Source organism: Phascolarctos cinereus, unplaced genomic scaffold (assembly GCF_003287225.1).
Source record: "Phascolarctos cinereus isolate Bilbo 61053 unplaced genomic scaffold, phaCin_HiC Scaffold_7;HRSCAF=346, whole genome shotgun sequence".
Classification (NCBI taxonomy): Eukaryota; Metazoa; Chordata; class Mammalia; order Diprotodontia; family Phascolarctidae; genus Phascolarctos; species Phascolarctos cinereus.
In genome coordinates this window covers 84,357,673-84,614,243 of record NW_027556180.1, presented here as the reverse complement: position 1 = coordinate 84,614,243, position 256,571 = coordinate 84,357,673, and the positions used below count along the sequence as shown (strand labels likewise).

At 36.9% G+C, this 256,571-nt stretch overlaps 2 protein-coding genes and 1 long non-coding RNA gene across 24 annotated transcripts; 1 reads left to right on the top strand and 2 right to left on the bottom strand.

Annotated features, from left to right (window-relative positions):
• Positions 1–17,378: 17,378 nt before the first annotated feature.
• Positions 17,379–22,610, bottom strand: LOC144454835 (uncharacterized). The gene is made up of 2 exons (XR_013483381.1): positions 22,522–22,610; positions 17,379–22,178 (listed from the first exon to the last, which is right to left on the bottom strand). It is a non-coding gene; the product is annotated as an uncharacterized LOC144454835 (long non-coding RNA).
• Positions 22,406–145,689, top strand: ABI2 (abl interactor 2). Of its 22 annotated transcripts, none has more exons than XM_020972828.2 (12): positions 22,537–22,779; positions 53,216–53,383; positions 68,263–68,439; positions 70,720–70,737; positions 82,206–82,303; positions 86,042–86,188; positions 86,981–87,102; positions 90,266–90,448; positions 94,130–94,288; positions 128,537–128,623; positions 136,707–136,880; positions 140,630–145,689. In XM_020972828.2, exons 1-12 carry the CDS (start codon positions 22,663–22,665, stop codon positions 140,803–140,805), a joined length of 1,626 nt encoding a protein of 541 aa, XP_020828487.1. In that variant the 5' UTR covers positions 22,537–22,662; the 3' UTR covers positions 140,806–145,689. The 22 variants fall into 22 exon arrangements, with proteins under 22 accessions (XP_078003645.1, XP_078003640.1, XP_020828490.1 ...); XM_020972827.2 differs by having other exon boundaries at positions 22,539–22,779; positions 86,978–87,102; XM_078147514.1 differs by lacking the exon at positions 128,537–128,623 and having other exon boundaries at positions 22,530–22,779.
• A 3,169-nt stretch (positions 145,690–148,858) lies between these two features.
• On the bottom strand, positions 148,859–254,882 carry RAPH1 (Ras association (RalGDS/AF-6) and pleckstrin homology domains 1). The gene is given in 15 exon segments (XM_020972854.2): positions 148,859–155,630; positions 155,633–156,485; positions 159,526–159,668; positions 161,739–161,859; positions 163,868–163,966; positions 168,899–169,009; positions 170,340–170,483; positions 173,573–173,638; positions 174,806–174,927; positions 178,035–178,194; positions 180,620–180,697; positions 203,213–203,718; positions 204,405–204,510; positions 209,093–209,212; positions 254,539–254,882. Coding segments are annotated over 14 exon segments (3,744 nt in total). The 5' UTR covers positions 254,539–254,882; the 3' UTR covers positions 148,859–154,515.
• Positions 254,883–256,571: the final 1,689 nt, after the last annotated feature.

Genomic DNA, 256,571 nt, shown 5'->3' with positions numbered 1-256,571 from the left:
TATTCTTTTTTTAAATAATATTTTATTTTTCCCAACTACATGTGAAACAATTTTTAACATTTCATTTTTAAAAAACTGAGTTCCAAATTTTCTCCTTTCCTCTCTCCCCTTCCCCACTCCCTGCGATGGGAAACAATTTGATATAGTTTATACATGTGCAATCATGCAAAACATATTTCCTTATTAGTTATGTTGTGAAAGACAACACAGACCAAGAAAAAAAAATCACACACACAAAAAAATGAAAAATAGTATGCATTCAGACTGCATCAGTTCTTTCTTTGGAGGTGGATATCATTTTTCATCATGAGTCTTTTGAAATTGTCTTAGATCATTGCATTGCTGAGAATAGCTAAGTCATTCACAGCTGATCACACAATATTGCTGTTTCTGTAGTACTAGCACATTCTGATGTTAATCAAGTATACCACATGTCCCTCAATGCTCTGGGACTTCTAGCTACCTCCACATTCATTGAGAGGCATTTTGTCTTATCATAATTAGGCAAATATTGCTCAAGCTCCTATCGAGTATATTTTCTGCCGAAGGACTAGGAAATCAAATAGCAAAATTTCTAATTGGGACATATTAGCAAAGTCAATAAGTGGGAGAATTCCCTTTGTGTAATAGATTCTTATGCTACTGGCAAGAGAGAGCACACTTCTCAGACAATTAATGATCTGGCTAGAAAACCCTTTGTGGCTCTCCCAGAGACTGGATGAGCTTCAGTATTGCTCTGCTTCCAGAGAAACGCCTCTGAAGCTGCCACTTGATGCTTTTCTGAGAAATCTGCTTCTAAGTTTCTTCAGGGAGCTACTACCATCTGCTATGGTTTTGTCTTCCTCAAAAAGAGTGTGCTGCCTAGAGCTCATCAAAACATTTTCAGTTTGTTTCTTAGGCTCACAGCCACACCCATTGCAAAGAAAAAGAGGTCAAGATTTTTGAATGAATGAAAAAAGCACATATTAGGTGATTGCTACATGCTAAGTCTGGAGATGTGAATAGAAAAGTAAGAGTCTGGACTCTCAAGGCACTCACATTCTGATGGAGAAGCCACTTATGAAAGGTTCCAGTTGAAAGTCAGATGGAAAAGTACTGTGGTCTTCAGGGTTCAGTGCTAAAGCAGATTGTAATGACTCCTTTCATGTAATTTCCACTAATAAAATCATATCAGTTTCTGACATTGAACCATTTGACATTTGCCAAAGATTTTGGCAAGAGTCCATGATGAGACCTCTCTTTTCTGGGTCTTCAGTAGCTGTGGCTGTAGCACCCACAGGAACAGTTGGTAGGCTGTATCTCCACCCAAGATGATGGCTCTGGGCACTAGGCTGGAAGCATCACTATCCCCAGGCCCTTGGGTCCGATGTCCTGAGCTATGTCTAATGAGTTCCAGTGAGTAATGGTGGTTTGACTTGCATGGTGTATGCCATGTGCCATTTCCTCTCTCTCCCTTAGGGTGCCTTGATGCTTCAGTTAGACTGGCTTGGCTGCCCGTGGGCAGTAGTTGGTTGGCAGTTGGAAAGAATGGCTGGCCCCTTTTCCTCAGGCCTAGCTTTCCTGTGAGGAAGGCTGTGAGGTCTGGGTTGGAAGTAGGATGGGTGGTTTGGGAAGGGGATACTACCACTTCCAGGGCTCTTGAGCTTTTTTTTCCCAACTCAGTAGACTCCCTTGCCCCCAAAAGTATTCCTCAATTATCACTTGATATTTAGGGTGGAGTGAAGAAATTCCTTTCAATTACTGCTTGGTCCTGACAGCTGGTTCCAGAGGCATGTAAATTATTATGGAGCTCTGAGCATTAATTAGGCATGAATTTATAACTTTTGTTTTGTATTCTTATGGCTATATGCAGGTACCTATACCTCTTAAAATATAATAAATTCTCAAAGTGGTAACAAAAGCTCCCATCACCTTCTTCATGTTTTAGAAAACTGTAAACATTTTTTATTTATTAGCATATTTCAATGCTTCTGGGCTGTTAAATATGATTTTTCTTCCGCTGATAAATTTTAATTTTGTCTATCTTTATGTATTCAGATGGGAGCAACTCCATTTATTTTATCCATCATAACAAATTTTTATCAACTATCAGCTACTTATTAAACCATGTCTGTATTGATACCACTGTTTTCATTCTCATTGTTCAATTGTTTAACTGATGCCTGCTCATCTCATTTTTTAATGCTTTAAAACTTCAAGAATCTGTGATTTTTTTCAGTGTGGGTATTCCAATTCCTAATGCAGGTAGATGTAGATGGTCTTTGAAAGTTGCTATGCCCTCCCCTCTTCCCAAGAAAAAAAAATCCATTTTCCTGTGGCCAACCTTTTGCCATACTTCTATGACTTAGCTAAATTGTTCCTAGGACAGATGGAACACCTACAGTTCATCACAGGACCTATATTCAAAGCCTTTTAAGATTGGTAAGATCTGCCCAAACTTGTATCCTGGCAAAACCTTCAAGAATTCAGTGTCATTCATGATTGTCCATCTATAACTTATGTCAGATTGCTTGCTGTCTTGGGGAGGGAGGAAGGGAAGGAGGGAGAAAAATCTGGAACTCAAAATCTTACAAAAATGAATGTTGAAAACTATCTTTACATGTAATTGGAAAAAATAAAATACTATTAAGTGCAGAAAAAAAAAGAAAAGAAAAAGAAAAAAATAATTGTGTCATCTCCATGTCAAAATAAAAATTTGCAGTAGCATTTTGAAGAGGGGCATTCTTAGGAGTAGTTTGTTCAACAAAATAGATTCATTGAACTTGGGACAATGATAAGTTTACAGAATCACAGAATCTTAGAGTTTGAAAGAACCTCAGAGAACATTTGGTCCAATCTGCATATGAAAAAATAATCTCTCTATAACATACCCAACAAATAGTCATTCAGGCTTTGCTTGAAGATTGAAAGATTGCTTGCCATTGAAAAGGAACTCACTACTTCCTGAAGCAGCCCATTCCACTTTTGGATAACTCTAATTATTAGCTATTACATCAAGGCTAAGTTTTCCCCCAAACAACTTCCCCCCAGCTTCTCCTACTTCTGTCCCCTAGGGCATGCAGAACAATATTTCTTTCATGACTGCCCTTTATTTACTTGAAGAGAGCCATCATATCTCTCCAAAGTCTTTTCTTCTCTAGGCTAAATGTATCCCTAGTACTTTCAACAAGTGGCATGAATCCAAGGACCTTTGTCATCCTGGTTGTCTTTCTCTGGACAATTTATCAACGTGCTTTCTAAAATGTGGCATCTAGAAGTGAATACAAATTGTGTTTGTGTTCAACCTCCCATGTTAATTCATTTGAGATTTTTTTCTAAATGCCATTTTGATATAATGCATCCTTTCCTTATAGGGAAAGTTAAATGAATTAAATACTTAGTTTAGAGCAGAAGAGTCAACATGGTTATAATCTGCTCATCCTGATGGACTTCAACCTTAAAAAACATTTTTTGCAATTTTTAAAACTTTAGTTTTCAGCAGAAAGAGAGACCTGTTAAAGGAGAGAAAAAAGATTCACTGACTAGAGAGGAAAGCAGTGCAACCTTGGGCAAATCGCTTAATCTCTGTTTGTCCCAGTTTCTTCATCTGCAAAGTGGGGATAATAACAGGACCTACCTCCCAGGGTTTTTATGAGGATCAAATGAGAGAAAAATGTGTAAAATACTTGGCACAGTGCCTAGCTCATAGTAGGTGCTATATAAATGTTAGCTGTTGCTCTTGTTGTTACAGCAATGGTTATAAGAACATACTATTATGGTCTCCAAAAAGTCAACTTGAAATGATACTGTAGATGCAGACATCCTATCTTCACCATTGTATCAAAATTTTATTTGCTTTTTTTCCAGGAGGATATACATAATTTTCTTACATAGACTGTCTTTAAAATTTACAAATTTTTAATTTTAAATCTATGTTTTCAAGAGCATAAGACTATATATAGTCAAGTAGCACTATTCTACAAAATTATTCTGCTGTAGTAACACTGTAGATTACTATCCATGGTGCTGAAGCTCTATATCTTTAATATGACATATATAAAATAACATTTAAATTAATCTTTGTACATAATCTACACACATCCTTAGCATTCTTTTGCTGTTACAAGAATGGAATAGAGACACTTAGGACTGCGATCTTTCAGACAGAAACTGTTGCTGGTACCACCCAAATCTTTTCAATATCTGGTTAGATCCATGATCTCCACCAGTGCACATCACAAATTATCATGGCATGGAGGTGGTACTGGATGTTACTGAGCACAAACTCTGGCAATTCTGCCAAGTTTGCAAGGTTCCTTAGTACAATTCCAGCTTCAGTTTGTGACTGCTGTCTTAAGATCAGCCTAGCTAAGTATGAAAAGGCTCATCATTAACCTGTTAGTTGCCAGGTAATGAATTTTTGGACACAAAAACTTGTAAAACAAAGAAATACATAAATATTCCACAGTCCTGAGTAGTTCCCTTCTACTTTTGTGTTGATAATAGTGTAATAGCAAAAAACAGAGCAAAGCACTAAAAAATACATTATTTTTAGGCAGGCTATAAAGATAAATTTAAGTGCTATTTTTATTCTAAATATGAGTCAAATTAAACATTTCTAGAAGAAGGGATCCACCATCTTGTTGACTGTAATCTGTAGTTTGGCACTATAGTGGAATAATTTAGTAAAAGGATACTACTTGACTACAGTCTAATGCTATTGAAAATTTAGATTTAAGACCAAAAATTTATGAATATCTAATATATCTGTAAGTGGCCTAAGAAACCTTCCAGAAAGGTTGTTCTCACAAAAGAAGCAGCAAATTAACACTCTATCTTTAAAACAAAGGTGGAAAACTTACATTGGTTAAAGCTGTGGTGATCAACTACTTTAAATACTCCTCATCTCAAAATACATTTCATTTGAAAAATGTCTTAACTTCTAACTATTTAATAATTATAGCTAAGGACATCATTCTGGAAAGTGAAAATGGCACATTCCTATATGCTATCCCCCTTCCTCCAAAGACTTTCACTGATGTGATTCATTCAATTACTCATGTGGGTAGACCTCTAGGTAATAGAGGCTATTAATAGGAATTAGTAAGATACGTCCTTTTGATGCCTGTGGAGGAGGCAGGAAGGAATCCTGATGGTATTTTATTTTAAATGTAACTAAATGCATAGTGTTCCCTGTTTCAAAGACGAACGCTGTACTATTCTATCTTATTTGCATAAAAGTGCTGAAAATTACTTTGTCAATTAAGGAAAACTGACTCAGTTGTTTGTTTCTACTTTCTCAGCTTCCATTTCCTGGGTTTATGAAAATAGCTACCTGTGGCCAAGAGGACTGTTACCTGTGCCAAGCTTATACAACATAAACGGTTGCTATTATCACACCCCAAGTAGTTCAGTCAGCCACTGAGACAAAGTATGGCTCTTTTGTTTTCAGCATTATTGAAACTGACAAGAAACAGATTGTTATAGAAACAATGAACAAGCCTGGGAAATTATACATGTTGTAGGTCAGTTAACATTTAGCATTCAAATTCTAAGGACATTTCTTTAGGGTATAACTGAAGAAATTGGTTATACTTCAAACTTTTGGGAACAGATGTTATGAAACAATGGTAAATGTAGTCTTCATTCCAAACACAAACACAACCCCCTCCACACTAATTTACGTTAACTGAAAGTTCATAATGCCTTTGATGGGGGGGGGTTAAAAGGAAAATAGAATCAGCTAATCTTATTAATTGATGATAAAGGTGATTATTTAGCATTTGAAAGGAAGGCATTAACTATTTCACTGTGTTAATTCTGAAAGGATATTAGGAAATAAAAATATAGCCCATGAACTCCATCTATATTGAAGTAATTGAAATAGAAAGTAATTTATATCATACGGTGGCTATTACAATATCATGTTATTAGCAAAGGGAAGAGAATGGAGTCTACAGACTATAGGTTGGGAAATTAGACTTTGATTGTTGGCAAAATTCTAGATTGTATTTTTGAAGGTATAATGACTACAAAGTACTAATATGGCTTCATTAAGAACAAGTCATGCTAGAGTAATCTTGTTTCCTTTTCTGACAGTTACTATCACTTATTTTCTCTAGGCCTCAGCTTATTTATCTAAAAAAAATGAGAGGGTTAGACTCAGTGGCCTTAAAATTCCTTCTAGCTGTAAACTTATGATCCTACTAGAACATTAGATGAAGAAGTGCTACAGAACTAGATTACCTAGATTTCTGCAAAGTATTTGGCAAAGTTTCTCATGTTATTTTTGTCGAGATTTGGGCTAGACAAATGTGTAATTAGATGGATTTGTAATAGGTTGAAAAGCAGGGCTAAAAGAGTAATCATTAATAGCTCAATATCAACATAGAAAATGTTTTTTGTTAGAGTGTCCCAGGAATCTGTGCTTGGCCCTGTGCTATTTAATATTCATATCAATGATTCCGATAAAGACATAGATGGCATGTTTATTTAGATTTTCAGCTGATACAAAGTTGGGAGGGATAGCTAACATGCTGCATGACAGAATCAAGATCCAAAAATAACATTAGGTCAAATTAAATTAGATGAATTTTAATAGAAGTCAAAAGATCAATTACATAAGAGTTTGACATAAGTCAAGAGTGGGTTCTTAATTGTACAGGAGAAGAAGAGTAAGCTGGATTACATTTAAGAAACTGCTCAGTGCTTTTAAGGACCCCATGCTTCTCCATTAAACAAAGGGCCATTTTAAAATCACCAGTATTTTTCTTCTTATTCTGTAGGATCATGAATCACAAAATGACACAATTTCTGAAAAATCAAAGTTGCAGGTCACCTAAAGAACACGGACATGAGAAGGCTAGAACACATATATTATTAATGGAAAAGCCAGCTCTGAGGGTCTGTGATTCAGTGGTCTTCTATCTCTAGCAATAACTTCTCTTTCTTCTTCTTCTCTTCTTCTTCTTCTTCTTCTTCTTCTTCTTCTTCTTCTTCTTCTTCTTCTTCTTCTTCTTCTTCTTCTTCTTCTTCTTCTTCTTTTTTGGCTAGGCAATGGGGTTAAGTGACTTGCCCAGGATCACACAGCTAGTAAGTCTGAGGTCGGATTTGAACTCAGGTCCTCCTGAATCCAGGGCCAATGCTCTATCCACTGTGCCACCTAGCTGCCCCCAGCAATAACTTCTCAAGGAAACATATATACACCTATATACATATGTATCTATATCTACACATATATATCTACACATGCATACACACACACACACACACATATACACATGATGCCTTCTTAGCCCTTAATATCCTTTTTTAAGACAATTTTTCAGGGACACATAGTTCAATAATTGTCCTTTATTAAAACAACTGAATTAAAAACAACAACAAACTATAACTCCATAGTTTTAGAGGTTGCACATTGCTTTTAACAAACCTTAACTTATTTTTATAAACTCTGTATTTGTCATAGAAATAAGGTAATAAATACTCTAAACTGTTATACAGAGTTATTTTTGTTGTTATATGAGATTTTTTTTGTTGACATTTAATAAATTTATTTATTTTTAGTTTTCAACATTCACTTCCACAAGTTTTTGAATTCCAAATTTTCACCCCATCTCCTCCCTCCCCACACCCTAAGATGGCATGCATTCTGAATATCCCTTCCCCTAGTCTGTCCTCTCTTCTATCTCTCCCCCCTTCTCTTATCCCCTTCCCCTTCTATTTTCCTGTAGGGCAGGATAGACTTCTGTACCCCATTTCCTGTATTTCTTATTTCCCAGTAGCATGTGAAAACTTTTTTTTGAAACATATGTTTTTAAAACTTTAGGTTTCAAATTTTCTCTCTTCCTCCCTCCCCACCCACCCTCATTGAAAAGGCCAGCAACTCAATATAAGTTGTACATGTGCAGTTATGCAAAACACTTCCATAGTAGACATGTTGTAAAAAACTAACTCTATTTCCCTTAATCCTATCCTGCCCTCCCATTTATTCTATTCTTTCTTTTGACCCTGTCCCTCCTCAGAAGTATTTACTTCTGATTACCCCTTTCCCAATCTGCCCTCCTCTCTATCATCCCCCTGCTCTCTTCCCCTTCTCCCCTATTTTCCTAGGGTAAGACAGATTTCCATACCCAATTGAATGTGTATGTTATTCCCTCCTTAAGCCAAATCCTATGAGAATAAGATTCACTCATTCCCTCTCACCTTCCCCATTTCCCCTCCACTGTAAGAGACTTTTCTTTTTTTTTGTGAGATAATTTACCCCATTCTACCTCTCCCTTTCTTCTTCTCGAGTATCATCCTCTCTCATCCCTTAATTTTATTCTCCAGATATGACCCCTTAATCTTCAACTCACCCTGTGCCTCTATCTATCTATCTATCTATCTATCTATCTATCTATCTATCTATCTATCTACCTATACATATAATTTTTTTCCTCCAACTACCCTAATACTGACAAAGGTCTCATGAGTTATAAATATCATCTTTCCATGCAGGAATGTAAACAGTTCAATCTTAATAAGTCTCTTATGATTTCTCTTTCCTGTTTACCTCTTCATGTTCCACTTGAGTCCTTGAAAGTCAAATTTTCTATTCAGCTCTGGTCTTTTCATCAAGAATGCTTGAAAGTCCTCTATTTCACTGAATGACCATTTTTTCCCCTGAAGGATTATACTCAGTTTTGCTGGGTAGGTGATTCTTGGTTGTAATCCTATCTCCTTTGCCCTCTGGAATATTATATTCCATGCCCTGCAGTCCTTTAATGTAGAAGCTGCTAAATCTTGTGTTATCCTGATTGTGTTTCCACAGTACTTGAATTGTTTCCTTCTGGCAGCTTGTAATATTTTCTCCTTGACCTGGGAATTCTGGAATTTGGCTATAATATTCCTAGGAGTTTTCCTTTGGGGATCTCTTTTAGGAGGAGATTTGTAGATTCTTTCAATTTCTATTTTGCCCTCTGGTTCTAATATATCAGGGCAGTTTTCCTTGATAATTTCTTGAAAGATGATGTCTAGGCTCTTTTTTGATCATGGCTTTCAGATAGTCCAATAATTTTTAAATTCTCTCTCCTGGATCTATTTTCCAGGTCAGTTGTTTTTCCAATGAGATATTTCACATTGTTTTCTAATTTTTCATTCTTTTGGATTTGTTTTACAGTGTCTTGATTTCTCATAAAGTCTTCCAATTGCTCTATTCTAATTTTTAAGGAAGTATTTTCTTCAGTAAGCTTTTGGACTTCCTTTTCCATTTGGCCAATTTTTCTTTTTAGGGCATTTTCTCCTCATCGGCTTTTTGGACCTCTTTTGCCATTTGGGTTAGGCTATTTTTTAAGGTGTTATTTTCTTCAGTATTTTTTTGGGTCTCCTTTAGCAAGCTGTTGACTTGTTTTTCATGATTTTCTTGCATCACTCTCATTTCTCTTCCCAGTTTTTCCTCTACTTCCCTTACTTGCTTCTCAAAATCCCTTTTGAGCTCTTCCAAGGCCTGGGACTGATTCATATTTTTCTTGGAGGCTTTGGATGTAGGAGCTTTGACTTTGTTGTCTTCTTCTGGTTGTATATTTTGATCTTCTTTGTCACCAAAGTAAGATAATATAGTCTGACTCTTTTTGCGCTGCTTGCTCATGATCCCGGCCAATTACTTGAGTTTTAAACTCTTTGTTAAGGTAAGAGTCTGCTTCCAATGTGGAGAATGTACTGCCCCGAGCTTGCGGGGTTTGTACAGCTGTTTTCAGAGATACTTGTAGGGACCTGTAAATTTTCAGCTCTTCCAAGGTGGTATGATAAGGGGCGAGGTGTTTACTCCTTTCCTGGCCGGTGAGCACAAGTACTCCTTTCTGTCCTGTAACTGAGAGGAGGGGTTCCTCTGCACAGCCACTACAAGCTCCACCACTCCAGCATTCTTTCTCACCCCAGCACTGCAGCCCAGAACTGTGACCCAGATCCAAACACGGGCAAAGCAAGAGATTCCTGCCTCAGCACTGGCAAAGAGATCCCTGCAATCCCTCTCTGATCAGCCACTGGATTCCCCCTCAGTGTATGGGCTGGAAGCTCGGGAAGCAGCTGCCACCCCCCCCCCCCCCCCCCCCCGCACCGGGCTACGCTCTTGGGAAGTGGAGCTGAGACTCCGCCTTCCTGTCTCAGCACTGCAGAAACAGAATTTTCCCACTGACCTTCTAAGTTGTCTTTGGCATTCCTGGATTGAGGAATCTGGAAACCTCCACCGTTGCCCGCGATTCAGCCCTTTGAGGCCTGCTTCAGGTTCAACGCCAAACTGCGCTCCTCTACCAGCCCAGCGTGATATATCTTTCTGATCAACCATCCAGGTTGTCTTGGGCTGGAAATTTGTTTCACTGTCTTTTTGTGGGTTCTGCTGCTTCAGAATTTGTTTAGAGCCATCTTTTATGAGTATTTGGAGGGGTTTGGGGGACAGCTCAAGCAAGTCACTGCTTCCACTCTGCCATCTTGGCTCCACCCCCTATTATATGAGATTTTAAAATAATTACCTTCATTATGAGTAATGGCAAATGGCAAATTACACACAACCTCAGATAATAAAGTTTGCCTAAAACCATCTTCCTTTTGATGACACAATCATACTTTTGTTTCACAATATACTTATGTTCCAATATACTTCAATATATTCATGATCTCATCAATGCGAAGATCACTTCCAACACCACAGAATGTAGTTAACTGAACCCCACTCTCCGATGCAATCCTTGTCCATGTCATCCTCCATAGAAGATTAAACAGATATGTTGTGGACTTCCTCTAGCTCTTTTCATATGTCCTGAGTACCAGGGTAACACCCCGAATGATTCTCCCTCCTCTCACAATGTGACGGCCCCACCTCCTCTTCTTGTTTGTTGTTGTTTGTTTTGGTTAGGCAATGGGGTTAAGTGACTTGCCCAGGGTCACACAGCTAGTAAGTGGTAAGTGTCTGAGGCTGCATTTGAACTCAGGTCTTCCTGAATCCAGGGCCAGTCCTCTATCCACTGAGCCACCTAGCTGCCCCCTACCTCCTTTTCTGATCACATATCTTGGGTAATATTTTTCATACCGCTTCAAGAACTTGTCATTGTTGGTTAATAAGCTACAGTTTACTCATTCCCACCATACATCTTTCCATTTCACTTGTGTCACTCATCATATTTGTTCTTTGGAGGTTATAGTATTCCATGATTTATAGCCAGATTATCACCCCAGGAGAATATTGTTATTAATAAGATAGTTGAATAGTCATATCAAAGAGTATCATCCTGGAAGGAGAGTTCTATTGAATTGCCATTAAGTTCTATTCATGGTTCTCCTCAGTTGGATAATTTTCAATCAATGATTTGAAGGTCATGTTTACAGAATTGCTAATTTCCGAGGTCCTCCAAGTCCAAAAGAATAGGAAAGGTCTTAGAAGATGTTTTCCATCATAGTTGTCATTTATTTTATAATTCTTATATTCTTTGCTTTAGATCTCAAGCAGCTTCTAGTATAGCATCAAATTTGGACACAACACAAGGTAAAGTAAACACAGAGGAAGGCACCTGGGTAATCAAACTTCCTAAAGCCATATTGCTCTGTAAGAAATCTTACCTGGCCATTTTATTCTTCATCCTTTAATTTAACCAACTAAATTTATAGCCACAGACATTAGTATTAAGAACCAATTTATGAAAACCAGCTCAGAAGTCTGAGGTCTCATAGCATTTATATGCTAAGATATGAGTACCTCAGAGCAGTAAGATGGATTAGGTTTCCTTTTAGGCTGTTGTTAACAGCTTTCTCCTTCCAAAGCTCATCTACCCTGGCTTCTAGATTGTGGTAATAGATGAAAATAAAGACCACATTTTAAAAATCAAATTTTTGACTGAATCAAAGCTAGGAGAGTCATGTGATTCAAGATTATTAAGATAATCTGGGTTAAAATCAAGATGATGAAATTCAATAGGGATAAAGTTAAAATAAAAACATAACTGAGTGAAGTACAGAACTGGGTAGGTGGGTGGGGGGAGAAAGGGAGAGAAGGAATCTGGCTTGATAGTTATTCATGCAATGACAAAGATCATGAAGTTTCAGCTAACTATAAATTTAACATGGACCAACAGTATGATGCAGCTACAAATGTTAACATGATTCTGGGCTGTGATAATAAAAGTACCTTATGGCATTCAGATCATGGGCAATAACACTGTCACAGTATTTTATACTGATCAGACAATATCTGGAACATTCTGTTAAATTCTAGGTGCCACATTTTAAGAGGAACATTAACAAACCAGAGTTCTTCCAGAGGATAAAATGGAGTAGAGGAAGCCATGTCACATAGGGAATGGTTGATGCAACTGGATCTGTTTGGCCTGGAAATGAGAAAACTGTCTTCAAATAACTGAAGTCTTGCCATGTACAGGGGAGAGCAGACTTGTTCTTTGTTGATCCAAAAGCAAAATTAGAACCAATGGTAGAATTTATATGGGATTAAATGATATTTTAGTACAATATAAGAACTTCCTAAAATTATAGCTATGTTTCTAAGCTCCCTAAGGACAGAGGACATACATTATTTATCCTAGGCTCTCTCTGTATCTGGTACAGGGCCTAGTTGGATCATAATAATATCTGAGTAGATTTCCTCAAAATTGCCTTTTTACTAGCTCTGTCAGAGATAATGTAGAGGGGATTTCTGGATTGTTCTTTAGGTTTGACTAGATGATCTGTGACGTCTTTTAGATCCATAGTCTATGATTTTAAAGGTGTGTCATAATTGCTAATTAAACATTATTGAATGCCTGTTATGTACAAAACAGTGTTTCAGGCAGTATTTGAGAGAATAAAAGAAATAAAAATGGATGCCTTTCTCAGTAACTATTCTCTAATTATCAAAACAAAAGGCTCACTCATGAGGTCCACTTGATGAAGATATTAATGAAGCAGCATATCAGCTAGACATGGTGGTGTACAACTGTATTCCCTTTGACTGAGGGAGGCTGAGGCTGGCAGATTACTTGAGTTTGTGGTTTCGAGCTGTTCGTAGTAGGGCTAGAGCTGATCCAACGTCTGCATTAAAATGGTGAGCCCCAGGGAGCCAAAAGCCACCAGGCTGCTGCAGGGAAAGGGGAGGGATGAAGAGAGAGGTGAGAAGAGGCAGCTAATAGCCAAGATCACAAAAAATGGAGCACATTAAAGCTTCCATACTGATCAGCACTGGGATTGGGATGTGAGTGCTACACTTCTAATCTGGGCAAAATGGGGAAACGCAGCCTCAAAAAACAAAAACAACAGCAAAAAACCCCCAAACAAAAAAGCGTATCAACATCTGAAAAATTATTAATTGTCTAATTTAATGGCTGGAACCCAATTCTAGCACAATGCCTTACACATAAAAAGCATTCAATTAATATTTATTGATTGAATGGAATATAGAACCAATCACTGTGTGATACATATAATAAATTTTAAATCAATTTGTTGTTGATAAAAATGATTAAATATAAAAATGCTAATAGATTATGAATAAAGGGTTTAATAATGCAGAGATGAAACTAAAATGGGTAAAATTTATTAGAAGGGCATGATATAAAATAGATAACTTTGAGTACATGAAATTGACACTAAAAATCTTCTGAAAAATACATACAAATCAATGCACCTAAGATAAGGGAAAAGTTGAATGAGAAAAGATATCTTTATAAAATTTTTCTGATAAGTGTTTTTTGTTTGTTTGTTTGTTTTTAGGCAATTGGGGTTATGTTTGTTTGTTTGTTTTTAGGCAATTGGGGTTAAGTGAATTGCCTAGGGTCACACAGCTAGTAAGTGTCAAGTGTTTAGTCTGAGGGCGAATTTGAACTCAGGTCCTCCTGACTTCAGGGCCGGTGCTGTATCCACTGTGCCACCTAGCTGCCCCCTGATAAGTGTTATACAAGATACATAAACAATTACCATTTATATCTATATCCATACCAAAAGCCATGCCCTGATAAAGTCAAAGGATATAAACAAACAGTTCTCAAAAGAATTGCAAACTATTAATAACCATGAGAAAAAATGCTCCAAACCACTAATAATAAGAGAAATATAAATCAAAACAATCTCAAGCAAATTGGCAAAGGTGACAAACAGCAGGAGTCAATAAAGTCAATCAAGAAACATTTATTAAGCAGCTATTAGTTGCTGGAAATACAAAGAGACAAAAGACAGTCCCTGCCCTCAGGGAACTTAACACCCTAATGAGGAAGACAATATGCCAACAAATTTATATAAAGCAAGCTATATACAAGATGAATAGGAAATAATTAACAGAGGGAAGGCATTGGAATTAAAAAGGCTTAGCAAAGGCTTCCTATAGAAGGCAGGATTTTAGTAGGGACTTAAAGGAAGCCAGGGAAGTCAGCAGTCAGAATGGAGAAGGGAAAATGTTCCAGGCATGGGGGACAGCCAGAGAGAATGTCCAGAGCCAAGAGATGGAGTATCTGGTTTGGGGAACAGCAAGGAGGCCAATGTCACTGGATTGAAAAGCAGATGATGGGGAGTGAAGTGTAAGGAGACTGGAAAGAGGAGACAGGTTATGAAGGGCTTTGGAAACCAAACAGAACATTTTGTATTTGCTCCTGGATGCAATAATGCCACCGAAGTTTACTGAGTAGAGGGTGACATGGTCAGACCTGCACTTTAGGAAAATCACTTTGGTGGCTGAATAGAGGATGGACTGGACTGGGGAGAGAATTGAGGCAGGCAGACCACTCAGCAGGCTATTGCAACAATCAGGCATGAGGTGATGAGGGTCACCACCAGAGTGGTGGCAGGGTCATGGGAGGAAAGGGGACATATTTCAGAGATGTTGCAAAGATGAAGATGAAATTAACAGGGCTTGGCAGCAGATGGGATATGGAGGAGGGGGAGTGAGAGATAGTGAGGAATCCAGGATGACTCCCAACTTGTGAGCCTGAGGAAATGAGAGGATGTTGTTGCCCTCTACAGTAATAGGAAAGGGGAGGAGGGTTTAGGGGAAAAGATAACGAGTTTCATTTTGGACATATTGAGTTTAAGGTGTCCCCTGGACATCCAATTTGAGATGTCTGAATGGCAGCTGGAGATGAGAGACTGGAGGTCAGCAGAGAGACTAGGGTAAGAAAGGTAATTTTGAGAATCATTAGTATAGTGATGGTAATTAAATCCATAAAAGCTAATGAGATCAACAAATGAAGTAGTTTAGACAGAGAAGAGAAAAGCTAGGAGAGAACCCTGAGGGACACCTATGGTTAAGGGCATGATCTGGAAGAGGATTCAGGAAAGGAAACTGAGGGAGCGGTCAGATAGGTAGGAGAAGAACCAAGAGAGAGTAGTGTCCTGAAAACCTAGAGAGTATCAAGGAAGAGAGAGTGATCAACGGTGTCAAAGGCTGCAGAGAAGATAATGAGAATAAGGATTAAGAAAAAGCTACTGGATTTGTCAACTAAGAGATCATTGGTAATATAAGAACTTAATAGTCAATGTTGGAGGGGTTATAGGAAGATTGGGATGCTAATGCACTGTTGGTGGAGCTGTAAATCAGTATAACCATTTTGGAAAGCAAATAAAATGAGTAAAATTTTCATATCCTTTGACCCAAAGGTTCCATTATTAGGCTTATTCTCTAAGGATATCATTGATAATAAAAGTCCTTATATATACCAAAATATTTATAGCAGTCCTTTTTTTTTGATAACAAAATATTGGAAACAGTAGATGCCCATCAATTGGCGAATAGCTAAACAAAGTATGGTACATGAATGTATGATGAATACAGAGAAGCACAGAAAGATGTATATGAACTAATGCAGAATGAAGTAAGCAGAATTAAGAAAACAATATGCAAAAATATTGAATATGATGATGTAAATGCAAAGAATAACCAAACACATTTTAAAAAATCAAAAGTGAAATTTGCAAAACTATACAGAACAAGCATGGTTCAAAAGAAGAGAGGAGAAGACACCCTCACCCCACCCATTTATAGAGGTGGAAGGTCTAGAAGTATGTATATTGCACATTATTTCAGACTTTTTCAATGCATTAATCAGTTATGCTGATTTTTTCCCTCCGTTAAAAAAATTAAAAATACTATTCTAATAAATATAGTTTGGGAACTAAAGGCTATGCTTTCTTAAAGATGTATGATGTAAAATTTCAGTTTATTTATTTTCCCTATATTGTGTTTTTGGCCTTTGTTTGTACTTTGGTCTCAGTTCTTCCTCTACAAAGGAAGAAGTCTTGAGAGCTGGAGTCTAACAAGCAGCAGCCACCTGGTCATAATATGAGCTGGCTTTCTGACCAGTAGACAATGATTACGTAACCAGCTGGGTTAGGAAAACAGGAAATATTACTTCATTCACAGGATTTACAATTTCTAGGGATTATATATTACTCAGTATTACGTAGTATTTTATAATGTACAATTACATTTAAATAATTAATTAATTAATATTAAATATTAAATAAATATATAGTATTTTATAATATACTTGGCATATATGCCAAAGTTTGATCAACTTTTATAATCTAAATATATTTTACTTTTTTCAAAGAGACATTCTGTGTCAAGCTGGGCTGCATACTAATATCTTAATCAACTGATATATTTAAGAACGTATAACTAAAACCTGTATTCAAGCCCTTACAACTCTAGCCAACACTGTTGCAACTGCATCCTTATTGGTCTTCCTGTGTCCAATCCTTCCCTATTTCAATCGAACCTCTGCCTAGCTGCCAAAATGATTCTCTGCAAGTGCAGATCTGACCATGTCACTCAATAAAATCCAGTAGCTCCTAATGATTTCTAGATCAAACATAAACTCTTCTGTTTGGTCTTAAAGCCTGTCAACAATCTGATCCCAGTCTACCTTTCCAGCCAATCTAACATTTCTTATTGTTACTTGCACACGTCACCCCATTTGCTTTCTCTGTGTTCTTGGAATAACAGCTTGTTCCCTGTACTGGGAACCCGTCTCGAAACCAAGCTTCCTTCCAGGTTCAACTCAATTACTACCTTCTACAAGAAGCTTTTCCTGATGTCTGTAGTTGCTAGTGCCTCCCCTTGCCAAATTATCTTGTATCTTTTGCATCTACCTGTGTTGCAAAGACATTAGGTTTGTCAGCCTTACTTGTCTGTCACTCGTCAGCCTGCTACTTGATTCATTCCCATACTTAATCTTAACATCCAGGGTAATACTCGGGTATATTTGGATATTTCCTCACTCATTACTAAAATTTCCACACATTTCTCAATTATTCAACTATGCTCAGGGCTCCCATCACAGTTTATTTAGTAATATTTGTTTAATAATCTGGAGAAACCTCCTTTACTCATAGTTATTACTAACTTCTCTACATAGTAAATCCCTTAGTCACTTAGGATTAAATAAGCATTACAGTTAATTAAATAATTTATTAACAATTAAATAAGTGATAAAACAAAAGTAATTATTTACAATACATTAGCTCTGTTTTCCCACAAATCAAAGTCATAGTCATCTCAAACTCTCCCTATCACGGCAGATAATTTCATTTCTTAGAAAACAACCTCATTTTATACCATTTAGTTCTTTTAGGACAACACATAGTCTCTTCCCAAGAATCTTCATCACAAGATAAAGATCACAATTGTTTCATAAAGAAAGACATATCCAGTAAAAGATATATCCAACTTCTGAAGACAGAGGTTTTGTCCAGCTAATGTCCAGCTACCTCAGGTAAAGCGTCTTTTCAGCTTCTCTCAAGTCCTCATTCCTATTAATGGTTTCTCCCTAGACTCACTCCTCATAAAATTCTCACGAAATGTTTGCTAACATTATAATTGTTACTCTCTAGGGGCATAACAAATTGCTCCTATTTTGCCTATTCCTCTGATACAGTTGGATAGGGACTCATCTGTAGTTATGAACAAAATTCAATTTCCTTCAGCAACTTAAACAGTATAGTTAATTAGTGGAGGAACTACACATAGCATAATTATATTTATTTTTCTCTTAATAATAACCTTTTTTGGAATTTGCAGTTGTTATCTCTTTCTTTTCTGTTCTTCTTTTCCCTTTTTTTGACCACAGAGGCATAATGGTAAGTGTTTGGATGCTCCAAAGATTCTAGCAGTTTGGGAGTTAAAAGCCCTTTTCTGGACAACAGAGATCCCCAGCTGTTACAAATTAGGTTGATGAACCATTCCCTCAGCTCAACTTAGGGGGCTAATTACTAGCCATCATTTGAAATTAGATAGGCTGGACTTAGTGCAATAGGATACAGACTGAAAAATCAGACATAACTGAAGAGCTTCTTATCTTTTTTGAAGACTGTTTTGATCTAAACAAGTTTAGTAGGAAATGCCCTTTATGTGATTTATTTTTAATTTACTTGTTTGCTTATATAACACTGCCCAAGAAAGCCTCTTACTCACATGTTATAGAATTTTTTTTCTTCTAGATAACAGTAGTTTGCCTATCACAAAGGCCTGAGTTCTATATTATATTAGGTAACCTTGTAATTACTTAAACATAAAAATAGTCCAAAAATATTTCACTGTCCCTTTCCTGAATCATTGATTTAGAGTTTGTAGGGGCTTTAGTGGCTATTGAATACAATGCCTTAATTTTACAGATGAGGAAACTGAGGCCAGAAGGTGAAGTGACTTAGGTCACACAAATAGTAAATGGTAGAGCTGGAATTTGAGCCCAGGACCCTAGACTCCAAATTCTGGGACAGATTTTTTTTAACCCCTTGTATATTACAATGAACTGAAATTTTATCTTCAAAACATACTGGAATGAATCCTTCCATGGACCATGAAGTCTGATTAAGAAGGGGAGAAGTAAAGGTCTCCCAGGTGAATCAAAACTTTTCTGAATTCCTAGGCTCTGATTCAGATTAACTTTAATATATATGATATGCCATATGGTAAACTAGGAGCACTTCCTCCCAAATCTCATGGAGGGTCACCTAGAAGAGGCTACTTAGGCTCCAAGTACTCCGTGGATCTGTATTCACTCAATATCATAGCTTATAATCTCTCACTTTTTCTTCTGAGGACATAATTAGTACACAGCAAAGGCACTTAATGAAATTGCATTAAAAAGGAGTAATAAATGCTTCCTCCATAAGCCTAGGTCATAATCCCTTCCAAATATACTCACTATCCATGGCAAGAATGGACATACATACGGCACACATGTCAAGATGCCTACGTATAAGGAATGTACGTGGCCAAGGAAAGTCCTCTGACTGGCAATGCACAGCTCAAGGGCTTCACTGTTCCTTACTGGTTTCACATTTCTGCAGTCTCTGCCAAGCATGTTGCCTCTGACTGGTGTTCGAGGGTGGCATTTAGTCTCTGCCAGATGTCAATTCCTGCTAGCCTTGTGTTGCCTCCACCTTTCTGAGGGTTCCTGCCAGGATTGCAAGAAGTTGGAACCCTTCCCTTTACTTCTAGCTTTCCCTAAAGTCGACAGCTCAGGTGCTACCTCAGAAACAGATACAGCTTTTTTTTTTGTGAAAGTTTTTTTTTAACAAGTGACTTTATTTATTTATTGTTTTGGTGAGGCAATTGTGGTTAAGCATCTTGCCCACAGTCACACAGCTAGTGAGTGATATATGTCTGAGGTTGAATTTGAACTCAGATCCTCCTGACTCCACGGCCAGTGCTCTATCCACTGCGCCACCTAGCTGTCCCAATATGGCTTTTCTTGAAAGGCTAACTCTAACACATCCAGTCATCAGGCTAGGGAAAAAACCAAAACCAAAACCCAAAACCTTCAATGCCTTTTCTTTTCATACAAAGAAAACTGTTTCTCTAAGCCTTGTTTAAAATGTATACTTCCTCTCCACAAGAAGATTCCATGTTTCAGGTCAAATTCTTTGGAACAGAGAGCCAGACCCATTCTCGATAGCCAGTATGTATCTTAAGTTTTATTTCTGTTTTATAAAACTGTATTTCCTAGTTATCAGGGGCCTAGATCTTTGTTCTCTGTCACAGGCTTCACTCTGATTTAGGATCAGAAAGCCCATGTAATTCCCTGTTCAGTTTCCAATTGCCAAATTTGTCTTGAGTCAGCCATTCTAGCAAACTAACAAAAGTTCACGGTTGCCAAGTTCTCCAAGTCTCTTTCTTATGCAAAGCAGAGAAAGGCATAGGAACAAAACTACCTCCAGAGAGAAAGGTGACTGTTTTCATCATGCTTAGCTTATATTCCCTCAACTTTCAAGTATGCAGTGGGAAGAATAACGTAAGAATGATTGCTAGCTCTGCTTCTATTTACTATGTATGTGTGACCTTGGACATGTAACTAACTCTCAGGCCTCATTTTCCTCATCTGTAAAATGAAGTTTGAATAGATATCTTCCAAGGTCTCCCTCCACATCTTTGATCCTATGACTGTCTGGTTATGTGGCCACCACTGAATGGTACACTTCTCAAATCAGTACTTGTTTCAGGAGAAACTTTATGGTAGAAAGGTATTAAAGATGGTGGCATTTTGAGAAGCTATAATAGTTCACTCAGAATCCCATAAGGATTTAAACAGTCAGCTAGAGAAAAGGAAGTTATGATTGGGGAGCCATTATAAGATCTTAGTCAGCAGATTAAAAGTAACAGTTGTACCAATACAAAGAGGAAGAAAGGACACTTAATCTAAATTGGTAAACTTGCATATGTTAGGGGTTTAGTCTCTTCAGCTTTGATTCTACATGGTACCAAAAAGATATAGACTTTAATAATGCCAGGGCAAAGTGTCAGGATTTGGTGAGGTTTCAGATGTAAAGAAGGAAAGAAAATTGAACAGATATGTTGTGACAAGTAATACATTTTGGGCGTAGGGGCGGGGAAGATACCCTTTCAAAGTCAATTCAAATTGTAAATTCATGGAGTATGAGAATCAGTGATCACTCTTATGACCACTCTCTTGACCATGATGACAGTCTGCCCTGTATTTTTATAGCACTTCTTGACTTTCAGAGTGCTTTCATAAAGAATCTAATTTTATCACACTAGCAGCCCTTTGAGGAAGGAAGTTCAGAACTAGCAAAGTTGTTTTTGAAAGTTTTCAATGCTGAATCCATGAAGAAAAGACCAGGAGGGAGGCAGAAAAGTAATGGAACCACAGATAATTTCAAGGAGGAGGAAGATCTTCAGGAGAATAGCACTAATAGGAAGCTGGACAGCATACAACAATTAGGATAAGTTTATTTTGCAGAGAAGATAATGTTAGTGTGTATGTAGGGAACAAAAACTGGAGTGCCAGAGATATGGAAGTGATTAAAAGCAATGAAAAGGAGGAAGAATAAGGATCTACAAGGGAAATGCTTAGAGAATCTCATGGACACTGTTAGAGCTAGAAGGGAACTTAAGAGTCAATGTCCTTCAACTCTTTTGTGGATAAAGAAAACTGAGGCAGAGAGGTAAAATTACCTGGCTAAGGCAGTTTACAAGGGGCAGCTAGGTGGCTCAGCAGAGCCAGAATAGACCTGAGTTAAATCCAGCCTCAGACATTAGTTATATGACCCTGGGCAAGTCACTTAATGGCTGTTTGCCTCAGTTTCCTCATCAGTAAAACAGGGATAACAATAACCCCTTCCTCCCAGGGCTGCTCTGAGGATCAAATGAGACAATAACTGTAAAGCACTTAGCATGGTTCCTGATACATAGTAAGCACTATATACAAATGTTAGCTAATGGGATTAGGGACGTGTCAGAGCTGGGACAGGAACCCAGATCTCTCCAGCCTAAGGCTTTTGCCTTTACATCAGGCTGCCCTGAGGTTGTTAAAGCTAAGGGGCATGTTTAGGAATTTCCCCCTTTTCCCCATGATATGGGGGTTTAACCTCTTTAACTTTGACTCTACATGGTACCAAAGCGATAGAGATTTTTTATGGAAAGTCTGTATGGAAAGGTCATCGAATATAGATCCTGAGGATTTTGGGGATGTGAATCCTGCCTGATCTGCGCAAGTCACTTTCATTGGGTGGGCCTCAGTCTTCACTTCGATAAAATGGATGGGATGGCTTCTTCTAGTTCTTCAACTTATGGAGTGCTGAAGCCACAAACGGGAAGTGGATTCTGAGATTTCCACGAGAAGGTATGGGCAGGGGGTGGAAAGCTGGGGTCTGCTTTCTTAGGCTGTTTGGGATGGTACTGTGAGGAGAGAGAAGATGCTCAGAGACTACTTCTTGGAGAGAACGAACACCTGAGAACACAAAACGAGGAGGGGGAAGGGTGAGGGACAGGGAAAGAAGTGCTCCCTTCCCTCAACCTCCTGCACCCACCAAGGGTTAACCAAGCCACCCAAAGACCCGTGCGCATCCCAGGCTCCCGCCTCCTCCCGTTGCTAGGAGACGCCGGAAGTGGAGGAAAGGAGGCGGGGGCTGGGAATCCGGCTTTCAGGCCCTAGGGTCGGGAGCCGGGAGCGGAGGGCGCTGGAGCGCGTGCCTCCGCCCGCGCGCCCCCGTGACCGGTCTCGAGGCCGCGCGCGCTCCGCCCCCGGCCCCTCCCCCTCCCCCTCCCTCGCTCGCTCGCGCCCCCCTCCCCACCTCGCGCGCAGCAGTGGGTGTTTCTGGCTCTTCGCGAGTTGCCGCCGCCGCCGCCGGCGCTGCTCCTCCTCTGCTGTCTTGGGTTTCCCTGGTGCTGCCGCCGCCGCCGCAGTTCAGTGTGAGGAGAAGGAGGATGTGAAGATGGCGGAGCTGCAGATGCTGCTGGAGGAGGAAATCCCGGGGGGCCGCCGGGCCCTGTTCGATAGTTACACTAACCTTGAGCGAGTGGCCGACTACTGCGAGAACAACTACATCCAGGTGCCCGGCATCCCCCGGGCCGCGGCGGGCTGGGGGAAGGGTGCGCGGCGCTGCGGGGGGGCGGGCGGCGCGCGGGCCGGGGCCGGGGAGGCTCGGCTGCACCGGGCGGGCAGCCGCAGTGCTCCCGGGGACCCAAGCCGCCCGACGGCAGCGAGCTCGGGGGCCTCACGGATCCCTGCCCCTCCCCCTCCGCTTCCCTTCCTCCTCTTTCCCCCTCCTTCTCCATCTCCTCCATCCCCTCCCCCTCGTCCTCTTCCCTATTCTCCTCCCTCTTTTCTGCTCTCTCCCTCCTCCTCCTTTCTCCCCCTCCTCCCCCCCTCCGTCTCCCCCCCCACCGTCTCCCCCCCCCCCAGTCCCTGGCTGCTTGCTTTGGGGCGGGGGTTTGGTGGGGGGGCTGTGATGGTGGCTGTAGGGCTTTGCCTCTTGGCGCTTTCCCCCGGGTCGGGGTGGCACGGTGGGACGGACCTGGTGATTGGGGAGGGGTCAGGAGGCTGAAGCTTGGAAACACTTAACCAGCCGCGAACGAATCCCCCACCTGGTGCGTGTGTCATGTCCCTGCCCCCTCGTTTCTCCTCCCCCTCTCCCAGCCCCCGCACTTGAGTCTTGTCACCGCGTTTGGGATCGTGGGGGAGGCTGAGTGGCATTTTAAACATTCTCCATCACCCCCTCCCCAGTGTCTTTATTTGGTTGATGATTTATTTATGATTCTTCTTTTCATTTTTGCTGTTGGTGCCCCGTGCCCTCCTCGCCCCTCCCTGCGCTTTAGATAGTTTCGCGGTGGGGAGATGGATTGTTGCTGCTCAGTGCGGTGCCAACACCATTCACTGGGCTCGTGGATTTTCAAAAGGTCTTTTTTTTTTTTTGGCTAACAAGGAAACGGTGGGAAAACACTTGTTTCTTGATGAAAGTTGTAATTTTTTTTTTCTCAAAAGCTGCACTCTAAAGAATCACTCTTCTTCAGGTAAATGACTTTTTTACCTTTGGGAAGGAGCCTTGTACATACTTGACACAAATTATTTTGAAAGGAAAGAACTCGTGCCTTCATTTCTTTCAGTTTTTCAACTGGTGGACTGATTGGACAGTGAGAGACAGGGAATCCGCTCCTGTGATAAAGCACAGGTTTATATAAAAGCACAGATACCTTTTAAAAAGCCTCTTTTCCCCTTAAGGAATGATTTCTTTGGAAAAATTTGTTAAATGTAGAATTTCTGAGCTAAGTACCCTTCACTTTCCATATAGTTTGTTAATTTTCAATTACAGGTCTTCCATTTTTCTTTCTTTTCTCTGGGGATAATGGTGGTAGTGGAAAATGTATGAAAATGTTTCCTTACTGTGTTTTTTCCATTCTCTTTGTTCACATTTGCCCTTAACCTTCAGATGCAATATAAAATTAATAAAGAGAAGTTCAGGGTAAAATTTTATAGGTTCACAAATATTTGGATGATATATGTGATTGTAAGGATATGAAAGGATTGTAAATGTAAGGTTTAGTTAACTTATTAGCATATATGATGACTTTTCACAGTGTTTTGTAGGGAACATTTCTACTCAAGACTGATTTAAACCAAAAGATTTTTCTCATGATCAGAGACAGTTGAAAGAAAAGAAGTTCTTGTCAGAATTGGAAACATTACTGGGCAGTTTTTTTTTTCCCAGTAGGAAAGTTGTGGGACGGAGGAAATTTCATCTGATAGTGGAATGAAGAGATTTGGTGGATTAGAGGGATATCCTCAGATAGACCGAACTATTACTGCTGGTACCCACTTTGGAAGAGTTGGTAATATGTTATAGAAAATACGGAAATGAAGATTAGGAAGAGGAAAGAAGTGAATGGCTCTTTTTTCCTTTTAGGTCATGCCTGCAAACTACACTTCTCTTTATTGAAGGTCCCTAGAATAAAAAGTTTTATTTCTTTATGAATTACAGTTGTTAGTGAAAGGCAAACTTACGTGGAGTAATAAAGCTTAGAAATTAAATGAGTTATTGGTGCTCCAAGAAATCTTCCTTCTCTCTTCATTCCCTTGCCAGTGAAAGAGCTGTACAGTAAATTTTGTACTTTGTCTAGCTAAGACATTGAAAAAAGATAAATGTAGCTACAAAACATTACATTATTATCCTGACACTGGGATTCCAGAAATAATTCCTAGATACGTGATCAAAGTTCAAACAAAAGACTATCAATACTTAATAATAAAGATTTGAAAGTATTTTACAACTAGATAATATTTTATTTTATGAAGTAAATATGACAGTTTAAAAACCTTATACAATCACCAGAGCTCAGTAGCTAAAAATTTTGTTCTTCTAATTATAAAATCAGGAGCTCAGATATTAGGCTATACATGATAGCTTTAGTAAACAGAACGTGTGCTTTGATTTCAACTGAAGAGTGTAGTTTTGTACTGATCCTTCCATACTCTTTGCTTAGTTTTCCTAGTGACCAAAGAGTTGGCAGGTAGGGATTGGTGATGCATTGCCATCTAAATCATTAAGTTCAATCGTTATTAAACTCTTACTACATGCAAATCACAGCCATTTTCCAAAGATAAAAACCATTAAAATCTTTGCCTGATAGAGACTTAAGGATAGTTTACTAGAAGGAGGATGTGACCTGTGAACAAATAAGTATGATACAAGATGGATTGTTGAAAAGGCCAAGGAAAGGGGCAGCTAGGTGGTGCAGTGGATAGAGCACTGGCCCTGAAGTCAGGAGGACCTGAGTTCAAATCCAGACTCAGACCAAACACTTGACACTTACTAGCTGTGTGACCCTGGGCAAGTCACTTAACCCCATTGCCTTAAAAAAAAAAAGAGAAGGCCAAGGAAAGATCTGAACAATATACTATAAGAATATTTGAGGAAGGAGAGGTCAGTTTTGGAGGAATCAGGAAAAGGTGGCATTAAAACTGGAATTGAAGGAGAAAAATTTCAGTAGATAAGCGAGATTGTTCTAGGCATGGAGCTTGGTCTCCATGGATGTACAGAAGCAGGAGAATGCAAGTCAGGATCACAGACCAGTTAATGCTCTCTTTTCTCTGGAATTCAAAATTCTTTGGAACCTGAAGGGGAATGAGATAATAATGTGAAATAAAGAAAGGTATGTTGGACTCCAATTGGAGTCTACACTTCTGCAATTAGAAGGCTTTAAATGACAGGATAAGGAGTTTGTAGTCTATCCTAGAGGTAGGTAGGTAATCTGGAGCCAATGAAGGTTTTTGAGGTAGAGGTAACATGGTGACAGTGTATCATGAAGATTATTTTAGCTACTGTATTGGAGGGGAATAGAGACTTCAGTCAGGAATACTAATTAGGAAGGTGTCGTATGAGCTTGTGACCTAAGGTGAAGACAGGGTAACTGTAGGGGAGGGAGTAGATGGAAGATATTAGAGGTAGAATTGACAGGACTTGTCAGGTGATTGGTAGGAGAGTAGAGGAAAGCAGACAATCTCAAGTAAGTTAGAGTTTTCCAGCTTTTGTCACTAGGAGGTTAGCATGCCGTCAACAGTAATGGAAAAGCTGAGAAAAGCATCAGGTTTTTGATGGAAGGTGTTGTAGAGAGGAAATAATGAGTTGAGTATTTGATGTAATGAATGTAAGGTGCAACAGGATGAGCAATTGGAGATGGGAGACTGGGTCAGAGGAGAGATTAGGGCTGAATTAGGTACATAGATTTTGGGCAGCTACGATGCTTAGTGGGCAGAGCGCTGGGCCTGGAGCTCAGAAGACCTGAGTTTAAATCCTTTCTCAGAGCCTTACTACCTGTGTGACCTTGGACAAGTCCGCTTCAGTTTCATTATCTGTAAAATGGGAATAATAATAACATCTACCTCCCAAGGTTGTTGTAAGGATTAAATCAGGTAATAATTGTAAAGTGCTTAGCACAGTGCCTAGCACATAATGAGGGCTATATAGATATTAATTATTAGCTATTATAATCTGCAAATAATTGATAATTGAAGCAATCAATCAAGCCAAGGATGAGATTACCAAAGGAGAACATATGGAGATAGGATAGGATGGAAGTATAAGCCTTGAGGTGTACCCATAATCAAGGGGATAGGAAGGAGAAAGATGAACCAGCAAAGAGGACCAATTCAGAGTAATCATGCAAATAGATGGAGAACCAAGAGAGCTAGTGATGTCACAAGCCTGGGGGAAAAGAGAATATGAAATAGTCAAGAGTATAAGATACTACAGAATGGTTAGAAAGGATGATGACTAAGAAAAGACTCTTAGATTTGCTAATTAGAAGGTCAGTAGGCCCGGCCTAAGATAGCTTTCATTTTGTTTTGTGGACAAGTGAATTTCAGCAATGGAAACAATAAACAGAAACTTAGTGATCAGTCAGGTGTAATAAGTGGCTATTCATTATTTGATTGGACAGTTTTTCAGGTTTATGTCAAAAATTCACAAATAAGATATTTGGCAAATTGTGTAGAAAATATGTAGAACAAATGAGATCAGTAATTTAAATATCCTACTTTAAAAATTTTACATTTTACTTTAAAAAATGAGAAGAGAAAGGACAATTATTAGGTTTTGTCCTTTTGACAAAATTTGTACTGTACTTTAACCTCAACTAAGCCTTTCCTGCTACTAGGCAGTCCTGCCTTACTTCCCTTGTCAACTTACTATCCCACTCTCCACAACAGCTCTTCCACACCTTTTTATCCATCTGTCCTCAAACCTCCCTTGGCTCCCCCACACCCCCTTCCCCTAATCTTTCAGCTGAGAACTTTCCCTTATATTTTACAGAAAAACAAATGAGACCATTCACTTTGGCTTTCTGTCCTCTTCCTCATCTCAGATGCCTTCTTCACTCTCCTTCACCCCGTTTCACATGGTGAAGTAGACTTACTCCTTACCAAAGCTAGTAAGTCCTCTACTTGTTCAGGTGATCCCATTCCATCCCATCTCCTCCAACAGGTTACCTTTGTCATTCCCATTCTTTCACTTATTTTCAGTCTCTCTGTCTGCTGGCTCCATGTGCCCCTATCCTGAAAAAACCCTTGCTTAATCCTTTCATCCCCATTAATTATTGCCTATATCTCTTCTATGCATCTTCCTAACTAGTAACTTTATAGTTTAATTCCTTGAAAAGGCCATCTGTACTAGGTGCCTCTCTTTCTCTTCTCTCACTCTCTTCACCCTTTACAATCTGACTATTGACCTTCCACAGAAAATGTGCTCCCCGAAGTTGCTAAAGCTTTCTTAGCTGCCAAATCCAGTGGCCTTTCCTCAGTCCTCATTTTTCTTAATCTCTCAACAGCCTTTGACAGTACTGATTGTTCTTTCCTCAATACTGTTCTTTTGGGATACCACTCGGTTCTTCTCTTACCTATCTTACCACTCCTAGGTTTTTTTTGTTTTTTGTTTTGCTGAATCCTCTTCCAGATCATGCCCTCTAACCATAGGTGTCCCTCAGGGTTCTCTCCTAGCTTTTCTCTTCTCTGTCTAAACTACTTCATTTGTTCTCATTAGCTTTCATTGATTTAATTACCATCTGTATGCTAATAATTCTCAAATTTACCTTTCCTATCCCAGTCTCTCTGCTGACCTCCAGTCTCTCATCTCCAGCTGCCATTCAGACATCTCAAATTGGATGTCCAGGGGACACCTTAAACTCAAACTCCAAAACAAAACTCATTATCTTTTCCCCTAAACCCTCCTCCCCTTTCCTATTACTGTAGAGGGCATCAACAGCCTCTCATTTCCTCAGGCTCACAAGTTAGGAGTCCTCCTGGATTCCTCACTATCTCTCACTCCCCCTCCTCCATATCCCATCTGCTGCCAAGCCCTGTTAATTTCATCTTTGCAACATCTCTGAAATATGTCCCCTGCCGCCACTCTGGTGGTGACCCTCATCACCTCATGCCTGATTGTTGCAATAGCCTGCTGAGTGGTCTGCCTGCCTCAATTCTCTCCCCAGTCCAGTCCATCCTCTATTCAGCCACCAAAGTGATTTTCCTAAAGTGCAGGTCTGACCATGTCACCCTCTACTCAGTAAACTTCGGTGGCGTTATTATTATTATTGTGGCATTATTGCATCCAGGAGCAAGTACAAAATGTTCTGTTTGGCTTCCAAAGCCCTTCATAACCTGTCTCCTTTCTACCTTTCCAGTCTCCTTACACTTCACTCCCCATCATCTACTTTTCAATCCAGTGACATTGGCCTCCTTGCTGTTCCCCAAACCAGATACTCCATCTCTTGGCTCTGGACATTCTCTCTGGCTGTCCCCCATGCCTGGAACATTTTCCCTTCTCCATTCTGACTGCTGACTTCCCTGGCTTCCTTTAAGTCCCTACTAAAATCCTGCCTTCTATAGGAAGCCTTTGCTAAGCCTTTTTAATTCCAATGCCTTCCCTCTGTTAATTATTTCCTATTCATCTTGTATATAGCTTGCTTTATATAAATTTGTTGGCATATTGTCTTCCTCATTAGGGTGTTAAGTTCCCTGAGGGCAGGGACTGTCTTTTATCCCTTTGTATCTCCAGCACTTAGTATAGTGCCTGGCAACTAGTAGGTGCTTAATAAATGTTTATTGATCTGATTAAACTTATGACTCATACTTTTTTCTCTGTTTCAGGGTAAAACATTTATGAGAGTACCTGGACATGAGCCATACAAGATGGCAAACATGGATAGATTGGAATGTGGACTGTTGGAGGAAAATTCTAAATAGATGAGATTACAGAACCATTTGATTACTTCTATAAGAATATTTCTTAGTTAGGCATGGTGGCATACCCCTGTAATCTCTACTGGGGGGGGTTGAGGCTGCTGGATCCTTTGAGTTTGGGGAATTCTAAGCTGCTATAGGGCTAGAGCTGATTGGAGGGTCAGCACTAAGTCCAGCTCCAATATGATGAGCTGCCCTGACTGGGTCAGAAAAATGGAGGTCAAAATTCCTCTATTGATCAGTAGTAGGATTGGGCTTTGGAGTGGCCACTCTACTTCTAGCCTATGCATGATTGGGAGACCTTGTTATAAAAAAAAAGTGGAGAGACGATTCCAACAAATCTCATAGTAAGCAGATTTTGACAATTTTAGGGGAAGAAAAGCCTACAGTTAGAACATATTACAAAATGTTATTTCCCAGTTTAAAAAGGCAATTGATGTTAGTAATTTTTATATTTTAGTTTTTCACAAAGCAAGGTTACCTAAAAGGCTTTATTTTAACTTCAGAAATCAAATGAACACTATCATGCTACATTCCTCTGAAATGTGAGGATGAGGAGTTATAATTAAAACTGGCTTGTATTATTAAACAGATCAGACTGATTTTTATTTCTTCATCTGAAAGTGAAGGAGTTGGCTTAAGTTATTTCTATGGTTTCTTACAACTCAGCATGCTGTAATCTGTATTGTGAGAGAGATATGAACAGCTTCATGAAGGAGGAAGAAGAAATTTAGATGATGTTGGTTTATTATCCTTCATATTAAAAATGCTTGCAGATTAGTTGAAACTAAATTTGAAAGGTTGTTAGCAAAGAATGAATGTTTGTTATTTAGTGTCAAATATTAAATATTCAGAAAAAAATTGAGGTTTCTTTCTTGAAGCTCTATTTTTGTGTGTGTGTGTGAGGCAATTGGGGTTAACTGACTTGCCCAGGGTCACATAGCTAATAAGTGTCAAGTGTCTGGTCTGAGATGAAGATTTGAACTCAGGTCCTCCTGACGCCAGGGCTATTGCTCTGTCCATTGCGCCACCTAGCTGCCCCTAAAGCTCCATTTTTCTTACTGAAATATTTTACTTTTGGTCTCATGTCTTAGCGGATTTCTCTGGGAAGTTTGTGTTTGCTAACAAATGTCTCTAGACATCAGGATTCAAAAGCATATGTAGGTAGTGTTTAGATTGATCCTGTGCTAGGTAAAGAAAATTCTTACTTTTCTGTGGATGGTATGTCAAATCTTACTTTCACAGAATAGGGTGAGACCAAAATTACAAATGTGAATTTTTCCAGGAAGAGAAATGAGCAAATTGACTCCAAATCTTTTGCTATGTCGGTTTCTGAACAATGGAGGTAAAACATGTTGGTGTTCCTACTTTCCTTTTTTACTTATGGACTAGGCTACTTCTAGATCTATGAAAAATAAAGCATAGTATCACTCAGATATTTTCTTGTTATAAAATAATTTTTAATATGTTTGGATATGAATAATTCTGTAGAAGTGAAAAATATGGAGGAAGGTCCTCTTTTAGGGGATATAGTGTAAAGATTCTTCCTAAAGAAATGAATCTGTAAGTCCTCAAAAAATTGGAGAGGGAGGGTCATGTAAAAGTTGGAGTCTTATGACTGTTGTTCCATATCTTCTAAGAGTTATATTTACATTCATTTTACATTTTCCTCTTTTCCTTCCAGAGTGAAATAGTACCTTAATGGGGAGCCTTTGGGGCTAAACTTTGGACTTGTCCTTTCTGTACTTTTCCTCTAGCCTACCATTTCAGTGCTCCAGGATTTGTCACCATTCTGATCTTATAACTCTGTATCATATTCCATTTAAGATAATTTTTTACTATCCGCCTTATAGAAAGTCAAGTTCTTGCTGTCCTCTTCCTTTTTTTTCTGTTCCTATAAGACTCTTATCCAGGATCTCTCAAACGAGTCTGCTGTCCCCTGAAGTGTTTCTTATAATAAATTTCTCCTCTTTCTCTCTCCATGTCTCTTAACTATCTTACTTCAGTAGATCAAGGATTCATTGATAGGTACACCAATGCAGATAACTACCCATTCACATTTTATCTTGTTATACCTTTGTCCAGGTCTACCCAATATTCTGCTGTCCTTACTTGAAATCTCCTTATGTTGTATTGATCCAGAGACTCTCCATCCTCACAGTCTGTCCATCTTCTTACTATGTAGTTGGCCCAACTTTTTCACTAATCATATATGTCTGTGATCATCTTTCCTCTTGCACAGTTATTTATTGGTAATATGTTACAATTTAAGCATTACTACCATATGTCTCTATTGTCCTCTGGGTGATTTTCAGCTTTATTTATTTGGAGACTGTAGTATTCCATGAGTTGGAGCCATACAATATCACTGAAGAATCTTTATACTATAAAGATGAGTGTTTGTTTCATTGGATCATTAAAAGCATTGTGAAATTTTCCAAAGGCAATTCAACTTCCTCTTCCCCTATTCAGTTCTGGACCCAGTTCACTGATGATCCACAATATCTCCCCAATATATGCATTCAGCTGTACAGTCACAGTGTGGACAATAAACATTCTTCATTTGCTTGTTTTTTTGTGTGTGTGTATGTAGTGCAGACTCTTTTGAGTGATTATGAATCTCATTTAGGAGGCTTTAGTATCTGGCCCAAACATTTAGCATAGATGTAAGGAGTACATTCAATGCTACAGAGCAGGGGTTTTTAACCTTTATTATACCCTGGACCCCTTTGGCAGTCTGGTGAAGCCTACGAATCCCTTCTCACAATAATGTTTTTAAAAACAGAAAATAAAATGCATAGGATCACAAAGGAAACTAATTATAGTTTTATATATGTGTGTATATGTTTATACACACGCATAAAATTCGAGTTAAGAACTTCTGCTGAAGAAGGTTTTTTTGTTTTTGTTTTTTGACTGAAACTGTGATTTCATTGGTGTAGGGAACTTACACTTAAGAAACTCCCTATGTAGATCCATAATTGCTGTACAGTATATAGTTGTAGAATGTTCCTGGGGGGCTCCGAGAGCTTAAGTGTCCTGCCTGGGGTCACTCAGCCAGTATGTGCCATAATTGGAACTTGAACCCAGGTCCTCCTTACTCTGAAGCCAACTCTCTACAATGTCATCATGCTACACTATGCTTTTCCTGCTTGTTTAGTTACACTGATTCTTCTTAAGAAGTCACCTGAATACTGTGCTTCAGTGGCTTTTGTGTTAGATGTTATGAATGAATTTCACCTCCAGAATTTCTAAAATCTTGACTTCCCAACTCTCTTTTCAGTACTTTGCAGCTCATTTTCCACTTTCCATCTTCAGTTCTGCTTGGGGAATCAGATGTCCCTCCGAGGATAAGCCAGTCACCTGAAATCTCATCATCATGCTGTTCAGCTCAGCCTTGGATACTCAGTACCTTCCAAATTCCCCCCCAGATTCTTCTAGCCTTCCTTTACGAAGGGCAGGGATCTGTACTTTAGCTTAATCTCTAGTTAACATCTTTAGCTCTGCCTGTTTTGAACATCATTGAACAGATGTGCTAGGGACTCCCTAGTGTCCTCTTAACCCTTCCAGCTTTCTTTTGTGTGTTGTCTTCCTGTGTTAGATTGTAAGCTCCTTGAGGGTAGGGACTGTCTTTCTTTTATTTGTACCCTTAGTGCTTACCACGGTATCTGTTGCATAGTAGGTGCTTAAAAAAGGTTTGTTGAATTGAGTAGTGTAACAGTCTACCAATATTCCTTCTACAAGTGTGGGTAAGCATGATAATCTGTCTGCAGTTGAGTGGTTTATATTGTTAAGAATCACCATACCTGTATGTGACAGTTATAAAAGATAGGATTCTCTTGTACTGATACATTAGATGTGATTTAGCTAGCTTCTGTTACTCTCATATTTAAAATGATATGATTTTGTACAGTGTTAGTAAGTTTTCATTTTGAGAGGTGAACTGGAATTGCTTGATATCAAATCTTTTGTGAGTGTTTGGATGGGTGGTAGCATTTGGAGCAGGCTAAAGAATCACGGAGTTTTAAGATATCCAGAGTTGAATTTTTCATTTGAATGACTTTATCTGTTATATAAAAGCTGTTTGCTTATCAGTATAGCTTAAGGTATGTGGTTGCATTCTTGGTTTTAACTAAAACTGCTTAGTGGAGATTGAAATAACTAGAACTTGTAAATCTCATGTTTTTCAAGACTCTTGCAGTATAATTTACAAGTTTACTTTCCTTTATGCAACACATTTTTTCTCTCTCTAGTACCTCTTTAGGCTACCCTACATGCTACTGTTTTTACTTTTCTTATGAAAACACTACTTTTGTTCATTTTCCCATGATAAAAATATATCATCTTATATACAGGATGGTCAATATGTCTTAGCCATGAAGGTCTTCGATCTGATCTCAGTGTATTTGTTCGGTGTTATTTCCCAATGTTCTTCCACTAAAGCCTTCAGTTCCAGCCAGACTAGTCCTCTAAACATACTTTGCTTATCACCTCTTTGCTTTTGTTCAGTGTTTCTTTTGACAATAATGTGTCCCCTTCTCCATCAAAATCCTACCAATCCTTTAAAGACCTGCTCAAGTCCAACCCTTTTCTCTAAACATTCCCTGATCGTTTCTGCTTACGTTAATTTATCATTTCTTTCAATTTTAGAAGCTTTTAATGATTGTCACTTAGCCCTAGCTCGTTCTCTTAACATTATTTAACTTTTCATGGTGTGGGTATCTTGTCACCTCAACTAAATTTTAGTTTCCTGTGACCTTATCTTAAACAACTTTGTTTCTTCCTTGTAACCTAAATATCATTCTATATATGTGATAAAGACCCAGTAAATATTTGTTGAATGAAATTGAGAAGTACAGTAGATATAAATAGAATTATAAAAATGAGAAGAAATCTCTTTAAAAGAAGCCTGTGCATTTTTAATCTGTTCTTCAAATTTTTTTTAATATTGTTCTTTCCGCAGCTTAGATAGATAGTGAGCTGATCTCAGAGTCAGAAAGACATAGATTTAAGTTCCTTTATACTGGCTGTGTGATTCTGGACAAGTCATTGAACTTCTCAAAGCTTTCAGCAGTTCTCTAAGACTTTATATAATTTGCCAATAGGATTTATGGGGGAAATTTCCAAATTGGGAAATTTTCCATGTTCTGATAAAATCAAAGGTGTAGACTAAAAGAAGAATGGATAATTTTGGCTACATTAAATTAAAAAGGTTTTGCACAAATGAAACCAGTGCAGTCAGGATTAGAAGGAAAGCAGAAACTGGGAAAACATTTTTACAGCAAGTTTTTCTGATAAAGGCCCCATTTCTCTCATATATAGAGAATGGAGTCAAATTTATAAGAATATGAGTCATTCCTCAGTTGACAAATGGTCAAAGAATGTGAACTTTTTTTTTGTTTTTGTTTTGTGGTTGGTCAATGTTGTTTAAGTGACTTGCCCAGGGTCATACAGCTAGTAAGTGTTATGTGTCTTTGGTTAGATTTGAGCTCAGGTCCTCCCTCCTGAATCCAAGGCTGGATCTCTATCCACTGCGCCACCTAGCTGCCCCCTTGAATATGAACATTTTCAGAAGAAATAAGAGCTGTCTATAGTCATATAAAATGCTCTAAATTACTATTGATTTGTGATTGAAATGCAAATTAAAACAACTTTGAGGTACCACCTCACACCTTCAGATTGGCTAATATGATGGAAAAAGAGAATAAAAAATGTTGGAGGGGATGTGGAAAAATAGGGGCACTAATTCATTGTTGGAGTTTCCAGGCATCCAACCATTCTTTAGAGCAATTAGGAACCATGCCCAAATTCCATACCCTTCCATCACTAGGTCTGTATCCCTTAGAGATCAAAAAAGGAAAACGACCAATGTGGGCAAAAATAATTTTAGTAGCTTTTTTTTTGTGATGGCAAAGAATTGTAAATTGGGGGGATGCCCATTCAGTTGGGGAATGGCTTAACAAATTGTGATTGTATGATTGTGATGGAATACTATTGTCCTATAGGAAATTATAAGGGGTATGGTTTCAGAAAAACCTGGGAATGCTTACGAATTGATGCAAAGCAAAGTGAGCAGAATCAGAACATTGTGTGCAATGACAGCAGTATTGTAACAGTGATCAGCTGTGAATTACTTAACTATTCTGATCAATACAGTGATCTATCTAAGACAATTCCCTAGGATGTATGATGAAAAATGCTATGCACCTCCAGAGAAAGAACTGATGGAGTCTGAATGTAGATCGAAACATACTTTTTTACATTCTTTATTTTTCTTTTTTTTTTGGTGGGGTTATGTTTTCTTATGCAGTGTGTCTAATATGGAAATAGGTTTTACATGACTTCACATGTATAACCCATATCAAATTGCTTGCCTTTTCAAGGAGGGGGAAGGTGAGGGAAGGAGAGAATTTGGAACTCAGAATTTTAAAAAGGGAATGTTAAATTTTTTTACATGTAATTGAGGGGAAAAATGAGAGGCTTAAACAAATAAGTTATTGGAATTATATTCAACTTCACTATCCATCTCTAAAATGTTTAAATTTTTAATTGGAATGGTTAAATTTGATTTAAACATTTGACCAAATTGAACTCTCTTGAGTTAATATTATTATTCTTCCTTTACATTTTACTTTGTTTTAAGTTATTTTTGAGTTTTAAGCAGAGACATCTCATTGAATATTTGGTTAGGGAGGAGAGAAGTGTTTATTAAGAGCCAGGCATTAATTGTTAATGTAACAATTATTATTAATGTGCCAGGCTTTGGTCTATAAGTACCTTACAAATATTATTTTATCCTCTCAACAACCTTGAGAGAGGTAGGTGTTATTATGATCTCCATTTTACAGTTAAGATAACTGAGGCAGACAGGGATAAGTGACTTGCCCAGCCAGAGTCACACAGCTGGTAAGTATCTGAAGCTTGGTTTGAATTCAGGTCTTCCTAACTCTGTCCACTGAGCCTCCTAGTTGCCTTTGATTACTGATGAATGAAGGAATTATGATTTTAGTAAGTGATTATGTATAGAACCACTGTGCTAAGTGTCGGTGATACAAATGCAAAAGGAAGATGGTCTCTCTGCTTTCCAGGAGCTTCCATTCTTTTTTTTTCCATTTGGTTTTATTTTTGTTTTTGCTTTTTAATGAAACCATGGAGTTAAGTGACTTGCCCAGGGTCACACGGCTAGTAAATGTCAAGTGTCTGAGGCCAGATTTGAACTTTGGAGCTACCATTCTAATGGGGAGAGACAATACTTATGGAAGGTTTCAACTACAAGTCATATGGAAGGAGGGCCTTGTGGTCTTTAGGGTATGTTTACTATGAGAACTAAATTATAGAAATCCAGCACTTATAAAAATGTATAAGCCATTTAAGAGTATTTCTTCAGAATTGATGAAATAGTAAAAAAAAGAAATGCGAATTTATTTAAAGGAAGGAATAAGATAACTTTTTAGGAGTCAAACTATATTTGTGTTTACAGTGACTTAGATTCTATGCTCGTTGTCATAGAGTGGTAAAGCTGAAAGGGACTTAGCTAACAACATCTCTCTTTACAGAGGATCAAATGGAGTCCCAGGGGTTAAGTGAGTTGTGATAGAAATTTAAGCCCCTATAATTTTCTTGTCATTTTGATTATCAAGCTGCTTCACCACACCGTTAGCACTTATTGTAAGGACAATTTTGTTTGCTTATTTGTTCCTCATCTAGTTTTGAGAAAAAAGTTATAAGATCTTTACAGATGTTGGAACTTTATGTCCATGGAGTTTAAAAAGTACATAAAAGACTAACTGCTAATCAGCTTTCATATTCTTAATAATTGGTGGAAATTATAGTTTTTGTGAGGTGCCAATGGAAGAAGAGCAATTTATATCTTTGTCCTAAATAGAAGCCACTGTTGCCTAAAGATAATCTTGGTTTTGGAGAAAGTACTTTATTAACACTAAGAGGACTGAAATTTAAGAATGTCTGGAAGGATCAAGCAGCATGAATTGATGGTGCGCTTAGGAAAAGGCCAAGCTCTCTGATTCTCAGAGAGTAAGTGACTTATATCTTCCCCAGCTCAGCTTCTTCCTGGGAAAGAGGGCTCATCTTGTTAATTTAGAGGTGTAATATGTATGTGTTTATCAGATTAATCTCTAGGCTCATACATCTCTGACTAGGAAACTCTGCCCTCTCTCTTGGTGCTGCATTTCAATTTCAATGGACCCTAATCACATAAGGCAAAGAAAATAGAGATAATAGGATGAAAATATTAATTTCAGTGTAAAATAATTTTTTTTTTGCATCAGTTAATGCATTAATAGAAGTAATGAGTTGGAAATCTGGAAAGTAGAAATAGTCTTATTTGTAGGATGGGACAAGTTTAGGAGGAGAGGAGCTGGTCAGTTCTGGGGGAATGGAGTAGTAACATATGGATGGCCCACTTGGAAAATCTTAGAGATTATATTTATGTTTTAAAAAGAAACAAAAGAAAAAGCTATATTTAATTTGCCTTTGGTACCATAGACTGTTGATAAAGTTTTCAGTCTGTGGGTGGCAAGCATTTAATCAGATTGAACAATCTTGTGATATTTGTCTTTCTTGAGGTTTTCCTCCCATTTAAGTTTTTAGTGGTTTTAACCAGAAACTGTCTTCAAATGTTTTGGTTGCAAATTAGAATTTAACATGAGAAGAGTCACAGAAATCCAGTGAGTTGTAGAACTGAATAGAAAATCAGCAAATTTTAACCACGACTACCACCAGGGTGAGGAAAACTTCTACCAATGCCAATTGGCAATTGTTATATAATTCAAGAGAACAGATTGAAGTTCAACAGATATTACAAATCATCTAATCTAATATCTTCATTTTACAGAGTAGGAAACTGAGGCCCCAAAAGATTAAATGATATGCCCAAGGTCACACAGGTAGTGACAGTACTGGGATTTGAATCTATTCTGATTCCAAAGCCAACAATATTTCTTCTAGATAGCCTTAGACTTCTATATACCTTAGAATGCTCACTGAGAGATTAAGTTACTTTACCAAGGTCACTCACAGTGTCTCCAGCCTGGGTTTTGATTGAACCTAATCCCTGCTCCCACCTCTCCCATTCCCCCAAACCCCCAGCTGCCCTTCAAGAGCCTACACAGGTAATCTTGGTTACCTCTCGCCTCATAAGTGTGCACGAACTGCTAATAATCTGAGATACTGAACAGTTATCAATAAGCTTTTATTTCCATTGGACTCCCTAGTTTATCCTTGAATTGCAGAGAAGAGGATAACAAATTTGCATTAGCCTTGATGACATATTAGTGATGATATTGCAGTGAGTTTGCTTTAGTGGGGCTAGTAGCAAGCAAAAGTAGACAGCTCATGGTGGCCAGATGTGTGTGTGTGTGTGTGTGTGTGTGTGTGTGTGTGTGTGTGTGTGTGTGTTTTTTAAAAATCCAACGCCTAGTGCTCCAAGACATCTCCCCCCATTCATATTTATTCTTTGATAGAATGGATTGCCGTGGGTAGTTTTGTGTTTTACTTCTTTTGCATCGTATTCATGGAGACCATGTACACTTTAAAAAAAAAGTTTTATTAATATTCTCTTCTATCATTTCCCAATGACCTCTTCCCTCTTCCATAAAAGCTTTCCTTTTAAAAAATGATTACTGAGACTCAACTTGTGTTATTGACTCGGTTGTGCCAAGCTAAGGTGATTAGGGTCCATTATAACTGAAATGTAGCACTAGGAGAGGGCAGTTTTTCTAGTCAGATGTGCATGAGCTTAGGGATTAATTTGATAAATCTATACATACTACATCTCTGTATTAACAGGATGAGCCCTCCCTTCCCAGGAAGGAGCAGAGCTAGGGAAGATATAAGTCACTCACCCCCTTAACACCATAGAGAGCTTACCCTTTTCCTAAGCACACTTTGGTGTTGGATGGAATGTACAATCCTTGGCCTGATAATGGTATTGTCAATGCTAGGTCCTCATCAGTGACTTGGTTAGGGAACTGTTAGAAACAGAATCCCCTGATGATTACAAATTACAGTCATACCAAAAAATGAAACCATTTGTTCACTTTGAAAAACTCATTTTCCTGTGGTTTATACCCTTTTCACCTCTGTGCCTTTTGCTGACATTTTGGGTCTGAAGTCTTCCTTGCTGAAACTCTACTCATTTTCCAGAAATTTGGTGTTATTAGGCCTTAAGAACAGACAGAAGTTCAAATACAATTCCTAATGAATGCTCAGAAGATGAGGTCTCAAAGCTTGATGGAGTCTTAAGTCATCTAGTTCAGTTTAGCACTATGTAATACAATATACATACAAAAATAATTTGTAAGCTTTTAATAAGTGCTCTTAGCTTTTTTTACTTTTCTTTTTTTGAAAATTTGTTTATTTAATTTTCAACATTCATTTTTCTAAGATTTTGAGTTCCAAATTTTTTTCTCTTTACTTCCCTCCCCTCCTCTTTTCCCCTACCTTAAGTCAGCAAGCAATCTGATATGTTATACTTGTACAGTCATATTAAAGATATGTCCACATTAGTTATGTTGTGATAGAAGAATCAGAACAAAAGGGAAAAACTACAAGAAAGAAAAAACAAAAAAAAGTGAAAATAGTGTGCTTCGATCTGCATTAACTCCATAGTTCTTTCTCTGGATGTGGATGGCATTTTCCATCATGAGTCTTTTGGAATTGTCTTAGGTCATTGTATTGCTGAGAAGAGCAGCATATATACAGACTACATCTTTATCAAAGTCTTTCGAAGTTGGTCATCACACAATGTTGCTGTTACTGTGCACACTGTTCTCCTGAATGTGTACAATGTTCTCCTGGTTCTGCTCACTTCACTCAGCATTAGTTCATGTAAGTCTTTCCAGGTTTTTCTGAAGTCTGCTTGGTAATCATTTCTTATAGCACAATAGTATTCCATTACATTCATATACCACATCTTGTTTAGCCATTTCCCAGTTGATGGGCATCCCTTCAATTTCCAATTCTTTGCCACCACAGACAGAGCTGCTATATTTTTATACATGTGGGTCCTTTTCCCATTTGTATGATCTCTTTGGAATACAGCCCTAAAAGTGCCATTACTGGGTCAGAGGGTAGGGACATTTTTATAGCCTTTTGGGCATAGTTCCAAATTGTTCTCCAGAACAACAGAATTTTTTAAAAAGGAAAAGAAAAAATAATTAAAACTAATGAGCATATCTGATGTTATATGCAGTGCTTCATACCAGTGTATCCCTCACCTGCAAAGGAGTGGGAGCTGTGACTCTTATTCCTGTTCTGTTCATTCATAGTTGCTTAATTAATACCGTTAGCTAGATCTTTAGAACTCTTATAATTTCTGCTGGTATCCTAACCCATAGGAACTTAAAACTGTTAATCAAGTATATACTTTTAGAAACTCTTAGCAGTTCTGTGAGGTATCCTAAAGATCTTTTAAAATGTCCTTAAAGACTTGAAAATTGTTTCTTGTCTTTGAAATAAAGTGTGAAGTGCCCACAAAGTGTGAAGTGCCCAGGGTTGGTACAATAATTGTTAAAGTGTCAAATAGCCCTATTATCTTCAATAAGCACTTATTAAACATTTCCTAGAAAACTTTGGGGAAGCCCTGCAATTAACTCAGTGATTTTGAATGCCTTTACCTATAGGAAAATTTATTGAATCATTTTAGGTATGTGTTGTTTTTTGTTTTTTGTTTTTTTGATTTGGTTGAAGATAGCTGGTGTTTGAAGTCATTCTTTTTTAATTTTTTTCCAGTTTTTTTTTTTATGTTTTCAGGATTCACTTCCATAAGATTTTGAGTTCTAAATTTTCTCCCCATCCCTCCCCTCCCCCCACCCCATGATGGCCTACATTCTGATTCCCCCTTCACCCAATCTCTTCTCCCTTCTATTACCCTGCCCCTCTCTCTTATTCTCTTCCCCTTCTGTTTACCTGTACGGTAAGATTTCTATACCCCATTGCCTGATTATCTTTTTCCCCGTTGCAAGCAGAATCAATTTCTAACATTCATTTCTAAAACTTTGAGTTACCAAATTTTCTCCCCTCCTCCCTCCCTACCCACCCTTATTGAGAAGGCCAGCAGTTCTACATAGGCTATACATGTGCTGTCATGGAAAACACTTCTATAATAGTCATGCTGTAAAAGACTAACTATTTCCCTCCATCCTGTCCTGCCCCCCATTTATTCTATTCTCTCCTTTGTCTCTGTCCCTCCTCAAAAGTGTTCTGATTCTCTTTTTAGTGGTTTTTAAAAATAATTCAATTTTATTTTCAGTTCTAAATTCTACTCTTTAATCATTGAGAAGGCAAAAAACTCAACCAGTTACAAATATGTATAGTCATGCAAAAGAAATTTCTGTATTAGCCATGCGTATAAAAAAAGAAAGAAAGAAAAATATGCTTCAGTCGGCAATCTGAGTCCATTAGTTCTTTATCTGGAGATGAACAGTATGTTTTATCATGAGTCTTTGGAATTATGGTGGGTCATTGTGGTGATCAGAGTTACTAAGTCTTCCAAAATTGATTATCTTTACAATATTGCTATTAACATTAAATTTTTCTGGTTCTGCTCACTTTACTTTGTATCAGTTTATACAAGTCTTCCCAGATTTTTCTGAAATCACCCCCTTCATATTTTGTAGCATGATAATATTTTGTTGTATTCATAAAGCATAACTTATTCAGCCATTTCCCAATTGAGGGACATCTTCTTTGCCACCACAGAAAGAACTGCTATAAATATTTTTTGCATATGGGTCCTTTTCCTTTTTTATTGATCTCTTTGGGGTATAGACCTAGTAGTGGCATTGCTGAGTGAAAGGGTATGTTGTTTGGTAGCTGTTTGGGCATAGTTCCAAATTACTTTCCAGAATGGTTCAACTAGATTACAGCTCCACCAGCAATGTATTAGTGTACCTATTTTCCCACATCCTCTCCAGCATTAATCATTTTCCACTTTTAGAGGTCATCTTAACCTATATGAGTTGTTGTAATTTGCATTTCTCTAATTATTAGTGATTTAGAACTTTTTTTTTTCAAATGGCCAATGATAGTGTGAATTTATTCCTCTGAAAACTAACTATTCATAGCCTTTTGCCATTTGTCAGTTGGGGAATTTCTCTTAATCTTGTCAATTTGACCCAGTTCTCTATATGTCTTAAAAGATGAGGCCTTTATCAGGGAAACTTACTACAAAGATTTTTTTCCCTAAGTTTGGTTTTTTTCTTCTAATTTTGGCTACATTGAGTTTGTTTATGCAAAAACTTTAATTTTGCATAATCAAGATTATCCATTTTATCTCCTCTGCACCTCTCTATATTTTATTTGGTTATGAACTCTATCTTGTGGATAGATGAAGAGCATTAACAAGTAATTTCTTCCATCGTCTACTAACTTGCTTATATCCCCCTTTATGTCTAAATTATGTACCCATTTTGAGCCTATTTTGGTGTACAGTATGAGATGTTGGTCTATACCTAGTTTCTGCCAGACTCCTTTCCAATCTTCCCATCATTTTTGTAAAAAATGAGTTCTTGCTGCAGTACCTTGGATCTTTGTGTTTTTATCAAGTAATAGGTTACTGTGTTCATTTACTTCTGTGTAGTGTCTACCTAATCTATCCTATTGGCCAACTTCTCTGTTTCCTCCCTAGTACCAAATTGTTCTCATGATGACAGCTTTGTAGTACAGTTTGAGATCTGGTACTGCTAACCCTCCTTCTGCTGTATTTTTTTTTCATTGATTCTCTTGATATTCTTTTGTTCCTCCAGATGAACTTTTTTTTATTAGTTTTTCTACCTCTATAAAGTAATTCTTTGATAGTTTAAGACATCAAGTAAGCAAATTAATTTAGGTAGTATTTTTATTTTTCTTATATTGACTCAGCCTACTCATGAGCAGTTAATGTTTCTCCAATTATTTAGATCTATCTATTCGTGTGAAGAGTATTTTGTAATTGTGTTCATGTGTATAGTTGTGGGTGTTACTTAGGTAGACTCCCAACTATTTTATACTGTCTAGTTATTTAAAATGGAACTTCTCTTTCTGTCTCCTCTGATGGCTTTGTTAGTAATGCACAGGAATGCTCATTTGAGTGGGTTTATTTTATATTTTACAGCTTTGCTACAGGTGTTATGTGTTTCAGTTTTTTAGTTGACTCTCTAGAGTTCTCTAAGTAAACCATCATATCATCTGCAAAGAGTGGTAGTTTTGTTTTTTTTATTGCTTATGCTTATTCCTTCAATATTATTTTCTTTGCTTATTAAATTTCTAGTACAATGTTCTTGCTTTACCCCTTATCTTATTGGAAAGGCTTTTAGCTTATTGCCATTATAGATAATGCTTTCTTTTGGTTTTTAAATAGATACTACTTACATTTTAAGGAAAGCTCTGTTTTTTCCTGTGCTTTGTGATTTATTTTTTTTTTAAACAGGAATGGATGTTGTATTCTTTCAAAAGGTTTTTCTGCATTTATTGCAGAAATCATGCTTTTTGTAGTTTTTATTGTTAAAATGGTCACTTACGCTTATAGTTTTCCAAATAGTGAACCAGCATTGTATTTCTGGTAAATTCAACCTGTCACAATGTATAATCTTTGTGATAGGCATTCAAAAATTTTTATTATGTTTATTATATATATATAGATAGAATATTATATATTATAATAACAAAATTTTAATACTTTATTTTTTCCCCAATTACATATGAAAACAATTCTTTTAAAAATTAATTTATTTATTTTTAGTTTTCAACATTCACTTCCACAAAATTTTGAGTTCCAGATTTTTTACCCATACTCCCCTCCACTTACCCCAAGACGGCATGAATTCTGAATACCTTTTCCACTGATCTACCCTCCCTTCTGTCACCCCCCCCTTCCCCTTCTGTTTTCCTGTAGGGCAGGATAGATTTCTATACCCCATTGCATGTATATCTTATTTCCCAGTTATATGTAAAAACAATTTTTACCTTTTTTAATTTACAATTTTTTAAACTTTGGGTTCTGAATTCTCTCCCTTCCTCCCTCCCCACCCAACCACATTGAGAAGGCAAGCAACTCGATACAGGTTATACATGTATAGTCATGCAAAACACTTCCATAATAGCCATGTTGTGAAAAACTAATTATATTTCCCTTCATCCTACCCCCCACATTTATTCTATTCTCTTCTTTCACTCTGTCTCTCCTCAAAAGTGTTTGCTTCTGATTACCCCCCTCCCCCAGTCTCACCTCCCTTCTGTTATCCCCCGTCCTTATCCCCTTCCAACCTGTTTTCCTGTAGGATAAGATAGATTTTCATAACCAATTGAGTGTGTATGTTATTCCCTCCTTAAGCCAAATCCAATGAGAATAACATTCATTCATTCATTCCCTCTCACCTCCCTCTTCTTCCCCTCCATGGTAAAAGCTTTTTCTTGTCTGTTTTATGTGAGATAATTTACCCCATTCTTCCTCTCCCTTTCTTCTTCTCCAATCCTCTCTTATTCCTTAATTTTAGTTTTTAGATATGATTGCTTCATGTTCAACTCACCTTGTGCCCTCTGTCTATATGTATTCCTTCCAACTACCCTAATACTGAGAAGGGTCTCATGAGTTACAAATATCATCTTTCTGTATAGGAATGTAAACAGTTTAATAAGTTCCTTATGATTTCTCTTTCCTATTCACCTTTTCATGTTTCTCTTGAGTTTTTTATTTGAAAGTAAAATTTTCTATTCATGTCTGGTCTTTTCATCAAGAATGCTTGAAATTCCTCTGTTTCACTGAATGTCCCTGAAGGACTACACTCAGTTTTGCTGGTTAAGTGATTCTTGGTTTTAATCCTAGCTCTTTTGACCTTCAGAAGGCCTGTTCCAAGCCTTCTTATCCCTGAATGTAGAAGCTGCTAAATCTTGTGTTACCCTGATTGTGTTTCCACAATATTTGAATTGTTTCTTTCTGGATGCTTGCAATATTTTCTCCTTGACCTGAGAACTCTGAAATTTGGCTGTGTATTCCTAGGAGTTTTCCTTTGAAGATCGCTTTCAGGAGGTGATTGGTGGATTCTTTCAATTTCCATTTTACCCTCTGGTTCTAGAATATCAGGGTAGTTTTCCTTGATAATTTTGTGAAAAATGATGTCTAGGCTCTTTTTTTTTGATCATGGCTTTCAGGTAGTCCAATAATTTTTAAGCTATCTATCCTGGATCTGTTTTCTAGGTCAGTTGTTTTTCCGATGAGATATTTCACAGTCCTCTATTTTTTCATTCTTTTGGTTTTGTTTTATAGATTTTTGATTTCTCATAAAGTCACTAGCTTCCATTTACTCCGTTCTAATTTTTTTTAGTGTTTTTTTTTTCCTTAGACAATTGGGGTTAAGTTACGTGCCTAGTGTCACGCAGCTAGGAAGTGTCAGGTGTTTTGGTCAGAGGCTGGATTTGAATTCAGGTCCTCCTGACTTCAGGGTCAGTGCCTATCCACTGCCCCTCCATTCTAATTTTTAAGGAATTATTTTCCTCAGTGAGCTTTTGGACTTCCTTTTCCCTTTGGCCAGTTCTGCTTTTTAAGGCATTCTTCTCCTCATTGGCTTTTTGTACTTCTTTTGCCATTTGGTCTAGTCTATTTCTTAAGGTGTTATTTTCTTCAGTATTTTTTGGGGTCTCTTTTAGCAAGTTGTTGACTTTTCATGATTTTCTTGCATCACTCTCATTTCTCTTCCCAGTTTTTCCTCTACTTCTCTTACTTGGTTTTCCAAATCCTTTTTGAGCTCTTCCATGGCCTGGAACTAATTTATATTTTTTTTTTGGAGGTTTTGGATGTAAGAACTTTGACTTTGTTGTCTTCTTCTGGTTGTTTGTTTGATCTTCTTTGTCACCAAAGTAAGATTCTGTGTTCTGAATTTTTTTCATCTATTTGCTGATGTTCTCAGCCAATTACTTGACTTTTTTTCCTTTTTTTTTTTTTGGGCTGGGCAATGGGGTTAAGTGACTTGCCCAGGGTCACATAGCTAGTAAGTGTTATGTGTCTGAGGCTGGATTTGAACTCAGGTCCTCCTGAATCCAGGGCCGGTGCTCTATCCACTGCGTTACCTCGCTGCCCCAAATTACTTGACTTTTAAACTCTTTGTTAAGTTAGAGGTCTACTTCCAGTGTGGAGAATGTACTGTCCCAAGCTTCAGGGGTTTTGTGCAGCTATTTTCAGAGATACCTTCTTCCAAGGTGGTATGATTAAAGGCGAGGTGTTTACTCGTTTCCTGGCCTGTGCTCTAGTTTATGAGTGACCGCAAGCAGTCTTTTTTGCCTTGGAACTGTGAGGAGGATTCCTTCTGCACTGCCACCACAAGCTCTCTACCATGCCAGTGTTCCTCCTTGCCCCAGGACCACCACCCATCACTGCAACCCAGATCCAAGCATGGGCAAAGGAAGAGAATACTGTCTCAGCATCAGTAAAGAGATCCTTGCAGTCCCCCTCTGATCAGCTGCTTGATTTCCCCCCTCGCCCCATCTGTGGCCTGAGTGCTCCAGAACAGCTGTCACCCTGGAACTGCGCCAGGACTGGGGCCAGACCAAGCGCTTCTCCCAGGTCAGACAGACCTTTCCTGCTGGTCTTAGACTGACCTGTCTTTAGCGTTTGTGGATTGAGAAGTGTGAAAACTGCTACAACTGCTAGTGATTCAGTCACCTGAGATCTGCTTCAGGTTCACTGAGGCCCACCCAGTCTTTGCCTGTGTGGGCCATGCTGAACTGCGCTCCTCTCCCAACCTAGCATAACAGACCTTTCCCATCAACCATCCTGGTTGTTTTGGGCTGGAAATTTGTTTCACTCTGGCTTTTTTTGTGTTCTGCTGCTCTAGAATTTCTTTAGAGCCATTTTTATAGGTATTTGGCGGGGCTTGGGGGAGAGCTCAAGCAAATCACTGCTTTTTCTCTGCCATCTTGGCTCTGTCCCTCCATTTAAAACTTTTTTTGAGTTCTAACTTCTCTCCCCCTCCCCTCTACCCCATTGAGATGTCAAGTAATTTGATATAGATTATACATGTGTGGTCATAGATAACATTTCCATGTTAGTTGTGTTGTGAAAGAAGAGACACATAAAAAAAAACCAGGAAAAAATAAAGAAAAGGCATTGAGACTCCATCAGTTTTTTTTTTCTGGTAATGTTAGTATTTTTCCTCATAAGTCTTTCAGAATTTTCTTGGATCATTCTATTGCTGAGAATAACTTAAGTCATTCACAGTTGATCATCATATAATGTTGTTACTGTATACATTGTCCTCCTGGTTCTGATCATTTTACTTTGTGTCGGTTCATACAAGTCTTTCCAGGTTTTTCTGAAACTACACTTCTCATTTCTTACAGCACTGTAGTACTCCATCATAATCATATGTCACAACCTGTTTAGCCATTCCCCAGTTGATAGGCTTCTCCTCAGTTGCCAATTCTTTGCCACTACAAAAAAAGCTGCTATAAATATTTTTGTACGTATAGGTCCTTTTTCTTTCCTTTGATCTCTTTGGGATATAGACCTAATAGTGGTCACAGGGTTTGCAGTTTTTATAGCATGATGGCCAGGAGAGCTAGGAAGTCAGCTGTATGAACTTGGACAAGCTGTTTAACCTCTCAGTGCTCTGGACATCTTTCTAAGATGGAGACTCTTGACCTGTTTTGTGGACCCTTTTGGCAGTCAAGTGAAGCCTAGGGACCCCTTCTCAGAATCATGTTTTTAAATTCATAAAATAAAATATATAAGATCACAAGGGAAACCAATTACATTGAAATATACCATGTGTAGACTAGAACACTGATCACTGATGATCCAGAGGCAGGTTTTATAACTACCATAGTTTTGAAGTGGTAATAAATATAAGCAGTGTTCTGAAATACCTGCAACACCTGTAATGTAATATGATAATATTTGTGATTTTTTTGGTGACACAGCTACATATAATTTCTGTAATTTTTTTTTCACATCTGGTTCACATCTACAGACTTGGGGTCTGTAGACCCTTGCTTTAGAAGTATAGAGGATTTGAGGTGCCAAGAAAGTGCTGACACAGACTGGTAGAGATTCTTCACTGGCAGCTTCCTGTGCCAATCAAATCATAGATTCAGGTCCTATTTCTCTCTCTCTCTCTTTCCCCCTCCCTCTCTTCTCCAATATCATCACTGATAGAATGTAATCTCCTTGAGGGCAAGGACTGTTTTTGTATTCCCCTTTTCTTCTCTTATCTAGCATAGTCCTTGGCACATTGGATTTGCCTGAACTGATTCAAACTATCAAACTGCCTCACACAGTCTTGTAGAGAGAGGCAAGGAGGAAGGAGAATGTTGTAGTCAGTAAGCCAGGGGTTGGGCATCTTTTCTGTTTCAGTCAAGGAACATGTTCACACTTCATAAAGAGATCACCCAACTTTTTTGTTTTAGTTGATATTTCATAGTTAGTTATAGTAAGGGGTCCCTAATCGTGGGTTCCTTAATTTCTGTGATTAGATCTTGAACTTCTTGTCTGGGAGAGAGAGGTGGTTAAGTACCTTACATACTGAAGTAATTATACATAAAGTTAGGGAATAAATAGGAATGTTAGATTGCAAATGTTAATTAAAGTGCTATTATGAATTAAATATACTATTCTGAGTATATTTCCAAATATTACTAACATATATTCAAAATACAAACTGCATTTTTTCTCATTTTATTTTTAATGTGAGAGAAGTTTGTATGTATAATTAATGAATCTTTTTTTTTTTTTTGGTGAGGCAGTTGGGGTTAAGTGACTTGCCCAGAGTTGCACAGCTAGTAAGTGTTATGTGTCAGGTTGGATTTGAACTCAGGTCTTTCTGACTCTAGGGCCGGTACTCTATCCACTGTGCCACCTAGCTGCCCCCTCATAATGAATAAATCTTGAAAGATCTGCAGAGAATCTGCTTGCCAGTAACAAATATAAAGAGGTCAAGGAAAGAAACAACCAATGACCTGTTTACTTGCTATCATCTGGCAGTGTGTCATCCAGGACAGATAATGGAATTTATTTCTTTACATTCAAAAGATTATGATTAAAATTTAAATTGCATGTATTTATGAAGTACTGTGTATTTTAGGAGGGCTTTATAATGTTTTAGGTAATCCAAAAGCCTATAAATGAAGTTTGACATTAATGCCATGGTATGTATTAGAAAATTAGCTGTAGTGATATTGAGCTAAAAGGAAATGGAGAAAATATAGAGATTGGTGTATTAGAGACTTGGGAAATGAGAAAAATGACAAGGTTCACAGAAAAACTTCCTAATTGCAGTCAATACTTGCCATATAGCTTGGACATTTTAGTTTTCTTTGATAGTGAGTAGAACAAGAAAAGCAATAGAAAGATCTAAACCCAAAGATTTGAATCCCCAAAATGTAATGGAAGTCTAGCATTTCTTAGTGTCTTGTCATCATTTGCCATTGCAAAAACGAGACCATTCCTTATTAATGAAATACACTTTGGGATTAAACATATCTCCAGGGAAGCCCCTAACTAATTTTCTTTTACTTCTATTGCTTTTTTTTCTTTTTTAGGTAAAGGTTCTGTTTCTAGTAGTACCCCTTATGAGCAAGGGAATTATTTCTTTAAAAACCTTGCTCTTGAGATTCACAGCCTTTTCCCTTTAACCTCACAAGTTATCCTGTCCCCACAGTTTTTATTATAGTAGAACATATTTAAGATGCCTTTTTTGAGTAATCTCTGAGGAGATCTCTGTGTTTAATCTGTATATACTAAATAAATTAGTTACACATATGTGGTCTCAATTAGCTTGATAGAAACAGAATTACTCTTCTCTTTCAAGCTTTCCTTGTTTTCCCTTTAGACCAATTTCATAGGGTCATAGATTTAGAGTTGGAAAGGATTGAGTTGTAAACTGCTTGTTGGACATTTCCAAAAAGATATTTGATAGTAGGTATCTCAAACTCACCGTGCCCAAAACAGAACTCATTGTCTTGTCTGTCCTCCCCTTTCCCCACCTGCCTTGCTTTCAGATTTCTCTATTACTGTCTAGGGTACCACTGCTCTTCCAGTCACCCAGGCTTACAGCTTTGGTTTCACTCTGTATTTCAAGTTCTGATTCATCTCACATAATCATATAGCTGTCAAATGTTGTTACTTCTATTTCCATATCTTCTCTTTCATACCTCTCCTCTCTACTCATATAGCCACCACTTTAGTTCAGATTCTCTTCACCTCTCACCTGGACTATTGCAATAGCCTCTCAGGGGCACCAGGTGGTGCAGTGGATAGAGCACTGGCCCTGGATGCAGGAGGACCTGAGTTCAAATCCTGCCTCAGACACATAACCCTTACTAGCTGTGTGACACTGGGCAAGGCACTTAACCCCATTGCCTAGCATCCATCCCCCTCCCCCCCAAAAAAGGGAAATGCAATAGCCTTCCATTGGGTCTTTCTGCCACAGGTCCTCCTCACTGCAATTCATGGTTTAAACAGCTGGCAAAGTGATTTTTCTACATGTCAGGCTCCCCCTGAAACCTCTGCCTTCCCTCCCCAAGCCCTCCTTCCTCCCCTCAATGACTGGCTTTCTTTTGTGTTCAAGATTAAATATAAATTCTTGTTTGACATTTAAATGTCTTCACAACTGGCCTTTTCCTGCTTTTCCAGTCTTCCTACACTACTCTTCTTATACTCTGTGATCCAACCGTATTGGTCTGCTTGCTGTTACACATATAACACTCTTTTTTCTCCCTCCATGCCTTTGTATTGGCTCTGTTCCCATGACTGACATATACTCTCTCCTCACCTTTATTTCTTAGAATCCCTGATTTCCTTGAAGACTAATGCAAGTACTGCATTCTTCATGAGGCCTATACTAGTCCCCTTAGCTGCTAATGCACCCCCTTCCATAAGTACCAAAACATATGTACATATGTCCATTCACCCTGAAGGATGTGTGCAAGGACTATTTTACATTTGTCTTTGTATCCCCAGTACTTAGTGAGGGCCTAGCACATAGTAGATGTTTAATAAATAAATGCTTATTGATTGATTGATCTTAGAGGTCATCTAATCCAGCCTTCTTATTTTACAGATGAAGAACTGAGACTCAGAGAAATTAAGTAATTTGTTTCAAGTGGTGTCTGTCATCTTTGTGGCTATATCAATCGTGCAATCATATGGAATCTTACCATATGTGGTAGATATTTTAAAGACTGCGTTTTGCTCTAACACTTTATCTTTGACAGTAAATAGTAAATACAGTAGGATGCTATGATCTTCTACACCTTTTAATCTGATATAGGACTGTAAGGATGTGATTTTTCTCATCTAGAAAATTGTCTTTGAAAGTCTTCCTTTTTGGACCTAGTACCATCTTGTTGGTTCTTTGGTGGAATGGAAATCCGATGGAAAAAGAGGTAAATGTAGAGGCTGAAGTGTAAGAGGTTAAAGATGAGGCAGACATCTAAACAGCCTGACTGTGCTGATCCTTGAGGTCATTGGAGAGTAGATAAGGAATTCCAGACTCCTGGTTGCACTGGGCTAAGTCCTTTAGAGATGTCATTCTATCTAGGACTGTACCAACTCTCCCACCTCATCTAGAATAATTGTCCCTAACATCTGATACAGGACACTTACCACTGAGTTTTCTATGATAGAAGACATTACATCTTTTAATGTAAAGTTTCCCTGCCTGAAATCAGTTCACTTATTTATGTGCCATGGCCAGCTAGATGCTTCAGTGAATGGAGTGCTGGGCCTAGAGTCAGGAAGACCTGAGTTAAATCTGGCCTCAGACACTTACTAGCTGTGTGATCCTGGGCAAGTCATTTAACCTCTGTGTGAGGAAATGGCAAACCATTCCAGTACTTTTGCCAAGAAAACCTCACTGTCCATGGTGTCATGAAGACTCTGACACAAATGAAATACTGAACACATATGCCATGGACATGTTTCATTCTGGACTGATTGTTTTCTTTGTTGCTGAGTATATCTCAGCAATCTCTTTTTTGGTCAAAGGGGAAAATAACCCTCTTTTCCCCTTCTTGTGTGTGTGTAGACCATTTTCATACAAATTTTTTAGTGATAAGATTACATATGTGTGTGTGTCTAATTTTATATCTGTATCTATACATTTATATAATTAAAATTTTTCCCATTCTTTTGGAATGGAATTCCAAAGGGAAAGTCCTCTTTTTCTTTGAGATGTTTTAAAATTTTAGTGTCAAGTGCTTTTAATAATATATCACCTACATTAAGGAATTTTTGTCAATGTTTTTATTCAGTTCCAACCATCGCTCTTCCTGGTGTAAATGCTTTTGCCACTTACTTAAATATAGTAACATTGGGTATTAAGGAGCTAGTATCCAAATGTATAGATCCGTTATCATCACTGTTGAAAATAGATCACTATATTTATTTACCCTCCAAGTTTCATGGTGTTCTTGTTCTTAGCTTATTTGAATCTCCTGCCAGATGTTTTCCTTTACGTTATTGTGGGCATCATGCAAATTATTCTCTTGATTCTACTCATTTTGCTTTGCCTTAATTCATTTAAGTCTTGCCAAATTTCTTTTAATTCTTCATATTCATTATTTGCAATGGCGTGGTAGTATTCTATTAAATTTATATACCATAGTTTATTCAGCACCCCTCAATGATGAGTGCTCATTGTTTTAAGTTGTTTAATCTCACAGAATCTCTTCCTATTTTTATATTCCAAAACCCCAATTACTAATGATTATTTTTCAGTTGAAAATCCACATTATGAATTGTTTTTAACAGTGTTTTTCTCTTTTAGTCAGCAGATAAACAGCGAGCCTTAGAAGAAACCAAAGCCTATACAACACAGTCCTTAGCAAGTGTAGCCTATCTGATAAACACTTTGGCCAACAATGTCCTCCAAATGTTGGATATCCAGGCATCCCAGCTACGCCGGATGGAATCTTCTATCAACCACATTTCCCAAGTGAGACCGAACTTTTTACTTATGTTATTTTTTCCAAGTATAAACTGTTATTACTAAAAGACCTGAAAAAGATAATATGTTTTTATTTTATTAATTTTTAACTTAGGTGCATGAATTGGAGTATAAGACCTTTATAGGAAAGCAAACTAAAAGTTAGATTGCTTTTTTTCTTTTTAAAATAGATATAATTATCTTCTATGTGATAATTTGAAAAAAAGATACAAAAATTTGGAGTAAGCTTTTTGGGATTTATCAAAATTGAGCTATCATAGTAAACACTAGAATCAGCTCTGAAGTGAAGATATTTTTACTTTCCAACTTCTGTCAAAAGAATATCTCCTTATTTGGTTTGCGTATAAATTTGGTAGATTTGCAGCTTGTATTTTAATCTTTTATTATGTTTATTGGGGTTATAGTCTCTATAATTGGGAGTAAATGCCTAGCAAAAGTTCTAAGCTACCTTTAAATGTATATGCTATCAAAAGAAGTTTCAATAGCATTTTAAAAAAAAGCATTGATTTTTATTTACCTGCCTTGCAGTTTTCTTGTGAGAATGACTTTGGAACTTTATGGCTCCAGCAGTCTGGTCAATATAATTAATTTCTACCCTGTTTTATACTGGAAGTGCTCTTCTATAATTGAAAGACAGGTTAGTTTTCTTAAAAATAGATCCTGTGAGTTCTGTGCACTTACGAAACTGAAGTGATTCAGCCATTTTTTGAGGGTCTGAAGTTTAAGAAAATCATTTAGAAACTATTAATTATTGTGCATCTAGTTGCTTTGGAAGACCTTTCATTTTTATTATTTGACACTTCCTCAGTACAATATAGAGTGATTGCTGTGTTATTTATTTCAAAGTAGAGTAACAACCATTTCACAGACTTTGGCATTTCTGACTTTAACATTCCTGCCAATATCTTCCTAAAAATATATGATTTATAATTTCTTTATTGCTATATTTGTATTTGATAAGTAGTAAGGTATGATGAGAGTGAAAGGTATATTTTTCTCAGAAATGCTTTTCGGGAAGAGATGTGCGAAAACAGAGACAGAACGAACAGATGTGCTGTGCTATAAGAAGAGAAAGGTGGCCCCACATAAGGACGTGCCTCAGAGTTGAGAGAATGGGATAGTTCTGTACTTAGACTGTCAAGGAGCATCCTAACTACAACAGAGTAGGTGAAGCAGTGAGTTATACTGGAAAAGAATGGACATGAAGGAATAGAAGGGTCTCAAGCCTATTATCAGGTATTTGTATGAAGAGTCATTAGCATATTTTGTGGAGAATGGTAAATGATAATGATAATAATTTTAATGGTGGTTTGTTTAGGATAAATTGAAAGGAAAGTGGAAGAAATAGTTTGATAGCAGTGGTAAATGGCTTCTATATGAGCATTGTTCCCTAATGAAGTTGCATCAGGTATAGGCATTCTGTTCTGTTAGAACCCCATCCAATAACCTACTGTTTTGGACATTTACGTTCTTTACTCAAAGTCAGGAGTTTTATCTTTTATACAAAGATCTTTGCCTTAAAGATCTGTGAGATTTATGCTCATCTGAATAGCATAATAAAAGACTCAGGAGAAGAGATTGATAATTGAAAATAAGGAGAAGAGTGAACTATAGAGACACTGTTTAGTTCAATTTGACAAGTGTTTATTTAGCACCTTATAAAGCACTTTTGTTATGTGTTGTGGGGAAGATAGGAAGATAACAAGCCTGAATTCTAAGGCAGTGTTTTCAGTCAAGTAGGATTCTTGAGGTCAGGGAAAGCTCTTTTACCTTATTGCTGAAGGAAGGTGTGAGAGACTTCATTACTGTGTAGGAGTGGTGGGTTTCTATATCTCTTCTGTGACAAAATGTGTGAAGGAATGGTATTAGCTTTAGGGACAATTGAATGTCCCACTGCCAGCCTGAATTTTCAATTCTAGAATCATTGAATTTTAAGAATTGAAATTTCCCTTGAGATCATCAAGACCAGAAGATCTTCACCTTTTTGGTGCCATGGGTGAAGCCTGTGAACTCCTCAGAATCATGTTTTTAAATGCATAAAATAAAATACATAGGATTATCAGGGAGACCAATTATATTGAAATACTGCCTGTAGACAGAAAACTAGCAAGACAGTGATGACTGGACTAAGAAGAGAAGAGCTAGTGGCAGGGCTAGTAACAACAGTAATTTTTTGGAGGCAGTCAGGGTTAAGTAACTTGTCCAGAGTCATACAGCTAGTAAGTGTCTGAGTCTGGACTTGAACTCAGGTCCACCTGACTCCAGGACCAGTGCTCTATCCATGGGACCACCTAGCTGCCCTGTACCAGTAGTTTCTAAGTAATGAGGAGTATAAGCAATATTTTGGAATATCTGCAACAACTGTAATGTGTTATGAAAATATTTATAATTTCTATTGGTGAAAAATTCATAGATACTAATAATCCTGCTGTAGTTCATAATTGAGGGACATACTAAATTTCAGTTAAGAGGTTAGTGAAAATAAAGATGTAATTTTTTTTTTGTCATCCACATAGATAGATCCCCTGAAATCTCTCCACATCCTCCTTAGGGGTCCATAACCCCAGGCCAAGTTTAGAACTTTAGACAGACATTTAGATAGACTTTAAGTAGACTTTTATAGGTGAGTAAATTGACAACTAAGAGAGTTAAATTAGTGGACCATGATCCCAAAATGATTTAATTGAAGACCTGACTAGAGCTAGTTCCCTTAACTTCCAGTTAATGATTCTTTCAATTATACCATGCTGTCTCTACCAACTGTGAATTGATTATGGTAGTGTGGTCTAATTGAAAGAGAGATACAAAGATTAGGAATCTGAGAGACCTTGGATTTAAATCTTACCTTTGACACTAGTTTAGGAACAAGAATGTGCCAAATCAGTCAAAAAGATTTTATTAAATTCCTACCATGTGCCTACTGCAGCACATATGAAAACAAAAGTGACTTCTAATAACCTGTCCTGATGGAGCTTACTTTCTACTGGGGGAAAACAATGTTTTCATAGATAGGTATGTATTAAAAAAGTATACAAAATAAATGTAAAGTAATTTCTAGGCAAGGATATAGGAGGGCACTAACAACTAGAGGAATTAAGAAGGGCATCTTGAATTGAGGTCACACTTGGACTGAGTCTCAAAGGGAATTAAGGTTTTCAGCAATTTAAGGTTTTTCTAGGCATGGTGAACAGCCTATGCAAAAGCAGAGGCGGGAGATAGTATCTTGAAAATCAAACCAGTTTGATTAGATTGTAGAAGTTGTGAGGGGGAAATTATATGTAATCAAACTTAGAAAAATCGACTGGATCCAGATTGCTGGATCTTTAAATGTTGAACAAAGGAGTTTGTATTTTAACCTAGAGGTAGTGGGAAGCCAGTAAAGCATCTTGAGCAGGGTAGTGATATGATTAGATCTGTGCTGTAGGCATATTAGCAACTGTATAGAGATTGGGTTGGAGAAGAAGAGATTAGATATAGGGAAACTAATAAATGCTTGTTGACTGACTGATAGGCAGGACCTTGTTGTAGTAGGTTGGAGAGAGATAATGAGGGCTTGCACTAAGAGGGGGTCTGATGTATGGAATATGACCTGCTTCACACATTTACTAGTAGTAGTATAACCCTGGGTAAGTCAGTTAACCTTTTGATGGTTCAGTTTTCTCATCTATAAAATGAGGAGGTTTAATACCTTCTAGTTCTAAATGTATAATCTTTGATTTGATCTGGTGTCAGTGGAGAGAAGGTTACAGGTGTGAGAGACATTGAGGAGGTAGAACAGACAAGATTTGGCATTTAGATAGTGGAGAACTAAGAACGAATCTTAGGTTGTAAACCTGGCTGATTGAAAGAATGGTGGTGTCTTCAATAGAAATGGGTGAGTTACAGTAGGATGAGAGGTGAATTTCAGAGGAGATAGTGAATTCTCTTATGTACACATTGAGTTTAAGATAATTACAGGCCATCCAAATGGAGATGTCCAGGAGGAACTTGCAAATGCTGAACTGGAGTTCTGAAGAAAAATGAAGGCCTGATAGGTAGATTTATTATCATCTACATAGAGATAACTGTGTCAATGGGAGCTGATAAGATAGTGTAGAGGGAAAAAGCCTAAAATTGAACCCTGGATATATACATTCATAGAGGACAGAATGTGCATGATAATGCTATAAGAATGATGAGAAGAGACCCAAGATTTGAGTAGTGAGATGAAAATTCAGGGAGGAGAGAGTATACTGAAGAAAGGGGTGCTCGGTAGTGTGAGGTGCCATAGAGAGGTCAGTAAATATGGGGACTAATAAAATACCAGTGGATTTAGCGGTAGATTATTGGTGACTTTGGAAAGAGGAGTTTCTGTTAAGTGAAGGTTAGAAGCCATTTGGCAAGGGGTTCAGAAGTGAATGGGTGGTAATAATTTTCTCCTAGGAGCTTGCTTTTGGAAGAGAGAAGTAAAGGACAATAGCTTGATGTTATAGGGTTTAATGAAAGTGGTGTTTTGTTTTTTTTTAAAAGTTAGTTGTTTATATGACACTTTAAGGTTTGCAGAATGCTTTGCAAGTATGATCTCATTAGATCCTCACAACGACCCTGGGAAGTAAGTGCTTTTATTATCTCCATTTTACAGATCAATTGAGACAGAGGTTAAGTGAAATGCTCAGGATCAAATAGCTAGTATGTATCTGAGTTCAAATTTGAACTCATTTCTTCCTAACTCCAGGCCCAACACTCTATTCACTGCACCACCCACCTACTTGCCTAAGAATGGGCAAGATTTAGGTATGTAGATAGCAAGGAAGAAGCCATTGGATGAGGGGGAAATAGAAAATTAGGGAGAGCGTGAAGGGATACTAGTTAGGTCAGCCTGATGTATGGAATATGACCAGCACACAATCCAGGGCACAAATAGAAGAGTTAGTATTGTCAAATAGAAGGGTCACACTATTACCCGGTACTGGGGCCACAGAAGAGAGAATGAGGGATGCCACTGAGTTGAATTGAAGTGGATGGAGTTCAAGAGGAGAGGGAGCTTATCACAGATGGCCCAGACTTTTCAGTAAAATATGAGGTAAGGTCCTCTGCTGAGAGTCAGGGGGAAGTCATAGCATGTGTGCTTGATAAGGGATGTGAAATGGCTACTGTGGGGAGAACAGTGTCACCTAACTGAGCCTCAGTTTCCTTCTTTGTAATACCCACAATACCTGCCTCAGGATTGTTGGGAGGCTTGGGGAAGTAATATATAAAAAGCATTTTTCAAAGTTTAAATCACTATCAACATAAAAATACAGTTGTTATAGGGAGTCAGGAAAGAGCGCATACACCCCCCCCCGTGGAAACTTGGACAAATCGTCTAACCCTCAGTTTCTTCATCTGTAAAATTAGTATAATAATACATGTAGTAATTAGCTCATGGGGTTGTTATGAAATACAAAGGATATAATATCTGTAAAGCACTGGGTAAACTTTAAAATCTGTTATTGATCATGGGGTTGGGGGGGTGGTATAGATTTATCAGTAGAAGTAGTATTAAAAGATCTAAGAAGGGAAATTCAAAATCAAGGTAGAATGGTAGAACCTTATATTGAAGTTTCTACCAATGCACATAATATTGTTTTAAACAATATTAATGGGATATCAGAATTGCCTCATATTAAAATCTCACTAAAATGGAAGCCTAGTGCTGTGATGTAAGAGGGATTATTCTGTGTTCTTTTTATTTATGTAAAATTCAGTGTATATTTTAAGAAACAAAATGTGGTTTTTCAAAATATTTCAGGAGACCTTACCAGTTACCATGGACTCAAGCATAATTTCTATATAAATGACTTAATCTCCAGATCTAGCCCTTAACTCTTTCCCAAATTCCAGTCATGTCACCTGCCAGCTGGATATCATTTCCTGGATGATTTGTAAGGTTTTCAAACTCAGCATGGCCAAAATTGCACTCACTATCTTTCCCCTGCCCCCTTTTACCCTTCCCTCCACCAAACTTTCCTATTTTTTTTAAGAGTACCACCCTGCCTACTAGTCCTTCAGATGTGCAACCTTGGAATCATCCTTGACTTTTTTTGTTTTCTTCACCCTCAGTTCAGTTAGATGCCAAGTCTTATCCATTCCACCTTTCCCAGATCTCTTACATCAGTTCCTTTTTCTCTACTCATATGGCCACCAGTCTATTTCAGGTCTTTATTTACTTGAAATACTGTAATAGTTTCCCTACTTTTAATCTCTCCTGGAGGGACCTTGAGGACCTCTTGAAAGGATCTCAGGGACTGCTAGGTTTCCTAGGACCACATTTTGAGAACCACTGACATCAAGGGAAAAGAGAAGAGGATTCCAGGACAGAGCCATAGGAGGACAGCTGGGATGTGCTGGAGCCAGTTTATCAGGACTGTTGTTAAATTTTCAGTCTGAGTGTTTACAGTTTGGAAATTGGCAAATTCTACTAATGAGTGATTAATTTATTGTTTTATTGATTGTTTAGCTTTAAGTAAGTAATAAGAGAAAATGTTAATAATGTAGATTAAACTGAAAAGTATGTCCTGGAGAGATAGTTGTTAAGTCTAGAGAACTAGAAGATAGAAAGATCATGAAAACCTACAGAAATAAAAGTATCTGGGAAGACTGCAGTGATATCAAGTGTTTCAGAGAGGTCAAGAAGGAGAAATTTAGATTTGGAAATTAAGAGATCATTGGTAACCACAGAGTAATTTCAGTTGTGTGAAGAGTATTATGATAAGTACTAGGGGATTTCCAAACTTTAGGAGCTTCTAGCTTCACAAATAAACAGTATAATATGAAATGGTACATGACTGCATAAGAGGAATATGCAATTTGTGATGTTCAAGGGGAAGACAGGTCATTGCCAACTATAGAGATCGGGGGAGGTTTCTTGAAATAAATGATAGTTATTTAATAAGTAAATGACATGAAGGATGAAGAAGAATTGAACAGGCAGGGTGGTTTTAGGAAGAGAAAAACCCCATTACTTTTGGTCTTTAACAAAAAGTTGTCTATATACATGTGAGGATGTTAGAGATAAGGTGATTCAGGCTTCAGGTAGGGCTTGGATAAGATGAAGGTGAAGTTTGTTTTAGCTAACATTTCTGTAGTGCTTTAAAACTGGCAATGCAGTTTATGTACATGATCCCCCTTTAATCTTTCAGCAGCCTTTGAGGGAAGTACTACAGGTATTATTATCCCCATCTTAGAGATAAGTAACAGACTGAGAAAGGTTAAGTGACTTTAAACTACAAAAAGTAAGAAGTAGGGTTTGAATTTGAGGTTTTCTGACTTGAAGTCTAGCAGTCTATCCTCTATACTTTGCTTTTCTTTTGATTCTATGATTTTTGAACTCATAAGGTTGTTTGAGTAGAGACATGTTAGGGATAGAAAGAGGTCTAGGATCATGAAGTATCAGGTATATGATATATTTGTTTTTGTTTCTTTCTTTGTTCCCTAGTTCAAGGATCAGGCACCTTATCATTTTCCAGTCTCTTTGTATGGACTTCTGCTTTCATTTTTCTTTTTTTTGTTTCAAGTATCCTTTCTATTTCTTACTGAAAACTCACTCCTGATTTAACTAGTACGTATTTATAACTTTCCCCCCACATTTCTCTTTTCACTAATCATCTCAACCCTTCTCCTCCAACCCTTTGTCCTTCTTAGATACAGGAACCAAAATCATCCCTAGACTGAATGAGAATGGAAACTTTATTAATACTACCAGTTTCTTTGCTTAAAAGTTGTGCAAGAAGCACTTTATAGAAATAAAAAAAAAGTCAAGTACCTCACCAGCACATGTTGAAAAACAAATTTAGAATTATTGATTGAGTAACTCTGTATAATAACTGTCCTGAAAGAACAATAGTTTGAATGTTATGTGGTTTATGTGAATGCAGATCTTAAATTATTTAAAATTTTAATAAAATTTCTGTTGTCACTTAAGCAAAGCATTATTAGTATAGGCTTTTGGCCTGGGATATAACTTATAATAAACTGGATACTTTAATAGGGTTTATTAAAATTGAATTGTACCTTTACTATTTTTTTTCTAGTGGAATTTCTCCATCATTTGTAAGCAATATTTTATGAATGTGTGCTCTAATAATATTTAAAGCTTCTTGTTTTTGTTTGTTTGGGGTGCTCTATAGAATGCAGTATCTCTACAGTCTTCATGAGTTGATATAGCCAAAAAAATCCATCACTCTTTTATTAACGTGGTGATGAACCTCTCAGAGCTTAATTAGGCTGGAACTCAGGTGAGAGAGAAACATTCCAGCTAGGCCCATACTTGCATACTTGAAACCTTTCTTTGTTTGTAGGTCCCATGTGCCAAAGGTAGTGGTTTGCTGGCGTAGACTCTAAGAACATACTGTGGATATGTAGGTTGATTTTAATATTAATATTAAAAATAATTCATATAATCAATCAATAAGCATGTATTAAGCACTTGTTATATTCCAGGCACTGGACTAGACAAAAATGAAATGTTCTGTCTTGTCAAAGAGCTTACATTTCATCAAGAGAGGCAACATATATAGATGTACATATAAAACAAATATATAGTACCCTAACCTTGGAAGGTGTGGCACTGGCTTCTAGGGGATAAGCACCATTATTACTAGTAGAAAGTGTTATTTGAGGTGAATCCTGAAATAAACCACGTATTGTAGGAGGCAGAGATGAGATTGAAGTGCATTCTAAGCTTGGAGGACAGGCAATGCAAAGGCACAGAGATGATTAATGGAGTGTTGTGTGAGGAGCAGTAAGAAGGTTCCCTGGACTAGAGAGTGAGTGGAATTGATTACAATGTAATAATGCTGAAAAGGTATTGTGGGGCCAGGTTGAGAAGAGTTTTAAATATGAAGCTGAGGAGTTCATACTTGAACCCCTAGGTCAGGGGTAAGGAACCTGTGGCATTGAGGCCACATGTGGCCCTCTAGGTCTTCAAGTGCAGCCCTTTGACTGAATCCAAACTTTACAGACCAAATTCTCGAGGCAAAATGGTCAACCAAGGTCTTTTGTGAAATATGACATTGCACTCTTGAATTGCAAATGCTCATGAAAAAGAATACGTATATTTAGGGCTGAGGCTGAATTGCCTTTATTTACTTAATGGGAATAGAAATAAAATCTCTATTCCCACTAAGTAAATAGAGGCAATTCAATTTATGATAGGATTTAAGCCTAAGATTGTGGCAAACTTTAAAGGTATTCTGAGTATGGACACAGGTTTTGAAAACTGTTTAATTATTTACAAGTAAAGCTAGTCTAGGCATTTTGCTTCCTAGCTTCTCTGAGCTAATATTGGTTAGGTAAATCAGTCAGCAGCTCCATTTTATCTATTTTTATCTCAAAGTAGTTTGGGAACAATAAGACTACCAAGCATAGTTTTGAAGCAGTAGTAAAGAGCAAGAGAAGTAAGAGGGTTCATTTATCTTAACATCTGGCTTAACTTCAGTCCCATAGGACTTACTGATCAAGCTCGTGCTACGATAGCTAACACATGGCAGAGGAGGAATTAAAAGGTTGGTGAATTTTAGGAGGGGCAGTTGGTGTTCCTCAAGGACTTATATAGAAACCATGAAGTTTTAACTGGATTATTTCTATAATCCCAGCATTATCCCTATAAAGATGAGAGAATTGAAGTCTAAAGTCACATAGCTATTTAATGTTAGAGCTGAGACAACTAGGTGACTTTCTTCCTAGTCTGATGTTCCTTTCCTTTCCCTCCCCTCCCCTCCCCCTTTCCCGTTCCCCCCTCCCTCTGTCCATCCCTCTGTCCCTTCCTTCCTTCCTCTGTCACTCCCCCCATCCCTCCTTCTCTCTCTCCTTCCCCCTCCCTGTCCTTTCTTCTTTCTCTCTTCCCATCTTTCCTTCTCGTTCTCTCCCTGTCCCTTTTTCTCGTACTCTGCCCCCCCCCCACCCCAGGCATTGCTTTGGGGTAGAGAGCTCTTCAGCTATACTACAACTAAGTCTTTGAAAGTTGCTTGGGGAAACTAAGGTTTAATGACATACATGTCAGAGGTTGGACTTCAACTAGGTCTTATTGACTCTAAAGCCAAGTTTATCTCCTTACCCATGCTCCTTCTTCCAGTGAACTTAACATAACTTATCACATTTGTCTAGGTGGCAAAAGTGGCAACATTTTTAAAGTGAGAGTAGATTTCATAAACATTGTTATTCACATAAAGTACATTTATGCAATTCCTAATTAATTTCATTTATGTGTCTTTAAGTTTGCAAAAATGAATAATCTGCCAGTTTCATATTCATATTATTAGTAATTTTGATTTACTTGATGTACAATTTAGAATTTGAAATACTTTTGAATTTAAATACTCACTAGACATTAAAATTAAATTACTGGTCTAAAATTGAGACAGAGATTAAGAAAACAACAACAAAAACCAACCAAAACCTGGTCAAGTTAATCCATTCTACCTGTTTGATTGCAGATTTTTTCCCACACTGATGGGCAGCTATCTGAGGTAGTGATATCCAGTACAATCAACTCTCGATTATCTATGGTAATGAGAGACCACAATTGCATGGATAATCCTAAAATAATAGTTTCAGCCTCCCTTCCTACCATCTGCTGTGGCCTGAGCATGTGCTTGGGTCTTTGGGGAGAAATGTATTTGGGGTGGGGGTGGAGCCTCAGGCTGGCACGGGAGCTGGGTAAGAGTTTGGTCACGCCACCTTGGCCAGAAGAGTCCTGGAGGAGCCTGGGAGTGGGACTGTGTGGTTGGAGAGTCTGGGGGTGAGGGGGGGCCTGCAGCATGTGGAGTGGCTTTGCAGCAGCAGTCAGAAGGATGAGATGGCCAGTAAATAATAGGATGTGGGAGATCATGCACGTTTGCAGCAAGGTCCCATCCATGCTTTTCTGGTCAGTGGGATGTTCAAGAACCCTTAGAGGGCAATGGTAGCAGTGGAGTGATGCACTAGCTCAGTTTTGCTTGCTGGCCACCCATATTTTTACTTGCCGCAGGTGTGTGCTAATCTGTAGATCAGATCTAAACATGAAGCAGAGTTTATTTTGAATAAGTTTCTGATTTTAGGAATTAAGGATAAATTTATAATCATAGTTTTTAGGGATTTAAAAATCTTCTAGGTCAGTTTTTAACTTTAAACTTAAAACTTTAACACAAGAGCCTTATGTTATTGGCAGAGTAAAATCAGAGTAATATGAAGCTGCAAAGTAGGAGTAGCTATATATAGCTCTGAAACTGACAACTAGCTATATAGCCTGATAGCTTTTCTTTAAGGCAAATGTTTTTCCTTAATTTTCTCAATTTATATTTATTTACAGTCAAATAAGTTACATTTTTAATATGCTTGATTGTTTGAAAATCTGGAAATGCATAATCTGTCAAAAGTGTTTGTTAAAAACAAAACAAAATAAAAAACAAGCCAAGCCAGGCCTATAAATTACTAAAAATTATGTGAAAAGCTTATAATTATCAGCTGTTTTAAATTAACATTTTCTGTTCTACAAATAAGCAGCTTAAAAGGGTGCAGTTGTTCTAAGGTAAATTACAGTATCTCAATCTAAAAGCTTTGGCCCATCTCCGTTTTACAATCTTAAAGGCTAAAAATATTTGAATCTCTTTACTCGAAGTGTTACAAAAATTTATTATTTCCAATGGGCTAGTATTTTAGGGTTCAGTTTGCTGTTATATTTGTGTGAGCTTAGACTTTATTGTAACCAGTAAGATTTTAATGGTACTTTTTTCATATATAAAAATTTGTAGGTCGAATAAAATGGTTCTTCTAATTTTATAAGATATAAATTCTTAAAAGAAGTACATTTAAATATGGGTCAAGTAGTGACATGAACTGATGGCTACTTGATCATTTATATTAGACCAAAGAATGTCAGTGATTTAGTGTCATGAAGATATAATGTTACAGTTTTAAATCAGTGTAAACATTTATCTTTTCTATCTTTATCTTCTATCTATAGTGTTATGACTGAGTTAGATCAGCTAGAAATTATTTGCTGAAGATTTATATTTCTAGAAACTGGCTATAGAAATTTACTAAGAGTCAATCTATATGTTATACTTCTTTCTTGATTTTATATGGACTTTGGACATAGTTATTTTAGAAATTTCTTTTTTCTTTTAGAGCAGCAGTTTTACACTTATTTATTTTCATTTAATTTTAGTATTTAATTTGATTGTGTTGTATGACTCTGGGCAAGTCATTTAACCTCTGTTTGCCTCATTCTTCTCAACTGTAAAATGGGGATGGTAATATCACCTAGCTCCCAGGGTTGTGAGGATTAAATGAAATATTTGTAAAGCTCTTAGCACAATGCCTGACACATAGTAGGCACTATAGAAATGCTAGTTTTTGTCATCGTCACCATCATCATCATCATCTTTGGGGGAGTAGTTGAAATAAATAAGATTTTTCTTGAAAAAAAAACCCCTTCAATTTCTGATGATTAAATGAAATGGTTCCAATTAGCTAAGAACCATTCGACAAAAACTGCTGATTATCAAATATTCCTCAACTCCTTCAGAGTTGGAGAGACTTAAATGTATTCTGCTATCATTGCTGTCAGGCTTCTCTGCAACTGGCCTTTTTTAACCAAATGTAAACTTTAAAGACTATATTTTTACTTTTAAAAATAAGCAGATGGGACAGCTAGGTGGCACAGTGGATAGAGCTCCAGCCTTGGAGTCAGGAGGACCTGAGTTCAAATGTGGCCTCAGACACTTGACACTTACTAGCTGTGTGATCCTGGGCAAGTCACTTAACCCCGGTTGCCTTACCAAAATAAATAAATAAATAAAATAAACAGATAAACTCCCCCCAAATGATTAAATGCTTAAGTGTTAAGATAGAAGTTTATTAATCTTTGATTTTAAAACATGGAAGTTAATTTATCTTTGATTTTAAAATATACATTCATGTTGGGTAGTCTGTACCTTTACTAGTTTTGAAATTCACATGGGTATATAGAATTGAGGGGGGAGTGGACTTGACCTTATTTGGACTTCGATGTTATTGCTACAGCTTAACCTCTGAATGACAAACATTTATGCTGTATTTGGAGGGCTGCTTAATAATATGAGTATGGTTACTTTATGTTTTCTTTGTAGAGTATATGGTTACATCTTTTTATGTCAAGACCTTTTTCTGTAAAGCGGCACAGTATGTGTTGGAAAGTCGCTTTTCTGAGAATTTATTAAGAAAAATCCAGACATTTTAAATGTTTCATTATTCAAAAGCCTGCTGTAATGTTTCTGAAATATCCGACAGAGTAATGTTTGGTTTTGTTTTATTTTGTTCTTTGGAGGGAATGGTGGTGGTGAATGTAGATATTACCAGTAAAGCTTTATCTTCTTTAATGTTTAGAGTAACACCTTGGGGCAAAACCACAAAAATGTAGCATTGGGGAATATAAAAAAAGAGTTGTTTTCTTTAGAGGTTAAAAATAACCCTTTAGCATTTTAGAAACCTAAATTTGAACCAAAGCTTTAAATTTCTCATAGTTTAATAAAGGAATAATCAGTATATAATATGTGAATGTGATAGCAGTAAGGTAAAATAACTCAAGGTGCCCAGCATTTTCTTTTCATTCTTTTGAACATTGACCAAATCATCATAATTATCATCATCAAAGCTCTTTTAAGTCTCTATCTTAATTTGGTGCTATGATAGGATTGAATTAAGTAAATACTAGTCTTGATTAAGAATTCACAAAGACTTTGACATATATGACAGGCATGTCAGTAGTATATACTATTTATGTAAGGAGAATATTCATTTATAAGATTGTGAATAAAGGAAAAATATAGGAGGTTTGTATTGTGAAAAAATAACATTGTCAGTTAGTTGTAGAAGATAAGTGCTGATTTTGGAGTCCTAGGACCTGAATTATAACAGTGACTGCCACTTAATACCTTTGAGACCTTGGGCAAGTGACCAGCTTTCACCTCCTTCACCTGTAAAACAAGGGGGTTAAACTAGACGACCTGTTAGGGCCCTTCTTGCTCCAGATTGAAGATTCAGTGATCTTATATATTTCACTGAGGAGGTGGTGTTATCTTGATTTGTTCCAGTGAATTGTGGGGGTAGTGGCTGTGGCAACTGAAGAAGTAGTGGGATTGGGTTGGAGGCCATTGCAACAGAGGAGAGAGTGTAACTTGGCAAAAGAAGCAGATTTAATAGATGAAAAGGGTGGACGTATTAGTAATTATGACTTTTCTAGAAATTAATTCTCTCATTCCATCCATAGAAATTAAACAAATTAAATCTTTGGGTAAAGAAGTCTTTAAAAAAATGTGTTCTGTACTGTCCTAAGTATAATGTAAGTATCTCATAAATGAAACAAACTGATGAAGTATTTGGTATACTTGAGTGAAATTATTAAACTACTTAATGTTATGTTAAAAAATAGGAATCTTTGCTAAACTAAAATACATCTTTAAATAGAAGTAGTATATAGACAAATTTTCTGCTTACATTAAATTAATTTTATTAGTAAATGAGCATGTTATCACTAGTAGGAAGAATATTGGGAATTTGCTAAAATTTGACTAAAAGTTTTGTGACATTTGATATTTGCTACCTTAATGTGTATTGGGGAATATTAAGTGGAGAAAAATTATTCTCAGTTTAAAAGAATGTTCTGACTAGACCTGAAATAGGCACAATTCATTACCTATATGTGATGATGACTTTACAACATGGAGATTTGGGGGAGAGGCATAATAAATACAAAACAAGTTATCACATTCACATTTGGTATAAAATCATTGTATAAGTATATTTTATATTTGTGGATATGCATGCGTATTTATAATACACACACATACAAAAGAAATTTTTTGTTTTGTTCACATTGTATTTTACAGACGGTCGATATTCATAAAGAGAAAGTTGCAAGGAGAGAAATTGGTATTTTGACTACCAACAAAAATACTTCCAGAACCCATAAAATTATTGCTCCAGCCAACCTAGAACGACCAGTTCGTTATATTAGAAAACCTATTGACTATACAATTTTAGATGATATTGGGCATGGAGTTAAGGTATGTACCATGTTTGTCAAAAGTAATTGAGAAAGTTCCAGAAACTAAACAACTTGATCATATAACATTATGTTCTTTACTTATTGTAGCATACTAACAGGTTCTGATTCTGCTAAAGCTGTAAAAAATTCCTTTCCTGCTGCTATTACCTGTCTTCTTCTAATTGGTGCTTGTCCTTTAAGGTTACGTAAATTTTCAAATTAAAAACTGGTGTTCTTTGCATGAATTGCATTTCTTTAATCTGTTATGGTAATAACTCATGTGATATGACATATGAATGTCTTAGTCTTCCTATTGTATATTTTAAATTCTTCAGTATACAAATTATTCAGCACATGACTGACATATTTACTCCATTTAGAAAATTTATTAGCCAGGTTTCTGACTTCATTTGTTAAAAACAACAATTGTAGATAAAAGACCACTTTGAATTTTTTCAAAATAACTTTTAGGCACCAGGCTTTTAAAAAAGCCTACATGTGGTAGATAAATTATTGGCATTGCTTTTATGCTAATTTTGACTTAAAGACATATAAACATTTAAAACTATTAAACTACATATTTTATATAGATTTAGTCGTTCAACAGATAGTTGAACTACTATACCATGCAGAACCTGGTACTAGATGTAGAGGATGAGGATGGAGTACAGAATATAAACAAAGATAGGACATGGTCCCTCCCATCAAGAAGTTTTACTTAACACATTTTTATTAAGTGACAACATTGTGCAACGTACATTCTGCTAGCCACTAGGGACCCTCTGTCTTGAAAGCTTATATTCAAAATTTTTCAGTGTTAAGATTTTTTAAAGATCTTTTATATAATTGATTCACAGTGTAAAGATTTAAGGTAAAAGATTCCAAGGCTAGATAGCTGTTCTTTATTCTCATATAGAGTGTTCCCTAGGGGGAGAGAAGAATTATTATGTTTTGGTCTTTTAAAGAAATCAGTTCTTTTATATCTTGTCTTCAAAATAGTAGACAAGACAATGACATTTTTTTGGATGAGTGAACATTTTATAATCATTTAATTACACCATGAAATGTAGTCTTCTAAAATGTGACTTTGAAATTAAATTAACTGAATGTAAGAAAGTGAGAGAAAATGAGGACATTTTGTTCTGAATTTGCAATAGATAAAACCATTGATTAAATAAAAAGCAGAGAACTCTGTCTTTGTATTCTTAAAGCACGGTGCTTAAGATAGTCACTTAATAAATATTTTTTGATTGATTTCGTATTCATTTTATAAAAATTTAGGATTGTATATACAGTTCATACAATTATGGATAAACATAATTCATGCAATCTTTGTTAGTAATTGGACAAAAATGATTACCATTCTAGTTAGAAATTAAATGGAATTTTTTCCCATTTAGTTTGAATCAGAAAGTGAAAATGGAACATGGGTGTCGTGTGTTCAGTTCAGTATCAATATGGGGAGTCTCCAACATTAAGAGGTGACCAGGCTGCCTAAGAAGGGGGTGAACTGACATAGGTTGGAAAAACAGAGCAGGTCCCAGGCTGATCAGTGGTGGAATAGGGCCATGAGTAGATGATTCACTTCTAGCTTGGGTGAGATAGGGATTCTCCCCACTTCCTGTCCCCCCCAATAAACAAATAGTATGACCTTCCTAACTCTAGAAATATTTTAATTTACTATAGTTATCAGGAATTTTGCTTTGCTGAGTACATTTAGGTTGTTCTACGAAGAACATTCACTAAACCAGGTACAAGCCAGGCAGTTTCATTTTATGGAAAGGTAATTCATAATAAAAATTTAATCTAGCTTGGAAAACCTTTTGTGATTTATCAAAGACCAGAAGCAGGTAAGAGTACCTGGAGTGCTACCTAATTTTAATAATGAAGAGGCACTTATAGGAACATAAAATAATGAATTTATGCTTTGCAATTTCAGTGAATAAGATGTGATTTCATTTTTTGTTTTAATTCTCAAAATAAAGTTTTAGTGCTGTAGGACTCCAGATTTTTCATTTGTGGTTCTGTTAGTTTGGGAACTTGTATGTACTTGAGTACTTTTAAGTTTTGAATTAAGCGGTGTCTTTTAAATCGTTTCATCTTTTAAAATCTCCTGTTCATGACACATTCTGCTTTAAACCACTCTTTCTATGATCTATTGAAACATTATTTTGTTAATGCTGAATGCTTAACTTTGTTTTTCTTTCTTTTTTCCTTTCTCTTCATATCCTGAAGTTCCAACTAACCTTTCAATGCTTTTTTTCCTTACCTCTTTTATTTGCTCCATTTATGCATTAAGTGGTTGCTTAGATTTAAGGTAAGAGATTCCAGGGCTGGATATCCATTCTTTTATTCTTATATGGAATGTTACATATGGGGAGTAAAGATACTTTATTTATAACTGATCCTTTAAAGAAATCACTTGTTCTATCATGTCTTTTTATATCTTGTCTTCAGGGTAGTAGGCAAGACTATGACTTTTTTTGGATGAGTAGGTATTTCATAGTGAATTTAATTACAACAAATATAACCTTCTAAAATATGGCTGTGGAAAATTAAGCTTTGAATGTTAACAAAATGAGGGCTTTTTTCTTGAATTTGCAGTAGGACTAACCATTACAGTAGAGATCTGTTATCTTGTTTTATTCCTCCCCCTGTGTAATATTCTTTTTATCCTATATACGGTGTGCTTTAAATCTTTTGCAACTGTGTTCCACGATTTATTGTTAATGAATGTGAAATATTCAGATGTTTATATTTCATGAAACTGAAGTAATTCAACATTTTTGTGTGTTTTTTTAAAAGTTGCAGTATCATAGTTTTTTGGGGGGGAAATATTACCTTCCTTTCCATTAAGGTATACAGTAGTTACATTTCCTTAATTTCAGTAAAGCTTCTTTTAATGGAACTTTCTGAGCATTGAAAGTCATGATTATGTAAAATGTAAAAAGTTATAAGTATGTCGTAATGTTATACACTGTGCTAAAAATTTTGAACAAAATTGTAGATTGAGAAAATGGTTTTTTTGTAACTTGTTTCAGTAATATTTCAGTGCTTAGATTTTTTTCGTAAAGAAGTTACAGATGAGTTGAAGAAATTGTACAATAGGACCTTGATAAAACATTATTTTCACTCCTTTTTTCATTTTTTCTCACTTGTCTCCATTTTAACCTTTCCCTTCTCTCCTGCATTTTTTGTTCCTTGAGTTTGTAAAATTATTTTTAGTTGATAATACAGTAGACAAGAAAATGATTCTGACCCTTAAAATGCTGCTATGAAAATCCTTTTAATTAACTTTATAGGATTGTTTTTTTTTTTAACTCTGAGTTTTCGTGTTCTTAGAATTTGGTGTGGAAACTTTTATTGGTTGGTAGAATGATGTAATTTTAAAAAAATCTTTATGCAAGTTCAGTAAGTTTAACCCCTTTGAAGCCCAAAGGAAAAAGTACACTCCATTGCAAATGGAGATCTTTTGGCAGATCCTTTTTTTTGTTTATAAGTAAGGAAAAATAACTTTGTTCTTCTTTGAAAGTAAAACTTATTTTATTGATAGAATAGGGTAGCTTTATTCATATTTTCGCCTCGTCCCCTTGATCCAAATCTCTGTTTTATCTGTCTACCTCATCTTCTTATTTAACCTCCAAGGCAGTTCTCTTTTTTTAATTATTTATATTATGTCATACAGATCTCAATATAGTCTGAAGTCCCACTATACCAAACCTTTCTAGTCTTTTTATTTAGATGTAAAGACTTCTCCTCACCTTTCAATTTTCCCAGCAATTAAAATTTTTTTTTCCCATTAGCAGACTTCTGCTCTCTTTGCTTTCCCTCTCTAGAGTTATGGGGTATGGGAGCGTGGAGCAGGGCAGATTAACAACAACAAAAACCTAACAACAAACACAGTCAAACAAAACACATTCGTAGTTTGACCGTGTCTAGGAATGCTTATCTCCCTCTCCATAACTAGTCAGTCACCTCTTTGTCAGGATATAAGCAGGATTCTAAATCAGAGGTCTTCTAAATCTTCTGAAATCATGCCTAATCACTGTATTGATTGTTGTTAAATCTTTCAAAATTGTGAGTTTTTACAATGTTGTTTTAATGTTTGATATTGTTTTAAAATATAAATTATTTTCCTGTTTCTTCTTCACTTTGCCTCCATCCAAAGTGAAGTTCAAGTGACACCCTCTCCTTTTATCCCTTCCATGTTTGAATAGACTTCTACTTTTGCCCCAACATTATGTGAAATATGTCCCTACCTCTCTATTCCTCATCTCTTCCTTAGTGTAACCTTTTCCTTATTCTTTTTCATTTTTCCTTTTAAGATTATCAAAATTTTTCTAGCTACTTGAAGTATTTTTATCTTTGAACTGGAAGGTCTGGATGTTGTCTGTCTCTCTCCTACGAGTTTTTACTTTGGACTTTCTTCTAGGTGACCAGTGAATTCTTTCTGTTTTCACTTTGCCCTCTGATTCTAGGAGACCTGGACAGTTTTCTTTCAAGATTTCTTGAAATATGATATCTGACTTCCTTTTTTGGTTATGACTTAAATGATTCCTAAATGATCTCTGTCTCTTCCAGGCTAGTTATTTTTGATATAAGATACCTTACATTTTCTTAGATTTCTTCAATCATTTGATTTTGTTTTGTTATTTTTTGTCATCTAATGGAGTCATTGACTTCTTTTTAGTCTTTTCTGATTGTCAGGGAGTCTGTTACTAGGTTACAATTTTGAGATGAAGACTTCTTAAGATACATTTCTGTGTTATATGGATTTGGTTTACCCTGATCAGTTTGGATTTCCAAGGTTATGAAGGACATGCCGTAGACCAATGGCATCAAACTCAAATAGAAAGGATCCCTTTGGGCGGCATATTGACTTAGAAAACCACATATTTACACCATCTGTTTCATTATTTTGTTTTGGTTAAACATTTCCCAATTACACTATAATCTGGTTCAGACAATGAGTCTGATACCTCTGCCATAGACTAAAATTTTACTTTAGGTTTTACTCATCATAGCATGGAGGCAACCCAGGGCTTTTGAAGCCTGTTTCAATGGACTAGGTAAGCTAGAAGGACATGGCATATGGGATGAACTGTATGTCATGTGAGGAGCAATGTAACTCATTGCCTGATAAACTTATTGTCTGCTGTAACTCATGAAGACAGTCTTTGGTTTTAGTGCAGGGTGCTACATTGAGTTATGGCATCTTAGCAATATGCAGAGAAGATGATAATAATAGTTTATGTATTACTTTAAGATTTGCAAAATATCAAACATAGATAAACTTACTTGCTGTTTACAACTACCCCAGGAGATTTTTTTCTATAGTTATAATCATTCCCACTTTATAACTAGGGAATTTAAATTAGAGATTTTCTGTGACTTGTCAGTGGTCCTCAACTAGTCATTGTCAAAACTGTATATAGAACCTCGTTCTCTCAGAATCACAGATTCACCCCTCTTCCTACTGTACCATAAACCTCTCCACTAAAGTAGAGAAATAATATGAATAACGTACAGAGTAACCATGTCTCAAAATAAGACAAGAGTTAGGAATGCAAACCATAGGCATGTTGAGGCCTCTAACTCCTCAAGGTTTTGTTGCCGAGTCTCCAGAGTGCTGAGGATCAATTATTTGTTATCCTCCCTAAAAATATAGTCAAGCAAAACAAGTCTGCATATTGGCCATCTCTAAAAAGACATGACTTGTCTATTTGTAGTCCATCACCTTTCTGTCAGGAAATACAAGCATGCTTCCCATCATCTATCCTCTGGAGTTGTAGTTGGTTACTTCAGAATTCTTGTGTCTTTTGAAATTGTTTTTCTTTTATTATACTGTAGTCATTTCATAACATTTTTTTTGCTCACTTCACTTCATCATTAATTCATATAAATCTCTGCAGTTTTCTTAATCCATTCCATTTGTGATTTCTTAGCTTAAAATAATATTCTGTTACATTCATAAGACACCTCTTTTGGTTTCAGGCCTCTGCTACAAAGAAGTATTGCTTTTAATATTTTTGTCCTCTTTGGCTGATTTCTTTGGGGAATAGGCCTAGTACTGGTATTATTGAATGAAAAGGTCTGTACAAGTTAGTAAATTTGGGGAACATAGCTCCAGATTTTTTCCCAAAATTGTTGGATCAGTTCATAGTCTCATCAACGGTCCCTGTATGCCTGTTTTTCCACAGTCCTCTAACAGTTGTTCTCCCCTCCACCCTTTTTTTTAGTCAGTTGGGGTTAAGTGACTTGCCCAGGGGTCACACAGCTAGTAAGTGTCAAGTGTTTGGGTCTGAGGCCGGATTTGAACTCAGGTCCTTCTAACACTTCAGAGCTGGTGCTCTATCCACTGTGCCACCTAGCTGCCCCCTATTTTCTTTTTTTTGTAACCCTTGTCAGTTTGATGGTTGTGAAGTCTCTCACACTTCATTTAATGTCTCTGTAAGTGTTAGTGATTTAGAGCATTTTTTCACATAGCTATAACTGGGATTTCTTCCTTTAAGGACTATTAGTATCCTCTGACCATTTGTCTATTTAGGGATTAATTTTTGCTTCTATATGTGTGAATCAGTTCTTTATATATCTTGGATATGATAATAATAGTAATAATAATAGATAGCACTTATATATTACTTTGAAGTTTACGGAGTACAAATATCTTATTTGATCCTCTTTGTCAGAGAAACCTGCTACAATGCTGTTTTCCTAGTTAACTTTCCTTTCTAATTTTAACTCTATTGATGTTGTTTCTCAGAAACTTTTCAATTTTATGTATTCCAAGTTGTACATTGTATCTCCTCCAAACCTTTCTGTCTCTTGTTTGGTTAAGAACTCTTTCCCTTCTTTATAATCGTGAAAGATATCTTCTTCCCTGTACTTCTGTCTTGTTTGTGATATGAACTTTTATATCTATGTCTTGTATCCATTGTGAGCTTATTGTGTTATGTTTTGTGAAATACTAATTTCTGCCAGAGCACTTTGCATTTTCTTAGCAGTTTTTGTTGGCTAATGAGTCTTTAACTCCCTAGTTAAGGTCCTTGGGTTTATTGAACATTATGCTACTATGTTCCTTTGCTTGTGGATCTTGCATACCTAATCTGGGATTCTGATCAACTTTTCCATTTTTAAACTGGTTCAAATAGTTGAGACTTACTGCTTTGTAGAGATCAGATACTGTTAGGCTCTTTTTCTTTCTATTTGTTTTCATGATTTCCTTTGAAATTCTTGATCTGTTGTATCTCTAGATGAATTTAGTTATTTTTATCTAGCTTTTTATAGTGATCCTTTCATAGCTTTATTGGCATAGCAATGAATCTGTAAATCAATTTAGGAATGATAATTCTTTTTATTATATTAGTTTGCCCCAGGTATGAGTAATTAATATCCCTTTGACTTTTTTTTTACTGTAAAGAGTGTTTTGAGGTTGTAGTCACATATTTCCCATGCATATCATGGTAGGGGGACTCCCAAATATTTTATACATTCTTTATTGGAGTATCTTTTTCCATCACTTCTGTTGCATGTTTTTGGTAACATACAGAATAACTGATGACTTACACAGGATTAGTTTTTATCTTGCTACGCTTTTAATTGATTCTTTAGTGTTCTCTTTCTATCTCTATCATCTATCTATTTGTCATCGTATCATTTGCAAAAAGCATTAATTTTCTTCCTTCTTGGCTTATGCTTATTTCCACAATTTCTTTTTCTTGTCTTACTACTATACTGCCATTTCTAGAACTATATCAAATAATAGTGATGATAATGGACATCTTTCCTTTACCCTTGATCTCTTTGGAGATCTCTATCATGTATTATTTTCTCTATTACATATAATTCTCATTCTTGGTTTATATCAATAATATTTACTCTTCTAAGAAAAATGAATTTATTCCTATGCTACTTAGAGGTGTTTTTTAAACAGATATTGTTATTTTTTTGTCAAATTTTTTCTACTTTTTAAATATAGCATACAATCTTGTTTTTGTTATATTTAGTTGTATTTGTCATTAGTCCTTTATGTCTGTCATTTTTCCTAATATTGAACGAGCCAATTCATTCTTAATAAAATGCCGGTCTGCTCAGTGTGTAATCTTTTTATTATGTTCTGTAGCCTCTTTGTGATACATTTTATTCAATATTTTTTTTATGTTGATATTCATTGGGATGATTAGTTTATTTTTCTCTGCTTTGTCTCTCTCTGGCTCATTCCTACTGTATATGCATCATTAATGAATTTTGAAGGATCCTCTCCACCCCCTTTTTTGTAAATAATTTAATACTGGAATTGATTTTTTTTTTCTTTGCATGTTTGGTAGATTTAGCATGTAAATCCATCTTGTCCTCCGTCTTTTTTGTTTGGGAGTTCATTGATGACTCATTTAATTTCTTTTCTGAGATTGGCCTTTTAAACTATCCTACTAAATTTTTTTTCAGGTATCTTACATCTTTGTAAGTATTCCTACATCTCATTTGTTGTCAGTTTTGTTGGCATAGAGTTGGCCAGAATGATTTCTAATGGTTTCCTTTTCACTTGTCAATTCTTCTTGTTCATATTTTTATGATACAATTTGGTTTTCCTCTCTCCCTTTTAAGAATTGGGTAGTAATAAGGATCATGTGATATTTGTTTCCCCCCATATTTTTATACTTGTCTTCTAATATACCTTAATTGTTGGAAAAGAGTAAATTATACTGCTTACTTTCTCTTTTCTTCTCTACTCTGTTGTTTTTCCTTCCATTTTCTTTGCTCCCTTAAGACCATTACAGCTGAACCGAAAAACCACTTCTAGTTCATTTGTGACCTTGAGGATTGTAGGATTGTGAAGGGGATATTTTTCTGTGTTTCTGTTATTATAATGTAAATACTTCATTATTATTTTAGCTTCTTCCCAAATTACTCTTTGACCTATTTTTCCAAGTAAGTTGTTTTTGAGAGGTACCTTATTTTTCGTTTATGTTTTTTCAGTCTCTTGACTTTATTCTAATATTTCTTGTTGTCTCAGGCAGTTATTGAGTTCTCTTTGGTTGTTCTAATTTTTAGGGAACTCACTATAAGTTTATGCTACTTGTTCTTCTACTAGTTCTTACTTCTGCTACTGTTCTTTCACTTGTAATTTCATTTCTTCCACATACTCTTGTAGTCTTCGTGTCCAAAACCATTTTTTTCTCTGAGACTATACTGGTAGTTGTTCTGAAGTTGCTCTTTTATTATTAAGTTTACCTTTTGGGCATCCCTTGATGCACAATATTTCTTCATAATGTTTGGTACTCTTATTGCTGGCTTCCATCTCTCTTGCTGTGTTTGTACTTAGATCACTGGTAGGCTTCTGTGGTCTTCTGGTCTCCCTGGCATATATCACTTGTCAAGAAACTGTTGTAGGTTTTTTTTTCCCCGTAGGGTGTCCTTTGTTATTGTACTGCTGAAGAGTTCAGGCCTGTTTCCTTCTGATCTGGCTTCCTTGATGGGGAAGCCTATTCTTTCTTCCAGCCATCTGTGTCTTCTTGAGTACGAGGGTGGTGTGAGTACCTTGATGATGATAAGAGAATGAGAATAATGTTTTAATTTGAGTGGGAAGGGACAGAATACTTTGAGGCCACTAGTAGCTTTTCTTACCACTTACATTCTTGATTATGCCTCCATGCTCTTAGATCTACCATTGCCTTTGAGCAAAACTCTTAGCAAAGCTGATCCACTCTAAGGACAGAGGTGGATTGTGAGGGGATCAACTAATTTTCTTAGTGTATATTCATTAAATAAAAGGTTAAATGTAATTTATTTTAAAAATTCATTTTAATTTTACTTTCAGTTCTGAATTTTCTCCCTTCAGCCTTCTCTTCCCTGTTGAGAAAGCAAGAAAAACAAAACCCTTTAAAAATATGTAGTTAAGCAAAACAAATTCCTGTATTAACCATCTTTCCCTCTGCCCCCCAGAATGCTTCAGTATGTTGTCTGAGTCCATCATCTCCCTCTCTGGAAGTGTATAGCATGTTTCGTTATCAGTCCCTTGGAACTGTGGTTGGTTCAGTTATGTTGGTCTAAGTTTCTAAATCTTTCAGATGTTTGTCTTTTATATTATTGTTATTATTAGATAAATTATTCTCCTGGTTCTGCTCACTTCACTTTGCATCAGTTCATATAAATCTTCCCAGTTTTTCTGAATCATGCCCTTCATCATTTCTTACAGAACAATAGTATTTCATCACATTCATGTACCATAACTTGTTCAGTCATTACACAGTTGATGGGTACCCCCTCAGTTTCCATTTCTTTGCCATCACAAAAAGAGCTGTTCTAAATATTTTTGTACATATGAGTCCTTTTTTCCTTTAATCTCCTTGGGGTATAAACCTAATAGCAGTATTGCTGGATCAAAAGAGTATGCACAGGCTAATAGCATTTTGAGCATAGTTCCAAATTGCTTTCCATAATGATTGGACTAATCTACAGTTCCCAAATCTTATATTATTTTACCTGTTTTCCGAGAGCCCCACTAGCATTTGTTATTTCTTTTTGTCAACTTTGCCAGTATGGTGAGTGGGAAGTGGTACCTCAGAATTGTTTAGTTTGCATTTCTCTGACTATTAGTGATTTAGAGCATTTTTTCATATGACCATTGATAGTTTAGATTTTTTTCCTTTCAGAACTACCTATGTGTATGTATATTCTTTGACCCAACAATCCTTCTGGGCTCTTATTCCTATAAATTTGAATGAACAGCTCTCTTTTCTTCTAAGTTCTGTCTCTCTCATTGCTTCTCTGTTTAGCTGTCCCATTTTTTTCTAAATTCATAACATCTGTTTCTCTTTCTCATATGGCTGCTCTTTTTTTTTGTTGTTATTGAATTCTTTCTTTCTTTCTTTCTTTCTTTCTTTCTTTCTTTCTTTCTTTCTTTCTTTCTTTCTTTCTTTCTTTCTTTCTTTCTTTCTTTTCTTTCTTCTTTCTTTCTTTCTTTCTTTCTTTCTTTCATTTGGCTAGGCAGTGAGGTTAAGTGACTTGCCCAGGATCACACAGCTAGTAAGTATTATGTGTCTGAGGCCAGATTTGAACTCAGGTCCTACTGAATCCAAGGCCAGTGCTCTATCCACTGCGCCACCTAGCTGCCTCTATATGGCTGCTCTTCTTTCAAATCTGCACTAACTATTCTTCCTTCTTACTCAGTTGGTGTGTCTTCTCCATTTGCCTGCTCCCTTCTTTTTCCAAACGTACATCTACCCAGTTTCATCCTTTGGGTGGGTGTAGGCACCTCAGGAATCTCACAACATAGTGAACACCAGCTTCCTCTGTATTTTAACTGTGCACTAACTGAAATGTTGGGTAAAGGGCATAGGCATTTTCCATTCAAATTACATTAATGTTATCCCTTGTTTTCTTTTTTAACCTGACTTTTTAAAAGCAGTATTTGGTTTCTATTTGTGTCCTGTATTGTGTGTTTAAAAGTTAGTATTTCCAAAACTTGTATTTGATTTATTGATTAAACACTGAATCTATTTAGTTTAATATAAAGGTGGCTATCGCTAGGGAATGCATAAAATTCAAATTGAATTGGGAATTCTGCTTGAATTCCTTAATTGTAAATTTTGTTAATCATCACATATATATGAACCAAACTCATGGAAGCAGGTAAACATTCTGGAAATCTTATAAGTTACTAAATTTGACATGTGTAAACATAAGTACTAAATTTAACCTTATGGAATGATTTATTTTTTTTTTTGGACAACTCAGACAGGTAAGTGCTTATTTAGGTTTGATAAATGACATATAGAAGATACTGCAATTTAAAGAAACACATTAGTTTCCAAAAACCAAATAAGAAAAATTTCAAGCTGGAAAAATTGTTTCATATGCCCCGTATATAGAATAAAATGCCTCTTTCACTCATTTTATTCTTTCCCTGCTTCTTTTTCTCCCAATACCTATGAAATTGATGTAGTTTAGTGCCTCTCTTTTTATTCCTCATCTCTTTATAGTAACCTTGGGTTTCATGTTGCTTAAAGTTGAGCTTAAAGGACTTCATTAAAGAATCAACAGTAAAATAAAAGTAAATGACAAAATATAATTTTAAATTTGGTAATTTTAACTTATCATTGTCTTCCAGTATGAATATACTGTTTTGTAATATTTATGAGTTCAGTAATATGATTTATTATACCCTCTGATTACTGATGAGGGGAAGAGCAAGATTTAGTTTATTTTATTAATACCTAAAATATATTCCATTTTCAAGGCAATAACAACCATGAAGAATTATAGCTTTATTTTTTAAAATCTTGAAAGGTGTTACCTTTGAAGACTGTTAACATCCCCCACAACTTGTTCACTGTTTCATTCATGTATGAAAAGTATTTTATTTTTAGTAAAAAATACGTACTTTATATATTCTTGAAAGAAAATTTACTTCCAGCTAAGAAAAGTGAGCATAAAGTAACATTAGCACATTTAAGATTTTTTATTTACACCAAGGTTCTGTTTAACATCAGATCAAATAATCTACACAGTTTTTTGGATCTGTTTTCTTTTTCATATTCATCTTTAGTAATAACTTTGATAAATTTTGTGTTGAAATAGATTCCATTGTTATAACTTAATATCTTGTAGTTTGCTCTTCAAATATTCTTTGCAAGGACAAACTGAACATGGATACATCATCTGGTTAGAAAGGGAACATACTTCCTTCATTATTTTTAGAAGAAAGCTATAAAAAATATCAGTGTGCATATATTCTATCTAGAAGGAATGTTTAGTTAGTTACTTTTAGATACTACCAGATACAGACTATGTAGAATCTCATCAAATTGTGGTAGCAAAGAACTTGACATTAGACTTGAATTATGTTTATGGTAGCCATGTACCTTTCATTCCAAAGCTGTGGGCAGGTGTTCAAGCTTTGGGGGCTGTGGATTTTGTTGTGATGGAACCCAGTGCTTCCAGATTGCCTGCCTGCCTCCTCTGGTACTTGAATTTTCGGTGAGGGATGTAATAGGGATTTGGGGCTTATGCAGGCTTCGGCTGAATGCTGTACCTCCATGCTTGCATTTCTCCTTTAGGAATGGTAGCTAGAGATGAGCTTACGGTTGGCTTTTAACACAATAAACCTCAGGTCCTGGTCCAGCTGTTTTGAAAGTAGTTCCTGTGTGTCACAGCTTGGTATTCAGAAGTTTTCTTATTAGTGAACTCTGATAAGGTCATTAGATAGGCATTTAACTTTCCGTGATGTAAACTTGACCTATTTATTATCCAAATACTTAATTACACTGTACAATTTATAATTCTGCTACAATTTAGATTTATCAGTTTATAGTACAATATATTTGTAGGCCACTGAATATTTCATTTTATTTGGGGGAATGTATCTTATTTTTTATTATTTTAAAAGTGTTTTTTAAAAATAAGCAACTGCTTAAACATTTATTCAAATTGTTATCCTGTATTAAGGACAAATTTTAATCTAATCAATCCCTCTTGAATTTTAGTTGCATGATATATCAGATGTGTCTTGCCAGTGATCTGTTGTTGGTGTGATGGCCTAATGGCAAATACAGTCTTTATATATGTAATTGATCATTTGAAAACCCCAAATATGGAAGAGTCCTTTGAGTGCAACTCTAGAATAATAGCAGAGTAGAAATTGCATATGAAGTGCATGGCCTCTCTAATTTTTTTTCTATTTGGTCCTACCCCTATTGCCCTAAATTGTACAGCAACATTTTCCATAGGTGCCACATATTTCACTGCTTACAAGTTAAGTTGAGTTTTACTCACTCTTTTATGTAGGTTAGTACACAGAATATGAAGATGGGTGGGCTGCCTCGTACAACACCACCTACTCAGAAACCACCCAGCCCACCAATGTCAGGCAAAGGAACGCTTGGGTGAGTATATAACTTATTATTATAAAACAGCATGTAGCTCAAGTGATACGTGAAAATAAAACAATGCCTGTTTAAACGTGATTCTCATGATATGGAACCTGAAGAAAAAAAAAATTCCTCCCTGATTTTTTCTGTCCTGTATGTTGTCTTTCTCAGAAAGTAGCTTGTGATGATAATAAAAGCATTCTTCTAGTATTATTTGCTATCTATTTTTAAACTGCAGGTAAAATACTAGTATGGACTTAGAATTCATTACATAATTGGAATTTTGAGGGAAGCTTTTTCTCAGGTTTGTGGCATCTTTCTCATTATATTTGAGCTAAGCTTACAATATTTTGTTGGAAAAAAAATTTGCATAACCCAAATTTTTGTGTAAACTTAAACCTATACACATATTGCATTTCTGATTAGCTGATTAGCTATAGGTGAACTATATGTGAGAGTTCAGTAAAAAAAAGCCCATTCAGGGAGAAATTTGCCATTCTTCTACTTTAGGGGTTCTTAACCTTTTTTTGGTGTTAAGGATACTTTTGGCAGTCTGGTGAAAACTATGGACCCCTTCTCAGAATAATTTTTTACTCATAAAATAAAATAGTGTTATAAAGCAAATCAATTTCATTGGAATATAGTTATCAAAATATTAACAATAAAACAAAACAAATTCATAGACCCCAGGTTAAGAACTCCTGTTATTACTGTAACATCATAATGAAAACTTGGCTTACTGTAATCATGCATATGTTGTGTTTCAGTGAGTATAATAGAACTTGGGAGGGAGGATGATACCAGGGTTATATAATCTTAACCCTGTCACTCATTCTTAATTATTGGGTAGTCAGTGATTCAGTTTTTTCATCTGTAAAATGGGGGTATTATTTGACTTGTTTACTTTTTTAGAGACATTCTAATGAGAAATTGGATTTTTAAAAAAAATATTAAAAAATCATAGTGTTTTGAAGTCTCAGATTGGCATTATATATTGTGGTAAAAATGACTAAGGTGCAATTCTGTTTTTGGCCCCCTCACCAAAAAAACCCCCCCGAATTAACTACTTTGGAATAGTTGAGAACAGGTGAAACTATTGAACTTAGATATGAAAAAGAACAGAGAAGAGAGTAAACTGAGATAACAAAAAGAACAGGAAGAGAATGTAATGAAGTGGGAGAAGTTTTTGCAGGCCCCCTGGGAGAAACAGAAATAAAAGCCAGGTCTAGCTAGTATTAGCAAAGAAGATAATGGGGGATGGACAAGGGAATTCGAGCCAGTCTAGGGGAGAAAAGGGCTGAAAGTTAGAACCTAAAACTGAACTGCAGAGCAGGTTAGAGAAGGGAAACAAAACTGGGCTTTGTAAGATGTAAAGCCCTGTCTAAATGTAAGCAGTTCTTATGATAAGAGAACACAACTGGGCAGGGACCTGAGTAATTATTTACTGACTTCCCCGTTTCCTCAAATGGAATATTTATGTCCTTCAAGTGATACTATAAAGTGCATAAGAGCTTTGTTTTTTTTAATAAAATATTTTGTTTAAAAATATATATATATATATATTATATATATATAAACTACTACAAATTATTTTGATTTGTAATAGGATAAAATTTATCCACTGCCTTCATACTTTATCTACATGCCACACTCCATACTTCATACTTCATAAAGAATCTTATAAAAGAGTTTTTGTAAAATTTGGTTTTTTTTGTAGAAATTCTGAGAGCTGCCTGGAGCTTCAAGTTACAAAGCTCCAGAGGCATTTGGTGACAGTGTTAGTACTCTCTTGTCCTTGACACAGTACTGTTATTCCTCTCCTCCCCACCCCACTCTCAGCTACCATTTTTATTTTTCTGTCTGTTCTTCCTTCCTTTTACAATATTAATTTTGTCACTCCTCTGCCCCACCTCGCCTTCCCTTAGATGAAACAAAGGCAGGCAATTTGATTGGCTTTCTCTTCCCAACATCCACAGCTAATTTTTTGGAAGAGAGTATAGAGGTTGGGAGAAAAGGATTGGCTTTTTGGCCTGATGTGGGACCTGGGGTCATCCATAGTTGAAAAGGGTTTGAAGAGCACACTTTTATGTGGCATATTCTAAATGACGCATCCATCATATCTAGTAACTCTTCTCCCTGTAATGTCTTCTCCCTTTCCAGTAACTTGTTTTATGCAGTCCACCTGTTTATGAAAAGTTGTATCTAAGTTAACATACCTATTTTTTTCATTATAGATATAATTACATTGTAGTTTCAGAGATGATGTCTTCCTTTCCAAGTGATTTTCAATTTGTAGTCCTAACACTTCAGTTTCAGTCTCCCTTCCCCCTTGCTGTTTTGCAAATGAAAAAAATAAAATGCTTAAATGTAGACATTGTATGCAAAAATCTAAATGCACTAGGTGAGCTGATACTTACAAGGGAACCCAGTAGTTTCTTTGTAAAGCAAATAATTGTTTTAGTGATACTGTGCCTCAAATTTAGAAGGCAGCATGGTATAGTAGAAAGGGTGTTTCCTAAATGGTGGCGTACCTGTCCTTAAGAGAAAAGGGGGAGAAGAGGGTAGGAAAGAAAGGAACATAACATCCCAGGATTTGGCAGGTTTGTGGCTAGTCGGTAGGTAGACCCCAATAGAATGATAATGATGAGATGATACATCATGAATTGTTTTAGATTCATTTAAGTAAAAGGTAAATTAAGAAGAAGAGTATTAGTACCCCAAGGGGAAGGGACTTTTTTTTAGAACTCACATCCCAAGATTCTAGTTTTTTCTTTGTTAGAATATCATCTGTATCTCCTCATGTCATTTTGGAATTCAGGACATTTAAAAGAGAGGAGAACTAATTAGCTACTTTTTTTTGTTTCATCTCCTCCTATTCTTATTTCATGCCATTTACAGAGAATTTTTTTTGGGAAAACAAGAAAAGTACGTATGTTAACAGAATCTGGTCTCATCTCTATATTACTAGCTCAGTGGAAATGAGGAAGAGAATTAAGAAATGAGGGATAATATTTTAGAGCTTCCCCTTTGCCCCCATATGAAAGAAGGGGGAAATGGGTAATCAATGGTCAAAGATGAAAGGTAATAAAGGCAAATAAGTTTGTAAAAATGGAAGAGCAAAAGAAATATTAAGTATCAAAATTTGAATTTTATTTTCACGGATACAATTGAATATCACTTGAATATATTCCTTTTCTTTAAAAAGAAAATGAACAATGTGGAAATTGGTTCTTTGAGCACCAGCATGGGCATCATTGGGTTCCAGAACTGAGTACTAGTTATGCACTGACTTTTGAAGACCCCTAGTATGGGGGGAAGGCATGAAGAATAACAATAGCCTGTTGTTTGGGGCATTTGTAAGAGCTTGATTTAATATTTAGAGAGCATTTTGAGTTTTCAGATAAAAAATAGATACTAGAAGACATGGGAATAAGAAATGGGACTTTTTTTGTGCTTGTATTCTAAGATAATGAGTACTCTTGTAAACTATGCAAAGAAAACTACATTATCTGAGGGAAATAGAGTTGGAGACAGAAATAATATTTAACTTTTAAAAAGCATAAAACCATACCCATTTAAATCTCTAATAGGTGGGAGGCAAAGGATACCTGAAGAAGAGGTGATTGGATGATGTAAAAACACACATTTTCCTATCTAATTACAATTTGTACTTCACTATTGGCAACTCTATCTTTGAACTTGTTATGCCTAAATTTGCCTAATTACACAATACATACGCTCTTCTTTTTGTAGGCGTCACTCCCCCTATCGCACACTGGAGCCAGTGCGTCCTCCAGTGGTACCAAATGATTACGTACCTAGCCCAACACGTAATATGGCTCCCTCGCAGCAGAGCCCTGTGAGGACAGCTTCTGTGAATCAAAGAAATCGAACTTACAGGTATTTTCTCCACCTCAGCACATAATGTGATGGCCATAGTACCATAATCTGTTCAAATAACTTCAGTTAAATTTTTCTCATTCCAAAGCACCCAAGTCCCTTTTCCTTGCTTTACTCCCACTAAACCACATCTGCTCTCACCTTCCTCTTCTGATGTTCTGATACAACTTTGAGGAATTAGGAAGTCATATAAGAACAGATAACGAACTATCAACTTCTCTAAGGTTTAAATGTGCAGAGGGAAGCTTAGCTTAGGTGATGAGAAAGCATTGTGAGCCAAAAAGTTAAATGTTGAAAAATTTTCAGGTTTTTTGGTGGAACTTTACAGATGAAAAACTATACTCGATAAAACCTTAAGTGTGGGCTAGCACACCAAAGAATGATTGTGTATTAAAGTTAATCAGATATATTAAGGAAATCTGTTTTCATTGTAAATGGAGATTTTTTGGGAAAGGTATTTAGCATAACAAAGTTAATGTTATGTTTATATGTTTCTAAAATTGAGTCCTGTTGACCTATACATTGTCAGATTTTTTTTTGGCTTGAACTTTTAAAACAAAGTATTAGGAACAATGGAGTTGTCTCGAACCTAGACTTTCTTTTCCTTTTCCTGTATTTATAAAACTACACCATTGATGTTACAAGATTGAAGTGGAAGGTTCGTACTTCTTTTTTTCCCCCCCAGTAGCTCTATGTATTTCAGAAACTTAACTTAGTATATTCTGGGAAATTCTGATTAACTATTACTTTACATCAGTGTTAATGTCCTGGTGGGTCTGATTTCTTTAGCAGCAGTGGTAGTAGTGGAGGAAGCCACCCAAGTAGCCGGAGCAGCAGTCGCGAGAACAGTGGAAGTGGTAGTGTGGGGGTTCCTATAGCTGTCCCTACTCCATCTCCTCCCAGTGTCTTTCCAGGTAAACCCAGAATTCATTTATATTTCTTCCTTTTTGAAGCCTAATTATTCTCTTCTTAAACAAGACTGTTTACCAGACCTAAACAAATACTGGAAAATATTTTTTTGGAAAAAAATTAACAAGTGTTATTGATGTATTTACTCTCTTTTTATTTTTCCTTTGTTACTATGGTTTTGGGCATCTGGTGATATTGGTTAGAAAGTGCCCTTCTTCTTCTGCTACCTCAGTGCTAGTGAGACTAAGGCTTTGGGTGTCACCTGTGTGAAGGGATAGTTAGCTACCTTTGCTCTGTTCTATGGTTATAGATGGCATCTGTACTCCAAGGTATGTATTTTGGAGGAGAATGACATTGGGCACAGTTGCAACTGAGTGAGTCTACGTGGGGGCAATGGCCACACTAGAATTAAAAGTTCGGAGGCTGAGTCAGAGATCAGAAAAGGTTTTATTCTTTCTCTTAAGAAAGAGCACAGCCCTCGTCGCTCAAGCAGCGACAACCAGGGAGTGGGGAACAAAATTTTATAGTCCTAACATGATACCCCTTCCCCATTCCTGAGCCCTTCCCATTGGCTGGGTTTCAGGGTACATAATCTAAACACCGGTTTTTAGGACCCTTAGTAAGATAATATCCTTATTTGGAAATATTTGCCTAGAGACAAAGGCTGTGAAGACTTTTGATAATCTACTTAGAAGTTCTGCCCAGAGACAAAGGATTGGGAAGACTTTCAATAAAGGTTTAGAAGTTCTGCGTAGAGGCAGATAAGCAGGAAGCCCGTGGCAGTTAAGCTAGCAGTAAGCTAGCAGTCTTTCGCAATTTTTACCTTGCTAGAGGAATTGGAGCACAGGTTAGCTCTTGCTTAATGCACAGCAAATGTTTGTAGATTCATCAAGTTTTACTGCTTTGGGGGTACAAAGGGAATTTATGAGTTTCAGTACTGAGGAAACTTCATCTATCTCACTCAGCCTATCAGTGTGAATATATTACCTTTACGGGGGGGGGGGCGGGGGGACTAAATAAAATTCCAAGTGCATAGCCTACTGACAGTTGGGTCATCACAACATGAATGGGAATAAACTTGTGGCTGTGAATTTCTTTGACCTATGAAACTGAACATTTTATGAGAAACATTCCATCTTCTTCTCTGAACCAAAAGTATGCCAATAGGATTATTTTTTTTTCCCCTCCTCCATTTCTTCCCATTCCTCCTTTCCCCTTCCTATCCTCCTCCCTTTCCTTTTTTTTTTTTTTCTGTGAGACAGTCGGGGTTAAGTGATTTGCCCAGGGTCACACAGCTTGTGAATGTCAAGTGTCTGAGGTCACATTTGAACTCAGGTCCACCTGACTCCAGGGCTGGTGCTCTATTCACCGCACCACCTAGCTGCCCCCTCTCTTTCTTTCTTATCCTCCTCCCTTTCCCATTTTCCTTCTCTCTCTTCTTTCTCCCTTCCTGTTCTCCTCCCCTCCCTTCTTCCTTCCTCTCTTCCCTCTCTCTTGATCCACTTTAGCAACTAGTGTACTCCTTCCCCAAACTACCTTGTATTCATTTTGCGAATATCATATATTTACTATATCTGTGTATACATTGCATGGAACAAAGCAGTATGAGTAGGTACCAGTGTCATTTAGTTATTTATTTATTGACATGATGCTAAGCACTAGGGATACAAAAAGAGTCAAAAGACAGCCCCTGCCTTCAAGGAATTCACAATCTTAATGGGAGAGACAAGCTAACAATAAGTACAAGCAAGCTTAGTACAAGAGAAATAGGAAATAATTAACAGAAGGAAGGCACTAGAATTAAGAGAGGTTGGAGAAAGCTTCCTGTAGAAGATGGGATTTTAGCTGGGACTTGAAGGAAGCCAGGGAGTTCAGTAGGCAGAGTAGAGGATATGTGGGATGCCACTCAAATCAAAAATAAAACAAAACACAGAAGTGTACAAGGAGAAATAGAAAGTTAATTTATTATAGCTATAATTATTATTATTTCAAATCTCAAGAATGTCAAAGAAGCGATAAAAAATGTGCAGTTAGGAAGATAATTTACAATTGTTTTGGAAGGTCTTAGGGATTGGACAGACAATGCCGGGAACTGGAAGACATCTGAATAAGATCCTGTCAAAGGGAGATAAGGGGAGTAGATAAGGAACCTTTTAAGGGTTTTCTGGAGCCAGATTCCTTTAGGGGCAAAGATGTATTTGAATAAGATTAAAAAGTAAGTTAAGACTAGACAAATTTTAACTAGTGATGTATGTCACTAAAAAAAAAATAACTCACAGAAATCTATTCTTAACTCTATCCTACCTTCTGAACTCATTACCTTAATTACACTGAGAAGTCTTCACTGGGACATCCCATGCAAGGAGTCAGAGCTTTCCACACATGGAAAGCAGCCAGAGAGAATACTCAGAACTGAGAGATGGAGGGTCTTGTTCACGGAACAGCCAAGAGGCCTTTGACTACGTCAAAGAGTGCGTGTTGGGGAGGAAGGTGTAAGAAGACTGGAACGCTGGGAGGGGACTTGGTTGTGAAGGGTTTTTATGATCCTGGATCTAACATGGAGCCACTGGAGATTACTGACATTGGGGAGACATGGCTGGGCTATTTTTTGTAGTTTATTGCATTAACATGATCAAATGTAATCTTATAATATAGAGTTAGGAAGAAGAATTTCTTGTTTGTTTTTAACTTGGCATTATGTACTTCTGTTCTACATTGCTGTATGGAATTTTGAAATCTAGGGTTCAGAAAAATAAATTGTTTTTAATTCCTATCACTAACAAAAAAAAATCTATCCTAACCATCACTCTCTCTTTCCCTCCCATTTTCTCTCCCCTTCTCTCTTTTCCTTCTCTCTCTCTCTCTCTCCCCTTTTCCTCTCTCTCTCTCTCTTTCCCTGTCTCTACCTTTCTCTGTGTTTTTCAAGTAAAAAAGGCATTAAGTAAGTTATTTTTTTTTGTGGATTTATAAATCCAAAGCAGTACCCTAAGCATGTTAATTTATTTGCTGCACATTCCTTTAACATGAGCTGCTTTTTTCCAACTCTTGCATTCATTTGGTTAGTAATGAGGCCTGAATCCCTAACTAACAACTCAAAAGGCTTTTTTTCTAATCCTGGCTACTGTGACAGCGTTATTAATGCTTCCTCTTCCTCCTCTTTCTGCCTAGCCCCTGCTGGCTCAGCTGGCACTCCTCCCCTTCCTGCCACTTCTGCCCCTGCCCCTTCCCCTCTGGCTCCTGCTGCTGTCCCCTCTTCCACTGCCCCAGATGGTGCTGCTGCGGGAGCTCAGCCCCTTGCTGATGGCTTCACTTCTCCAACTCCCTCTGTTGTTTCTTCCACTCCACCTACAGGTGAGTGTTTGCTCTTTCAGGGTCAGATGAACCCTGCTTTCAGGCTGCTATTGTTATGAAGGTATAATACTCTGTTGGGTTTCGAAACTAGCTAGATATTGAGAAGGAAAACAGCAATGACAAATTAATACATTAACTAATAACTAGTGACATTTAAAAAAAACTGAAGCAAGCTTGAGCCTTTTATTTTTGAATATTCATTAGTTTTTCTTATCACATATAGTAAAGTTTGTATCATTGAACCAGAGGATTTTAACTTGTGAGATTTTAGATGATGTCTATCTAAAATTCAGAAAAGTGTTAAATGTATATATGAAGTGATACAAAGCATATTCCCAGATTAGCCATATTAACAAAAAAAAAAGCAAGAAAAATGAAGAAAGAGGAAAAAATATGCTTTAATCTGCACTCAGAATCCATCAGTTCTTTCTCAGGAAGTGGATAGCATTTTTCCTTACATCATTTGGCATTGTTGTGGATCATTGTATTGACCGGAATTTCCAAGTCTTTTGCAATTAATCATCTTTACAGTATTGCTGTTACTGTGTACATTGTTCTGCTGGTTCTGCTCTCTTCACTTTGTATCACTTCATACAAATCTTTCCAGGTTTTGCTGAAGCAGTCACAACTTGCTTAGCCATTCCCCAGTTGATGGCTTCCTCCTCAGTTTCCAATTTTTTGCCACAACAAAAAGAGCTGATATTTACATGTGTACGTATTTACATACTTACATACATATATGTGTGTATGTATATATCTGTATATGTGCATATCTATATCTCCATTCTGTTTCTTTTTATTAGATCTCTTAGGGGTATAGACCTAGTATTAGTATTGCTAGATCAAAGGGTATGCACAATTTTATAGCTCTTTGAGTATAGTTTCAAATTATTCCCCAGAATGATTAGACTAGTTCACAGTTCTGCCAACAATGCATTAATGTTCCTGTTTTCCCACTTCCACTCCAGTATTTCTTATTTTCCTTTTTGTCATCTTAGCCAATCTGATGAGTATGAGGTGGTACCTCAGAGTTATTTTAATTTTCATTTCTCTAATTATTAGTTCTTACTGGAACTGCTAAATCAGCAGTTCCTAAACCTTTTTGGTCTTAGAACTCCTTTTCACTGTTAAAAAGTATTGAGAACCCCAAAGAGCTTTTGTTTATGTGAGTTTTATCTATGGCTACTTACTATATGAGAAATTAAAACAAACAAGCTTTAAAAATATGTATTAATGTAGTATTAATGATAAACCCATTACATGTTAACATAAATGACATTTTAATAAACATTACTAAATTTTCCAAAACAAAATCAAAATTGGTGAGAAGAGTGGCATTATTTTACATTTCTTTGTAAATTTCTTTTAGAGAAGATGGCTAGATTCTTATATTTGGTTCTGAATTCAATCTGTTGTACTGTGTTGTTTTGGTTTCAGTATATAAAGACAATCTGGTCTCAGATATGTAGTTTGAAGAGGGAAGAGTATTTTAGTAGGCAAATAGTATCTTAGTATTATTTTGAAACGAGTTTTGACCATCCCCAGTCCCTAAAAAGGTCTCAGAAATCCTAGGAATCCCAGGAACATACTTTGGGAACCTCTGGGCTAGATCAGTTGCCAGGTATGCCGTAGAAAGGATTCTTTTTCTGGTGCTGTTTGCAATAGATGACCTTTGGGGTCCCTTTCAACTATGAAATTCTGGGATTCCAGTTAAGTTATTGATTGAATCTAAAAACTCTTGTTAACAGTGTAAAAAAGGCATAATTTCATTTGTAGGAGGAGAAGCATGGTAAAGAGTAGTATACATTTATTCTTCCTTATAAAAAGTTCTGAATAGAACTGCCTAAAAAAAAAGTTTATGTAATATTCCACTCTGTTTTATATCTCCCTTCTCCCCCCCCCCAAATGAAATAGGAAATAAAATCTCCAGTTGGCTTTAACTGGTAAAAATTTGCCATAGAATAAAACTTGTTGATGGTGATGGTGATTTGGTTTGGTTTAGTATTTTTAAAAAATATATATTTATTTAGCATTTTATTTTTCCCTAATTTTCAACATTTGTTTTTAAAACTTTGAGTTCCAAATTCTCTCCCTCCCACCAGACCCCCTTCATTGAGAAGGCAGACAGTTTCATATGGGTTATACAAGTGTAGTCATGCATAACATTTCCATATTAGTCGTGTAAAAGAAAACATAGACCAAAAAAAACACCTCTTTGGTTTAGTCTTGATATTGAATTTGATGTATGATGCATCTTATTTGTGTGTGTGTGTGTGTGTGTGTGTGTGAGAGAGAGAGAGAGAGAGAGAGAGAGAGAGAGAGAGGGGGGGAGAGAGAGAGAGAGAAGGTTCTGTGCAGTTTCTTAATTTGAATCAACAATGGATCGAAGACTTTGAGAAATGGAAGGAGCTTCAGAGAAACCTGTGGGAGACCACTTGATGCAGTGATGTAAAGTGTTGGAACTGCAGTTTGAGGGCCTGCCCTTGAAATCCTGATTTGTCTGTGACTGTTTTTATGGCCTGGGACTAGTCACTACTTTTTGGGCCACAGAATGCACATCTTTAAAGGAGAGGATTAGACTAAGAGGCTTGATAAAAGGTCTGGGCAGCTCTGAGTCTCCTCTTACAAGGTGGTTGCTCTAGCATGGGAAGGGACCTCAGAGTCCACATAATCTAACCTCTTATTTTACAGTTGAAGGAATTTAGGCCAAGAGAGGCTGTGTGACTTGTCCAGGGTCACACAATCGATGGTGGAGGCAGAATTGAAAACATGTCCTTGGACTCCAGATTTATAGTTTCTTTTCATTATACTATGTGACTATCTAGTTCCCAGTTACTTTTTATAGGAATCTCGTGGGTCTTTTAATAATGCTCTAACAAAACCATCTTAATTCTAATGATTAATTTGTTTACTTAAATAAGTCTTTTAATTTTTATCTGATGATTTCATTTTATCATTTTTTGAAATGTCTTGTACTGCTTTCTCTCTTAATGGATCATTTTTTTTCCTAATTATCATTCTCACCTTTTTGAATTAGCTGTGATATGTATTTCCTGTTCCTCTTGGATTTTAAGTCAGAGATTTCATTAATTTTCAATTTGTTCCTTTGCAGTTTTGGATACTTTGTTCACAGTTATAGATTTGAAATGGCATGCATAGGAGAACATATAAACCTGATGTAACACATAACTTAGTAATCCATTTGGGAATAGATTTATTAAATTTAGCTGTTATTTTACTTATCTGCTTTTCTAACTTGATATTGAAAGTTTGTTGTTTAGTTGATTAGTCATGTCTGACTCTTCATGACCCTATTTGGGGTTTTCTTGGCAAAGATACCAGTGTGGTTTGCCATTCTTCCTCTAACTCATTTGACAGATAAGGAAACAGTAAGTGTCTGAGGCCAGATTTGAATTCAGGTCCTTCTGACTCAGGGGGCCAGCACTCTATTCACTGGGTCACCTAGGTGCCAGTAATAAAAGTAGAGTAACAATTACTTTGCTATTTATCATTTCAAGGTAATTTACATTCAGCTTGTCTAAATATTAAACCTTTTTGAATACTCTTATTAAATTTTAAAATTGCCGTCTTTAAAGTAGTTTTGTTATTTAAATTTTTTTATTTAATTAAGGTTTTAGTATTTTATTTTGAATGACAGATTATTGCTCCCCCCCAAACCAGGTCACCCTGTTCAGTTCTACAGCATGAACAGACCTGCTTCTCGGCATACTCCCCCAACAATAGGAGGCTCTTTGCCCTACAGACGTCCTCCTTCCATCACCTCTCAGACAAGTCTTCAGAACCAGGTGAATGGAGGACCTTTTTATAGCCAGAACCCAGGTAAGATTATCCTCGAGGCTCTTTACAATTTAACTTAAGAAACTTGAACTGCTTTTTAAATACTCATGTTATTTTCAATAGTCTTTGCTTAAACTGATAAATAGTTTCAAATATTGGAGTACCTTGTTTTATGCAGTAGTTGTGTTCTTGAAATGTTATGTAGTTCACTTGTTGAGAATTGAATCATAATCTTAATATAGTAGGGGAAATTTAGTATTTTAAGTAATGTTTTAAGCAGCGTTCCCACTAATTTTTTAAAACTTTTTTATTTTAGATTTGAATACTAAAACTTAAATACATAGAAAGAAAAGAAAAACATATTGTAAACTTAAATATTAAAACTTAAATATAAAATAAGAAAAGAAAAAAATGATGTCATGTGCACAGCAGACCATAAGAGAGGATTCAAAATACATAGCAATAGATTTCCATTTCAAGAAAGCATATATATTTAATACTATATATGGTGTTGAAAGCTGTCCATTTTTTCTTTGCTTCTTTGTAGGTTTTCTTTTGTTCTCTACTTTGTACTTTGTACTTTGTTCTTTTTTTCCCCCCTTCCCACCCACATTACAATAAAGCATGGATATATAGACACATATATACACACACACGTGTACATATATACATACATAGTAGACACACACGTATAGACATATACTTTCCCTAAGAGATTCTATTCCTAATCTTTGTTTTCATGTTTATGCATATGTCTTATTTCCTATCCCTCCTGACTCTTCTACTGTACCTCGTACTCTTCTACCTGCTACCTTGCCCTTCTTACTTAACTTACCCCCCGCCAAGAATCCCTCCCTTATCTTCCCATTCCCATAAATCTAAACACCCTTCTGTATCCCCCTTTAACCTATTCCTTTACTCTCCCCTCTAAAGATCCCTCCCTTATCCTCTCCCTCTCCCTATCCCCTTAGTATTTTCTTGTTTTCTAAATTTAGAAGACTTTTATATTCTTCTAGATGTGTATGTATTATTCCCTTTTGAACCCATTCTGGAAGAAAGTAGCTTTCCAGAATTAACAGCCCTCCTCCCCCGTGTAATGCGTCTGTATGGGTTCTTCCTCTTGTACTTCATTTGTATAAGATAATTACTCTTTTTAGCTGTTCCTGAATGGTTTTACTTTTTGAAGTCATATCATGCTCAGGTTTACCCCCATCTTTATTATAAACTACCCAATTACTAATAACAATCTTAGACATATGTTTACCATTTTGCATATGTAAAAGGTAAATAGTCTGTCCTTAGTGAGTCTCTTGTAATTGGTGTTTGGTATATAACTTGTTTTTGTTGCCTCTTGTATGTCAAATCTTCTGTGAAGTTCAGGGTTTTTTTTTTTTAAACAAAGTCCTGAATGTTTGACAGTTCATTAAATGTCCTTTTTTTTTTTCCATTCAGGATTATGCTTAGCTTTGCTTGATATGATATTTTTGGCTGGATCTCCAGTTCTTGTGCCGCTGCTAGGTCTTGTGTGATTCTAATTGTGGAACTACCATATGTATGCTTGTAATATTTTATCCTTGAGCTGGGGGTTTCAGAATTTGACTATAATATTCCTGTGGCTTTTTCTCATAGGATCTCTTTCACTTGGCGATTGGTGGATTTTTTCTGTTTCTACTTTCCCCACTTACTCTAATACTTTGGGACACTTTTCTTTATTTCTTGTATTGTATCAAGATTCTTTTTTTGATCATAGCTTTCAGGTAGTCTGATTATTCTTATGTTTTCTCTTCTTGATCTCTCCAGATCAGTTTTTTTTAATGATATGTTTCATATTCTCTTATATTTTTTTCATTCTTTATATTTTGTTTTATTATTTCTTGATCTCTTATAACTTCACTGGCTTCCCCTTGCCCCAGGGTGGAGAACCTGCAGGCTTGAGGCCACATATGGTCTTCTACATCCTTGGGTGCGGCCTTCTGACTGAGTCCAAGTTTTATAGAACAAATCCTTTTAATAAGGGGCCCAATTCTGATTTCAAGGAATCATTTTCTTCCTTGAGATTCTGCATCTCCTTTTCTAATTGGTTGACTTTCTCTTCATAATCTTCTTGTTTTTCTTGGATTATTCTTTTAGTTTTTCTTTAGTCTCTCTCATTGATTTTTAAAGTATTTTTTTAAGTTTTTAAGTTTTAAGTGAATTCTTTTTGGACAGGTGACCATTTGACATTACTCTTTGGGGTAGAAGAGTGTGTCTTTGTTTCACTATACTCCTTTGAAGATGAACCCCAGTCTTCTCTATTCCTATAATAACTTTAAATGTTGGATTCTTTCTCCTTTGCCTGTGCATTTTTTTTTTTTTGGTAATAGCTTAATTTCTGTAATCATCTCTTGTCTTAGAGTATTGGGTGTGGTGCCAATGGCCTCTGATCCTCCTTCAGTTCTCCTCTCTGACCTTGAACCCAAACCAAGACCTGTATGTGCCCATAGTCAGAGGTGTCCCCACTCCACTGCTTCTGCACTCAACCAGTGTGTGCTCGTTCCTTCTAACCCCCGGCTGCATCTCAGCAGCACAACTGGGTCTGGTGTTCCTTGTCAGCAGAGGTTCTCTTGATGTTCCCTGGCTCAGATGCCCAGTTAACCCCAGGGCTTGCTGCTTGTTGTTGAAATGGTCCCTAGCCTAGACGTGTTTACTCTTCACAGGGACCAAGCTATCCCAGGATTTTTCTTCAGATCTTCTCCAACTGTCCCAGGAGGACCCCTCAGGTGCTGTTTTATCCCTTTTGTGGAGGAAATCTTGAGAACTCGGAATTTTCTGAACTATTCCGCTATCTTCCCGGAATCCTCTCCCTCAATAATTTTTCATTTTTGTTTTTGCTTTTTTGCTTTTTTTGGTGAGGCAGTTGAGGTTAAGTAACTTCCCCAGGGTCACACAGCTAGTAAGTGTCAAGTGTCTGAGGCTGGATTTGAACTTAGGTCCTCCTGACTCCAAGGCTGGAGCTGTATCCACTGCACCACCTACCTTCCCCTCTCACTAATTTTTTAAAGTTACATGTGGATGACTATGATATGTGAGCAACCAGCTATAAATACAGAGTGTATATGAATACAGTTACTGGTGAAATGATATAAAACCTAGAACAAAGTTAATTTGATGCACATTTAATAGTATGTATTAATAGTTTTTTTTTTGTAATAGTTAGGCATAATAGTAAGCAGTTCACATCAGTGACAGCTCCATCATAGCTTCCTTCTCTCCTCTCTGACATATGGAGGGGTTCTTCCTTCACTTCTGCTCCACTTTCATCTAAGCTGGCCTTAGGTCCACAGTACCTCTTGTTCTAATTCCCGTTCCCTAGCATGCCAACATGTTAGCTGGGAATTTCCTGAACATTTGAGCTATAGATGGCAAGGGAGGTAGAACTGATCACTCATTGTCTCTTGGGCATCAGATCTATGGGTTTCCAGAGGTACCTCAGAGCAGATTCTTGCTCTGCCTAATTATTCTTTTTAAACTCTTTTACCTGACCTGGAAGATGCAGGCTGTAACCATAGAAACCCTTTCTTGGTTTTTACCTGTGATATAATAGGTGGGGTGTTATGATTTCAGGGAAGACTCCTCCAAAATTTCTTATCTAGATCTTCCAATTAGAGATTAATTACCGCTAGGTAATTTCTAGGTAATTAATAATCAATTTATTAATCAAGCTAGCAAATAATCAATAAATTGATGGTTAGTGGTTTCTCTCAGTAACCAAAGACTTAAATACCTTTGGAAAAGTGGGTGTCTCTAACAGTCAGGCATCAGTCCTGATTGGTGAACAGTCAGTGAAGAGGTGGATGAAGAGGAGGGCTGAAAGCATTCAGTTCCTCTTGCACAGACTCAACTACTTCCAGCCATCTGGACAAAGGTATCTGTCTCCACTCAGACCACTTAAATTGACCAGTGGGGGTTTCAAGGGTGTCCTAAATTATATTCTCTTTATACTTTAATCATAAATAAGCACTTCTGTTGGGTGGAGTCCTGTCCAAGATTGAGGAGAATGTTCAGGAGAGTCAGGCCAATCTCATTGTCAGCCCTTGTCCTTCGGAGGCTAACTAATCTACAGGTTTTGAATAAGAAAGTGAAAAGATAAAAAAAAAACCCCTCTGGTCCCAGATATTAATAATTGTTTATTAATAATAATTTCACATCTATGAGAAGATTAAGGCATTGACTAGCAGATGAAGAGGCAAGATTAGTGGGGGGATGGTTAGAAATAGAGGTTTGAGGAGGAGAGAGGCTACTGGACATTTATTGCTTAGTGTGCACCACAGTGGGGTAATAATTCTAGACACTCTTAAATTAAGTGAACTAAAGAGATAATTGAACTCACATTAAAGATAATTATAAATTTTGGTTACATTTGGCATTTGATAAACATACTTCATCCCTCTCAGAGAGGGAGGTGGGGAACCAAGATGCAGAATGTTGCATATGTTACCAAACATGGACTTGTTGGTTTGTCTCGGTTAACTGTTTTCTTTTGTGACAAGGGAGTGTTCTGTGGTGTGTTAGGTAGAATTCAGAAAATGTCTGTGGTATAAAAAAAAGCCATTAAGAAAAAAGTTTTAAGGGTAAGGTATAGGAAGAATACTATGTTAAGAAGCTGTATGTCGGTGGAGAGGTAAGTAGAATGCTAGGATGTAGAGGAGCCCAGATTCTATGCGAACACCATACGGTTCTTAGAAAAGCGCTATCCTAAAAAGATAAGATCAATCACCTATTGACTCCTACTCCTGGCCTTGGGATCCATGGAAGGACCCCTTAATCTTATGGAAATCGAGAAATAGGTAAGTTAAGGTAGGTGGAAAGCAGAGTTGGGTGGGGAAGAAGAGGGGAAGGGTAAGGAGAGATGTCTGTTTAGCACCAACAATACCAAAACTAGTAGAGTGTGAATGGTCTTAGACAGAGATGAGCTTGAATGTCCCAAAAACTCCTGGTGACCGGGGCCCTGTGTGCAGGGCTGTCATGGGGAGCTCGAGGAGGATTCTGGTAAGGCAGCCTAGGCCCAGAGACTGGAGAAAGACACTAGAGAAAGGTCAGCCCTTAGAGGGAACTCGGCATGGGAGCAGTCCTTGATCCTGTCATCAGAGGAAAAGGACCCCAGGGAGAGCCAAATGTAGGGGAAGTCCTGTATTCCTATGGCAAAAGAGGACACTCTCCCCCACTCCATGCAGGGTCCAACACTAGAGTCCTTTGACAGAGAGGAAGCCTAGTATTGGCCACCATATTCAGGATTAGACATATTCTGCCCACACTATTCACACTATTTAGTTACCAAGTATAGCTGCAACTCCCTTCTTTCTGTACTTCACTGGCCTTCCCTGCCTCCCCAGTCTAGATCCTGAGGCTGCTGAGCAAACCAAGGTAAACACCTAATAGCATAAGATAATACCTTGGTTTGAAAGATTTCTGGCATAAAGTCTGAGGAGAATAGGACCACAATAAGTTTTGGAGGAAAAAAATGTCCTGGTCACAAGGATTATAGAAGTAACTGGAAGAAATAAAACAAGATAGACAAAATGCAATAGCCAGGTATGAAAGAATAACAAGGAGAAGTGATATCTTAGAACAAATGGTAGATAACCTCACCTAAGAACTAAATGTCCTGAAAATTAGAATGGGTCATACAGAAAACTACTTAATAAGTATCAATAAATATTAAAACAAAATTAAAAAATTGAAAAAAGAAAAAGAAAATCTAAAAAAATACATAAAAGCAACTTGCCAGGAAAATAGGTCAGGGAGATATAATCTGAGAGTTATTGAGCCATTCAGTTTCAGTTCAATTCAATAAACATTTATTAAGTGCCTGCTATGTGGCAGGCACTGTGTTAAGTGATGGGGATACAAATAAGAAAAAGAAAGATAGTCCCAGCTTTCATCAAGCTTACATGCACAAAAAGAAGCTAAAAAGCAAGGGAGGGAGAGAGAAGGGACCTTGCTTAGAGGCATGATGATGACGGAGTTGAATCAAAGTGCCCTTGGTGGAAGTGGTTGGGATAGTGCCCTGAGGATGATGATGAGGCATGAACACCAAAACTGATGCAGTTTCCAACATGAGTTTCTTAGTGATGATCTTTTCTTTGGAGCATGATGATGGTAGAGTTGAATCCAAGGAGTGCAGCTGTTTGGAACTGGTATCTGAAAATCATGACTGGAAAATGTCTGAATACCATATTTCAAGAAATTATAAATGAAAACTGCCAGCACTTTTAGAACCAGGAGGCAAAGTGAAAATAGGAGTCCATCAGTCTTGTCCTTAAAGAAACTAGCCAAAATCCAGAGTTTACAAATCAAAGAAAAATACTAAAAGCAGTCCCCAAAAAAGTGTTTACCTATGAAGGAGCCACAGGAAGGATCACAAGACTTGGCAGTTACTACATTAAAGAAGAAAAGAACTTGGAATACAGTATTCCAAAAGGCAAAAGATAAAGGTTTACAGCCAAAGATAATCTATTAATCTATTGGTAAATGGAGGTGTCATCCTCAGAGAAAAAAAATGACTCGAATTAAATAAAGCACTAATCATCATTGAAATGGAAATGCAAGTTGCAAGAGACAAATAGAAAGGTATACACATTTGTTTAATTGGAAGGAAATATGTGGGGATAAATTGTTTACATATTAATAGAGGGGATAAACAAATGTCTCCTCAGGATCCTAATATTTTTTAGAGTCAGAAACAAAGACAAAATGACAGAGGACTTGTGAGTGGTTTTGTTATGTTTTGATCATCTTAGGAGAAGACACAAATGGGAGGGATAGGGGGATATATTGGAGAAGAAAGGAGGAAGGGGAGAAGAAATCACTGTCATGTAATAGAGGTACATAAGATAAGAACAGATACAGAGGAGGGAGGGGTAGGGGGAATGGGCATCCCTTGAACCTCACTTTCATCTGAACCAGATAAAGAAAGTTTGAACATAATTACACTCAGACATCCCCTCACACATAGAGATTTCAGTTTAGAAATAACATTAAACTCAAGGGAAATGGGAGGGGACAGGAACACAGGGTAAATAAAGGAATAATCGTTAGCGAAATAAATCTGAATATTAGAGAGGAACATAAAGGGGTGGTTGAGAAGAAAAGAAGAAAGTGAAAAACTTAAATTGGGTGGGAAAAGGGGAAAAGAAGAGCTACAACAGAGAGAAAATAGGCTATTTCTTTTATAGATCACAGGTGTTAGACAAACTTCCTCTCTTTTACTGCCTTCTTAATTATAAAGAGGGGCATGGGCTAAAGAGAGGAGAAAAGTTCAAGAGGAATAAGATAGAAGTACATTTTAAAGAATTACAACCCTGAATAAGAATGGATTGAACTCTCTCATAAAATAGAAGAGGATAGCACAATAGATTAGAAAACAGAATTCAGTGATGTTGTTTACAATGAGCACATACGATAAAGATTGACTTAAAATTAAAATAAAGGGCTGAAGCCAAATCCATTATGCTTCAGTTGAATTAAAAAAAAAAGCAGAGTTAGCAGTCATGATTTCAGAAAACATTATGGTAAATATAGACGTAATAAAAAGAAGCAAGCAGGGAAATTACATGATGCTTAAAAGCACCATAAATAATGTATCAATATCAGTACTTAATTTACCCAATAGGGTAGCATCTACATACTCTTAAAAAGAAAAATTAATAAAATTAGGAGAAATAGTAAAAAATGTAATAGTATGAAATTTTATAGTACCCCTTTCTGAACTAGACAAATCTAACACAAGTATAAACAAGAAAGCAATTAGAGCTTTAGAAAATAAAACTTTTTAGATTTCTTTTGTTTAATAAATGGGAATAGAAAAGAATTTATGTATCTTTCAGATTTTTGTAAAAAAATTGATTATTGTGATGTGAAGATCATTCCAGAGATGTAGAAAAGCGGAAATAATAATTTACTGATTATAATATAATGAAAATTATATTCAATAAGAGACCCTTAAAGAAGAATTAAGAAGTAATTTTAAGCTAAATAATATTCTAAAAAATTGTGAGTCAAAGAATAAATTACAGAAATGATAGAAATAATGAGGTTAGAACTCAAAATCTTATGGATGTGAATATTGGAAACTAAAAATAAATTAATTAAAAAAAAACCCAAAATGTTTAACACAGAAATATATTTTACATGATTTCACCTGTATAATTAATAGCACATTGCTTCCCCTTATAGTTGAATGGGAGAGAATTAAACAAATGTTTTCAAAAAATTAATGTTAAAAGTAAATAAAACACATTTTGAAAAAAAAAATGAGGTTAAAAGAAAATTAAAAAGCAGCCATAACTGAGAGACCCATTTGAGACCCATTGTTCTCTACCATTTTAATGAGAAGGGGGATTGGGGGCAGAGAAGCATGGTATACTGGAAAGAGTACTACATTTGGAGTTAAAGGAGCTATGTTCAAATTTTGACTCTGCCATTTATAGCAATTTGATATTTGGCAAATCTCTGAGCCTCAGTTATCTCATCTGTAAAATGAGTCAGGCTGGTCTCCTCCTCTGTGGTCTCTACCAGCTCTAGTTTTGTGATCACATACATGATTTATTCTGTTTTTGGAACTGAGATAATTGTTTAATTCATGTGCAGTTTTGGGCAAGTCAGTTTAATTTCTGTTTTTTTTTCCAGTTGACCTTTGCCCTTCTTCATAGAAAATTTGAATCATTTTTTGTTTTTAAAGAAGGTAAAACACAACTTTGCTAACACAATAATTTTTAAAAGACAGGTTTTCTAACTGCTATTTAAAAAAAACCCAGTACCTCTCTCTCTAGGTTGTTCTGTGACTAAAGGGCTATATGTAAGACTGATAAATTTTTGCTATAAATAAATAAAGCTTTTTTTTGCCTTAGAATATTCTCATGTATCATAGCTTACCTTGCTCCTGACATACCTTACTTACTTTTATTTAATATGAAATAGCGTAGGATGCTTTCACAAATATCTAATTCCGGATTTCAGAAATGCAGTTTCAGATACATCTCTCCTGCTCATATCCTGCGGGTTAGAACCCTGCCAAAAATGGCTGCTGATTAAGAAAAGCCAGTTGACAGCTAAGATTTATGGGGTTGCCAAATTAAAGCAAACTCTGGGAGCCGTAAGGACATGTTGCTGTGATACTGCTTAGCATACTCTGGAGATATTCTGAAAATGCAGTGTGAGGTAGATATTAAACTCTGAAATATCCAATTTTTGTTGCAACAGTGATAAGGATATTTTAAAATGCAATTTACTGGAAGGAATGTTATGAACAGAGCCACAATTATTCAGTAGCACCAAGAATAGCCCTGTTTGAGAAGGTGAGAAGCTTATTGCTCCCAAGGCTATCCTTGCCAAAGACCTTAAGTAACTATTTCTCCTTACTTGCTTTCATTGTTACCTTGCCATATGGGTGTAAACCAAAATAGCTGTCAGTGTGAGAAAAACTTGTACTGGGCACAGGATTTGAGAGATTTGTCACTGATAATTAAATTATTTTGATACTTAAATGGATCTGTGACCTCCTTTATGTAGATACTCAGTAACTCATCTACACCTCTGTATCTGGTTAAGTCTTGTCTGTGTCCATCTGTAAATCATTCGTTTAGAGTTCACCCAATGTTATGGGTGGTATGAACCTCCTTTTGCAGATCTCTTAATGTCACATGTATGCAGGATAGCCCATGTACTATTTCCCTGTTATTCCTGTTCTTTGAAGGTGGGGGAGTGGTACTCTCCACTTAATGATGAACATTCTCACATCTGGTCATACTCTTCACTTTTCAGTGATTCTGAACTATATATCATCATCCAAATCCCATTGCATCTCCTTACCACCTGATTTCTCATTCTCATCCCTAAAATTTCATCTTGACTACACCCACCCCTTCCACTATGCCTTTTCCATAGGCAACAACTTCCCTTCATCTTAAATCTTTTCCTTTCCCATTCATTCCTCCTTCCTCTCACACTCCTAACTGAACTGTTACTGAGAACTGCTGACATAGTCTTACCGAAACCCTGATGACACTGCCTTCTTGGCTACCCTTTCCAGTCTTGACTGCACCTCCTCTGCTTACTGATTGAGACAGGAATGTTGCTCCCTTGCACCCCATTGACACTTCCAAATTCTTTCCCTTCCTCCATCCCTCAACAACCTCTCTTCTTTTGAGATTCATACTATTCATATCTACCACCTAATCAAAATTCTGGTAGCTGTGGTCTACCATCTCAACTCCAACCCACAATAATTGCCCTTCATTCCTCAATAGTTTCAGTATCTAGCTCACAATTTTCCTCTCCTCCCCAATGCCTGCCCTCAGACTAGAAGACTTCATTATACATATTGATTCTCCCTAAAATGACCTAACCACTCAGTTCCTCAATCTACTTAACTCCCATGCTTAACTCTTCCACCAAACCTCAGCCACACACAAAGATAGTCATACCTAGTTTTGGCCAACACCTACAACTGTACCACCTCTATGTTCAGAAATTCTGAATCTCCTTATCTGACCATGATCTGTTGGCTTTTCATCTCTCCTTCTGTACTACTTTTCCTCTTCACTGTGACCTCCAGTCTCTTGACCCTTCAGTTCTCTCTCAGACTACTAGCTGCTCTCTTCAGTTCCCCTCATCTTGACTCCTTTGTGAACCAGTTCAGCACTATACTGTCCTCTTCTCTTGAATCCCTCACCCCCTTATCATATTGCTGTCTATGTCCAATCAAGCCTTAGTTTTGGATCTCTTCCACCATTTGTCACCTTCCCTTTTACGCTTGTTGCTGAATGAAGGTGGACAAAATAATGCAACCCTTCTGATTGGGTCCACTATGAATTTATGTTATATAACTTCAACTGGCTTTCATTGCTGCTCCTTCTAAACCTGCCTTATCAACTCACTCTCCCATTCTCCAAAGCAGCTCTTCCGAAACTTTTCATCCTTCTTCAATCATCTTGTGGCTCTCTCTTCTCCCACTTCTTTAGTTGAGAACTTTGGCTCATATTTTGAAGAAAAAATTGAGGCCGTTCATTATGAGCTTACTCTTCTCCACTCTTCCTTATCTCCTTTCACTCCCCTTTCACTCAGAATCCTTCTGCTACTCTCTTCTCCTGCACACCATGTGTCACATGATGAAGTGGCCTTACTCCTCACCAAGGCAAATAACCTTTCCCTCTACTCGTTCAAATAATGCCATTCCATGTCATCTCCTCCAACAGATTTGCCTCCTCTGTCTTTCCCACTCTTTCACTAATTTTCTCTTTTTTGTGTCTTTTTCTTTTTTGGCTAGGTAACGGGGTTAAATGACTTGCCCAGGGTCTCGCAGATCCTAAGTGTTATGTGTCTGAGGCTGTATTGGAACTCAGGTCCTCCTGAATCTAGGGCCGGTGCTCTATCCACTGCACCACCTAGCTGCCCCTCTTTCACTCATTTTCAATCTCCCTCTATCTATTGGCTTCTTCCCTACTGCCTATAAGCATGCCCGTGTCACCCCTATCCTGAAAAAAGTCTCACTTGATTCTTTCATCCCCAGTAACTATTGTCCTGTAGTTTGTCTGCCCTTTGTAGCTAAAGTGAGGCCATCTACATTAGGTATCTCCTCTTTAGATCCTCTCCTCTCTTCTTTTTTTTTTAACATATATTTTTAATTTATTTATTTTTAGTTTTCAACAATCACTTCCATAAACTTTTGAGTTTTAGATTTTTCTCCTCTTCCCTCTCCACCTCCCTCCCCAAGATGGCATGCAGTCTGATGTAGGCTATACATGTACATTCCTATTAAACATTTCACATTAGTTGTGTTGTAAGGAAGAATTAGAACCATTAGGAGGAACCACAAGAAAGAGAAAACAAAACAAAACAGAAGGAAAAAAAGAGCAAATAATATGCTTTGATCTGCATTCAAACTCCATAGTTCTTTCTTTGGATGTGGATAGCATTTTCCATCATGAGACTTTTGGAGATCCTTGCAGGAGAAGGGCTAAATCTATCAAAGTTAGTCATTGCACAACGTGGCTGTTACTGTGTACAAGGTTTTCTTGTTTCTGCTCACTTCACTCAGCATCAGTCCATACAAGTTTTCCAGGTTTTTCTAAAGTCTGCCTACTCATCATTTCTTATAACACAACAGTATTCCATTGCGTTCATATATCGCAACTTGTTCAGCCATTCCCCAATTGATAAGCATCCCCTCAATTTCCAATTCTTTGCCACCACAAAAGCTGCTGCTATAAATATTTTTGTACATGTGGGTCCTTTTCCATTTGTATGATCTCTTTGGGATATAGCCCTAGAAGTGCTATTGCTGGGTCAAAGGGTATGCACATTTTTATAACCCTTTAGCCATAGTTCCAAGTTACCCTCCAAAATGGTTGGATCAGTTCACAACTTCACCAAGTGTGTTCCAGTTTTCCCACATCTTCTCCAACATTTATCATTTTCCTGTTAGCCAATTTTCATGTTAGCCAATCTCATAGGTGTGATGTGGTTCCTCAGAGTTGTTTTGGTTTGCATTTCTCTAATCAGTAGTGATTTAGAGCATTTTTTCATGTGACTAGAGATGGCTTTAATTTCTTCACCTGAAAACTGTCTCTTCATATCCTTTGACCATTTATCAATTGGGGAGTGACTTGTATTATTATAAATTTGACTTAGTTCTCTATATATCTCTTCTTTCTTCTTAATCTTTTACGATGTGACTGTTGCTTTTTCACTGAAACTGTTCTCTCCAAAGTTACTAAAGATCTCTAAGCTGCCAAATCCAGTGGCCTTTTCTTAATCCTCATTTTCCTTAATCTCTCTGCAGCCTTTGACACTGTTAATCACTCTCTCCTCAATACTCTCTTCTTTATAGGTTTTTGAGATACCACTCTTTCCTGGTTCTCCTACCTATGAGACTACTCCTTCTTAGTTGCCTTTGCTGGATCCTCTTGCAGATCACTCTCTCTAATTATAGGTGGCCCTCCGAGTTCTGTTACTGATCCTGTTGTCTTCTCACTCTATACTACTTCACTTGCTGATCTCAGAGGCTCCCATAGACTTAATTACCATCTCTATGCTGATGATTTTCAGATCTACTTTTCTTGCCCTAAACTCTCTGTTAACCTCCATCTCCGCCTCACATCTCCAACTAACTTCCTTTCAGACATGTAGACATCTTAAACTTAACATTTCCCAAATTGAACTCATTGTCTTTCCCCATAAATGCTCCCCCTCTCTTGAGTTAGCATTTACTATAGAGGGTGACATCATCCTTCCATCCCTCACTCAGGTTCACAACCTAGAAGTCATCCAGATTCCTCACTAACTTTAGCTCCTCATATCCAACCTGTTGCCTAGACCTATTGATTTCATCTTTGTAACATTTCTCCAGTACTGCACACTTTTCTCCTCTGAACCTGCTTCCACTGTGGCACAGGCCCTCATCACCTCGTGCTTAGACGATTGCAGTAGCCTGCAGTTGCCTCAAGTCTCTCCTATTCCAGTCTATCCTCCATTGAGCCACCAAAGTGATTTTCCTAAAGTGCAGTTCAGATCATGTCACTCTCCTACTCAGTGAACTCCAGTGGCTACCTCTTGCCTCCAGGATCAAATATAAAATATTCTGTTAGGCATTCAGAGCCCTTCATGAATTAGCCCTCTCCTACTTTTCCAGTCTTTTTACATTTTCCTCCTTAAAACATTCCAGTAACACTGCCCTCCTAGTTCTTCCACAAACAAGACACTCCATCTCTTGGCTATGGGCAGTCTTTCTGGCTGTCTCCAATGCTCTCTCTCCTTTGCTCTGATTACTAACTTTACCGACTTCCTTTAAGTCCCAACTAAAAATCTCATCTTTTATTGGAAACCTTTCCCAAAGTAACAGCCACATTGTAAAGTGATAACTTTGATAGATTTAGCCCTTCTCAGTAATGTGAGGATTTCCCAAACCTTCTTAATTCCAGTGCCTTCCCTCCATTAATTATTTCCTATTTATCCTATATATATATAGCTTATTTTGTATATAGTTGTTTGCATGTTCTCTCCTCCTTTAGATTGTAAGGTCCTTGAGGGCACAGATTATCTTTTGCCTTTTTTTGTATCCCTAGCACTTATAGTGTCTGGCACATAGTAAACTCTTAATAAATGTTTGTTGATTAATTGACTGATATCTCACTGCACAATGAGCTTAGCTCCTTTTCTGGTTATGTATCTCTTTGATGGTGTCTTTTATTTGACTTCTGTGCAATTTTTCATTGGTAATCGTCTATTTGTACCTACTGAGCGTATCCTTACTGCCCTTTGTATGACATACAAATTTAATTTTACAGACGGTTGAATAATAACTTAAAGGCATATAACATTATTCAGAAGAATATTGTAGTTAAAAACAGACTTTTTTTTTTTAAGGGAGAAACCTGTGGTTGTTGAAAGCTCCATGAATTTTCTCAAAAGCCCTTCTTCTCCTATATACTTTTGGATTGATTTCATTATCTTTTTGCAGTATCTGTCCAAGATAAATGTCCTGGATCTAGATGGTCTTATCAAATTGCAAAATGAATAATAGTTGTCATCTGTTTGCTTTTCCCCATGTGTATAGTTAGGTTCGCCTCTTTTGAATGATCTCATTTGTAGATCATGCAGTATTCTAGAGCTCATTGCATAGTATTATCTAAAAACATGAGCATCTTGGCATTTGTTAGAAGTCTCTTCCATTTAGGTTTTCCATAAGACATTCAGATTCTTTGGCAAGAATGTTTCTCTTTTGAATGAGTTGCTGAGGCCAATATGATAAAATAGAAACAAGCCAGGCTTTTAAAACCCTTTGCATTTTGGCTATAGCTTATTTTTTCAGGCTCATTGTGTACTTGTCGTTTTGTGTTTCAGACAAATTGGCTCACTTGCTGTTTCCACTGTACCACATCCCCTTTCTGGCTCCCTGCCTTTGTTCAAGCAGCCTATCCTGATTATCCTCTCTTGTGCCCTTCCCTGAGAAATTATTTTGTATGTTTTTTGTAGGTAATTTTCTGTGTACATGTTGTTCCCCGCAACAGAACGTAAACTACTTGAAGGTAGAGATTGTTTTGTTTTTGTTTCTATATCTCTGGTTCCTAGCACTATAGGGATTTACAGAATCTTTTTTGGATTGGATTGGAAGCTACAAGTTCTTAGGATCATAGATTAGAGCTGGACAGGATCTTTGGCGCCATCTAAGCCCTTCATTTTAGAGATGAGATAAATGTATTGTGGAGCATCTAGGTTGCATAGTGGATTGAGTGCCTGGCATGGAGTCAGGAAGACTAATCTTTCTGAGTTCAAAAATGGCCTCAGACATTTACTAGCCATGTGATCCTGGACTAGTCACTCTATTTGCTACAGTTTCCTCGGCTGTAAAATGAGCAGGAGAAGGAAATGGCAAACCACTCCAATATCTTTGCCAAGAAAATTCCAGTGAGGAATGGGGTCACAAAGAGTCATACACGACTGAAAAATGACTGAAAAACATACAATAAATGTATCGTAGGCTCAGAGAAATTACTGTTTGCCCACAGTTACATGGTTGGGAAGGGTCACATTTGAACCTAGGTCCTCAAATTCCAAATTCAGTTTCCTTCCATTGTACATTACCTTTGACCTGCAGGAGTTTGTTCTTCCTGGGCCATTGTTTTAGTATCTGTCTTCTCCCTTACTGTCCTCCAGTCAAGTTACCTCTTGCCTCAGCTGAAAAAAAAATCATAATTATAGCCCTTCTTTTAATATAGATATTGCAGGTAATTGCCACTTTGCAGATGAGAAACTAAGGCTCAGAAAGTTCTGTGACTTGTTCATCGTCATATATACACCAAGTGTCACAGGCTGGATTTGCATAGAGATCTTTTCTGATTCTACATCCATCACTCTTTACACAATATCATGTAGCTTTTTTGTTTTACTTGATTTGGGCTGATCTTTGGGTTTAAATTTGAGGGCCTTGCTTCTTGCTTTCTTACTGCTGTGAGTTTGTGTTGTTTAATAATTTGTATATTTGTCTGTCTTGGTCTCCCTACCTTATTAGTACTGTAATAATTGATATATTAAGAAAGCACAATGTAGTGTGCATTTGTTCTTTTAAGAAAGAGAAAAATCCATCAGTGTCAGTGCCACCGAAGAGCACACAGTGATGGAATTCAAAGTCCCATTTTAAGAATCTCATTTTTTCCCCTGTCATATCCTTTCTTCAGCAGTATTACTATAGTAGATAAATTTAGGAATTTAGGTTGAGCTATGGTAATTTGCTTACAGTTGTTGCCATTGGGTGTTTCCAGTCATCTTGCAAGGTCAGCAAACTCCAGTTACAAAAATAGACTGCGTTCAGCTTATGTATGTGTTTTCTTTTGAAATGACCAAGAACTTGTATGTCCAGAGTATAGAAAGTATGTGAAGTATTCAGTTCATTAAATATCTGATTGTGTTAACTTTACATTTAAAAATTTAAAAAAAAATTTATTTAGTATTTTATTTTTCCTCAATTCCATGTGAAAACAATTTTTAATATTTGTTTTTAAAACTTTGAATTCCAAATTCTCTCCTTTCCTCTCTCCCCATCTCCTCTCATTGAGAAGGCAAGCAATTTGGTATAGGTTATACATGTGTAGTCAGTCATGTTGTGAAAGAAAACATAAGAAAACTCAAGAAAAATAAAGGTAAAAAAATATGCTTCAGTCTGTATTCAGACACCATCAGTTCTTTCTCTGGGTATAGATAGCATTGTTCATCATAAGTGCTTCAGAGTTGGCTTGGATCATTGTATTGCTGAGAATAGCTAAGTTATGCACAGCTGATCATATTACAGTATTGCTGTTACTTTGTACACAGTATATTTCATTTTGCATCAGCCCATGCAAGTCTTTCCAGTTTTTTTCTGAGAGCATCCTGCTCATCATTTCTTATAGTACAAAAGTATTCCATCATAATCACATACCACAACTTGTTTAGCCATTCCCCAAATTGATGGGCATCACCTCAATTTCTAATTCTTTACTCCCAGAAAAGAGCTGCTATATATATATTTTTGTACATATAGGTCTTTCCCCCTTTTTTAAAAATCGTTTTTGGGATACAGACATAATAGTAGTATTGCTAGGTCAAAGGGTATGCATGGTTTTATAGCCCTTTGGGCATAGTTCCAAATTGCTGTACAGAATGGTTGAATCTGTTCACAACTGTGCCAACAGTATATTAATGTCCCATTTTTCCCACATCCCCTCCAATATTTATCATTTACCTTCTCTGTCCTATTAGCCAATCCAATAGATATGTAGTAGTACCTCAGAATTGTTTTAATTTGCATTTCTCCAATCAGTAGTGAGTTAGAATATTTTTTCATATGGCTTTGATTACTTTGTCTGAAACCTGGTTGTATCTTTTGATCGTTTATCAGTTGGAGAATGGCTCTTATTTTTATAAATTTGATTCAGTACTCTATATGTTTGAGAAATGAGGCCTTTATTAGAGAAACTTGCTTCAAAATTTTTTTTCACAGTTACTATTGCTACCTGCATTTCCCTCCATCGTGTTCCCCCACCCCCATTTATTCTGTTCTCTCCCCCCTCAGTTGTCCCTCCCCAAGTGTTATGCTTCTGACTACTCCCTCTCCCAATCTGCCCTTTTTTATCACCTCTCCCCCTTTTATCCCCTTCCCCTCCTACTTTGTTGTACAATAAGATGGATTTCTATACCCAATTGCATGTGTATGTTATTCCCTATTTGAGCCAATTTTGATGAGATTAAGGTTTACTCCTCCCCCTCACCTTCCTCCTCTTCCCCTCCACTGTAAAAGCTTTTTCTTGCCTCTTTTATGTGAGATAATTTACCCCATTCTACCTCTCCCTTTCTCTTTCTCCCAGTACTTCTCTCACTCCTTAATTTTATTTTTTAAGATATCATCCCTTTATATTCAACTCACACCTGAACCTCTGTGTATAATATGCTTCTTCTAACTACCCTAGGATGAAAAAGATCTTATGAGTTATAAATATCGCCTTCCCATGTAGAAATGTAAACAGTTTAACCTTATTAAGTCCCTTATGATTTCCCTTTCCTGTTTACCTTTTTGTGCTTCTTTGGAATCTTTATTTGAAAGTCATATTTTCTATTCAGCTCTGGTCAAGAATGCTTTAAAGTCCTCTATTTCATTGAATTCCATGTTTTTCCCCTGAAAGTTTATACTCAGTTTTACTGGGTAGGTGATTCTTGGTTGTAATCCTAGCTCCTTTGATCTCAGGAATATCATATTCAAAGCCCTCTGATCCCTTAATGTAGAAGCTGCTAAATCTTGTGTTATCCTTACTGTGGCTCCATAATACTTGAATTGTTTCTTTCTGGCTGCTTGTGATATTTTCTCCTTGACCTGGGAACTCTGGAATTTGGCTATAATATTCCTGGCAGTTTTCCTTTTGGAATCTCTTTCAGGAGGTGATCAGTGGATTCTTTTAATTTCTGTTTTACCATCTTGTTCTGGAATATCAAGGCAGTTTTCCTTGATAATTTCTTGAAAGATGATGTCTGGGCTCTTTTTTTGATCATGGCTTTCAGGTAGTCCAGTAATTTTTAAATTCTCTCTCCTGGATCTGTTTTTCAGGTCAGTTGTTTTTCCAATGAGATAGTTCACATTGTCTTCTATTTTTTCATTTTTTGGGTTTTGTTTTATTGCTTCTTGATTTCTCATTAACTCATTGGCTTCCATTTGCTCCATTCTAATTTTTAAGGAATTATTTTTCTTCAGTGAGCTTTTGGACTTCATTTTCCATTTGGCCAATTCTGCTTTTTAAGACATTGGCTTCTTCTCCTCATTGGCTTTTTGTCATTTGGCTTAGTCTCTTTTTTAAGGTGTTATTTTCTTCAACATTTTTTTGTGTCTCTTTTCTCATGATTTTCTTGCATCATTTTTCTTCCCAATTTTTCCTTTACTTCCTTACTTGAGTTTCAGAATTCTTTTTGAGCTCTTCTGTGGCCTGAGACCAATTCATATTTTTCTTGGGGGCTTTGGATGTAGGAGCTTTGACTTTGCCATCTTCTGAGTGTGTGTTTTGATCTTCCTTGTCACCGTAATAGCTTTCTATAGTCAGTTTTTTTCCCGTTGTTTGTTTATTTTCCCAGCCTATTAGTTGACTTTTAACTTTTTTTTTGTTTTTGTTTTTGAGGCAGTTGGGATTAAGTGACTTGCCCAGAGTCACACAGCTAGTTAAGTGTCAAGTGTTTGGTCTGAGGCTATATTTGAACTTAGGTCCTCTTGCCTGCAGGGACGGTACTCTAAACACTGTGCCATCTAACTACCCTGACTTTTAACTCTTTGTTGAAGTAGGGCTCAGCTTCAGGGTGGGAGGTTGCATTGTCCCAGGCATGAGGGATTTTGTGCAGCTGTTTTCAGAGATACCTCTAGGGACCTGTAAGTTTTCAGTTCTTCCAAGGTGGTATGATCTAAGGAAATGTGTTTACTGTGCTCTGGTCTGTGAGCTACCTTGAGTACTCTTTTCTGCCCTGGAATTGTGAGGAGGGTCTCCCTTCACTGGTGCCACAAGCTCTGCTATGCTAGCGCTCCTCTCGCCCTGGGACTGCCATCCAGAACTGAGACCCAGATCTGAGTATGGGCAAAGCAACAGAATCCTGCCTCAGTGCTAGCAAAAAGACCTCTGTAAACTCCTTCTGACCAGTTGTTCGACCCCCCTTAATGTTTGTGGAATGAGAGCTCGAGAAGCAGCTGCTGCTGCTGCTGATTCAGTCACTCCCAAGGTGTATTCCTGGTTTGCTGGGGCCAGGGCTGTGCTGCTGGGGGCTGCACTGGACTGCAGTTCTTTCTCACCCAGGTGCAGTGGAACTTTCTCTCTCCTCCCTTCCTTCCTTAATTTTTTATCTTGGAAATGAGAATGTCACAAATATGAATATTTATTGAATAGAATGTTACAAAGTCCATTTTTGGTTCTGCATGTTTTATATCTAATCTGTTCCAGAGTTTGATCTCTTTGTTTCACACCCAGTACCAAATAGTTTTAATGATTACTGTTTTGTAGTATAGTCTGAGATCTAGTATTGCCAGACCCCCTTCCTTCCTCCTTATTTTCCTAGTAGCCTTTTACTTGGGTTCAGGGTTCACTTTTCCAACTCCTATTCTACTTGTGCTAGTGGATCAGGTATGTATAAAACTTGGTTACATCTTCCCCTCAGGGTTCAGGGAGCAACCTGGGTGATTCTTCTAATGGACTTGGCTTGAGCCCCAATTCTGGTATGTGTTTTTCCCTGCCCCCAGTCCTGCCTTATCAATTGACAGTGTTAGTTAGTAGTAACTCCCCAGTATCATTTAATTTGTTATTTCCTTAATAACATCAGTATGCAGCTAAAATATATTAGATTTTACAAAGGGATATTTACTGAAAGGTGTAACAAGAACAGAAGTATAACAACATCTTTCCAAATCAGGACACATTCTCGCCTCTACCACCTTGGTCTATGGGAAATGTGGGCTCACAATTAAAATGGTTGTCACATTCCTCCCATCAAGTTCACTTCTGAATGTGGCATAGTTGATGAATGATTTGCTCATTTGCTTACAGTACACATTATTTGGGGGCTAGGTTGATTTCCTGCTGGTCTGGGTCGTGTAGGTTGCTCCTCTGTTGGTTATGCTTCAGTAGCTACAGCATTCTCTGCTGTGAGCTTCCAGCATTGGACCTCTGGTGGCTCTTTGGACCTTTCAACGCTTACAGGGTCATAGTCTTTAATATTTCTTTACCTAAAACAAGAAAGAATAAACAAAACACCAGCAGAAGAAAGAGAAGGGTCATGTATTCATGGGCCACATTTGAGTCCTGGGTGGGGAGAGATGGCAGCTAAAGTAGTGGCTCATCTGCTTACCTGGAGGCTTATTGAAGTTCTCTCTCCACAGAAAGCTGACACTCAACACCTCCTCAGCATCCTCAGTCGCCTCACTCCTCTAATTGGAGGGCTGAAGGGTAGAGCAATAAATGATCCCCCAAGCCTCCCTATATAGAGAGCTCAGAATTTTCCAGCTAACTCTATTACCAATCAACTGCTCTGCTTGACTCCAAAAACAACATGCCTCTTCACTAGATACCCTTCAGCACCCCCTCACCCTCTTTCAAGCTTCCATTTGTATATTGTTTTCCTCCATTAGATTGTAAATTCCTTGAGGGCAGGAACTATCTTTCTTTTTCTTATTTGTACCCCCTGCTTAGCATAGTGCTTGGCATATAGTAACCATTTAATAAACAGCTATTGACTATGACTATGACCAGCGGGGTAGGGAGAGGGCAGTCTCTCTTGTTCCCACTTCTGGTGTGTGCACTCAATTCAGGCTCAGTTAAAAAGCTTTTCTTTACCACTCAGTAGGTAGACAGGAAGTAGTAAGGAATACCTGAGTATAATCCACATCCAGAGAAAGAACTATGGAGTTTGAATGCAGATTGAAGCATACTATTTTCCCCTCTTACTTTTTTTTTCTTTCTTGTGGTTTTTGCCTTTTGTTCTGATTGTTCTTTCACAACACAACTAATGTGGAAATATGTTTAATATGATTGTACATGTATAGCGTATATTAGATTGCATGACATCTTGGGGGGTAGAAGAGGAAGGGGGAAAAATCTTATAAAAGTGAACGTTGAAAACTAAAAATACATTTTTAAAAAAGGAGGAAAAAAAAGAATACCTGAGCACATTCTGAAATAGAGGATAGAGCCCTTTATTCTTCATTTCTTGAAGCAGGGTCATTAAACTCCCCATCTGGGTTGGCAGCAGCCAGATCACACTGTGCTTGCTCATAAGAATTAGGCCCCTATTGGCCAGTCCGCCAATTCACCCTTGAAGTTCTTTACTTTCTTTTTGTTAGTATTTTTTCTAGCTCTATAAAGTAATCCTTAGGTACTTGGGTTTGGCACTGAATAAAGCCAGTTAATTTAGAAGATTGTCATTTTTATTATACAGACTTAGCTTACCTATGAACATTTCATATTTCTTCGTCTACTTAGGTCTGTCTTTTATGTAAAAGTCTGTTATATCATTGTATTCATGAAATAATAATAGTATTTACATGGTACTTCATAAGCTTTGCAAGTACTATATGTTTCTTATCTGATACTCAAGACAACCCTCAAAGGTAGGTGATATTATTCTTACTTTATAGATGAGGAAACTGAAACTGAGGGAGGTTAGGTGACTTGCCCCAGGGTTACACATATAGTTAAGAACCTGACGGGTGAGGTTTCAACTGAGGTCTTCTGGATTCCAAGTCAAGGGCTTTTATCCACTGTGCCACCTAGCTGTGTGTCTTGTTAGGTAGATTCCAAATATTTTATACATTCTGTTGTTATTTTGACTACGGTTTTTTTTTCTTTGTCCCTTCCTGTGGGATTTTGTTGGTAATATAGACACATACTAGTGATTTATGTAGATTTATTATATATCCTGCCACTTTACTAAAGTTATTTCAGTTAATTTGCAATGACTCTCTAGGGTTTGTTATGTAAATTATCATATGATCTTCAAAAAATGATAGTTTTCTTTCTTCACCTTTTCTCTTTCCTTTTTTTTTGTGAGGTAATTGGGGTTAAGTGACTTACCCAGGGTCACACAGCTAGTAAAGTGTTATGTGTCTGAGGCCGGATTTGAACTCAGGTCCTCCTGAATCCAGGGCTGGTGCTCTATCCACTGCGCCTCCTAGCTGCCCCTACCTATACCTCTTCAACCTCAATTTATTTTTTCTTGTTATTGTAGCTTGCATTTCTAGATTTCATTTCTAGACTGTATCAAATAATAGTAGAGATAATAGACATCCTTTTTTAAAATTCCTGTTCTTATGGAAAGACCTCTAGTTTATCCCCATTAAATATAATGCTGACTCTTGGTCTTATATATTATTTACTATATTAAAAAAAGGAAAGGTCAGTATATTCCTTTGTTTTCTACATTTTTTAAAAACAAAAATCAGTGTTGAATTTTATCAAAAAAAATTTTTTTTTGCATCTATGGGTTGAAATCCTGTGATTGTTATTCCTAGTACAAATCTAGCCTAGTCATAGTGTAGAATCTTTGTAATATGTTGATGTAGCCTCTGTGCTAATGGGATCTTGAATTCTTTTTTTCTTCTCTATTAATTATAGCTATTGATCTATAGCTTTCTTTCTCTACTTTGTCTATTATACATGTTTAGGTATCAAGAACATACTTGTATCACAGAAGGAATTTGGTAGTATTCCTTCTGTTTCTATTTTTTCTATAAAATTTTTTTTATCTGTTCATTTTTGGAAAATATTTTATTTATTTATTTTTGTTGCATTTTGAGTCTCAAACTGTCTCCCTCCCTCCCATCCCATAATAGAGAAAGCTAACATTTGACAAGGATAAATATACGTGAAATCATACAATACCTACTTCCATATATCAGTTCTTTTTCTGGAGGTGGATGTCATCTTTCTCCATATGTCCTTTGTAGTTTGTTTGAACATTCATGTTACTCAGAATAACTTAGTCATGGGGTAGGTAGGTGGTGAAGTGGATAGGGTACCACCCTGGAGGCAGGAGGACCTGAGTTCAAATTTGGATTCAGGCCAGATGCTTGACATGTACTAGCTGTGTGAACCTGGGCAAGTCACTTAACCCCAATTGTCTAGCCCCCTCTGCCCCCCAAAAAAGAATAACTTAGTCATTTACAGTTATTCTTCAAACAGTATTCGTGTTACCATATATAATGTTTTGTTTGTTTTATTCTTAATTATTTTATGCAAGTCTTTCCTTGTTTTTCTAAAATCAACCTGGTTGTCATTTCTTACAGCACAGTAGTATTCCATGCTTCTGTTTTTGCTAAGAGTTTATGTAACATTGGAATTAATTGTTCTTTGAGTGTTTTTAGAATTCACTTATAAATCTATTTGGTGTTGGGTGTGTTTTTTCCTTTGGGCGTTCATTTGTGATCTGTTCAATTTTCTGAGATTGGACTTTTTAAGCTCTTTTTTGTTTTGCTAATTTGAGCTTCATATTTTTGTAAATATTCTTATCCATTTCATTTATCAGTTTTATTGGCAGCTAGTTGGGCAAAATAGTTTCCAGTCATTTCCTTTATTTTTTGTTTGTTCTGAAGTCTCCTTTTTCACTTTAAATACTGGTGATTTGGTTTTCTTCTTTAAAAAAATTATCTAAGGTTTTATAATTTTTTAAAAAAAAATCAGTTTTGTTTACTAATAAACTAGTTTTATTTATTCTTTTCTTTTTGCTTTCAGTTTTATTATTTGACTTTGAAGATGTGTTTAATTGGAGTTTTAAAGTTTGTTTTCTAACTTTTTGATTTACGTACCCAACAACAGTACACCTGAAATGATCTTAGCTTAAAAGGGCCAGGGTCTCCCATTGCATCCTGAGCCATCTCCTGATGTCTTCCTGATGAATATCTGGCCACTGGAGGAGAAAGTGAGGCTGATGATCTTGCACAGCGCAAGTGCCCCCCACGCCCCCACCCCCCCAAATCAAAGTCAGTTGCAAATCATGTCGTCATGTCCCTGATGTCATGGTCTTTTTCAAGAATGAAGGACAAACACAGCAACAACATTATTCTTGTTTGTTTTTTGTTTCTGTGTTTTTTCTTTTTTTTTTCTTTTCTTTTTTTTTTTTTTTTGTTGTTGAGGCAATTGGGATTAAGTGAACTCACATCCTCCTGAATCCAGGGCTGGTGCTCTTTCTGCATCACCTAGCTGCCTCAAACAATATTATTCTTGTGAAAATCTTCATGTTTATACTTTGGCAGTAGATAGCTTTAGTTGAGAAAACTAAAAGTTATTCACATCCTGATTGGTAAATGAGATGGGCTGCTGTTGGTCAAAATTAGGGGGGTGAGGATAACATAATGAGGACAGGAGGGTACCCTGGTGGAGGGATCTTCCTTTCCTGTTCATACGTGTAACTGCTACCAGAACAACCATCGAAGTTTATTTAGTGCTTCCAGTTCGTTTGAGGAGTTCACATCATCAAACACTTGCTTTGAAGGAAATTCCAATAGAAGTTAAAAAATATCTTTGGCAGCATATTTCAGATAAATGTATAGTTTACCAAACGATTTAGTCATAATGTAGAAAAGACGTGCAACAAGAAGACAGCGGCACTCAGCTTCTGTAGGAGAGGAGAGGGTTGTTTTCATATGAGAATATGTCTGGCCAGCAGGGTAGGATGTGGTGACTTTCATGGTTTTCAGAATCTACCTATTCGGAAGGGCTCTGACCTCACACAGGTGAGACCTTCTTATTCTCCTATATGATGAGAAAATCACATCAACATAGCCATGGACCATCAGGAGCAACCTTCATCTAGGGAGGCACAATTTGAGTCTTGCCCTACCCACTAGCCAATCAAGTCCTGGCTTTGTCTCCTTTTTCCTAACCCACGTTTGGGTGTGGAAGGATGTGGAGGAAGAAGGAGGGCCCTGATAAACGTTGTCCTCTCACATTATTTCTGTGCAGTGTCTGAAGGTGGTGGTAGCATTTGGAGAAGAAAGGCAAAGCTCACACACACACACTCTGAAAGTGCCCCTCAAGAACGATATAACTACGTAAATGGCAGAGACTGTTTCTTTTTTGTTTTTGTCTCTCTAGGACCTCATATAGTAGACTGTCAGTAAACACTTGTTGAATTGATCCAACTTGGACACAAGCAGATTTTATGATTAGCTGTAATATTTTCCATTTCAAAGTTTTAAGAACACCTGTCAACAAAAGTAGTAAGTAATTTCTTTGCTACTTTGATAGATATTTGATCTTATTAATATGGTCCACATATCTGGTTTACTCCAGAGGTCCAGAGAGCCACCATTCTACGCCTCATCCTTTGTGACTCTTTTTCCTCCCCTCTGTAAGGCCTTTATAGGGGTCCAAATACATTGGAGTATATGGACCCTCCAAAATGGAAGTGTGAAAAACAATAGTAAGGATCTGAAGACCCCAAGGTGAATCCTGATGTGTGTCAGTAAGTTGGGTAGAAGAATTTCCTAAAGAGAAAGAAGAGAGGAAGAGGGAATTACTGAACATTTGTGGATGGTGGATGCTCCTTCTGAGTCAGAGGAATATGGATACTTTGAGGAGGAAGAAGCAGCTGCTTGTTTTCCAGTAAATGATGCAGTAGATACATAGGTACTGTCAAAAGGGAAATCGTCCAGTTAAAATCACAGGAACAAGAGGAGAGTAGTAATGGTTGGTGACTCCCTACTGTGAGGACAGAGGCATGAGGTTGTCAACTTGATAACATTTGTTGACCTCTAAACAACAATAGAGAGGTCTGTTGTGTTTTCTAGGCATACATGCAGGACAGCACAGAAAGCATCCCAAGACTTTTTAAAAGGAATGATTACTAGTGCCTTGCAGTAATTCACGTGGATGCACATGAAATTGCCAGAAGGAACTTCTAAAACATTGGCAATTATGATGAAGCCTTGGCCAAAGTCAAGACCACAGGGGCACATTGTTTTCATCATTGCTGATTATGGGCAGATTTGGGAAATGAACAGGCAGTTGAAGAAAATGTATTTAATGTTTGAGAAGATGTGGGAAAATTGGAACACTAATGCATTGTTGGTGGAGTTGTGAAATGATCCAATCATTTTGGAGGGCAATTTGGAACTATGCCTATAGGGCTATAAAAATGTGCATACCCTTTGACCCAGCAATAGCACTTCTAGGGCTGTATCCCAAAGAGATCATACAAAGGGGAAGAGGACCCACATGTACAAAAATATTTATAGCAGCTCTTCTTGTGGTGGCAAAGAATTAGAAATTGAGGGGATGCCCATCAATTGGGGAATGGCTGAACAAGTTGTGGTATATGAATGTAATGGAATATTATATTGCTGTAAGAAATGATGAGCATGAGGGCTTCAGAAAAACATGGAAAGACTTGTATGGTCTGAGTGAAGTGAGCAGAACTAGGAGAACATTGTACACATTAATAGCCACATTGTGCGATGACTGATATTGATAGACTTAACCTTTCTCAGCCATTCAAAGATGTAAGACGTCGCCAAAGGCCTCATGATGGAAAATGCTGTCCACATCCAAAGAAAGAACTATGGAGTTTGAATGCAGATCGAAGCATACTGTTTGTTTTTTTTTCTTCTCTTTTGTTTTGTTTCCTCTTTCTGGTGGTTCCCCCTATTGGTTCTAATTCTTCCTTACAACATCACTAATGTGAAAATATTATTTAATAGGAATGTATGTGTATAGCCTATATCAGATTGCGTGCCGTCTTGGGGAGGGAGGTGGAGATAGAGGGGGAGAAAAAATTAAAACTCAAAAGCTTATGGAAGTGATTGTTGATAAATCAAAATAAATTAATAAAAAAGAAAAAAAAAGAAAATGTATTTGAGAGTGAGATTTCAATTTTTGGATCATAGCTGAAAATATAAGAATGGCAGCTTCCTGGACAGTGGTGTGTATCTAACAAGGATTATGAAAAATGTATTTTTTTCTGGTATCTTATAAATCTTATAAAAAAAACAACTTTAAACTAGAAAGAAAAAAGTGGGGGGGAGGGAGAAATATTATACCCTACTAGCTATATTTCATAGAGAGTATTGGTCACATAGGAAGAATAGTAGTAGAACTAGTTGTAAGCTTCCAAGAGTAAAAATCTAACAAAGTAAGGAGAGTATATGCCAGTGTACAAAGTAGTGTGCCACAGAGATGGAGGATGAACAGAGATCCTAAAGCGAGGAGGTGGATTTGATTTTCTAGGTGTCATTGAGGTTCATATCCACAACTGGAAGAGTCAAGCAAAACCATTATCTATTAAGATGATCTCCTTGTGTGATGAGTGGCAGTGGTACAACTCATCAATGACTTCCGCAGTGAGTCCTGGGGAAACTGACAAAGTTGAGGTAAAGAGACTTGGCAAGAAGTGGCTAATGTGTGTGGTGGGGTAGAGAGTGTGCTAGAGTTGGAAGGCCTGTGTTCAAATCCTGCCTGTGATCCTGTAACACTACCTAAGGACTAGGTATTGAGTATCTAGAACCAAGTACTACAGTTACCAAAATTCAGTCCATAATTATCCATGGCCCAACTATCCATACTTTCCCAAGTCAATGAAGGATATTTATTATTGCTACTGTAGTAAGCATTTGTATGATCAGTCTGTAGATTGTAAGCTGCTAACATTAATTTATTATCATTTCTTGTGGTACTATTACACTTTTCTTCCCGATACTCCATCTCTACAGGTAAGTGTCACATTGATATACAAAAAAAAGTTGTCAACTATTACCAGTAGCATTTAAATAACTTTTTTTTTGTTAACATAGACTCTAAAAGCAACTTTAGTAGTCAGTGTAATTCAGTACTTTTTAAAAAAGACATAATGACCATTTTTGTTGTTTATACTAGTTACTTCCTAACATATTTCCTTACTCATTGACCTCTCCTTTGTAGTACAAAATGAGTGACAGAATGGCTACATGTGACAGTATATGCAACATTTCAATATAATCTTCCACCTCTTTACCAAGAAGAGGGAACTGTTTCATCATACATTCTTTCGGATCAGAATTGGTTATTATAACTAATCTGATCTTAAACCATGATTGAAAAAAACCAACTAAACAAACCTGGTCACCATATTTCAAGAAATCATAAGTGAAAACCACCCAGACCTATGTGAATCAGTTGACAAAGTAATATAGAAGCAACCCATGTATTGTATTCTAAATGTTTATCCAAGAGGAAAAGTTCCAGGAATGTCATGACCAAAATCCATATCCTGCATCAAAGAAAAATATTGTGAGGAATTCAGGTACCAGAGAACTACAGTCAGGATCACATCAGACCTGGCAGCTTATGGTTAAGAAAGATAAGAGGAGATCATAGACTACAATATTTCAAAAGGCAAAAGAGGCTCATAAACAATACTCTTTATGGAGTAGAGAATTCTGAAGCATTTCTTAGGAAACGATCAGAATTGGAGTCAGAAGAACCTAAAATGTAAATTTATTTGAATTGGGAAAAGTTTTATGATGATGTAAGTGTTATATTTTGATAAGGAGAGGACAAACAAGTACCCCTTCAGAAGCTTAACGTATTCAGAGGTTGTTGAGGGAGTTAAAAACTGAAAACAGAGTTTGGTACAAATTGGTTCTGTTCTGCGGGTTTTAGGAGGGGAAAAAAGAAAGGAAGGGAAAAGGAGAACAAACTGCTGAAGAAGTAGGTGGAACTTGTTATTTCTTGTAATTGGGGTGCACAAGAAGAATATGCAAACACGGAAGGAGTCAGAAAAGCAGGCAGCAGATGAATTTCACTCATATGAAAAAGATGGAGGATTGAAAGGAGACTGACAATTTGTTGTAGAAATATGTCAAGCTTCATAGGGAAATGAGGAATATGGAGGAAACTTTTAAAAGGGAGGATAATAGTGGGATACTAGTCACAAGCAAAACAAACTTCTTGATCCTGAAGAAGGATTAAAAGGGGAGAAAAAAGGAAAGCAAAGGAACTAGAATCTAAGGGAATGCCTCTTACCTAATTGGGCACAAGGGGCAGCTAGGTGGTGCAGTGTACCCTAGCAGAGTACCGGCCCTGGATTCAGGAGGACCTGAGTTCAAATTTGGCCTCAGACACATAACTATTACTAGCTGTGTGACCCTGAGCAAGTCACTTAACCCCCCATTACCCAACCAAAAAAAAAAATTTAAAAAAAGCATAATTGGGCAGTGGCTGAACAAATTGTGGTATACAAATATAATGGACTCTTAATTCTGCTTGGAGAAATGATGGAAAAATATAATTTCAGAGAATAAGGTAGTATGAAACAGGTATAACCAGGAGACAGAATGACAACAGTATTGTAAAGAAAAACAGCTTTGAAAGATGGAAAAATATGAACAAAGCAATGAGTAAGTAGCCATGTCTCATGCAGACTTATGAAGCATGTTATCTACCTCTTCACAGAGGTGATAGATACAAGATGTCCACACATACATTTTTGGATGTGGCCATTATCTTGACTTCATTTTGCTTTACCTTTTATTTGTCAGCAGGATTTTCCTACCTTTCTTTCACTTGGTTAATTGTGACAGAGGAATCAAGGAGAGGGAGAGCTAGCAGTATTGATGCCTTCCAAAAGCAGGCCATTTAAATGTTTTTCAAAATGCGCAAAGAGCAGAGGAAGGCTTTGCTTGTCTTGTAGAATTTATTCTACAAAAACCTGATAGGTTATTTTTTCCATGTTTCTCTAATTTGTTTGTGATGTGGCCTTATATCTAGATCACATGCCCGTATGGAGTTGCTCTTTGTGTGAGATGTGAAATGTTGATCTAAATTTTATTTCTTCTATGCTGCTGTCCAGTTTTCTCAGAATGTGATTTCATATCCCAGTAGCTGGGGTGTTTGTTTATATTGAATACTTCTGCAGTTGCACTTCCTGCATTTTGAAATTTCTACTCATGTGGAATTTTTTCTTTGAAGAATATTTGGAAGTCTTCTATTTCATTAAAGATCCTTTTTTTCTCTCTCTGTAAGATCATATTTGTTTTGCTGGATGAGTTATTCTTGTTTGTAAGCCTTTATTACTTTGTGGAATATTATGTTCTAAGCTCATCTCTTTATTGTTACAACTGCCAAGTCTTTTGTGACTCTGACTTTGGTTCCTTCATACTTACAGTTTTTCCTTTTTTGGTTGTTTGAAGCATTTGTTTTTTGACATAGACACTTTAGATTTGGTGTATGACATGCAGGGGAGTTATCGTTTTGGATTTGCAGGAGGTAGATGCTTTTCTGCTTTTATTTTGCCCTTTAGTTCCAATAGGTTTCTTTATGATTTCTTGAAATATGATATCCAAGCTTTTCAGATTTTGTTCATGATTTTTAGGTCATCTGGTGATTTGGGGATTCTTTCTTTTTGAATTGTTTTCCTGATCAACTATTTTTGATATGGTATATACTAATTTTCATTTTTCCAATCTTTTGGTTTAAAAAAATATAGCTCTTATTTTATGGAGTCATTGCTCTCTGGTCAATTATAATTTTCAGAGAGTTCCATCCATGTGTAAGTTTACCACTGTCTGTTCTAGGATATTAACTCTCCTTGCCATTCTTCCCTCCTGAGAGGACGTTTCCCTTAATGTTATATTTTGTACTTCCTGTTTCATTTATACTCTTATAGTCTTTGTGGTCAGGATAGCCCTTTCTCTGGGGCTTTACTTCTTGTGGATTGACTCTCTTTTTTGTGCTTACCTCTTTGACTTCTTTTAGTTCATAGTATTTCTTCATAGTGTTTGGCATTTTCCTATGTTTCCTCATAGAAATATGACCTTAGCCTCTGGATTGGAGCTTTATTTTTAGGTCAGACTATGCTTCTCACAGTCTTGGGAAGCATGGGCAAAAAGTTTTGCTTGGAACTGGATGTAGTGTTTATAACTAGTCACAGTCGTCTTTGGGAATTTCTGTGTTTTGCTTTAGTCTTCTTAGACTTAGATTTTGGTCTCTACTCCTTATGGGGTTCCTTTCTTTTCACAGTCTTTCAAACCCAGAGTTGGCTTTGTCTCTGCCTGTGAGGGCCCTTGACAGGCCCCTGCAAAAATGATGTTAATTGTACTCATAACAGGATTATGTAAGAACTTAGCTTCTTTGTTTTGCAGGTGTCACCCTGGTCCTTTCTTCTGCTTTGGTTCTTATGGTGCCTTGGACCTGGGTGTGGGTTCAGGTTAATGTAATGTGGTCTGCTTGGACCCTGGGCTGGGCACTGGTCTGGCCCTGTCTTCTGAAGCTGCTTGTAAACCTTATCTTCTGTCTCCCCTGGTTTATCCCTGCTCAGATTTTCCACAGGGTTCTTGCAATCCTTTTATGTAGTCCGGGAGCGGATAGAAGAACTTATAGGGGTTTCTCTATGGTTTTCTTCTCCTTTCTTCTTTCTGGTGCATTTTTAGAGCTTTGCAGGGTATATTTATGGAGGATCTGGGTTTCTACAATTCCTAACAAGCTGCTGCCTCCACTTCTATTTCTGTGCTTTTATAGTGCGTGAGAAACATCTTTTCTTGAGCCATCTTAGCCTACTTGGCTTCCAGTTCAATTTAGCATCTATTAATGGAGCATTTGTGTGTTTAAGTGCTTTTCAGTACCAGAAGAAAATTAGGGAAAAACTGTTCCTGTCCTTAAAGATTATTTAAAAAAATTTTTTTGGAAAAAAAAAAGTGAAATGATTGAGAATAATATATAGTAAAATGATTAATTGAATGCAATCAAGTACCAAAGTGTATGTTACAAATACTAATTTATAATTGGTCAGGAAGGGGTGAGTTGAATTTTGACTGTCGTTAACTCTGGCCTTTTGGGCAAGCTGTCAGACTTCTTCAGGCCTTGGTTTGTTCATATAAGCTAAATATATTTGGACTGCATCATTTTTAGAGCCCTTTTATTTATATAAAAATTTTTAAACTTGTTATGAACTTGATAGGGTCAATAAATAGACATGTCCTCCTACAAAGAATAGAAAAAGAAGAGTGTAAATGATTCTGTGAATCTCTTAAAGAAAAAGTACATATTCATTTTATCATGGTAGTTCCAGTACTGCTTTGCTTGTGTCCCTTTCTGAACTTGCTTTTCATTTCTTTTGTGTTTTTAAAATGATTTATTGACATTTCTTCGTTTCTCCTGTCTTCCCTTCCTTCCTGTAAGTATCCTCTGAATATCCTGCATAGCTCTTGCTTCACCCCACTTCAAAGCCCTCCCTTGTTATGAATAAGTACAGTTAAGGAGAACAAATCACATATTGGCCTTGTCTGAAAATTTGTGTTTCATTCCTCACTTCCAGTCTGTCACTTACTCACCAAAGGCTCTGAAAATGATAATAATCGTTCTCAAGCTGTGATTGGTCCATTGCATTGATAATAATTCTTAATTGTTCACAGTTGTCTTCCTTTGCGGTATTGTCGACATTACATACATTGTTCTCCTGATTCTACTCACTTCACTATGCATACAGATCCTCCCAGGTTACTCTGTCATTGTTGTCAGTGCAACAGTATTCCATTATATCCTTATACCATAATTTGTTCTGCCATTTCCCACCTGAGAGCCTACCACTTTGTTTGTAATTCTTTGCTATAGCAAAAAGTGCTGCTGTATTTTCGTGCAAATTAGTCCTTTCCCTCTTTCTTTGAGTATTCTACCTTATCACTACCCTCTGTCCCTCTAGCCTAGTAGTCATATAGTTGGATCATAAGATACGTAGTTTAGTGATTTGGGAAATAATTCCAAATTGGTTTCTAGAATGATCAGATCATTTCACAACTCCACCAAATGGTGCATTAAGTGTGACTGCTCTCCTTTAGCCCTTTCTTGGGCCCTTTTATAAATCTTTGTGGAGGAGGTAGAACTTGAAGAATATCCAGGTCTTAAGTAGGGATGGTGTTCCAAGTTGGAGAATAGCATAAGTGAAGGAACAAAGCCAGGAATTAGTGCAGCTGATGTGGGGAAAGTCAGGAAATTAGACTTCTAGAAAAAAGTTTATAGTCTGAGGAGTAATAGGAGATAAGATTTGGTTCTACAGTAGCTTACCAAATTTTAGGACAGTTTAATCCACCTGTTTGTCTAATAACATAGGAGTGAAAAGCAAAAAATGTCATGTTATAGTCATTTCACATCTTTCTTTAACTATGGTAATTATAAGCCTAAGAATGTAAACTGTAAGTTGATATGTATATACACATGCAAAAAAAAAGTCTTAATCTGTTTATAGCAATGTAGAGAAATGCTTAATTTAAGATACGATGTGTAGCTTTTGGTATGAAATTATTAGTAAGTGATAAACACTAGTCAAAACCTTTATTATAAATGGATTATGAAAAATGAATTTTGCTTTAATTTTAAAATCTGTGTTTAAAATCTCTTTTAATACCCTACCCTGATGTCTCATGATGACATGGGTGGTAATCTTGGGTTCTAAAGCATGTGACATTGGAGGGCAAGATGTAGCAGGTTTTAACAAGTTGTAAAGGTTGTGAGTATGGACCTTGTGATGGACTCTCTATGTCTGTTCTTGGAGGACTGCTCAAGCCAAGTTCATAGACTCCACAGTTCAACTTGCTTGAAGTACTGAAGAAGTTTTTAAAAGGCCACCTGGGGTTTTGTTTTGTTTTTTTCCCTCCTTAAAAGGGCCCACGTGACATCTTACCACATATTTCTGAATAGTGGGTGGCTTCTTGTCTTTATCCATTAATTTTATTGTATTATCTTTTATTTTTAATATAACTTGAGCCCCACCTTCCCCCCCCCCTTTTTTTTTCAGCATCTCTTGCGCCTCCTCCTCCAGCCATCCTACAGGTAACTCCTCAGTTGCCTTTAATGGGATTTGTGGCCAGAGTCCAAGAAAATAGTAAGTTTACTTTTTTATGCTGTTGATCAGATTGTAGGTATGAAAGGTGTTTATGTGTTACTGACCTTCTCTAATTGCTGTATATTGAGCCTTTCTCCCTTTTTTGGGGGGAATCATATAAAATATCTTTTTTTGTTTACCTGTCTCTGATCAGAGGAGATGGAGTTCATTCCTTAAAACTGTTACTAAATTCTAGAGTTTATAAAGTGTCTATATTTTAAAATTTTGCTTGTTTCATTTGTTGTCATATTGATAATTTTGGCCATATATTTGAGTAATTGAATTCAATAAGGAATGCATAATCTCCTCATATGTGCCAGTCACTGTGCTAGGCACTATACAAGGACAAAACAAGATAGTCTCTACCCTCAGAGAGCTTGAGTTTTCCTGGAAGTAAACTTAAAATATGCACACATTAAATACAGAGTTATGGGCAGAGAGAAGTAGCATAAAAAAATCTGGGAAAATCAGGAAAGACTTCTTGAAGGTGTCACTGGAGGTAAGTTATTGTGGGATGTAGGGGTTCTAAGATGCTGAGATGAAGAGGAAGAGCATCCCAGGCTTGCAGAACAGTTTGTGCAGAATCAGGGGCAGGAGACTGAATCTTATGTACAAGAAGCAATGAGTTGGATGGCATTTAGAGCATGTGACATGGAGTAATATGTAACCAACCTGTAATGGTGGTGTGGCGCTTTAAATGCGAAAGAGAGAAGTTTTTATTTCATTCTGGAAGCAGTAGGAGCCCCTGGAGTTTCTTGAGTCAGGGAATGACATGGTCAGACCTGTGCTTTAGGAATATTAATTTGGCAACAACAGCTAAAGGATAAATTAGAGAGGGGAAAGACTGAATGCAGGGAGGGCAATTAATAGGCTGTTTGAATAGCGCAGGTAAGAGATGATTTGGATCTGAATTTGGGTGGTGGTTATGTGAGTGGAGAGGATAAAGATGAGAGAGGTCTTATGGAGGTAAAAATCAATAAGATCCATCAGTTTACTGGGAGAGTGGGGGATGACTATAAACCTAGATGATTGGAAGAATCATCATGTCTTCAACAAACATACAGAAAATTAGGAAAAGGGACGGGTTTTGGGGAAAAATAATATGTTCTGTTTTGGCATAACTGAGTTTGAGATGCCTTTGGGACATCTGGATGAGGTTGTCTAGCATTCCTAGCAGTCATATTCTCAAAAAAACCTTTTTCCCCCCAAGAGTAGTTTTACACTTTTATAAATGTTGTATAGTAAAAAATAATTGGTATGGGAATAAGTTAAAGAGCAAATTAATACCACTATATAGTCACAAATTATCCTCTTCAAACCTTTTGAAATCATCAGCAGGCCTCTACTTTCACAACCAAGAAATGAGGAAGTTCAGTGAGATGATAACAATGTCTCATGTACTTTTGGTATGAAGAAGGGCTGCTAATAAACTTACATTTCTTCATATCTGAATTTAACCACATTCAAAGATGTAGAAATCAGTCACTCAGTAAACATTTATTAACTACCTTCTATGTGCCAGGCACTGTGCTTAAGGAAGCACTTGAAATTTGTGTTATCTTAGGAACATTTAGATCCTAGGTTAATTTGCAGTCAGGCAGTTAGCATTTATTTACTTCCTCCTATGTGCGAGGTGCTGTGCTAAGTGCCAGGGATACAAAGAAAGCCAAAAGACAGCCCTTATCCTCAAGGAGCTCATAGTCTAATGGGATGGGGAAAGAGAGCAGAAAACAGCCATGTACAAACAGGTATGTTACAAGGTAGGCTGGAGATCATCTTGGAGGGAAGGCAGGCACTAAGATTAAGAAGACTAGGAAAGCTTTTTTTAAAAAAAAATTTTTTTTTTGGCTAGGCAGTGGGGTTAAGTGACTTGTCCAGGGTCACACAGCTAGTAAGTGTTATGTGTCTGAGGCTGGATTTGAACTCAGGTCCTCCTGAATCCAGGGCTCGTGCTCTGTCCACTGCACCACCTACCTGCCCCCTAGGAAAGGCTTCTTGTAGAAAGTGGAACTTCATTTGAGACTTGAGGGAAGCCAAGATGGGGGTATAAAGAGGGAATGTTCCAGGCCTGGTAGACAGTGAAAATGCTCAGAATCCAGAGATGGAGTGTTGGGTTAAAAAAGCAGCAAAACCAGTCAGTCTTTATTAAGTACCTACGACTTGCCAGGGACTGTGTTAAGCTCTGGATGTATTCCTTCCTGCCCCCCCCCAAAAAAAAAGTTCCTGTCCTCAAAGAGCTTAATGGGAAAGATGACGCACAAATGAAAGCCAAAAAGCGAATGGGAAGGGACGGCACAGGAGAGGTACCCTACGAGGGAGCATGGTGGGAGAGTGAGAGCAGTCTCATAGTAATGAAGCCAGATATCCACTGTCACTTGATTCCAGAGTAAAGGGGTTGGATAGGATATACTGTGTGACAAGATTAGAAAAATATATAATATCTATATTTATATGATCCAAGTGCTGCATAAGATTGCATTAGCTTTCTTGGCTGACATATCATGTTTGACTCCTTGAGCTTGTATTTCATTAAAGATCCCTGTTTTTTACAGCTGAACTGCTGTTTGTTTAATCATGCCTCCTCAGAATTGTACTCCAGAAGTGCATTTTTTGAACCTACTTTGTGAGACTTTATATTTGTCTTTCTTTAATTTCATTAGGTTTAATCCTATGCTCTACCCTGTGAAGATTTTTGAATCATTACTCTTCTGTGTACCATATATTAGCCATCCATCTCTGCACTGTCATCAACAAATTTGACCAGTATTCCTTGTAGATGATAGGAATAGAAAAGATAGGAACCTTGGGAAAAAGTCATCATATCATTTTAGAACTCGTGATATCCAAGGAGGGGAATATTGGAAATAGTTAGACATGTACTTTAGACTTAAAAAATATATGTTTCAGAAAGTTTGGAAGAAAGATTTATGATGTTATGGCTAGAGACACTAAGGGGGAAGACAGTTCAAGAGGGATAAGGCTTCTCAAAAATCACAACTTACAGGGGCAGTGAGGTGGCACAGTGGGTAGAGCACCGGCCCTGGAGTCAGGAGGACCTGAGTTCCAGTCTGGCCTCAGACATGTAACACTTACTATGTGACTCACTTAACCCCAAATGCCTTGCCAAAAACACCCCCAAAACAATCACAACTTATCCTGATGAAGAAAACGAAACAGTCTCACACACACATGCATGTTCTTGCATACTTTTATTTATACACATGCATTTAGGTTTCTGTCTCTTTCCAGTCTTCATTCCCCAGTACTGCCTTTTATAAATTCTGTTACCAAACTGGAATCACTGTTCTGCCCTCTCTTATCCATCCTGTGCCTAAAATGTATTGCACCATATCTTTATAGCTATTGAAAACTTTGTTTCCTTCCTACAAGGCCCAGATCAGGCGACATAGTTTTCTGGGTAGAGAGGTGGAAGGGTCCTTAGAGACTAATCCAGTCCCCTTATTTTACCAAGTGCGCAGGGCTGGGATTTGAACCTGTGTACTAGGTCCTCTTTCCTCTGACTTCAAAGCCACATCTCCTGTGTGCTTAATCATCTTCTAACTTGCATTATAGTTATTACTATACTTGTCTCATCCCCTCTTTTGGTCCCCAAGCTCTTTGAAGGCAGGAACCGTGTCATTTAAAAATTTTTGCAAATCCCTAGCACCAGCGTCTCTCATGTAGTTGGTATCTAATAAATATCTGTGGAAGTGAGAGTTTATTTTCTCGGTCTCATTAGATGAGCCTTCAAAATATAATACTACAAACCGTAGTCTAATGCTACAAAAGAGTATTCTGTATTCTGGCAGTATTATGGGACCACAGGATCTAGCTTTAGAAGGTATCTTGGCAATCACAGGAACATAGGCGTTAGTACTAGATAGGACTCACAGAAATTGCTAGTCCAAGTTCTTCATCTTTCACTAGTAACAGAATTTATTATAACATGGGTCCATCTTATAATGCAAATAAAGGGCAGCTTAAAGTAATTTTTTGGCTCCTTTTTCTATATCTCTAATATGTACCCTGAAGAGAGCATCACAGCCAACACTTTAGCCTTTTTGATTTGCAGTGCTGTCTTAAATTGATCTTCCTAAAGCACAAATCTGACCGTGTCACCTTCCCAGTTAGTAAACTCCCCTGGCTTCTTTTTGCCCCTGGGATCAAATATGAAATCTTCTCTGGCTGTTAAAGCCCTCCCTAACCAGACCCTTACTGACTTTTCCAGTCTTCAGTCCAGTGGCACTGGCTTCCTGAACATAACATTCCAGCTTCTGATTCTGACTGGTATTGTGTGGGTGTGTGTACGTGTATGTGTAGATGTGTGAGAGAGTTGTCAGGAACGATATAGCCCAGAATGAACTTCGACAGAAACTAAGGACAGAAGGAGCTTTTATAGCTACATTGGGGGTGATTGGAATATTAACAGAAAAAAAAAATGAAAGGGCACTTATTCAGATGCAATTTTCCTTACATTTTCTATTTGAAGGATATAATGATCTTCAGACTGGAAGCGGTTGAACAAACATGTTGAAGAGTTATTGGTGTAACACCTTGAATACATGTCTAGTTTATTTCAGTGTCGCCATGATACAATGAGACAATTGTGTCCCAGTGGGGTCTGTTCTTACACTGTAGTGTAGAAACCCCCACATTGTAACATTTGGGGCCTCATACCTAGCTGTGGGAGATACCTTCTCTTCTTGTATTTGGCTTCAACTTCACCATATACCAGCAGGTCTAAAGTTGCAGAAACAGACCACTTTCAGGGGTCGATTTAAACTTTCTTAGTGTCCTAGGGGTGACCCAGTTGAGGGGAAATATACTTCCCTTAGCACAGGCTTCTAGGAACCTGACAGACACTAAGAAGTAAAACTCATATGCTTATGGTAATTCATAACTCTGGAATACAGTCTTCAGTATGATTGGTCTATTCAGGATTATTTGTTTTAAATAGAACTGCTTCTTTACTCACTGCTTGAGTGTTGAACTTTACGACTCTTCAACTAAAAAGAAATCCAATTCTCTTGTCTCCTTTCCTTTCCTCATTCTTCCCTCTCTCCTCTCTGCCCTTCTCTTCTGCCTTTACAATTTTAAATTTTAATTGAATTGAATTTAAATCTGCATCCTTAAAAAAATGTTTAGAAAATGTTAACTCATTGTGAATAGCAGTTCTCTTTAAATAAAACCAGACAAGTGTCAAGCTCATGAAAGTGGCTATATCTTAGCTATAAAGCCCAGCCCATCCAGTCATTCACCTTCCAGGATGTTGCACTATCTAAAGAGAACTGAGTTCACAGAAGCCCAATTCAGGTAGAGTGTTTAAGCCAGTTCAAAAGGATTCCACAACATTTGCTTTTCTTTCTCAAGCCAGAGGTGGCAGCAAAGAGCAAGCAGCCCTCCCTCATACTCTGGGTGGTGTTGAAGAGGGCAATAGTTGTCCCTGGAGCTACTGGCCAGTGAAATCAGTTCTCTCCTCAACCAAGCAGGCATCATTCAGTCTTTCTTCATACCGCTGCCTCTAACTGCCCCCCTGCTCTATCTTTAACTCTTATTAGGTCCACTTCCTCTCTTGCTGCTGTGTTGCTGGATAGATGTTTCTTGCCTTCTAGTATTCCTCTTAATGTTTTAAATGCGAGCCTCTTGACTTCCAGGGACTCATCTTTTACTTAAAAAGTCATAACTCCCCACATATATTTGATCAAATAGACAGTCCTTTAAAAATGATACCTCACTTGTAGTCTCTAAATGTTGACATGATCTCATTGTTTTTAGTTTTACCCTCTTTAGTCATTAAGCATCAAAAGGATGGAGTATAAATCTCCAACAAGGTGGTGTATCTTTTTGGTACCCTTAAAAAGTTTTTCCTCACATTCGCACATCTCTTGTTTTTAATAAATAAAAGATCTCGTTCTGCCTCTTTGCAACATTAAACAGTGTCTGCATAAGCAGGGTTATCATTTTACCTTGTTGACAAAAAAACCCAAGTCCTCATAAAATCCACACTGTAAGACAGAACTGTCCAGAATATCAGTTGAAAGCTGTTTCATACAGATATTTTGTCAGTGTATATTAAAACATACTCATTAGGTATGAAAATGTTCACAATAATGGTGATCAGTACTTTATAACCTTTGATAACTAATATAATTTCTCTTTTTTCACAAAACATTCTTTCTGTCCTTTTTATCTTTGACTGTTCCTTATGAAAAGATGTTAAAGAGATAGTGTACCTTACTCTAGGTTCTTGCTTACTAAATTAGTTCAGATCTCCTGACCTGAATGAATTCAATCCCAGGCTACTTAAAGAATTCACAGATGCAGTCTCTAAGGTCATTGATCTTTAAGGAATCATGGAAAACGGCAAAAGAAATAGATAATTGGAGTCTTCAAAAACAGGCAAAAAAATTCTGACAGGTAATGGACTGTTATGCTTAGAGTGAAGAAGGAAGAATTCCAGAACTGATCTTAAATAGATGATTGTAAGCACTTGTAGCTATGTCATGATCACTAGAAGCCAGCTTCATTAAGACACATCATGACAGAAAATCCTGAATTTCTCTTTTAACAGTATTACTATTGTGATCGATACTAGGAATATTATTTGGTATTTGACAAAGTCTCTCATGATATCCTTATAGACAGATTGGAGCTGTATGGATTAAATGATTAGCCTAATTAAGAAGAATACCGTCCCCAAAAGCTAGATGTAGAGCTGGAAAGGATCTCAGACACCCTTTAGTCCAAACCTCTCATTTCATAGATGAGAAACCTGAGGCCCAGAGATGCCAAGTGCTTTGTCTCAGGTCGCACAGGTAGTCAGTATCAAAGATGGTATTTGAATCAAGGTCCTTGGACTCCAGAGCCTGTGTTCTTTCTACTGTACCACACTGCCTCCATTCATAAGTTGGTTTCAACTTGGAGGTATGTGTTATTAGTGATATGCTACATGTCTATTTGTAATTCCTTTTTGTCCAATATTTTTCAGGGGCTTGGATGAAAGAATGCTTATGAGATTGGTAGGTGAAAAAATCTAGAGGAATAGCCAGTATGTTTTTATGACTCTTTGGTAATATGACTTGATTAAATTCTTTACAGTTCTTAATTTGAAAGATGGACTATATGTAGAAAGACAAAATTTAATGAGGACAAATGTAAAGTCCTTAACTCAGGTTAAAAAAAATAAACTGTACAAATTTAGAATTAAGAAGGTGGTGGCTAGAGATCAGTTCATCTGAGAAAGACCTGGAACTTTAAGTTGACTGCAAGATCAAAATGAGTCAAAAATGTGATGTTCTATTTGGTGTCCTCCCCCACCTCCATTCTCTCATCCCTCCACTCCTCCCATCCCCAGCAAAATAAGATTAGATTTTATTAACAAAACTGTGGATTTAAGATTAAGAGAAGTAATAGTTTGTTGTATAGTGACCTAATCAGACCACATCTGGAATATTGTAGTAAGTTATAGGTGTCATATTTTGATAGAAGCATTGATAAGCTGGAGGACATCCAGAAGAGGTTGACCCAGGGATATCAAGGGAACTTAAAAGACTTGGAGGGTAGTTGTAGTTGTCTTCAAATATTTGAACATGGAAGAGGGCTTAGATTTGTTCTTTGAATCCTAGGTGTGAGGTGGGGAGATGAAGAACAGTTTTCCATGGATAGCAGTTCCCAAGAGGTATATAACAGCTCTTCATAAGGAAGACCTTTCTATCTATTAGATCTGTCTGAAATGGAGTGGGCTGATTTAGACATTTTCTCAACACTGGATATGTCTAAGCAGAGGCTAAATAACTTCAAAGGATAATAGCAACAAAATTCATGCATCAGGCCAGGGTTAACTTGGGTAAATTTGAAGGTCCTGTTAGAACCTACCAAGATGATCTATAAAGAATATTAGACTTGAAGATTCAGACACTAAAATTTTGGTGGGCTATTGTTTTCTTTCTAACTTAACTGTTTTTTTTTAAGTAATGTACATTTCCAAATCTAGTTTTGAATGCTATGATAGTACAATCTTAGAATGAGGGCATTCCAAATCTGTATATTGTATATTTTTGTTATCATCTTGATGATTTATTAGTTTCAGACACTCCTCCTCCACCACCGCCTGCAGAAGAACCAGTCTTTGATGAATCCCCACCTCCACCTCCACCACCAGAAGATTATGAGGAGGAGGAGGCAGCTGTGGTAGAGTACAGCGATCCCTATGCTGAAGAGGATCCTCCCTGGGCACCAAGGACCTATTTAGAAAAAGGTAAAGGTGAAGTGATATGTGGAGAAAGAAATGACTTCTGAACAGAAATGAAGCTATAGTGATATTAAAAACAATCTCAAGTTGTCTGTCTGCTTCCAAGTAATTAGTTGCTTTATCTAAGACAGGGAAATGACATTTCTGTGTTTCCCATTATATTTTAAAGATTTTTTTAAAGTTACTTTTACCATTTAAGCTTCTAAAGAATTATTTTGTAGTGTAGTGAATCAGGATATTTAATTTAAGAATAAGGATTGCCATAAAAAAGTTTCTTCTAAAAAAGAAACATACTTAATGATTCAGTTCACTTGAAAGGTAAATATATGAGTCTTTCTCAGGAAAAGTTTATCATTGCCTATATATGAGGCAAAAACAATAGAGTGAAATGAAAATAATGTAAAAACAAGGAAATTCAATAAGAAAATTAAAAACCAGTAAGACATTGCCCACCAAGGAAGCATGATTAATAAATATCTTTGAGAGTATTCAGCTTAGAGGGAAAAAATACTCTTGAAAGAAAAGCAGTGTTAGGGAAAATTTTGGTGTCATCATTTTCAGTTCAAAGAAAATCTCTCAACTGCTCCCAAAGTGATTAATCAGTCAGTAAACCTATTAAGCGCGGGGCATATGCTAAATTCTGGCATTACAAAAAGAGGCAAAAGACAGTCCCTGTCCTCAAAGAGCTTACAATCTAATGGGGAAGGCAACAGCAAACAAATATATACAAAACCAGCTATACACACACACACACACACACACACACACACACACACACACACACACACACACCACACGTATAAAAGATGAAATTTTAGTTGGGACTTAAAGGAGGTCAGTAGGTAGACTGGAGGAAGGAGAATATTCCAGGCATGGTGGACAGTGAAAACACCCAGAGCCAAGAGCTGGAGTGTTTTGTTCCGTAGATGAGCCAGGAGGCCGGTATCACTGGATGAAAGAGTATGTGTGGAGAAGTGGGGTGTTGGTAAATGTGGTCCTTCATTCTTGAAGAGGACCAAAATGACATCACTGTGTTGGAGTCAAGGTACAATTTGTCCTACTGTGGCTGATCAAACCAGTATAAGCTTGGAACACTACCACAGGTTGGGCACAAATAGTCCATGTGAACATTTGGAGTGGAGACGTTCTCTAAATTTGTGTATCTCATGTTTTTGGGTCTTTTTGAGCCACCACAATTCTGCTTTGCTCGTAGAGCACAGCACCTTCTTTTATGGAGGTGTACCATGCTGGGCAGTCCTGTGACAATGTCTCCCGTGTCTCACAGTTGATTCCAAAGTTCTTCAGAGAGACCTTGAGAGTGTCTTTGTAATCCTGTCTTCTGGCCTCCATGTGAACACTTTCCTGGTGTGAATTCTCTGTAAAATAGTCTTTTATGCAAGTATAAGGAGTAGGACATTGAAAAGGTAGGAAAGGACTTTAAATGCCCCTGGAGGTAATGGAATTTATGGGAAATGGGGTGGAACATGACATGATCAAACGTGCACTTTAGGAAAATCACTTTGGTGGTTGTATGGAGGGTGGACTGGACTGGAGAGAGCTTGAGGCAGGCAGACCCATCAGCAAGCTATTGCAGTTATCCACGCATGAGGCAATGAGGGCCTGTGCTACAGCGCAGGCAGGGTCAGAGGAGAGAAGGGGGGGTGTTGGAGAAATGTTACAAAGATGAAATCAATAAGCCTTGACAACAGATTGGGCACGCAGAGTGAAAGACAGAGAGGAGTCCAAGATGATTCCTAGGTTGTGAGCCCGAGAGACTGGGAGGATGGTGTTATCCTCTGCAGTAAATACTACGTTAGGAGAGGAAGAGCATTTAGAGGGAAAGACAATGAGTTTGGTTTGGGACATGTTGAGTTTAAGATGTCTGCTGGTCATCAAGTCTGACAGGTCTGTAAGGCAGATGGAGATGTGAGACTGAGGTCAGCAGAGAGTTTGGGCGGGAGGTAGGTCTGAGAATCATCAGCATACAGATTGTAACTGAATCCATGGGAGCTGATGAGGTCAGCAGGGGATGTGGACAGAACCCTGAGGGACACCTATGATTAGAGGGCATGATCTGGAAGAGGATCCAGCAAAAAAAGACCTAGGAGTGATGAGATAGGGAAGAGAAGAAGCAGTAGAGAGTGGTAGCCCAAAAGAACAGTATTGAGGAAAGAGCAATCAATACTGTCAGAGGCTGCAGAGAGATTAAGGAAAATGAGGACTGAGGAAAGGCCAGTGGATTTGGCAGCTAAAAGATCTTTAGTAATTTTGGAGAAAGCAGTTTCAATGGGATAATGAAGTTGGAAGCTAGATTATAAGAGAAGTATAATAGTCTTTTCTTTTTTCTTTTTCAATATTACTCTGAATAAAATATAAACATTCAAGTAGATTTCAAAGAAGGTTAGTCTTGATTATAACTAGTTTAGAAGAATATACATTAATTGCTTCCTAAAAATGCTCATTTCCCTCTCATTCATTGTTTTCAACAAATGAAAAGTGGATAATTTTTTCCTTACCTTTTCTTATTGTTTTAAAAAAAAATTGGCTTTTTGCATGTTTCTGCACTTAAAGGCTGATTTTGCCTCATTTAATTTTGATGTGGTAGAGCAGAATATGGCTTTGAAGACTCTTCTCCTATTTGGTTTCTTCCATACATGTGTTAAGTACATTTTGAAATTCCTTGATAGAACACAACAAGGTAACATTGTTCCATAACCAATCACAACAGGCAAGGCACAAAACAAGGAAATGCATCTTGCCAATAGTGCTCGCTGCTAGTATGGAGCCTGTCATTCATTCAGTGAACATTTATTAAGTTAGTACTATTTCTTGGCACTTTGCTGAGCCCTGGGGTTTCAGAGGTAGAAATGAAACAGTTTCTGCCCAAGATGACAAAAGATGGATATAATAAGTGTAGGAGTGTTGTTAGAATGTAGCACACCCTAGCGCATTGTCGGTGGGGCTGTGACAAGGTAGAGAATCCCTTCTAGAAAGCAGTGAAGAATCATGCACATGAAGTGCAAAGATGTCTATACCCTTTGACCCAGAGATTCTGTTACTAGGCTTGTACCTCAAAGAGGCAGATTTGAAAGAAAGAAGAAAGTCCTCACATACACCAAAATGTAACAGCATTTTTTTTGTGGTGTCAAAGCATTGGAAGAGAAGTAGATAATACAGAGCAGATGCAAGTTGCAACTGAGGAAAGTTTTTATTAAAGTTACCAAAGATGCTGAGGTTAGGTCAAGAAAAAGTTGGGTGATAGAGAGTAATGTTTGCATCCTATGGGGTGATCAGAGAAGACTTTTCAAGCAGAATTGAAATAATTACACTTCACCCTAAAAAAAGTATAAAATCTGTAATTAGATTGTGAGCTCTTTGAAGGCTAGGACTGTCTTTTGCTTCTTTTTGTAACTTCAGTGCTTAGCACAATGTCACGTAGTAGGCACTTAATCAGTGCTTATCAGCTGACTCAGGACATGTTTATGATGTCATTGTAATGGTCCTAATAACGAGATATTTTTGAACCAGGAAGACTTTAGGGAAGCTTAAAGTTTCTTCTGGTTAAAATGTTAAGTCTGCCATTTTGAGTTGTTAAGTCTGTAATCAACACATAGGCAGAACATTTTTTTATTTGCTTTTAGAAAATTACTGTGCTATTTGAGTGACTTAGAGAGAGAGACTCCCTGTGCTGACATGCTCAGTTGTGGTTTTTTTTTCCTTCCTATATATTTTTCTTACTTTCGTTTTTTTTCTAGTTGTTGCGATTTATGATTACACAAAAGACAAAGAGGATGAGCTTTCATTTCAGGAAGGAGCTATCATTTATGTCATCAAGAAGAATGATGATGGTTGGTATGAGGGAGTCATGAATGGAGTGACTGGGCTTTTCCCAGGGAATTACGTGGAGTCCATCATGCATTATTCCGAGTGAAGACTGACGATGTACTGAGATCAAAAGGAACTATTAAGGGCTTTCCAGATTTACACAAGGCTCTGGGGAATAAACTCACGTGAACTCATGGATGAAGTATAAGGATAATTGTAATAAAACTACTTATGTGTTTTGGCTTAAAAATTATTATAAAAAAGCAAGTTAGTGACCTAGGTATGAACAAATGGATCTTCTGATGGTTAGTGGTGGCTGTGCTGAACACTTTGAAGTAAATAAGCTGACGTATTCATCTCTGGGTGTGTAGAAAATGAAATGATTTATATATGTAACTGAAACAACGTCAAAAATAAGACTGAGGTAGAATCTAGGATCTCTCTCAGGAATCCTATCTAACCCAGAGTTTTTCTCCCTTGCTTTAGTGCTTGGCGTTAGAAATGCCAAGATGATAATGCCATGGTGTTAACCTTATGACCCATTGAGCATCTTAGTCACTTTTTTTCTTCCACCTGAAGATGAAGCATCTGGAGAACTTATATGAAAGTTCACATAACAAGCTTTCCAGGTTGTTTGTTACTTGTTTAATGCAATTAGAATTTGCAGTTTCTTAGCACTCTGTGGCTGAAGCAAGTGAATGCAAAACTGACTTTTATCTCTTGATAACTGTCAGCCTAAATCATTTAGATGATGAAGTTTAGAAAGTGTTAGGGACTTCTAAAGCTACCTAACTGGTGCCACAAATTTGCTTTAGTATTCTGATGAAAACTACATTGCCACCGATCCAGACTTCTTGTAACAAGGGTTAGTCATCTCAGAGCACAGGATGTAGTGAAATGGACATTATATTTTCTTCAGTTTCAAGCCTGAAGATTTTAAGTTAACATTTGAATGACATGTGTTCTCATTAGCAGTCAAGATGAAAACTTTGTTCTGAGCATTAAAGCTTTGACTTCAGAGCAGATGTTTATTTGAATCTTATTAGTCTTATTTGGAAAGAACAAGCAATTTTTAGGTCTGTTGGCAAGTCTCCACAGTGGAAATTAAAGGATTGCTATTCTCTGTGATCATCAAAGACCAGCTTTACCTGTACTACTGTCTAAGCTGCTTTCCCCTTCTGCTTATTAAAAAATTTAAAAAACAAAAACTCAGAACAAAACCCTTGAGTCTCTTGTGCTCAGTTGGAAAAATAAGGTATTCCTTATTTTCTCTTAAATAGGAACATTTCCTATTAAATAGGAAATGTTCCTATTAAAATATTTTTTCACTTTAGATTTATCCAAGATTAAAATTGCAGTAGTGGAATAAGCTTAGGTCAAGTACTGGTGCTGCTAGTTAATGTGGGCTAAACTTTCCAGTGGAACTTCAACAGAGATTGTAGCAGAAATTATTAACTCGTGTCTACACAACAAATAGAACTTTGGAGTTCAGCTCTCAGATTTAAAAGAACAGTACATTTTTAACCTTCATTTTTTCCACAGAGTTAATTTAAAAATATCTCCAAAGAAGCAAAATACTGGTAGGGGATGTTAGTCCTGAATAAGAAATGATCTACTAAGGGGACCAGTTCAGTTCACCCTGGTGCTATCGACCAGGGTTCTAGATACTTGGACAGAATTGAGTTAGGCCAGGCTAGGTCAAGGTGTGCACAGTGTTGAGCGGTCTTATGCTGACAGAACAGCAAGGTTTAGTGTACTTGAATTGACAGGTGAGTAGGGTGTGTTAGCATGAAAGGAGATTCAGGTCTTTGACCATAGAGCTTCTTTAAAATTTTAACTGAGGTCCAGCTATATACATTTCTTTTATTTAAAAAACAAAAAACAACTCCACCCTGCCTCTTTTCCACAGCCATTTTATGATCATGTTTTCAGGTCTTCTAACAGCTGGGAATCCTATATTAGTTCTCACCAGCTTACTCACTTGTGCCTGAGCACTCTTATTAAGCAAACTTGACCAAAAATCTTTTTTTCTCAACATTAGCACTGGGATCTCTTTGAGCCTCTTATTTCCTTTTTAAAACCAATCTCTGGCTGACTCTAAGATAAGCTAAGACTCTCTTTTACTGCCTGAAGTAGATTGATGTGCCTAAGATTTTTTTGTGGGGGGTGCAGGGAGAGGTGGAGTGGTGGTGGTGGTTAGTACTGGGTATATATCTTAGTTTAAAAGATATATTCCTTAAACTATTTATTCCCAGTATCTACTCATACGTGCTGGATTTTCTGCTTCAGAGTGCTTAGTGGGTTCACAAAGCAGACACATTTTTGAAGTCCAAAAGGTAATTTTGACAGCTCATCAAATTCAGTTACAGAAACAGATGTCAGCTGAGCTAGGCTTTCAGAGATAAATAAGCTTAGGGTTTTCTCTAGGAATGGATTTTGTTTCTTGGACAAGTGCTTTCTTTGCTATCTGCTGATGACATTTGTGAAGTTTTTCATCTTGTAGAGTCACTGTGGAGGGAGTCCATGGGTCAATTGCTGCCGTTTTTTGCTGTATTCAGTACTGATGTGTAAAAAACAAAACAAAACCAACTGTTGGATTTCATGCATATTTTTTATTTTGTACAGTTTAAAATTCTATAGCTTGTCTAGGGAGGATTCTATGTGATCAAAACCCAGAGTAATTGGAGAATTTAATGTATGTAATATTTCATAGACTGCATGCTACTAATAGTGAAGGTGCTGTTTCCAATTTTATCATTTGTAAGTTTCCCCCTTTTGTCCAATTGAAAAAATAACTTTAAAAAAGCTTGGAAAAACTTAAATTTGAGAAACAGTGCAGAATGCTGCAGCAAAGGTGATCCCAGTCCAAAAGCTACTGACCAGCCCTCAAGCAATGTTGTCACTAGAGATGAGGGGAGTGCCATCCCGGTGGTCCATAATGAAGTGTGTTCTAGGATCACAATCAAAACTGAACCTTTTCCCTATGGAATCATGTTTTCCTTGATTATATTTGGTTTTACCTTCCCCCTTTCTCATCCCCAAAAGAGCCCAATGTGGCTGTTCCTCTTTTGGTGTTTCATTTCCATGGAGATATGAATGAAAATACACTTCCTTATTCTATAGCCTTAGGGTGAAGATGACCTAAACTTTAAAATAAAAGTGCCAATTGAGGATGTTGCAAGGCTTAGCCTGCTGTTGGATTGATAAAGATGAGCCTCCTCGTGTCTAGTTCAGCAGTATTTTCTATTGCTTGGCTGCTTTGTTTCTATTTCCCTCTGTGGTCCTTGTTTCTGGCAATTTAGTTAGGGTAAGCGGGCAGCTGGTATTGATGTCATGCTTCTGAGGGACTGATTCTGTGTTACCACACAGAAGGATACCCCCTGCCCCTTTCTGATTTTGTTTAATAATTTACCAGAGTTTCTTTCATCTTTATAATGATAGCATTCATGTAGCTGTGGTGGTAATTTTTCAGTTATTTCATCAGTGTCTTACTACTTCCTGAAAAAAAAAAGGCAACTTAATGAAATTTTAGTTCTGGTGAGGTAGGAGATTATGTGTACTTTTTTTGTGTTTTAAACTTTTTCTTATTCCAGCACTTGCCTTCAAAATAGAATACCTCTCCTATTGTCCTTAACCACATATTTCTATAGTGGAGAGAGCATGTTGTGTCCTGGCCTCACCATGACACTAAAAACAGCCTTATGTAGAGGGTAGCAGGCAATCTCTTAAGTATTTAGGAAGGTAGGCATTTAATTTCCATCAGTTTACACATAATTCACTGGCTGGGAATTCTGCCTTCACTGGTGTTAAGGGGGGAACATCCCCAAATGGGTTTACTTAGATTCATAAAAATTATTAGAGCCAGAAGGGACCTTAGGTCATCTAGTTCAGCCCCCTCCTTTGACAGATGGGGAAACTGAGGCCCAGGGACATTAAGTGACTTGCTCAAGGTCCTACAGCTAGTTAGTGGTAGAGCCAGGACTAGAATCATGCCACCCAGTCCAGTGGTCTTTCCACTATACCATGCTGTTTTGATTAAATATGCTATGTTTTTCTTTAAAACTGTGAGAACATTGGAGTTCCACTTGATGTCTTTAGGAAGATACTTGAAAAAAGAATGGCCATGTTTTGATAAATGCCATTAGAGTATTATTTACAGTTCCTCTTTGAATTATTAAATCAGTGTGCTGAGTGCAACCTTCATTAGCGAAATGGAAATTTTAAAAAATGGTACTTCAATGTGAATTGCTATTTAGTACAAATAGTCTTCTCTCCTTGACAAGGCATATGTTGCAAACACATTTTATATGGTATTTTAGCAGTGGGAGGTGCACTGCACAGCAATCTTGTAAGAGAGGCTTATAAAGAGCCATCCACTAAAGAGGCATTGTGCTTGATAGCTGAAGTTTATTTTCTGCTAATATTTGTTCCTATTTCTTATTGAAACTCATACAATGATATGAAAATTGACAAATATGACAGGGCCAACCTGTGTACAAATGGATTATTTACGCAAATAAACCTTGCTAAATATCTTGAAACATTTTTGTAAAAAATAAATAAAACACACAGAAGTGCTTATTTTCACATTAAAATGGAAGTGTCTTTTGCAACTTCAGAATTCTATGGAAAAACAGTTTCTACCATACCTTGTGTCCATGTACATTTTTAAGAAACAACAGAAAAATAGGGTTTGCAAGTAGGATGGCCGTGATTTGTGCTCTGGCAGTGCTGACTAGTCCAATTGATGTATTCTTAGCTCCCAGAGAGAAGGTAGTGGTGGCAGTGAAATGTTATAAGTCACGGAGGACTCCGGGGAGCAGCTTGTCTGCTATGAGTAACGTGTAGTGGACGTGTGCCATTACGCTGCCTCCAAATGAGGGGGACATCAACTTTTTACATTTTTTTTAGATTGTACTTGGAATTAACTGTTGCTGTGTATTAAGAACTTGTTTTAAGTCCTAAATAAAAACCCACAAAGCACACATAAGTGACTGGTGAATGTATTTATTCTTGTAATGGAACCATTTTAACCTCAGTGGGATCAGATTGTCCTTAAAGTATTCTGTTTCTAAAGGATTTGGGGGAAGAGATGTGCAAGCATTCTAACTTCATAATAGATTAAAAAAAAGGTGCCTGAGGCTCTAAATGAAGGACATTTTGGGGATTATTCTTGGCATGTCACTTTAAACTACTTTTAATAAAGTTGAAAATTCCTTTTCCCCCCCTTTCAGTTATTGGTCTTTTATAGACTAGGGGTTCTGTCATTCCTGGTGTGATGGCTGGGTATGTACCAGGCTATATTAATAACTCATTTATGTGGCAGTTACTAATTTCAGAATGCTCTGATAGTCACACCAAACTTGTGAATTATAATTATAATGAGGAAACTGACTCAAATGCTTTTCCTGTCTTAGATCCCTAATTCTGCTGGAGATGTGAAATCAGGTGGGCAATAAAATTCTCAAAAAACAGGTGTTACAACGTAGACAATTAATTCTTGGCATCCAGCTAGATGCTATAATGGACTAGTAGATAATGATTACATAGGATATATCTGTTTGAAGCTGATACCTTTTGAGCCTTATAGACAGAATTGAAACTGGTGCTCTATTTAACGTACATCTTTATAGCCTGAAACATTAGGTGTTGAAAGTGATGGCTGAAGTGGTTTGGGGAAAAAAATTTTTTCGATGGCAGAATTAGGGACTTAAAATTTTTTTTTGTCTTCACTTTAGATTCCTAGAATCCATTGTCTAGATTCCCCTCCCCAGTGTTCAACAGACATTCTTAAAGCATCTCTCATGTAGATGGTACCATGTGTTGGCAGAAGACAAAAGTGATATAGTTCCTGTCCTCCCAAGAGCATTCAGTCCTGCTGAGAGTTTATATGGACATAGAGAAATACACAAGATCTTTGAAAAGGGAGATAGCATTAAAAACTAAAACCATGGAGGAGGTAAATCCTAAGCTGGTATTGAAAGAGAAGATTCATTTTAGGCAATGGAGAAAGACCCAAAGGCCCAGAGCATTGTTAGCCAGTTTGATGTCAAGGAGACTAGTAGGAGCCAGACTGTGCCTTGTGCTCATATCTTCACGAAAACTTCTCTTGGGAGCGTAGATTAATTCTGAAAGGAACCTTCTGGAGTCTTTCAACACTACTTAACCCCATGGAGGTTTCAGAATCACGTCCTGAAATGTTTGGGCTAGAGTAAAAACTTTTTATCTCCTTAATCTCTTTGTATATTCAGATTACCTTATCTACTCAAATAAATGCTTAAATAAAGGGACTGATTATATGGCTTTTCCTGCCATATAGGAATAGGTCTCCTCACATCCCTAGACAGCTCTTCCCCTAGTTGTCTAGCTTTGTAGTCCTAACCCATCTTCTGGTGTGCTGTCCAGCCTTGTTTTTAGTTATAGTATATAAAATAAGGTTGAATAAAGACCCCAAAACCAAAAGCTGAGCAGGGCCAACAGCAGTATGCCCAAAATATATTCTGGGAATTAAAGCATCATGTAACTGACTAACCTTTGTGCTAAAATATCATTTCCGTCTCATTAACACTTCAGTATTCCTAAATTTGGTTTTAATGTTTATTAAGCATGCAACAATCTATCTCTTCTCCCCTTGCTATGATTTAACCTACTTAGAATTTCAGTATCTTTATTTGCTTGCTTAGCAATTGTATCTGTCTTAACATGCTGTCAAACGTATAAGCTGCCAGTTTTAAGCTCTTGTCACTTCCTTAACAAATATCAAAAGCAGCTCTTAATTGGTGTTCAAAAGTATTCAAAGGTTTACATAAATCTGTACTTAAAGGCTTCTGTCTAGGTTATCAGAGGAAGAGAATATTTAGGAGAGATAGTATTGACAAGCCTGGGCTGACTTACACTTGTCTTCATAGGTCTGTAGATCATATATTCTAATCCGTTCCATTTTAATTTTGTGGAAGCGTGGCCCAGGGTCACACACAATTGTCTGAATACCTTTACAAGCCAGTGAGAGTCAGGAAGAACCTGAATTCAAATTCTGTTTGACACTTGGTAGCTATGTGACTCTGGATGTCATCTAACCATTGTTCTAAATGTTATTCACTCATGTGTAAAACTGGCTGAATACCCTTTTCAGGCTCATGTGTAAAACCAGAAGGCTCTGAGTTTATTGGTTTAACTGGTGCCTACAGCATTGGAGTGCTGGCCAGTCATTCATTCTTTTCTTTGAAGATCACAAAGTTCTCTTTCCAATGAGAGTACTAGACAATCTTATTTGACTCTTGGCTGTCTAATTCAAGTAATGTCTTTGGGTCTCAGTTTCTTTGTCTTAAAAATGATGGACTAGATGACTGTAGTTTGTTCTCGCCTTAAAAGTATGATCCTCTAGCTGACAAAAGTTGGGAAAATGTTAACGGTTTTGCTGTTGAAGAAGGTAGCATGGTCAATTTGCTTGTATAAATAAAGAGAAAACTAATAAGACACAAGTACATGAAAGCATTTTTCAAATAAAATTCCTTTCTGTAAGTCAGTGATGTTGAGGGCTTAGCACTCAGCCTAGTGCAGCACTTCTTAAACTGAGGTTGCGACCCCATGACAACAGTCAAAGAGTTCTGAATGCTCAGTGACTAAAAACTAATTAAAAATCAAACACATAATGAATCTGAGGTGTTTCTGGGTTTCTGGCAGCACTTGTCTCCGTATTGCATCACACAACTTCACTGCAGCCTGGATTCTGAACACAAAGTAGGTGCAATTTGCACTGCTCATGCCCTCAGGCCATGCAAGCCAACAAAGGCTGCTGAAACTAGAAAAAAGGTCATGAGTGGACAAAGTTTAAGAAGCCCTGATATAAGTCCAAAATTAATAGGCTCACCTTTTCTAATGTTGAGTGGTTCCCCTCATTGCCTTTCTCTCATCTGCCCCTAAACAACGTTAGGAAAAAAAATTGACTCAAGGGACTGCTGCTGTTCCAGAATGTCCATTTACGTTTAGTCTCAACCTGTTATTGGCATGCTTATTAGGTCCTGAGAAAAGCAAAAAAATAATCCTTGACGAAAAATGGGCTATTTAGAATCATGGTATAAGAAGAAAGAGCAGTTGTTTGGCCACTTAGGAAAGTGAACATTTGCAGATCAGCTTGAGGGGGAAAAAAAACCCACATATAGATGAAGCCAATATTTTATTAAGGTTTCAGTAAACTTACATAATGGAAACATGTAAATGAAAAAAATTTACACTGACCTCATGACCACCATCCTAAGCCATTACAATAGTTTACTAACAATAATTGGCAAGAGAGTGACTCAGTAAAATAACTTAATCCAGCAGTATAATGAAAACATGGTCAGTAGTACTGAATATATCTCTCTATAATTTCACACAATCAGGGAGCAAGGCACATTATGAAATAAGAGCATACAGTTATGCAAAAGACAAGACAAAAAAATATTGAATTTAACTACATCCTTATTGAATTGTGCATATTCTTTTGTATATTGGGTACTTTTATAATGCAGTTCCTTTTGTCCTCTCTCCCATGCTTAAAAAAGTATATTTATACATACATATATATTTATATATTTATATATGGCAAAGCCCTCCCAAACTGTAGAAGTTAGAGTTTCTAAGAGCCTCCTCCCCCTCCTCCTGAATAGGGGTTAAGGGTTTGGGGTGAGGGAGGAATAGGAAATGGGGGAGGCAATCCCATTTAAAGATAAAAGGTGCAATTTCTTTAAAAAGCGGTAAACATGAATGTATTTACATCTAGTACACGCTTTGCACAGACTAATGACTTTTAATGTGCATCTCTGTACAGAATTCCATTAATGGCTGTTAACAAAATGAAGCTGCAAAACCATGGGAAATATTCTACTTAACACTCGTTTCTTGAGGATTTTTTTAAGAGATAAAAAATATTTTGGGGGAGTGATTACGATTGAAATGTAAGTTTACAAATATTATGTTAAACTATTCCAAATGCCAGTCCTTAATAAGGTTAGAAAAATAAGAAGAAATTTAATTGAACTGTGATTTTCTTTAAACTCAAAGAATAAAAGAAGAGCTAATAGATTTAGTTATTCATGACAAATTACTTATGGAAACAAACACCGTCCAAATGTCCATTTTCAAAGCATGGTTTATACTTCTGTGCTGATCATCTTTTCCAGATGCAATACTTTTTACCTTTTACGTGGCTTTCCTAACACGTAATACATCTTTGGTAGACAGCCCTGAACTCATCTACTAACATTCATGGCTGAAGTCATTCCATTTGGGGGGATGTTTACATCTACTGAAATAGCCATGGTTTCACTTTTGCTATGCCTGGACAACATATACCTTCCTTTCATCAGCCATTATGAGTTAATCTACTTAACTGATTTCTAGAATGTCGTTCCTCCAAGGAGTTCAAGGTATACAGTAAATCTTGTTAGTATTTTGGCACACAACTTCATCCAAGAAGCTCAAACGAATCAAGATTTTTTTTTTTACACATTCAGTGTGAGGTCAATTTTTTTCTTTAGATGTAATTATTTTTGTACTCTTGGTTATGTAGACACGAATTTACATTTCTTACATGCTAATGGGCAGCCATGTACTGTAGTACATGAACATGGCAAACAGTTTGGGTAGATGAAAATTCAAATTTTCTCTTTCTTTGGAGTTCAATGAAGGACGTATTCTTACTAAAGGATTATTATCCATCATCTCTAGTGGAAGACAGTTTTCGTATTATTCATTGGGCACAGTCTCAAGTAATTTTCTTAGAAAAGAGTACAGATGTATCCTTGCCACAATCAATGCATTCATCGGAAAGTTGTTTTTATTTAAAGGAATCCCGTTGTGAAATCAGTGCTTTCTTATCTTTTATCTAAAGTCAAATGTTTAGGTTGCTGAATTAGAGGCACATCTGCACAGTAGAGGTTCACAGGATGGTTCACTTGCTATAATCAAACTGCTTAAATTTTAAAATAAGTGTATAACCATGAAAGGAAATTCTTTTTTTTGGGGGGGAGGGGTGGTTAGAGGGAATAATGTGCCATGGACAGGTGGGAAAACCCATGTTTCTCTCAGGAACCTAGTAAAATTTGGCTAGAGCTTTTGGAAAAAGGCTTTCCCCTCACTCTTTCTTCAGCTGGGGAAAAAGAAGCTCAAAAGTAGCTACTGGCTAACTTAAACTAAATGTAATTAAAGGCATTTATATACTTCAGTACTAGGTTGTGGCAGTTGCAATCATTCATGAAGAGGAAGGCCGTGCTACATTAGGTCCCCATCTTCCTTGCCATCACTTTCCCTGAATATTTCTTGCACGTTTGCTTTGTAAGAACTCACTGCAGACAATAAATTAACAGATCCATTCTAGGCATAATATCATTCAAGAATGACGTCACCAAGGAGTGTTTTCAAGTTTGGATCATAGCCTGGCTCTTAGCAAATCTACTCCTAGAAAGGGACAATTAGGACCACCACTCTCTGGAATCAAAGAGAGCCAAAAATGCACAAGGGATTTTAAGAACAATCAAGTGCCAGTGATTGTTAAGGCGCAGCTCAACATTTCCCTCTTCTCTAGTAAGTTGTTTCAGACTCATTTTTCTCACTTTAAAAAGCAACAACTTGCAAATTATAACCTGATAGTGAGCTATAGAGCAACCTTCCAATAATCACTGGCCTCAAATAGAGGGATAGAGAAACCAGAATACCTCCCTCCACTGACCGAGGGCCACACTGGGAAAATTATGGTGCTGATTTCCAAAACCAGATTCCATTGTATCCTCTGAATATTTTAATATTTACATTAACATGCTTAAGTTAAAAAAAAACACCACATAAGTTACATTAGTACCAGATAGAGAACTGATCCTGCTGTCGTTCAAACTTAATGGTACAGTTTGTAGGTGATAAGCAGGTTAGTACATGTAATAACCACCAATTTGCACTGCTATCTCAAGCAGTAATTTAAAGCTGAACTATTTGAGGTCCTTGGAGTTAATGCTGCCAAGCCAGATTTCCAGCTTTCTCTCCTTGGTCTGGAAAAAGGATGCTGGATCAGAACTGTCAGCAGAGGCAGTGAAAGGAAGGCACAGTACTAGTGTCATCTGGCAGTACATATATTTCCCTGAACCTACAGAGAAAAAGGAATGGCTACAGAAATACCCAAAATCAAAGGTTTGAGGGTTTTTTTAAAGAACCCCTAATCTTTCCCCAAAAACCCCTTGGGCAAAAAAAGATTTAAAAATATCAGCAGCAAAAAAACCAAAACAAAACCTTCTGGAAGAATAATCTCAGCCCTCAAAGAGTATACTAGAACTTCTATTTTGGTTTATAATTCAGTTGTTTCCTGCATCCACTAAGAAAACACATAAATCTTAAGCTGATAGTCTGTATTATATTTATATTTTTCTCAAAGACACAAATGACTACATGTTCAACCGAAGATTGCCCAAAAAAATCATTCCTAATTCCTTGCTTCCTTACCAAAGGTCTGCCTCCAAAAACTTCCATTACTGTTCATTCAGAGAGTCCTTGGCCTCAAGGGAAAATAAGTGACAATTATTGGCCTTCAACAAAGAGGCAGAAAAAGTTGGGAATTCTAATGAATCTAATAGGGAACAATGAATCAATATTATTTCTTAAAAGTCTTGTCCAAACCATAATTGTCCTAGAAAAACTTTGGAGGCCCAAGGAAGGAAAGAAGAGATCTGATTTTTCATAGGGAAAAAATAGGCCTCTGTCCAACTTCACAGAAGTCTGACATCGCAGCTAAACTCAGTACTAAATAAATATCTGGATTCCTTTTCTTAATACTTCCACCTCAGAGAAGAGGTTGGTAGGGCATGTGTTCCTTCCGATACAAAACTGCAGGTAGAAGGCTGTGGAAAATGACAGCAGCACCCATGGACAATAGCATAGTTTCACCTTCTCAAAGGCGGTGTTAGCTGGCTAAACCAGGGTATGCTTCAGAATCAACAATGCAAATGCTTTTAAGGACACTTCATAAGCACATAAATGTTAAACACAGGAAGTTTTGTGAACAATTGAAAATACAAAAAAAGTGCTTTTTAAAGTAGCATTGCTTTAAAATGCACAATGGTCTTATTGCTCAAACTATATGAACACAGGAGAAAGGTGATGTGATAATGGAGGTGCTGCTTACTTTCATTTCATTCTTCACTCTCTCTTTAGGGTGCACTGCTTTCTAATGGGGCAAAGTTTTTACCCTAGATTTTTTTTTTTGGTGAAAATTGCTCAATCTTTTCTTATTCCCACTAGACGACTATTATTTGGATTCCTTCTTCCTTAGGGTCACAGTCTTGACATTTTCATCTTTACAAATATGACCATCTTTTCTTCACTGATATCCATTTGCTCATGCTTGCTGGGCAGGTTGCAGTGTTCTGTGTAAAGCAGCTCCTCCCACTCCCCAAGATCAAGGTGACATGACAGGATTTCTGATGTCTATCTCTCTCCCTCCCTCCCTCCCTCCCTCCCTCCCAGTAAAAAACTGACATGGAACAATATTAGCTAGGAAAACACCACTAGATCTGGAGTTGTTCCACTATGATTTCATGCTGTGCTGCACGCGCACAACAGGTGATCAATATTGAGTACACATAATTTGACATTCCAGTCAAACTCTCTGGTAGCTGGATAAGCTGGATAAAGACAGGATTCTGATTTGGGTTCTTTCCCCTCCTCTTCTGAAGTCTAATGATAATTCTCAGGTTCCACGTAAGATACCAAATGTGTGTGTGGATTTATGCACTCATTAATGCCGCGAAGGACAAAGAACTAGAGGCTTCAATTAACTCCCTGCTAGGGAGAGCAGCAGAAACGTACGAGGTATTTATTCTCCCTAGAGATGTTTTCTGGGCAATGAGATACTTGTATAATGTGTGTACACATTGTGCAGAGATGTGCAGTACAGAAAGCACACAGTGTAAAGGACAGCTGGTATCCTGGAACATAACATCATTAGGTGGTTGGTACTAGACATGAATATCCGCATGAATCAAAACAAAGAGACATGGAACCAAACTTGATTAAAAGCTCAAGGAAATTCAAGGAAAAACTCAAGAAACTTAAGGGACTGAAATGGTATTTCTGGTTAACAGTAAAATGAACTAACTGCTTATTAACAGGTAATTTGTCCCTTATTTTCTCAGGGACACAATGCCACATTCTAGAAGACTACTTGTGGCAGAAATTTATTTTACTCCAGATCACCAAACAATTTCTGTTTTCTTTAAGTTTTTACAGCCAGAATGTTTTGGTTTTCTCATGTCTATATTCTAAGTAGCTAGTCACATACTGTCCTAGTATTGTTATCACTCTTCAGATATTGAGCTTTTCCTGGCTTGAAATGCCCCTTCCCTATGCTTGGAAGTGAAGACTCAAACAATCTAGATAGACCAAACATTCTGGTTGTCTTTTATAATTGTGAGAAATGTCCCATTATAGACCTACTCAATATATATTTTAAGACATGCACAAATGGAGTCTCATTGCACATGGACAGACACTACAAAATACCTCAAATGCAGAAAAGAAAGAGATTTTTGGTCCAATCCACGTGACAGAAAAAAAGGAACATCAAGGGATAATAAGACACACACACATATCCCCTTCGCACCCCCTCCCCAAAACACACAACCCATTTTGGACTAAGTATGGGGGATGGGGAGGGGGAATGTATACAATTACCCCTAGCTACAGCTGAATACCATTTGGATCACATTATCTATCAGACAAGGAGGTGCTGAACACCTGAATGTATAGGTTAGATTAGCTGACTGAAGAATTATCCAGAATCCTGTGGTAACTACCAGTCTCTAGAGAGCTTGGTGTTCTGGTCCCTTTTAGGGGGAGCAGGAGGCGGCCCTCTCCGCAATGTTGCATATCCTGAGATATGGCTACCTCCGTAGCCGGCCTTCTGTTGATCAGAGAGCAGTTCAGGGGGCGGAGGAGGTAATGCCATGTCGTCCATGGTGGCAGTTGGCTCTGCTCTGGATATTCGGGAAGAAGAGAGAGAGCCGTGCCGGGTGATGGACTTCCGCTGCAGTGTCCTGTTTAAATCAGCCAAGAATCCAGGTTGGACGCTAAGGCCGGACTTGGGAGAAGTGGGCACTTGTGGAACGACTGTGGCAGTCACCTGCTGCTCGGGGGTTTCAGCTTGTGTGAGGCGGGTACTATCATTCCGTTTGGGCCTCGTGGGAGGAGGGGCTTTCTTCACTGATGTTTTGGACCATGGCTGTGGCTGAGGGTTAACGACAGCCACTTTCGGAGGAGTGTTTCCTGAAAATACTGACGGAATCTCTACTGGTGGTAGAGGAAGCTCTGTTTCAGGTGGAGGAGGTGGAAAGTCAGAATCTGAAGGAGGAGAAGGAAATTCTACCACCGAGTCCTTACCAGGTCCACTCATAACAGGTACTTTTGCTGAAATGCTTCCTTGTTGCAGAACTACAGGTAGAGTGACTCCAGAGAGACTGAGTTTTCCAGGTTTTGGCAGAGCTGCAGGAGGAGGTGGAGTCTCCTTGCTGGGAGACCCTGAAGGTTCTGAGGGGGGTGCAAATTTGCTAACAAGGCTGTCCACTGAAGGTCTTTTGGACTCTTGATATTCTGCACAGCTGCTAGATTTGATGCTGGAGTTTCGCTGTGGTGTGGGGGGTGGTTTCTTTCCCCCTGGACTAGAAGTCTTGCTGGTGGTCTTTTTGGCTGGAGATCCAATTTTATCAGGGGCAGGAGAGAGCCCTGGTGTTGATGCTGGTGGAGGCGGAAATACAAGGACGCTTTCAGGGGGAGGTGGAGGAAAGTCAGGGGACGGCACAGAGCCGGGCTGCCACTTGGGCTTGGCTTTCACAGCAGGGGGAGATTGTGGTGTCACGCTCAATGGCACAGGCTTTAAAGGCTGAGGCTCTGATGGAGGAGGGGCTGGGGAGGTGGGAAGTGGCTGGCTATCTGCTTCACAACAGATGGCACTGGAGATTGCGGGGAAGGAGGTGGTTTTACACAGAAGCTCTGTTTGGGTAATGTCGGTGGGGGAACTGGACCAGGAAGAGCAGGAGGAGATTGTGGAATCTGGGAAATGGGAAAAACTGGCTGCTTTTTTGCTGGGGGAATTGGAGGGGTGGGCACAGGGAGTGGGGTTTGTATCACAGTCGGTGATGCGGTTTTGGTACTGGTTGGTGGGGGAGTCACCAGGGGTTTGGGAGGGGCTTGAGGAGGTAGGGGTGCAGGAACAGGAGGGGGAGGTGGGGGTGCAGGAACAGGAGGAGTAGCCTGAACAACATTCTGCTGCACTTGATGGATTTTCAGAGGTGGGGGTGGAGGGTTGAACTGAGGGACTGTTGGGGCACATGGGGCTGGTTTTAACTGAGCCATAGCTGATCCTGGGGTAGGAGGTGGGGGTGGAGGAGGAGGAGGGGGAACTACCCCATTAGGAGGCACCAGCAGCTGAGGTTTTCCCGACTGTGACGCTGCTGACATTTGCTGTGTCACCAGGGGTGGTGAGGGTTTAAAGAGAGGTCCTGAATGTTGAGATGCATTCTGCAGCCTGGTTATTGTACTGTATTTGACAAACATTGTGGCTGCTGAAACTGAAGAAGGTGCAGCCTGGCTGGGGAGAGGGGGTGGAGGGGGTGGCGGAGGGGGTGGAGGGGGCGGTGGAGGCGGGGGAGGGGGTGGGAGAGGCGGGGATGGCTGTGAAGCAGTGTAGGGGGCAACTGTCTTAGTTTGTGGGGACAAAGGGGGCATAAGTGAAGTGTAAGGTCGGTTCAAAGACTCCATTCTGGCCTAAAAGGAGTATAAAAAAAGGGAGACAAGGGAGACAAAAAAAGGTTATAAAGTTCAGTTCCGATTTGCTTATCTATTTAAAAAAAAAAAGGAGCCTGGAACATGCATGAAGAAGATGTAGCAAGAGGATGAAAATGGATAGATCACATGACAGGAAGGAGGAAGCTTGGCTCCCTGGGGAGGAGGGACATCTAAGAATATACTCAAACAGCAGAGAGCTAGATTGCCTATCCTCCTGGGAAAGGATTTCCTGCTGTGAAAGACTTTAGACAGTGACAGGATACAGAACTTTATGATCTGTGGTTATTACTTTCACACATCCTGTCCTGAAGGGGAACCGTCACGAGAAGAGAGGACAACCCTTCATTCCATGATAGCATCTGCATCAAGCAGAGGCATGGATTAGGTTTAGGATGTGCTGGTGGAGGGCCTCTTGATGAATGAGGATGGCTTTCTGATGCTAGTGTGCTGACATATGAGAGCATGAAAATATTCAGCAGGCGTGCACAGTCATACAGGGCTGAGCTTGACACACACACTTGTATTCGTACGAGACACTTGCATCCAACATGCACAGAAGTCCAGCAATGCAGGTAAAGGGGGGACATTTTCCTTATATTTGTTTTTACTGGAAAATACATAAAGAAATGATTCATGAACATTACAGTGAGCGACAACAACAACAACAACAAAACCCGAACCATTATTATACAGAAAAAAGCAGGAGAAAAAGAATAATCTCAACAGCTTTGAGAAAAGGAAATCCAGAAGGAATGGAAATCTGCTGATGACTTAAAAAATATTCCTTAGTGCTACTGGAAGTCACCATCATTTAGTGCATCAGTTGATTAATGTAAGGATGTGATTAAAAATTTCTGAAAATGATGTAGAAATATGCTAGGTTATATTTGTTTGTTTTTCTGCTTTTTAAATAATTTGGGCATGACCTTTGGGGTTTTAAACTGTTTTGACTATTGATCAAAAGCAAGAATTATTTAGATCACATTACAAAGGATTTTCTAGCCAATTTGTTAGATAACTCTAAACTGTCAGACTGAAATTTAGGGCTAATTAGCATAATCACATAAAAGGATTAAACAGCTCTCAATTAAAGGGTTAGTTGGTAAGATTTGGTTCTGTGAAATCACTCAGGTTAATTAATATGCTTTCAAAGAACAGTCCCAGACCTCAGCTGTACCCCATATTAGGCATCTTGGATATGCAGACTCTAGCTCTGCTGGCCTTCACACTGGGCATCTGAGACTGAGGTAACAGGAGAAACAGAGGAAGGGGAATAGAAACTTAACAAACCTCTACTGCTGCATAGGGGCCTAGCAGAATTTCTAACTTGAAATTTTTTTTCCAAATCCTTCTATTCCAATAACCTTCATTTTGCAATGACAACCAATCCTTTTAAAACACAAATCTTTGGATCTCTGTTTTGGGGCAGTTCTACAGGTCAAAATCTATGTGGACAACATCATTAGAAATTTCATAAAATGGAGGATTTTATTCTGGAAATTTGAATTAGTAGAATTTCCTAAAGCATGGTTCCTGATTTATCAGAACTAATTAAAAGACAAAGAGGGAGTAAGAATTTTTAAAAATTCTACTGTGCTGACTTAATTTTCCCCAAACTATTTCCAATATTAATTTTTGTGCTGAATTAAAAGTTCTATCGGGTAACCTATAATTGGCATCACTTATGGCAAATTTTCAATTGACTCAGTGCTGTGAGTGCATTTGTATAAGTAACTCAGATCCCAGCACTAGAAAACAATTACTGAATAAAAACCTAACTGAAGCAGCAGTTGCTAAAAGACACGTAGTGAGTTCTTGAACTGGATGTTTTAAAAAGGAGGCCAGTTGGCAGAGATGTAATAGAATTTCTGCAAAAGTTTAGACTAGGCAACCTCTAAGGTCAAGGAACTTGGTGAAATGCAGTGCTGCTGTTTACTACGATGTGATTCTGGGCACTTCCATTTAATTTCTCTATCTCAGTTTCCTCATTTGTAAAATAAGGTGACTGAACTAGAACAGTGGTTCTCAAAGTATGGTCCATGGACCCTGGAGAGTTCTTAAGACCTCTGGAGGTTCATGAGGTCAAAACTATTTCACAATAATACTAAGACAATATTTGCCCATTAAAATGCTTAAATAAAATACCCTTTTCCACCAACATAACTAACTGTGAGGCCAGATCTTTTTTTCATGTACTTCAACCAAAACAACATATTACAACAGACTGAATCAAAAGCAACTGAGAATCTGGCTGTTTTTTACTAAGCCAGACATTAAGAAGATTTGCAGAAATATATAAAACATTGCCACTCTTTTCACTGTTTTTTGGGAAAACGGTTATCTTTTATTTAAAAAATTATATTAACACGCAGTAGATTTACTGTTATTTTAAATAAATTTTAAAAAAATTATCGGTTTTAATTTCTAATACAATGTATACATATATGTATGCATGTGTGTACATATGTACGTATGTACGTGTGTGTGTATGTGTGTGTATGTATTACTTAAGAGCTCTCTGGGGTCCTGAGACCGAAAAAAAAAGTTGAGAACCAGTGGATTAGACATTCAACTCATTCCATATGAAGGACTTCTCCATTGATTTAATTCTCCAGGAAGAAGTGTCCAATTAAACATGGCAGTATGATTCAGGAACACAAGAGTTAGGAATAAAAATTTTGAAAATGATGATTTAGAACTCATTCCTTTCCTCTATAACTTTGTGGAAGAAGTGAATGAGCAGGAAAGTGGTCCAAAACTGCAAGAATTTAGTGAAGCAAGAGGTTCGTAAGCAATAAGCTGAATAAATTCACCCTGAACCATCAATGACCAACTGATCTGATAACATCTATTTAAACAGAAGATAGTGACTCCCAACAATCATAAAGACACTAAGAAAAAAGAACCAAGAAGGAAGAGTTCCTAAAAAAAAAAAAAAGACCGAACAACATTGCAATAAATCTATTTCTCATTAAAGCATCATGAGATTTGCTATGCAGACTAAAAACAGGCTTGTTACCTTGCTGGACTCTTCCAATTGAGTGCCTCGTTTCCAAGCTTCTGAAAAGATAGAGCTCACAATACTTTGAGAACGAATATGTCCTGTTGGCTGGGTGTCAGAAACTCCGCTATCAGACTGATTAGAATGATTCGACTGAGATTCTGTTTAAATTAAAAATGAAATTGGTTTTAAATCAGTCAGTGAATAAATATGTTAGAGAAGTATCTTACAGAATAAGTGTCAATTGATGTGCAATTGACAAGGTGAAAGTTAATTTCTACCACTCAACTTATCAAATGAGCTACTTTCTACTAGAAAATGTCTCTCAACCTAGAAGTGGTAAATCTCAAGTCTACTGAGCATACCAGTTCACTAAGAAATTATACACAAAGATTGTGCATACTATTAGTATTTAATCATTCAGCAAATAATAGAATTTGTACAAAGACAAATAGGAATTCAGATAAGAAAAGAAAACATTTAAAGTAACCATTAAAAAGCTAGCAACTTTTTTACCCACAGGACAAGGTCTTACATCCTACTTTCCCTGACCAAAAATAAACAAAACTGACAACAGTCATGATGATGGTTAATTATAAGTTTTGGTTCCTTTTGATTGAGAAAATGGGTCTTTTTTATTTAGTATCTGTTTTGTTACACTGGGAAATAGGACAAACTATTGTTTAAGATTAAATGACTTTTAATGTACAGATTTAAGTCTATTTTCACTTTATTATCATTAGGATTTTGAAATGATTGCCTTTTCTGGAGTGGGGAGAAGGAAGGAGAAAGAGAATGATGAAAATATATCATGGTATCTTGGCTAGTTACTGAATAAACTAGGAAGGGTTACTTTCTGTAGTTTCCCCAGTTACAGTTTGAGGCCACCAGATTGCAGACCGTGTGTTGCTGGTATGTGGGATGAAATAAACCACAAAGGTCTAAGTCATACTTTAAGAATCATTACCTATTCATTACTAATAAGAATAAGTCTAATGTCTTCCTTTCTCCAGTCCTTATTAGCAATAGGGAGCAAGTCATGAAGCTTCTGTGAGTCTCTGCTTCCTCATCTGTAAAAGGGAGTTTTTTACTACTACCTTCTTCTTTGGGTTATCTCCCAACTAAATCATAAACTCCATGAGGGCAGCGGTAGTTTTATTTTTGTATCTTCCTCAACACCTAAAACAGTGTTTTGCACGAGGCAGGTACTTAATATTGTTTGCTATTTTTTTTGGCTATGCATCCAATAATTTCCTGAGATCCCTTCCAGATTTGATTCTATAACTTGTAAACTATCTGGGAAAAAAATCTACCCCCAAACTGTACACAATATAATGTATTTAAATGATACTGAATTAGAATATAGCATCATGACGTTTCAATTTGTTTATAATGGTCAAATTTGCTTGTTATTTCTTTTCTGTATATCCCTATATGACATGCACATGATTCTCTTTTTGGTCTATTATCAATTTTGTTTTTTATTTACTTGTTCTTACACAATAGTGATGAAAAGATTGTCTTCCTTGAGGCTTAAACTGGAGACAAAAAGAAAAAAAATCATTTGACTGCCACTTCCTATTTCTTTACTTTTTATAGCTATCTCATGGACACTTAAGGAAGACAGGGTTTTTAAGAAAGTGTGGTCATTTACTGATTAAAAACTACAGTTAAGAAACAGAATCATGGAAATGATTTTTTTCTCTGTCTTTGACATTTCTGATTAATGTCATCCCAAGATTTAATCTACTAATGTTTTCCATTTTGAAGACACTCAAATGAAATTTTCTTCCTAATTTGAATAATCTTAGCTTTCAGTTCTGAAGAAATAGCACATTATAACTAAGGGACAAAAGCCTGGCATTGAGAAATTTTAAAATGGAACACACAAATTGTTATTGTTAAGAGGGTCAACAATTGTAATTATACTGAAATAGAGAGGTTATCAGTCTCCAGAAAGGGCTAAAAAAGTTTAAAGTAGGGGTTCTTAACATGTGTGAACTTTAAAACTTTTAAATAACTATATTAATATAATCTGTTTCCTCTGTAATCCTATGCATTTTATTTTATACACTTGAAAACATTATCTGAGAAGGGGCCCATAAACTTCACCAGACTGATGGTCCGAGGGAGTTAACAGCACAAAGAAGGTTAGGAATTCCTGCTTTAAAGACCGAGGACAGTCTTTACCACAACTAGTGAAGTTGTACTTCGAGGTATTTCTGATTTACCTGGGATGCTAGAAGAACTTGATCCAGATTTGATACTGGAACTAGACAAGGAGGTCCAGTCATAGGCTGACTCTGTTCTTTTCAGAGCTTCCTGATAATTCAGGTAGAGCTGTTTTCCATACTAAACAGAAAAGACAGTAACTTATGACTTTATTTGAATTTAATTGGTATGGAAAGAGGAAGAAAAAGCATGTTTCTGCTAGATGATTCACAATTTTCTATTAAAGGACTTCCTCACCATGCCAAACCATTAGAATGAATTAAATTGCAATCTAATATAGCTAAGTATAACGTCTAGGCAGGCAGAAAAAAGATGAAATATAACAATAACCAATAGTTGGTTACATCTGAGGATTACTCAGTAGCTTTTCTGGAGTAAATATAAAATCAATAAAAAAAGCACAATTAAAAAAATGAAAATTTCCTTCAAAAGAATCACAAGGTATCCTAAACTCAAATAAATCACACTTTTACCTTATCTAGTGTTTTATGATCACTCCTATTCAGTTAAGATTCAGAAGTTTAAACCTCAACCAATAAAAATACATTACATTAATATATACTCATCAACATGGTGACCCTCCCTTCCTTGTCAAGACTTTTTTCTTTATGTTCTTGATCCTATCTCTTTCTGTCATTTCCAGATCCCTTCCCCATCCATTTCTTCTTTTTAAAAATATGGCTCTTTTCTGTCTAGAAACAGATCTCACTCATCTTCCAAAATGCCTGAAAATAACCCTTTTATTCCTCACTCTCATTCCTTGTCATGGCTAAATTTCTAGAAAGAGCAGACGTCAACCCACACTAATGCCCCACAATCTGGTTTTTTTCCCCTACCACCCTACTGAAATTGTTTTCTCCAACGCCACCAATGACTTCATGATTACCAAATCAAATGTATTTTCTCAGTCCTCATCCTTGATCTTTTTTGTTGTATAGAAGAGAAAAAGACTTTAACAGAATAAGGATAATATGTAGCAGGTGATTTAAAGTTGTTTGGACTAGTGAAGTAATTATGTGGGAAAGAGAAATTTGGGGAAACTGAGGGAAATTCAAGAGATACCTGTCTAGATTCTACTTCCAGGATGAAAGGAGATCAAAAGTAAGAAAGGAGAATGTAAAGGGGCTAAAAAGGAACGGATCAAGGAAGATTAGGGAATAAAACCTGAAGAGGAAGACTACAAAGGCAAAAGAGAAGTGCCTGGCAAGACAAGGCAAAGTAAGCTAGAAAATAGTTGGGTCTGTTTCATTCTTTGTATTTTTACAATATCCCTAGCACCTAGCAAACATAAAATGCTTTTTTTTTTTAAAAAGCTCTCCACAATCTGGTCCTTTCCTACCTTTTCAGTCTTTTAATACCTTACTCTCCTCCACATGGTCTGCGAGATACTGGCCTTCTCACTTCTGCAAACACCACACTCCATCTGCCTTTTCACTGATATCATCCATTCCTGAAATACTAGTGTTCCTTGCCTCTGCCTCTTGGCTTCTCCTGGATTCCTTTAAAACTCAGCTCAAATCTCATTTGCAAGAGGCAATACTTTCCACTTCTTTCCACTTCCAGTGCTCTCCCTAGGAGCTCCATGAGGGCAAGGACCAGGTCTTTGGTCCAGCAACCTTCAGCTGGTTCCCTGACTGTAAGATAGAAAGTATAAACTTCCAGTCTACCTTTCCATCCTTATTTTCTACTACTTTCCTTTTACTGCATACAATCCAAACTGTATGTTCCCCGGTCTTGTCTTGACTTCTCTTGCCTCCATGCATGCCATTCTTTGGACCAGCAACATAATTCCTTTCCATCTCTATCTACTGAAATCTGTTTTCAAAGCTTGGCTCATTGTGCTATCTTCTACATGAATCTTTTTCTGATTACCATCACCCTTTTCACCCCCTGCCCCACTCTGTAATATGAAAATGATCCTCCCCCTTTGCCTTTATCACTATTTTTATACTGTTTAGTTCTGTACATTTCCTATCCTTTCAGATCATAAACTGCCAAAGGCAGAAACTTTATTTTTCATTTTTGTATCATTAACATCTTGCATGATACACTGTGTCTGTAATAGGGCTTGATAAATATTTGCTGAGCTGCATTAAGAACCCATCAGACATGTTAAAGGAAATCTTGCCTTTGCAATCCGGATGCCATTTACCCACTGGTGCAGAGTTCTAACATCGTCACAACAAAGATACTTGATATACTGAGACTTCTTTTGGATCTGTGGGTGCTGTAGTTAAAAGAGAATATTGAAAGGGAAATTTCAAGTGTCACTTCAAGATTAAAAAAAACAAAAAAACCTGAAACAAAAATTAAGGTCGCCCTGACAACAGTTAAAACAATTAGAATAATCCCCCGATTATTTCCTTAAAATCTTGTATTTAATCTTGGAACAGGATATATGAATTAGAGTAAGCCTGATAAATGAATTGGATATATCCTAGGTCATTTCCAGAAAATCTTTTGTATATATCCATTCTGGGGAATAACAAAACACATCGAGGAAGAAACAAAACCAATTTAAATTTCAACCTATGAAAATTAGGAAAGAGAAAGAGCAGTTCGTCCTGTGAACCAAACTGTATACATAAAAACCAAAAGACAATGAAAGATTCCTTAGTCTGAGTAAAATAGTAAAACTTTTTAAAGCCCATTTTGAAACATTTTTCATCACTACTTCCTATTCTGTCCCCTTTGCCAAAAGTATGTATTGCACAAACATCATCTCCATGGGATAAGTTAGAACAGTGAACAGAAAACAAGAAATCCACTGGGAAATTCACCTCTCAAGTGCTCTGTTCTGGATGAAACTAATCAAAGGTTAGGGACTGTTACCTGTGATTTCACTGATACAAGAGAACTCAGATGAGGAAAATTCTTATAACCAAAGCAGGTCAACACCTTATCTGCAGAAATATACGTTGGACTAATGCTCACATAGGTCATATCTCTTAGGAGGGGGTGTGTGTGTAAATAGTTATAGAGAGACAGAAGTCACAGAGTGTCATAAAGGACAGGCCTCAGAACCAGGAAGACCTTGGTTCAAGTCTTGCTTCTGATATTCCTTCTTCCAAGAAAGGGAAATAGTAGTAGTAGTAGTAGTAGTAGTAGTAGTAGTAGTAGTGGTAATTCTTTCTTTTTTTTTTTTGCTTTGTGCAAACAGTGCATCTCCATTTTATAGGTGAAGAAACAGACTCATGAATGGTGAACTATAGCCACAGCAGTGTCCTGATCTTTTTTAGTAACTGTCAAAAAGGGAAATTAAGTTAATCTGTCACAAGTTGTTCTGAGTGAAACTGTGGTTCACTGGTTAACATCAGCTCTACATGAGACACCCTTAAAACAGTGTTTATGGTTTAGGGTAAATCACACTGTTCTTAGCTTCTCCTAAACTTTTTTCAAACAGGGATAAAAGTAGTTTAATGGACATGAAGGGGGGCAGGGAGAGCACATAAAAAAGGCAGGCAGCAGAAGTATGATTCACTGCTTCATAACCAGGACATTCACTAGCCACCTCTTTTAAATCACCTTACCTTTGTAAGTCTGTTTCTTCACCTATGAAATGGAGATGCACTACTTGTACAAAAAAAAAAAAGGTGAATTACTACTACTACTACTACTACTATAGAGCCTACCACTAAGCCAAATGGGTGGTGCAATGAACAGAATCCTGGACCTCCACTGAGATTTGAGAATTCAATTCCTTCCTGAGACACGAACAGCTGTGTGACCAGGGGCAAGTCACAATTTCTGCCTACTGCCTACTTTCCTCATCTGTAAAAATGGAGATAATAATAGCACCTAGCTCATATGGTGGTTGTGATGATCAAATGAAATATCACATGTAAAATGTTTTGCAAACCTTAAAGGACTATATAAATGCCAGATTATCATTATTTCTTTGATATAAAAATTTAAAACTTGAGAAGCAAGAGTTTATCTACTAAAGGCTACAATTTACTTAATTTACTATATGTTACTTAAACAATGAACTTGGGCAGTAGAAAGGTAAATATAACAATCCACGAAATCGTTACTTGTTTTTTCACCAGCACTACAACAGCTGTCTTTTGCTGTTCGCCTTTTTTTTTTTTTTTTTTGTGAGGCAGTCAGGGGTAAGTGACTTGCCTAAGGTCATACGTCTAGTAAGTGTCAAGTGTTTGAAGCCGGATTTGATCTCTGGTGTTCCTGTCTCCAGGGCTGATGCCCTATCCACTGTGCCACCTAGCTGCCTGTTTCGCTGTTTATGGTACAGGGTAAATCAAATTATTTGATCTTGGCTCCTCCTAAACTAAAGGTTAAAATTAACATGAAGGACAGTCTTGAAGGAGGGGAAAAATCCACAAAAGGGCAGCCAGTGCAGAGTATGAAATGTGCAGAAGAATCAGTTTCAAATCCTTTGACTTAATAATGGTTGAAAAAGTATTATGTGAATCTCTCCATTAAAAAAACAAACTACACACATCTTCATCTCATTTTAAATATAACACTGACTTTGAATGATAATTTGGTAAAAGGCAACACACACTACTGAATACTTAGGAGGAAAATATAATAGAATTTTATTAGCTTGTTCTAAAATCAAGTCTAATTCACTGTTTCCTTTTCTTTTTCTTTCCCTAAAATTATATTTGAACAGACAATTCCATTGAGTAAATCAAAGGCTTTCCATACATGTGATGCTGTAAAATCACAACTCTAAATTAGAAAATCAAAGACAATTACATAGACATCAATTACCCCAATCACCCCCTCAATACTTTAGAAGCATATGTGACTGAAATGGAAGCATATGTGGTTGAAAATAGTTTCTCACCTTATTAATAATTTTTAAAAATAGCTTATATATAAACCTATCATATTATCAGATCAATGGTTTCAGTATATATCACATATATATATATAACACCCCCCCATTTCTTTTCCTAGCAATACTTTTGAGTTTCATGTTCATACTCTTCTCAAAAATATTAACCAGTCTTGCTTTCCTACATATCATGTCTAATAAAAGTACATTTTTTTCTTATTTCTTTGAGAAACTGATACTCTGTGTTGGCTAAATTCCATATTTTCCCAAGAATTATTGTGATTTTTTTCTTTTAAAAGCAAACAGAGGGGCAGCTAGGTGGCACAGTGGATAGAGCACTGGCCCTGAAGTCAGGAGGACCTGAGTTCAAATCCAGCCTCAGACCAAACACTTGACACTTACTAGCTGTGTGACCCTGGGCAAGTCACTTAACCCCAACTGCGTAAAAATTTTAAAAATAGAGAAAAGCAAACAGACTCATTTTCACTTAACCTTTACTTTCCATTTAACTTACAGTGTATACACATGTTATCATGAAGACTAAACAGAACCAGTGCCTACAGATAGAACAATTAGGAAACTCAGAAATTAGAATCATTTTCTCTAAGTCTTCTGCCAACTAGAGTTGACAGCTTGATTCAATTATTTCAAATAATGCCAGCTAGATTCAATAAATTTTTGCTGAACTGAATTTCCATAAAGGTACAAATGAGATTTTAAAAGGCTATGAAAAAGACAATCTAAGCAGGTCCTAATCCTTTCTGTTACTTACCAAAGAAAGATTTTCTCAATAAAGTTCTAGCTTATAATTTGTCTAAAAATGAAAACACAGATGGGCAGAGGTGGTTGTGATAGTAGTAGTAGTAGTAGTAGTGGTAGTAGTAGTAGCAATGAATGTCCAGGGTGTGGGTTGAAAAGTGATGAAGCTGTGACTTTACTTCTAAACATTCACTATGTGTAGTTTGAAAGCACAAAACAAATCTATTTCTCAGTATTCCTCACCATACTATCCTCTTATCTAGAGCTCATGCATCATTTCCCCTGCCTTTTTAATCTTCTCCTATCTCCCCAAAGCAGGGAAGCAAAGGACATTCATTTGGGAGATGCTGGGGGAAAGGGTCAAGTTAGGTTCAAGAGGGGTAGATGGCTTCTTGGATTTTTAGCCCTAGTCTGTAGTCCCAAAAGCTTAAGAACCATCATCTTGGGCACTCTAGTGATTTATTACAACATCTATGTACCTGCTAGTACACCGGGCTGAGAAGTAAACCATACTTTCCCTTTTCCCTTCTGGTGGTAGTGAACAGGGCAAAGAGGGGGAAAAACACCTAAAACATCCCATATACAATATGAGAAGGGAGAAACTATGATACGTTAAAAAAAAAAGGGCAGGTTGTATTGATGCTTCACAGGTAAAAATTCTGAACTTTAAGGTTGCCAAAACCCTTTATGTATGCTATCTCATTTTTTCTTTACAACAACCTTGGGATGGCAGATGTTGTTATTATGCCCCTCTTACAGATGAAGGCTTAGAAAGGATAAATGACTTGCCGAGGGGAGCAGAGCTTTTAATCATCTGAAGTAGAATTTGAACTTGTCTGATTCCAAAATCAGAGCTCTAGACATTACATCACCTCTAAGTATCCTAATACATGGCACATCTTTGTTTCATTTGTGAATATATTTGGTTTAATTATATCTTGATATATAAAAATGACTGCTACTTAATATATTTTTAAAGTTGCTTCTACTAAATTATTCAAAATATGTTTTTTTTCCTCTCCAATGTGAGGGATAATTGGACTGGAAAAACCTCATGGAGGTGACTGGAGAAAGTAAAAGACATAAAAAAATTTCAGAGGTAGGGTACAATAAAGGAATTGGGAGTTCAATGGAATGTTTTACTTTAATGTTCCTCCTGCAGTGGATGAAAGTGAAGTTTAAACTCAGACCACGATGCCCTCTGATGGTTCTATTAAGTAAAGAACACCAGCTAAATGGAAAAAAAAGATTCTCAGGAGCTGAAAAGAATTTTCATCCTACACAATAAACTAATTTTAATTTTTTGAATGTACATTTCAAAGTAACAAGAAATAAGATCAAATTGTCTGAAATGTATTAGAATATAATGTTGAAATGTCAGTGTCTATTTCTATTACTAAAATCTTAGTTCTGGTATAACATATACAATTCTTAATCTTGTTACCTACTTTTCCTCTTCCTGTTTTAAACTCTAAGTAAAATAATATGTCAGGCAGAGACAGTTTGGGTGCTTATATTACTAAGATATTATTATAGATAACCCTACCTACTATGCAACTTCAATTATAAATTCTTAGAAATTATCAAACAAGTTACCTTCAGGGCTAAGCAATAGTCTGTAGGTGCTTTGTATTTGTTCCGATAATCTTGTCCATAGTAAACATTGATATGGTCCAGCTGAAGAAAGCATACAAGATCCCGAGAAACCTAATACACAAACAAAAGAGTCAGCAACAATGTATCAAGTATCTCTCTCTCTCTCTCTCTCTCTCTCTCTCTCTTTGTTTTTTGGCTAGGCAATGGGGTTAAGTGACTTGCCCAGGGTCACACAGCTAATAAGTGTCAAGTGTTTGGTCTGAGGCCGGATTTGAACTTAGTTCCTCCTGACTTCAGGGTCGGTGCTCTATCCACTGTGCCACCTAACTGCCTGCAATTGTGATGTTTATGATCTATAAGTGTCACTATGAGTAGTTGGTGTTACACTAGTATTTAATACTCTGCTATATGCTTTTTAATTATCTGACATTTGCATAAAATATTTGGGAGTTGACCTACCAAAGCAAACTCAATACCTGTTTAGATTCAATTACAAAACATTTTGTAAAGAAAAAAAAATAAATGCTGGAGGAATATTCTGTGCTCTTAGTTGGGTTGTGCCAATGTAATAAAAATGACAATACCTACCAACTTAATTTTCCATATAGCAACTTAACAACACTAAAAAAAAAGCAAATTAAAACAAATCTAAGGTCCTATTCTAATCTATCAGATTGGAAAAGATGAGGGACAAAAATAGGCAATTTTGGAAGAGCTGTGGGAAGATAGACATACTAATACTATTGGTGGAGCCAGACACTGGTCTAAATGTTGTGAAAAAAAAAATTAGAATTACATAAGAAAAGTTACTAAACTGATCATATACAGTGATTCCATAACAGGCCATATATATAGGAGGTCACAGATAGAAAACAAAAAGTTCTGTATTTAACAAAATACTTAGAGCAACTTTATTTAAGGTGGGAAAAACTAGAAAGAAAATGATTACTCATCAACAAGAGAATGGATGAACAAATTGCTATGTATGAACATAACCAAAAGTAACTGTTCTATAGGAAACAACACACCTAAAGCATTTTAAGAAACATGGGAGTACTTTTATGAGCTGATATAGAGTGAAGAAAAGCCGAAGTGAGCAAACAAAATACAATGGCTATTATAAATAAAAATAACATTAAAAGGCAGTTTAACTCATATGAATTTCAGCAAATAGTCTTATTTCTTAAGCACAGAGGATGAAAACAAATTTCTCTCCCATTGGCCCACATGTGGGGGGCTATGGGTATGGTATATTGTGCATTCTTGGTCAGAAATGATGGCTGCTTTGTCAGTTTGTAGTTTTCCTTTGTAAGAAGTATGCTGGGAAATGTCTGTGAGGCTAAAACACAAGACAAAACCAAACCAAACCAACAACCACTCACCAAATAACAAAAGCAGTACCAATGAAAAAGTTAAAACGTTTTTATTATGAAGAACACACCTTTGCTTTTCCTTTAGGAACATAGTAGATACCAGAAGCTCGCAGTAGAAAATAGCGTTTTTTCCAGGACTTCTTGCCATCATCTTTCAGCCACAGTACTCCTTCAAGTTCCGGGACTGTCACAGAACTCCCACAAAAACACTCCTGACATAGGACAATGTAGAAAGTGGAAAGGATTATAATCCTTAGCTTGTCATAACGAAACTTATTCACATGACATAAGATGTTAACACGAAACCAAAAGCCTTTACTATATGTTGAAACCATGCTACATGTACACACACACACACGCACACACACACATTATTTGCTCAGGGTCACATAATTAGTATGTGAGGCAGGAGTCTAACCCAGATCTTCCTATCTCCAAGCCTAGTACTATAGTTGTTTTAATTAAGTTTTGTTAACATTTTGCCACCCACGAAGTATCTCATGTGGGTGATCACAAACACCAGTGGTTTTTAAAATCCTTTTACACCTATGTTTCCTAAAAATTCAAACTGAATTGGGGGACCCCTCCCAACTGTATTTCCCATGTTAGTATGTAAAGCAATTTGTAAACCTTCTAATTCAGGCATTCTTAACTTGGGTTCATGGTTAGTTTTCAAGAGATCTGTGAACTTGGATGGGAAAAAATTACACCTTTAATTTCATGTTATTGTTCAGTTGTTTCAGTCTTGTCTGACTCCCTGTGACCCCATTCAAGGTTTTCTTTGTAGAGATCCCGGAGTGGTTTGCCATTTCCTTCTCCAGCTCATTTTACAAATGAGGAAACTGAGGCAAACAGGATTAAGTGATTTGCCCAGGGTCATACAGCTAGTAAATGACTGAGGCTGGATTTGAACTTAAGTCCTCCTGACTCCAGGCCTGGCACTGTATCCACTGTACCGCCTTATTTTCATGAACTTTTAATTAAAATTTACCCTTTCCTTCAATTATTTAAAAACATTATTCTGAGAGGGGATCTATAGGTTTCACCAAACTTGACACAAAAAAAGGTTAAGAACTTGTTTTCTAATTCTATTTCATTTAATTATAATTAAATGAAATGTAATTCAAAGTGCCATTTAAAAGTACTATACTATCTAATTAACCTTTCACAAAATATGTTACAGTTATAAGACAACTAGAAACAAGTCTCTCAATAGAAAACCAAATAATGCATTATAATTGCAGTAAAATAGTTTCAGAAATTTAAATTTTTAAAAAATGTTCAGACAGCTTATACTTAAAGAAACTACTGCATATATTGTGTAATACTACCAGACTTTATGTTAATCTACCATATTTAGATACCAATCTAAATGAGAAAAAAAACAACTTGGTAGTTTTGAAAAAAGATGCTATCCAGCTAAGCACTGTGGTACATGCCTATAAACCCTGATGCTGGGAGGCTAAGGCTGTTGTGATCACTTGAGCTCACTTTAGCACTGAGCTAAAGATGACTGGGGTCAAAACTAAGTCTAACACCAATATAGTGAGCCCTGCCTCTGGAGTAAGGGCCACCACGATGCTTAAGGCAGGGCAAAGCAGTTCAGAAATGAAGCCATTCAAAGCTTCCATGCCAATTAGTAGTATGATTGATCACCTGTGAGTGGCCACCTTCATTTCTAGCCTAGGCAAGAGAGGGAGACTCAATGAAGATAAGGGAGAGGTTGAATAAGAGGAGTAGTAGAAGAAAATTTGCCATGCCTAGATAAAAGCACCAAGGTACACACAATCTAAAATGCATTTTGTTTTCAGTCATCCTCAACAAGAACTTAAAATGGGGATTGCAAAGAGAAATTTTGCTAAATTACAGTAGAGGTGAAAATAAATCTGTTAAGAATCTTTCTTGTTAAAACATCACCTTACTCCCCACCAAAAAAACAAAGTGTTCCAAAATACTAATTTCTTGAACTTTAATTTTCTGGCATATCAACCAGAAATAATCAAAATGAATTTCTTCTTTTGAACTTTATTTATCCAAAGAGATTACTTTTCTTTTTTCTGCCACTTTTAATTTAAATTTAAAATAAAATTATTCTTAACATCAAATAAAAGAGCATTTCCATAAACAAAATAGAACAGCAAAAGGGCTGTCCATGAAAATACAACAAAATTGCTTTAAAAAATAATGTCATAATAAAAAAAAATTAAACTGAAACCTCTCTAGTGAATTTATATATTAGTTGTACTTTCTGGTTAACAGAATAAAATTTGTTAAAAAATAAAACAAAATAAAACAAAAAACAAATGAAAAACAGGTTTCCCAGAGAACTAAAAATATTAAGGAAGTATCAAAGATAATAGAAATAATGTTGAAGGGGTTATGAAAAAGAGCTCATTTATACAATATTGGTAGGACTATAACAGGTTTAACGTCAACCATGAAGTAAACTGTTCATATCCTTTGATTCAGAAAGGCAAAAAACCCAAGACATCAAAGGTAGCAGAGAAAAGTTCCATATGTACCAAAATATTCATCATACTGTTTGTGGGGGCAAAAAAAACTAGAAACACAGTGAGCGTCCCTTTTTTGTGGAATGGCTGAACACTGGCTGAACATAAAAAAACAAACATAAAGGAATATTATTGGACATAATAAATGATGAAAAAGGCATGGAAACATTAAGTATTTTACATCAAGCGATACTGAGTATAACAAGGAGAACTTGTAGAACAGTATTACACACTGGCTATAATAATATAAATGAAAACAACTCTAAAAGGAAGTCAAATTCTAAGAAATCAAAATCATCAATATCTTTGTCCCAGAAAACAGATGATGAAACACATCTCCCCCCTTCCTTTTGGTGGAAAAGTTGGTACTATTGGTACAAGTGTAGAATGTTGTATGTATAGCCAGAAGTGGTTGCTATGTGAGTTAATTTTCCTTAAATTCTTTGGTTACAAGGCAGGATTCAATAAGTGGGGGTGGGGGAAGGTGTGATGAATATGCAAAAATGACTGTGACATAAATACAAAAATTATCAACAAAACTTACTCTTAAAAAGTGAAGGAAGTTCACAAAATTGAAAAATTCTTTGCCTTTTAATTACTCTGGTTAAATACAAAGAATCCTGGCAACATAAAATTCCAACGATTAAAATACAATTTCTGCTATTAACCCTTTCTGGCAAAAGTCTGTTTTAAATACTCAGGAAAAAAAGATTCAAATACTATATTTGTAACAATAGTGTTCAAGTTATATTTTTGAAAATATCATTTAAAAAATGCATTTACAGTTTTACCTCCAGCAGTACTTCTTTATTTCTGTCTGCCATCTCAGATGTTTCCTTTTTCCCCAGAAGATAGTTCTGGAAGAGAAAACTAAGACATTAAATTTAAGGATCAGAATAAAGTAAAAGTTTATGACTAAAAACCTGAAATTCTACACATTCCTTTATCACATACATGCTGTTGCCTCTTTTAAAAAAATCTTTTCTGTTCCCTTGTCACTAAAAACTACCACCACCAGATGCCTGCAAATGCTCAGCAGAAATGATACTTCATGATTAATAATATTTTTTATATTAAGACAAATACCTTTTGCCTTTAATACTGGTGATATTTCTCATTAGTATTAATTGGAATAATAGAAATTGGAAATTAACAGGAATTTTATGTATTCAGTCGATTTTTGAAAAGTATAATATCAGTAAGTTTTCCTCATAGTTATGAAACATTAACTCCAATTACATGCTTAGTATTAAGATCTGAGAGGGAATCAGGAAGGTGTACTAGTTCAACTTTTCCTTCCTCTTAAGAGATGAAGTTGAGACCCAGTGAGGTTAGTTGACTTGTCCAAGGTTATGCAATTAGTCTATAACAGACATAGTATCTGAACCCAAGTCCTTTGACTTCAATTCCACTATTATTTCTACTATAATATAGCTATTTCCCACCAAGGAAAAATAGTAGTATTTGCAATTACAAAGCACTAACATCAAGTTAAAAGCACTGAAATAGATAATGTAAACATAGGATTTAGACAAGGAAAGGAGCATTAGGGTTATTTAGTTCAAGCAGTTCATTTTGCAGATGAGTAAACTAAGGCTCAAAGAAACTACAACTGAAGTGACACAATTCTTCAACAAAAAAGAACACAAAATGAACATAGTATATGTGGCAGGTGAAGGACACCAAAAGCCACAATGCCCAAGGAGAATTTAATATCATTTCCTTGCAAAGTACATAGCTGGGTCATCCAATGAACATTTAACAGACAGAGATGCTAATTTATAAGCCCAGAGGCTGTTGAAAAGTAGTAGCTACTTCTGTCACCCTATGATGTGGATAAGCACTTATCTCACTTTTGAGGGCTAGTGTTTTGATCCTTAGGGTATCCACAAAGGCCAGAAAGTAAGTCATGCTATAGTGCTCTACACTTGTTATCAGGTTGTCTATCTTTCAAAACAGTTACTTGATTTGGTCAGAAAAGCAAATAAACTATATTTCAACTTCAGAAAATTTTTCAGGCTTACCTGGGGATTTTTGAAAAGTGCATATTTTTCTATACGCTCCACAAAGATAAGCTTGTTTTGACTATCTCTTGTCCAGTTTAGAAGATTTTCAACTAAGTTTTCATGATCTTCAAAGATTCTCTCTGTCCAAATGACAAAGTTTTATTAGTACTTCATTGCTGTAACAATCTCAGAATTAGATTATTTTACATTACAGTCTAGGACTCATTGAAGACTTCTGGGTAAGGAGTGACAAGATCTGAGCATCCTAATGCTAGATCCATTAGAAAGCTAATGTATCTAGCAGCCTCACATGGCTTAAATGTCCTTTAACCAAAGGAGGTGGAAGAAAACTTAAAGTAAACACAGTGAACGCCACTGACTCCATCTTATGACTCAGTTCTGGATCTAGCTCAGTTCCCTTTCTATTCAATTACAGGATTAGTCCAATTTCTGTCTCGTGATAAAACTGTATTCAGTTATGGGAATTATGATAAAACTTTACTGCATCTTTTGAACCTAACTCTGTGTAGCTGGGAGGCTGGACCATTTCAACCTGTTGCTTAGAGACCCCTAACTAAAGACCTAGGCGATAATGACTAGAGACCCAGTCAGATACAAAGACTGATGTAAAGAACTTTCTCACAATTATACATCTCAAGCAACCCATATGTCTTATTTGAAAACTGGTCCCATACTGGTTAATCAGTTATTCTTTCCATTTTCTTTTGATTGAATACAGATGCCGGGGATTTCTGATTTCAGGGAATTATACCAGTTTGCTCTCCCTGTCCTAACTTGGAAAGTCCCTAATCTTTCCTCAAATTAGAAATCAGATTAATATTGTATCCTGGTTAATTGTTTTCTTTTAATTAATTAGTTTTATTTGATGGCTTTTAATACATTAAAATTTGGTTGACTCTATATTCAGGGTCTTTGGACTGACTGGAGAGTCTAATGAACTGTTTATTATACCTATCTTGCTAATAAATTGTATAGGTCAAACTGTTTCCTTAGTTATTATTAAGTATCTACCACAATGATGGACTAAATGAGTACTTGAGTTCCTTTCTACTCTGAGATTCAAGATATGGAGAAATCATTCAACAAATATTTAACTTACGCTACATGCAAATCACTGTGACAGATGTTGGAGGGGAAAGAGGCTGGAAATGGATGATCAGGGGTTTTTGTGTATCAAGCTAAAGAGCTTGGGTTTTATTTGGTAAACACTGGGGAAGTTTTTGTTTTTGCAAGAATGTGATATGTTCAGAGATGTTCGTGATGAAGATGAATTAGTTGTCTCTGAATACTTGGCAGGGCAGTGCAGTACATTGGAAAGAGTGCGGGATTTGGACTCAGAGGACCCAGTTTGAATCTTTTCAAACTTTAGTTTCCTCACCTCTAGCTTCTAGAACGAAAGGTTTTTCTAGCTCTAAGCTCCTAAGATTTGGCAAGGGATAAGAATGAAGCAAAGTGAAAAAACCAAAACCAGTTACTTATGTGACTGGGAAATCAGAAGAAGCCAGTATTGAGGAGGAATAATGTTTGGCTGATTTGGAATGAGATTTAAGAATAGTCAACAATTTATTAAATGAATTTAGATTACTATATAAAATAAAGGTAGCTTAATTTTAGATGAAACAATCATTGTAACCTTAGATTCATTATGACCTTAATATGGGAGTGTGAAATTAAGATGGATTTTAAGCCTATCTTCAAAACACCATTTCTTAAACAAAAACAAAAAAATGTTCCTAACTTTAAGCTGCAGAAACAATAGGTGGTACATATTAAGCCACAATCAGGCTATTTATCATACACGATGGACAAAGAAGTAGCTATCAATAATGAAAAGGCATCTTATTCTAACTATTAGACACTCTTGTCAGTTGGATACTCTTCCCCTTAAAACAAACTCACATAAAACATGATTTTCATTAAAATTTTATGAAATTTTGTGATGCCAGTGACAGCATAAATAATATAAAACCACTACAGCACACCATTGTTGAAGCAACGATTGCTACCTTTATGAAATAAATCATCATACATGGTTAATAGAAGTAGCCAATTCCTATAGTGTTATGAATCTCCCAAGATGCTCTCTATTTAAATTAAAAAAAAACAACTAAGGAAATACTGGAGGATAAAAAACTCTAGAGGAAAAAAACTTAAGATCAGTTTCCTAGAAAGTGAGCATTTACTTTGGAATATTTATTGATTCAGGGGTTATAATAATAATAGCGAATATTTGCATAGTGCTTTAAAAGTCTGCAAAGCACTTTAAATGATCACATTTGAAACTGCAGAACAATTCCCATGAAGTGGTTGCTATTATTTATGCCCATTTTATAGATGAGGTAAAAGAGGCAGTGAGAGGCTAAGTAGCTCACACAGGTTCATACAGTTAAGTTAGTATGTGAGGTAGCACTTAAGCTCAGGTCTTCCTGACTCCCAAGTCCAGACCTCAATCCACTATACCATTTACACTGGACTTATATTACACTCTTATAGAAGCTAAAGTAGTTTCTGGTAAGAGATTTTATTCTTCAGTACCATATTAAGGACTTCCTTATCAACCTTAGATCACAGATTTAGAACTACAAGGGATGCTAGAGGTCATGTAGGCCAAAAGAGAGGCAGTGACTCGCCCATGGTCATACAGGAATAACAACAACAATAATTTTTATATAGTTTTATAGTTTGCAAAGCTATGCTATATGTTATACAACAATGGAAATAAATCAATAAAATAACAAAAAGTGAGGTGAAATTAAATTTACCATAATGCCATAATGGCATCAAGATATATTTGGGAATCTAAAATTATAATTAATACAAAAAATGCTTTTGATATAAGACCCTTTTTATATTCTTCCTATTAAGAGGTTTTCCATTTATCTCTGAAAAATCAGACATAAGCAACATAAGCATAATTGTATTAGGATGAAATGACTGGTCGATTGTACACAATTCTAAGGAAATATAGTATTTTTCATCCTTTGTTCTGTCCACAATAAAGACATGAGTGAAATGGTATGGATATGGTAATAGTCTTGTATTACATTATAATCTAAGCAACAATTAGACAAATAAGATGCTATAAACACAGAGAAAAAATCCAAATTATGAAAAAACTGCAACCAAATGTATAACAATAAATAGGATTTTTAAAGTATGCTTTTATAGAGAGTAAGACAACTGATCTTACAAAGATGTAAAAGACTAGTACAACAAAATTACTAACCCATTTGTAATTCGGAGATGGTCTCTACTAGTGACCAGTCTAAGCTATAGCCACAGTGTGACTTGTCCATCAGGTTATCCAATACTTGTCTCACTGTCTGCCTCTCATCTACCATCATTGTTTTAGAGCTGTCATCAGACATGTGGACTCTAATTACAAGCTGTAACAGAGAAGAAAAAAGTTAAAAAAACAAAAAACATTTTGAAAGTAATTTTTTCCAAGTCATTCTTTACTAGTAACACTATCTAAATAAAAATTAAATTTGTTGAAAATCTGTATTCAATTCACATAAAATAAAATATGCATACATATACACTCTCATTTGAGCTTTATAGTAATCCTAAGAGGCTTTATTATTCCTGTTTTATAGATGAGGAAACTGAGGTTCAAAGCGCCTCAGCCCAAATTAAAACTACAGGGCAAGGGTGGGAAGCCTTGTGACCAGCATTCTTTCTACTATACCAGGCTGCTTCTTACAACAAAAAACCCCCTTAAAATATCATCATCAACAAAAACCTTTATCATCCTTTTACTTTATTGGCTTATCTGCCTTCTAATATCTAGCTGGGATGAACTAAATTAAAGGAAGGTTTTTGTTGTTTCTTGGAGGGGGAAAGAGAGTGGAAAAAATGGGATTTTTTTTTTTTTGGTGAGGCAATTAGGGTTAAGTGACTTGCCCAAGGTCACACAGCTGGTGTCAAAAGTGTCTGGTTTGAGGCTGGATTTGAACTCAGGTCCTCCTGACTCCAAGCCCAGTGCTCTATCCACTGCGCCCCCTAGCTGCCCCATGATCTTTTCTATACAAAGAAAAAAGGATATAGCGTTCAAAACAAGGTAGGGTAAAAATCTTAAAATAGATTCTTACAACACTTGTGTTCTTGAATTATTCTAAGGCTTTTTTTTTAAAAGGACATGTTTTGGTTGAAAATTAAGAAAGTTATCCTCAGGCATTCCATGTTCTAACCAAACTGAACTGGTAGCCATTTCCAGAACTTGCCATTTTATGTCCTCTTCTATTTACACATTTGCACAAGCTGTCCCAAATGCATGGAAGGTACTTCCTCCTCAACTCTGCCCCTAGGAATCCTTATCTTTCTTCAAAGTTCAGCTTCTCTGAGAAGTCTTCCCTGAGCTGCCCCATTGTGAAGCTCTTTCTCTTTACACAAGTATAGAGTTGTTCCTCTATACTTGTCTTTTGTAGTACAGGTTTTATCTCCCCATCACAATGTCAGTTCCTTAAGGACTCTTTCTGTCTCCAGCGTGGAGCACACTACTGTGCATACTGTAGGCCCTTTGTAAAGTTTGCTGAATTTGTTGCAATAACTAGAAAGTATATTAACCAGAAAGATGTATTAAAAGTTTAGCCAAGAAAAGTAACATGTGCCGAAATGTCATCAAGTGAACAGAGGCATTGCTAATAAATGAAATACCATTTCTTGGCCATTGCCATCTGCAAGGCACGTAACCTAATCAATTACATAAATTTAGCAAGCCTTTTAAGAATTCCAAACTGGCTAATGTATTAGAGAAGTCCCCCCCCCCCCCCCCCGGATAATTAACACCCATTACTTCAAAAGGTCTGTGACTCCGTCAGTCTAAGCATAACTAATGCTTTAGTTAATAGTTACCCACATTGCTGTTGCTCAGAATATTTATTGCCTTCTCTTCTGAGAAGCCTCTGACCTTAGCGTGGTTTGCTAGGCCTTTCAGCTTGGTAGACAGACCCTGCCACAGCTTCTAGTCCCCTGGCTAACTGAACACACTTCTAATTCTATGCCATTCTGACATACAGTTCACACTTAAAATGGCTTCCTTCTGAAATTTTCGTTTGGCTGTATTTTCTTTATAGTTCAAGAAAAGGGGGAAAAAAACCTCAACCCTAAATAAAAAGTTTGGTTTGAAATAAGCAGTAAAATAATTTGTAATTTGTATCAGAAATGGTGTTGTGGAAAATTAACTAAAACAATATGGAGAAATTAAATTAAGGGCTGAACCTCCCCCCCCCCCCCCCCCCCCCCCGTATTTTAAAAAGCATACCCACATGTGTAATGTTATCTAAATGAGGTTCCTGTTCTCTACCAACTACTGCATCTGTAGCCATACTTCTAGTTTTCTGGGTGAACTACGTCAAGTAGCAACTTCTGACAGTTCCCTATGAAATGGAGATTACTGTCTTCTATTTTAAAAGAATGATGAAAGCAATTAAAAAAATTTAAATATAGAAACAAACACTGGGTAGTACCTTAGAACTAGCTGTAATTTGCTTGTTGTTCCAGTGCCTAGCATAGCGGCTGGCACATAGTAGGTGCTTTTAATACATGGTTACTGAAATGAACTGTCACCGACCATACAAGCATCCTATCTGACTGCTGTCTACAAGGACTGCATTAGAAGCAAGCACACAAGGCTGAAATTAGGAACCAGGCTGCTATTCTAATGAAGATTAGGCTGGTCTCAAGCAATATTTATTTCAGAAAAACTTTAAACTTGTTTTCCTTAATAAGACGCCCCCCAAAATGCATCATGTTGTAGTAGACGTTTTATAAATTAATAAAGCCCCAAGCCAGCCTGAAGCCCCGGGCCACCTTCTTCACTTGGGCTTCTTTAATCTTCTCCAGGGCCACTCGGATCTTTTCTGCCTTCACCTTGGCTGCCTGTTCTTCCTGTGAACACAAGACAATTGAGACAAACAAATGCCCAGGGGATTAGCATATTTTAAAATTTAAGCTTTTTAAAAAAATGCTTAGGGTTAGTTTGGGGAATAAAATTTTAAAAGCATGAAATGTCCCCATGCTTAAATGTTCAGAATATATATTTTGAAAGAAAAAAATGAAAATCTGGATAGTTTTTTACAAAAGAAGACAGCTTTTTACAAAATCTATCATGCCCAACAGACTAGTGTAGTCACCAAAATGAATTAGTTTTGTAGTATAGCGGTTAAGTTTATATAGTCTAAGATTATGCTAAATTTGATTCTATCAAAATATGAAGACCATATAGTTAAGTTATGGGGGAATATGTAGACCCAAGATATTATAAACTAAAGCACAGTGTTGATTTTGTTTGCTGATAAATCTTTGCCCTTAATGCAAACCTCTTTGAATTTAAACTCTCTGCAAAGGATGGCAGCTGAACTGAGCTAACTTTTGTCAGTTACGCTGTAACAACATTCCCCAGAAATTATATTTATAAGAAAAAGTAATGTCTGTCTTTTTTTTTTTTTTAACAAATATGAAACTACAGCACAGGCATATTTTCATTCTAAAAAGGATACAAATACAAGTACAGTCTGTTACATAAAAACAAGACCTAGGTTTTCCGCTGCTTTTAAAGTTTTTAACCTAAGATAGTCAGTTGTACTTCATGTTAGTAAATTCTGGCTGATCTGTATTCATCCTTTTGCTATTAAAAAAAAAGTTTGTCGCAAAAGAATTTCCAAAGTACTCGATTTGGTGTACTGGAAACTTCTTAGATAAGTATGTCTAAGAAGTTCCCAAAACATTAGATTAAAATGACCAAGAATTAGATATATGGTTTAACCATTTTTCTAGTTTTCCTAAAAGAATATTTTATACGCTAACATCCATACTTACTTGTAATTTCCAAGTACAGGCCATATGAACACTGTAGCAGTAATCTCCAAATTAAAAAAGAAAAAAAACTCTCAAAAAATAAAACCTTTCCTAGTAAAGGATGATTTAAAAATTTTCTAGTGTAGGTGAGGCATCTAAAGAAAAACTTTTAAGAGATTTAAGAGGAACAAAGCCCAAACTTTTTAATTCCATTGGCTCCTTTCAACTTACCTCTCCTCTAATTCCCAATCAACCCCTGTCCCAAATTCAGCCTAGATTACAGTTAGTAAGCATAGCTAAGTACTTTAGAACAGTGGTTAAAGAAAGTTTCTATTAAAGTACTTGGCTCCAAAAACAATTCATATACTTTTCTTCATTAAATATCAGGGCAATGAAAGTCGGCTATGTTTAATATATCTGTCGCATGCCTTTGCACCAGCAGCTGAAACTCCTGTCCTAGCCATAACCCCACTGCACCTAACTCCTTGAGAGCAATTCTTCTCTTTACCTGCGTCACTCCACACTCCAGGCTGCCTCCCCTGTTTCATGCTTTGTATTTACTACTCAGGGTGAGTGAAACAAGTAGACTGGGGAGAGCAGTGGGCTTGTTCACCAGGAATCTGATCCTCGAAAAGAAGCTAGTGAATTAACAAAAGCATAAAGCTCCAGCCTGAAATACTATCTGAAAACTCAGCCAGGCAAAGAACAGAGCATTTTATTTTGAAGGTGCTGAGGTAGAAGATAAGATTCATTTATTTTGTAAAGGTGTGCTCATTTAATGAAAAGAATGACTCATCCAAATAAATCAGTAAAACACAGCTGACTCTTCATTGTATATTTTAATGGAAGATATTCAAAATTCAACTTCAATAGTGAGGCAAAATTATGTATGAAAATGTTTACATGAAATCCTCAGGTTAATATTTTTCTATGTTTCTCAAACGAAGTGTTTAAAAATTCTTTTCTGCTTTAAAGGGCATGTTTTGCTTACAGCTATTAGGTTATACGAATGCTTCTTGCCTTTGGAAATTGAACAAGATGACCTCACATAGAAAAGAGGAAGACATCTCATCCTACAAATTGGCATATTTCATAAACAGGGTAAGAAGATACTTAATACCACACAGTACCAAAAGACTGGTTAGTAAATATTCACTGATGATGAGTTTTGCTCAGAATACTTAAAAGAGCTGGTAAATTTTTTTTTTTACAAAATCCACGACAATCTATGTTTACTTATTTTTAAGGCATGGCAAAGTGGAAAAAGGACTGATTTGGCATCAGAGACTACTGGCTCAAATTCCAACTGCTGTCTATCAAGCACATGAGACCCTAGGTAAAGCAGGCAGCCTCTCTGGGTTTCAAAAAAAGGGCTTGCTTCAGAGTTCAAAGAGCCGGGTTTGAATCCTGGCTAGTCTACCTATCAGCTCAGTCATCTCTGGTGTGGCTTTTAGCTGCCTCACTCCTCTTTTCTGGGACTTATTCTCCTCATTTGTAGAATGAGAGGTTTGAATTACATGGTTCCTCCTAGCTCTAAATCTAGGCTTCCCGAAGTTGTCTTGATTTTTTCCAATATCTTCTTATTGACAACGTCTCCCAAACCCCAGCACAGCCACATTGCCGTGCATGTATTAGGTTCTGAGGCTTCCCGTACTTGGTCTCAATTCCTCTCTTACCTTACCTTCTTTTCTGTATTGAAAGGGAAAAACTCCTGAAAAACTCTTTTCATAGCTATCAGAGACCATCCAAAACCAAGCCTCCTCCAATTTGCATTAAGGACAAAAACTGGGTAGAGATCTCTTGATTATAGTTATGAAAGTCAATGCTGTAGATTAAAAAAAATGCTGAAAAGCTCTGGAACATTTTCTTTTTTGTATAAAAATTTAAAAACTCTGAGAAAAAAGCAACAATAGCCAAAGGAAATGGAAACGGAAAGTTTGAGGTCACTAATTCTAGAGATCATTAACCCAAGAACAACTCATACTAAAATTAGGGAGGTGAGAATTAGTATGTCTTAAGATTTGATGAAAACTGGTTTATATCAACTTCCCAAAGCAATCACATGCCTGATAGATATCACTGACTGCCCACCATCTGAAATTAAATGTACAGCCCTTATGGCCATAAAGGAGAGTTCAAAGACAGGATATTCACAATGAGAAAAGCTTATGAGACTGAGGCATGCAGTAGTAGTTTGAAAGCCTTCTCTAAAGCAGGGGAAAATAGGAAGGCCTAGAATAGCCATTTCTTGGACTAATGTCTTTTTCAGTCAGTCACTGATAAATAATAAGCTGCTAATATGATAATGGCATTCGGGGTCAGAGGGCACCAGAATCAGGAACACATTCACATATACAGCAGTGGCTGGGTACAGTCGACAGAGTGTTAGACCAGGAATCAGGAAGACCTGTGTTCAAATTCAGCCTCCATCATTTAAGAGTCGTGTAACCCTGTACAAGTCACAAATTCTTTCTGCCTTAGTTTTTTCAAATGTAAAATGGGGATAATAATAGCACCTACCTCCCAGAGTCATGAGGATAAAAAGAAATAATATTTGAAAAGCATTTTGCAAAACTTAAAGTGCTCTATAAATGCGAGCTATTATTACTATCACAGTTAGGTGGCAACATAGTGCACAGAGCACCAGGCCTGGAGTCATGGAATCTCATTTTTTCAGTGCAAATCTGGCCTCAGACACTTATTAGTTGTATGATCCATGGCAAGTCACTTAGACCTGTTTGCCTTAGTTTCCTCATCTGTAAAATGAGCTACAGAAGAAAACAGCAACCCACTCCTTTATCTTTGCCAAGAAAACCCCAAATGCGGTCACCAAGAATTGGACATGATGGAAGCAACTGAACAACATTATTATTATTAACTGATGTTATTATTTTTCTCTGCCTATTATTATCATGACAATACAAATGGAAGGCACTGCTATTCCTGATAAGAAAAATGACTGGCATTGCGTTTTCAAAGGTTATTCCTCAGAAGTAACTATTTCTGCAACTTAGACTGGTGATAGTTTGTTAGGAACAGTGACAGGGGTACTTCCTAAATGTTAATACCATTCAATCTGGGCAGAGGTATCTTCTTGTAAATCTATGGTCTATCTTAACTACTAAAGACAACATAGCACCACCGAATCAAATGCTTTGGGGGAGGGAGAAGCAAACAACAAAAAACACATTAGTATCCTATGTTGTCTGCACCTGTGAGTTAATTTTTTGTTAAATTATGTGACTATAAAGATGTGATCTGCTCTAGAAAAAAGTTTGTAATAGCTTGCTTTTCCTAAACCTTCTTAATATTTTCATCTATTATATATAATGTGGAAAATGTGGCAAACCACTGCAGTATCTTTGCCAAGAAAACCCCAAATGAGGTCCCGAAGAGTTGGATATGACTGCACATCATCTACTGTACAATACAGTTCTATGTGTATAGATCATTTTCAAAGGTTTTAGTCTAGGGGCAAGAGGTTGTAGCATAGTGGCTAGTGGCATTAAGGTAGCAGACTATGAGGTCCAGATGGGCAGAACAAGGATGGATTAAGGAAACCTAAATGATGATAAGGGCAGGGGGATAAGCTCAGCAGACTGTGGAAGGAGAGTAGAATTTCAACATTAAAAATCTTGGAGATGATATGTCAGTGACTTTTTTTTGTATCTCCAGCACTTAATTATTTAATAAAAACTTACTGATTGATTGGAAAAATAAATATACTCTGGTTAAGTTTTCAAAAGAAATGGAAACTATCAAACATTGGAAAAAACGCACCAACTCACTGATAAGAAGAGAAACTCATATTAAAACAACTTTTGAGACTTTAATCCACCATACTCAACAAGCTGGAAAAAATGATTCTTAAAGCACCGAAATGATTCAAGTTGGAAGGGCCACGGGATGACAGAAACACTAGTATTTTTGGTGGAGCTGTCCAATGGCACTGGAAAACAATTCAATTTGTAGGTGAGCAAAATGATTCAACTGTTCTGGCTCTAAGCCTGCTTGACTGCACTACTGAAGTTCCAGAATAAAAAGGGATTATTATGAATTATGGGCAGCTAAGTGGTGAAGTGGATAGAGTGCTGGGCCTGGAGTTAGGAAGACTCATCTTCCTGAGTTCTAATCTGGCCTCAGATTAACTGTGTGACCCTGGGCAAGTCATTTAACCCTGTTTGCCTAAATTTCCTCACCTGTAAAATGAGCTAGAGAAATGAATTGGGAAACCATTCCAGTACCTTTGCTAAAATAATCCTAAATGGGTTCATGAAGAGAGTCAGATGCAACCAAACGAATGAGTTATAGTTAGATGGACAATTCATTCTTCTTTTTTTTTTTTGGTAAGACAATGGGGTGAAGTGACTTGCCCAGGGTCACACAGCTAGTAAGTGTCAACTGTCTGAGGCCAGATTTGAACTCAAGTCTTCCTGAAGGCAGGGCCAGTGCTCTATCCACTGTGCTATCTAGCTGCCCCCAACAATTTATTCTTAATGTAAAAAAGAGCTTATTTTGAAAAATCAAGAAGGACTAGCATTGAATAATTATTAATAACAATTAAAAACAGTACAATCAGGGGTATCTGGGTTGAGAAGCTGTCACACATTCATAGATCTAATCTACCCCATTAAAATTAGAATATAAAACACTTTCCCCTGAAATCCTTTGATTTCTGATTATTTGAAAGGTACTTTGGGATGTTGCATTGCTTCAGTATCATTTTTACAAACATAATTTTCATCATTTTCTTCATCATCACCATCATTACTACACCATGTTCTATAGTTGTGTATGAGTTCCTGGTAGAAGTCTGATAAATTCATTACAGTTTACAGAAATATTTTTAATCCTTCCATTAATCAACCTTGATATAAGTATTTCAATTTATATCTAAGAAATGCCACTCAAGTACACATTCTAAGTGGCTAACTATAGCTAAATACAATATCAAATACAGTTAATTCTCAAGCACAAGGGTCAGTTGTGTCCAAACCCAAAATGACACATAATTTTAAAAAATTATTTGATTTCTAAACAATTTCATACTTATAGAATATAATTTATCTGCTATCCAAAAATGGAAGTTACACTGTGAGGTTGTCCAGTTCCTAATTCAGTGATGGAAACAGAAATTACCTCTCAGAAAGAGGCAAAACACCAGTCTGAAGGAAATCCAGCTTTGGTCAAACTAACTGCAGGTTTACATATTCTTGAGGATGTAGAATTAAGTAATAAAATGTTATAGCCTTTCCTTCTAGCTCATGTTTGACTACAGTAAATCAAGATTTTAAGTAAAAAACAGAAGTAGTATTGGTAATAATAGAAATAAGATTTTAAAAGCAAGATTTGCCACAGAAAAAGTTGTAGGGATAATCTCACCAACAGAAAAATGAAAATTAACTACTGAATAGAATACAAAGTGTTAGACTTCAAAGCAATAAAACTATCATATTGGAAAGGGTGCTAAAACACCAAAAAGTTTTTAAAGAAATTATTCTTTTCATATTATAATACTTATGGAATGAATGCTAGCCATTACGAATATTAGAAAGCTAAGTGAAAAGTTATTAGAGAATTTTAGATTTTTTACAAGAATCTTCTTTCTAACCAAGAGTTATTAATATCAAGTAATTGCCTTCATTGGAGAAAAAAATCAATCTACTAAAGACAAAGGTGCCACAACAAGAAAGCAACAATCCAGGAGCACATCCAAATTATGGGGACTGTATCCTCCCTTAAAGCAACAGTCACATGCAGGCAGAAAGAAGAAGCATCACCTTGGTCAGCAAATGAGAAGGTTTTCCTGCAATGTTTCTCAGAAGGAGGGAGGTTTCCCTGTCCAGATAGGAGTGCTTGTGCAGAAAGAGAGAAAAAAAGGCAAAAGGAGTCAGTGTAGGCGTTGTGTGCTTAAAAAAATTGAGTAAATATAAAACAAACAAAGGAAGATGTTCTTTCAGTTCCCTATATTTCTAAACCGACAGAGACAAAAATCAGGCAGTTTCCAGGTAACAGCCACTGCTGCTTCCTCCTCACTTCAAGAAGATGTAGATTACTCTAAAGGCCACAGGTTAAATAACTGATTATCCTCTGGTAATGTTTTTAAGTGCTATATATCCACATAGTACAAATATGTATATACTGAAAAATAATGGTAATAAATTGAAAATTTAAGAATCTTTCAGAAATATTTATGATTATTCGAAATCCCATGGTTAAAGGAGAATCCAAGTCCTTGACTTCCAAATCAGCATTCTTTTTTATGAACAGTTAACAGAAGTGTTTTATTTTAAACTATCCTACAATTTAAGGTTGCCTTCCCCAATAAGACTGCAATGAGTTTGTATTTTTATTCTCTAGCTACTTTTTAATATTGCAAGAGTGATTGTAAAGTAAACAATATCATAATGTAGCTGGTCATGGACTCTCTCTCCGTTTCTGCATGTATCATGTATATATAGTAAACTAATATCAAAAACTCAAACTATAAAACAATGGAAATTCCTTAATTTTTTCCTTGAAAAAAGTTTTCTATCTCTTAAAAAGATATCTAAAATTTTCCCTAAAGACTTACACTTATCAAAACACAATGCTCACAAGATGAAGCAGTAGAAAGACAGTTGGATTTGGAGTCAGAAGACCCAAATTCAAATCCTGGCTCTGATACGTACTGCCTATATGATCTGCAGCAAGATAAACCTCTTTATCTATAAAAACTAGGGTTTCCACCAGATGACATCTGAGATCCTTTCCAGCTCTAGAGGTATGAGCCTTTCACACCTAAATTGGTTTTTGTAGAATTCCTCAACTTGTTCAGATGGCTCAATCATCTCCACCCCCAGAACCCTACTGCAGATCACTGCCTTTCCATTTTCTATGCTTTTTCATCCTATACAGTTCTTATACTTTTTTCCACTAGTCAACGGGTATGGACCACATAGAGGATGAAAAGTGCTATTTAAAAAGAAAATACATATTTTTTTACTGTTGTCTTTTCGTTTTACCTTCATTTCTGAATATATACCTCCCCCAGATTTCATTACCAAACAAGGGATAGAGAGAGCATAGAAGATAAAATTGTCATTTGCATTACACTAAATCAAAAAGCTTTTGCACAAGCAATATCAATAGTTAGAATTAAAAAGAAAACAGTTAACTGGAGTAAAAAAATCTTTGCAGCAAATTTCTCTGAGAAAAATCTGATATACAAGATATAGAGGGAACTGTTATAAGTATATAAGATCAAGGTATGAACAGGCTGTTTTCTAAAGAAGAAATGCAGGCCATCAACAATTATATAAAAAAATGCTCCAAATCACACAGAATAAGAGAAAACACAAATTAAAACAAATGTTAAGCTTCAACCTCATATACATCATATTGGCAAAGATAAAGAAGAAAATGGCAATTGTTGGAGGAGACAGGGGAGGATAGGCATAAGAGTACACTATTAGTGCAGCTGTGAATTGTTCCAACTGTTCTGACAGAAATTTGGAAATGTACTTAAAAAATCACTAAAATATATACTGTTTGAACCCAGTGACACCACTCTCTGCCACATGCATGCACAAACATATGAACAAAAAGATCAGACAAAGGGAAAAGACTCATATGTATGAAAATACCTATAACAGTTCTTTTTTGTTGTAACAAAGAACAAGAAACAAAGTGGGTGCCTATCAGTGAGGAATGGCTAAACAAATATGTTATCTGTTGTATTGTAATATATTTATTACACTATAATGAGCTACTACATTGTAAGAAATTATGAATGTGATAGATTCAGAGACAGCTTGGAAAACCTATATAAACTAATACAAAGTGAAGTGAGCAAAAAACTGAGGAACAATTTATACAGTGTAAATGAAAACTACTTTGAAAGACTTAAGAACTCTGGAATGATATAATGCCCCCCTCTCAGAACTCTAGGAGACTGATTATGAAGAATACTTCTCATATCTTGGCAGAGAGGCAGTGGACTAGAGATGCAGAATGAAATATACATTCTTAGACATGGCCAAAATGTTTTGCTTTTGTTTGATTATGTTTATTTGTTACAAGAGAAGGCTTCTGCTTTTTTTTTGGTATTGGTAGTTGGAGATGGTGGGTCATGATAGTGTCAAAAGGAAAAAAGTGTCAATGAAACATTAAAAAAACACACGCACACACACATAAGGGAAGAAACAGAGGGGAACTTTGGGAGGGGACCCAGACAAGCTGAGCAGTTTTGTTACTACTACTGTTTGATTTAATGTAAACTTAAAAAAACCCAAAACACCACCTCTGTAACAGAAGTTTAGTTTCACATATAATCCTCTTCTGTTCTCTGTATACTGAAATGTTCATATGTGTTGATGCTTGCTAAACTCACAGCAAAAATTAAAATATGTATGTATGTATGTATGTATGAATTGTATATATTCCCTTTTCTGCCCCAAATAGCAAACCATCCTTATAGTAAAGGTTTTTAAAAAAAAAAAGGGAAAAGAGCTGAAGAGTAAAATTATTTTATATAAACATTTGAAAACCTATGTGGTTCTTAACATCTTCTGTTTCCTTTCCCACAACTACACTATCACCAGTACAAAAGTAGAATGATGCTGCAATGGACTTCGGGCTGTTTTGTTTGTTTTGGTCTTTGCTGTGACCAAAATATTCATCACCTTGCAACCAATCTTTTGGTAATAAGCCTATCCATACTTAGCCAATCCAGTCTTCAAATGTCACAAGGCCTATATTTAAAGCCATCAAGCTTTGTAGAAAACTTTGATTTTTGCTTGATTTTAAGAAATGAAGAAAACTTTTTGTTCAGGCTTATTTTATTGCAATTACACACACATAAACAAGGTCACGGGCCTACTAAATTCAGAAGTGAGTATTGAACCCAAGTCTTTTTGACTCCAAGGCCAGCTATTCTATTTACTGCCCTCTGATACCTCTTAAACAAAAAGGCCCCATAAAGTAAGTTTATTAAGATTGATGGTATCATCATATTACAAAAAAATCCAAGCATCATTTGTACACTATTTTTCCTTAAAATCTTCTCAAATGATTTGTTAGATTAGCCTGCAAATTCCAAGACTTCTTTCTGGTCAGTAAAATAACAAATACAGTATATATTACTTGACCACCAGGGGGCAATAATATGTAATTTATGCTTGAGAGACTCAGTAATACTGATCATAAAATTGTATGCTAAATACTAAAAGAGGTAAGTAGTTTAAGAGAAGAAATCATAATAGAGAGTACCAAACAATGAAGCCAACACCATCTTCTCAGTGACCTAGGCTCACCACCTCGGAATCATCCTAGCTTCCCTTCCCTCATCTTTTGTATCCTTCTTTCTCTTCACATATACCCCTCATCCAGACTATTGCAATGGCTCATTGATTGGTCTTTCTGCTTCTACTGCACCACTTCAATCCATCTTCCACATAGCTGCCAAAGTGATCATCCTTAAGCACAAGGCTGACCAGATCACTACTCTAACTCCAGTGGCTCCCCAGTGCTTCTAGGAAGAAACATAAACTCCTCTGTCTGGCATTTAAAAGCCTTTATAACCTCACCCCAACCTATCCTTCCATCATTAAAAGTTAGCCCTGCTCCACATACAATCCAGGCAGTCTGGCCTTCTTACTATTCCTCAGACATGGCATTCCAAATCCCATTTAAGTTCTGCAAAGCCTGCCCATCATGCCTGGAATGTTCTCCTTCCCATTCATAATTGCCTTGAAGACTCATCTATACAGCTTTCTAACCCACCCCACCCCTGCCTACACTGTTAGTGACCTCTCAAGCAAAATCATTTTCTATCTATTTTGTACATGCTTATATGTGGGCACACTTTCTCCTCCAATAAGTAGAATGTGAGCTCTCTGAGGGCAGGGTTTGTTTTGCTTTTTTTCCCATTTCTACCACCTAAGCAGAGAGCCTAGTACCTAGGAGGAACTTAATAACCACCTGTTAAAAGTGTGATGGATTTCGACTCAAAGGACCTGGGTTCAAATCTTTTTACTGCTATACCTTGGCCAAGTCACTAAACATCTCTGGGCCTTGGTTTCCTCAACTACAAAATGAAATGCTCCTCCTTGGGTCTCACAGGGTACAACATCTCTGTCTGCCAGGAAGCATGACGTTCAGTCTGTCTCTCTTGATGACCTCTCCAACCACTGATATTCTGCCTAGATTCACCACTTGATAGTCAATATATTTCCCTTCCCTTATACTTGCGCTGTACCAGTGATCCTGAACCTCCAGTTGCAGATGTACAAACCCCATTCTCTTCCCTTGACATCTTTGACTCCTTCATGCCCGTCCATCGCAACTATTTCTCCAAAAGGTCCCACTCCATTCTGCCTGCCTCTTTCACTGTGCCCTCTGGAATTCTGGCTTCATAGTAAACACATTTCTTTTCATCTCAAAACTCTTTCTCACTTAATCATCTCTAATGGAATGTTCCATTATTATCTTAAACTTAACATGTCTAAAACAAAACTCATTATGTTTTCCCCAAACTATCTCCCTTCCAAATTTTCCTAGCATGGTAGAGGGCTCTACCATTCCTAGTTACCCAAGTCTAAAACATCAGTGCCACATTTGACTCCTCAACTCTCATTCACTCAAAATATCCAATCTATTGGCAGATCTTGTCATTTCTACCTTCATATCATTTCTTTTACGCATTTATTTCTCTCTAATCATACAGAGATAACATCAGGGCTTCACCATCTCTTGCCTAGACTGCTTACAATAGACTTCTAACTGGTCTCCCTGCCTCAAGTCTTTCTTTATTCCAATTCATTCTCTATTTAGCTCCAAAGGTGATTTTTCTAAAAGTAGGTATGACCATATCACTGCCATGCTCAATGAGCTCCAGTAGCTCCCTGTTGCCTCCCAGATCAAATATAAAGTCCTCTGGCATTTAAAGCTCTTCATAATCTGGCCCTCTCTCCCCTTTCTATCTGTCTCATTCTTGACTCTTCTTTGCTCTATGATCCACTTATACTGGCTTACTTGCTCCTTGGGAAAGACCATTCTGTCTCCAGTGCCTGCGCCTTTGCACTGGTTGTTACCCTCTCTCCTTATATCTAACTCTTGATTTCCCTGGACTCCTTTAAGGCTCAACTCAAATCCTACTTTCCGCAAAAAGCCTTTCCTGGTCCCTTCTATGCTGCTAATGTTTTCTCCTTTTAATATTATTTTTCATCTATTCTACATGTATCTTGTATATACAGATTTATTTGCATGTTGTCTTATATCAGAATGAGCTGCCTGAGATTAGAGGCTATTTTTACTTTTTTTTTTTTGTATCCCCCACAGCTTAGCACAGTGCTTGGCATACACTAAAGTGCTTAATAAATGTTAACTACTGACCTAACTTCAAAAAGTAACCTTGAAAGGAAGCATTAAATTAGTTGAATAAAATAATTTCTGTATAAATGCTTCCTTTCAATAAAAGTCTAGAGGACATTAATCAAAACATTTACCAAAAATGTATTTTATTTTTGGAACTACTTATTTGTACAAACTAATTAGAATGCTGCACTTACATTACTCACCAAGGACACATTAGGCCATCACAAGATAATGACAGAGTAAAAGATAAGGAAATACATTTGAGGAGGAGAGCAAAGCTGATTCTATTTTTTAGCAAAGCACCAGAATTAAGGAGGCAGTGATTTCATTCACATCATCCAGCTGAATTGTAGTATAACCTTATATTAATGGATTGGATTAATACATACACCTAATTGCTTTCCTCTCTCTTCTTCCCTTCTCTTCAAAATAATAATTTTTAAAAGCCAGAAGGTAGCATGTGGTATCATGTTTTCATAAAAGTGGTAAGTAGCCTCGGAAAAGCATTTCTCTACTTAAAGATATGCCATGATATCTGTATTTTTAATATCATTACATTTTTTAAAAAAAATTAAAAGATATTGTACACCAAAGTAATTGCAGCTCACTTATTATGACATGTATAAACAGATTAAAAAATGTGTATTACCAGAAAATATATCTCAACATCAGTATGAGTTAGTGGCATCACTCTTCATTGATATATAAATATGGGCTCATAGACACGGTCACACAATAACTTACAGGAGTTAGCTCAGTCTCTTCTTCCATGAAGTCAATATGACACTTGGCCTGCTTGCTGGGACATCCCACAGAACTAAAATGCTGTGAAAATGCAGGAGGGAGAAAATGATAGATATGGAGAGGTGGAAAAAGACATGTTTTTATTATCATGTAGGAAGAAAGGAAAATGAATACTAAAAGGAATAGGAAATGAAAATAAATGTCCTGTATGGATGTAATAATCTTTATTCTTATGTAAAAACAAACAAAAACCTGAGTTAAAATCATATGATCACATATTTCTTCCCTTTCATTTTCTATACTATCATCAAATCATCTCAGGACTTCATCACTTAATGAATAGAGAACTGTAAAAGGCCATTAACTCATCTCACTATTTCTAGTCTTTCTGCCATTCAATCCATTTTATACACTGATACTCATCTTTCTAAAATACCAATTTCTTCATGCAATTCAGCTGTTCAAAAGCCTTGACTGATTCGATACCGATAAGATAAAACTCAAACTCTTAAGTTTGAGATCCAAGACTCTCTATAACCCAGTCCTACCCTACTTAATTAATCTTCCCCAAATTAGACCTTACTTCCACAGAACATGCCATGGTCAATTTCACCTTAACTTCATGCTGTTCATTTAGTAAGGTCTCTCTCTCTGAACAAATCTCATCTACCTTCAGAATCACTCTCAAGTCTTACTTTCGTAACCACCAGATATCTTCCACTATTATTTATTTCATATACTGTGTGTGTCCTTTCTCCCTAACTACTTATATGTCATAACTTAGATGCCATTATTGTATAAATAAGCAAAACAACTATTATTGGAGTATTGTGGTGCTACTCTATAGCATTATGCACTCCGATGAGTGCAGCATATCTGATGCTGCTTACATACTTGTAAGATGAACAATAGGACCATATCTTTAGGCTACCATTATTCAGTAGTATTAGATGCACCCTCACAATTACACTGAAAAGTACAGAAAGAGTGGGAGGAGTGTATATAAACATCATTATAAACATCTCTATAAATCTTTGAATATCAGTTTTAGATCTGAGGTATCAGTTTCCTTCTGGGGAGGATCTGAAGCTTCCCTAGTGTAGGAAACTCCTGGTGAAGAAATACTCTTTACCAAATGCAGGTCAACACATCATATGCAATTTAGAGCTTTGAGAGAGTTCCAGTGGGTTCCTGAGAGTTGAAGTGACTTTTCTGGCATGACAGTGTCAGGCTGTATTAGAGGTATGTCTTTTTTTTTTTTTACTGAGAGATCAGTTGTATCCACCATGCCATTCTGCCTCTCACAAAGAATCTCATCAGTATATAATTTTAAAAATGAATAGTAATATATAAAGGGAACAGACTATATAGCTTAAGTTAGTTTCCCAAACAGTGTTCAATAAAACTTTAATGTTTCATGCAATATATTTTTTTAAAAGTTAGTGTAAGTCACAGGAAAGGAGAAAAGGGGTGAGGAAGAAAACAGACTAAATAATATTAAGTACATAAAACATAAATCATAGGATTTAGGTCTTAAGAGGACTTAGAAGCGACAAGCCAATTCCTCATTTAATAGAAGAGGAAACAGACTCAAAGATAAATTGCTTATCTAGGTAATAAATAGCACAGCCTACATTTGAACCTAGGTCTTTTATCTTGAAATTCAGTGTTTTCCGTAATGCCATACTGGCAAGTTGCCAAAAGGGGTGGAATGAGCAGGACTGAGACAAGAAAATAAGATGGAGATGGCAGGCAAAAAAAACCACGTAACTAGAATAAGTAGAGAAATATAGATTGGGAAAAAATGTTCACCTCAAATAGTTCAGATTAAGGTAGGAAAACCAAGATACAGAAAAAAAGATTCAAATATCTATAAGCCAAAGGCTATAAACAATTTTCAAAAGAAGAAATGCAACTCTTAACAATATAAAAGTATTCTAACATATTAATAAGATGAATGCAAAATAAATCAACTCAGGTTTCACTTTATTCCTAGAAAACTGGAAAAGATGACAAAGGACAGAAACAATCTATGTGGGGAGACAGGCAACTAACATAATGTTGGTGTGAGCTGTTTCCACTGCACTGGAAAAAATCTGAAATTATGAAAGATCTTTTGACCCTGTATAACTTCTGGGTGTATATCCCAAGATGATCAAAGGCAGAGAGAAGGGTCCTACATGTACCAAAATATTCATAGCAGCACTGTTGGTGTCAGTATAAAACCAGAAACAAAGTGGGTGGTTCATCAATTGTGGAATAGCTAAGCAAATTTTAGTATATGAATGTAATGATGTATTATTGAACTGTGAGAAACCCTATGAGAAACTCTGAAAACTTAGGAAGACTTATTTGAAATAATGAAGAAGAGAATAAGCAGAGCCAAGAAAAAAATGATAGAAAATAACAGGAAGGACATGACAGTTTGGAAATCAATGACCACTGTGAATGAATGCTATGTGAGCAAGAAAATATTAAAAACCTGAAAAACAGAAGAAAATTTAAGGAATCTGATATAAAAACTGACCTAGAAATACATGATTAAAAAAAGCCTGAACCTTCTACTTCAAGAAATCATAAATAAAAACTGTACAGATCAATTAAAAACAGAGAGCAAAATGAAGAGAAGAAAGAATCTACCAATAACCTTCTGAAAGGAGCCTCAGAAAGAATAATCTTTGGCTTTTGCCACAGCCAAAGCAGTTCAGGCACCAAAGCACCACAGTCAGGATCAAATAAGACTAATCAGCTTCTGCTATAAATGAGAGATGTTGAAATATAACATTCCAAAAGACAAAAAGATAGGCTTAAAAGACTCACGATGGAAAATGCTATCCACATCCAGAGAAAAAAGCACTGATGGAGTCTGAATGAAGATTGAAGCATATTATTTTTTCCCCTTTTGTTCTGTTTCTTTCACAATGTGACTAATGTGGAAATATGTTTAACATGATTGCATGTGTATAACCCAAATCAGACTGCTTGCCGTCTTGGGAAGGGGATGGAAGGGAGGGAGAAAAATTTGGAACTCAAAATCTTATAAAAAAAGAATACTGAAAACTATCTTTATATAATTGTGGGCTCTTTTCTCTTTTCCCTCTATTACTTCACTGGGTGATCTCATCAGCTCCCATAGATTTTAATTGCCATCTCTGCTTATGAACCTCAAATCTATCTATCCTGCCCCAATGTCTCCACTGACCTTCAACTTCAGCATTTCTAATTGCCTCTCAGACGTCGAGAACTGGATATTTAGTAGACATCTTAAACTAATCGTGTCCAAAATGGAACTCATTATCTTTCTTTCCCCCTAGACCCTCCCTAACTCCTACCTTCCCTATTACTGTGAAGGGCACCACCACCCTTCCCAATCCCTCAGGCTCACAACCTGGGAGTTATCTGAAACCTCTCACTATTTCTCACTCCCCATATCCAAGCTTTTGCCAAGGTCTGCTGACTTCACCTTTGCAACAACTTTTGAATACACACCCTTCTTTCCTTTGATACTTCCACCACTCTAGTGAAGGCCTTCGTCATCTTACACATGGACTATTGCAATAGTCTGCTGGTGGGTTTGCCTGCCTAAAGTCTCTCCCCACTCTAAAGGATCTTCCATTCAGTCACTAAGGTACAAGTCTAACCATGTCATCCCATTATTCAATAAACTTGCTTCCAGGATCAAATACAAAATTCTCCACCTGGAGTTCAAAGCCCTTGATAACCTAGTCCCCTCCTACCTTTCCAGTCTTCTTACACTTTACTCCCAGATGTATACCCTTTGATCCAGTGACACTGATTTCCTTGCTGTTCCATAAACAAGATATTCCATCTCTCAGTTCCAGGCATTTTCTCTGGCTATCTCCCATCCCTGTAATGATCTCCCTACTCACCTCTACCTACTTGTTTCTTTTAAGTCCCAACTAAAATTTCATCTTCTACAGGAAACCTTTCTTAACTTCTCTTAATTTTACCGCCTTCCCTCTGTTAATTTCCTATTTATACTATATATAGCTTGCTTTGTATATATTTGTTTGCCTATTGTTTATCCTGTTATACTGTTAGCTCCTTGAAGGCAAAGCCTGTTTTTTGTCCTTTTTAAAAAAAATCTCCAGCACTTAGCATAGAGCCTGGCATGATGTAGGTGCTTAATAAATGTTTCCTGATTGATTAATTAAGGGTGCAGGCATCAGAAGAACCTCATTCTTATCCGAAAGGACAAAGGGAAGTTGAATACATACAAAAAAAAGTCTGCTGTAGAAAAACATTAAATTCAAAAGGCAAGCTGGTAAAAAGAGAGGAAGAATGGTATGGTTAAAAGGGAGAACAATACCAGGAAGGGAAGAATCCAAAATAAAAAAAAAATTCTGATCATGAAGAGGTGATTTAAAGGGAGGAAGAAAGAAAAGAATTGGAAACTAAGAGGGTAAATATCAGTTGGAGAATGCCTGAATAAAAGAAATTTTATAAGTATAATTACTACAGTATTAAGAAATGATCAAAGAAACAATTTCAGAGAGTCCTGGGAAATAGGAACTGATACAAAATGTGGTAAACAGAATCAGAAGAACAATTCATACAATAAAAAAAAATGCAGTAAAGAAAAACTACTTTGAAAGACTTAAAAACTCTGATCACAACAATGACTTTCTAGAGGATATATGATGAATCATGTTATCCACCTCCTTCCTGACAAAGGTAATGGACTCAAGGTAAGGGAGTATACACTTTTGGACTGGACTACTGTGGATTTGTTTTGTTTGAATGTAATAAAGGTTTTGTAATAAACGTTTTCTCACTCTATTTTTAATGGGTAAGGGGAAGGATTAGAAAGAAAGGCAGCAATGGTGAAGGCAAAAAAAAAAAAAGAAAGAAGGAAAAGAAAAAAAGAGCCAGGCCGTTAAAACATTTTTAAAAGTGCATAGAACATTATGGAATTAAATTCAAAAGGAAGCACAAACCAGCACGACAGTTATGAAAGTAACAGGCTGACTGTGGTTTTTTTTTTTTAAAGCAAGGATGTAAACAATAAGGATTCATGATTTCATATACATTCCTCATATTCTACTTGGTATATGGAAGTGTTCATTTTGGGGATATTTGTTAAGTTAAAAAAAATTTTAAGTAATAAAATAATTATAGAGAGATTATACTTTAACAATATATTAATTGTGAATATTTTATTAAATTTCTTTCCAATCAAATAAATCTTTCATCCACTGATAAGAATATAGAATATTAGGACCTACTGGTATAAAAGTGACTGACCTAGGCTAAATCTACTTGGAATTTAAATATTTTAATAAATGTCCCCAATACAAATAATGGAAAAATAAAGAGTACATGTGGTTTAAGCAACAGCAAAGAGATCAAACTACAGAGAATTCAGCATCAGACAGCAAAAGATCTGTAGTGGGAACAGCACTACTTTAATGAAAAAAAAATCTAGATAAGGATGTAGATAGCAACCCCACAAATATTACTGATGGAATTAAGATACTTTAGTACTAGCAAACAGTGACCAACTACATAAGATTAAGATCACTGGAAAGATCACTTAATGGAAATATTACACTTGTGATTGTTTAAATGTATTTGCAAGTATAGTCTTAAATTTAAAAAATTTCTTAGACAAAGTTCGTTTGAACAAGTCTTAAAAAGCATTTCCATTTATTTGTACCACAATTAAATTTAAAAGCAAAATGAATAATTTTATATTAAGTTTAGTATACTCTGAAAAGGCTTATATACACCCTAAGTTTGAGATGGTGTTGACTCCATGTACTTAACGCCAGTTAACATTACCTCCTTGCTGTCTTTTGCACATGATACCATGTTCTCCTGACTCTGCACCTTTTTGCTAACAGTTCCCCATGCCTGTAACACTCTCCCCTCCTCTTCATCTTCAGGCTTCCTTGGCTTCCTTCAAGTCTCAGTTAACATCCCACATTTGCAAGAAGCTCTTCTCAAGTCCTTTTAAATATTTATGCCTTTCTTCTGAGATTACCCTCAATTTATCCAGCTTATATCTTATTTACAGTTGTTTGCATGTTGTCTTCCCCATTAGAATAAGAGCTCCTTGAAAGTGGGGGCTTTTTTTTTGCCTTTCTTTGTATCCCCAGCATTGAGTACACTGCCAAGCACATGGTAGATGGTTAACATATGCCAACTGATTGACTCTTGGGCAAAAAAAGAGAAGAGATTGAAGATGCTCTCCCTTCAAGTTATTTAACACAAACATATTTAATTTGAAACAAAACCAAATTCATTTATTATTTGCTGGACACAGATCTAAGTCAGGAAAATCACAGTAGTTTACTCTCTAACACCATGTTTTGCATTTCTATTATACCCCTCTGCACTCAGCACAGTGTCAATTTAGAGAAACTGCTACTTGACACTTGTTAGCTTAAGAGATTACAAATAGAAAAAAAAATCATATTACCAGGTGCCAAATGGCATCTTCAAATGTATTGTGTCTATATTTTGCCTCAGCAAAGTGAGATTTTGTTTGTTTTATTTGGGTGGGATAGTGGGAGGAAGTAGGGAGGTTTCAGGCCAATGACTCAATAAGGATAAGGAATTTCAAGTGATGAAACCTTTGTTTTACCACGTTAACGGACATGATGAAAATAATCTAATTGAATAAAACTAGTTTATTATAACTCCTCTACTCTTCCTTTACTCTCTTATTCCCCAATCCTGACTACCTTTCTTCCACACTATGAGTAGGAAGTATGACAGAAGAAATCAAGAAAACACTGGATTCCACTATCACTCCTTAGTGGTATGATGGCAGTAAAATATTAGCCAATATTAGCAACTTGTTGCAACCTCCTATGCTAAAAGGAAGCCTGTACTCATTACTTACTGAGGCAGCTACTCTACTTTTGGACAATTCCAGCTATTAAGATTATTTTCTTTATACTGAGCCTAAGTTTGCCACTTTGTAGCTTCTAACACAAATTTGTCTCCTGGAGCTACCCAGAATAATTTAAATCCCTATTCCACATGACAGCTATCTTCAAATATTTGAAGCCCTAATCATCTTCAATTCTCTTTTTCAGGATATTTTTTAAAAACATACCTCATTCCTTTGACCAAACTTCACATGGCTCAGCATGTCCTTAGCAACCCAGCAGCTATTCCTTGGACATCCTCAAGTCTGTCACAAACTCTCAAAGCATGTTGCTCAGAACTGAAACCAGTACTCCAGATGTCATCTGACCAGTTCAGGGTATATTAACACAAGTACACACTCCCTTGCCCCAACATTATATTCCTATTAATACCATCTAAAATTATATTAGCTTTTTGGGCAGCCACATAATACTTTTAAGTTGGCAAACAAATAAGACCACAACTCTTAAATTAAATCTCTACAATCTTGTAGTAGTGTGGCTTATTTATTTTTAACTTAAGTTCAAGACATTTGCCTCTATTAAATTTCATCTTTATCTTGCTTTACACTATGGATTTAATGTTTGTTAAAATGAAACACTGTATCAATTTGAAAAGATAATGCAGGGTCTTAGTTATGCTTCTGTTTGTGATCTGCACATTTAAATAAATATACATTCTAAGTTTTTGTTTGAATCACTGATAAAAATAATATCAAGCTTAACAGGGCTGAGGACACAGCCCAGTAGAATGCTACTGAAGACCCACCTCCAGGTTAATTTCAATACACTGATCCATTAAGTGACAACTTTCGGAGGGAGTGGGTCAATAAACTAAGAATATACATAACTGCACTATTATCCAGCCTACGTTTCTCTATCTTGTCCACAGGGGTATCATGAAAAGCTGTTGAAAGTACTGCTAAAATTCAGATACCCTAAGTCTACAGCATTTCCTGGATTTATTAGTGTAAAAATCATATCAAAGCAAGAAATAAGGTTAGTTTGGCACGATGTTCTCAGTGAACCTATGCTGAATAAATGAATACATTTTTTTATTTCCTAAGTACTACTTACAACCATGCATTTTTAAAATTAATTCTAGAATTTTGCCATGGTTCAATAATAGTTCTTTAATCCAAAAACTACTTTCCCTCTTTCTCCCCTCTCACATTTTGAAAACTGGGCCATGTATCAATCTCTAATCTTCTGTTCTCCATAATTTCTCAAACAGTTGACAATGGCTTAGTAATCATATCTCTAAGTTCTTTCGGTACCTGGGGGATATAGTTCATCCTCCCCATGTATTTTACATGACGGGTTATTCTCTATTTTCTATGTTACATTATTTCTCCTTCAAAATATAGCAAGGTACTACCACAATTCTGGAATACAATTTCTTGAGAAAGTAGAAAATACCTTCTTCTTAAGAACATATCACCATTTGAAGTAGGAAAAAGACCCTGAAATGAACCATTATCTTACTGGTGTAAGAATGGAGGCTACCTCTGAAGAAATTATTACATGTGGGTAAGAAAAGGAGTAAGCACAACTAGACACATCAGAAACTTTTTTATGAGATCATTTGTTATGCAATTCTTTTGTTTGTCAGAGATTATCTATATATGTTTTTTCAAAGTAAGATGAAATTCAAGAGGCATTTCTGCAGATCTGTCAAACGGTGAATTTTGTTTATTTTACAGCTTTTAAATAAGAACAACTTATTCACAGAAAGTAGGGAATAAAGCTAACAGGAGGGGTCAAGAAACATATTCCAGTGCTGACTTTCCTAAATAAATGAACTGCAGTAGTAAGGTTCACTAGCATAGTTTTTTGGTAAGGCAGGAGCCAGCAGTTACAATATAGCAGAACCAGTATCTCTTTTTAATGATACATGTGCAGAAGAAGGTAGCCTCCTTAAAGGCTGTTGTCACTTAAACTACCCTAAAGTAAAAATGACCTACTTAAAGTTAAAAGTAAAAAGATATAAATGTGCATGTTTACATTGGATAAACATACATTCTCCCAGGAAAGCCTAAGAGAAAGTTATAGAACAAGACCAAGAACAAGTCTAATAAAAAAGGAACAGGAGACAGGGGAAGTAGGGGACTACCCAACTGAGTATAAATCTTTTTTAGTATAAATTTGTGATTTTACAGATAAGAGGACATCAACTTTGAAGATTTTTTTTCTCTAGAGTGCTACTTTAAATCGAACACATGTTAAATATAAAACATTATGATGTTTTCATGTGAATTTATGAAGTCCTTTACTACTATCAATTTAAAAAAATTTACATTCAAATAACATCACCTGAAATTCTTGCTGGAAAGCTTGACCATGGCCTCAAGAATAAGAATACTAAGACAAAAGCATTCTTCATTATCTGTCTTGAAGCATACATGAGCGGCAGTATTACTTATCCATTTATACTATTCACTACAGAGTTTCTGATTTAACAATTAGTTTGTAGGACACTATTCACAAGTTTTAAGTTAATGTAAAGACTCGAGACAAGAAATAACTATATTTCTATTTACTATTGCCTTCTTCTTATGTAATATCAGAAACCCAATATTATAAACACTTTGTGACTTTATTATATACATACCTCAGTTACTGGTTGCCCCTGATGTGTCAGATCTAGTTCTTGAGGACGTGTCATCTTATCAATATCCAGAGAATCCATGCTGGAAGCTGCAGAAGTGATGCTTGAACGAGATGAATTGCTAATAGAGCGTCCTTCAGCATCACTTACAGTACCTGCAGATGCTGTTCTCCTGTGCTGATTAATCACTGTAGGTTTGGCATCTTCCATTACTGACTGCTGAGCAGCTTCATCCATGCTGAGAGAAGCCTGTTCTAATTGTGCAGTAATATCATCCAAGGAGTAGTTGGCAGGTGAAGGTTTAGTTATCCTATTAGACGAAGAGGACAATCCTTTCAGGGTGCCATGTTTCAAGGTATGTCGGCCAGCAGGTAATTTCATAGCAGCTTTTGTTTCTGTAGTTTGACGCTTACTGTTTCCAGACCCAATGCTACTGAGTTCCTGCTCAATAGAGCAAAGATCAGCCATCAGGGCATCCAAATCCACAGTTTCTCCCTGATTCAGGGCTTCTGCAACAAACAATAATACACATCAGGCTTCTCATATAGGTTTAATTATTGTTTCTGCATTTCATTATTCCCTTTCCTTCACACTAAGTGTATTCCATGTAATAAACCAAAAGATTTCATTCTATTGGATTTAGAACACATCTGTAATGTACATTTTAAAATAACAAAAACATATACATTCAAATCTCAACTATTCACAGTTAAATAATAGCATAACAATATAAAGTTTGGTAGAATACCAGCATGCACTGAAATGGCAAAAGGGCACAGAATAGGAAAACGGGGAGTGAAGGACAATACAGAATCTAAAAAAGTAAAGCACTAGATAATTAAACTAAAGCAACCAGGAAAACTAATAACAGGTATTAATTTTATTGGCCTTTTCACACAGTATTAAGAAATAGCACAATTGGAGACTTCTATATTGTACCTGTATTCAGACATTTAATAAATTTCCTGGAAAATAACTTAAAAAAGTTTAGTTCTACTCATTTATTTTGAGGTAGAAAACTTTTCTAATCTAAATCTAATCTAAACCATACTAATTATCAAATAATATGTAAACAGGAAAATATAACAACTGAATCAAAACACATATACATATTATTCACCTCTTGTTACTGGCTGTCTAATTTTAGCATCATGCAACTAAGCAAAATACTTTTTATTTTTCAGTCTTTACTTACCATTCAAATTGTACATGGAGAAGCGATAAGAAAAATTGGCAATGTTTGTTTCCTGGCGAAGAGGAGATCTTTTTACTGGTTGTGTTGGCTTGTCAGTATCCAAACTCTTTAAAACAGGCAAACAAAACAAAAAATTCAGAAAAAAAAATAAAGTAAATTATGTATTATGTGCAAAATTAGTGATTGCTTCAGTTATGTCAAACATGAGCAAAACTCTCCCTCTGCTTAAGCAGCACACCAAAATATATTTAAAGAAACTACAGTTCAGATAAGCAATAGCCTATCCATTGTTTTAAAATAATTTTCTTCATAAAAAGTTCCTGAAATCTCTCACTTAAAAACACAACAACATTATAATTTAGGGTCATTTAAATTTTGTTGTTGAATCGTTTTCAGCTGTGTCTGACTCTTCATGACCCCGTTTGCAGTTTTCTTTGCAATGACACTGGAATGGTTTGCCATTTCCTTCTCCAGTTTACTTTACAGATGAGGAAAGTGAAGCAAACAGGGCTAAGTGACTTGCCCAAGGCCACACAGCTAGTGTCTTTAGCTTTACTCATATGCAACTCAACAAGTGTTTTATTAAGACCCAACTAGATGCACTGTTTGGTACAAAGGTGATGCGATCTTAACATATGACATACCTTACTGAACTATACTAAATATTACACTTATGAGGAAGATGCATTGCTCAAGGTATTTCCTATCCATATGTAAGGATTATAGAAGGAGTTTCCTGTTCATAAATCAGACCATTCAAATTCCTGAAAGATGTAAGTCTGTTCAGTGTTCTGATACAAGGGAGAAATATGTTCACCAAAAGTATTTGCCAGTGATAAAAACAGATCCAGGACAGAATATAGGTCCTTGAGGGATTCCCTCTGCATGAGGATTGTTTGTTGCAGATGACACATCAGAAAGCATCCTGGAAGAGAGCTATAATACCTACAAAGAAAAGACTGAATGACAAAGAAAGTTCAGATTTCAATGTGTCTGAAGAGACACTCTAGAACTTGTAAAACAGTATGTATATCTAGAATAGGCAACACATATGGACTGTGAAATGGGCCCAAAATTGAAAAGGGGGGGGCGGGGAGGCTAGATTGCTTTCTGGAGATTATAAAGTATTTTTACTGATCTTAAGCTTCCCATTACAGCAAAGGTCCCATTTTAAAAAAAATTACATTTTTATCTTGCTGTAGGCAAACAAGACCTGGAACAACAACTAATGATAATAAACATTATATAGAATATAGTACAGTGGGTATGAGCAGGATGTAGCATACAGTAAGGGACTAAAAAACAGGAATAAAAGAGGTCATCAAAAAATTATGTCACAAAAAGGCAGGTTGGTCCTATGCAGAGAAAGAGGGATGACAGGTGGCCAGCCAAAGTGATCTAAATCTTGTGGTGGAAGGCCTCCATCCCATGGAGTGAACTTCTTGTGAACAACTTTTGGGAAGATACGGACAAGAATCACAAAGGATGGGCAGATACTGTTAAGATCTGTGCTGTTAGGGAGAACTCCCAAATTGATGAGTTCAAAGATCCATTTCAGCGTGAAGGATATATTTTCAAATTCACTGAGAAATCTTTTCCCTTTATAAATAAATGTTAATATTTACCAAATATAATTGAGAGTCTAGGGGAATTGACCAGGACACCTTTGATCAATTTATTCCCTTTAGGCCAGCTGAAAAACCACATAAGTTAAGGAGCAAATAATAAAGACAAGGTATTAGTGTAAAGAAGAACTTACTATCCATCTATGAGTTGTGAAGAAATTCTGTGATCAAAATTATAAGGTAGCTAGCTATTGGTTGTGTCCTTGGTAGCTCTTAAAAAATTGAGAGGCAGGATAGGTCTCAAAGTGTGACTTCTGACAACAGAAAAGACAGCCATCTATGTAAGAAAAACCACTCAGTTCTTGAGGGTAAGGGGAGGGAAAGGTAAGTAAGGGGGAAGAGACTGTCCCACGTTAATATGGAGAATGATTTTTTTCCCCTATAGTTTACTAGTTTTTGTAATGACATCTCAGGAAATGTCCTTGCTTGGAACTGACTGTAGTTACTGGCTAACTATTAAAGATAAAGATAATAGTGAGAGTTTGTGATTTACAGTTTTAAGAGTAAGTACCTAGAGTAAGTACCCTTAAACCTCTAGGTGTAATGACCCCCAGGAGGTTCCAACCTACTGACTTTGTTTTACAAAATCACTAGAAACTAAAATACCCAGCCCTCCCCTTTCTCCCCTCTTCCTGAAATCAGCTGATAACAAGCAAGTAAAGCCACTAGAATACAATGAAGAGTTTTGCTTGAATAGAGAATATGTTGAATGTAATAATAATGAAGAGTATTAACGATGAAGGAATAGGGCCTTAACTATTGGCAGCATAATACAGCAGAAAACCTGCTAAAGTCAAAGACCCTGAATTTACATTCTGGTTTGACCACTTGCTACCTCTATGTCCTTATTTATTTATACAAACTATGGTTTATTTCTATATATATATATACACACACACACACACACATATATATACATATATATATATTTTATGCACATATACATAGTTATATTTATATTTATGCATTCTGCAGGGTAGGTTATACATTCTACAGTTATTTTAAATGGAATCTTTAACTTCTTGCTGAGTTTTGTTGGTGATATATAGAAATGCTAATGATTTATGTGGATTTATTTTATATACATATATTCATATGCACACACATATGCACTCAACTTTGTTGAATTTATCAATAATTTCAATCCAATTTTAACTGATTCTCTAGGGAATTCTAAGTAAATCATATCAGCAGAAAGTGATAATTTTCTTTCTTCCCTCCCTATACTTATATAGTTAATGTCTTTTTCTTACTGCAACAAATAGCAGTGATGATAATGGACAACTACCATAGCATTACCTGTGCACTTCTGCAAAGAATTCTAGTTTATTCTTATTACATATAGTGATGACTCATGGTTGTAGATACATGATTTTTCTTATTAATAGAAGATCCACTTCTTCCTGCTTTGTATTGTCGTTTTTTTAAATAGAAATGAATACTGCAGTTGATCAGGAAGCTTTTTCTTGATCTACTGATGTAACCATATGATTTTTGTTGTTCTTGTTATTGATATGGTCTATTATGTTTACAATTTTTTTAATTTTGAAACAACCCTGAATTCCTTGTATAAATCCAATCTGGTCACAGTTTATGATCTTTTTGATGTGCTAACATTTTACTTAAAAGGTTCATATGCCAATCTTCATCATGGCTACTGGCCTACAGTTTTCTCTCTGATTTACATCTTCCTATTTTAGATATCAAAACTAAATTTGTGTAACAAGAGGGATTTGATAGGAATCTCTTTTCCTTCTTTGGTGAATAGTCTGTGTAAATATTGGAATATTTCTTTGAATATTTGAAAGAATCCACTTGTTAATCTTGTTGTGCTTTCTTTTGCCTGTTGAGAATTCATTCACGTGTTATTCAATTTCTTTTCCTGACATTGGATTATGTAAATTCTCTATTTCTTGTAATAATTTGGGCATTTTTTTATTTTTGGAAATATCCATCCATTTAATTTAACTAGTTTTGTTGGGACACAGTTGGTAAGATAATTAATAAATTTATTTTATTCTTCATTTGCTTGGAATTTTTTTTTCATTTTTGATACTAGTCAGTTGGTTTTCCTCTTTATACTATCTAATAGTTTGTCTATATTAGTTTTAGTTATTTAAAAAATAAGCTCCAACTTTACTAAATTTTTTAGATTTACTGTGATAATGGGGTACAAAAACTTACGTAAGTGAAGAGAAAATATTTATATGGGATCTTTAAATTTCTCACTAACTGTGAAACTATAGAAAATTTTATAAATTTAAGTTTAATCTCCAGAAGACCCTTCATGTTGAAAATAATTTAACTATCTTGGTACTTAAAGCCACTTAAAATATAATAGCTAATAAAATAAAATGCTCACTAGTTCTTAACCATTACTGTAAAATTCATTTTTGCAAAGTACTGAATAGTGTCCACCAGTATCTTAGAGTCAGCATTATATCTGTAGGATTTTTTTTAGAAAAGAGAAAGAATCTTTAAAGTAAAATTTCTTGGACAACAGAAATCAAATGCCATCTTCAACCTTTTCCAAAAGAAAAACAAAAGAAATCTTATTCTTCTTTAAATCCAGACACTCAATAAAAGCAAACTATAGGAAAAAACTATTGTTAGTGGTCTAAATTAATAAGTCAGATATCAACTAAAGTTAGATGCTGACAGAAGTTTGGAAATATGTAAAGACAACATTATTAAATAAAATGATGTGTAATTTTTGTCATTTGACTTGGATCTGAGTGGATTTGCTCAAGCTGTGAAATCCTACCTAAATGACAAGCTTTTAAAAATTATCAAAATGTGATCATAGAGAATTTCCCTTTGTCATTTTCTACACCTAAATATTTTATACTGAAAGATTTAAAAATATTCAAAATTACCACATAAAACCACATATTTCCTAAAGTTACTATTTACGTCCTTTTTTTAGTATGTTTTTTTCTCCTTTTGTGTAATGTTTCTATTTTATTTCAGTTTTTAGCTCACATAATCCTGATTTAATGACTGAATTAATAAGTACTTGACACTTTCAAATCCTTAGCCATTTTCTCATAAACTATTTCTGACCTGTGTAAGTTTGTCTAGCTCCCCAAGCCAAGCTCCAAACATTTTGTCCAGATCCTGATCTTCTTTGTCACTGTCTTCCTCAGCACCATGGTCAAGTTCTTCATCTGATAACTGCTCCATCTGAAATATTAAGAAATTTACCTCAGTACTTTAATTACAAGGAATAATGAAAATTCTAACAAGTTTATTCTTAAACATCACACATTCAGTACATAAGTTTTAAATATATGGAATCAAACAAAACAGGCAAATTAGAAATTAGCTATTTGCTATGAAAGTCTAAGAATTTGAAATGACAGTCAAAAATCTACTATTGTTCCCAGAGCTTTCCCAGCAATCAGATTGTATTTTATTATATGGCAGGGGAAAATGCTAGAATGGGAGTCAGAAGAACTGAATCCTAACATGAGCTCTCCAACACTGTGTGAGACCTTCACTAAGTGACCAGATCTCTCTGTTTATCACATTCTTAATCTCTCTCTGGCTTTAACATTCTGATTTCTTTCTAGATAAATTTCTCTCCCCTAGAGACCCAGGTCCATCTCCAAAACAGGAAGAAAATAAATAGCTTCAGAATACCTCAAATAGGCAAGTCATCATTTTATTTAACCTGTTAGACTCCAAAACAGATAGAGAGATATAGTTGTATAAGCAATTGCAAAGGCAGGGTCAAAATAGCATAATGCCTTGTTTCAATGACCATTTGCTAGATTTCAAAAATATCCTGGTTTTTCTTTCAAACTTTCTTATCCTACTTTACCCTACCCTCACCTTTTACCCTTTAAAAAATCTTCTACATAATCTTTTCACTTCACAATAGCCCCTCCAAATGAAAGGGGAAATAACAAAATTTTAAAATCTTTGAATATATGTGTGTGTGTATACATACACACATACATACATACATACATACACACACACACACACACACACACACACACACACACACACACACAGAGATGTGTATTGCTACAGCTTTGTTACAAATACTTTGATAGGCTGCTAGGTGGCGCAGTGGATAGAGCACCAGAATTCAAATCCAGCGTTAGGCCAGACACTTGACACTTACTAGCTGTGTGACCCTGGCCAAGTCACTTAACCCCAATTGCCTCAAAAAAAAAAAAAGGCAAAACAAAATTCATTATCTTTGGGGGCAGCTATGTGGTGTAGTGGATAAAGCATCAGCCCTAAAGTCAGGAGGTCCTTAGTAAATTTGGCCTCAGACCAAAACACACTTGACACTTAACTACTAGCTGTGTGACTCTGGGCAAGTCACTTAACCTCAGTTGCCTTTAAAAAAAAATACTTTGATAAAAGGAATTTCTTCCTAAACAATGTGCATAACTAACAAGGCATTATAATTAGTTAATAATTCTGATTTAGAGAATAGAAAAAGGGAATAACTAAATAATTTATTTAGACATTCTGCTGTGGTTGTAACATAAAATTATTTTGAATTATTGCTAACGTCCTTCACAATAATATCACCTAATGTAAACTAATCCCTGTTTAATGATGTTAAAATCTAAGGGTTTTTCAACTACTTCTATTTCACAATATGCTTCAAAATGTGGATTTCTCATAGTACACCCAAAGAAAACAAGATCAGAATGATGTCTGGCAAAGCCTAGTGTTCCAAAGTGACCAGATAAAATACAAAGTTGGAAGGTCATTAATGGAGAAGATAGGTTAATGACTGATAAAGCAACAAAGAAAGAAAAGAATTAATGGCAACTTGGCTGTCCAGAAGTAAACTTGGATTAGCTACCTCCTACTAAAATGTCAAAGCATGATAACTGAGAATGATGGGGATGGGATCCGAACCCCTCAAAGAAAAAGACCATGTCTTTGGGATCTGAACTCCAAAACAGAAAATCTCTGGATTTTCTCCAAATCTCTGGTGTTTGCCTGAGCCTGTAATCCACTCAACAGGCCTTTCATTCTGGCTATGCCCAATCTCCCAATTCTGTTCAGTTACCTGACAGGGGACTGCCACTTCCCACCCTTAATCCTATCTAGACTCCATTCTCCCAGGTCCCTGGCATTCTATTCACCCCAGCTTACTGGCCACTCCCATCCAGATTCTCCTTAGACCTTTCCTCCAGTCACTCCAGACTTCTTGGCCACTACTGGATCCCTCCCACAGACTTTCTGTTATAAGAGTCATCTTGTCTCCATTAAGGTGCTCAGATTCATTAAGAGTCTAGCCAAGGGCTCAGATTCTTAAGATCTAGCCTGCTTGCATTAGCGATACAAATGCTTAGATTCCTTAGAGTCTGGCCAATATGGAGCATGTTGTAATAAACCTTGTCTTTGGCTGTAAGAAGGCTTGGGTCAAATTCATTCAGTAGGACCTGGGTGTTGTGATTTTGGGGTCCCAGCACCCCCAAACTTCTAAACCTCAACACTAGGAGTAGGCAAATTTTTTTTAAAAAGTTTTATTTACTGATTAGAGGGGCAGTGTTACAAAATGGACAGGGGGATCTCAATGCCAGTCTATGAAGGTGGGCAAGTTGAACCTATGTAGTGGGAAAAGCTCAGTTTACTGCAATATTTAGCCTTTCACGATGCACTAGTGTGTCCTGATCCATTGGCTGGAGAAGCAGAATCATACCTTGCTTTACTGAGAAAAATCACACAATTTATGTTTCTCAAGAGGAAGAATCTGGGTTGGCAAAATTAGAGGTCTTAGGGTAAAAAGAGAGATACTTTCTGAGCCACATAAAGTAACTCATGTTAGGCACAAACTTGAGAGCATAATGGTTTGAAAGGAAGCATCACCCTACAATTTAATTAATCATAAAATTAAAATAGTCATTTAGCATGATCACCACAAAGTCCTTCCTTGTGCTTCATCACAGCACAAGTTTTGTCAGGTCCTGCTAAGCTTGAAAGGCTTAGTGTACAAACCCAGGGACAAACTAACTACGTATCTAGCAAATAATATTTTTGGCTATACTAGCTCTTCAGGACATCAGCTAAGTAAAGAACTGCATTAGTGAAAGATGGTCCCAAAAGGATAAATCCTTTGAAATCCCACGATCCTTGAAATACTGAGTAAATTATGATTGGTAGTACCAGCTTATCTCTTAAATTTTAAGAAAACTATATAAGAATATGAACTTACTACATGGATAAATTAAGGAATAAGTATCACTTTACAAAAGGACACACAGCAAGTTTCCTTTAAAATGTTTTCCTCCCCTGAATATAAAATAAGACCATTTACTAAAATGGAACTTGCACAGTCTTTTCAGGTACATTGCAACTGTATTCAATCTGAGTCTGTATATTGAACTGAGACAAATGTAATCATATTGAACCTTGATATTTGACAGAATACTGAAGTACAAAGTAGATATATTTTATATTTCATTAAAATAGGGATAGACAGACAGATACCAAAGTAGTAAAAAATTTAAAAGAGAACATACTTTAAAGTCACAGCCACCGCTGACATTGCTATGTCAAGGATCTAGAGTAATCTGTTTCAGGTAGTTATTTATACTGGTATTAAGGAAAGAGTTTGAAAATAAAAATAAAACTATTTCTTAATATATATATATATATATTAATTACTATTAAATGACTATTGCTAAAATGTTGGAGTCTAAGGAATCTGGCTGAACATAAATACAAATTATTGTTCAATTCATAGGAAATGCACCATCACTGCACCACGTAAAAGACTACAAATTTCTAAACACTAATTCTGCTTAAAAGAACCTAGACAATGCCAGGAACACAAACTGTCACATGATCTAAACAGAGAATATTCTCCAAGTTTCCTCAGTAATTACATAGTGCATGTATATATGTGTGTATATAATACATGTACCTGTATAATATATGTGTGTATATATGTAAATGCAGTTATCTCATTAGGAAATCCCTGCCTAAGGCTGAACAAGAACTTCAGACTACCCATCCTTCATTTAAGAAGAAAAATATCATGTAATTACCTCAGTATTCCTAAATCTGTTATGCAATACTTCCAAGAATACTGATAGATCTTATGAAGCTATTTTAAATTTTAATTTAGAAAGAAATATGCACAATATAGAATTCTAATGGACTCTTACAAAAAGAAGACAGGTGGCAACTCTTTAAAAAAATGAGCATCAAATATGGCATACTGCTACAGAGTAAATCTTTTTTAAATGTCTTACCAGGCACTAGAAAGATGTGAAATCTATCACACAGAAGGAAATTTCTGATTATAGACAAATATTCCTGATTTTAAATAGTGACTCAACAAACTTTCAATTAATATATATCAAGTGGTTTGTGTGTGCAAGAAAGATGGGGAGGATGCAAAGTATATATATGGCTCAAACAGTCATTTTATTGGAATATAGGGTAAATTAAGGGAGAATTGGGAGATAAGGTAGACTGGGACCAAATTATTTCTTGAAAGCTAGACAGGAGAGTTTTTTGGTTTTTTTTGTTGTTGTTGAAAGGGAAGAGACTAACATGATCAGACTGAAGAGTTAGGAAAGAAAATTTGGTAGCAATGTGTTTGGATGCATGGGGGGTAGGCAATGGCAGGAGGAAAGAAAAAGTAATGGCAGGGAGACAGCTCAGGAGGGTATTGCAAAGATTTAGGCAAGAGGTAATTAGGATCTGAACCTGGTTGATGGCAAGAAAGAAGAGAAGGGGATAAATGTGAGATACCGATCTGTAAAGTCTCCAGACTGGATAAACGGTCAGGGTCAAAATCAGAAATAACAATGAGATAAGATGAGATCTAAATGTGAGTGGGGGGAAGGAAGATAAAGGATGACAGGGACATTAACATAAAGAAATAAGGAGAAATAACCAGTTTTGGAGAAAAGATAACTCTCAGTTTCTCACCTGAAAAAATGAGGGGTTTGAACTAGATGTTATAAAGTCTATGATCCTATGCATTCAGATTAGCCAAAGAAAATAGTGTGTTTAATGAAAAGAACAGTGAGATCAAGGGACACAGACTCTCCCAGCAGTTCTGCCACCAAATCAGCTATGTAACCTTGGGCCCATCATTTGAACTTTCTAGGTCTCAGATTTTTTACTTGTGAAATGAGAAATGAGAGAGTTAGAATTCTAAAGTTTAGTCAAGTTTATTTCAAGGAGATTTAGACAGGGTAGAACATTTCTTTGAATCTAACAAGAATAAATGTAAAGCCACATGCTCCAGTTCAAAAAAGTAAATGTAGGAGATGAAAGGCTAGACAGTAGTTCTGAAAGTGATCTACAGTTTTAGGAGACTATAAGCTCATTGAATAATCAATATGATGTGGCAGCAAAAAAAAAAAGTTATCTTCTGCTATATTAAAAGAGGCATATATGCATCTAGGACTTTGGATGTTATTATACTCATTACTTGTGAGACCATGCCTAGAGTACTGTGCTCAATTTTTGATATTATTATTTTAGGAGAGACATAATAATCTGGAGAGCATACAGAGAAAGGCAGCCAGCATGATAAAAGGCCTGAATTAGAGATGTTTAGCCTGGAGGAAAAAAAAAAGGCAGGGCAGCTAGGTGGCACAGTGGATAGAGCTCCAGCCTTGGAGTAAGGAGGGACCTGAGTTCAAATCCGGCCTCCAACACTGGACACTTAGTAGCTGTGTGACCTTGGGTTTAACGCAGACTGCCTCACCAAAAAAAAAAAAAAGACACGATAATTGTCTTTAAGTATTTGTATAGTAGTCACATGGAAGAAGTACAAGTAAGGTTGTAAATCAACGAATTTAGTCTTCAAGCAAGGAAAAACTTCCTAATCATTAAAAACCTACAGTTAAAAAGGTCTACCCCAGAAGAGAGAGGGTTCTCTCTCATGGAAGGTCTTCAAGCATAAACTAGATAACTACTTATAGAGTATGCTTATTCAAGATTGTATTGGCCTAGATGTCCTGTGGAGTCCTTTCCAACTCAGATTCTATGACTTTGTTTACCTGATTTGTAGGCTTACAGGATCAAAGATCTAGAGGTAGAAGGGAATTCAGAAGCCATCCCGTAGAAGGGAATTCAGAAGCCATCTAATCCAAACCGTCATTTTATCAACGAGAAACCAAAGACCAGAGATACTGCATCACTTGCCCAAGGCCATACAGACAGTAAGAGTCAGAGCTGTGATTTGAACTCAGGTCCTCTAACTTTAGAGTCATTGAACATTGTAACATGCTTCCTCAGTTTTAGTTTGAAGAGTTCACATGACATCCTGTTAATATGATCCGATAAACTAAGTGGAACTTTCCAGAAAACAGTTGGAAATGTTTGTTTTCAAGATTCCAGAGACCCAACTGTAAAACATATCTCTTTTTTTCTCAGCAGATAAATGGAGGGTAGGAGGTTGCATATATTGTCAGAAAGTCACACTATTAAATATTGTTGCTTAACTAGTTTTTGTTGTTACAAAGGAAGGCTCAGTTTTCTTTTGGTGAGCCAGACGGGAAAGAATACTATTGCTAGAAATTACTGTATTGTAAAAATAAAAAGCATCAATAAAACATTTTTATAAAGAATGGTTTACTCACAATTTGTGAACTGGTTCATCACTAAAATGTTAACTTGGTAAGTCATATGAATACAGAGTCAATCCAATGGAGTGCCTGTATAAGCCCTACAGAAAATTACACTTTTTCTGAAACTCAGGTGATAAAAGAGAGCAAGTGTTATCTACTGAAATTTAGCATAGGCTTCTTCTGATTCTTAGGTTTGAACCTTCATAAATTAGATCTCCATGTAGCAGAGTTCACTTGTACTAACAAGATGCAGTATTTCTGAGATCTTTTACTTTATTTTACTGGTAAATCAAGAGAATTAAGTTCATTTCAAACATCAATTAAGACACAGTAAAAGGCACATTGCCCTGAAGCGACTTGCTGCTGTCACACAACTTCTAAGGATCAGAGGTGGAATCTACAGTCAGACTTTCCTGACTCCAAGACCAGCATTTAATATAGTACAGCAGATAGGTGTATTCTTAAAAAAGAGAATTCTAGTAACAAATGAGGGGGTAAATGAAAAAATTTAAAAGACTAAAAAGAATTCTGATGGAAACTCCTACTACTTTTGTTCTATTACAAATCTATTAAGAATATATGTAGTTGAAGAAATGGAAGCTTAAAAGTCAGAGATGTTTCTGTAACTTTCCTAATGACAAGAGGTGATCTGATACAAATGAATGGTCCTTCATTCTACTCATTTCCCAATCTCAAACAGTTTGCCATTTCAACTCTACGCTGATGTCTGCTCTTGAATCCCTTCTCTGACAACCCTAGCATCATTCTCCTTTTGCCAAAATTTAGCCCTGGATTACTCCCACCATCCTCTCCCTTCACTCTTACTACTGTATTAAATTTCAAATTCTGGTTATCTACCCTCACATGGGAACTTTCTACATTTGGCTTTCTCTATTCCTCACTCACACAACTCCAATTCCAACCTCCATTTGGTAGGCATCTCTAATGCCTTTGCATTGGCTATCTCCAATGCCTGGAATGCACTCCCCCCCAAAAAATCCAGCTCAAGCATCTTTTGCATGAAGCTTTTCCTTAACTCCAACTGCTAAAGCCCTCTCTCAAACTACCTTACAGTTAACTACTTTGTACATGCACATATTTACCAACTTCAGATTTATGCTGTATATCTTTTTCTATGTACTTGCTGTCTCCCCCATCAGAATGTAAATTCATTGAGAGTAGAGAGCAATTAATTCTTTATACTTAGATTTCTAGTACCCAGTACAGTAACTAGTAGATAGAAAGTGCTTCATACCTGTTGACTAGTATCTTCTTTTAAGGCTCAGCTCCAATGATTTCTCCTTCCTCCCCACTCTCAATTCACAGGATAATAAGATTGTAGGTTTAGGTGGTTATTTACCCAGGTTTATTAACCTGGTACTTATGGACCCCCCCCAAAAAAAAACGAAAAGAGGTCCATGGGTAGGTTTCAGGTGGGGGTCTGTAAACCTGGATAGAAAAAAAAGTCTTTTGTTTTCACTAATCTTTACAATCCTATATATTTTATGCATTTAAAAACATTGTTCTGATTGTCCATAGGCTACACCACATTGCTAAAAAGGTTTTTATTACACAAAAAAAGGTTAAGAATCTCTGAATTCTAGTCCAAGTCCATCATTTTACACATAAGGGATCTGAGGTCCAGAGATTAAATAATTTGCTTAAAGTTACAGGAATTTAGTCCCTTTCCCAACCCCCACCTCACATTACATTGTATATACTTAAATGTGTACATGCTATATACAATTTAATATGTATAGTAGAATAAAGGCTTCTAAAGAACAGGACTGCTTCATTTTTGTCACTTAGCTCCATTACTTAGCACAGTACTTTGCATATATTAGCCACTTATTTGTTGAGTTTTTGAGTAATACTACATAAGTTGAATTTTTGAGTAATACTACATAAGTCTGGAAAGATATTGGTATAAAAGACCTTAAATACCAGTCTAAGGAGTATATATTTAATCCTACAAGCAATTTTTTTATAGTGGGGTCAGGCCTGTCTTAGGATGAGAAATCTGTATCTTAATATATTAACTACCTTAATGTATTAATTACCTTCTATCAAAGACAGAAAAATATATTTGGAAAAGTCAATGGAAAGAAGAAACTTTCTGAACTTGTGGCTTAGGTATTCAGATAACAGGCTAGTTTAAGAATAACAAAAACAGCTATAATGCTAATTCTCTACCTTTACTAGAAGGTTTAATAAATTGTCAACTTCCTCTTTCTTCTGAATCCTTGTAGTTTCCATGCTTCTTCAAAACAAACAAAACAAGAATAACCTAGATGTTTAAATATTCTTAAGTGCAATTCTCCCTTGAATTATTAATGTTTACATCTCTAGCCCTTAAGTATACTGAAAACTAAGATATTACTATGAAAAGAAACACTACTGTAGGCTTTCAGCTACCTTTATGTTCATTTAAAAACAAAAGCAAAAAAAAATAGTTTTACAGAGCAGTTCAGTCAACATCATTATTAACGTATCCTTTGTGCGGAACAATGTAGCATTATGAGAGGATTAAAGAATAAATGGAAATGATATAGTGACCCGGACACTACTTAACATTTTAGAAACAAAATTTTTGCTACCTTTCTCTTCCTTTCGGGTTTCTGACACAAGTTCAGTGTTGTATGAAGAAATGGCTTTCATAAGCCAGAATATACTATTAGCAACTTAGCCACAGCTTGTTGCTTTTCCAATAAATAGACTAAGAAACAAGTCAGTTTCTGTTGATAAATTCTGGTGTAAAACAGTACACCTAGTTCTCCATAGGCTGATTCTGAATTTTTCTAAATTTTACTCCCTCCCTCTAACCTGGAATCACTTTCTGTTTACTCTAAACACAAAATTAGCAGCCTATAGAAAGCTTTTCCCACAAACTCTTAGGTCAGGAAATTTGGCATTGCAATGAATTTTAATCTGTCAATTCCTTAAAGATCCCACCCAACCTGTCAAAAAAAAATTCATTGTAATAGCTATAAGCCAATGCCTTTTCCCTAAAATATAGAACACTTTTTGTTCTGATTTCTTTGTTACTCAATAATTAAACCAATATTAACCTTTTGGCCTCAGAACCTGAATTTCCCCAGTATCATGCACTACTAGTAATAGTGACAAATGGTACACAAAGACAGAAATCCAAAAAATCAATGGGTAGGGGAAGAGGGTTAGCAAAATTTCACAAGCAACTGAAAGTGATCTTCATTTTTAAAACAAAGCATGCATTTCAGTAGAAATCCTCTAGTCATAAGTCATGTTTCTTTCTTAAGTCATAAGTTCTTTCTTAATCTCTAAATATTCTCTGGTAAAATATAACATTCTGCTAACAAGCTATTTCATGGATGTTGGATTAAGAACTTGGGGGAAGGGAAGCTATTAATTTTCAATTAATTAATCTTTGCTAAATGTGGCAGCTTATTTTTTTTTTTGGTTAGGCAGTGGGGTTAAGTGACTTCCTCAGGGTCACACAGCTAGTAACTGTTATGTGTCTGAAGCCACATTTGAACTCAGGTCCTCCTGAATCCAGGGCCTGTGCTCTATCTACTGTGCCACCTAGCTGCCCCTAGGCAGTTTATGTTCTAAGGAAGTCAACAGATTTCAAAATGCACACTCCTTAAGAAAGCAGCACCCTCTCATACAGTACTGGGCTTATGACAAAATTTATTTTAATACTTATTTTTTGGCAACCAGGAGAAAGGAAATGCCACATGGCCAGTTGTCTGGCTGTGACTCAGCCCAAATGTCCTAACTCAACTCCTAACTGAAGTGATCTTTAGATGACACTGTTTCAGTTATTTAATTAACAGAATCTTATGCTTTGTTCTGGATACAGAACAAAGTTCAATGGTTCTAGAATCAAAGGATCTGGGTTCAAATTCTCCCTCTGATGCTTACTACTTGGGTGACCTTAAGCAAGTAATTCAACCTCCCTGGAATTCAGTTTCCATAAAATGGGTGGGCTGGGCCAGAGGACATTTGAGGTCCCTTGTAGTTCAAAATCATACAATCAATGATCTGAATCCAGTTCTGAAATATAAGAAATGAAATGCAAAGCAAATACAATAGCAAAATTAAATACATAGTATTTCACATTTTTAAAATTTACTTATGGCTTTAATAACTGTAGGACACTTTACTCAAAAGCAATAATGAAAGATTAGCCAAGAAAATGAAAAGCGGTAACAAAACTGTAAATCATGAATTTGCAGAATATTCTTCCCAATTATAGACACTGGGTGTTTCTGTCCTTAGATGTGATCTGACGGCAATTTTATTGATGTGTGGTTTTCCTGTGTTGTTTTTCCTTAGGATCTCCAGTCACACTTGAACAAAATTTAACAGATCTTCAAGTATATCTCTAAATATATCTAACTTGATTGATTTACCCTAATGGAGAAAAATCAGATTTAGAGTAACATTTTGCTGTTATCTGTGGGGAAGCACAATCAAGAAGGCTTTTAACCTCTCTTGGTCTGTTTTCTCAATTGTAAAATGATGGGGTTGGACTAGATCAGGGGTAGGGAACCTGTGGCCTTGAGATCATATTTGGCTCTCTAGTCTTCAAGTGTAGCCCTTTGACTGAATCCAAACTTCACAGATCAAATCCCCTTAATAAAAAGGATTTGTTCTGTAAAACTTGGACTCAAAGAGCTGCACTTGAGGACCTAGTGGGTCATGTGGCCTTAAGGACACAGGTTCCCCAGTCCTAGACTAGATCCTGCCAGCTCTAAATCTAGGATCCTATGATCTTTTTAAAGTTCCCAAATTTGTAGTTACTGTAGGATTTTCTTAGATAATATTAAAAGAAACCAATGAATAAACTATCTAGTGTGCTAACTGCTATCGGAAATAATAGTTCTTGCACATGAGTTTATAGTATAATTTGAGAGCTAGGTTATAGACCTGAAAGAATTATACAACATTTTAAATCAGTATAAAATCAAAGAAAGATCAGTGGGCCTGCAGTAATCAGGGAAGATTGATGAAAAAGGTAAATATAACCAAAGAAATGGTAGAGCTAGAAGAGATTTGCTTGGACAAAGCTTAGATTTTGGACTGCTAAGGAAGAAAAGCAAATGAGCATGATTTAAAGGCAAAGAGAATTATTTATGTGCTGTTTTTAAATGGTCTTTTAAAAATGCATGAGCTTATAATATCTATTATTTAATATTACAATTTCTGTTAGCTCTATTTGACACTGAGAAGCCCTATAGGGCTCAGAGTCATTTTATATAAGATAGCAACTTTAAAGGTACAAGAGGAGTTCATCTAGTTCAACTTCCTTAGTTTTCAGAAGAAGCTCAGTTAGAAGGTACCTTAGGGTTAATTTAATCTGCCCTCCTTGTTTTATACATAAAGATGCTGAAGCTCATAACATCCCCTCTATTTAAAATAAGAGGTTAGACTAGACTAGACTAGGTCCCTTCCAACTCTAAAAGTCTATGGATTCTCTTTCTTTCTAGGAGGATTACAGAAAGCTTCTTGGAGGAAGAAGCACTTGAGCCTAGTCTTAAAATTCAGGTCTTGAGGCAGTGATGTGAAGTAACTTCTCAAAGTTTATAAAAGGAATAAGCAACAGAGCTACAGTTAAAACCCAGGTAATCTAACTCCAAAGTATAATGTTCTTCCCTGTATCATGCTACGAGGCTTGTTGCATAGGGGGAAAAAATCCCTTAATAACATTTGGACCCAATGAAGTAGGTAAGGCCTAGTGGAAGTAACTACCTCCCCTTCATGTTTTTATCACACAGGGAAAAGTGGTAGCAGAACTTACTTAAATTTCCAACAATCTCATACTACTTCCTCCTCTCCATACACTCTAGTCTTCTTTGAAACTGGTACACTTGATCTCTCATACATACATCTTGGACTTTCTTGACTCTGCCTTTGCTCCTTCCATGCTCTATACCTGAAATGCTCTCCTTTCTCTCTGTTAAGATTCTTTGCCATCTTTCAAGATCAGGATTAGGTGTAAGTTCCTTCAAGAAACGTCCTGTAATCTTCCCAGTGAGAAACAGAATCACAGACTTTTAAAGTTAAAGGGGAACTTAAAAGGTCACTAATTCAATCCCTTCATTTTAGAGAAAAGGAAACCATGAATCTCAGTAACTTCATCCGTTAAAAAAGAAAGTTCTTTCTAAGATCCCTTCCAAGGTGCCACTTGGTGTTATGCATATAGCAGACACTTCAATTTTATATAGCCTTGCATAATGCAGGGACTAGACCTGAGATTGGAAAGTTTACTCCCTTGGAGGGTTAACCCACCTACAAGATCATCAAGGGCCACCTAGGGGAAAGCAACTTCATTTAGATTGTTCTTTCCTTAGAAAGCTACCTCTATATTGACTATAAAACATTTAGCTACCTATTTCTTAAAAAAATAAAGTTAATGCAACATAATTATATTAAATAAAAACAGCCAAAAAATCATCAGTTACATATTATGGTCAATAAAAAGCAGAAAGAAAAAAATAAGAGGGAAAGAATTAAAGTGGTAGAGTTAAGAGGAAGATGGGTTAGGCTGGAAGGGGTAAGCAAATGGGACTTTAATATCTTTCCTCAGTTTGTACTCAGGTTTAAATGCCAATCCCTCCCTTTATAGACCTAATGGCACTTGTTCATATATTTTCATAATATGATGACAGTTTTGTATTTTTCTCTGAGATCATTGTCTTAAAGTATACAGAAGGTTCTCCAGAAGGAAAAAAGGGATATATAAGGAATGATTTCTCCCTCCCTTTCCTGTTACCAGTAAACATTTATTACCAGTACTTCAGCAAGAGTTAGGGAAAAAAGGAAAAAATCTGCAGTCTGTAGTTGAGTGCTTAACTGTTGGTGATCATTATAACAGGTCTGCCATAAGAGTAACAGAGTCCAAACTATCACCAAAATCTTGTTTTTGTTTTCATTATTTTATTTTATCATTTTTTATTAGTAATAATTTATTTATTTTTAGTTTTCAACAATCACTTCCATAAGCTTTGAGTTTTAAATTTTTCTCCTCCTCCTACCTCCCCAAGACAGTGCACAATCTGATATAGGCTATATATATACATTCCTATTAAACATATTTTCACATTAGTTATGTTGTAAGGAAGAACAGAACCAATAGGAGGAACCACAAGAAAGAGGAAACAAAACAAAATGGAAGAAAAAAAAGAGCAAACAGTATGCTTTGATCTGCATTCAAACTCTATAGCTCTTTCTCTAGATGTGGATAGCACTTTCCATCATGAGACTTTTGGAGATACCTTAGATCCTTGCATTGCTGACAAGAGCTAAGTCTATAAAGGTCAGTCATTGCACAACATGGCTGTTACTGTGTACAACATTCTCCTGGTTCTGCTCACTTCACTTAGCATCAGTCCATACATATCTTTCTAGGTTTTTCTGAAGTCTGCTTGCTTATCATTTCTTAGAGGACAATACTATTCCATTACATTCATATACCATACCTTGTTCAGCCATTCCCCAATTGATGGGCATCCCCTCAATTTCCAATTCTTTTGCCACCACAGAAAGAGCTGTTACAAATACTTTTGTACATGTGGGTCCTTTTCCCATTTGTATGATCTCTTTGGGATACAGCCCTAGAAGTGCTATTGCTGGGTCAAAGGGTATGCACATTTTTATAGCCCTCTAGGCATAGTTCCAAATTGCTCTCCAAAATGGTTGGAGCAGTTCAGAACTCTACCAACAACGCATTAGTGTTCCAATTTTCCCACATCTTCTCTAACATTCACCATTTTCCTGTTTTGTCATGTTGGCTATTCTGATAGGTGTGATGTGGGACCTCAGAGTTGTTTTGATTTGCATTTCTCTAATCAATAGTGATTTAGAGCATTTTTTCATATGACTACAGACAGCTTTAATTTCTTCATCTGAAAACTGCCTGTTCATATCCTTTGAGAGACACTGATTGTAAAAATTATTTCCTAGTTTTCTGCTTCCCTCCGAATCTTGGTTGCATTTGTACAAAAACTTCAATTTAATGTAATCAAATTATCCATTTTACATTTCATAATGTTGTCTATCTCTTGTTTGGTCATAAATTCTTCTGTTCTCAATAAACCTGATAGGTAAACTATTCCTTGCTCTCCCAGTCTGCTTATAGTATCAGCCTTTATGTCTAAATCATGAACCCATTTTGACTTTATTTTGGTACATGGTGTAAGATTTTGATCAATGCCTAGTTTCTGCCATACTCTTTTCCAATTTTCCCGGAAGATTTTGTCAAAGAGTGGGTTCTTATCCCAGAAGCGGGGGTCTTTGAGTTTATCAAATAGTAGACTACTATAGCCATTGACTACTGTGTCTTGCATACCTAACCTATTCTGCTGATCTACGATTCTATTTCTTAGCCAGTACCAAGCAGTTTTGATGATTGCTGCTTTATAATACAATTTAAGATCTGGAATGGCTAGGGCACCTTCCCTAGCATTTCTTTTCATTAGTTCCCTTGATATTCTGGACCTTTTGTTCTTCCAAATGAATTCTGTTATTATTTTTTCTAGCTCTATAAAATAATTTTTTGGTAGTCTGGTTGGTATGGTACTGAATAAGTAAATTAGCTTAGGCAGAATTGTCATTTTTATTATATTAGCTTGGCCTACCCATGAGCAACTGATATTTTTCCAATTATTTAGGTCCTCCTGACTCCAGGGCTGGTGCTCTATCCACTGTGACACCTAGCTGCAACCCCCCCTTCTAACTTTTTAACAAATTGTTTTCTTCTATTAGATTTTGTACCTCCTTTTCCATTTGGCCAATTCTGCTTTTTAAGGAGTTGTTTTCTTCAGTGTACTTTTTTTTTCAGTTGGTCAACTGTATTTTTTAGAAACTTATTTTCTTCTATGTACTTTTTTCCATTTGGCCAATTGTATTTTTTAAGGATTTGTTTTCTACGGTTAATTTCTGTCTGTTTTCCAAGTTATTGTCTCTCTCTTGCATACCTCTCATTTCTTTTCCTAATTTTTCTTCTACCTCTTTTATTTGACTTTTAAAAATCCTTCTTGAGCTCTTCCAAGAAGGCTTTTTGGGCTTCAGACTAGTTCATATCCCCTTTTGCGGTTTCAAACGTGGCTATGTTGACAATGTTGTCCTCCTCTGAATTTCTGCCTTGATCTTCCTTGTCTCCACAATAATAATAATCCTTGGTCCTTGTATGTTTCTTTTTTGCTCATGGTGTTTACTTATTTCCTGACCTTTAAAAAAACTGAGTTCTCCTGCTGGACAGCAGGGGGCACTGACCCAAGCTTCTTGTGCTGGCAGCCTGGGGCCTGGTCACTGGCTTTGTGTGCTGAGGCCTCAGGTGCTAGCAGTTGGAGGCTGTAGGGTTCTGGCAGCTTACCTGGTGTTGAGCTGGAATCAGCAACATTGGAGCTCTAGGGGTGGGGGTTGGGAGTCTGGCTCCTGCAGAATGCCTGCTCACCCAAGCCTTGCATTTCTTTCTTTGGTTCCTGCTCACCCAGGCCTTGCACAGGGATGTTTTGCTACACAGGATGTCTCTCAGCCTGGAGGTTTACCTTTTGGAGTTGTGCTTCCCAGAGCTTTGCTGAGGTTGAGTTTGGCTGCTGGAGAATGCTGTGGCAAGTGGTGGTTTTCTGAGGTGGTTTCCACCAGTTTCCCTGCCTGTATTGAGGCACTCAGGGGTCCTGGTGTTGGTGCTTGCCTGCTTCACCACCCTGGGGTTCAGTATCTCCCCCTGGTATGCTGAGGTGGGGCTTTCTGCTAGTTTGCTGGGACGTCTCCCATTCTGTACTGCTCCCTTTCCCCCAGAGCTAGAGGGGCCTTTCCCATTAATCCCCCAAGCTTCCTGGGCTACAACACCAGTGTACGCCATCTTTCTTCTGGTTCAACTGTTCCAGGGTTTTTCTGAGCTTTCAGAGGTCAATAAGGGAGGGCATGAGTAACTTACTCCTCCATCTAGGCTCCCAGAAGCAGAACTCCTCTAGATCTCTCACCAAAATATTACATCAAAAACAACACAACTAACTTACGTTAATCATCATTTACATGCAAGACAATATGCTAAGAACTGTGGCTACAAAGAAAAAAAAAACAAACAAGCTCTGGCCTTTAAAAAGCTTACATGATCATCATTCACATTTATATAGTACTCTAAGGGGTGAAAAGTGATTTACATAAATTATATCATTTGGCCCTCACAACAACCCTCTAAAGCAGGTGCTATTTACCCCCATATAACAGATGATGAAACTGAAGCTCACAGTATTTAAGTGACTTGCCCAGGGTCACATAGTTAATAGAATGTCTAAGGTAAGATTGCAACTCAGTTTTCCTTCCCAAAAGAATATAAGTTCCCTGAAGCCAGGGGTTATTTCACTTTTATGTCTAGCACCAAACAGTGCCTGGCACATAGAAGATACTTAATAAATGCCTACTGACTGATTCACGACTCCAAGAATAATGATCCATTATGCCTCAAGACAGCATACAAATGCATAAAATACAAAGTCCCACTGTAGCAGGGGAAAGGATACTGGATTTGAAATCAAAGGGTCTAGATTCAAATCCCAGCTCCATTTATTACTATCTGTGTAACCTTACTTTAGGGAGGCTGAAGGAATGCTGCATGGAAAAGAAAGCATTTGAACCAGGTCTTCAGAAAGACTGGTAGGATTTCAAAATGACTTCATTCTCCTTGGACCTTGACTATCATTTTACACCTCCTTTGTGCATTTGTCTTCCTTTCTACATTAGTTATTTGTGAATTTCTCTTATTCTTCTAAAGACTGTAAAGTCCATGAGAACAGAGATTGTCTTAATCTGCCTCTCTTTCAATCAACAAGAATTTCTTAAGGGCCTACTATGTACCAGGCATTGTTCTACGTGCTCAAGATACAAATATAAAGAATGAAACAATTCCTACTCCCAGGAAGCTTACATTCTATTAAAGGAGAAAAGAATACATATAAACATACAAAGAGAATTAAGAATAAATAAGTACAAGGCAGTTTGGAGGGAAAGAGGTCACTAGTCATCAGGAGATCAAAAAACATTCCAGTGCCTAGGATGGTGCTCTGTACATAGTAAACTGAACTGAATCTTTAGAAGCGTCAGCTACATTAGTGTTCCTAATGGTAAATTCCTGCTGTAAAACAATTAACAGTAATACACAGAATCATAAAATATTAGAAGTAGAAGGGACCTTAGAGATCATCTAGTGAAGTCCAATAACCTTAGACATTATTTTAAAGAGGAAAAAAAAGGCCAGACAGTGAGTTAATGGCAGAGTTAGGATTTGAACTTACATCTCAACTCCCACCCCGGTGCATTTTCCCTTCACCATGATGATTCTCATGTCAGAGATACTTGGGAAAACAAAAGATTTAGATCTTTGTTCCTTCCTATTCATTCATTCAATTCACTAACAATGTTAAACTCCTACTATATGAAGACTATTGCACTAGGTATTGGGGACTGGGGAGGCGGGATAAAACAAGGTCTCTAACCTCACAGACCTTATAATCTTTGGCACCAGATAAATTTAAGATGTATTCTCTTTTGTCAACACCAGCAATTAACTCTCCTTTGTTCTCACATCTCAGTCACTTTGTGGTTATTATATTTTATTCTATACATATGCAATTTGAGAAGGTATATAGGTGAGAACTGGAAGGTTATTTCTAAATAGACAGGAACCCAGAAAAGAGTAAACTGAAAGTCCACAGACAAATTCCTATTATGGGTTTGGTTTAGTGGCATAGAAATCCGATTAGGGTATTCGACTAATATGTTGAATACAGACATTGTGCAGAATTTCCTCAACTGCAAAATGCAGATAATAATAATAGCATCTACCTCAGAGAGTTGTTATGAGGATTAAATGAAATATTTATAAAGCATAGTGCTTGGCACAGAGTATGTACTTAGTTTGTTCTGTTCCTCTTCTTCCCCAATGCTTTTTTTCTATTTAACTCCCCCAATATCCTTTGAAGATGTCAGTTCTCAAAGGACACTTGTTTTTCTTACCACCCTTCTCCTCCATCAGAATGTTAGTCTTTCAGCATCATATGGCTTCTTCCAATTGCTCAAATAAATTTTTGTTTTTACGTCTTGATTGCATTTCAAAGTTCTTAATTGATTTTGGTCTTTTCATCAGAAATGCTTGAATGTCCATTAAAACTCTATTTTTTTTTAACCTGAAAGATGAGATTCAGTTTTACAGGGTAAGTTATTATAGGTTCTAAGTCTCTCACTTTTGCCTTTTGGAATACTTTATGTCAAGATCTCTTCTCATTTATAGAAGATGTTACCAGGTCTCATGGGATCCTATGTTTCCCTGGTACTTGAACTGCTTCTTTCTAGATGCTTGTATAGTATTTTTTTCTTTGCTGTGGGAATGCTTTATTTTGACTATATTATTCATGGGACTTTTCCTTGCCTTGCCTATTGGTTAAAAAATTTAAAAACAGAAAAAACAGAAATCCTCTTCCATCTACTGTTACTCCTACTTTGCTGATTGGCTTAGAATGTTTGTAAATAGCGATTATTCTTTTTTTGGCTAGAAATCCTGAGTATCTTCCTCTTCCAGATCTATTTTTTTTTAAAAGAGGCCATTCTTTACCTTGTTTCTTATTAAGCCTCAATTACTGAATAGGCTTTGCCTCAGTCAAACTGAGATCAGTTAAGGACCTTAACTTGAAAAGGCCAAGGCTCCCCACTGCATCCTGGGCCATCTCCAGTTGTCCTGATCTGTATCTGGTCACTGGACCCAGATGGCTCCAGAGGTAAAAGTAAGGCTAGTGACTTTGCACAGCCCTCCCTCACTTAAATCCAATTCACTTTCATGTCATAGTATCACCTTCCTGATGTCATGGTCCTCTTCGAGAACAAAGGATGAACAGCAAGCAAGCAAGCAATTTTGCTACAGTAGTTTGCCTGGTACTGTGGCTGAATCTTAGTTTCTAAATACCAGTTATATGTTCAGATTATCCCCTTAGAAAAGACTGTTTATGAAAAAAAAACCACTTCATTCCCCCCTCCGCCATGGGAGGAATATACAGCAGAAAGGACGGGAAAAGTCTTTAATGGTTTAAGGGAATATATCCAAATGAGTAAGATTTAACTACTGAAACATATAATCAACAAGGAAGTTTAAAGGCAAAAGGGACCAAAAATGTATACAAACACAAAACTTTAACAAATTTAGTTGAGGGTAAGGGAGAGAAAGCTAGCCCTAAGGGAAGAGGGAAGACCAAAAAAGGAAAAGGAAATAAATCAGAGTGGAGAAGGAAAGAAAGAACAAGAATATAACTACTAGTAGGAGGAAAAGACCCTAACACAAATAGCTCTAATTCACAATAGAATATAATAACTTAATTCCATCAGTATTTCAAGGATCTGTCATCTTTTCAATGTAGGTACTTCTTCTCTCCACTGGTTCAAATTTACACTATTTGATGAACCATCAGAGAGGGGGTGTTCCCCCTTGCCCTCCACCAAAAAAAAAATTTTAATCACCTTGTAGCAAAACTGTTTATGAGCCCCTCTAAAGTTATGCTGATCTCAAACAACCTGTACCCAAAGCTTTTCTTAAGCTTGGTAGGACCTTCTAGAACTTACGTTCACTTAACATAGTCTTCAAGAACCTAGAGTCATTTCCAAACCACAACAAGGCATTAGGGATTTTAAAAAAGGATAATTTCATTATAAAATGACAAAGTATTATGTGAGGTCTGAGGGGAAGACCATTACTGAAAAATATGAAACCCTTCACAAATTTGCATGTAATATATCAAGACTGTATCATGATATCAACATCTTCTTCTAGTAAGATTTTTATTTTGTATATTAAAAAGTGCTTATCTAGTTAAAGCAATGAATGAATGAAAAATTATTTATTAAATACTTAATATGTGAGATTAATACCCTGTGTTAATCACTGGGGATATAAATACAAAAGCTAAGAGAAATTCAGCATAACCTGATGTAGAGCAAAGAAAGCTGAAGCAAGAAAACAATCTATACAATGGCTATAATATATAAACATGAAAAGGAAGTTATATGAATATTGATGATTGTTAAGTTCACAATAAGTAACTTAAAAAAAAAAACAGCTGGACCCAGATGACAATATCCAACACTGATTACAGAGGACAGATGATAAAATATATAAAGAGGGGCTGCAACTTCTGGATACTGGTGTTATTCATATTTTGCTTTTGATAAGAGACCTAGGGACAGAGTTGTAGGAAAGCACTGTGTTAAAATTTTTTTCTAAAAAAATTTAAAATGCAGCATACAGACTGTATTAGATTGTAACATGAATTCACACATATCTCTTCCCTCTCTTCCCCTCCTTTCCCTTTTCTCTCTTTGCCATGATCTTTCCCCCTTTTTTCCCAAAAACTTTTGGGGAGAAAATATACTTTTTTCTTTCCAGAAAAAAACTCTCCTGTCCCTATTCTAGCCCAGGTAAGAATAGATATTGTCAAAGCCACAATCCTGGATTTTAGAAGAGTGAGTGCTACAATTAATGTTTGCAACATAAAGTAGTATGTATAGCACTCATCACAAAATTTTGACTATTTGTTATGTATATGTATCTAGAGAACTGATAATATGGTTTTGTTGTTTTTTTAGACAATCAACCTGTACCATAAGGACTGAAAATATGACAAATTCAAAGATATATGGGAAAACTTGTATGATGCCACTTGATAGCAAGTGAAGAAAAAAAGAGAGCCAAAATAGCAATATACTTATAGATAATAACTCTGCAAATGGAGATGAGAATAAATGACAACAAAACTTAGGTTAAATATAATGGATTCGATAGAGGTGGAAGCTTTTTTGTTCTTCATCCTTTAAAAACCTCTTTCTACACCACTTAACAGTTTTCAAGAACTATATTTTGTGGTTTGTCTGTCTATACTTAGTAGCTGGATTAACCAAAAATCAGCAACTAAAAAAAATAGACTGCCTCATGGAAATTTTAGAAATAATGGCAAGCAGGTTTTCACAGCAGTCTTGCAAAAGTACAAGAGGCACTTTTCTTTCAATTCTCCAGAAGCAATCTGAGGTAATGGTACACTTGATGTGCTTTTAAACTTTGTTATTTTTTTTTTCTTTTAAGACCAAACTAAGGAAAGCGGAAGGTGCCTTTTTGTTCTTACTGCTCTTAGGAGGAATTTCTAGTATGATTCTATTAAATTTAACTAACTAGTAACTTTACAAAATTCTGATTTACAAGGAGATATGCTGCTATTGAACTATTACCACCATATTGTTGAACTATAGTCAGGACAGTAATTCTCTCCCTCATCTCTATTTCCCCCATGACAAGCTGTGTTACTGTCAGCAGCAATATATGATAAGTTTTGCATCATGCTTTGTATACGCAACATCCAGTGGTAATATGCTACAGCCAGTTACACATACTATAGGTCTCTATTGCTCTTTGGGTTGCCCACAATTTTGATCATTCAAAAATTGTAGTATTCCATGAACTGCAGTCATAGTGCACCACTTGAAATTTTTTTAGACTGGACCTATGATTTCACTGACATAGGGAACTTCCAATGAGGAAAATGAGCAGGGACTGTTTCACTTTTTCATTTGTATCAGCAATGCTTAACAAAGTGCTTGGAACATAGGAAATGCTTAATAAATTATTTTCATTCATTCATTCATGACTAATCTCTTTATGAAATTTATCAAAACGACAGAGTTGGGAGGCTTTTAAGAGTCTTCTATTCCATATGTAAAATAAAGGGGGAGATCCATTTCAATAAACTCCACTTTGAAAGCTATTTTACATGAAAAATCCCATAGTGCTCTCCAATCTCAAAGATAGCTGAAGATGGGAAAAATCGTAATGAATTAAATTCCTGAGATAACTAGACAGTCTTGACTTATTTTCAGGAGAGCTTTTTTAAAAGTTTGAATTGTGCTCAGGAACATAACCTACAATTTATTTTATAAGCAGTTTAATAAAAACTTATTCAGTTCAAAGAACACATAAGATATAAAAAAAACCTCTTAAAGCATGTGTGTACACATGTGTATGTGTATATACGTATACATGTACACATACACACATATACGGATTATTATTTAAAATCTAAACACCACTGTCCTTTCAGTAGCATAGCATTTTTAAAAAAGGTACTTAAAGCTTATACCGCTATACTTGGTCATGAGAAAAATGCAAATTCACGTTCAAATTTTATGGTCCAAGAAATCTTTTTAATTTCTGTCAGTGTTCTTTTATTCACAATGCTACAAAGGCTGCATAGTGCCAAACTACTGCACATGATGAATCCTTCTTTCAGATTTTGGTTATGAAACATTAAAAACTTCTTGGCCGTTGGAGAATTGAGAATTCCTAGTTCCCTACTGGCTCTGTCTTCTGTGGTTATGATCTACACCAGCTTAAGGAAAAAATAAAAGAGTTAGAGCTTTTCTGTACTCAACAAAACATGAATTTCCCTTCAAGAAAAGATAGGTTTCTGGGAAGACTTACACAACAATAAAGTGAAATGAGCAGAACCAGAACACTGTATACAGATACAGCAATATTGTACAATGATCAGCTATGAATGACTTAGCTATTCTCAGCAATACAACAATCCGAAACAATTCCAAAAGACTTCTGATGAAAAATGCTGTCCACCTCCAGAGAAAGAACTGATGGAGTATGAATGAAGACTGAAGCATACTTTTTAAACTTTCTTTATTATTGTTGGGTTTTTTTGGTCTGTATTTTCTTATGCAACATGGCTAAAATGGAAATATTTTGCATGACTACACCTGTATAATCTATATCAAATTGCTTGCCTTTTCAAGGTTGTGGGGAGGGAGAGAAATTGGAACTTACATTTTTTCTAAAATGTTCAAAATATTGGTTTACATGTAATTAAGAAAAAATAAAATTAAAAAGTAATTAAAAAATAAAAAGATAGGGTTCTTCTGCCTAGGTATAATCAGTTTGCTTTACCTGTTCTTACTAGGTTAGGGCTGTACACTCTTCTCCCTGAACCCTCAATCCAAGAAACAACTTGTACCAGCACTCATCTGTTTCATGGATCTTCAACCTCTCATTCACAAATGGCTTCTTCTCATCTGCTTACCAATCAATCAATAAATACGTATTAAGTGCCTACTATATACCAGGCACTGTGCTAAGCACTTGGGGGATACAAAAAAAAAAGAGGAAAAAGACAGTTTAAGGCCAAGTTCAAAGGTCTTTTTCTTTCCTCATCTCCTTAACCCTTTAAAAATGAGCCACTGCAAGATCAGATTGACATAATGGGCAACAGTGACAAGGCAGAGGTTCAGTTCTTACTTATTTAGCATGTTTTCTCTGCCAAGGAAAAGAATGTTTGGACTAGAAAAAGAGAGAAGCAAACTGGCTTAAAACATGAACAAGTTAAGAGGGGTGATAACACCTATCTGATAGGCTAACTATATCCTAGAGTACTGAAAGAACTGGTATGAATGCTCTGAGAGAAGAAGCCAGGACTAGCTTTTTAAATTTATAATCCCCACTAATATGTATAAATAAACATTATTTACAATAATAACAAACTGAATAAACATTATTTTTCATTTATTCATGTAGCTGGGTCACAGGATCACAGGTTTAGAATGCAAAGGCACCTTATTTAAGACTCTAGAGTTAAAGATGAGAAAAAAGAATGGATGCCCAGAGGAGGTTAAACGAAAGAACTGACTGAAGTTTTTCAACCAAGGGCCTCTGATTCCACTGCACTATGCCACGTGCACTTTAAAACTCCCCAGCAAGGACAGGTACTGTTTTATTTTTATATTTCTACTCTCAAAATTAGTACAGTGACTTGCAATAACAGGTGCTGAAAATTTTTGATGAATCAAATTTGATATTTCAGTTAAGAGTTTGGAACCCATTGCTTTGATCCCAAATCTGCCAGCTTATAGATGCTTTATCTTGAGAATCCAATTCAAGGCTTCTAAAATCCTTCCATTTGCTTTTACAGCTTTTGCTCTTACTAAGCAAAATGTATTACAAATAGAGTGCAAGTTTGGTCAATGGCAAAAGGTTAACACAGAAACTGGAGAAGTTAGATGATCTTATGTTTTTAATCTATATACCTGAATACCTTTATAATTAATATATATAATATATATATAATATAATAATTAATATCAGTTTTAACCTATTTTAAATAAGCACAAGCTATTGAGTTCTAAGTCTTAGTTAATGATCTTTAAAAAATTATGGTGCCATGATGGGATTGGGGAAGGGCAGATGTTGTCTGAAAGGGGAGTATTATCTATTCAAGTCATGGACCAGTGAGCTTGACTTTGCTAATTCTACAATGTATTAGCTTTAAATTTATATTCATAGAACTTGTTTTCATACTACTTTCATTTAAAAAAAAATCTCTTCTTCCCTTTCCAGAGAGTTGTCTTTTGTGACAAAAGAAAAAATAGAGAAAAGAAAGCAATTCAGCAAAACTAATCAATATATCAACCAAGGTCGACCTAAAATGTGATGTTGTGCCGTCACAGTTTTCTATCTGCAAAGAAGATTCCCCTCCCTTCTTCATGGAAAAGCTTGATTATTATAATTATACAGTGTTCAGATTTTTTTCCCCTTTCCATTTACCTGATTTTTATCATTGTGTATATTGTTTTCCTAGTTTTGTTTACTTCACTTTGTATATTTCCACTTGAGTTCCTAAGTCTTCCCAAAATAAGCAGGTAGGTGTCAAAATGGGTAGAACATTGGCCTGGTGTCAGGAAGAACTCAGTTAAAATCTGGACTCAGAGACACTTACTAGGTATATGACCTGGGCAAATCATTTAACCTATGTCTGCCTCAGTTTCCTCAACTGTAAAATGGGGACAATAGTTCTTTCCTCACAGGGTGTTATGAAGATCAAAAGAAATAATGTTTATAAAGCACGAAGCACAATGTCTGGCATATAGCAGGTGCTTAATAATTGCCTGTTTTCTTCTTTCCTTCCTTCTATGATTCAAAGGAATGATTTATGAGCATTTAGAAAGAAATGGTGATCACTAAGAGCTAGCATAGCTTCAACAAGAATATACCCCAGATTAACTTTATTTATTAATTTTTTTAAATAGGGGACTGCTATAGGTATAGTATAGCTGTACTTTAGCAATCATTTGGCAGTCCCTCATTCAGGCTATGCCAACAGATAAGATGGAGAGATGTGATTCAGATGACAGTACAATCAGATGGAGCCAGAACTTATTGAACAACCAGATCCAGGGTAGTGACGGCTTGATGACTAAAGATCTCTATCTTTAGTGGAATATACCATGTCAATGGCATTAAATGCAATACATTGAACAGATAAGAAAGGTGGCAGTACCACTATACTCTTACCTGATCCAACCACAATCCAGAGTCTTGTGTTCTATGTTAAGAAGGACATTTTGAATAAGGGAATAACAAGCTAGAACATATCTATGAGAGCAATCAGGATGAAAAGGGGTAAGAAACAATGGATCATTTGAAGAAACTAGTAATCTTTAGCCTAGCAAGAAGACTGAGTGGAGTACATGATTACTGTCCTCAAGTGCTTTAATCCCAGGGATTGGCATATGGAAGCAGTGGTTAAGAATTGCTCTGCTTGTCCCTAAAAAGCAAGACTTACAGAATGAGTAGCAGTTGAAGAAGGCATATTTTGCTTTAATATGAAGAAAACCTTTCCAATGATCACTTAGTCTTCAGGAGATAGTAGGATATTCATCATTCAAGAAGCTCAAGTTTGGAAGACCATTTGCAAGGATATTGTAGAGAGAATTCCCATTCAGGTACCAGTTGACCTCTAGGTTCTATTCTAATTCTAAGGTTGTGTGATTTCATTCTTCTATTCAAAACCATTTAATAGTTTTCCCTACTGCCTACTGAAAATAGTTCAAACTCAGGTCTGTCTTCAGTGACTTCCATAATATATGGCCCCTACCCTTCTATATTCTTGTTGTACTACTTCCCCTCCACATCCTCTATATTCTAGCCAAATTCTATTACACACCCCACCGCACACCACACACTTTCCCACCACCCCCTCATTGTTCAAGCTGATCCCTGCAATCCCCATGAAATGCCATCCTCCCCCTTCCCTTTTAACCATACTTGATAGTCATCGAATCCTTAGGGTATCATCTCTTAATCACTGAATGGCTGTTGCCTCAGTCAAACTGGGACCTGGGAAAGACCTTTGCTTAAAAAAAAACCAAGGTCTTCCACTGCATCTGGGGGCCATCTCCGGTCGTCCTGATCTATGTCTCATCATAGGAACCAGATGGCTCTGGAGGAAAGGGCAAGGCTAGTGATTCTCCACAGCCCTGCTCACTTAAATCCAATTCACTTGCAAGTTATGACATCATCTTCCTGATGTCATGGTCCTCTTCTAGAATGGAGGACAAACAACAATGGTGTCATCTAGTCTAACTTCCTCATTTGTAAACTCAGAAAGGTTATGGCTTGCCTACAGTCACACCCTTAAGTAGTAGAGATGGAAATAAAACCCAGACCTTCAGACACTAAATCCAATGTTTTTTAAAGCAGCTTTTTGCTCACATTCTTCAGAAAGCCTTCCCTAATCTCTCTTGTTTCTCCATCCCCAACTAGTAATAATCATCCTCCTGATTTCCTCCACACCTTTCTTTTGCACATATTTTGTATTATGGTATGTCATACCAGACTCTGTTCAACTAAATAGTTATTGGGTTTTTTTTTTTAAAGGAAGGAAGTCTAATACATTTTCGGACATGGGAAATGTGGGGATCTGTTTTTCTTGACCATGTTTCAAGGGTTTTGTTTTTATTTTAAACTGGAGATAGGTGTGAGGTACAGAAAATAAATTCTTATTAATTGAAAAATAAAATAAAATATTAAAAAAGGAAGTCTATATAATAAAGCAGATGATTCTGAGGTGGTTGCCCCAACAATGACTGAATATAAATTTTATTTCTCATCCTAACCAGAGGTACAGGAACCAAGATTTCTACTCAAATAGAAAAAAAGAAAGATGGGTAAAGAATTAACAGGCAAGAGGAACAGATGATTGGGGGAATTTTTTTTCTGAGAGGGAGGGCTTCATACATACGTGTAATTATATTGGATGGTGATCACACCATCACCTAAGTATTTATTCTTCCTGCTTACTATGAGGCAAAAGAAGAAGTCAGTGGGAACATAGCAAGAGCCTTTTATCTGACCTTCCATTGTAGGAAGCTGGGCCAATTAAGACTGTCCTCACTTTAGATCAAGCAGAATGAATGGGTTGACTGTGAGAATACTGAAGAGGAGATTCTAGATCCAATCACTATGGCAAGATACTCAAACTGAGAGGTACGCAAGAACTGAGACTAAAAAAAGAGAACATAATCCAAACTTCCATCTGGGGTATCTCTCTCTTCCTATCTCCATCTATACTATAGTTTAATTAATGTAAGCTAAATGCATAAAAGGTTTTTGACATTATTGAAACAAACATATGAATGAAGATTATCTTCCTAAGATGACAAAGATTAAGCATCTAATTAGGCAAAATTGCAGAGATGCCACAACAGGGCAGATAAAATGGGAGGTGCAAAGTAGTATAAAACATCATCCCTTCAAGAAGATAGTTGACAAATATTAGGAGTTACCATCAGACCCCAGGAAAGACAATCATCACCCACCTGGAGAATTCAATATTCATTTAGATGTTTTCTCACAGTAACCTTTCTGCTACCTACAGGTTACCTGTCTGACTCTAGCCAGAAATAGAAATTACTGAGTCCAGAGTAAAATTTTGGAAAGGGATGCCACTCCCAAACTCTCTTCCAGGAATGGCCTGGCCAACTGGCTCTCTCCCTTTATTGAATTGTAAGTGCTACAGGAATTATTCAGACCCCTATGACACTAATCCTTTAATCCTCCAGGATTTATGTCTTTGTGCTTATCTCTAATTTTCCTTCTTGTTTAGGTATGTGTTTTGCGATGTACTTTCTTCAGACATGAAGCTCTTTTTTATTCCTTATTTTTACATCAGCTTTGAGCAATTATTTTAGTTTCTTTCTTCCATGGGTCCTTTCAAGTCTTTTCATATCGACGAGAACACACAATCTTATACTATGTTGCATTCGACGAGTGCACTTAAAATAGATCTATAATTCAGATTTGTTTTCTAATTTCAAAAATATATAAAACTAAATCAATTTCCTTAAAAAAATAGTTGCATTATTTTCATCTTAGCCTATCACCTATGCTTTTCAATTAAGATCAATGAAAATTTTATATTAAGGTTTAAAACACTGAATTAGAGAGAACAATTTATAAAATCTTGTTGAGATAAAATCAAGTTATAAATTAAAATATCAAGATGCAGATTTTTATTGAATACTTCATATCCCACAAAGTAGGATACTATGTTTCATTATATAATAAAAACATTAAAATCATGTCATTTCGCTTAAACACACAAAATTATAAACAGAAAAAATATATAGTTTCCACATACCTGATCAAACGACCTGATTATTTTTGTAGTACTTGTATAATATGCAAATCTGGGTAGCACTTTTCTGTTCATAATAAGCAATGGCATTTCTTTTAAAATTCACTTTAAATGATTCCTTTGGTTTTTATTCTTTAAAGAAACTTCTTTAGTTTTTGACATTGCTGTTTACCCTCCTCTCCTGGATACTCTTTCCCCTATAGGTTTTCTTGATATTACTCTATCCTGGTTCTCCTAACTATCATTGGGTGATGCCATCAGCTCCCATGGGTTCAATTATCATCTCTATGCAGATGATTCCCAGATCTATATATCTAGCCCTAATATCTCTCCAGAGCTCCAGTTCTACTTCACCAACTACTGCCTTTTGGACATTTCAAAATGGATATCTTGTAGGCATCCTGAACTTGACACACCCAAAAAAGAAATCATTAATTATATTTCCCCCCCAAACCTTTCCCAACTTTCCTATTACAGTCAGAAAGTCTTGAAACCTTGGTGTCATCCCTGGCTCCTCACTCTTATTCACCCTTCTCTCACTTACATAGACACACCACCCTGGTGCTAGCCCTCATGCCTGGATCACCTCATATCCTTCTAATTGGTCTCCCTGTCTCAAGTCTCTCCCCATTCTAGTTCATATTCCATTCAGAAGTGATTTTTCCCAAAGAGAAGTTCTGACCATATCATACCCCAACCAATAAACTCAAGTGGCTCCCTATTAAAATTATCTTTCTCAATCTGGCTCCTTCTTTTCATTTTTTTTAAAAAACATTTTACTCCCCTCCTCCACACACTATGATCCAGGGACACTGACCCTCTTGCTATTCTTCACACACCCATAAAATTCCCAACATATCACTCCTGACTCCATATATTGACTATGCCTGGAATTCTCTTTCCTCAACTCCATTTCCTGGCTTCCTTCAAAGACTCAGCTCACATCCCACCTTCTGTAGGAGCTGGTCCTCTGCAGTATTAGTGCTTTTCCTCTGTAATTATCTACCATTTACATTGTATATCTTTTTTGTAAACATAGTTATTTGCACCTTGTAGCTGTCATTTGAATGTGAGCCTCTTCTAAGTAAAGACCATATTTTTGCTTTTCTTTGTATCAATGCTTAGTACATTAACAAATGTCTATTAATGGTCATAATATAAAATAATATATAAAATAATGCAATTTATACAAATTATTTATATTATTAGATATTTACAAAGATAGCAACAGTCTCTAATCTACAGCCTCTAGCACACAGTGTTCTATAGTATATACCACAAATGCCCTAATACGGATACAGATACCTCATTTGGTTTTGGTAACAGGTGTCTCAACTAAAATCTCAACTGTAGCTCACTTCTAGAAGACAGTTAATTTCAACATTAGTTATGGGGTGAACAGCACACAGACATTCATTAAAATTAGCATTCTGGCTCAGTAAGTTTTATTTCTGCAAGGTTTACACAATGATGTTATTTGAACTACTCTCTCAAGAGAGAGAGTTACTATGTAACTCTCATACACTGTTACTATGTGAGTCTGCAACCTCCAAAACTCCTTTCTGTGTCACAAACTTATTTTTACAGCACAAACTCATAGACCAAAATTCTCAATCCTTACCTAAATCCTCTAACACTACAAGACTATTCAATTCCTCTGTCCCAGCTCCAGGGAGTCTGAGTACCTCTAAATAAAGGTTGAAAAACAAAACTGATTTTGTTTAGTATAAGTTTACAATACACCAGCGTCAGTATGGCCTGCTAACCCATCTACCTGAAGCCCATAGCCTGAGCTTCTGCCTGTTTCTCAGCAATCTTTCCTGCTGTACTTATAATGGCTCCCTTCTCACTCCCCACAATAATTGTACTATTTCAAACCTTTTTCTCATCAAAATCCCAATCTCCCCATTCCCACCCCCACTTACAGCAAATTACTGCAAATTGCCTCCTATGTAAGACTAATCCTAAACCCACTGTCAGCAATTTCCTCAATTTCTTTCCTCTCCCTAAAAATTCTAAGCATCAACACTTATTCTCTCCTCTGCCCTTTCAAACTTGCTAAACTAATTCCTCCATGTAGAACTTTGATTTCATCACTTCTTGCCTCTTTGTCGACTTTGGTCAAGCAAACAACCCTTCTCTCTCTCTCTCTCTCTCTCTCTCTCTCTCATGTATTTTCAATTCATTTCAGTGCAGTGATGTTGTAGAAAGAGCATCGAATCTAGAATCAGAAGCCCTGGATTCAAATACTGACTTTGCTGCTTAGGACATGTGTGACTTTGGGCAAGCCCTATTTCTCTAGCTTATTTTCTCCCTTGTAATGAGAGTGGACCGGATGACCTCTAAAGTCTCTTCTACATCTAAAAATCTTATAAATCATTTCCTCTCCACTAGCTCCTTCCAATATTTGTCAATGTGATTATAGCATCTCAATCCTGAAGTTTTCTCTTGACCTTTCTAAGCCATCCAGCTAAGATTACATCTCTATCTTCTTGCTCACGACCAAACTTTTTGAAAAAGTTGTCCTTCATCTAATGCCTCTAGCTTCTCAGCCCCTTGTCCTTTAAATTTCATCTGCACCATACTAGAGAAACTCTTTTCTTAAGTCACTAATAACTTGTAGTTGTCAAATCCAATGGCCTTTTTTTTCAGTCCACATCCTGATACATACCTCCAATCCGTCCAACAAGCTATCTCCATGTCTCATCAGCACCTCAAACTAGACATATCTAAAACATTGTCTTTTCTCAAAAACCTATCCCTCATTATTTTTATCTATGACACCATTATTTTAACATCATCATGTCAAATTTCCATAATGTTTTTAAGGGATTAGAAGGTATTTTACTTACAAATTCGAGGTAGGTAATCCAAGTATTATCCCTCCTTTTACAGGTAAAGAAACAGATTCAGAAAAGTTTAGTGACTTGCCCTTAAGCATCATCATCAGGATTATAACTCAATCTCCTGGCTCCAATTCAATATGCTTTTCATCCTCAGGTTCAAAACCTTAGTATCATCTTTAATTCTTCCTCCTTAATCTTCTGTCATATCTAATCAATTACCAAATACTGCAGATTATGCCTCCAAAATTTATCCTGTATCATTCCCTCCCATTCTATTCTCATTGACTCCACAACTAAATATTTACTACCATCTACTTTAACTTCTGCCATAGTCTCTCCAAGTAAGTCTTCCTACCTAAACTCTCTTCTTCTAATCAACCCTTCCCTCACAAAGGAAAAGGATTCTTGCTATACTTATCTTTAGCTAAAAGGCTACTGCTCTACCTTCTCACAAAGCTTAAAGAAAATACTTTGTTTCTTCTTAAAGTGCTAGGTAAATGTGAGCTGCATTATTATCCTGAAGTTTACTGCTTAATTGCTCTCTAAATTGTTTCATACTAATGTACACTCAAAGCTCCTCAAAGAGCTGAACTGTAATGAGAACTCAGTGAGCAAGCACTCTAGGGACTGATGCAATAGAAGTGATCATCTGCTACTGGGGAGACTGAGGGAGATCAGAGTTTGGGAGTTCTGAGATGCAGAAGGGCTAAAGCTGATGAGTGCGCCAATAAAATCCAGCACTAGTTTGGAGAGCCCCTGTGGGTGGAGGGCCACCAGGATGCCTAAGGATGTGGGAATTGGCCCAGGATGGAAACAGGGAGGTTAAAACTTTTGTGCCAGTCAGTGTTGGGATTTACCTATGAGTGGGTGTGATAGTGAAATCCAATGTCATATAACACATAAAAGTTATCTTTTAAGTCTCAAGGATGGATATGCTATTTCAAGGAGTGAATATATATATATATATATATGTATATAAAGGGGGGAGTGGAATCAAGATGGTAGAGTGAGTCAGAATTTTTACCCAGCTCATTTAACACACCTCTACAACTATAAAGAAGATATGCTAGATCAAATTCTGATCAGGAAAGCTGAGAAAAGTGGTTTTTTAAAGTCCAATGGCAATCAAAGCCTATGCTAGGGTGATAGTAGTGGGAATAGAGATATGGATATGGATTATAAAAATATTTTATAGGTATTATCAATGAACAGACAGGATGTGAATTAGGGGGAGGCAGTTGTTCCCTATTTAAAAACTACCTTGTCTATGAAATACTTTTCAACTTTTTCAGCTCATACTAATCTTACCTTTCTCCGCAGTATAATGGAGAATGTCAAACTTGGAGTGTGCAGACCCTGGCTGAGTAAGAAACTTATTAAGTTCGTGCATTACAATGGATGAGTAAATCATTTAACCTTTCTGAGCCTCAGTTCCCTGTTTTGCAAAATGGAGATATTTCCCCTCTATTAATTTTTTCTTACAAAAATACAGATACATAAATATTACTTCAGAATAATTCATATGACAATTATATGAATAAATATGAACAAGAAGATACATTAAGTAACAAATTTAAAATCCACACGAATATATTTAATAAATCTGTCTCTATGTGATGAGCGGATTAGAATAAGCAAGTAATAGTGGGAAATGGGCGAACCACATTGACTCCATCTTATGACTCAATTCTGGAGCTAAATCAGTTGTGTTTCTATTCAGTTATGGGTCTAGTCCAGTATCTGTCTGGTGAGAAAACTTTATTCAAATATGGGAATAGTGAGAGGACTTTGTTGTTTTGTTTGAACCTAGCCCTGCATGTCCCCTCTAATTTTTGCTTAGAGATTCTTAACTAAGGACCTAGGTTATGCTGACTAGAGCCCCTGTCAGATCTGAAGATCTAAGGGAGTTTTCTCACAGTTGTACATCTCAAGCAACCCACATGTCTGATCCAAAAATTGGTCCCGTAAAGATCAATCAGTTATTGTTTTCATGTCCCTTTACTATTTCCAGACACTTGTGGGGAGTAGGACACCTCTTTTTCTGATTTCAGGGAATTGTACCTGCTCATCTCCCCATCCCAACTTGGAAAGCCTCCAATCAGAAATCAGATTACCTAATTTTGTATCCTGACTGACTGTTTTCTTTTAATTAACTGGTCTTTAATACATTAAGATCTATCTCCCCCAGTATTCAGGGTCCAGTGCGAAAGCTGAAGAAGGCCTGGAACTGATTTATTTTGCAACTAGCATGCATTGCTTGATAAATCGATATTCTTGGAATGAGCCTCTTTTAATTTTATGAAGGGACAAATAGGTAATAGTTTTTCTTATAGGGTTATTGTGAATATTGTTTTTAATTCTTATTACCATGCCAGCTGGTAAATGAAATGACTGTGGAAACAAAAGTTCAAGCTTCCAAGCATGAATTGCCCAATGTGGAAGGAAGCTAAGATGCTTTGAGATCCAGCTCCCAAGGAAACCACCATCAGAGGAGACAGAGTTAGGAAGTGAAAATCAGGGGGAAAAAAAAGACTGAAATTACCAAAGATTTCAGGAAGAAGAGAACTCAAAAGAACCTGAAAGAAGACACTGATATAAATTAACTGGGGAATCATTAACAACAGAAGGAAATATGGCCTTCTAATCTATCAAACAAATTCAGGCATTTATGAACAAATACTGCAAAACAAAACCAATGCTTGATGAGCTAGCAGGCCTTGTTTAATTTGAGAACATGGAACCACAACACACTGTTCCTAAGAGGTTCGAAAAAGAACTGAAAATTATGAGTAGTATGTATGGCTTGCAGAGAAAAAATAATGTGCAGAATTAAATTAAAAAATAAACAAACACGGAAGTAGTGATGGCAAATCTCATCAGAGAAATAAAAGAGAGAACAACAGACTGGGAATGAGAATATAGACAAGAACAATCTAGAAGATTAGCAAAAAACAGTAACATCTAAAGAAAATATATTCACTATGCAAGCAAGAACAAAAAACACCTATACCATAATGCAGGAAATAATAGAAGAGAATTGCCCGGAACTTCTAAATAGAGAAAATGAAATACCAACTGAAAGAATTCACAGGTCACCCCCAGAACAAAATCCAAGACACCTGGCAGTTAAACTTAACAATTCAGTTCAGGAAGAAGCTCTACAAGCATCAAGAGAAAGACCTTCAAAACAAAGGAAAGTGCAAGACTGTTCTGCACCCACCAGAAAATTTAAGAGGGAATAGAATAAACTTATCCTGTTTCTAAGAGCAATGGAACTCAGGATGCATTCCAGGATGACCTACAAGGCAAATCTGAGCCTAACTGTACATGGGGTGGGGGGGGGGGAGAATGCATGTTCAACAATAGGGAGGCATTTGAATCATTTTTAAAAGAAAACCATATCTGAAGAGATTATTTGCTTCTGGAACACTCCAATCAAACAGAAATGCAAGAGTAATAAATAAATAAAGCATCCAAGGGCCACAGCCAAGAGAGAACACTAGCAGAGAGACCAGTAAAAATATTTTTCTAAATGTATACAAGGAGACAGGGGTGAAGGGTAGAATGCTAAGGAAGAATTGGAATTGTAAGGTAGAATTCTATTTTAAACAAATTCTACGCCTATGTATTACAAGGAATTTGTTTTTCTTTTCTCATTGTTTTCAATGGGATGGGGGTGGGGAGATGGAAAGGAGAAAAAAAATTAGTTAATTAAAAAAACCCTTTAAAACAGGTTGGGGGGGGATGGTTTGCTACAAATGTGGAATGCTGCATGTACTTTCAGATGATGATACACTGTTAGTTTTGCTTGTTTTACTTCACTGTTGTGACCCCATTTGGGATTTTCCTGGCAATGATCCTGGAATGGTTTGCCATTTCCTTCTCCAGCTCATTTTACAAATGAGGAAACTGAGGCAAACAGGATTAAGTAACTTGCCCTGGGTCACATAACTAGCAAGTCATGTCTTCCTTACTCCAGGCCTGGTGCTCTATTCATTGCACCACCTGCTAGCCCCTTTACTTTGTTACAAGACAGCAACCTGGAAATGTCTGGAAATGTAAAATCAAAACATACTAATAAATCTTAAAAAGCAAATGAAAGAAAAGAATATTTAAAGAAACATTATAAAAAACATTTAAAAAAATACACAGAAGAGAGCAGAATGAAGTTCAGAAGGGGACAGATACAGACAATCAGTGCAGGGTTGGTACTGTGATGCAATTTAACATATATGCATTTATTTTTAAAAAAATTAATATATATGCATTTTTTAAGTAGGCAGTGATCAATCTTCTGTGTGTGGGGGGCGGGGAATGGAAATGTCCATGTTTGTTAGGTTTAAGAGAAAACAGAAACAAATTTTTAAAAAGAATGGCAGGGACTGTTTGTAGATTTTGTCTTTGTATTCTTAGTACTTAACACAATGCCCTGCATATATAATGGCACTTAATGAATGCTTGTTGAATTGGAGTAATTCTTCAGTAGTGGGCAATCCAGAGACCTAAAGATAATAAATCCAACTCACATTTATATATGGCTATAAAGTTTGCAAAGCATTTCACTACAACCCTATGATGCAAGTAGTGTAAATATTATTATTCCCAGAAAATTGAGAAGTTAGAGAAGTAGAATCACTTTCTCAGGTTTATTTCTCACAGATAGTGTCCAAGCGGGGGTTTGAAATCAGATGGCAAATACAGTGAAGTGACATCTTATGTGTGAGGTTCTAAAATCAACAGGAGAAAAATCATAATGTGAAATTTGCATATTGTCCACAAGGTTCAATACTTTAAGCCAGGTGTAGCTGAAAAGGAGCTATGTTCTCTTTAAAAGCAGACAACCTGTATCAGAGAGCAGATGGCTCTGAAATGGTTGCTATAGAAATTACTGAATGTAAATTTTACTTCTTACTTTAAACAGGTAAGCTGTTGGACCGCAAGAGAGAGACAGCCAGGACTTCTACTCAAAAGGAAGATTAGTTGGATGGAAAACTGATAGAGAAAAAAAGCATTCTTGAAAGGTCTCTACATGAGTATGATATTAGAGGGTGATAATACCACCCTATAAGTGGTGTTCTTGCCTAGAATGAGAGCTTGGTGAAATAGCTAGGAAGCTGCCTTCCAAGTTAGGAAGACCTGGCTTCAAGTCCCACTTCTGACAAATACCATACTGTGCGAACCCGGCCAAGTCACAAATCTCCCATTACTGTGGGCAATGGTCTGAGATTATAAACTGCAAAGTAGGTACCTACTCACCAGGAAGTACCTTATAACAATGAAATCACAGGTCCAAAGTCTACCCTCCCCACTCCCAACCTCTTTCTGTATCACCATAAGGCAAAAAAGGGCAAAAGAAAGTGACCAGGAACACAGCAGAAGCCTACTAGTTGACAAGGAATACTAGGAAGGCCAATTATAGCTGCCACTCACACTAACTCTACCAGACTCAGCAGAATGAATAAGACTTTGCTAAGCTAATGAGATATTTTAGACTTAGACTGCGTGGCAAGATGTTCACACTGAAGGTAAAAGGCACTCCAGACCTGAGACCAACTTAGAGAATAAAAGATCTGTGCCTCTTATCTCATGCCCATTCCACAGAGGATTCACTCTGAGTGGAATGATGCACGCAAGCCACATAATACTCTCATTCTCTCTCTCTGAATTAACTCAAATTAAATACACGTAAGGATATTGGTTTGCACTGTACAATCTGAAAGCCTGATCTCTATTATTTTTACTGTTAAAGATCAAGGTCTAGAAATTAGTTGTCATCAAGAACAACATGTTCATAACAGATTCAGAAGCAATAGAAGGCAGTTTGGGAGAGAAAAGCACAAAGATGATTAGTTCCATCATCCATCATTCACAGTGCTCAATACAGAGGAAGGTTTTAATTTACTCTATATTAAAACTTACAAAAGCTAATGACATAAGCTCTGAGCCATGAGGAAAGGCAATTGATAAGGAAGAAGAGGTTGGTGTCTTCCTTCTCTACTCTGATTTTTTAAAAGCATGTGAAATAAGTCAAATATAAAGGAAGAGAATAACACAAATACCAGTAAAAAAAATTGTGTTTAGGTTTCCAGACAATTCTGTACATAACTGCAGGAGCAATAATACCAATTATATTCACATATGCATGTAAGTACAAAACACACACACACACACCCACCCCTCAATTTAAACGAACATCTAAAGTTAATACCTGAGGTACTAACCTAATCAAGTTCTCTTTACCAGTCTACCTCAATATATACAAGGATACACATACATATGCATCCTACTTAGAAGACAGCATTGATAAAGTCCTTCTAAAGACAACTCTCATGAAATTATCTAGTTTTTTTAAGGGCAAAAATGTTTCAAAATTTAAGCTGCAATTTTTGGCAGCTCAATAGAGGGGTCAATTCCTGCCCCTCTATATTTAGAGTTCTAATGCTCTCCAGGTACTATTCCTCCCAGAACATGTTCTCCAATGTCTTAAATATACCTTTCTCTACTACCTTCACTGGCATGTAAAGTTAGTTCTGCTATAATGCTCATTTTGAAAACACAAATTTCTTCAATCTGGATTGATTTATTAGAGAATGATTTTGGTTTGCTTATGCTCACCACCATGTGATAGCAGAAGAATGCAGAAAGCTGTGCCACCTCACAATAATTCACAGTCTGGAACCCTTCTGGCCCCCACTTCTACAAGTAAACTTAGTTTTTTCTAGGTAAAATGTCATATTTACTGTGCATCTTCTAGTAGAGTAGGAGCTGTGGGACAGAGAGGTCTGGTCCACACACCTCCCCCCTCCTTTACCCCCCAGCCTCCAACCTATATATAGGCCTCACTGGTTTTGGAGATTTGGCCCAGGCTACCCTCTCACCCTTAGTCTGAGATTTTGCTAGCCTAGCACCTCCATCCCCCATCCCTGAATTGGGTGCAGGCTGAGCAGCAGCTTGAAGCTGAGGGTGGATGCTGTCACTATTTATTGTAGTATTTATGTATTTCTTAACCATTTACAAGTATAAAACTGCAACTGTTTTTATTAGGTTGCAATTTTAAAAAATGTGTCACAGACTAAGTTTTTGAGTGTGGTCCCCCTAATCTCATTTTCCCTATGGTTAGGAATGCATATATACTTTACAACAGAAGTAGCTGAAGTTTTACCCTACTTCGTGTGTTTGAGGAAAGTAATAGGGAGACCTTTCCCTGATTCCACTATTTTGTTTCACTACAATACTGCCTTCTTTCTTTCACAGCCAAAGTTCTCATATAATAGATTGCAACAAATTCCCTCTACTATCAGAAGTTCTTAATCTAGGGTCTATGGACTTTTAAAAAAATGTTGATAACTATTTTAACATAATTGGCTTCCATTGTAATCTTACATATTTTATTTAATACATTTAAGAACATTATTCTGAGAAGGGACCCACAAGCTTTACCATACTAATGTCCATGACACAAAAAGGTTAAGAACTCCTGTTCTATATTCTCATCATTCATTCTTCTTGATCCCTTGCAATCTGGTTTCCATCACTCCTCTGAAACTTTCTAGGGCCAACAGTGATCTTTTAATTGGAAATTTGAATGGCCTTGTATGGGTTAATACTGCTTCCTAAAATACTCTTTTCTTCATATCCCCTTTAATTCTTATGCCTATCCATTGTTGATTTTCTTTTTCTTTTTTTTTAGGCAACTGGGGTTAAGTGACTTTCCCAGAGTCACACAGCTAGTAAGTGTCAAGTATTTGGTCTGAGGTCACTTTTGAACTCAGGTCTTCCTGACATCAGGGCTGGTGCTCTATCCACTGCACCACCTAGCTGCCCCTACTGTTGATTTTCTTCAACTGCTTCAAACAATCTGATTCACTGATAACAAAATTATATTTCTATAAAAGACTTATAAATTGCTACAGAACACATTTGGGTAACTTTTCTCCAAGAGAAAAACTTTGTTTTCTAGGTGGTGATTACAGAAATCATTCAAGACTTCTGGGCAGGAGAGTGATAATGATGAAAACATATCTTAGGAAGGGCAATACTGATTCATAAATAGCCACTACATTTTCTGAATAGGAAATTGTTGATCTCAGAAACATGGAACCTTTCTTTATTCTAATCCAATCTTATCTTATGGATGTGGCTATTAAGGCCCAAAAAATTTAAGTGAAAGGCTCAATAACATCTTTCAACCACTTACCTTCAATCCTGCTGTTGTGCTGCTAAACAAGGCAGGAGGAAGGAAATGAGGGAGAAAAGAAGGGAGGATGGGAAGGGAAGAAAGGAAGGAAGGAAATAAACATTTATTAAACATCTACTACATTCCAGGCACTATGCTAAGTGCTTTACAAATATCTCATTCAAACCTCACAATTCTGAGAGTTAGGTATTATCTCTCCATTTTACAATGAGGAAACTGAAGCAGATGAATTAATGACTGTCACCCTGCTAGTAAGTGTTTGAGAATGGATTTGAACTCGCGTCTTCCTGACTCTGGGTCCAGTGCTCTGATGCATCATGCAGCTGCCATGAAAATCATGACATTATTTGGGTCCACTACAAGTTTATATTACATAAACTTAACTGGATCCTCACTGCTGAAAGGCAATCCTTTTATACCTTCCTAATCAATTCACTATCACACTCACCACAGTGGCTTTTCCAAAACTTTTTATCCCTTCTCAAACCTTCCACAGATCCCCTTCCTCCCCCCTTTCAGCAGAAAACCTTGCCTCATGTTTCATTAAAAAAATTAAGGTCATTTGCTGAGCTCACACTTCTCCCCTTTTCCTCATCTAACATAATTCAGATACCTTCTACTACTACCTCTTCATTCTCATTTTTCATGAAAATCTTTATATTACCCTTCTTGCCAAAACAAACCCCTCTCCATGCACAAGTGATCCCATAACAACCCATCTTCTCCAGAAGATTGTCCCCTCACTCATCCCTACTCTCTCACTAATTTTCAATGCTCCCTGTCTATTGGCTGCTTCTGTACTGCCTATAAATGTGCTCATGTCTCCCCATCCTCAAAAAACCCTCATTCCATCAATCTAACAGCTACTGTCCTATTTCACTATTCTTTTCTGTGACTAAATTCCTCAAGAAGGCTATCTACAATTAGTGCCTCTACCTTCCTTTCTTCTCATTCTCTTAACTTTCTGCAGCCTGGCTTCTGACCACAAAATTCAACTGAAACTGCTCTCTTCAAAGTTACGCTTAATTGCTAAATCTTAATCCTCATCCTTCTTGCAGCCTTTGACAATGTCTATCACCCCATTTTCTGCTATATTCTCTTCTCTCTAGGTTTTTGAGATCTTGCCCTCTGTTGATTCTCCTACCTGTCTGACCAACTCATTCTGTCTCTTTTTCTGGATCTTCATCCATGTCACACCCAATAACTGTGAGATTCCCCAAGATTGTCCTGGGTCTTTTCTTCTCCTTCTATACTATTTCACTTGATGTTCTCATTGGCTCCTATAGTTTCAATTATCATCTCTATACAGATGACTCTCAGATCTATTTGGCCAGCACTAACCTCTCTTCTGACTTCCAGTCTTGTATCTCCAGTTGCCCACTGGACATCTCAAACTTAACTTTCCTTATACTGTCATGGCTATCACATCCTCAGTCCCCCAGGCTAACAACCTATCATCCTTGACTCTAAGCTTTAACTCCCTCCCCATATCTCAACACTAGTCAAGTCATTTCTATCTTTCGTGTATGAATCCTTGTCTCTCCTGCAACCCCAGGTTAAAGAAAGGCTCTTATCACTTCACACTTGGACTACTTTGAAAAACTGGGACAATCACCTCTTTTTCTCATGTAGTTTTCATTTACGATTTCTTGAAATATAGCTCTGGTAAACCACAGTTTGATAAAGCCCACTGGGATTCAAATGGAACTACCTGACTATACTTTTAAACCCAAAACACTCTGGCTCTCAGGGGCCATCTCCAATCACCCTGATCTCTCTCTTTCCACTAGACCCAGATGGCTCCAGAGGAGAGAGGGAGGTTAGCGACTTTGTACAGCCCTCCCTCACTTAAATCCAATTCACTTGGAAGTCATGGTATTACCTTCCTGATAACATGGTCCTTTTCAAGAATGAAGGACAAATAACTCTGGCTTTCACTGATTGGCCAATGATAGGTCCCAGCCGAAGTCTTAGTGCTCATTGTTTGGGTTTTGATGGTCAGAGAGGTGTAAATAGCAATTCTTTCTGTTCTGGCCAGAAACTGAGGGTCTTCTCCTCCCAGTATGATTCTTTTGGAAAGTGGAACAATACTATCTTTTGCCTCAATTCCTACCTAGCCTTTAATTACTGACTGGGTGTTGCCTCAGACAAACCTAGACTCGGGCAAGACCTTGGCTTAAAAAGGCCAGGGCCTTCTACTGCATCCGTGGCTATGGTTGGTGAGGCTGATGTCTTTGCACAGCCCTGCCTCATTTAAATTCAATTTACTTGAAAGTCAAGACATCGCCCTCCTGATGCCACTGCTCCACTTTGAGAATGAAAAAGGAAGAACAACTGCAATAGCCTGCTAGTTGGTTTTCCTACCTTAAGTCTCTCCTCATTCCAATTTCTCCTTCACTCAGTTGTCAAATTAATCCTCCTAAAGTGCATGTTTGGCCATAATACTCCACTACTTAACGATCTCCAGTGGCCCCCATCACCTGCCAGATTAAATATAAGATCTTTTTTGGCTTTTAAAGCACTTTATAACCTGGTTTCTTCTTACCTTTCCAGTCTTCTTACATCTTACTCCCTTCCAAGTACTCTGTGATCCAGTGACAACCTTACTGCTCTCTCAGGACTTTCCATTTCCTGACTCAGGTTTTCACTGGCTTCCCTCATATCTGGAGCACTCTCCCTCTTCACATCCATCTCCTTCCCCTGGTTTCCTTCAAGTCTCAGCTAAAGTCCCACATTCTTCAAGAAGTCTTTCCCAGTCCTTCTGAATCTTAGTGCCTTCCCTCTAAAACTACCCCCAATTTATCCTGTACATATCTTGTTTGTGCATAATTTTTTTTTTTTGCATATCGTCTCCCCCATTAAGCTGTGAACTCCTTGAGCACAGGCATTTACCCTGCCTTTCATCATATACCCAGCACTTAGAACAGTGCCTGGCCTACAGCAGGTATTTAATATATGCTAGTTGACTGACTTGCAACCTAAGAGAAGAGCATTTCTCATAGGCAATGTATTCTAAAAATGTATAAGAAGTTTGATAGCCAAAATACTTGGCATAAAGTAATACTTATTTAGAAAGGAAATAAAATGATAGCTTGTGAGTAGTGATAAACCGCAATGACAAAGTCAAGACAAGTTTGGTTCAAAAATGTACATTTTACTTGTACTTATTGTGTTGTTTGCCTAATTTCTTATCTTACATGACTCTTGTGAAGTTTTTGAGTCTAGAAAATTAATTTTTCTTCCTACCAAAGGAATAATATTCATCAAAGTAACATCTACAGATTATTTTGTATTATACTCCAACTTGATTATCCAAGCTAACACAAATAACAGAAAAGATCACTCAAAAGTCACATTTGGCTCTGTAATGCAGTTTTGTACTTAGGAGCCTAGCACAATGCCTGGCACATAGTAGATGTTTAACAAAAGCTTGATTATGTTTAAATATGACTAGATCTGAAGTTTGGGGATTTGGAACACAAGAAATAAAAACAATACCACACAATGAAAGCTTGACTCCAGTACACCAGAAAGCTATCCAGCTTCCCCATTTTGCCTTCCTGCCTACTTCTCTTCCTACCTCCTCAGTAATGTTGGAAATGAAGTATTTCTCAGGAGGCAAAGCACCCTGAAGCAAAGTTGTCCTCCTCTTCAGTTTGCTTTGTTTTTGGCTCTCATTTCTCTGAAGGATTAGTAATTAACTCAGTGTCTTAATCTAAAAAACTTTCAATTCTGGCTTCGGTGGGAGTGCCACCTTGTGGGTACAAGTGGGGCAGTGTGCTATAAGGAAAAGGACACTTCGCACTGGATCTGAAGGTGTTAAGATCTAGACTCAAAATACACTTACTACCTGTGTAACCCAAGGTAAGTTACTCTTTTGGACCTTCTTCCTCCTGTAAAATGAGGAGCTAAATGGTTTCTATGTTTCTCCTTACCCTGGCACTTAAATCCTATGTGATTACTGGATATAGTGATAACTGGAATTAGTGATTTAAACAGATATGCCTTAAAGACAAGCCTTAAAAACTGAAACCAGAACGTGCTGATGAAAAAGTCCCAAACTTAATCAAGACTTGGATCTTTCAATTCACTGGATCTAAACATTGACTCTAGGAAAAGGCACTTAAATTTCTCTGTATTCAATTAGTCTATAAAATGGAGATAGCACCCATCCCTAACAGAAATGTTAGGTGGACAAAAATCAGACATACACAAAAAAACTATACAAATACACCGTAGTATTATCAAATTGCTTTACAAATACTTAATATAAGCTCAATTCCTCACCAACGTATATACTATGATCACATTTTCCCTTTTTCTTACGTCTTAATTCCGCCTTATATAACTCTTAAGATAAACATTCAGGAACAAAAAGATCATTTAATTCATTTGTAATACTTTAACTGAATTTAGATAAAGACCTGATTCTTACCAACTATGCAGATGACTATGAAAAAAGATAAACTAAATCAAAACTGACGAATAAATACAAAGCTGAAAAACATTCACACACACATATCTATACATACACACACATATAAAACACAGATATACTAAACTCTTAAAGTTTCATATATCCCCATGGGCATGTCCTTGTTTTCTCCGCAATACAATCTCTCCCTTCTCCTTGCTTCACAGTGATTCTCTTCTGGTTCTAAGCAGCCCTTCCCATACGCATGAGGAACGATGCAGGCGGAAAAAAAAATCAATCCATACTCGGAACAATTAAGGAAAATATATTTGGTCAAGAACTACTCCTCCTGTTACTGGAGTCATGACAACCTACTTAAAAGACAGGAGTCTTTTACACTCACTGCTCCCTCTAAATAGAAGCTTTTATTCTATTTCATGCCACATGTCTTGGAAGACATTAATTCGGCAGGGATCAGAAAGGATCCAGCAAAGCCTGCGGGGACACTCTTGGAGGATCAAACTGCAAAGAAGTCCAATCGCCTCCGAAAAGGAAGCTATCTCCTTATTCCCCCCCACCCCCCGCCCCGAAAAAATAACAGCCCCGAGCGGCTGCCGGTTGGATTTCCGGATCCGACGCTCAGGACGAGCAGGAGAAGCAGGAGCGCCGGCCCCGAGCGCCGGGCGATTCCTGGGCCGACGAAGGACACCAGCCGCCGCACCGGCCCAGAACGCGGGGGGTCATTTGCCGGGACGGCTAGGTCGGGGGGCAGTGCCCAGCACGCGCCAGCCCCCGGACCGCCCGGCTCGCTCATTGTCTCTCTCAGCCGCGGCCTCCGCCCGCCCACCCGCGACAGTGCCGGCCGACCCCCACGCGGCTCGGCGGAGGGGGCCGCAGGACCGGCCATGCCCGCCACGCCTCGCTCCCCCCGCCCCCACCCCCTGGGGCCGCGCGCCGGGGAGGGGAAGGCGGCGCCCCCGGCTCACTCACCGCTGCGGCGGCCGGGCCGGGCCGGGGGCCGGGCTGCCTGCCTGCTGCCGCTGTGGCCGCTGCTGCTCCTGCCCCGCGAGCTGCGTGACCGACCGGCGGGCGGCTGGGTGGGGAGTGCGGAGAAAGCAGACTGCGGCCGCAGAGCCCTCACACGCACACAAGACACACGCCCCCTCCCGGGCGGCGGCGGCGCCCGCCCTGCGGGGAAGCCCGAGGCTGCAAATCGCGGCGGGGCACTCGAGGACGGACCGACGGACTCACCGGCCGCCGGATGGACTGACGGGCAGACGGTCTGACAGACTGCCCGCCCGCCTGCTTGCCCGCCTGACTGACTCACGCCGCCGCCGCCGCCGCTCCCTACCCCCGCTCCCCGCTGCCAGCCGCTCACTTCCGGCGCAGGCCGCCGCACCAATCACGCCGCAGTGTCCCCTCCCCCCCGCCCCTTACACGCCCAGGGCTTTAGGGTCTCCTGGAGGCTAGGGGCGAGTCCGCGCCTCCCTCCCTCCCTGCGCCTTCTGACCAACCTCCCGGCCCGGCTGCCAGCCCGCCCTCCTCCTCCCTGCCCCTCCCCGGGGGTCCGAGGGTCCCTCGGAATCTCGGCCGGGAGAGAATGAATGAGTGAATGAGCGAGTGAAACCCAGGCTTGGCCCACTCCTCCCCTGCCCTCGCTCAGTTGTGGCTGCACTTTCTGGGCCTGACCCGGCTTTGGGAGACTAGCTTCAGCGTGGGCTCTAGATTCTCCCCCCCCCCCCCCCCCCGGTAATTAAAGATTTATACAAAGTTTATAGTATTATCTTACGCAGAAGACCTGGAACGCACAACAAATATTTAGTCCAGAGGTTCTTAACCCAGGATTCAGTAAACTTTTTTCTTAATGCCTGATAATTGTATTCAGTATAATTGGCTTGCTTATGTATTTTTAAAAATGTATTTAAGAACATTATTTTGAGAAGGAGGCTCCTAAGCTTCAACGGATTGCCAGTTGAATCCATTAAAAAAAACCCCAAAAAACGTTAAGAGACCATGATCTACACAATACAACTGCCTCTTTTTAAAGGCTAAAGAAACTGAAGCTCAGAGAGAAGGGACTGACCGAACAGCAACAAAGTTAAGAAGCTTTTATTGAGTGATTACCATGTGCCAGGCACTGTACGAAGCTCTGGATAGGCAAAAGATATCTAGATAGACAGGGCGAGAGACAAATAATGAATGAATAAATGAGTGAATGAAAGAATACAAAATAAAAACATAAAGAAAAACAGCTTTTAAAAAAAAATCCTTTGACACCTGGTGAGAAGAAAGTGTAGAGCTGCTTTCAAGATGCTCACAGTGTAACCGGGGAGAGAACATGTAAGCTACTATGTACAAGCAAGCTGTAGATGTGATAAACTGGACATCGTTAACTTAGAGGTTAAAGAATGGAAGCAGATTATGTTGGCTAGAAAGAGGGACCTGCGTTTGAATTCCAAGAGTGTGGCCCTGGACAAGTCACCTAATTTCTCTCAGCCTCGGTTTCCTCATCTGTAAAATGGGGACAATAATATCGCTTACCTGTGAGGGCTGTTGTGAAGATCAAATGAGATTCTCTCTCTCTCTCTCTCTCTCTGTAGCTTTTTACAAACCGTAAATATACATAGACATAATATTATTGCATGTATGTTATATACATATTAGCTGCTATCTACTTATTCAAAGACGGTAGGAATAAACTAAGACAAAGTATCGAGTTTAATACCTTTAATCTGAATAAATCTTTATCAGATTGAATTGAACCGGTATCATCGTCATTGACATTTGTGAGCATTTTGAGGAATTCTCACTTTGACTAACACCTACCTTTTTAGCTCAATGCAATGCATTTTGTGGAGTTTTCAAGAAGCTGTGCATTTTCATTATCTTTAATTACTCCTTTTTTTTGAAATCAATTCTGTTTTTGAACTTTTGCCCAAATACATAAAATCTACATAAAATATCATGTACTCTCAAATAACTTCTGGACTCCTTGATTAAAATTAGTCAATTCCAGCTGGGAG

What these genes read in the sequence shown, in the direction of transcription:
- ABI2 (XM_020972827.2), top strand. Translation starts at nt 22,663, where the DNA reads ATGGCGGAGCTGCAGATGCTGCTGGAGGAGGAAATCCCGGGGGGCCGC. An exon ending in CTATCAACCACATTTCCCAA is followed by an intron (nt 53,384 to 68,262) that starts GTGAGACCGAAC and finishes TGTATTTTACAG; the next exon opens with ACGGTCGATATTCATAAAGA. An exon ending in TCAGGCAAAGGAACGCTTGG is followed by an intron (nt 82,304 to 86,041) that starts GTGAGTATATAA and finishes TTCTTTTTGTAG; the next exon opens with GCGTCACTCCCCCTATCGCA.